Source organism: Aptenodytes patagonicus, chromosome 7 (genome assembly GCF_965638725.1).
Source record: "Aptenodytes patagonicus chromosome 7, bAptPat1.pri.cur, whole genome shotgun sequence".
NCBI classification, from domain to species: domain Eukaryota; kingdom Metazoa; phylum Chordata; class Aves; order Sphenisciformes; family Spheniscidae; genus Aptenodytes; species Aptenodytes patagonicus.
In genome coordinates, this window is record NC_134955.1 from 53,748,384 (window position 1) to 54,026,225 (window position 277,842).

The 277,842-nt window shown below is 39.7% G+C and overlaps 3 protein-coding genes and 1 non-coding gene across 4 annotated transcripts; 2 read left to right on the top strand and 2 right to left on the bottom strand.

The window, feature by feature from the left end:
• Positions 1-6,918: 6,918 nt before the first annotated feature.
• EFCAB11 (EF-hand calcium binding domain 11) lies at positions 6,919-85,839 on the bottom strand. The gene is given in 6 exon segments (XM_076343527.1): positions 6,919-7,018; positions 75,046-75,136; positions 76,517-76,615; positions 79,695-79,743; positions 83,775-83,867; positions 85,834-85,839. Coding segments are annotated over 6 exon segments (438 nt in total).
• Positions 85,292-137,601, top strand: TDP1 (tyrosyl-DNA phosphodiesterase 1). Its single transcript, XM_076345262.1, has 16 exons — positions 85,292-85,343; positions 86,164-86,714; positions 88,237-88,280; positions 88,930-88,985; positions 90,040-90,136; positions 92,369-92,403; positions 94,721-94,813; positions 96,447-96,617; positions 98,209-98,287; positions 100,017-100,202; positions 101,000-101,048; positions 104,186-104,252; positions 110,053-110,160; positions 111,447-111,549; positions 124,717-124,831; positions 137,108-137,601. Exons 2-16 carry the CDS (start codon positions 86,168-86,170, stop codon positions 137,179-137,181), a joined length of 1,824 nt encoding a protein of 607 aa, XP_076201377.1. The 5' UTR covers positions 85,292-85,343; positions 86,164-86,167; the 3' UTR covers positions 137,182-137,601.
• TRNAL-AAG (transfer RNA leucine (anticodon AAG)) lies at positions 118,846-118,927 on the bottom strand. The gene has a single exon. It is a non-coding gene; the product is annotated as a tRNA-Leu (tRNA).
• A 9,398-nt stretch (positions 137,602-146,999) lies between the features above and the next one.
• On the top strand, positions 147,000-221,598 carry KCNK13 (potassium two pore domain channel subfamily K member 13). The gene is made up of 2 exons (XM_076345264.1): positions 147,000-147,336; positions 218,470-221,598. Exons 1-2 carry the CDS (start codon positions 147,000-147,002, stop codon positions 219,360-219,362), a joined length of 1,230 nt encoding a protein of 409 aa, XP_076201379.1. The 3' UTR covers positions 219,363-221,598.
• The last annotated feature ends 56,244 nt before the right edge of the window (positions 221,599-277,842 follow it).

Below are 277,842 nucleotides of genomic sequence, written 5' to 3' on the forward strand. Positions count from 1 at the left end.
ATCATTTCTGAATTAACTGTACATCCATTTCACTACTGAATCTTCATACTATTACTATGAAAGCTATAGAACATAAAATGGGAAACATTATTATGCTGCTATATAAAGCCACAGTTACTTCCACAACTTCAGTAGTGAGCACAGTTCTGATCATCTCAAAAAGACTGTAGTAGGACTGAAAAAAACACAGAGAAAGGAGCAAGTGTGATTCAAGACAGAATCACTTCTATAGTACAGGACATAATAGAAAAGAGTTGTAAACCTCTGGCTGCTGGACACACAGAGCGTACTGGGGAAGCATCACTCTTCTACAGCCCTGCTGCTATATGGTTGATCATCACTACTGCCAACTGTCAGAGACTGGACACTGGAAGAGGTGGATCTTAGGTCTGTCCAGTACAACAGTTACAATTTTCTGGCATTTAGCTTAAGTTTCAGGACTCTGCTTTTCATCTTCTATGTGGTGAAATTCTGTCTCTGTCCAGACAGGGCTTTTGGGCTCCATCATCTGCACTATTCTGCAATTGTCCCTGTAGGTCTGACTTCAGGGCAGTATTAAAATCTCCAGTAAAATGTGTTCATTTCAGAAAGCTGACTATGAAAAAAATAAACAATGCCCCCCAAACATTTAATTAAATGTATTAATTCAGATCAAGAGCCTCTCAGAAAAAAGAAAGCTTAAAACATGTTGCTAATATATTTGCTAGCTTATCAGGCAGTGACCTATCTTACAAATGGGAACTTGGAAAATCTATGATACTTGGGGTCCTTCTTCAGAGCTGCTGTCTTTGGGAACAGCACCTCAGTTCTGGAATGGGGCTTCCCTCTTCCAAAACAATGCTGTCAAAAGTCAGAATTCTGTGTAATTCATCTTCTGAGGCCTTTTGAGACAGTTAAATGTGTCTGTATGCTGCTTTCCCAACAGAGTGGGTAAGTAGAACTTCAAATGAGTTGTTACTTGTACTCTGTTATCACTAGAATTTCATATTACTAACTCTCAAGATTGCCCTCAGCCAGGAATAGCAATGCTAACAAATATATGACACTTACAAAATTAGTACAGTGTTTGACTATGACATGATTCTATAGCATCTGTTACATCTCAATATGTCACTGAATATTTCACAATTATTTAACATCTATCACAGCTTTCTTTTCCAAGAAAGATTAAGTATTTCAAAGTTCTTTCCTTTCTAGTGTAAATGTTCTGCAGCTACTAGGGTTTTCTTAGTAGACCTATCTCAGATCTTTTAACGCAGCAACTCATCCTAAGATGTACTATTGTAGGTGTCTTATTTTTCATAGCTAGTTTGTAAGCCATATTTATCTGCATTCTTCAACGTTTTCTTGTATTTGGTAAAGTCAATGGTAAAAGAAACAAAATTTTCACCTTACATATTAAATTTATTTAAATTAGAATGACTCTAATAATAGAATTATACATCTAAATGCAAACTTGACTGGAGTGTACAGTCCACAGGAGTGGATACTCCTCCTTGGTGTCAGTGAGAGATGTCATCTGATTAAGGCTGAGATTTTCACCATAGCATAGGTATCAAAGCAATTTTAAACACCAGACTCCCTGGCTAAGTCTACATTAGCAAATACTTCAGTGCAAAAGCAGTAGTTTAGTATTATGATGCCATTGGTGCTGAGTCACTAGATGAAATGTTCTCACCACACATTTTGTTCAAAGTTGTCTGAATAGAAGCTATGCCACAGAACTGTGGCTTTCTTGTCCACAGGATCCTCCACCCTAGGAAACTCCATGCCATCCTTTTGTCTGTCTCATGCAGAAGACAGTAGCATGTCACTGCTCTGTCTCCTTATGGTCTCAAATCGAAAAGCAGCTTTATTTCTGTTCCTGCTCATTTCTGGTTGACACCATGATGCTGGTTGCCAAACTCTGCTCCCACTCTAATTTTGGTCAACATCTGAAGGTCCTATTGAAGGGACTAATGAAGGACTGGAGCCATGGAAACAAATCCAAGAGGACACTGTGATGGCAGTGACACTGGCTTTTCTTTCAAATGAAAAAACAGATATGGAGAATGGGATGCCTTGCTGCTGTGACTGTTTTGCTGATAGTCAGCTGGACTGCTTGACATATGCTGGAGGACTTGGAGAACTTCATGGTGGTGCAAGCTAGTCATAATTCAGACTTGTGTCTCCATTAGGTATTGAAGCATGTTTCGTGCACGTCCAGAGTGGCCTTCTAGTTTGCTTTCCTCCAAAATGAATCTTGATTTGCACGCACCATCATGACTCCACAAACTGAACCAATGCACAGAAAGTGAGGAAGATCAGCAGGTTCACTTCAGAACCACACTACGTTTTGAGCCAAAATGTTAATGCATGTGCAACCTCTGGGCTCCTTTAAAATTCATCACTAATTTTTTATTTCTTGCAAATAAGAGGCTCAGATATGGATCCTTAAAGAACTATGATTAAAAACCCCACTTATTATTCCTGTTTCTTATGGACAATGGTGCAATGTATTTTCTCAAATCGTTATTGGCGACCTTTACACAAAAATTTATACAAACAGGTCTGACCCTATTTAACATTTGGGCAGCCTTCCCACAGAACAGTGTTAAGGAATCAAAGTAGGGATGCAGCTGTAATTCACACTAATTTTAAGACCGCATTTCATTGCCAGAGAAGGATAAAGCTGATATGTTATAGTAAATGAGAGTCATGCCAAAGCTTTTCATTGAACTGTGACATTTTGTGTGTCAGCTAGTTACTGTCTTTGACTTGTCAGCCACCACCCACCCAGCTGATTAAAGATAGAAGAGACAGTGACACAGCCACAAACCTAATGTACTATCTTTACACTAAGTTTTATCTTGGGAACCTTATAGGGACATATTGCATATTCTATGATGTACTGCATATATTTATTTTTGGATTCTTCTGATTACTGAATAAACGGATGAAATACTCATTATTTGATACACCAGGAAAAAAAAAATAAACAAAATACTTCAATGAGGAAAATCTTGATATTGGGCTTAATCATCTGAATTCTTTTTCAGTCAAATCTCTCCCAGATTTCAGTATACTACACTGTGCAGGCTACCAGGAATGTCATGTTGCCCAAAGACCGTAGTTTAACAACCGCTCATTCAATCGATAAAATAATAGAATCATAGAATGGTTTGGGTTGGAAGGGACCTTTAAAGATTGTCTAGTCTAATCCCCCTGCCATGGGCAGGGACATCCTTCACTAGATCAGGTTGTTCAAAGCCCCGTCCAGCCTGACCTTGAACACTTCCAATGATGGGGCATCCACAACTTCTCTGGGCAACTTGTTCCAGGGTCTTACCACCCTCATCGTAAAAAATTTCTTCCTAATGTCCAATCTAAATCTACCCTCTTTCAGTTTAAAACCATTACTCCTTGCCCTGTCACTACAGGCCTTGGTAAAAAGTCTAAATCATCCAAATCCTTTAAAAGGACATTACAGATTTCTAGATTTCAACAGCTATAGTGAATTACAGAAGCCCCAGGGGAACAAAACAAATATACTTTGATAGTATTTATGGTTATATCATCTATCTATTTACTATAAAATGGCAGCAATAAGATAAGTATATAAAGGATCCATTTGCAAATAATTTAAACACATGATTCCTCACTTGAAAACTTGAGAAAAGTAAATATTCTTTTTATGGATATTTTAAACAAGGAAAGCCTGCTTGTTAAGTAACTGAAGTGTCAGAAAACAACAAAAAGTCTACATAATGTCACAAATGTGCTCATAAACTTGGAAAAGATAGTATAACATTCTGGTAAGTAAATCCTGAAGATCCACCTCTGTGCTGTTCATAAGGTACATGAATAATTATTTGTTAAAGAGCTATGGCTCTTTAGCTACCGCAATTCATTTTTTCAGTGCTGGAGGTTCAGCCACAATTCAGTTCCCAGGGTTCTGCCAAAGATGGTAGCCATCAAACAAAAGAAAACTTCTTATCTGGGCTCATATCATTGATGTCCTTACACGCTTGGAAATGTTGCAGATAAGAATGTAACCTGCTAATGAGTGTATAGTCCCATTTTATGTCACTCTAGAGTTGACATGAGTTGTCAGAGTTGCAGCTTGTAAGCTAAGGCTGATCACAGCTCTTAGCTCTGCCGATCCTTTCATGTTGACCTTTTATGTTGAGCTGTTATATCAGCAATAGAAAACATACAAAAATGAAGAGCATGTGGCCTCTTTCATCCAATGGTAGCTATTGCTTTTATTGTTTCCCAATCCATTACTGAGAATAGGCCACCACCTAACCCACCTAATAAACGTCATTCCTAATTTTATCAATTTATAGTGATATAGCTGAAGTGTTTCTGCAGTTTGTGAGCCAAAACCCAGATAAGCACTAGCTAGTAACTAATTTGTATTAAGCTATTCAGTAGGAAGAGTGTCACCAGGGCCTACTCAGTTCCACTCACCTGTGGTCATCTGCAGTTTCTTTCTGTGAGTCCTCATGGGAGGAGAAACAAGAACACTTATGATCCTTTACTACAGTTCTGTTCTATTCTAAAAAAAAATTCCAACATGGTAAAATAATTTCATTGGCCTCTCCTCTCCTGGAGTTTATGTTCTCAGTAATTCAAGTTCATAGCAACTTTTCAAGTCCTTGAGAAAATGAGGATTGAGAGAAATTGAGGAAATAAAGGAGATGATAGAGAGCACTTTCCTCTTTAGAGTTCCTTGCCATACATACAAGACACACATATTTCTTAAAATGAAAAGCATACAAAGACCTTTCTGTCTGTTATAATATTTAACAGAATATACTTTTACAATATAGCATCTGTGAACTACAAATATTGTCATATATTTAGACAACAAACCACAGCTGGGCTAGAAATATGAACAAGCGGCCACAGACTTTTTAACTGCTAAATAAAAGCCAGTACTAGAAATAAGAATTCCAGCAGTTGGAAACTTCTAAGATCAGCTGCTCCTTATGAACTAAATAATTATTTTTTAAATAAGTAAAATAATAAATAATAGTAAAATAATATATCATAATAAAATAATACTGCCTGGATTCAGTGTTTAGGAAGGGCAAAGGGTCTGGGCACCATAAAAACTGAAGTCTACTGACCAAAAAAATACAATGTAAGTAATATCACAGCAAACCATCATACGTTTTTTCATGAGTGTGTCTAGACCTGTAGCAACTATCCCTGTGGGATAATAATTCAATATCTCCTGCATCTCAGAAGAGGCTGTGATGATATTGCTAATTAACATCCATGGTGATGATTCTCTTATGAAAACATTCATCTATTGGGAAATGGCATTTCTAAGACAAAACCTGCAATCTATTAGCATGTCTTGCCATCACCTTTCAAAGATAACACCAGTTTGCTCCCACTGATTAGCACATAAAGCACGCTATTTGAGTTACAGCTCATTTCGTCTAATGGATATCTGGTGCTTATATATAGAATCAGATATATCTACTGATATATTCAGTGTCTCCAACTTCCTCCCATTATTTATATACTATCTGCCTTGGAATTAAAGAAGAGAAAGATTTCACTTTACCTGTACCTAGTGAGATACATACATGTAATGGGAACAGAAAACATGGACATCATTTTATAAATACTTCACCTGTAAATTGTATTCTGGAATGCCTCACTAAAATGTGGAAGAAATTGGAGACTCTCTTGACTTAAGAGTAGAATCGATACTTTCTTTCTCTTACTGATGATTATTATTTGTTATTTATTATTTATTTACAGCAGTGTTAAGTACGTGCTACAGTCTGTAAGGTCATTTGAGGAGGGGATTGCTTCTGTACAGTTTCAAAAGAAATCTCTAATCCAAGCAATTTAACAACTGGCAGGTAAACAGAAATGAAGCAATGGAGTGGACCATATGATCAGAGACAGTGCCCATAATGAAATCTCTATTATCTATTACTATTCATATGAACACACAAAGGCAGTAGGAAGTAAGTGATCATAGATAAAATAATTGAATAAGAAAGATTTATCTCACTATAGCACAGCTTGGATGGATGTATACAAAGTTACAGCAGGCAAGAACATCTCCCGGTTACTGCATGAGAGAGCGAGAGAGAAGGGAAGATAGATAGCTTTGTAAGACAATGACAGATTCTACCTTATAATTCCCCTCAACTCTTGGAAAACTCTCTGATCTTGCTAAAGTATAGATATCCAAATTCTTCTCTAAAAGTCAGCTGAAGGTTTGAATACACAGTATTTTCAGCCTGCCAGACTGAGGTCCATGATGTACACTTTAAAGATTTATTCTTATCTCCATTTAAAAAACTGTTTCAAAAAAAACCCCTGCTAAGTATTTATGCTTACTTTACTTCCTTACATACACCGTTCTTGATAATTGTTCAGAATTCAATCCTGCAGCTAATTAACCAATAAACGTTAAATTAAAAATAATGTGTAATACATAAAAAAGAACAATATATGAAAGTGAAAATAAAGACAATTATACTACTGATTTTTAAAAAACAGGCATTATCTGCCATAAATTTATCAGTTTCTATATGTGTGAGATATTTTGGTCTGTTAACAAAGGGCTGTTGAAAAAGTGAACAAATAAGTTCCACAGTAACTAGAAATCAGAGTTGCTCCTTTTTCATCTGTTAAGTCAAAAAGAAAAAGTACAGAGTTGCAGTTCCTAACTAGGGTGATTTGGAATCAATTGAGATTTCAAATATTTTAAGTATTCTACACACACATACACATGTAAATTAATACACCCAACTTGTCAACAGTAAAGCTTCAAAGGCCGTTCTTCAGAGCTACACTTACAGTCAAAGTTCTTAAAATGCTGGCTGAAACAAATGACGTTTCATTGATTTTTGAATATCTTGAGATCTGACGTTTTCACTTTGTCTTTTCACCACAGAATATTCTTTAGGCAAAGTACACTGGTGATACTTCATCTTGTCCGTACTTCGTTGCAGATTCAAACTCTTTGAAGCTGATGTGGCCATCAGAATCCTGATCAACTTCTCTGTAAGAGAAAAGAGATTTGGTATTTAAAACCCAAAAGACATTATGTAAAACAGACATTATGCTTAGTTGTAGATATTCAACACCAATATTGTTTTTGAAGAGCTCAAGAGTCCTACCATGTGAATTCTATACATAGAATTAATGAACTAAAAAATGCTTTTTGTGTAGTACCTCTCATATGAGGATCTCAAAGCTTTTTAAAAAGAAGAACAAGTATCATTATGTGTATTCAACAGGAGGTGAAAGTTAGTTACTATATGACTCGTGCAAATTTAGCAATTTTAGCACAAATTTAGCTCTTACACCTCCTCCCTAATTCCCAAAATTCAATCACCTGTGGCAGAGGTCCTCAAAGTTCCATAATTCAACATGCAACCCAAGACCTCTAGGTCTTAAGATACTGCAAACTTACCTTTAAAATTTCCCAAATTGCCCCATGACCTTCCACATGCTGCAAGCAGCTTATTTTGAAACAAAGATTATGTTAACAGAAGACCTACTCCTTGTGGTTGTAAGAAAAAAAGCTCATTTCTATGTTAGTGTATGCTAAAGCGGCTATTCCAATACTCAAAAAAAGTCTCTGAAAAGTAAAAGCTGTTAATATTTATTTCCACGATATAAGCTGATAGAGGATGGCAGTTCAATTCATGCCATTTACACACAGGGCTAGGTTTTATCAAATTCACTTTGCAAAATTATTTGATGCAGTTATAGATTATGCTGACAAAATAGTATTCTGTAAAGTATTTGTCTTAGTTCTGCCTAGCTTTCTTACTAGAAATATGACACTTATACAAAAGTTTAAATTAAATAATTAAAAAAATGATTAATTGTTGGATCTCAACATTCGCTCATCATCTAGGAAAATATTTGATTGGTTTATAACAATGCACAGTCCATAATTTTATTCATAATCTGGAATAAAATTTATTATTATTATGGATAAAATTTACAGGTGGCACAAGGATTGGTAGGATTATAGTGCTGCAAATTTTGCTATCACCATGAGTGCTCAATGGTAGTATTCCTACCATCTTGCAGCATGCAAAATGGGATGCATCTTCTATATAGATGAAATTGAAAATTCCAAAATAATCCATGCCATTTAGCAGAGACACATTTATTATCCTTTGAATGCCCTGGAAATTTCAAAGAGATTCTATACCCTGAAGAAGTAGTACAGTAATTCAGTTTTAAAGAAAGCCTTACACAAAGGGATAGAATGTCCTGTTTGACACTTATTCTAAATGCACTCTTAAGAAAAGCCTAGTAAAGGTAAAAGAAAATAATTTATTTACAACAGCTTCAAATACAGAAACACAGTTACAAAGGTTACAAAAACTGATAAAAGAAAACAGAAAACTGCTTACATCTGCCTATCCTCACCTCAGCTGCAAGCAGCTTCTCTAGATTATCCAGCTTTCAAGACATCAATGCCTATCAAATCATGGGACTAAAGAAAGATTTCTGCTGAAAAAAATACTGCATCTTTAAGTTTGTCTTCACAGAAGAGGGTCTCAATTTGGAAGATGTGCTTTCCCTTTCCCTGAAGAAGTACTATTTAGATTAAAACATTATAATTCTCCCCTTCAATAAAAATTATTAATCTTCATCTTTTTCAAGAATCCCTCAGGCTACCAACTTCCCACCTCTTTGGCACTTTTAACGTCACTTGGTAAGATTCCTCTTATCTCTTGGCAATAAACAATCTGTACTAGTGCTTAACTATGCTATAAATGATCTATTAACCTCTTGTGAAGTAGACTTGCTCAGACAAATTTCAAGCCTCATGGTGCAATGATGAACCTTACATGGCCATAAACATATGAAATGACACCCTGTCATTATGGAAATATTTAAATGAAATTAATTCCTCCAGCTTATTATTGGCTCTAGATTAAGACTAAAACATGACGATATTCTATTGCTTTTCAGGTAACGACAAGTTTGAGATGATAATCACCCTTAACCAAGCCTTTAGGGACAATGTGATAGCTGGAGATGGACCAGTCACAGTTTCTTGATGCAAGGGATCCTTTCAAACACCGTCTGTTATAATACAAAGAAATGCAAACTTATTCACCAGTGAAAGATGACTGCAGGTCATAATTACAAAATGGAGATGCTGTCCTGGAAAACAGTGACTGAAAAGGACTGAGGAGTCATAGAAAGTAATCAAATGAAGATTATCTCCTACTGCGATGCTTTACACAAGAGGGTGAATATGATCCTTGAATGTAGAAGGAGGATAATATCTAAAACAAAAACAAGACTGATTTTATTTCAGAATACAGTGTTAGGAAAATTATGAAGGAAACACTGCATCTACTTTCTGGTGCCCGCACTTCAAAAAGGATACTGAGGAACTTAAAAGAACTGAGAAAATAACTGCAGTAATTACACGAGTTCTGGAAAACATGCCTTATAATGAGAGATTAAAATACTCTGTTCAAAAAAAGACTGGAGAACTGATCCAATCAAATCAAGACCATAAGTATCTCTCTAGGAAAATATTTTGGATAGTAAATATCTTTTTAAGCTTACAGGGAAAGACATGATGATAGGCACAAGTTGGAAGCCAAAGCTAGAAAAATTTATAATTTAAATAAGGTTTCTTTTTTTAAATGAAGTTGATGAGCTATTGAGGTAACTTACCCAGGCATATAGGACATTTTCTATCACTTGAAAATCAAGACTACATAACTTTCTGTACTGGGTTTGCGTGGCAAGGTTTTGATAGTGGGGGGGGGGGGGGGGAGCTATAGGGGTGGCTTCTGTGAGAAGCTGCTAGAAGCTTCCCCTATGTCCGATAGAGCCAATGCCAGCCGGCTCCAAGATGGACCTGCCGCTGGGCAAGGCCGAGCCCATCAGCAACAGCGGTAGCGCCTCTGGGGTAACATATTTAAGAAGGGAAAAAAAAACCCTGCACAACACCAGCAGCGGTCAGAAGAGAGGAGTGAGAGTATGTGAGGGAAACAACTGCAGACACCAAGGTCAGTGGAGAAGGAGGGGAGGAGGTGCTCCAGGTGCCGGAGCAGAGATTCCCCTGCAGCCAGTGGTGAAGACCATGGTGAGGCAGGCTGTCTCCCTGCAGCCCATGGAGGTTAATGGTGGAGCAGATATCCACCTGCAGCCCATGGAGGACCCCACGCCGGCGCAGGTGGATGTGCCTGAAGGAGGCTGTGACCCCATGGGAAGCCCATGATGGAGCAGGCTCCTGGCAGGACCTATGGACCCGTGGAGAGAGGAGCCCACGCTGGAGCAGGTTTGCTGGCAGGACTTGTGACCCCATGGGGGACCCACGCTGGAGCAGTCTGTTCCTGAAGGACTGCACCCCAAGGAAGGGACCCACACTGGAGCAGTTCGTGAAGAACTGCAGCCCGTGGGAAGGACCCATGCTGGGAGAAGTTCATGGAGGACTGTCTTCCATGGGAGGGACCCCACGCTGGAGCAGGGGAAGAGTGTGAGGAGTCCTCCCCCTGAGGAGGAAGGAGCAGCAGAGACAATGTGTGATGAACTGACCGCAACCCCCGATCCCCGTCCCCCAGTGCTGGGGGGGGGGGGGAGGTAGAGAAAATCGGGAGTGAAGTTGAGCCTGGGAAGAAGGGAGGGGTGGGGGGAAGGTGTTTTAGGATTCGGTTTTATTTCTCATTACCCTACTCTGATTTGACTGGTAATAAATTAAATTAATTTCCCCGAGTTGAGTCTGGTTTGCCCGTGACGGTAATCGGTGAATGATCTCTCCCTGTCCTTATCTTCACTCATGAGCCTTTCGTTATATTTTCTCTGCCCTGTCCAGCTGAGGAGGGGAGTGATAGAGCATCTTGGTGGGCACCTGGCGTCCAGCCAGGGTCAACGCACCACACTTTCTATAACACATGTTCTAGTCAAAAATAAAAATGCTAGGTTCGATTATTTTCTTACTGACTCATGCTGTGGTAGTAATCATTACCCATTGACATGCCCTGTATCCTACACATCCTTATATTTATACTGATGCTTTTCAGATAAACAGGAACCCCATAAGAAAAAAGAATAATTTTACCACCCCAGATGATTGGTTCATTTACCCGAACATCTTGTCTCTGGCAGAAGTCATCAGTTGGATGTGTAGGGAAGAAAAGGGTCAGTGTAGTGATACTTCCTTGGTTTACCCCCCCGTGGTGTATTCACTGTACATTCACGAGTTTCCTAAACCTCACATGTATGTCTGCATGTAATTATTCGTGATGTATATTTATTGCATATAATTGTTTAACAGCTTTTTGAACCCGTGTGAAGCCCATGAACACCTGCGCTATGATTAAGTACCACCTCTTACTTGTTTTGTACCGGCAAGTCATTTGATACTCCTTATAATTTAAGTACCCTTCTCCGTGACTATAGGTATCAAAGGGTGCATAAGAGGGATCTGTTTTTAAAGATCAACTATTGAAGCATTTTTTAACAAAAAGCCTATTTTAATGACAGTAATTATTATTATAAACTGTGCTATTTGCAAGTAAATTAGAAAATGTACAGATTTAAATACCTGAGAGAATGTATAATAATCAAATAGCAAAATCTATTTTTTAATATTATGATGTATTCTCAGAATTTAATTCTGGAAGATCACTTCATGAGTGTTTTAAAAGTTAGTGCTGACAATCTGGCTAAACTGAAATTAATGGGAGTTTTGCCATTAATTTTCAGGAGGCAAGGATTTAACCCAAAATATCTGAGTTATGGGCATAAATCACATCTTTAATGTTTATATTCACTACGTGTGCCTGTTTGGAAGCTGCTCTTGAAAAATGGCCCTCAACTTTATATGGTGTTTGTTCAACACCCTGAAAGCCACTAAATGACTCTTTGAATTAAGAATCACTTTCTGAACAACCTTTCAGCAGAGATTAGCAAGATATGTTGGGTGATAAATAAATGACAAATAAACTGGTAAGTAGTTAGCTGTTGTAATCTGAAGAAACACTACATTTATTTAAATGTTATGGATTTTTGGAACCTTGCCAAAAGTAATCTAAAAGCAAGAATGGCCTCGGAGTGTTAAATTTTAATTTTCATCTAGCTGAAGCAAATGATACATTCATCCTTGTGATTATGAAAATACTGTGTCACAGCATATTGGTCTTTATTTCACAGGTCACTATTCATTTAACACTCTTAGTAAAATATATAGAGATATTTCAAGGTACCTAGTGTCTCGGGTAGATTGTCTGATCTTTCACTGAAAATTGAGTAATAATCAGCATCACAAGTTACTGACTGTGAGATATAAATTATTCTCTTACACAATTAGGTAATTGAAGACTCCCCAAATCACCTAAGTGTATTTTCATAGGAAACTGGATTAGATAAATGGTACTTTCCTTCTGACAGGAATATTTTAACTGTAAATCTGAGTAGAGTAAATGAATAACCTAGAAGACTAATGTTTAATATAAGTTGCCTCTTGAAGTTTCATGTTTATTAATTCACTGAAATGAGTACTTATCAGAAAAGTATCCACATGCAAATACAACCTAGCTTTTTATTTTATAAATAGCTGTATACATTAATCAGTCACTTAAGCTTTTTCCTAACTATCCCCACAACAATTTACATATGGTCAGATCTTGTAGTTCCTGAGATAAAAACACTCACTAAAAGCAGCAAATACAGGATTTGGCCATAATATTTCTTCTTTTGTATGGAAAGACCCTCACATAAGCACTACCTCTTAAAGTAGGTACACAAGTTGAAATATACTGTATCTATCTGATTTATATACAATTTTTTTCATTAATCCATCATATCTACCCAAAACATGCAAAAATATAGATCAAAGATTTTAATTCTACCCTGTATTTCTCTAGATAATTCAGTATCTGTCCTAAGTGGTAAATCAGAGACTGAAGCAGTCATTTCTATTACTTCCAAAAAAAAAAAGAGTAGTGAATGCACTGCAGAGCCAGCACAGACGGCCATTGAGTTGGCTTTCAGCTGGTTAGCTCAGTAGGACAGTTAGCTCAGTTAGCTCAGTTAGGACAAACCCCAAAAGTCGCATAAGAGCCAGGACAAATTAAACTCTGCTCAGAGCTCTGATGCCACGGCCATACATCAGATACATGCAAGTGATGGAGGTGGCTTAAAACTAGCTTAGATTTCTCCACTATGTAAACATCCCTAGAGATCATTAATTATACTATTGAAGATGGATGGTCCTCACTTTGACTTTGAAAGAACTGAAGTTAACCCTTGGGAAGGAAGTTTTCATTTAACCTATTTTATGCAGGCAGGAGTTTTCATAGAGATCAGTGAGGAGAAAACACCAGATAGATCACGTAAATGAAATACAGGAAGAGAAATATACCACATGAGATATACCACTGAGAATGAAAACTTCGAGGTTCCTTCTCACAGCTTGCTACAGGAATAGGGGTTCACTAAAAAAAAAAAAAAAAAAAAAAAGTATTTCTTTAAAAGTGATAGAAATGGTTACTTGACTTTCCAAATAATGTATCGTCTAATGTATGACTTAAAAACATTCATGATACATTACGTTTGGGCAAGACAGCATTAACAGTTACCATAACTAAATATAAAAAGACTTCTTTCTGTTTACAAATAAACATAAAATTAGGAATTTGAGGAATTTTAAATACTTGTGTCCAAACACTTCTAGTTTCCAGTTAACTGAGGTATTATGAGAAACAACAAGTTACAGAGGGCCCTACTTTCCATACACAGTTACAATTTATCAGGTGCTTACATGTGGAGGCATAATACATGGCCTTTTCTGTATTGCTACATAACAACCATTTTCTCAGAGCAGATGAAGATATAATGAGATATACCATGTGTATAAGTAACTTATTTCTGCAATGGTCCGTGCACTGGAGTGATTTTCTTAATTGGCCATGTTTTTTCTTCCACACTGAAAGACTTAGCAATATTATATACTAGTCCTGCTGAATTAGAGACAAAAGCATGCCAGGCATACAAGGCTGGGTCTTCAAATCACAATTTCTCTGCAATTTACATTTCCCTGGTTTTAGGACATACCAAGAATAGCAGTGTTTTTTCCCTATTTATTGTAGCCATACAAATGAGATTAAGCATTCATACACATTTCTATCATAAGTCTCCAAAATCTATATATATCAAGTTCCCTGCTATCTCATTATTTAGGTGTATACTGTGAGTAAAGAGACGTTGTACATTTTCTTTAAATTATTTCAGACAAGTGCTAAGGAGTGCAGTTTCCTGAATTACCATGCTAGATTGTATCTGAACTGCTTTTAAGTACTGTGCGCCGTTCAGCAGTACTGCCTTGCAACTCTCAGAATACATTTATTGTCTCATTACATATTTTCTACATTTCAAATGCTGTATCTTACTTAGACACCAGAGGCCAGCAGGATTGCTGGCTATGAATGATTTAGGCCTGGAGTCCTTTTCGCAAGTATTTCTGGGCATAGTTCTTTCATGCTTAAGTTCCCGGCACCATTCAGGTCTAACAATGTCTGCCTTACCTTCACTCTTTCAACCTGGCTGTGACAGTCCAAAGTCCGTTTTCTATTAAAATAACGTTTCTCATTGTATTGTTTATGGAAATCTAATACGAACGTCAGAGGGAGCCAGCCTACACAGGAAACCTATGGTGATTTCGTAAGGAGAAGGCACCTAAGAACCCCACTGCCTTTTTCACTAATATCAAATGATGTTAAATTTTGATCTAACTTGTATTTGCAAGGAAGCAGAAGCACTGAAGAAATGCAACTTACCTTGTGATCCAGGGATCTTCCTTTACTGCTCCTCTACTATTTCTGACACTATCCTTCCTCTGCCTCAGTCAGAAAATCTGGATTCAATTTCCAAGGGAACCATCTTTTCCGCTAAGACTTTATCACCCATTGCATGTGCCCCAGTGATAAAATTTTCAAAATTATGTTTGTCTACTGTATGCAAATTCTATTTAACCCTATTATTACTGACATCCTTTTCTTCCACGTTCATTTGCTCTATGGAGCAACTTCTTACAATGTTCTCCCAACCCTCCTTGATGCACTGAGCTTCAAAGCAATATGGGTAAATGGTACTTGGCTCTCATCCTGTTGGCCCTCGTTTTAACTTATTCCTTGTGACTTGAACACTGTCAAAAGATCTGTAAGGTAACATGTTGCCTGCCTGCCATGGGTCGGAGATGACTGCTTTACTGCCTTTTTCCTCAGATTAAATGTTAAGAACATGGGGCTCAGAATTTTCTTTTATGCCTTCACTATCTGACTGAGAACTTCAATCCTGACTTCTTTCTTTGGGAATTACAATACAAATAACAATTTAAAAACCCTAAAAATAAGACAATTTACAAATACAGGTCTGTTAAACATGTTTTCCTACAATTTGGTCACAGTTTTATAAATTAATATCGGCTCCAATAGGCAATTATCATACACTAGAAAAATAAGTCACATTAAGTGGAAAACCCCCTTTTTTTTTTTCTCCTATGCAAACTGCTTACGGAAACAGCAATGAAAAGAACAAAACATTTTCTTAGACTTTCCAAAGTACCAGCCTGTGAAACAAACAGATTCATAAAAGTATTCCATATGATTACAACATAATTTCAGAGAGTAAGCAGAAATATCACTTGAATATGCATTAAACTATACAACGACCATACAGACCTGTGAGTCTACAACAGCTGAAATCTTGTATTTCACAGTTTGAATTGCTCTGAGTAAGAAACTCAGTACTTGACAATTATTCAGAAAAAACCTACCACCACCAAATAACCTGAAAACAATTGCTAGAAACTGCAGAAATTGATCACATGTATATAATCTCAACAGTTTAAGAATAAAGTTTTCACATCCAGAGTTTAAAATTGATTATAACTAACTTTAACATCCAGATTTTATTGCTATTACATTTATTTGCTATTTTTAAATAAACCATCAGGGAATAATTTAAATCAGAGCCAAGACTTTCACTGCATTTAGAACCAAAGCTGTCATACTGATTGAGCAGTGAGAGTAAAAATTACACTTCATGCAAGGAGTCCCTGCCGAGGACAAAATGACCCACCAATTGAAGATTCAAGGATGACAGCTTCTTCAACAAGCTGCCTTCTCTTCTGATTAACCAGCTGGTTCTTTCTCATCCTGCTTGCTTCCTTGTTGATGGGATTCCTGCAGAGCTCCACAGCTGTTTTGTTACTAATGTGTATATTAATTTCACTTCTTTAAAAACCTAAGTGTTGAGAAAAGCCATTCTGATCTTTAGTAAACATGGAAGAATTATGAAGATACCCCTGGTTTTGCTTCCCGAAACAGGACATGCTATTGGAGTACTAGCAGTCAGAATTTTCAGTTAGGTAGGAGAGCCTAAGGAAGCGTTTAAATTGTCATAGAATTATATTACTATTAAGGTAGAAATGCACTTCACTTTACCTTCAATGCTGTTCAGTTTTTTTAAATTATTTGTAAAAGTAGAGAACAAATGAATTACTGAGGGGAGAACTGCACCAACAATATACTACCTTCAGTTGTCTCTTCTCTGGGATAAATACTGTCCTTTTTTTCTGAGTGCGCTGCCTAACTACTGCTCTCAATAACTGTAATATACTTTCTTCTTGATGCCCAGTTTTCTACGTGCAATATTTCTTACCCATTGATGTATGCTTTCCTGGATTTTCTTCTTTCTGAACAATGGAAATAGTCTTGGACACTCTAGTCCTGCCAAATTTTGTCTCTTCTTTCTTAACTGGTTCTGTTTTCTGAAGTCTTTATCATTCATGCCATGGTTGATCCCATCGGGCTAGTAGTGGTACTTGGGTAGAGTAACTCTTCAGTTTATTTCTCTGAATGCTTCTCAGTGAGCAAACTACCCCAGACCCTCTTCTCTTGATCACTTCTGACTTCTTTTTCTGCTACCAGGAGAGCTCCACGGAAGAACCTCTGAGCCTCTACTTCTCTGAGTATATTTCCTAGCTCATCTTGAATTTTTTGGTGTGCAACTGCCCACTGTAGCTTGTCTTCTCGTGTCTTCTCACTTTCTTTCACTTAGGAAAAATAATTTACCCTTTGAATATAAATGACCCTTGCTTATGTCAATCTTTTTTATTGTTTTTTCTTGTTCTTAAGCTTCTGCCCCTTAGAAAAGATCTACTGAAACCTACAAGGATCTCCAGGTTTTATAAGTGAATTAAGAAATGCTTTGCAGAGCTCAAGAAAGAACTGACATTTGGAATCACTACTGTCCTGGTTTCGGCAGGGATAGAGTTAATTTCCTTCCTAGTAGCTGGTACAGTGCTGTGTTTTGGATTTAGGATGAGAACAAAGTTGATAACGCACCGATGTTTTAGTTGTTGCTAGGTAGTGCTCACACTAGTCAAGGACTTTTCAGCTTCCCATGCTCTACCGACTGAGAAGGCTGGAGGTGCACAAGAAGCTGGGAGAGGGCACAGCCAGGACAGCTGACCCCAACTGGCCAAAGGGACATTCCATACCATGTGACGTCATGCTCAGTACATAAACTGGGGAAAGCTGGCCGGGGGGGCCGCTGCTCGGGGACTGGCTGGGCATCGGTCGGCGGGTGGTGAGCAATTGCACTGTGCATCACTTGCTTTGTGTATTATTATTATTATTATTATTATTATTATTATTATTATTACTACTACTATTATTACTATTATTACATTATTATTGTTGTTATTATTATTATTTTATTTCAATTATTAAACTGTTTTTATCTCAACCCACGAATTTTTCTCACTTCTACTCTTCCAATTCTCTTCCACATCCCACCAGGGGGCGGCGGAGGAGTGAGTGAGCAGCTGTGTGGTACTTGGTTGCCGACTGAGGTTAAACCACAACAACTACCAAATGTGTGTGTTTCTGGTGGATTTATTTAATGAGCAGCTGTATGAACAACATCATTAATAAATATTTTCATCCCTGACTTGGAATTAAGTAGAGTTTATAATATATGATATGTATTATAATAATGTCTGATAATATGCTTATATACACCACATACGATATAATATATGATATTATAATTAACAGGTAATATTTAATGTGTAATATAGAATATAAACATTACATAATGACACAATGTTATATAATTTATGGATGATTCAGAGAATGATGCAACAGTATGTAACGTGGAAGACATGGTAGTTGGATACAACAGTCTGAATTGTGCATTAAGCTTGCCTGTTCAAACAAAATCACTTTTTGCAGTGTCAAAACTAGAAGCCTAGCAAAACGAAATGCAGATTATATCCCCAATGGGAGGTTTATCATAGAACGATGATCATAAAGAGCTCTGGAATCTTAGTGGAAAAGCTTTTAGTGTGAGCTTTTAAGGAGCAGTCAAGACATAAAGAATGAACTCATGCCATGGAAAACACCAATACTGGAATACTGCATTCAACCCTGGTGTCTGTTTTTTGAAGAGAATACTTAGATGATGCAGAAACCTAACCTGCCAAAAAATCATTTGGAAACAGAAATTGCCCAAAGGAATTCAGTTCCTCCGTTTCCATCAGATGCTGTTGACATGACCATAGTGTACCTCCGTAGAGATGATACTTAATATGAAAGGGATAGTGAACAAGAACCAGTGACAAAGGCTAAGAGGAGACAAAATGAAGAATAAAACAAAAATGTTTAGGAAAAAATGAGTCAAATTGTATAGCCTGTAATGTACAAATATTCAAGCTAGTATCTTTAAAAAATCTTAATCACTATACTTATGTCAAAAGTTCAGATAATCTCTCATCTCTTCCCATTTTACTAAGTGTAACTGCTTTAAAACCACCGTCCTTGCTGAGGACTAGACACCTAAGTTTAGAGCTACTAATTACTAATTACTCGGTAAAAGCACTGAGGCTGACTCAGAGATTGACTATTGTCTCCATGGTACTAACTCATCAGCTGAGGAAAAAAGGGAGTTTAAAAATCAAGTTCTTAGTTATATCGAATGTATTTAATAGTTTCATCCTTTTATCTCCTCTGAATAGATTTATTTGAAAACATGAAATACCTTACTTCATGGCTAACATATTTAACTATTTTTATCATTAATATTCATCTTCTGCTGTTGCCTAAAAGCCCCAATCAGGCTTGAGGTCTCATTTAACAAGGAACTATAAAATACAGAAGACAAAGCCTGGAAAAAATGAGCTTATACCCAAAAAAGAAGACACGAAAAAACCTAATCAAAGTAGATGAGTACTAGTTCATCCAAATGCTGCCTAAATTGGAACTTAGGTTAAAATTTCCTTGAACGCCAGGTGGCAAATGGTCACCCTGCTTTCCATAGCTGCCGAATCTTTGAGATGGCTCATGAGACATCACCTTGCTTAGCCAAGAGTTGCCTGTGACAATTGTTCACCCTCACTCACCTAGGTTTGGTAGAAGTGAAGGAGAGCGTGTACCCACCTAAAGCTCCAGTTTGAGCAGATGAACTCTCTTCATGTTCCTTGGAGAAGTGCAAATAATTAAATAATCAAGCAACTAAATTCAGCATAACTAGATGGTGTCCAGTTCTGCCTCCTCCATATCTTAACTTTTTTTTTTTCTAACACTGAAAAAGAAGAATAATATTCTCTAGCTAACTTGCAGTTTGCAGGAAAAAACACACACATACATAGATTTCATGTTTTTTCTTATTATTTAAAGCTGCACTCTCAGATCTTGCAAGCTAAGTAGGATCAGATCTGAAAAGTTTCAAATAAAATGCATAGGTTGGAAAAGAATAATGTTGGTGTTCCAATACTCATTCCTCTAAGTCATTCTTGAAAGGAAAAAGTAGATACTCTGTGACATAGGATGCTATCTTTCTGAAAAGATTAAAAGTTGAGTATTGAATATTCAATTGAAAATTGAATATTCAAGTTCATAGGCACTTGAATAGGCTGAGAGGTTGTGAGCTAAGCTCTCCTATTTGTCCAAAGCTGCAAATCCATGATGCAAACTTTGAAAGAAGTGGCAAATGTCCTCCTTGATGAACGATGCAATTTTCTCACACTGTTAAATGTTTATCTTTCATGAACAGCCTGCTTGTTTCTCATGCTTTCAAATGCACATCTGCTCATCTGTGTGCAGCTGCCATGCTGCAGCAAGGTTCATGCTTTGAGCTTTACAAGTTAAGACAGCAACTTGACGTGGTAGCATTATCTGCACATATCTGAATCCAATGTCACATTCAAAATGTATTCTTGCTAAATCTTGATTATTATATTCTTGTTGCCTACACTTTCAACTGGATACTACCAATCACCTGTCATGATCTGAATTTATTGCAGGACATGGGATAGAAAGTACAGTACGGTCTCTATCAGACAATCCACACTATGAACACCGTAGTCATCCCTGCTCCTTCTTTTCAACCTCTCTACAGCATTTGACATAGCTAATGAACTATGAACTGTATGTAAAAGAGGCTGACTGTTTTGAAACAGTTTATTTCAAGAGAGCCATAACCAGAGAGGAGCAGTAGAAAAATGTACCTCACAGTTCCCTTTTTCTTCAACCTTATTTAAAATACAGACACAGAGACTGAAAGAACTGGAAAGGTGTCATGAACTCCAGTGAAAACACTGTGCAGGCATTACAAAATTCCACCCTTTTATCATATTGTATTGAATACAGTAACACAATGTCACCAAACTGCCTCAGTACTTGAGCTCATGGATAAAAAGCAGAAGGTGGAAGCAGAAACTGAGAAAAAGATAAGTTACACTTGATGGCAGGAAGAAACACTTTAAGGAGCTTGTGGCACAGTGAAGTACCTACCGGCTGATGTTACACAACCCCATTTAGGCAAGTCAGTCTATAATTTAGAACTGATCCTGGACTTCTCTCTCTGACAATAACTCTAAAACAGGTACAAGAATTCATCCTGTCTTTACTGTTGATGATTTGGCCTCTGTAACACATGCTTTTGTCACCTTTCAGCTGGACTACAGCAATGCAATATCGTGGTCACGAAGCCATTAGCCCTTAGGAAACTCAAAATAGTACAGAACAGAGCAGCACATTTCCGCTGCAACCCAGGGTACTGTAAGCACATCAAATCTGCTTTCATCTTCTACACTAGCTCCTGTAAAATACTGAGCCAAGTTTTATGTCTTTGTCATTATCTTTAAGGTGTCCAATAGTCTAGGAACAGGATACCTAAAGGATCAGCTGAGAACCTGCAGCTCTGTCCTGTTAAGGACAAAGCTTATTTTGTGCTGTAGATAGAGCTTTGACAGAGAATAGTCTAAAGCAGTTGAAAAAATGCTCATAACATCTAAATCATTATCACTTGCTATTGAGTACAAGATGTACTTTTTGGATCTTAATCTCAATAACTAGTTCTTTTGTAATAATAATACAGCAGTTTGAAACAAATTCACAAAAATATAACAATTTTTTGTTTGCCGTGATAGGAGAAAATGAAGGAAAATAGAATCACACTTCAGTGTTACCTCTATTTGTTCTGGAAATGACTCAGCTACAAAGATAATAAAATAAGTATAAATGTCTGAATAGAAGAACATTCACTGTTTCTTCCAAATGTAGTGGCACTGCATGTCTTACATGAACCAAGATATTCCATGTCAGTGATGATTAATCTAATTGTTAAAAAAAAGAATACATCGGAGCAACGTGTTTTAGAAACCTTTAGGAAAAAAGCAAAATATTAAGAGGCAATGTAAAAATTTCCAAAACACTTAAAAAGTTTGAGGACCTCAGTGTAATTTATTTTCAGTGAGACAGAATTGTAAATGCCTAACAGACCCAGAAAAGTAATATGTTTGGTAGGCACTTTTAACAATTCCATTTAAATTTTATTAGATAGTAATATATTTAAGGTGATATAAAAAACTGAATTTCTCATGCCACATCTCGCGTGCAAAGATTAGATTAAAAAAAGGACTGAAAACCCAGAAACACTGTATTCAGCAAAGGACAAATATAAATGAAAATTTCTTCAGGGACATATTAATCTTAGTGTATCTCTACAAATTATCAAAATGGATGCCATATAATCTTAATTATAATCTTAATCTTTCACACCTCGAATACTGTGTCGCACCTCGAATACTGTGTTCAGTTTTGGGCCCCTCACTACAAGAAGGACGTCGAGGTGCTGGAGCGTGTCCAGAGAAGGGCCACGAGGCTGGTGAGGGGTCTGGAGAACAAGTCTTCTGAGGAGCAGCTGAGGGAACTGGGGTTGTTTAGCCTGGAGAAGAGGAGGCTGAGGGGAGACCTCATCGCTCTCTACAACTCCCTGAAAGGAGGTTGTAGCGAGGTGGGTGTCCATCTCTTCTCCCAAGTAACAAGCGATAGGATGAGAGGAAATGGCCTCAAGTTGTGCCAGGGGAGGTTTAGATTGGACGTGAGGAAAAATGTCTTTACTGAAAGAGTGGTGAAACATTGGACCAGGCTGCCCAGGGAAGTGGTTGAGTCCCCATCCCTGGAAGTATTTAGAAAACGTGTAGATGAGGTGCTTAAGGACATGGTTTAGTGGGCATGGTGGTGTTGGGTTGACGGTTGGACTCGATGATCTTAGAGGTCTTTTCCAACCTTAATGATTCTATGATTCTATGATTCTATGATTAACTAAAATACTGGTTTTATCAACAAAAACTGTTCTGTAATCAATTCACCTTAGGAATACTAACAACTATATAACCATCATGTACTAAAAGCTTTTGAAAACTGATGATTATTCAAGTGAAAGGTCCTGCCTCCCGTTAAGCCTTCTCTGAGGCATCAAGTTCCCATTCTCTACACCTAATTCAGGTACAGAAATAGTTCTTAATTTCTTAATTGTATTTATTAGTATCAGTGTAAATAAGAGAGTTTGAAATCTTACCTCTAGCATATCATATGTGTTAGACAGATTCATACTCTGAATGTCACTCAGGTCTTCAAGTAAGGGAAAAGTTACAAGGAACCATAAATATATTAAAATTAATGGAAAGAAATCCATCTGTCTTAAACACTGTGATACCAAAAAGGAGATAAAATAATTTCTATTTCAAATATATAATCACTTCAACTGAGCTATCCAGTACCATCCTGAAGTTGATTATAAGATGAAAGAAATGGGGCAGTGATGATAATCATTTAATCCCTTAAGAACAGCTATTCTGAAGAGCTTTTCACTTTGTGCTCAACAGTCTTCTAGTATGTTATGATCCAGTTAGAAGAGAAGTATAATGATGAGGAAAATTGTGTTTCCAGTAACAGAGAATTTTCACAGTAACAGGAAGTCCTACAAAAGAAACCATACAGGAAAACTGACCACTTGAACAGATGGTGTCACAGATGAGTGCGCCAATGCAGTCTTTGACAGTGACGAGTTCGTATCATCAGATGTGGTGAGGATTTGTAACTTCAGAACTAATGTAGCAGAGATTAATACACATTTGCCAATCCTGGATGCTGAGGATATATGCACATGGGACTGGATGGGATGAGAGACTGCATGATTCTGACTGTACATTCACTGATATATTCAAAATGAAATCCTAGTTGTGATTCCCAAACTGAAGGTGCAGACAGATGACACATGAATATCCAAGGCAGCTTTGATGTGGACTGCGGAAGGAGTCCAAGGAAGTAAGGTTGCTCAAGAGGGAATCTCAAGGACACCTTGAGGATGTTTGACTAAGTACAACCTATCTATCAACTTACTGGAATTCTTTGCTGCTAACAGACTGCGACAGAGCATAAGAGAAAGAGGCATGTCTGGGATGTCCTGGGGTCTGCAGGAACTTAGTGTTGTTCCCATGGAACACTGACACCACCTTCCTCCAGGGTGGGCAGCAGCAGAACACCACTTCAGAAATAACTCCCTACAGAGTTCCCTTTCTATGTTGTATTTAAAGGAGCATGAAAATGACTGTATAACCTTCCTATCAGGTAATTTTTGCTGAGACCGCTTTTACATTTACAGTTACTGTAACATTTTAAATGCTTTGGAGAAGCTTGTATATTACTGTGAAATGTTTTAAAATGTTTTAACCAGATGCCTCTTAGTGGCTGCGTAAACAAAAAACTAACATTGCGTTGTGATGTAAATCAAACTTGCATGCAGTCTAAAAGACTAGTTTGAAGAAGAAAACTAGTAAAAATACCACTAAAGCAACTAGCGCAGCAACATTTGATTAAACCTGATTTGTAAGATCTGTTTTGCGTACAGGTTACCAAATATTTATAGAATCATAGAATCACAGAATCATTAAGGTTGGAAAAGACCTCTAAGATCATCGAGTCCAACCGTCAACCCAACAGCACCGTGCCCACTAAACCATGTCCCTAAGCGCCTCATCTACACGTCTTTTAAATATTTCCAGGGATGGGGACTCCACCACTTCCCTGGGCAGCCTGTTCCAATGTTTAACCACTCTTTCAGTAAAGAAATTTTTCCTCACATCCAATTTAACCTCTCCTGGCACAACTTGAGGCCATTTCCTCTTGTCCTATTTATTATTGGGAAAAAAACATTGTATAAGAGGTAAAAATAGCATTATCTATGTGTCAAACGTTTTTCACTTTGAGGTTTCAGATATTTATGACTTCTGATTAATTCTTCTCATTTTTCTCCCTGTTTAGCAACTGGATTCACCATCTGTTTCAGTATAAAGCATCACATAAGGGTAGCATAGAGCTGGGTAACATAAACTGCCTCAAAAGCTGCCTTGATAAAAACAGATGGAATCATACAAACATAATCTTTAAATGTGCAGTTGCTGAAGTTATACTTTTTCTTTATAAAAGGGAACTTTAAGTATTTACTTAAAGAAAACCAGGCCAGCTAGCTAGACTATTTCAGTAAAAGATATGTTACTATATACTTCAAACATTGAACTAAACTATCATTAAACCTGCATGCTTCATTAGGTGTGCTCCTATATGGCAGTATTGTATTCAACAAGGAGTAAAGATATGCATCAAAGCATAAAAATACAAATACATGCTAAAAGCAGGTTTAAGAAGAAAACAGTAGAGGTAAATAAATCTCTTTTCAGATTTACAGAAATCATAAATTCAGAAGAAAGCCTAGTTATTTACTAAACTTAATAAATAAATATGTTTTATAGAATCCATTATTCTACATTGGCCAAACCATATTTTCATTAAACCGTCTTTATTTATGTTAAAAAAGGACTTTTTATAGACATACTAAAGAAGAATAACCTGGTTTTACCAATATCATATTAAGTTATTTCAAGATGCACAATACCAGCATATGCTACGTCTCAGAAAGAGAAGCAACACATTTATATTCAAAATTCTTAAAGGAAAAGAAGGTTATTTACCAGTCTATGCAGCTAGAGTATTCTGTTTCTGCAAATCCCCACTACTGGGAAGTGCATGCTTTCACTGTTGAAAGCAGAGGTCAGTGAACCATCACAAATACAACACTCTATATTGAGTTTCATTAAAAGCTATGTTCCTTGCTGTCATAGGGGACATCCACAGATGAATTAATTAAAAAAAAGCCCTAAAGAAGTGAGAAAATTAGAGTATTTACACTTAAATTCTTCCACTTGCTGGTAAAATTGCTTTTTCTTTCAGGAATGTGTTCTATAGTTTTCTTTCTGCTATTGAGATATGACTGTAATAGATAAGAAAGGTAGTGGGAAAGAGTGAAAATAACAAGATGATATTTTCAAAACAAGAATCTGATTAGACTCAGAGAGTATAATTTTTCACTGGCACGTCACATTTTTTCAAAATTTATACATTCCTACAGCAATCTATAGAAAGCTACTTCACATTTTATGGATAAATGTTCTGGTACAACTGCACCCTCTAACACCCTAAGAGGATTTAATGCAAAACCTAATCCATTTGCATAGCATCTGAAATGAACTAGCTTTCCCTTTAACCTTGCATTTTCACATTAGAAATAAAGAATATAAACACAAAAATTGCCACACTAGATCAACTCATTGGTTTTATCTTGTACCCAGCCTTTGACAGTTATCAATAGGAGATACTTCAGGAAAAAGTACTAGTACTTGCCAATAGTCCTAAGTATTGAAACGGGCATTCACAGAGGAATGTCCTTCCCAGTGCTCATTGATATGTGTCCTTATACTCTAAGTGTTTGTATTTTCTCAGCTAAATAAAAATCTACTTAATATAACTTTCTGTATTTTTACTCCTCATAGGAGTGAAAGGCTTAAGCCTTTTCTGAATACTATTGAATATTAGGATTTATATAACGTGTTCATGCAAGCGTCATTGCAATTTTTTCACATGGTGTTTGTACTTTTATTACAATAGAAGATAAGTACTAGTTTGGAGTTCCTTGTCTTTTTTACCATCCTCTTTTTTGTTTCTTTCAATCATGCATGTTCTTATTCATCTCTTATCCAAGCTAACTGATCCCAATCTTTCCAATTTCTTCTCACATGCACGTTTGCCCTTATCTATAATACTTTTTGCCTATTTCTGGAATTTTTCCATTAAAAACAAAGCCCTTCTGAGTCAGGAGGTAGAATTTATGTGGTCTAACTTGCCGTCAAAGAGTTCTGTCTAGTTGAAACTAGTTATCTTGGTTTTGTCTAGCCACTGGAGAGAGGGAGAGGCACTTCCTGAGAGGTTTAGATTGGACATGAGGAAAAATGTCTTTACTGAAAGAGTGGTGAAACATTGGACCAGGCTGCCCAGGGAAGTGGTTGAGTCCCCATCCCTGGAAGTATTTAAAAGACGTGTAGATGAGGTGCTTAGGGACATGGTTTAGTGGGCATGGTGGTGTTGGATTGACGGTTGGACTCGATGGCATCTAAGATAGGTGGAATGAATCATCCCCTGTAAACAGTCCTTAAAAGAAGACGAGAGATGAGACTATCGGTTTCCACTGAATCACATGGAGCAACCAAAGGAAAGGAATAACAGCAGTTCACACCAGTGTATTACACTGGTGTAATACACCAATATTGCTTTTTTTCTTGTTCCTTTTACTTCCCAACACTATCCCCATATGTTTTTGATATTGCTGAATACAAGCGGAGATATTAATTGACTTGGCTATGACAGTATGCAGGTAATTTCCTTGAGTAGTTGCTGAGTTAATTTAGAACTGAGAATGCACGTGACTATTGCAAACCATTCCTTTGGCTATATATAACCTTAATTCTTTAGGTAATGGTGTTCATCTCCTCTTGGGCTACCAATTTACTTTGCATTGAAGGTTCCATTATATATCTTGATAAAATCACACAGTCTCAACCAACATAAATAATCTGACATTCTTTATTAACCAGTAACTTCGTTATTCACTCCCTTTTAGTTAATAAATGTATTAAAAAAATGTAGGATTTAATCAGATGCCATCCCACTATTCAAGTCTCATGTTTGCAGTTTACTCTTTATTTTAGGCATGTACTTTCCTGTTTTTCAGACATAGACATAGTCCTAATCCTGAAAGTTCCCAAAGCTCTGATCAGCATGGAAGCTTGTATGGAACAAAAAGTAAAATGTCCACAGAGGATGTGTAGTGTCTTTGTGGAAAGAAACATATTTTTCCCCACCCTAAACTCTCTTTCTGAAAGTAAGCATGCTTTTTCTCCTACTTCCACACCTGCCAAGGCTAGGTAAAAAACAATTTAAATTAAATACATAAAAGCAGTTAGGTACACTGGATCCCCTGTACCCATAAGTCCCAAGGAAAGTAATGAGATCCCATTATTTAGCAGTGTAGGTTATGTAAAAAGATCATGTGAAAAAGGAGACAGCCAACCTGCAATGGTAAATGTTTTAGAAAATTTAGTAAATCTTCTACCACATGATATTATTAATTTACATGTAAATTTACTTACAATCATCTTTATTTATTAGAATTCAGTTTTCTCAGTGACAAAAAATCTCTGTGATCAGATGCAACTGTTTATTTTATGCTGAAATACTGCAAACAAACTGTCAACAGCTATATAAGCAAACCAGAAAAACAAATGAAAGCAGAGTAGTAAGTAATGTCTATTTTACTATTTAGATATAAATACTACATTCTTTCCCATGAAGTCTTGTAGTTGCTCCGTAAATAAGTTACATTCCTGTTTCTCAAAGGAAATCATATACAATTGGAAAGGCACTGCATAAACAGTGGAATGTGTCATTCCACTTAAAAAACTGATATATGAATTTAAAAACCAATCATAGACAGAATCATAAAGAAGAAATATGGCTGGCAGACACATGGTCTAGTCTAGAACTGGAGGCCTGTGTTCAGTTACTGGTGCTTCTATTTGTTCTGTGTGTGACACCAGCCAAGCCATTTCATCTACTCTGTGCTTCAACTTTCCTGTTTACAACACGGAGAGAATGCAACCCTTCGCTCCCCAAAAACCTCTCATTATACACTTTAAAAGTGGCTGTAAGATACTCAGATCCTAGTCTGAGGACATAAAAGTTCCTAAGAAATTTACAACGCTCATCACTAAGGTAATTCATAATTTTATTATGAAATCCAACACAAGAACTTTTTTCCCCATTTTGCCCAACACATAGATAAAATCACAGCTGTTCAGTAGTTTAACCATGAGCCAACTACAGTTAAAGGGGTTGTTTTCCTCTTTTCATTCCTAACCTTCTTTTTCTCTGTTTTCATTCTTTTTTGCTGTTTTTTCATTGCAGCTATTGAAAAAGAGTTGAAGTAAGGAATTTGTATTTTGGTCCTGAAGACAACAAGACTAGGTCAACTTTCTCTCTTCTTGTAAGAGCTTTAAAGCTTCTTCCCTTCTATTGAGGAAACTCAGCTTTGTAGTTCACGATGGATTTAAGAGTTGAAAAGTCATTACTGGAATTTGGGAAGCACTGTCTCCAGCACTTTTTACCAATACTGTTAGAAGTCTTTAACAGGAACACTAAAACACCAAATTCAGCGAAGCTTAACAGAAAGCTTTATTGCTGGGTAGGAAACATCAGACTGATGGTCTTAAACAGCTTATCTGAGCACGTGGATTCCTACAGCAAGGACTAACAGATTGGAATTGCAACGAATATCTTTATTAATTCATGAAGGCAGGCGTCACTGTAGCACAGCCCACGTGTTGTAAGACAGAATACAGTCTTCTATTTATTTGCATATGCACAAAAAAGATGATGTGTGGTTTTGCATATTTCTGGCTCACCCAGTAATTCTGTGGATTCTAAAAGGATATCAATTGCAATCTGAAAAGTGACTCGGCAGCTTGAAGAAAAAGTTCCTCTAATCCACCCTTGAAGCGGAACAAATATTACTGAGTTAAAGTACTTCTTCCTACTAATACTATTTGTGTATCCTTTTTCTTTTCAGAGGTGTTTTAGCCAGGTTTAGTTTCGTCCAGGCAGATGAAGAATTGGAAGGCAGCCCTATCTGTGACAAATGTAAAGGAGATGTAGAGCTGGATGATGACTGCATAGAGCTGACATTAAGGACTGCCGTGTCTCAATAGTCTGTATTAGCCTAATCTTAGCATTAAAAATGAAAGAAAAACTAACTTTCTGAATTCCATAGGCAATTTTTTTGTGATCACAGAAGAAGCTGCTCATCATTATTTTCAATGACAAAAGGAAAGATATTTATAGAAGCAATTAATGCAGCTTTCATGTATTCTAATTTTTTTCTTCATTGTTGGTTAGTTGCTAAAAAGGTAGAAAATGTAAGTATGGCATGGCCAGACTGCTCAATTCTCTTACTTTGGAAAGTAAGAGACATGTTATGGAGGGAATTTCATGTCTCTGAATAAGAGTAGTTCCCCATGCATTTCCAAATGAGTAGATAGTTATTTAATTTGGAACTCCAACATCCAGTTTCTGTAAGACAAAGAACTTTTCAGTTTCAGAATATCAGTTATGATAAAATCAATGTAATGTTGTCACAACCTAGATAGTCCAAGAATTGAAAAATTCATGGGAAGAGGTGATATCTTTCACTACACAGCTGGATAAATCAGGCAAGATTTCAAGCATACAAGTTCTTCAAATCTTGTTTCTTTTAAATGAATTGATTTTTTTCAATAGAAACAATACAATAATGCAATATTATCATTTAAATGGAAGTAAGATAAAGGGCGTTTTAACAAAACCAAGAATTTTTAAAAACAAAAATAGCATATGCTAGATTTTAGCATATTTGCAGGCCACCACTGAAAGTTCTTTTATGTATGACATCTAAACAGCTAGGGTACATAAAGCTCTTAGCTACAGTGAAAAACAATGAGAAATAATGGTCTAAATCTTAAAAGATCAACTATATGTAATTTATTCAACTCTTACTAGAGCTAGTGAAGATATTAATTCACAATTTCTATGAAGAAATTACATTTGAATTTTAATTTTGTCAATATCTGACAATAGTGGTGGGATTTTGGAAGGAAAAACGTTTGCTGACCATCATTCTCCAAAAGTAATTTTCTTCATTGCATCTGACCAGCTTCACCCATTTGTGCAGAACATAGTGCATTTAGTGTTTTAGAAATTACACTTTCAATCATCATCAGTCCAGTAGAACAAAATATTAAAGTTAAGTGCTGAAAAGTGTATAGCTGTCTATGAATTCTGGTGGGTAATTATGCAAGACAAACGTTATACATTTGTAGTAAATGGTATTTACGTTCCTTCCATCCAACCATTTTTCTGTTATAGAGGAGAGTCATGCTTTTAATTTGTAGCTCCTCACATTTTTACTATGTAAACCAATGAAGCAATAAATTTGTTTGTAATGAAGGAATATTTCTGCCTATTGAAATTTTAATGATAGCGGCATCACAATACAGATTTAACCTCATAACTATGAAAGAGAACAATAAAACCAAATTCATATACACTCTAACATATCCACAAAGAAAATACAGTTCTGAAAGGTACGAAATACTGTTAATCCTTTACTATGACTTTACCGATTAGTAGATTGTTCACAGGTCGTAAGTTCACCATATTTTCCAATAGATTACTTTTTAAATACTTCTGTGCAGATAACATTGTTTTAATAATAATTTTTTTTGTATGAACTCTTTTAGAGAAAGAAAAACAATCTTTCTCATGTGTGAATGGGTCAGAAAGCAGATATGCAAACTAATAAGAAAAGAAGAAATCAGCTTAATGTCTCAACATAGTTTGAATCTATATGCTACCTGCTTCTCCTCTGTCAACACAGTGGCGTTTACAGCCTAATTCCCCTGTTACCATTCTTGAATTTTTTCCTTTATCTAAATTCATATTTCTAAATTTATATTCATCTTTCCAGACTACCTTACCTTTCCTCCTATTGCTTAAATCTCCAATGCTGTTAAAGAAAATATATTCCCCTTTATTACTCTTTCTTTCTTTCTTACCAGGTCCTTCCTAAGTTCCTAATAAAACATGAGTTGTATTCAGGAACAGTAGCACCTATATACACTTTTCTTTGTTACTCTGGTTGAAAACATATTAGAAAATGATGATGTTGTTAAACTAGTAATGTACTGGTTGGAAAATAAATACAGATAAATGGTCTAAGTCAAATGATGAACGTTTTGGACGTACAGCAGCAGTTTCTTTATCGCTGTCTTCAGAGGGGGATGAGAAATTGCCAAAGTTTAGATGGATTGATAAGAATACTATTCCAAGTAAAGTGCTATAGGAGCAATACAAACTGGGTATTTCCATATCAGAAGATTCTGATGAAGGATATTTTTATAAGGATTTTAATACTGGGAAAATTAGCAGTTACTAATGCAATTCATAGCAATCATTAATACACACAGAACACTCACTACACAGTATTATATGTAAGTCTTGGCAAGAACTAGAGAATAGTGTTATCATATTTCAGTGTAGGACACGGGCTATGCCAGAACTGAGGGTCATAACGCTCACAGGTAGGACTGTCCAGCAGATTAAAGAGAAACTGACAGCAGAACTGAGACTTGCAACCAGGAGAGATAAGGAGTCACGTATTTAAAAGGTTCAGGTAGGAAACTGAGAAACTAAGTTATCCAGCCTCTGTACTTCCCTACCAAAGAAATTCTCTAAATTCTATCATCTGATTTGATATTGAACCTTTCAGCAAGTTATTTGGTTTCTTTATTTGTTAGCTGTTGCCCTATCTGCTTACTGTTGTGGACAGGCCGTTTAGAAGGTCCTTACTAAAACAAACATCTCATTTTGATACAGTGAAAAATTCAAGAGAGGGAGAGCAAAGTGATAAACATTTAGTACTAAACAATAAAATTCTTCACATACAAAATCAGACTGAAAAAGAAGGTCCAAAGATAGCTCTATTGTCTCTAAAAGTAGGACTCACTTCTGGAACTTTTCCACTATTTAGATTACCAAGTATTTAAACACATTTTCAGAAGTTAATTAAGAGCATTATTTCATATAGGTATAATGGTTTACAGGTAGCAAAAAACATTTCTTACTATATCAAAGTCTTAACTAGTGAAAAGAAAAAAGCATTTTTTCAAAGTACAGAAACGTAGCGTTTCAAATGATTCTCCATCTGACAACAGTGAAATTGTTCTTTTACCTTGTAGTGGCTTAAACAATCTAAAATTCAACTGATTACAGACAGATGATTAATAGATTCATGGGATTAAAACTAAAATGGCTTCCTATAACCATCTAGTCTTCCTTGATGTATAATAGGCCCCAAAATTTCCAAACAATAATGCCTCTGATGAAGTAAATTACCCAGTTCAGCTTTACAGCTAGTCAATTTAGGTTTTTACCTTAGATATACATAAAACTGCTTTATTTTCACCAACCTTTGAAGAAATAAGAGCTGCTTTCTATGGGATAGGTGTCTATATATTCATTAAATGTTTTAATGAGCTGATTTAGATAAATGGATGAAAGGCAACAGCTTTGATCATAAAATACTATTTTACTCCTGGAAATTATCTCCTTCACTATAACCTTCAATTATACAGTTAAGGAATATCACTTTGTAACTTTTATACTGTTAAGTTATAACAGTATCATTTTATACTGTTTATATCTGAAATATTCGCACAACATCAAAATATTGCATGAAATAAAACATTTAAAAACCTAAATTTCGGTTTAGTAGACTCATTCATTAGAATGTTCTGTAACAAAGATAAAAGATTAGCTTAACTTACAAAAACCCACTCCTGGAAGACATACTGTGATCTGCAGCATTACTGTTCTGTGGAAGAGCCTAAATGACATCTCTCATATCTCCTTGGATCTCAGCTGTACTAAGGTCTAATTTTTAACTCTCTGAAGAAATAGGAAGTCTGATGCTCCTGTCCATGCACCTCAACTATATCATTTAGGAATGCTTTAATTTTTATTAATTTTAGGCCTGCTCGAGGCAGTGAAAAAAACTCTGATTTTTACATGAGCCTGAACAAATCATAATACAGAGTATATTATGTTAGTAAGGGACTTACTTAAACATATACTGAATGCTTTCCATCACTCACAGACCTTAGCCCCTTGTATCTGAAGAATCTGAGGTTAACAGAAGGGCTAGCTACAAAAAGTAACATTTTCTTTTCACATAAAATTTTCACATTCCATGTTCATAGATGAAGAACTGAAGATACAGTTCCTATCCAAAATCTTTATGAACCATGTAGAAATAAAAAAACCCCTAGCATTATATATCACTCTGTCCAGTGCTCAACTACAAAACTTGCTATTTGGAGAAAAGCTAGTAGGAATCTAGTCTAGTAGACTAGATTCTGGTTGCATACGAAACATTGCATATGAAATGAAGTATTTTATTTGACAGGTCCCCTCACCAATCTTACATGCCTATAACCATGGAGGCAAAGTCTATGATTGAAAGATGCAAATTTTGCTGTTGATTTCATTCAGCATGGAGTGATACTTCTTGCATAACATTTCTCATATGGTAAATTGAAGTAAAAGTTAATTCTTTTGCCTGATGAACAAAGAAAATGGAATAAACCATAAATACAATAAAAAGTTTGAAGTTGTTAAAAACTGTATCGCCAAGATTATCAAAGATTTGGCACAGTCCCAGATCATCCTAAGAATGGAACTAAATGTGTACAAAGCCAACACATACAAGGCAAATGATTCCTAGAATAGCAGAAACTCACTAATCAAAAGATTTGCATAATAATCATCCATCTGTATGAAGCACCATATGGCAAACAAGGCTATAATTTCACTAAATATGTTTTATAGGAGAAACATGTTGCTTGCGTTTTCAACTAAGTAAAAAAACCCCAAAACCTAGTCATAAATGGCTGATACACCCAAGTGAGGGGAAACTTTTGATGTAAATACGAGGAAGGCATGGGAAGCAGCGTGCTGCAATAATCACACATCTGAAAAATACATTTCGTGTGTGTAACAGAGTATGTAAAAAAACAGTTTCAAAAAGAAGAAAAGCAGTGGGCTACTGGCAATGAATTACATGTTCAAATCTTCATAAGATTTTTTAACATAAATAATTTCAAGTTACTAACATATCAAAAATTGAATTTCAGCTTAGCTTTTAAGAGTTACGTCTGTACAAATAAAATGAACACTTCAATATTACTTTCTCATACACATTTGAAATAACAGAAAAGAATCAAGATTACACACACAAGGATAAGATCTAGAACTCTTGTATCTGTTTATGTAAATTCTGAGGATATTAATATTGACAGCTTCTTCAGGAACAGAATCAAATTGTAGCATATCTATATAAACCACATACCAGTCTATCTATATTTAGATAGCTGTGCTTCACCAGAAACATGAGTTCACCAATTTTACAGTAAACAACAATTTTAGCAAAGCAATACTTTCAATAAGGATTTTAGGAATGCTGTGGAACTGCATGTGCACTGAGAGGTTTCCTGGTTTTAACCATTGATGAGACAGCTTTTTAGGAAAAGCATTTAAACAGATTACCCTAGTCGTTATGATATATAAATCCATTGCTTACCTTTTACAAATACAGGGGTGTAGAGAAATGTCAAATCAAGGAAGAAACAGCAATAGCTGAATGGGCCTGTTTTGTGGGTATCCTTTTATAAATGTGGTAAGTGTGTTGAGGAGTCTCTTGCCTTTGAAGAGGAGGATAGGCAAATCTATTTTTGTAGGCATATATTCTTAGCTCTTTGGAGCTAGGTACATCGACAGAAGACCACTCAGTAAGAAGATACAATAACAGTTCGGATTAATTTTCAAGGAAGAAACCTGTTAAATCTCAAGCAATCTATGGGAGTAAGTAAATAAAAGTAAATAATAGAACAGGAAGGGAGTAAAAGGTGGCAGAAACTAGACCAACTGATTGGAACTACATAGTAGAAATATGTAGGATTCTTTTATTAATCTAGACTTACATAATGAAATGTCTAACTCGAACTTGCACCAAAAGGAAGCACCTTATGAAATGTTATTTTCATTTTTGGCAAAAGGAAGTCCAAAAAACCACCTGAGAGATTCTGTTGAGAACACACTAATTTTTGCCTCCACTAATCATGGTTTAACAATTAGAGAAAGTGTTTCCTGCATGAAAGACCCTCTTGTCAGCTGACCTCTGATGCACCAGAAACTGCCACAGAAGTTAAAACAAAAATAAATTGGAGAGATCTTTCTAAGTTAATCTAAAGAGATGTTACTGAGAACACAAGTGACCAAATCAGAACTCTATTTCATCTTTTTGGATTAAATCCTGTCCCACAAAGCCAATAGGAATTTGTAATTGTGATGGAATTAACCATTTGACTGAGTGTGTATGTAGATGGTGATGATTCAGGCTGCTGGACAGAAATGCTACAGGCGGGCATCTTCCTGGTATATTTATGCTTGGAGCTGACATTTTTGGTGAACCAAGAGAAGCAATGCTGAACAGCTTCTATTATTTATTGTTACTATTAGTTAAGGTTAGCCAGGAATAGAGATCCTACCAAACACGTTAAAAAACTTGGCATCTTAAGAAAAAATGAGTAAGCCTCAGACTGCTACTAACTTTGGTCAGTAATGACATTTACTATTTACAAAAAAATTCAAGATTTTGGATTAATATAATATGTTACATGAGGAAAGTATTAATCTGAAAACTACTGTGGTTTTCTGAAGCTGAAGAACTGAACTGATTCATAGAATAACCCACCTACTATGTTGATCTCAATTTCTGTAGATGTTGCTTGGGGCAGGGAGGGGATTAAAAATACTGAAATATTTTGAACATAATACTGTTTCAAGAAGAGTATTCATATATATTCTTAAAAAACAATATTTAAAATCTCCTGAAGTATACATATGATTAATTCAAAATGCAAACGTTGTGCAACTTCAGTCATTTTCTTTACTGCTTTAATTTTACATTTATTTGTGCTAAGGTAAAACATCATACAATATAAAACACTTCAGTGCAATCACTTCAGAAAACATAATACAAGCTGAAAGAGGACATGCACACATGTTTATTCACACGTAACAACTAGTAGGTGATCATATTAAACTAGAATCTATTCCAGAAGCAAAAAATTCTCGAATTCCTGTGTACAATAATGCAATTCTGCCCAAAAAACCTTAAAAAATGCAACGAGGCATGGAATTTCTGTCTTTTTTTTCCACTCTTCATACTAGTAAGTACTTGGAATAATTGTATATTTTGGGGAACTGGGCTGACTTAGAAGAGATTTATAAGTGGACAGAGCTCTCCACCTTCAATTTACCAGATCATATCTGATATAAGTTCTTTAAAATTCTTAAAATTGTTAAAACCAATGATTACCCAGTGATAGTCTTATTATGATAGTCGAGTTCCCTACAAGCTAGTGCCTCTGCCAAAAACCTACCACCTACAACAACTTCATTGGCAGTCTCAGCGAAGAAACTAGGGGTTGAAAGCTATGAAAATACAGGAATCAAGTGGTAAAATTGGCATGAAATGGAATGATTTTCTTACTGTTGCAGTGGGCTCCTCCAGCCTAGGCTTGAAGCACAAGAAATGGGCAGTGTAGAACAGCATACAGTGGAATTGTACCTATAGTACATCATTCAGTTAAATCAAACATGATTTAATCTAATTTTAAATACAATCTCTCTGTATGTTCATACAAGTATGGTCTCTCTGTATGTTCATGCAAAATCTTTAATATCTAAGATAAGGAGATGCCTTCATTTGGATAATTTGAGATTATGGAATTATTTTGGAATATTTAATTTGATTACAAAGAAACAAGAGCTGTGAATTATTTTTCCTTGATTTGTATGACACATGCCTACAACAAAATATTACTCGATTTAAACTATTATCCAGCAACCTTTTGCATATTACTAGCATCTAAGGAAAAGTATACTAGTAGCATGGTTTTGAAACACTGACATTCTTTTGATCTTTAATAACATTACATTTTTCATTTTCAAAACCAGAGCACCTATTTTTAAGTTGTTATTGGGGTGTGCAGTTTCCATACAAGTTCTTCAGTTTTAAACATTTAAAGATTTCAAATGTAATGCTTCTGGGGAACCTTAACGTTCACAGTATTTATTTTACAGAAAAAAAGCATAAATGCAAGATATTAATGGACTTACATGGACTAGAAATTTCACATATTAAACTAAAGATCCTCAGTTATATCCAGCACATGTAAAAGAAACTGCTTCAGGCTCCATATTTTTCTTAGGTATCTTGCAGAACTGCTACTACTGCTTATATACCTTTATTAAAGAGAAGAGATGGGTAAGATAATTAGTATTGTCTGGTAATCATAAAAAAATACACATATAGGGCAGGTAGGGGCTTCTATTTAAGGAAAGCCTCTTTACTGACAGTCTTTTCCGAACTTCTTATATAGTTGTACGTATCTATCATGTTCATTTTAATGAGCTCTACAAAAGGTTACAGTTTTGACCTCTGGAGCTCAAAGATCAAGTTATCACAGTTTTACTTCTTGTTAAAAAACTCATGAATCTATTCATATCATGGGCATTATATGACCAATTGTTTTAATGAAAACTGGGCAAATACTGAAGTATGAGTCAAAGTGATGTGTTGCCTACAGCCCCAGTGTCCGTAATTGATTCATCTTTAAATAATTACCATATCACCTATAACCCTGCCAAAGCATGTTTTAAGACTCAGGACTCCCTGGAGAGAACCACGTTTTATTACTAATTGGTGTTGAGAAGAGAAGATGGAAGGATAAGGAGACTAGCTTTAACTCTACTTCTTCTTCAATGTTAGCATAACAAGCAGGTAATTATTTCTTTTTATGCTGGTCTTTGCTGTTTCTATGTTTGTTCAGTGCTCACCTATATGTAACTGAGTAGCAAGACTAACTGCAGGCCAGGTCTCCAATGACAAAACTGCACAGTTTGCCTAATTTTAGAAGCTACGGTGCAGTAATTTCAGTTTGCACTTTCCTTTCTGAGCAGAGTTAATGAAGGTGAGGCACACACAGAATCTGAGGCAAAATATAAAAAATATGTAATTATTTCAGAAAGATGGCAGTAGCCATGCAGTAGCTCTGAATTTGTTTTCTTTTGCTAAAGTACATAGACCCATGCACGTTCAGTAATAGAACTATGATACTGAATGTCTTCTTCACAATATTAGAAAATGGAAGTTGAAATGGTTGGCAAAACAGTTGCAACAGGAATGAGTGGGGGAAGAAAGACCTGTCCAAGGAAAGGAGAATGACTTTAGGGTCACTATACCTGCCTACACTCATAAACTCTGTGTTCAGTTTCTGTTTCACCTACAGATTTTGTGTGTTATCATCTTCTGTATATCTCATTTCTGAGACTCAGTTTTTCATCTGTCAAATGAGAATTAAAACCCATATTTATTTTACTTCCCATTTCCCTCAGCTCTGGCATAATTCCATTTGAGAATATAGCAATGTGAAGAGCCTGGATATATCGTCTGATAGTTCAGATATTGCCTCTAAATGGTAGCTGTAAAAAGCACGGTCTTTACTGTAACTTACAGAGAAACCCTAATAGCACTTTGTAATGGTTTAGAAAGTTCCATTTTGAGCCAAACAAGAATACCAGACATTTCAGAAACTCATTAACCAAACAGCATTATTAAAACTACAATTAAATTCCACTCCTTTTTTCCAAGCTAGATGAGATGTGAACTCTCAGTGGCAATTATGCCTCATTGTTGGTATGGGACCTTGAATTTAAAGCAGATGGTTGGTTTTGACCCAGATCTGGAAATGATACATTCTGCATCTCACTGGACTGACTCACTAGTGTCATTTACAGTGCTGCTGCTAGTAGAGGTCTTGGCTATGCGTGAGCCTGCAACAACGGCCTTAGGAGTAGCCTGAAGACTTTCTCTGAGAATGGTGAGCCATGTGTATGGATGTGCTTAGTAGCTGGGGACATTATTACGCATACCCATATAGGTTGTCTGAGGGTTATCATAGAGATTAATATGCTAATCCAACTGATCACAACTGTTCCTAAAAGCAACACAAATAGAGTTAGTTGTCTTCTGCTACTGGAACAGGCAATATGACTACTGGCTATTGAGATAGTTTTTCATAGATTAATAAAATTTAAAGTTAAAAGGAATCATTAGCAAACCTAGTGTGACTTCCGGTACTGCAATGACTCAATTTTTTTTGTTAATTGGCTGCATTGAGTCAAATAACTTCTATGTAGTTAAAGTAACCAATATTTATTTTAAAATAACAGGTAGTTCATGATTTCTCTTGATAATTTGTTCCAACAGTCACTCTCTAACTGCCTTTTCACCATCGCTCTTTGCTATTTTGGCCATCTTAGTGTCATCGACATATTCTACCAGCACTGACAAATCACAAAAATATTTAATAAAATGAAGCCTTGTATTAATAACTGCAAAACCCAAAAGGAAACACCACAATTCAATGATAATTTGCCAATGACTTTCTGAAGTCTATTCAGTCAGTTCTTGTTCCATATAACACATGTATAATCATAGAATCATTTAGGTTGGAAAAGACCCTTAAGATCATTGAGTCCAACCGTTAACCTAGCACTGCCAAGTCCACCACTAAACCATGTCCCTAAGCACCACATCTACATGTCTTTTAAATACCTCCAGGGATGGGGACTCAACCACTTCCCTGGGCAGCCTGTTCCAATGGTTGACAAGCCTTTCTCAGTGAAGAAATTTTTCCTACTATCCAATCTAAACCTTCCCTGGTGCAACTTGAGGCCATTCCTCTCGTCCTATTGCTTGTTACTTGGGAGAAGAGACCGACACCCACCTCGCTACAACCTCCTTTCAGGTAGTTGTAGAGAGCAATAATGCTATCTTTTAAATCAGAAAGTTGTGTAAATTACATTGTACAAAATAGTAAGTATGTTAAATCTATACAATTATCTTTATCACCAAACCTTATATCTCACAGAATGAAATCAAGCATTGTCCAAATTCTGCCTTGCTGGGGGCAGTAAGGGAAAACTAATAAAGAGTGTGTCACACCTACTCATTTTACTGTCAAATGGGACCCTACAAGGCACAGGGAACTCACATAGCTTAGAAAATCACTGCTAATGAAAGTTCTTGAACTTGTATGCATGAGCTGTATGCACATTACAGTGAAAGCCACATTTAACTCTCCCTTAAAAGCAGTATTTCTCAGAGACATTGGAATAAAAGACTATTTGATATAAAATATTCAAAAATAGTAGATTCAAATACGACAGCATGACTTTCAACATAATTGTATTTTCATAAAGATAATTACAGTAGATCTAGTAACCCTCTGTGACCTTATGTAATTTCAAGTTCTTTTTTAGTTACCTGTTTTATTAGGAATGAAAACTATCAGACCATTTTTCTATTCTATTTATGGGATATTATTGAACACTATGCTTGTAAAGACATTTTACCATTTCTACTATACATTTGCAACTGCCAGCCTTCCACTTCTAAACAACACAGGCACAACATAATTTTGGAAACTGGGAGAGGAAAATACTATGTTGGGTGTATTAAAAAAAGCAAAAATCCTTTATTCCTTTCCAGAATCCATTCTATGTCTAGTGGAGGCAGAAAAATAGATACAGACCTTTTAATACTAATGAGAAAAGTGCTGTTGGGAGAAGAGCAACAATGCTAAGCAAGAGAATGATATAAACAGTAAAAAGACCAGAAATAGCACTGTAACTGTAAAGCATACCGTTGATTTTGGGGTAACAAAGGAGATCAGTTAAAACTGGAAATAGTTTGTGGCTGTGAATGTCCTCTATACACGTACATAGCACATACCTTCTATGACAAAGTAACCTGCTCAGCTGATGTGGGGCGAGCGGTGGACATTGTCTACCTGGATTTCTCCAAGACATTCGATACGGTTTCCCACAGCCTCCTCCTAGAGAAATGGACGTGTTACGGTCTAGAGAAGTGGTCTGTGCAATGGGTGGGGAACTGGCTGGCAGGCTGCACCCAGAGGGTGGTGGTAAATAGCTCCTTTTCAAACTGGCAACCTGTCACAAGTGGGGTCCCCCAGAGATCGATATTGGGCCCAACGCTGTTTAATATCTTCATAAGTGACCTGGATGATGGGATCAAGTGTACCCTGATGAAGTTTGCTGATGATACCAAACTGAGTGGGGAAGTGGACACTTCGGAAGGGACAGCCACCCTGCAGGAAGACCTGGAAAGGCTGGAAGAGTGGGCTAACAAGAACCTTATGAAGTTCAGCAAGGACAAGTGTAAGGTCTTGCACCTGGGAAAACATAATCCAGGAGTGCAGCACAGGCTGGGATCTACCAGGCTAGGGAGCAGCTCTGTGGAAAAGGGACCTGGGGGTCCTGGTGGACAAGAAGCTCAATATGAGTGAACAGTGTGCTACTGCAGCAAAGAAAGCCAACAGGATGCTGAGTTGAATCAGCAAGGCCGTTACCAGCAGAGATAAAGAAGTCATTATCCCACTCTACTCAGCGCTTGTCAGGCCACACCTGGAATACTGTGTTCAGTTTTGGTCCCCGTTATGCAAAAAAGATGTGGACAGGCTGGACAGGGTCCAGAGAAGGGCCACAAAGATGATCAAAGGACCGGTAAGCCTGACATATAAGGAAAGGCTGAGAGAACTGGTTTTGTTCAGCTTGAGAAAAGAAGGCTTAGGGGAGACCTTATCATCGTGTTGCAGTATTTAAAGGGTGGCTACAAAGAAGATGGAGTCTCCCTTTTTACAAGGAGTCACATGGAAGAGACGAGGGGTCATGGGTACAAGTTACTCCTGGAGAGATTCTGATTGGACACAAGAGGAAAATTTTACACAATGAGAACAATCAGCCATTGGAATAATCTCCCCAGGGAAGTGTGGATTCCTCAACATTGGACACTTTTAGGGTTTGGCTGGACAGGGTGCTGGGCCATCTTGTCTAGACCGTGCTTTTGCCAAGAAAGGTTGGACCAGATGATCCTTGAGGTCCCTTCCAACCTGGTATTCTATGATTCTATGATGGTATGATTCTATGTACGTGGTAGAGTTCTTTATGAAAATACTAATTAAACTGAAATCACTCTCAGGGAATGATATAAAGTTGGGATCCCATTCAAAACCCAACACTTCACTGGCTAGTTTCCTACCCAACAGCAGAGGAATTGGTTGTCACATGGGTCCAGGAATAATTACAGCAGCAGATGCACACTCCTGAGGCGTCACAGTTCTTATTCTGCCTTTGCTCAGGACTTTTATTAGCTGCTACTATCACAAGGTTGATTCACTCCCTCCAAGCAAAGCACATGGCTGTGTCTGCTTTAACAAACATATTTTTAAGGAATCTCTTTCTTCTCAGGATAGATCTTCTGTTTCTACAACAGGCAGCTTGCTACTTTAGGCAAGATTTTTACTAGGAAAAAAAAAAAAAAGGATTACCAAGGAAGTAAAATGAAATAGGGTGTGAGGATTTGGAAAGTGCTTTAAGTCTAAATTCTTGTTATCTACTCTATAGCACTAATATCTTACAGAACTTTTACATTAAATCTAAGTCAAAGTTTTGGATATTTCATTGTGTACCTGTGAAAATGGAGTCTCGTCTATGTTTCTTAATTCCCAGTTCAGGGCAGTATTTGTTAACCAATTGATTCTTGTGCATATGCTAAAGTACCAGTACAGCCATTAAAGTCAATGGATCTCAGTCAGGTCTAAGTGCATCACTGATTTATCTATATAAAGGCCTATAATTAGAATGTATACTTGTAGAAGATTTAAAGAAAGATTGAAGAGTCAAGATCAAAGGCCAAATCCAACTAGATATTCACTATGGTAGAACAGTTTTCCGCTTGCTATTTTCTCTAGCCAGCAATGTGAGAGTGAGGTGGCCAAGGTTTGATTCCTCAGCCCAAGCAACTAGATACGCATTTACAACTGATGAATTCTGGCACAAATCCAGATAAAGATTGAATTTATTACTCAAGACTGATAAAGAAAGGCTTGGCTTTCTGACCTCAATAAAAGCTGGTACATATGAAAACTTCTCCAGTTTTTCCAAGTGCACCAATTGGTCTATACAAAATATTACTTTACAACCCTGTCTCATCTATGTCAGTGTCATCATTTGTCCATTCTGTTATATCCATGAAAGCTGCAAGCCAGCTCCCAATTCAAAGACCTTTCAAGGTCCTTAAAGAATGTTCCTGCCTAATGATTCATAAAATAGAAAATTATCTGCTTAACTGATAGGATAGTTACTTTGTCTTTCTTTCACATACTAATGTAACAGAGAAACTTTGTTTCAACATGCAAAGTGTAACATTCCTATACATTCCAAAAACTGCAAACAAGCAACCAAGAGAAAAACCAAAACAAACCAAAAGAAGATATGGTTTTCATCTAAAGAACACTTAACAAATGACAGATACTTTACCATGTTTCGTTCAGAGAAAACAGCATTAATAGACAGTCAACAACAAAAATTTGACATTTGTCTAATATGCCTTGAATATGCCTGCTACTCTTAGTTTTCTGGTCAGTTCTGATGAGATCACCACATTTTGCTTCTGTGAAATGGAAGAATGACACTATCTCCTATGCAAAGAGCTTTGTGATGTGCTGGTGAGAAGTACTATACACTAATTAGGTATTTATGAAGTTTCCACTGCTTGCGCTCTCCAGAAGAACTGTACCTTATTCTACCTTGTTGCATTAAAAAATGCTCTATCTTCAACCAATGTTTAAAGGCCTTCTGGCCAGTACAAGTGCAGCTATGACAAATATCACCTTACCTTCTATCCATGCTATTTTTCCCTATGCACATCTCTATCATTTTTCTTTAATTTCAGTTTTGCTGCTGGTTTTCTCAGAAAACATATTCACATGACAGAAACAGCTTCACAGCCACCAAGTAAGAATTGGCAAAAGCAGGTTGAAAAAAGCTTCTAAACTTTAAAAGAGGATTCTTTATAATTACATATACAGGATCATTTTCAGAATGAAACAGGATTTTAAGACTGACAGTATGCCTTTCTCTTTACCTCAGCTTCCCGTTTGTAATGTGGTGGTTGTAAGAGTCAACTGTTTCCAAGAGATCTTGTGTGGTGTTGTTCTTGAAACATGAGAATCAACTGAAGACCTGTTTAATTCAGTTTCTGTTCCCTTCCAACAGTTATTCCTAGACCCTTCAGAGAAGAGTACCTCCATCGTAGTAAACTGTTAAAGTTCACAGATAAATTTCCTTCTTAATCTAATCCATCTACAGCTGGTGACTGGCTGTAATGTAACTCTCAATGTAATTTAATTAAAAACTCAATGTAACGGTAACGTACTGTCAATGTAACTGCAAATAACTAATGTAACTGCAAATATCCTTATTATTCATATAACTGTCTCAACTTCTTGAATACAGCTAAGCTTTAGACTTTGGGTTATATTTCATGGAATGCATTCTTTTGGTCTGGGCCAAAACAAATATCAGAAAGTATATCCTTTCAGCAAACTGAAATTCTTTCATTCAGTTCTATTACTATCCCTTTGCTTTACTACACTCATCAGATGAAAAATGGAATTACAACATTTTACATCTGTAATAGGAACTGGTACTATGTATCCTAATACTTATCTGCTTCCTAAACTAAAGAGTCCCCAACTTTGCAGTCTCCTTTCATGTGGAAGACTAACCAGGTTTGCTCCTGTTTCCTTAAGTTCTTTTTAAGCTGGAGAAAGCTAGTGTTCAAAGCTAGAACATACCTTTGATTCACACATTTCTATACTTGTTCATAGTATTTTTTCTATCCCAGTCTTATTGGATATTTTAGTGCTCTTTGAAATTAATTTCATATTTCCAGTGAAAATTCAACATTAGCACTTCTCTTAATTCGATAAAAGATACCTGAAACCAAATAGTTATTCATTCTAATTTGGATTAGCTTTATTGTTGAACACATCTCTTATCAATCATCAGGCAATTATCAATCATTCCTCCTAGCTTTACTGGGAGCCTCTGACTCCTCAAAACTTTCTCTATGTATAACTAAGGTAAATAACATTATGTCATTTCTAAGCATTGCTACTTGATTGTTCATCTCCTATATTGGATTTTAAAACCCTTAGGCATTTCCTTACAAGTCTTTTGAAAATTAAAAATGGCCTATTTTTTTGTACTCTTTTATTCTTGTTCACCATTGTACAGAAATACATTTTAACTGATAGCTAATGTCATTGAAGTTTCTCCAAAAGGTTATTCTAAAAAGCCTTCAAAAATCTTGGAAGCTTGACTTCAGTTAATATTTACAGAGTACTTTGGAACCATAATCCTTCTTGAAAATAGACACACCTATCTTTTAATTCAATGTCACCACAGAATCATTAAGGTTGGAAGGGACCTCTTGAGATCTAGTCCAACCCCCTTGCCAGCTAAGTTGTCCAGGATCATCTCGAGTTGGTTCTTGAATATCTCCACAGATGGAGACTCCACAAACTCTCTGGGCAACCTGTTCCAGTATTTGACCACCCCTACAGTAAAAAAGTGTTTTCTTGTCTTTCCACCAACATTTAAATAGCACCTTCATTAAAGGCAAGTTGCGTATTGAAAATAATTTTCTAATTAAAAGAAAAAACCCACAAAAAATAAAAAATGGACATGTACAAGCTAAGATTAATATCAGCATTATCTTGGTACAGAATTCAACAATTTTTGGATTGAAAGTATTTTGGAACCTACTGGATCTAATTTTTCTGTTTTCTAAGCATTCTCATCCAGTTATTTTACAAGCCTGAGCTGTCTCCTCTGGGAGACTTATTGTTGCTGTGTTTGTATACAGAGTTCATTGTTTCAAGTGCTCTGAAAGTCAGATTAATTAAAGTATTCATTTTGTTTATTTCACTGCTGCTCAATCAAGGCAGACCTACATCTTGTAAGAACATAAGTACTTTACACTTCTACTTTTAGAGCATATTCCACACTAAGTAGTTGATTTTCCTCATAGGGACCAATTATAAAACATGAAGGAAAATGACACTTATTCACTGATACTGCACCTTTAAAAAGGCGAGCAGAAATAGTAACAGAGGAAAGGGACTTATTACTTATCTTTGGCTCCTTGCAGAAGTTGATAATGATATACATATTCATAATGTTTTTGTCAGAACACTGATACACATTGGAGAACTTCAGTAAGTTTTAAACGTTCGTTTAAATCTGTTTCTTTTCTCTCTGTAAACCAGCTGTGAACTGTGACCAGAAAGTCTTAGATCTTCTTCAGCTTGTTTTTCCATTCTTTACTCTTTCGCTTTCATGGCTGAAAATAGGAACAATAGCCTTGCTGTTGCTGAAATGTTCCTGTTCCTGACAGGCTTAGGAATAGGTAGGTGTTCCATGTGCAAAGAGGTAGCAGAGATATTTGCAGGTATTTACAAACAGGATTGCAGGAGCTGCCCTTAATCATAGAACTGGAATCACCAATGGCTATGCAAACAGTATCAAGACTGAGGAAGGAAAGCAAGCAGTAGTACTACTAGCAAAGGATTTTCTTTTGGTTTTAGGTAATGTTGTGTTCTGGATAACAGGAATAATTTGGTTTTTTCACTGATGTTTTGAGGGCATTCATTTTTACATAGAGTCCTTAAAGACCCGTGGTCAACATAGTTTGGCATAGTATTACATAGCTTATCACTGATTTTAGTTAAAGCAGATTTTCGTTTCAGTGTTAGTAACACAGCACATTAAGCTATATCCAATAAAATCAAAGAATAATATAACTGTTCTGCTTAAATAAATGCCATATTCACCCTTAAATCTGTGATACCCTAACAGTCCTTAGACTTTCTTGTACATCAGTACTCTGGAAAACTGTATATATGGCTGTTCACTGTGACCCAGCTAAGTGGAAGACAGACAATGAGGCAAAGGCAAACACTGGAGTGAAGAAACCACTGGAAGATCCACCAGAAGCTATCAAGTAAATAAATTTCATATGCAACCTGGGATTAAGCTTTTAAAGGGCCTAGTTAACAATGGGATCTTCTTGCAAATTTAGACCTGAATACCCTTCTATTACATACCTTGAAAGATAAATATCAACCCTCCCAGCTTTTGCTGTCACAAAGAAGCTTCTATCACCTAGCTGTTTTTTTTAAAGAAGGTTACACTTTCAAGAACCACAGTCTATGACTCTGGAAGTCTCAATACTTACTGGTGATGCAGTACCAAAGGATACAGTAACATGAAAATGGCTTTACAGTTTGATTAATCACACCTGAATTAACTTTGCAGAGTTTGAATGGTATGGATTAAATTAGGCACAAGGCCATGCACTCAGCAATAACACTGAGCAGATACTCATTAATTGTACAATTTCACTTGATGACTCTGAATGAAACAATGAAACAGGAATTCTGCCTTTAAAAAAGAAAAGAAAGCAATATGTAGTCACATAACTGAAGACCCTTACAAAACGCATAATCTCCAAGTGGCTCAAATAAAATCATGCAGAACATTCATCTTTGATTTCTTGATTCAGCAACTTTGCTATTCTTCTAAAACAAACTTTGTAAACATAGTTTTTCCAGGTTTTCCAAAAAAATCAAGTACAGGTATAATAGTATTCAAATAGCTTATGATTAGAGTTGGAATCTGTCCTACAATCAATTGAGCTAACAGAATATACATATATCTGTGTATATATATTTATATATATTAACAACTTTTATCCCTGTATGTGGAATTGGAGCACTGTAATGATGTCACAAATTCCTGCTGAGTAGGGGAATACAGAATCTCAAGAGTCCTGGGATTCCAAATTATCCCATATTTTTGGGTGCAAATTTCCAAATGGCTTCTGTAGAGTCCTTTCTACTAATTTTAGATTTCAGCCCCTTGTTACAACGTGGCTTTATTCGAGTCATCATTCAAATTATTATAGCCATAACAAATATAAAAACCTACATCTGAACAACAGACTAGAACTTAATTTAGATTGATCTCTGCTGTTAAGTAGCCTGTTTTTCAATAATTCTTACTGATTATGTACATTACGAGAATAAGTTTAACGTAATAACAGGCATACATTACAATAATATTTTGCAGTCCTCCATTATGGCATGATCACTGTACGAAGAGTCAAACTTCGTAAAAGCATTTATGATTATGACATTAATGTGCTTAGTGTGGCTGGTGAGAAATATCATTTTGTGATGAGGAAACTGAGGCACAAACAGTACAGCAATTTGCAGAAGAGTATGCAATAACCTTTGGCAGGTATACAAACCGCAGATCCTCTCACTCCTCTTACAAGACAATCGTTCTAAACACATTCATTGATCTGTGTATGTTAGACACCGTAACTTTCTAATTCAGTGGCACAGAGAAAAAAGAAGCCTAATATTTATTTTTATAGATTTTTATAAAAAATTCGTCATAAATTCCAAGCCATATTTGAAGACAGTTAAGTGAAAAACTGTACTATAAGGAATTTGTCTAAGCATTAGAAAATGAAGCTTTAAAAGCAACCACACAAACACACTCTTTCTAGAAGTGATTCAGAGGCAGAAGCTATGGGAAAACTGGATTCTTCCTAAAAGAGAATGGTATTATTTCAAATGCTCATTTTCTAAGTAACTGAAATAATTAAAAATCTGTGTTAATTCTATGTTGTAAAATAAACTTTTATTATATTTTAAACTTATCATTTTGTGGGGTTTTTTTACATTTTTCTTTATAGTCAATTCACATTTTTAAATTTATGTTTCCTTAGTGTAAGCTATAGTATATTAAGGCATTATTACAGAGGAAGTTGCTGCCTATTTTTTTCTAGATAATGTTACAGGGAAAAAATCAGTCTACAAAGAATAAAAAAAATTTCAATATTTCTCTTAACATTCTTTAAATCTGTTTTTTCTCCATCTTTGCTTTTCTCATCTTTTTTGTATTCCTTGTTATCATACCATACCATGCCATGCACATGCCTCTTTCCTTTAATTACTTTTTGTACTTACTTGTTCATCCACACTTTTACGGCCTGTTGCTAAGCAACATGCATAACATTAGGACATACATTCATTTATCTTTGAACACGTTCTACTTCCTATTTATGTCATTCTTTTCCAATACTTTATCCCATTCAATGTTGCTGTTGATTTCCACGTTTTCACACCTTGTTCAGAGTAACTTGCCTAAGAATATCTATACAATTTTAAAAATAATTCCTAAACTGATAATATAGTTTTAATACTCAATGTTGATGCTCTTTTTTCATTTTTATCTCTATTCAATTAAAAAAAAAAGATGATGCACAAAATATTCTGTATGAAGAAATGTATCTGTTAACTTGGGCAGAGGTATGAAGTCAGAAATAGAAGAGAGAGAAAGGCTACCAAAAATGGACCTGCAGGAAGGGCAGAAGACAATATAAGTTATTATCTGAGGTGGACCTCGTTTCATAAATATGGTGGGGCCTTGGAGGTAGAGAAAAGTGCAAATTTGATGTATTTAAGACACAGGAGCAAAAGTAGGACTTAAAAAGCAGAATGTCTTGGAAAAACCAATTACTTCAGCAATTAGGAAATAGAAGGCTTTGGTCCTGTATGTCTCTTGAAAGCTACACAAAATAGCAAACAGGTTAACTTTAGTAAGCTTTCTCTGAAAGATTTTTAAGACTTACTATATAGACATCCCAGGTGTCTACTTTTAAGGCTTCATATTAACATTAAAAATTGAAAAAGCTTGGTTATAAACTATTATAGAATATGAAAGAAATTCAACCACCTGCCATCCTTCAGCCTCCCCTAACTATTCATTTTTGTTCTCTTACATTCTTTCAGAGTCATGGAATATTTTAATAAATTGTCTTCAAAAACTCGGACAGGGTTATGGCAGGGTAGAAAGGGGTTAATGTCCTAAGGAATTAGCCTTGCCAAATAACAGATGTTGTCAGCATCAATCCAATTTTCTTTTTTAGAAAAAAAGTTACTTAGAGGAGCAGAAACAAGATGTATAATGAGTAGAGAAATAATGAATCTAGCCTTCTATAGATTTGCTTCATCTACCCACCACAATAACCTGATTCCTCAGTGACTTCGCACTTTACAATGCTTCCAATTCTCTTCATGCTTCTCACCCTTTTCCCTTTCCTTGTTGTTTGGCTGAGTAGGAGGCAGACTATGCCACAACTGATTGAAGCTTTATCTATGTTTAAAAACTACATATATGTAGGAAATTAGTAAATACAAGCTTAACAGATAACCTGCTTCTATTTCTCAGAATGAATAAATAGCATGTTTTCTACCTCAGCTGGAAAACAACACATGTTGCTAAAATTTTAAGTTCTAGAAACTTAGGATGGTTTAGATCTCTATTTGTCTCCAGTTTGGTTGAAATTAGCCAATGTATTAAAAATAATTAAGGCAGGCTAGAGAGAAAGTGTGAATGTATAAGACTTACTTTGGATGTGGAAGTGGCTGTGGTCTACCTGGACTTCAGTAAGGCCTTTGACACCGTCTCCCACAGCATTCTCCTAGAGAAGCTGGCGGCTCACGGCTTAGACAGGTGTACTCTGCGCTGGATAAAAAACTGGCTGGACGGCCGGGCCCAGAGAGTTGTGGTGAATGGAGTTACATCCAGTTGGTGGCCGGTCACGAGTGGTGTTCCCCAGGGCTCAGTTTTGGGGCCAGTCTTGTTCAATATCTTTGTCAATGATCTGGACGAGGGGATTGAGTGCATCCTCAGTAAGTTTGCAGACGACACCAAGTTGGGCGGGAGTGTTGATCTGCTCGAGGGTAGGAAGGCTCTGCAGAGGCACCTGGACAGGCTGGATCGATGGGCCCAGGCCAACTGTATGAGGTTCAACAAGGCCAAGTGCCAGGTCCTGCACTTCGGCCACAACAACCCCATGCAATGCTACAGGCTTGGGGAAGAGTGGCTGGAAAGCTGCCTGGCGGAAAAGGACCTGGGGGTGCTGGTCGACAGCCGGCTGAACATGAGCCAGCAGTGTGCCCAGGTGGCCAAGAAGGCCAATGGCATCCTGGCCTGTATCAGAAATAGTGTGGCCAGCAGGAGTAGGGAAGTGATCGTGCCCCTGTACTCGGCACTGGTGAGGCCGCACCTTGAATACTGTGTTCAGTTTTGGGCCCCTCACTACAAGAAGGACGTTGAGGTGCTGGAGCGTGTCCAGAGAAGGGCAACGAGGCTGGTGAGGGGTCTGGAGAACAAGTCTTCTGAGGAGCGGCTGAGGGAACTGGGGTTGTTTAGCCTGGAGAAGAGGAGGCTGAGGGGAGACCTCATCGCTCTCTACAACTGCCTGAAAGGAGGTTGTAGCGAGGTGGGTGTTGGTCTCTTCTCCCAAGTAACTAGCAATAGGATGAGAGGAAATGGCCTCAAGTTGCACCAGGGGAGGTTTAGATTGGACATGAGGAAAAATGTCTTTACTGAAAGAGTGGTGAAACATTGGACCAGGCTGCCCAGGGAAGTGGTTGAGTCATTATCCCTGGAAGTATTTAAAAGACGTGTAGATGTGGCACTTAGGGACATGGTTTAGTGGGCATGGTGGTGTTGGGTTGATGGTTGGACTCGATGATCTTAGAGGTCTTTTCCAACCTTAATGATTCTATGATTCTACTTCCCTAGAAAACCATAATGGTATATGATGAAAGAAAAAATAGTGGTAGTATCGATCAAAAGTCACTATACAGAATGAAAAGTCAAAGTGTCTCCCTACTCCAGAGTAGGCAGCACATTGTAATTTGCTTTAGCTACCCGTTCTTAAGTCTTTCTTTTACATGTCAGCACATACATGATTGCTTCAAAAGGCCTCTAACTTTGCACTGAACTATACAATAAAGACTGACCTCTTAAAATCAAAATTATATTCAAGCACTGACAAAAGTATTCTGTACCCTTCTGTGAAAGTATGCCAAATGGCACCATCAGCAAGCAACGCACAAGGTGTGTGTTTCCTAAATGGAAGTTATATGATATGTCAGTCTTGAATCACTCTTGTGACACAAAGGAGAAAGTTTTATTTTTTGGCATGGAACTTTATCTTCATCTAGTTTTCCCATTTACTCGAAAAATCTTGTTCCATTTCATACACGTCTTCATAGGACTAAGAAACATTAAAAGGGGTGAGGAGGAAGGGAGGAGAAATCAACAGTTCCATCAATATAACAATTTCTCCTAAGATTTTCTTTAATATATAATATCATTCATACACGAGCATGATTAGTCCATGTCCATGTTCTACTGATTGCCCTTCTTTCCCTGTTTTTAATGAATCTATAATGTCAACAAACTTTAAATAAAGCATTCTACTTTCCCCATCTTACGTGTTAGGCCTCTGGCACTTACCAAAAAAGCACAGATGTAAGAGGGATTTTTTACTTACTTCTCTGCAATCTGTTTAAATAGGAATCTCTTTGTTCACACTATTTTTCATTGCTTCACTTTGGCTTTTTCCAACTTCTCTCTTCTGCTGTATTTGAGGATGACTTCTCAAACCAAAATAAACGTGTACTTTTCTTCATTGTTATTCCCTGCAAAGCAGGCCCTGCATATACTGGCCAACAAACTCTCCCTAGACCATGAGGAACCATTGGCAGCACCAGCCTCAGCAAACAAGCCAACCAGATCAGAGACCCCATACCTCTCTGGTCACCAAAGGTAAATCACGCTTGTTCCTGGCTGTGGTTGGACATCTGCCACCATGCTGGATTTTCCTGAAGTTTCAGAAGGTTAAACCAATTTAACCTGAATGACCCTAAAGACTATCAAGAATGCTTCATGATTCCCCATTAAAGCTGCAGTAGTAGATGATAGTTCCTTTAACATCTAAAAGGCCTCCTGCTATCAAGACACAAGACTATGAAAGAGTTCACATGAGACTAGGAGGCTGTATATGGTATCTTATCACATTGCAAGGTCATGCAGATTTTGAAATGGAATAACATTATATGCACTAAATAAGCAGCAAATGTATATAAGTGCCTCTGTAAGCTTCATTATACATTCAGTTCAGCAAGATAACAACATTTCAATTTATGCCAGTGAAAAAATCCTAATCATGTTTCATAAACAGATTTAAAACTTTTTATAAATTTTATGGGATTGTCACCAGATTTCTTGACGTTATTAATTGAGCTCTGGACTTAAATTAGCATTTGTTGCTACCAAAAACTACATTAACTGAAGAAAGAAAGAAGTTATTTCCAACTTCTGTGTAGGTACTTAGGTTTTCCACCCCTAAAAGTGAAAATATAAAACAATATGAAAGACAAAAATGTTCAAACCATTACAAGCCATTACTATAGAGAACAGTTAACATGTAAGAACAGTGTTTTCCAAACCCATTAAATTCTAACTACTGACACTGCTCGGGGGAAATCAATGATCTCTGAACATCAATAATATTAGTCACTTGACTTCAGAAGCTATAGTCACTAAAATTCATACCCTCCTCAGTTATCTTTAGGCATATATGTGAGGTATGACCATCGTTTGCTTTTGTCTAAATGAAGGACATCAGCAAATGCAAAAGGAAATTCACTACTAGAAGGGGCTGAATATGAAAAGCTTCCAGTTCCGAACAGTCAGGATTTAAAATGTATGAAAAACAGAGGCAAGAGTCTGTAAAACAGAATGGTTGTGCTATATAGATATATGAAAATAAGCATAACACACATTTACTAAAATCAATCTTCAGAAAAAAGAACAGCACTAAGGTAAGGGCCAGAGAACAAATTAGTTAACTACAGTCTTGTTAATTAAATGTGTCAGTGACTCCTTACTGACCTTTTTTACTAGATGACTCCAGACAAGACTCCATTTGAAGTGTTTATGAAGCACAGTTTGTCAGCATGAAAAAGTTAAGCTGAAGAATTTATTAACCTTCCAACATAAGAAGCCAGGAGGAAAAGAGTAAATAGTTGATATAATTCTTTCAAGCAAAACTTGACATGCCCTTTAAAATTACACTAAAATGTTTAAATTTTTTCAGAATTATTATTTTTCACTATAGAATTAATGTAAGGAAAAATTTATTAGGTCCTTAAATTGGAATAACACTCACACTCAAAAATTCTAGTCAGAGCATATTATGTATATTTATGCATAAGCAGAAGACAATGCCACTATGGATTTATATTCACTAACTTAGGTAAAGAATTAACATTGCGTTTGGCATTGTAGTGCATACACCATATTAATGTTACTCATGGGAGAAAAACCCAGCAGATAAAGACCAGTAGAATGAAGAAGAGAATTTGCTGCCAAGTTTGCAATTTAGATGTGTAAGACAAACAGCTTAGTATTTATTAGATGAAGCAACAGACACTGTCAGTTACAGTAGACAAGACTAATCAAAACTACCCATTGAGAAAACAAGGGTTGTTCATTTGTTCATTTCCTAAATTTGATTACAAAAGAGATTAACAGTACCAGAAGTTTATAATCAGGGGACAGACACACACACATAAAACACAGTAGACAGGCTGACTAGGAATATACTAAAAAAAAAAAAAAAAAAAATATCCTTAATACAAGATAGTTATAAAAGGATCATTATTTTTGCTTTGCTAAATGTACTTACCAGTTCAATTACAGAGATCATCGATCAATTTCTCAACAGTAAAACTGCATTCTAAGTATGGAATTTGGCTTACTTTCAGCAAAGACTCATAACTAGCTTGGAGAATAAGACTTCAAATCATGAAGGACTTGAAATAATTTCTTTAGCTGTTTCTGCAGGCTATTTGGCAATATGGAGTGATGGGTTACCTTGACAGGAAGACCCGAATTTGTTTCCCTATGCTTTTTTGAGTGTGAGAAGTATGACCTCTGCATGTGTCTGAGCAACCCCAGGAATGTACTCTACTGCTTGCAAAGTGAACACGTATTCTGATGCCTTCTACTTACATAATTCTGACAACAGGCTTTCAATAAGCAGTCAATCAAGTAATTGATTGAAACATCATAACCCAGCAAAACTTTGGTTTTGTTGAAATTGGTTTGCAGTTCCCAAACCAATTCTTTCATAATTCCTACAAGATTCATATGTTTAATCAAACTCTGTAAAGAAAGCACTTTAACTGGTATAAGAGACTCCACAGTGGATAAAAACCACAACGCTATTTAGCTAGGAATTGGTGAATTCTAGATTGTCAGCAGAAATTTGGAATTGGGGAAGGAAAAGAGGAGGGGAATCTCTGCTTCTGAGCTAACCAACAGTATGGACATGAGCAATGTGCTTTAAAGCTCTAAAGCCTATCGGTACTTGATTATTAACTTGGAGGAAAACATTCTGAAAAAGAAACAACCATGATGGGATGCCATCCAGAGGGACCTGGACAAGCTGGAGAAGTGGGCCCGTGTGAACCTCATGAGGTTTAACAAGGCCAAGTGCAAGGTCCCGCACTTGAGTCGGGGCAACGCCCTGTATCAATACAGGCTGGGGAATGAAGGGATTGAGAGCAGCCCTGCCCAGAAGGACTTGGGGGTACTGGGGGATGAAAAGCTGGACATGAGCCAGCAATGTGCGCTCACAGCCCAGAAGGCCAGTTGTATCCTGGGCTGCATCCAAAGAAGCGTGGCCAGCAGGTCGAGGGAGGGGATTCTGCCCCTCTACTCTGCTCTGGTGAGACCCCACCTGGAGTACTGCGTCCAGCTCTGGAGCCCTCAGCGTAAGAAAGATATGGACCTCTTGGAGCAGGTCCAGAGGAGGGTCACAACAATGATCAGGGGGATGGAACACCTCTCCTGTGAAGAAAGGCTGAGAGAGTTGGGGCTGTTCAGCCTAGAGAAGAGAAGGCTTTGGGGAGACCTTCTTGCAGCCTATCAGTCCTTAAAGGGGGCTTATAAAAAAGATGGTGGCAAACTTTTTAGCAGGGCCTGTTGCGACAGGACAAGGGGGAATGGCTTTAAACTAAAGGGCCGTAGATATAGACTAGATATAAGGAAGAAATTTTTTACACTGCGGGTGGTGAAGCACTGGAACAGGTTGCCCAGAGGGGTGGATGCCCCATGCCTGGAAACATTCAAGGTCAGGTTGGACGGGGCTCTGAGCGACCTGATCTAGTTCTAGAACGTTCTAGAACGCAATCTGGCCGCTGTCATTAAAGACAACAAAAAATGTTTTTACAAATATATTAATAACAAGAAGAGAGCCAAGGAGAATCTCCATCCTTTATTGGATGCGGGGGGGAACATTGTCACCAAGGATGAGGAAAAGGCTAAGGTACTTAATGCCTTCTTTGCCTCAGTCTTTAACAGGCAGACCAGTTATCCTCAGGGTACTCGGCCCCCTGAGCTGGAAGACAGGGATGGCGAGCAGGATGAACCCCCCATAATCCAAGAGGAAGCAGTCAACGACCTGCTACGCTGGATGGGATCCACCCAAGAGTGCTGAGGGAGCTGGCGGAGGAGCTCGCAAAGCCACTCTCCATCATTTATCAGCAGTCCTGGTTAACGGGGCAGGTCCCGGACGACTGGAGGCTTGCCAATGTGACGCCTATCCACAAGAAGGGCCGGAAGGAGGATCCGGGGAACTACAGGCCTGTCAGCCTGACCTCAGTGCCGGGGAACATTATGGAGCGGTTCATCTTGAGGGCGCGCACAAGGCATGTGCGGGACAACCAGGGGATCAGGCCCAGCCAGCACGGGTTCATGAGAGGCAGGTCCTGCTTGACCAACCTGATCTCCTTCTATGACCAGGTGACCCGCCTAGTGGATGAGGGAAAGGCTGTGGATGTGGTCTACCTGGACTTCAGTAAGGCCTTTGACACCGTCTCCCACAGCATTCTCCTAGAGAAGCTGGCGGCTCACGGCTTAGACAGGTGTACTCTGTGCTGGGTAAAAAACCGGCTGGACGGCCAGGCCCAGAGAGTTGTGGTGAATGGAGTTACATCCAGTTGGTGGCCGGTCACGAGTGGTGTTCCCCAGGGCTCAGTTTTGGGGCCAGTCTTGTTCAATATCTTTGTCAATGATCTGGACGAGGGGATTGAGTGCATCCTCAGTAAGTTTGCAGACGACACCAAGTTGGGCGGGAGTGTTGATCTGCTTGAGGGCAGGAAGGCTCTGCAGAGGCACCTGGACAGGCTGGATCGATGGGCCCAGGCCAACTGTATGAGGTTCAACAAGGCCAAGTGCCGGGTCCTGCATTTCGGCCGCAACAACCCCATGCAGCGCTACAGGCTTGGGGAAGAGTGGCTGGAAAGCTGCCTGGCGGAAAAGGACCTGGGGGTGCTGGTCGACAGCCGGCTGAACATGAGCCAGCAGTGTGCCCAGGCGGCCAAGAAGGCCAATGGCATCCTGGCCTGTATCAGAAATAGTGTGGCCAGCAGGGGTAGGGAAGTGATCATGCCCCTGTACTCGGCACTGGTGAGGCCGCACCTCGAATACTGTGTTCAGTTTTGGGCCCCTCACTACAAGAAGGACGTCGAGGTGCTGGAGCGTGTCCAGAGAAGGGCAACGAGGCTGGTGAGGGGTCTGGAGAACAAGTCTTCTGAGGAGCGGCTGAGGGAACTGGGGTTGTTTAGCCTGGAGAAGAGGAGGCTGAGGGGAGACCTCATCGCTCTCTACAACTGCCTGAAAGGAGGTTGTAGCAAGGTGGGTGTTGGTCTCTTCTCCCAAGTAACTAGCGATAGGACGAGAGGAAATGGCCTCAAGTTGCGCCAGGGGAGGTTTAGATTGGACATGAGGAAAAATGTCTTTACTGAAAGAGTGGTGAAACATTGGAACAGGCTGCCCAGGGAAGTAGTGGAGTCCCCATCCCTGGAGGTATTTAAAAAACATGTAGATGAGGCGCTTAGGGACATGGTTTAGTGGGCATGGTGGTGTTGGGTCGACGGTTGGACTTGATGATCTTAGAGGTCTTTTCCAACCTTAATGATTCTATGATTCTATGATTCTAGTTGAAGATGTCCCTGCCCACGGTAGGGGGGTTGGAATAGATGACCTTTAGAGGTCCCTTCCAACCCAAAGTATTCTATGACTCTATGATCCAAATTGTTGAATGAATTTCTCAGACATTTAGTGTTTGTTAAACACATGTAAGGATTGGGAGTAGATTGAATACATGTGCAATACTCATACAGCATCTACATGGCATTTCCCATATCAAGATAGAAAGATTATGTCATGCCAGGTAGTCCTAACAGAGGACGTAGAGCATTGGTGGTATATCAGATTTTGACAAAAGGCTCTTCTGCTCATTTTGTCTTGTTAATATCTGTCTGGATCCAAATATAAATAATAATGAGAAGAGGTCACATCAGGTTTCTCAGATGCCATATCATGTGCTGATAGAATTGGAAACTTAAACCTTCAACAGCCTTGGCTAGGCTGTGGGAATAAATAAATAAAAAGAATTGATTTAGAAGAGTCTATGTTCAATGCAGAGAATGCACTTACAGCTTGTTGCACAATTCTAGGATACAGAACCTGGATAGGGACAGTTCCTGGTTGAAATGGAACTACAAGTTTCATATGGGAAACTAATAGTTTGAATTATTGAAAAGTTTCTAAAAAGTACGACATGATTCCTAGGAAAAATAATGTTGTTCTACAGAAATATGGGAATAACAACAGCATATCTGACAAATAGTTTCCTCCCTCGTTACCTGCCTATCACAGTGGGCATCATCAGATGTTCCAAATAAGGAATAATTATGGAGCACTTTACTCACTAACAAGTTTTTTTCCTATTCCTAGTTAATAACCAACATAGACAAAGAAAGAAAAACTGGAAAAAATAGCCGTGAATTCATAGGGATGGGGTGGGGTGGGATGAAAGAATTAGAAATGACAGGACTTTAAGAGTCTAGAAACCAAAGACCAATGGGGTGAGAAATTGCCATAAAAGATCTTTTTTGTAAAGGAAAAGGGAATTTAGTGTCAATCAATTACCTTTCCTACAACTGCTACAGTACACAAACACAGAGTGAAGGAATCTGAAGGCACAATTTCTGGTCACGTCTGAGAGAAGGAAGTCTAGAGTGAAGCAATTAAGGCCTTTTCACAGAAAGCTCTTTTCAAACAAAATAATAACACAAGAGGGTATGTTTCTCCAGAATATGTTGCAGATAAGTACTACGAGTGCTCAAGGATGATATTAACAAAGGATCCTAAACGGCCAGCATTTTATTTGGAATATCTAAAAATTGTTCACAATGACAGGAAATGGAATCCTCTTGACTCCACTGAATCAATGGATTGAATAGAGCTTTCTCTGTACCAAGTCCCTGGGAATGACACTGAAGTTCTGTGTGAAAGCCACATATTCTCTTTCTTACGTTTAGAAGCACTGTATTTGTAAGAGAAAAAGCAACGAAAGGCATACAGACCACAAATCCACAGAAAGAGTTTGTTAAAAGAACTGGTTATGAAGTTAACAAAACCTGTTGATTCAAATTACCAAAAATTCAACACTTCGAAATTTTATCCAGAGCACATCAGTGAAGCACTCTCAATCACTGTTTTAGCTGTATTGTTCCATCACAAAATAGTCACACTAGACAATCTTAGTTGGGAGAAAAAACCACCATTTATTGCTATCTTTTTGGCACAAGACATGTCTTACCTAGTATAGCCTCAGGCCTGATGTGGACTACTGACCCACATAATGATAGTAATCCAACCCTATCTAATGCAGAAGAATCTTTTGCTTTGGCACACTGACTTCTTTTTTACCATTCCAGTTTGTGTTCTATGACAGGTGCATACATTTCTGAGTCTTAAGATCATTTTCCAAAAACGTTAAGGATAGTCAGTTCCATATCTCTATCTAACTGAGATATATGCCACAGGTCTTAAAACTGTGGAGATGTTGCACTCTCAAAATGTTCTCAGCACCTCGAGAAACATAGCTCGTTTCTCTAAGATGAAGAGAAGAACTCAGGTTCTGGAATCTACTGCCTCTCATATGTATTACTATTCGCTCAGTGGTAACTCACAAGATCTTTGGGAAAGAAACAGTACTTTGCTAAGTATTTGTATATCGCCTAGTGCAATGTGTGACCCCTACTCCTTAGTTAAGTTTCTCAAGTGCTACTGAATCTCCTGTGACTTCTGAGGTTCTTATGCTGTAACAGAAATCATAGACGCATACAATCATACAAAACTCTGGGTTGGAAGGGACCTCTGGAGATCACCTGGTTATGTTGAAAGTAGGGCCTTAGATTAGGTTACCCAGGGCCCTGTTAAGCTGAGCATTGAATATTTCCAGGAAGGGAGATTCCACCACTTCTCTGGGTAACTGTCCTGGTTTCAGCAGGGATAGAGTTAATTTCCTTCCTAGTAGCTGGTACAGTGCTGTGTTTTGGATTTAGGGTGAGAACAATGTTGATAACACACCGATGTTTTAGTTGTTGCTAGGTAGTGTTTACACTAGCCAAGGACTTTTCAGCTTCCCATGCTCTACCGACTGAGAAGGCTGGAGGTGCACAAGAAGCTGGGAGGGGGCACAGCCAGGACAGCTGACCGAGAACTGGCCAAAGGGATATTCCATACCATGTGACGTCATGCTCAGTATATAAAGCTGGGGGAAGAAGAAGGAAGGGGGGGACGTTTGGAGTGATGGCGTTTGTCTTCCCAAGTAACCGTTACGCGTGATGGAGCCCTGCTTTCCTGGAGATGGCTGAACACCTGCCTGCCCATGGGAAGTAGTGAATGAATTCCTTGTTTTGCTTTGCTTGCATGTGTGGCTTTTGCTTTCCCTATTAAACTGCCTTTATCTCAACCCATGAGTTTTCTCACTTTTACCCTTCCGATTCTCTCCCCCATCCCACTGGGGGGGAGTGAGCGAGCGGCTGCGTGGTGCTTAGTTGCCGGCTGGGGTTAAACCACGACAGTCCTTTTTGGCGCCCAACGTGGGGCTCGAAGGGTTCGAGATAATGACAGGTTTGATTGGAATGTGCTAGATCGAATTTATACCTGTTATAGCTGTTTAGCTATTAATTGGCAGGCTCCTGTGCTTGCCATGGGGCTTGCTTGCCTTACTGTATATTAGAGTCCAATGCTCGTTAGTGGCTGTTTTTTGCTTTCACTGCTTGCTGTACCGCTGTACTGTTTATCATCGTATTCTGCTGTGCCTGGGAACATTTTGATAACGCAATGGCGATGTGCCTGGGCTGGCAGATGGCCAGGGCATCCCTGCTGTTTCTGTGCTGCTGTACTGGACAGGCTGGAACTCCAGTGTGAACTCGAGTCGAAGGGACTGTGACCTGTGGATGAGTCCATGCGGGAGCAGGACACCCCAAAGCGTCTGTGGCCGTGGATAAGCCCATGCCAGAGCAGGTACATCTCGAAGCGTCTGTGGCCGCGGTTACGTTTGTGCTACAGCAGGTTTACTTCTGAAGGGACTGTGGCTGCGAGTAAGGCCACGCTGGAGCAGGTATATCTCTGAAGACATTGTGGCCCATGGAGAAGGCCGTGCTGGAACAGGTGCATCTCAAAGTGACTGTGGATAAGTCTATGCCGCAGCAGGCGTACCCCTGGAGAGACTGTGGCTCATAGATAAGGCTCCACTTGGAGCAGGTACTACCCTAAGGGACTGCAGTCTGTGGATAAGTCCAAGCCAGAGCAGGGGCAAGGGGAGGAGTTTATTGCAATGTTAAACCCTATGGTTTGATCTGAAGGGACCAGGGGTGGAGATTGTAATGGAAACACCTTTAAATTGTTGTAACCCATGATTTGAGTTGCGTGTTATAGGAATTACTATAGCAGGAACCACCCGAACAAGTGGAGGACAAGCCTTACAAGAAGCAGTGCAAGTGCAGCAGTGACCTGACCTGAGCTGGCTTTGGTACCCAGTAACTCCACGCAACACACCACCTCTTCTGTCCTGAGTGACCACCATCACAGATGGAGCCCAAAGTCACGGACTAAATGAACTCAATGGATATTTCATGGACATTTCTGGACATTTTACAGACATTCCACAAGGGTGGTCCATAGACTAAGGGAATGATATCTGTGTGTTATATCAAAGGATGGAAAGCGGGGTGGTTGGTTAATGAGGTTGCACTGGAAAATATGGGACTTGAGCATGACGTAGATGGTATAGAATAAGGGGTGGATACTGTCCTGGTTTCAGCAGGGATAGAGTTAATTTCCTTCCTAGTAGCTGGTACAGTGCTGTGTTTTGGATTTAGGGTGAGAACAATGTTGATAACACACCGATGTTTTAGTTGTTGCTAGGTAGTGTTTACACTAGCCAAGGACTTTTCAGCTTCCCATGCTCTACCGACTGAACAGGCTGGAGGTGCACAAGAAGCTGGGAGGGGGCACAGCCAGGACAGCTGACCGAGAACTGGCCAAAGGGATATTCCATACCATGTGACGTCATGCTCAGTATATAAAGCTGGGGGAAGAAGAAGGAAGGGGGGGACGTTTGGAGTGATGGCGTTTGTCTTCCCAAGTAACCGTTACGCGTGATGGAGCCCTGCTTTCCTGGAGATGGCTGAACACCTGCCTGCCCATGGGAAGTAGTGAATGAATTCCTTGTTTTGCTTTGCTTGCATGTGTGGCTTTTGCTTTCCCTATTAAACTGCCTTTATCTCAACCCATGAGTTTTCTCACTTTTACCCTTCCGATTCTCTCCCCCATCCCACTGGGGGGGAGTGAGCGAGCGGCTGCGTGGTGCTTAGTTGCCGGCTGGGGTTAAACCACGACAGTAACCTATTCCAATGTTAATTCTCCTCAACAATGAAGATTTTTTTCCCGTATTCAGACAGAATTTCCCCCGACACAACTTGTACACATTGCCTCTTGTCATGGTACATCGTTGTGCTATGCTGGGGCCTTTTCTATGATCATACGAATTTCTGTACTGAAGACTCCTCTTCTGCAGTATCATCAATGTACCAAAACACAAGATGCAGCACATGCTCAAAGGTATCTGTAATCTTATTTTTTCTAGGATTCCACGATTAAAAGGGAATCTTCTATTGTCATCAAACTTATTTTAAGGGAATTTGCACAATGTACAAAAGATTTGGAGGAAAAATTCAGTGGATACATTTTAAAAATTCAGAAATCCTCTTAGATTATTAAATCTTTCAGGATTTATGGCATTATGCTTTTCAAACTTCTGATGGAAATATTACAACAAAAGAACACAATAGTTATAAATCGTATTAAACAAATAATTCTGTGAATAGCTGAGCTAACAATGCCTGATTTCCTGTAGACTTGCATCTTATGATTGACTGACTTTAGAGTCTGTGATGAAATCTTTGTCTGAAGCTTCTCCGCAGTTGGGCCTTTATAAGGTCTTGCTTCCATGTAGACTCTATGATGCCTGTTAAGATTCATTAACTCACATAACAGCCCTTTCCTCTGTTGGGGGCACTTACAGCATCTCTCTCTTCTTCTTTGTTCACCTATTTTTATGAAATTTGCAGAAATCCAATTATTTATTTGATCTCAGCTCTTTGTGATATTTCACTGAAACCAGTCTGGAAGTTCCAAAGGTATCAGCAAGAGGACACCCATTATCCTACAAGCCTTATAAGAAGTCAGTTCAAAAACTCACAGAAATGCTTGTAAAGCTGAAACACCAACACTTTTATAAACTGCGTCCAATTCAGGAATATAAGGATTGCAAAGAGCACATACATCATTTAAATGCTATTAATAATATTTTATCCTTAATTTAAACAAAATACTAAAGATGAAGTAAAGGGATGCTGTGCAGCTATGTCATAAACAGTACATGCTGCCAATTAACTTGAGAGCATTTATTAAATCAAGTAATAACTTAGTCTGTCATGTTAAAAACAAGCACTGTCATCAGGTATTTCTTTAAACTAGCTATTAATTTAAGTTTTGCTAGGATGTAATATTACAATATCCCCTTTTCAATTGTGTTGCAATTCTGATGCTGATTAGTTTTCTCAAAATGCAGCAGAGATTGTAAGAAAAAAGAACAAAATCTAAAACCAAAGAAAACTGGCTAACAATTTGACAGAAGTCTGCTCTTTTATTATGCCGTAGACTGACTCATTTTTATTTTTGTCACAGTTTTTTTCTACTATAAAGGGACCCTAGACTTTGCTACTGCAAAGAGTTATTGCTATTTATATTATCTACTATTCATACTATTCATACCATATTATTCTACTATATCCAATGCGTTTTTTGCCTCAGTCTTTAATGATACTGATAGACCTTGGGCTGCCTGGTCCCCTGTGTCGGAGGACCACAAGTGTGGGAACAGTGACTTTCCATTTGTGGACACTAAAATTGTAAGGGACCAGCTGTGTCAGCTGAACGTTCACAAGTCCACGGGGCCTGAAGGGATCCATCCCAGAGTTCTGAAGGAGCTAGTGGATGGTATGGCAGGACCCCTCTCGATCATCTACCAAAGGTCTTGGGAGTCTGGGGAGGTCCCTGCTAGCCAATCTTATTCCAATCTACAAAAAGGGCATGAGGGAAGACCCAAGGAACCACAGACCTGTTAGTCTAACCTCAGTTTCCGGAAAAATTACAGAGAAGATTACACTGGGTACTACTGAAAGGCATTTAAAGAATAATGCAATCATCAGGCACAGTCAACATGGGTTCACAAAGGGAAAATCCTTTAACTAATTTGATATCCTTCTACAATAAGGTCACCCGCCTAGTGGATGAAGGGAAGGGGGTGGATGTAGCTTTTCTGGATTTTAGTAAGGCTTTTGATACTGTCCCTCACCGCATCCTTCTGGACAAGTTGTCCAACTGTGGGATGAGTGGTTTCACAGTGCACTGGGTGAAGAACTGGCTGAAGGGCAGAGCTCAAAGGGTTGCAGCGAACGGGGCTACATCTGGCTGGCGACCAGTCACCAGTGGTATTCCTCAGGGCTCAATTCTAGGGCCAGTTCTGTTCAATATATTTATCAACGATCTGGATGCAGGAGTTGAATGCACCATTAGCAAGTTTGCTGATGATACCAAACTGGGAGGTGCTGCTGACTCTCTTGAGGGACAAGAGGCCTTGCAGAGGGATCTAGATAGATTGGAGCACTGGGCTATGATTAATGGGATGAAGTCAAAATGCCAGATTCTGCACCTGGGATGGAGTAACGCCGGGCACAAGTATAAACTGGGAGAGGAGTGGCTGGAGAGCAGCCCTGCAGAAAGGGATCTGGGGGTGCTGGTCGACAGCAGGCTCAGTACGAGTCAGTGGTGTGCCCTGGCAGCCAAGAGGGCAAACCGCATCCTGGGGTGCATCAAACACAGTTATCACCAGCCGGCCAAAAGGGGTGATTATCCTGCTGTATTCAGCGTTGGTGCGGCCTCACCTTGAATACTGTGTGCAGTCCTGGGCCCCACAATTTAAGAAGGGTGTGAATATCCTTGAATGCGTCCAGAGGAGGGCAACAAAGCTGGTGACAGGGCTGGAAGGAATGTCCTATGAGGAGCGGCTAAGGACTTTGGGCTTGTCTAGTTTGGAGAAAAGGAGGTTGAGGGGCGACCTCATTGCTCCCTACAGCTTCATGAGGAGGGGAAGTGGAGAGGGAGGTGCTGATCTCTTCTCCCTGGTATCCAGTGATAGGACACGTGGGAATCGTTCAAAGCTGTGTCAGGGGAGGTTTAGACTGGACATTAGGAAGCATTTCTTTACTGAGAGGGTGGTCAAACCCTGGAACAGGCTTCCTAGAGAGGTGGTCTATGCCCCAAGCCTGTCAGTGTTTAAGAGGCATTTGGACAATGCCCTTAACAACATTCTTTAACTTTTGGTCAGCCCTGAAGCGGTCAGGCAGCTGGACTAGATGATCATTGTAGGTCTCTTCCAACTTAAATAGTCTATTCTATTCTGTTGATTAAAGTAAAAAAAATCCAAACATATCTGGTTTTCAGTCTATCAGCATACATCACAGATTACACTTCAAATAAAAGATGCACTTCATTTTGCAAAAAATCTTTCATTCTTAACACTGCAGAAAAATCTACTTTTAATAAAAAGTATGCTCTGAAAGAGCTTAAGGAACATTTTCCCCTTCAGGGCAGAGGTTCAGCTTTGGATGAAAATGAACAAGAATTGTTGTCATCTAATGGCTGTTTAATAGTTTATTTGAAATGAGTTTGGTGGGGTCAGTCTTTTTCCCAGTTTCTATCGTTCAATGCAATTAAAAAATAATCAGCAACTGTGTAGGTAGCCCCTGTAAAGAGATCACCAAACCGAATAAATATAAGCTACTGCTAAAAGAACTGATTCACATTTGAGGCATGTTGGCAGGTGAGAAAAAAGATATCTGTGCTGCTATTATCCCAGATGTTATTCATAATAAAAAAAAAATTAATCTTTGATGTTGTGAATTTGGTCTATTTTATAGCTGCTGCATTCTAATATTTTTAATTATATGTTACAGTTTTATCCCATCTGAAAGAAACTGTCTTTAAAAGACAGCCCCGAGGATATGACCAGCTAAGCACTTACTGTGGCATTAACACATTTTAATAAGTTGTATTACCATGAATGTATTATGGTAACTGATCACGTGCATATCCCTACTCCATGGCAATGCAAAATAAAATGGATTCATGCGAACTAAGAATGGTTTATGTTAAAACAATTTACTCTGCACTTCAAGGACCAATGAAAGAAGGCCAGTGTGAACAGCAGGAGTGATAACTAAGAGGCATGAACAAGTGACTTATTTAAATTTGCTAACATAATTGCAAACACTTGTTTGGACATATCCTCAAAAATAGAAAAAGCACAAATTTTTAATTTAAATATGAACCTAATTTAAATGACTACCTCTTAAAAATATTTTAAGATTTATTTCATGTACTATTTTTTCCCAAATTAGAAAAAAGTACGTTGAACTATTTAGAAGGAATAAGCGTGTAAATGTGCAGCATGTTGTAGAACACTCTCATGCTAGGTTTTGCTCTCAAACCTGCAAAAATTTGTATGTGTGCTTATGTCTATCGTTTTAGCAGTTCCTTTCTCTTCAGATAAAGTGATACACAAAAAAGTTCAAAATTTTAAATTAATTTTCTGCAGGATTGGAAAAATAGATAGACCTGGGTCATATCTGCTAGAAATTTTACTTAAAATTTTTGTTAGGATGATTTGGTATCAAATTTATTTATAGTGACAGCTCCATGCTTTCACTAGAAGTGAAATAGATGTATAACGGCTTACTGCTCAATAGGAACAGTATGCCCAGTTCCTGTAGGACTTAGCTAGTGATGTTTTTATTAGACAAGTGTTAGAACAAATGAATAATTTGAATTTACAGTAGTGTACTAGGTCTGGCTGGGATGGAGTTAATTTTCTTCACAGTAGCACGAGTGGTGCTGTGTTTTGGATCTGTGACCAGAACAGTGTTGGTAACACACTAGTGTTTTGGCTACTACTGAGCGGTGCTTGCACAGCCTCCAGGCTTTCTTTTTCCCACTCTGTTCCCCTAGTGAGTAGGCTAGAGGTGGGCAAGAAGTTAGGAGGGGACACAGCTGGGACAGTTTACCCAAATTGACCAAAGGGATGTTCCATACCATATGAAATTTGTTGCTCATGCTGTAAAGAGACTTATGATATCACATATTGTTGCAATAAAAGAAAGGCTAAGCAAGTTGAGGCCATTCAGCCTGGAGAAGAGAAGGCTCCAGGGAGACCTTACTGTGCCCTTGCAATATATAAAGGGGGCTTTTAAGAAAGACGGAGAGAGACTTTTCACCAAGGCCTATAGTGACAGGGCAAGGGGCAAGTTTTAAAATGAAAGAGGGTAGATTTAGATTGGCTATAAGGAAGAATTTTTTTACGGTGAGGGTGGTGAGACGCTGGAACATGTTGCCCAGAGAAGTTGTGGATGCCCCATCATTGGAAGTGTTCAAGGTCAGGTTGGACGGGGCTTTGAACAACCTGATCTAGTGAAGGATGTCCCTGCCCATGGCAGGGGGGTTGGAACTAGATGATCTTCAAGGACCCTTCCAACCCAAACCATTCTATGATTCTATGACATCATGCTCAGCAATAAAAGCTTGGGGAAAGGATGAGGAAGGAGGGGATGTTTGTAGTTATGGTGTTTATCTTCCCAAGTAACCATTAGGTGTGCTGCTTTCCAGGAAGCGGCTAAACATCTGCCTGCCAATGAGAAGTAGTGAATAAATTCCGTATTCTGCTTTGCTTCACTCATTAAAGTGTCCTTAACCCACAAGTTTTCTTGCTCTTGCTTTTCTGATTCTCTCCCCCATCCCCCTGTGGGGGCAGTGAGTGAGTGACTGGGTGGGTGCTTAATTGCTGGCTGAGGTCAACCCACCACAAGTAACAAAGTATGGTGGTTAATTGGATTACAAAATTGGTAACAGAGTTATAGATAGGAAAAACAAACCAAAACTCATTATTAATATTACCCAAAAGATACATCGATCTTTAGGTGTTAACTCAGGATTCTCTACAAAATGTTTTCAACCACACATGTTTTCAACCACATGTGTTTTCTTGCAAAATACCACCCCACTTAGGCAGAACCTGGGACACATACAGCCTTAATTGTGTATCGGTTCCCTGTGTAATGAATCATCAAATAGGTACTGTACTACCTTGAAAAAGACCTTGTGTTAGGGTACAGCTTCTCAATATAAAAATCATACACTTTGACTCTTGTCAACACCCTGAACACCCTTAGTAGTTTTTTAGGTTAATTATGAGGATCTCCTTTTTTTCCCCAGTTCCTCTCCTTTCTTATCTCACAAGGGTGAAGCAGTAGATATTATAAGACAGCTGTTGGATTTTTGTCCACCTCACAAACGCCAGCTAAGGATAGGTAGGAGAATCTGCTGGATTATTTTTACTTTCTGTCTTCCTGGAGTGAGGTTACAGAAAAACATTCTTAACTCCAGTCCCTGATAGGAGATAATAAATAAAGATGCTGAGCCAGGTCCTTTATACTTTGATGTTCGGTCTGGTTTACCATCTTCTCTTACCAGTTTTAGGGCAATGGTATATTATTTGTGGGCATGGGACAAGCATTTAACCTATGATTTGAAAAAAAAAGTACATACACTGATATGCATAGGTAGACAAAAAATGGGTCTTTTCTATCAGAGATGGTTCTCAAGAGATAAGGAAAAAGACTTGTATAGGTGATGAAGTGAGATAATATGAAAGGCTGCAAGACAGTTGCTTAAGAAACAAGAACAACAAAGGAATAAACTACTGCAGGCATCACCAGAGCTGGAATGACATTGTACTGTGTACTATGTTTCCATGGCAACTAGCCATAGGAAGATGAATGTCTCATATTCACTGTGCTCTGCAGTACATGTCTATAAATCAAACTTGCATAAAAGAGCATAAGATTTCTTCCATGGGGTGGCTCTGAAAAACAGGTTATTTTCTCATTACTAGATAATTACATGAAAGAAATAGAAGACAATTAGGTCATTTTTCGTATGGAAAGTACCAATACATACAAAAGTACTAATATATCTCTAGTGTGTGATCCTATCAATCTAAAGGCACAGCAGCATAAAATGCAGATCATTAATGCCTTCTTTTCTTCCTTAAGACCTGATTTACGCTTGCTAGCTTTAAAAACTGTATGAGACTTTTCTGTCCACTTTTGGTTTGTAAGACATTTTTCATCATTTATAGGTTCGCTCACATTCACATGTGACTGGTTTTCAGCTTACCTCTGTCACTATTTCCATTATCATGGTCTAAGGATTTAGCATACAAATAAGCTATTTTTTCTAAACAAATGGTACAGCTAAGACAAATATTTTCGCAGCAGCAGTAATTAATAATACTGTATAACTCAAATATGACATTCATATTCACAACAAAAAAGGAAAACAGTACTTGAAATATTTTTTTAAGAATTTGAATCCCACTTTAAAAGACAAGATGTTCACTTACAGACAGGCATTTATCACAAATTATTATTGCAAAGGACTTGTCACATTTCATATCCATGTAGCTACATGCAGAACAGCAGCATTATTATAAAGAAATTCTTGTGTGTGCTACCCATTACAAAGACCCCCATCATGAAAGAGCATTTCATCACACCATTTACCTTAGCAGGTACTTCTGCAACTCCTGTGTCAAGAATGTTGAAGTTTTATGGCACGATGGCATTTTAATCAGGTGCACACTAGGTGCACGATAAGCACTTGAGCATTTTGTTCAATATAACTGCAATATTAGCTCAGAAACAATAAATGTTCCGCTACTGTTCAGGCAAGATTACGGTCAGTTAATACAATCTAATATAAACTGAAAACTTACCCACACTTTGCAAACTTTAGCAACAGCTAAGTGCAGTATATTACTGACATTTGTAAGAAAACAATCCCTCAGGAGAAAGAACAGCTACCTTAAATATTATTTTATCAGTATGAGATGAAAACACTTTTATGTTTGGTCCTATTCCCATGGAATTAAATAAAACCAAAACAAACCACCACCCACTTACTATACCTAGAAACACTACTGAATGAGGTATCTTTTTTCTTTCATAAAATAGAGCATTTAACACCACCGCCATTCCATCCTGAAGCTCTATTGCCAATTCAAATTAAATTAATTCACGACATCTTTACACATTTATAAAAGAATATACAATGTTAAAGTAAAGCAGAGATGATAACTGTATGTTTCATAGCCCTGTATTCCAGTAAATACAGTACCGCCATTGCTAATAACAGGCCACAAACTCTGTACTGAGTTTGCAGGGTCTGAGGACTGAGGCTTGTCAGACTTTGTCTGAACTTGCTTGACCTGCCTGGAGATTTTACTTGCTTTATCTGTAACAGCAGTTCTTTTAAGGACCAGGTGGCTATGTCTAATTTGTTCTTCTTACCTTTATACAGTATAAACATAGCTTTATACAGACAGTAGTAACAAGAATTTCTTCTATGTAAAATGAAATATTTATGAGTTTAGGATAATGATGTAGAGAAATATTGACCTGGCATGATAGCAGAGGCCTTCAGATGTAAAGACACAGCGTACAGAGTAGAGGAGTACAGGCATGGGATGTTAAGATGCAGGGCACAGGCTAACACTGGAGGACCAAGACTATAAACAACTCAGCAATGGTCAGTTAAAGAAATGAAGACACAGGAGCTGGACAGAAGTGGTTTTATGGATGACAAAGAGAGTAAAGAACAAGTATCTAAAATATGTAATATGTGCCATAAATAGTACATTTGGATGCAATGTGGGCTCGCAGACCAGTGAAGAGAGGAAGGTGTAAACTGTGTTAGAAAACATGTAAAAATGACCCAAAGTGGATGCTAGAGTGAGAGAGAAGAAAACATCAATATGAATATCATATTCCTTCTGGTGAAGAAGTCAGGATAACAGCAACTCACCCTACCATGCCTGCCTTGAACCTGTCATCCTCAGGACTGAGAGGGACAGTGGAAGACTGTGAATAACAACAGAAAAAGCAGTAGATGTTAGGAGGGGTATAACATATTTAACTGCATTGCAACTTTTTGTAGCATAGTATTCTTTATTTTATTTTCCTTTCTTTTTTTGCAATTATCAAATATGTACTAATAATAATTCTTTGACTAGACTGCTAAGATTTCAGCACATAGTAAAAATAAATATTGACTTTATGTATCAGGTGTGTCTTCTTTGTAGTCATAAAAAGATTTTGAGCATAGCAGTTGTTTACAGGTAGGTTAGAAAAAAAATCCGTTATTGTTTAGCTTCTTACTATATTATATTAAATATTTTAAGACTATTTTAATATTAATAAAATATATGAATGATAAATACAAGAATTCCATTTTCAAGCCTCAAGTTTGTTAAAATCAGTTCAACATGTCTGGATGCCTCATTATGAGCATTTTGCACACCTACAAATCAAGTCTACTTGATCTGAAAGCTAAATGACTTCTGAGGGGCCCTTCATTCTTAATGTAAATCAATTACTGATATTCTTCCTTCCTTGTGTCTGCGTACCTTCAATACACTTGTTTTCATTTTTCTGTCTAAGAATATGTTGAGAATTACACTCTATAGCAGAAAATAATTCCCTGCTCTGTATGGTAAGTAGAGAAGCTAATGTCTTTAACTTTTTTTCCTACTTCCTTGCCTTCCCTTTCCTTTTAGCCTTTGTGACACTAACCACAGACTTAGCTTATTCTGTAACATTTTACTTCATTTAAAGTATAAGAAAATAATACATGCAACCTTCCAAATTAGAGGAACCCACCAGTACCTAACATGGTTTGGAGATAGCTTTTCCACCAAAGTGAAAATTTTATAAATAAACATAAAACCCCCTTTTCATATAACAATTTCACAAAGCTCTGAAATATACCAATTAATTTTTTTTTCCTTGTCTCAATAAGTCGCTTTGTTTTACTTGAGATTTGGAATGCTCCTTTGAGTTGAATCTCCCAGTCTTCCCCACTGATTGTACTATGGTTAACATCACAGTGATCGCAGTATACAAACTGCATTCCTTCCAGATGAAATTAAACTGAAAGATGTGCTCCCGGCATGCACCCAAAGCACTCCAACTTCTAGTGATCATTCAGTCTGTTGACCAGACGAGAATTAGTCCAAGTAACTCCCTCAATGAATGTCATACAGATACTGGGTCCCCAGCATAAACTTCTTGCTCTACAGACCTGATCCCTATGTCCTGTATTAATTGCTAATATAGACATAGTTTTAGAACTCACACTTGATCAGAGTCATCACACCTAAAGATGCTAAACTTCTTACCTGTATATGTATTGTAAATTATTTTACTTAACACGACATAAATATTTTAAAACTATGTTCACTCCCAAAACTTAATTTTGATCTCTGTACTAAAAAGAGGGAAGAACAAGAAACTTATCTACAAATATGAAATTATATATGCTCTGTATGTTTTAGCAATCCATTGTAATATGGATTTTGCGCCACAAATGCATTGAAGCTTCTGATAAATATCTATGTCCAAAATATTCCCTGTGGCTTTCTTTTCATACAGTTTTAATCCAATTGCACAGCTCAATTTAGGACAAAAGTCTTAGCTCTGTTTCCCTACATAAAGTTCAGCATACACACCAAGAGTTAAAAGAAATATCCAAAAAGGATGTGTAACTAAAAGAGGATTTAGGACTCTGATTTCAAATTACAATTCTGAAGAGTTCCATGCAGATTTGGCCTGTTCAATCCTAAAGAAATCTGTATTACTCAATACTATTGTGCAATTTCTTTCAAGAGTAGCCAAAGAAACATGCAAACAACTTCCTGAAAAAGAAATTTTTCTATGTTTCTCTTCAGGTTCCATACCTCATTCATAGATATGCAATCACAAGTTTCATTTGCTGGACTGTGATATTTACAGACTAATATGCTAGCATTAGAGCTACTGTTGATTGTGACATGTCTTCTTTACTTAGATACACAGTATACTGTAACATTTGGTTGAATTTTCCTTCATTTATTAAATTCATCATGATTATAATTTAAATTTGAAATTGGGAAGCTTCATTGACAGAAAGATGGGCCAAAGGTTTTCAGAACTATTGTACAGTATGAAGTTAAGTCTGAATTTATTTGACAATTTTTCAAATGAGAAAGATAATGAAAAAATGTATGTAAAAATGCAAAATAAAACAATATGAACAGCAACTACATATGCTTTTCTGACCTAAAAAGCATTAATATTCAAGAAAACCATTTTAATCACTGGACAGAAAAATTGAACATCAGGCCCTTCATAGATGTCCTTAAAAAAATATTTTAAAAGGATAACACCTCAAGCTATTCTACCTACATTTGCCTATTCATTTCTTGACAATATACCAAAAAGTGATAGTAAAATCACTTGGACATCAAGAAAAACATACCACCTAACTTTTCAAACCTTCTTAAAATAATTACTCTCCCCCAAATATATTACATCTTTAGTGCAAAAACACAAGAGTATCATCTAAGACATTAGTCACTCTACACTTTGATGTATGGCTATTGCATGCCAGTTGCTTGAAAGATGTACAGACCAATTCCTGTTCTGCTATAATGCTTTGTATCATGACTCCAGACAACTGCAAAAAAAAAAACCAACCTAAAATCCAACACCACCTTTTAAAGATAGTGCTCAGCAAGCTATCTGATGCCATGTCTTCAAAAGTGAAGGACTTCTCTCAATGACAGTTACTTCCAAACATATCATTCACATGACAAAAAGAAAGTTTTACACTTTGCAATGCAATTTTTTCCAAAAAAATTTTAAAATAATGTTTACTGATGACTGCAGAGGCAAGATCAGTTTTTTATGATCTGCAAATTACTCTCAAAATTTTGTCCTTTCACTTCTGAGCCAATCTCACCTTGCAAAAAATCTCACCGCTACTGCCTCACAATATGCACTACAGTTTAACTGAATTTTTCAAGAGACAGCTGTTGAATGCAGATTTCCTGATTACAGGAGGAAAATGTAAAAGCAAATAGTTTTAGGCTTCTTAGAAACAGTACAGGCAACAAATTACTTTCTGTATCTGGTAATATTTATTATTTTAATTAATTGTTTTTATTACTTCTATTTATACAATTTATATTAACTAATATATTATTTACACATATTATTTATAATATTTATTATTAAAGACACTGAAACAGTAATGTGCTGAAGCTTGTATCTTCAGTTGCATGAGAGAATCTAATGATTTCAATTAAATGAAATATATACAACAAAAAGCCTGCTATCCAGGAATAAGGATCTCTTGTTAATCTTACCTGAAGACTTCAACTATGATTCTTTCAGATAATTTAGGAGAAACAGAATTGAAGGCTTTCTTGAAGTCTTCAAAAGTCAAAAATCCTCTATCTTTTAAATCAAGATTAGGCAAGAGAAAAATAATATAAATTAAGGCTTTTTTTAAACTACTTAATACAATTATGTTTGCATGTGAGCCAATCAATTCACATTTCTGAAATGATTATACACTCTTTAAGTTTCTGTATTCACAAAATATTTTACGATGGCTACATTATATAGACGAACAGTCTAAGGAAGATTTTATGCTGACAATTCCTTTTTGCCACTGTGAACCCTGTTCAAAAGCACTGTGCCTACAACATCTACAACTCTATTATTTATGGTTTAATTTTAAAAGTAGACATTTTGAATTGAAAATTTCAGATTTGCAAAACTTTGAAAATATAGACTCTAAAATATGCAAAATTACATTTCAAGTCTATCATTTTCATTGACATCTTAGTTACTCTGAGCATTGTGTTTCAAAAATTTTCTTTCATAAAAAATTTCTCCTTCAATTTAATCCTGCTGCAGACTTAAGATCCTGAATACATTGTATCAGAGTAATATCAACTGATCAATCACTTAGGTTATGAATTCACTTCCAGATCCAACTGGAAATTAAAGCATCTCAAACAGGGTTATCACAGATTGCGTGCAGCAGATAGCAAGACAAACAAAAGCACAGTGCTTGAAACAGTTAAGTCCTTTGAAATAACTCACTAAAAATAACACTTCAAAAGCTACTCTTAGTTCATGGCAAAAAGCTGAGTGGATGCTTATCTGATCATCCCAACATCCGATCTGCCATATGTTTCACTTTCCCTCTTTTCAAGGACCATAGTCCTATCTTAGGTCAGGAAGAAAAAGGCAAAGGATCATCCGAATGTCCATCAGCTCAGAGGCTCCCGATGAAGTTTTCCTTTTTTCAGTTTGGTCATGGGAGACCCTCTGCTGTCTAGCAGGATCGAAAAAGAATCACCACATCTACTTCCCAAGAATGAGAAAAAATCCTTGTTGCTTTGGTTTCTCTTCCTTGGTCTATCCTGAGAAGTAAAAAAGATCTATAACCATCACCAGGGACAGAAATCTGTAAAATACGTGGCATAAATGAGTGGAGATATATGAGCATGAGTAACAGAGAAATAATGGGAGGTAGTAACAGCAAGTAGGTAGAGTGAATGGATAGAGATTTCTTTTAACAGCTGGAGGAGCTCAGAGTACAACAGACAATCCAGAGCTACCATCTAGAATGCCGTAGCCTACTGACCCTGACTTCATTTATAGTAATATAATCATGATTTTTGTTACTCTGGTACTGTTTTACTTAACTATGCAGCATCCAGGACATCCCATCTTAACTTCTTTTTATTTCCTTCAGGTGTTCTGTTTTGCTTAATTGTTTTAGAATTAAATTAATACTCCAAATATTTAGGAGAAAAAACTTACCTTGCACATCAAAAGCTGTAAATATTTGCCTTGTTTCATTACTGTATAACTGTGCAGCCTTCTTTGCACTCATGAGATTTAAAAACTTCTCAAATAATAGACCAAGAAAACTGTAAAATATAAGTAAGTCTCCCTCCAAAAAAGTCAGTTTTATTTTTCTCCTTAAAAATATGTATGACTGTGGTCTAAAAATTATGAATAATTCTAATTATATAAATAAACACAAAGATAAAACTGAAATAATAGTCTTCAAAGTTAGATCGTGATCATGCAAACATTTCAATATCATTTAAATTTTCTCACATATTTTTTATACTTGAGTATAATGCTTCTGTTTACTTCTACTTTTTTCTTCTTTTTACCTGCCATCTGATGTTTCTTTGCACTGGAAAGAAACATGGACTTTCCTAAGTCAATAGCACTTGCACGCCATGGATAAAGATCCATGTTGCATAAACAATCTATCTGGCATCATTCCCGTCAGTGAGAGTATTCTGAAACAATCTATAACCTCAGAAATAGATTTCTATGAAATTCATAACAAAATTGAATGCAAAACTGGATTGGTTATTCCTCCTGTATACTAGATGAAAGACTACTTGTACATTTATCTTATCCTTTTAATGAACTGAAAACGAAAGAAATTGAAATGCAAACCTAGTTTGTCAGTACTTAATTGACCATTTCTTCTAAAATCAAAGTAAAACATAAAAATTAAGAAACAAAAATCTGCTCCTCAAAACTTCAGGCCTCTCCATGAAACATGCAAAAATCTTGATATAAAAATTCTGCAGATACTTTTTTTTTTTTCAAAAAAATCCCATTTCAGCTCAATATTTAAACAGACAAATATTCCTTTCTCACAACTTTCTAATATATGCTTTATGCTCATTTTAAACAATTTCATTTTCTTCAGAAGGCAACATGACTGTATCCTGCAGGAATTTTTCTTTATCAAATAACACAACAAAAGGTCTGCACTTCTCTTTCTTTTGATTCATTCATATCCTATTCTTTCTGCAGTGGTTCAAAAGCACAACTCCTTCAGCTCCACCTGCTGTCTCAATTCAAATCTTAAACTCCAAGCTTACGGATTTCCGGTGTTTCTTTCCTTATTTCTTCTTGAAAAATCATACATTAAGAACTGGTACAGTCTCAGTTTCCAGGATTACAAAGACTTGCTGCTTTCAACTGCTAGGTTCTGTACATGCACAATTTCTTTAATAACAGAGGTTGCCTAAACATACTGAACTTGCCTGCATGAACAGCTTTCCATTCAGTTGGATAACTATGGAAGTGAAAACATAAAAAGCAATATAAGCTTTGCATCCATTTATTTTTTCTCTTTCAGAGTAACATACGAGCCCAGAAAATTATAGTATACAATTTTCCTTTTATAGAATGACTCCTAGAATAGAGTGCCGCCTATTCATTGATCTTGAGACTTGGCAATTTATGTGCTACTTAGAACAGGCTGTAAAGCTATCTCAACACACAAAAAGGTCATCTTAAAAAAATATTCAAGCCAATTAGGTATTAACAAGTCCATAATCTATCTTTATATATTAGTTCACTAGTTTTGGTTCAGGCATTCATATGTGGTTGTTCTCTTGAAAAAAATCTGAGTAAAATCTTTATTCTGTATTTGTTGCCTAGACTAAAGACCTACAAATAAGGGTGTGGTTTAATGAATATGGGTTTTGGCATCAATGCTAGAACAAACAGAACCAGCCTCCGCAATGCCCTTGAAATGTATTGATACAAATACTTGTGGGGCCATGTGGCAAAAGGGATGCAGGAACTTACTGATAAAAGCAACTACATTTTTTTGCCACTTCATTTTTTATATGAATCATTTCTCCAATAAGACTTGCCCCATGACCCCACAAACAGATGTATGGGCATAATTGGTAAGGTCAAGGAAAAGAAAAAAGCAAGCAGAACTATATAAATGGAAGGGTTGTTACAGAAAGAGATACTTACTGAAATGTGATGTAAGACTCCAGTATTTGCCCAAGTAAACAGTGGAACAGTATCAAAAAAATGATAGAACATTTTTCATCACTTATCAACTTGAACACTAAAAATTACTAATTATTTTTCTCTATCACTAACCTATATAATGTTGCTATTAAGAAATGCCACTTTGAGAAGCAAGAATAAGTTCAAGCTAAATGTAACATACAAGCACTAAAAATATTACAAAACTAAATGAAATCATATGATCCTCTTTAATAGCCATGGTGAGCTCATTTATAGACTCATAGAATAGAATCACAGAATCATTTATGTTGAAAAAGACCCTCAGGATCATCAAGTCCAATGATTAACCTAGCACTGCCAAGTCCACCACTAAACCATGTCCCTAAGCACCACATCTACACGTCTTTTAAATACTTCCAGGGATGGGGACTCAACCACTTCCCTGGGCAGCCTGGTCCAATGTTTCACCACTCTTTCAGTAAAGACATTTTTCCTCACGTCCAATCTAAACCTCCCCTGGCGCAACTTCAGGCCATTTCCTCTCATCCTATCGCTTGTTACTTGGGAGAAGAGACCGACACCCACCTCGCCACAACCTCCTTTCAGGTAGTTGTAGAGAGCGATGAGGTCTCCCCTCAGCCTCCTTTTCTCCAGGCTAAACAACCCCAGTTCCCTCAGCCGCTCCTCATAGGACTTGTTCTCCAGACCCCTCACCAGCCTCGTGGCCCTTCTCTGGACACGCTCCAGCACCTCAACGTCCTTCTTGTAGTGAGGGGTCCAAAACTGAACACAGTATTCGAGGTGCGGCCTCACCAGTGCCGAGTACAGGGGCACGATCACTTCCCTACTCCTGCTGGCCACACTATTTCTGATACAGGCCAGGATGCCATTGGCCTTCTTGGCCACCTGGGCACACTGCTGGCTTATATTCAGCCGGCTGTTGACCAACATCCCGAGGTCCTTTTCCGCCAGGCAGCTTTCCAGCCACTCTTCCCCAAGCCTGTAGCATTGCATGGGGTTGTTGTGGCCGAAGTGCAGGACCCGGCACTGATCCTTGTTGATTCTCATACAATTACATACATTAGCATTAATCTACATCAGGTTCTTCAAAACTCTTGAGAGTCTAAGCTTCAGATTTTTTAAATTTATGAATGAAAAAGGAGTAGAAATCAGTGACAGATAGGTGTTTGCATATTACCTGAATTTCATGGTCTCACAGAAGACATTACTGAATCCACCTCCACCTGGAACACAGAGATATGCCACAGTGGTTTTCTACAGAAGTGATAAATCTGAACTCCTGTATGATTTCCATTTTATATCAATAGTATGTGTTTTCACTAAATACTGATCTCATAATAATACATATTACACAACAGTATCATCTATGGCATTTAAGTAAGAAAATATTTTATTCTAATTAAAATAAAACCACCTCTTTTTCATCCAGTAAACTAAGTATATATGTAGTCCTAATAGAATCCTAATCAATATCCAAATCTTAAACTAAGTATGCTTAAACAAACACGCTTAACTTTATACAGATTGGAGTTCAACTACACACAAAGAAACTGTAATATTAAAAATTAACTTCTGGAGCATCAGCCCCCAAATTTGTTATTTCCTTTAAACAACAAAAGAACTTTCTGTTTCAATATTCAGATTGGAGACCAACTATTTCCCGAAACCTGGTTTGATCAAAATTCATTTGGTAAATCTGTCTAAAATAAAAACTTCAATAAAAAGGTAAAGAATGAAAAAATGAGCAGGGAAGAAAATGAAAAAACCTGTTTGCATCATCCGGCTTCTACAACTACCCTGAAACCAATCTACTACTGTCTCATTTTATGTACTACATATCTCCTTTACTGTCTTTCAATAGGATCTCACCTCACAATTTTACCTGATAGGAACACAGGACTGACACTTACATGTTGATTAGCATGTTACCAAGATTCACTAATACTCACTAATATTAGCGTTACCAAGGTTCATTATAGTACAAAAGCAAAAAGCTAAACGACATGATGAAAACAAAAAAAATTACTTTTCAGAACTGAATAAGGGGGTTACCAAGCGATCACTGGAAAAGATCTTTGAACAATGTAAGGAACAGAAAGGGAGTTTATATCCAAGAAAGCACAGAGGTCCACTTTGGGCTATATTTATATTGCCTTTTAGCACAACTGAGTGCTCATGAGTTCAAACTCTCGCATCTGTGTTATTAGAATACAAGACTGCACATAGTTGCAGCACTGAGACAACTCACATGGGAGGAGACGACATGTTAGCAGCTTCTAGTGCAACCTAAGCATACTCCATTCTGGAGAACGGACAAGCCAAACATGCCGTGACCAGTTAACCTAAGACTATATATTCCATTTGGCCTGCAACACTTTTCACATAGACCATGTCAGGCATACAAATAGACTAGGGAGTCCTTTTTAGAAAGCTTTGATAAGATGTGCCAGAAAAGCAGCTGGAAGTTGTAAGCAGCCCTGAGATCAGAATGCCCTTCTGTACTCTGGATGTCAGGGTGCCCTGCTGTTGGCATCTTGTTCAGCAGCAGATGCTGACCTACCAGTGTCCTGATGTAAAGGTACAGAGTTGGGTCAGGGAAAACACTGGACATTTTTGGGGGCCTGGCCTCCTAGGCACAGTGTAGAGAGTGCTTTTAGTTAGATCTAAATGTGACAGTACCAGAAAGGAAACTTCAGCTGGGGAAACAACATATTTTCATGACTACTATTCCTGCAGTACCCTTTTCATTTGAAACACTTAACACCTGAATGTGCAGTTAGCCAGCTGAATGGTTGTTGAAATATGAGAGCATTTTAGATCAGTTCAAATAATTTTGGGGAAAAGAGGATCACTGAACCAAACTTTCAGAGAAAAAAAAAATAAGTCCCACAAATATGATTCCCACAATGCTGCTAGATCCCCAAAATGATGATTTTTATATGCTAATATATGAAATATACATACAGTATCAGTTCAACAATCGCGTTAATCTCTTCCTATTTTCATGTTTTCCTAGTTACTTGTCTCAGAAGGCTTATTTTTAAACAGTAGTAAGTTCAGAATCTCTATGAATAACCACACAAAAATATTTTATAAAAAATAATATAAATTTTTACAACAAATTATTTTGAAAAAGCAAGCGGAGTAGGAATGTGATTCAAATTCCAAGGTCCCACCTTCTCTAGTAAAGAGTTCGTTAATGACATCTAGTGGGTGAAGTTAGTATTACTTTTAACTTATAGAATAAATGAAAACATGACCAAAAAAAAGATGCAGCAACAATTTCCTAAAAATGCAGTTGCTTGATTGCAGTTGATGATGCTAAGTAATTGCCATTTCTACTGAAAAATTTATTGTGGTATGTAGTGTAGTTGAGGAAACAGTTTCACCTTAACTTAAGAAGTAACACATGCACACCATTCCCTATTTCTTGGAAAAGCGCTTGAAAGTACTCTCCTTGCCAGGGCATGTTCTTGTATGTTCCGAAGACATACAAGGGCTGTTACGATAGTCTCTGATTTTAATCATTTTGACAACAACGTAAAATGCACAATAACATGCACAAGAACTGGATCCTAACAATCAACTTTTGGCTCCTATCTGGTGCACAGAGAAAGTTGTGTTTCTCAGAACTAGATTAAAAACTACCAAAATGTTAAAAGGAACACTTACAAGGCCTAGCCATCAGCAAAAGCAAAAGGTGTGGCTGTGCCGTAAACCATAGTTAATGCACGTTAGCAAAAGCCACAAAGAAAAGTATCTGCCTACCCAGGGATCTTTTAGTACTTCACAATGAGCAGTCACTGAGTAAAGAGCAACAGTTGCTGGAATTGGGCACGCTTAAGGAGCTAGCAAGACCACTAGAGGACAGAATCACTCCTGGAACAAATGTTTTTAATTAATTTTTGTACAGCTGCACAGACAAAATGGTCTACAGCCAGGTGGTCACGGCACTGCCTAGAGACACAGCAGGTGTGACTTGGCACCTTTTCAGGAAGAAATAACTGAACCTGCACCTCCTTTCTGCCTGGGAGTCCTCCACTTCTATTCTCTTTCCAAGAAGGAGCCGTCAGTGACTTATGCACAGAACCTGCTCTTGTTTGAATGCCTTAAGCATGTTTTGAGTACTCCTACTGGAAGAAACATTCAGGGAATTTAACAGAACAGCTAATTTTTACATGAAGGTAAAAACAGATAGGAGAAGATAGATAAGGGGCAGCTGAGCATTTTCAGATTCATAGTTCAGCAGTTAAGGCTCACTTTAGAAGTCTAAATTATTTTTAGATCTGGCCCTAGCTTACTGAGAAAATGTTTACCCACAGCTGAAATGTATCAGAGATGACTACTTTCACAGTTTAATAAAACATTTCTGTGGTTTTTACTTTAAATTATCATAGACAAAATTTTGTTTATAACCTTGTTAAGACTATTTTCCTAAAATACGTATTTAAGTAAAAAAAAAAAAGATTAGTCACAAGTGGTCCTTGGGGAAGAAGATTTCTCAAACTGGAGAAGAAAGATGAATCATAATTTCTATGCTAAATATACTTTATAGTATATTGGTCAAGCTTGTATCGACATACCAGGAGAAAGACAAACTCACAGACACACGTATTTATTTTGAAATCTTGCATGTGTGTTCTTCTTTTGAGATCACTTGCAGTACTAGAGTAGAAACATAACTTACAGAACTACATTAAGCCATACAATTTATCCTGCATCTTCCTGTGAGTACGCAACATACAATTTCTCTCAATAAACCTTTCTTTTGTGAAAATTTTCATACAGCTGTAGATTTATATTAGAGAAGTCAAGCCTAAAAATGCCCAGCTGTTACTTGAAACCCAAAATAGCTATATTTTTGAGAATACATGTTTATTATTAGGACATGCAGTAGTTTCACATCTATTGAAACCACTGAGTAAAGAAATGGAGTGTACCACTAATAAAAACCAATAACTGACCAATAACAAGCTCAGTAAGTCACTTACTTCATACATCTTGTACACATATGAAATACAATGCATCCTTCTGCTCATCACAGATCTACAGCAGGAAAGGTAGGGGTTTGATTATTGTCTTTTGGAATAAATACCCCCAGATAAGAAAATTACTTTAAGAATCTGTAGGTATTTCTGTCTACCAAACCTACAGTAATCCACTCCAACTAGTGCAGACCAGTCAGTACAGAGTTCTCAATAGTGAGACATCTATGTAAGCTGGGTCTTCAGAACATAAATGAAAAAATATATACCTTTGAGGGTTTATAACCAAACATTACTACGGCAACTTTAAATTCCTCTCTGCTTAAATAGCCTTTGTTATCTTCATCACATGCTTCAAAAACCTAGAGAAAGAAAGTGATTTGCATTAAAAAACAATAAACCTGACCTATTACTTTTTACTTTGAATAACTGTTATGGGAAGAATAAAATAGGCACTTGCTGAATAAACTATGCTATTTAAAAAAACTATTAAAGATTAGTTGCATCTCTGTCAGAACTCTGTTCACCTACTCTGTTACAGTAGCTGAAAATGGACTGAGTGCATTTAATTTTAATTTTTTGTTAAGTTAAAATAAAATCTTCTTACTTCTACATTTTATGTGCTTATTACGAAAAGGCTTTTTGCAAACTTAGAATATATGATACAGACTTCTAGAAACTAAATTATGTTAAATTTGTTCCTGCAAGATTTGATTTTTTTCTTGAAAAATGCCAGGCATCTTTAATTCTCCCAGTTAAGTCACTATATAGACAGGAACTATGAGGAGAGACTAGAATGCAAGCATAGACAGAAGCCATCAAATTTTCTGAAGTACTTTTAGAAAACAAATAACTGTTTTCATAGTCTATACTTAGACAAAAGATTATGACATACAATACCAAGTAACTTTCCTAAGAGCTTTTCCCATAGAAGACCTTCAGCAAGGGTTGATAATAAAACGTTTAATCTCATAGTACTGAAGAGCATATCCACGGAGTGTTTCAGGAAGAAAAGTACTAATAAAATTACACAAACAAGTTGAAATTTCATTAATGTTTTTCTAGGTGTAGCTTGCCGATTTTATTGCATGCTGATATAAGACACATTAACTGCGGTCACAAGCTTGTAATAAATTAGAGTAATGAGAACCAAATGCTAAGACATTTCATTTTGGTAGATAGAGCAAGCTTTGATCTAGTCCATGCTCTTACTTTGATTAATTTTACACCTGTTTTCCTCCCACTCCCTGCTTGAAGTTGTCACGCAGTTATCTCATTAGTGGGGCACTTCAGACACAGTAATTAACACCGAGCTGAATGAACGATTACGCAAATACTGCACCTGCCCTAAGCTAACATTAAGGTCAAATAAAGACCTGTTAGATTAATTCGGGTCTCCAAGAGGTGACGTTTTGCCAGTTTAGCAGCTTTGAGAGAGATGCCGTAGCTGCTTGAGCGCCTCTCGACACCCGCGCGCCCCTGGGAGGCCGGAGGAGCCCTTCGGGCACCACCGGGCACCGATGGGACGGACCCGCCGCCCCTCAGGCTCCTCACCGCAGCGCTGCGGAAGGGGAGGCTCCCTTCAGGCCGCGGCGGCTGCGCCCCGCGCCGCGGGGACCCACAGGCGCGCGGCGGGCCCCGCGCTGCCTAGCAACTCGCGCGCCGCCACCAACTCCCGTGGGGCAAGGGCAGCGCCGGCGTCGATTGGCTAAAATCAGGCGCGCGCCATTGGCTCGGGAGGAGGGGAGGGGCGGGGCCGCGCCGGGGGAAGGCGGGCCTCGGCCTTCCTCTCTCCGTCTCGGGCTTCGGGCGCGTCGGCGGGGCGGTAGGGCCTGGAGGTGAGCCGCGGTCCTCCCGGAGCGGCAAGGGGCGGGCGCTGGCGGCCGGGGCGAGCGGCGAGGCTCGCGAGGAGCCGGCGCGGGCGGCGGCCGCCGTCCGGCTGCGGGGCGGGAGCGGCTATCGGGGCTCTTGACGCCGTGGCCCGCGCCCCCTCAGCCGGCGGCGGCCGCGGGGACGGTGCCTCCCCCGGCCGCGGGCTCTGCCCTCCTCGCGGGCGGCGCCGAAGCCGGCGGGAACAGCGGTCCCGTCCGCACGGCCCTCGGCGGTCGGGGCGGTGGCGCCCAGGCTTTCTGCCACCCTTGGCTTAGGGGAGAGGCGCGGCTGAGGGCCTCGCCGGGGGCGTGGGGGGCAGCGGAGGGAGGCTGTGGTTCCAGGCTGTGGTCCCGTAGCGGCAGCCGGAAAGAGTGGCCCTGAGCCGGCTTTGTGCTTCTGTGTCTCCTCAGCAGAGCGCGCTAGACCCCTGAGCGTTAGGGTCGGCATGAGAAATACCTGCATGATGCAAATTACTCTTTTGACTTTTGAAACGCTTCCCTGTACGTGTCCCTATCCTAGCCGGTTTTCCAGGTGCAGATTTCCACGTTAGCTGCTTCCCACTTGACGGTTGCTCCCATTGCACGTGTTTCTTTGTTTCCTGGGCACAGAAACAAATAAGCCTTGTGTGCTATGAAATTCTCCCGAGTCAGAAGTTGCATGGAGATTGTGCCAAATACAAAAAGCAAAGCTCCCTAGTAGTAAGCAAATGGAAACTAGGAAGAAAAACAGACTTGAGCATAGCAAAAATGCACAATGTGTTTTGGTGTTTTGTTTTTTAATCCCTAGGAACATGCTTCAGGAAGGTGCACACGGAAAATGGACAGTATCTAGTAGTGATGAAAGTACTGAAGAAAATTCTGACAGTGAAAAACCATCTACATCTTCACTATTGGATGCTGCACGTGGCAGAACAAGTGGGCCACAATATCCATGCTCTGAAGCTAGGAAAGCTGCTCACAAGAGAAAAGCTTCTCCCCTGAAGCTCAGTGATAAAAAATTTTCTGCAGAACTACCTCCAGCAGAAAAACAGAGAACTAGCCAAGAAGGCTTAGGCTGGTGTCTTTCTAGTAGCGATGAAGAGCCCGAAGATCACAAAAAGCATGCCCACAAAGAAACACTGAAAGAAGAAAGATGTGATGCACCCAAAGAACATCCTCTGAATCTTCGCAAAGATTATGAGCTCTCAGAGAATCAGAAAGCAGAGGAGTATAATGAAACACCTAGTGAAGCCCAAGATACCTGGGATTTGTTAAATGGAGGAAACCCTTTCAGGTTTTTTCTCACTAAAGTCAGAGGAATTGAACGGAGCTATAATTCTGGAGCCCTTCACATAAAAGGTGAACAAGTGGCTTCTACAGAAGTGGGCTTTTGGGAGACTTGTTTGCAAGAGAATGCTTATTTTTAGTTTGTGGGTATTTTTAAATGCAAATATTCCTTGGTGTAACTAAGGCTTCATATTCTAAATGTGCAAGTTGTAGGAATCGGTTCTGTTATCTTTGCCTTTCTCTTTTAGAAGTATAATGTATAAAGCATTAATTTGCTGATACTGATTCTGTTGTAACTTATGAGTTATGCTGCACAAATCTCATGTGCATTTAGCCAAGGCAAATCATATCGTGCTTCTTATTGCTGCTTTCTGTGTGAGTTATTCTGGGGAAAACCACTTGCCTTCATGGTCCTAGTATCCTAAAGGGATACTTTTCTTGGGTGCATAACCATACTCCCTGAGTAGTTGTTTGCACTTGTCTTCATGCTTCTGAGTGGTTTGGACCTAGTAATTCACTATTACTTGATGCAGTACAAGATAGTTTCAATTCAATTAGAAGTGAGTGTAAGTCAAGATGGAGTGAAGTCTTCAGTGTACAATACTGATGCTTCAGGAATGCTGTGTAGCTGTGGTTTGGTGTAAGGGGGAAGAGCTCTGTACACCCGTAAACACCCCCTCATTCAGAAATGAAATCTCATACATTGCAAGACCAAATCAGAAACAAGCATTAATAAGAGATTTATGCACAGAAATACAGTAAAATGAGGCAGAAAAAATTTGTAGTTCTTTGAAGATCAAATGACTGAAGACCTATACAATTAGGTTGTAACTTTTCCTCAACCTCATGTGCTCCCTATGAGCATTGATTATTGATGGTAGTCTGGTGTCAGAGACCTCACTTGCTTTACTGCTGTATGTCTTTATCTGCTTTGTGAATTCATTGTGGCTTTTGGCCTGTTCTCTCTTAGGACTAGTTGTCCTGCTAGGTGATTAGTTGAGCTGGTGGAGGGGCTGAGTTTTTTTGTTTGTTTAACCTGCAAAACCAGATTTCCGTAGAGATACGGCATGAAATATTTTGTCTATCCTAGAAGGTATTTGTAGGATACATTTAAAAGTTGCTGCTGTGCTTCAGTTATCAAGGTTATAATTCCTCAGCTGGATTAGTTTTCTGTGTTACCATGAATGAACTAAGGATACACATATCCTACAATCAGTCTGCAACAGATAAGTCTTTAAGCATTAACTATGCCTTTATTGCTCCTACCCTGCCACAGTTCTTCAAGCCCTCTCTATAGGGAGAGAGTAGTTTGTCCCTTTCTCCATGTGATCTTAGTCTTTCTCCTAATAAGTTTTTAAAATTTGTTTTCTACTTTGAGAGGATTAATGCTTTTTATAAGTATAAGACCATAAGGGTTTCACAGGGGAATCAGTGACTTTAATATTCAAAACAGTAAACTTAATTGTGAATGTCTCTGTTACACCAAGCCTGTGAACAATCTGACACTTGTGTTGTGGTAGTTATCAAACTGTTCAAGATGTGAAATGTTTACTTGAACCTTTTTTACTCAATTATGCTTTAATATTTTTAACAGATATTTTGTCTCCTCTTTTTGGGACTCTCATATCTTCTGCCCAGGTGAGTTTTCTGTTTGCCAAATTGATTTCAGTTGCTTATTTCACTTTATTATCCTTGAACTTGACAATCCATGTTTGTGCCATGTAGCTGATATTAGCAGGGAACTCTAGTTTCCAACTGTACAACAATTTATTGAAATATAAAAATCATCCCATGTTCTGCTTAGAATTCAGGCAATTATAAGACTGCTTTCTGTCTCCTGTTCTGGGGGAATGTGCAACTGAAAAATGCGTATTTATGTGCATGTAAATGATTTTTTTGAAAGAAAAAAGCCATGCAATCTAGGATTGATATTTTTCTTATTGGATAGAAGCTTTTGCTATCATTCATGGTGTAAGCACATGGCAAAGAGATGGTTCTTGAACCAAAGCTTTTACATTGTGTATGTGATTCTTTTTTTCTGCATGTTAAATTTTATGAACACTAATACATGCTTTTGAATAACTTAAGTTCATTCCTGAATTGTTAAGAGACATGAAAGAAAGCACGTGAAATTCAAAAATACACCTATTTTTAAAACATGCTGTATATGATGTAAGTGGTATTAAGCGATGACTTTACATAGAAAGCTTTTTTGCTGTAGTTCATTGTTCTGAAAAACTCTGCTTTTTCTTTTTAATGAGTCTGTTTTCTTTTTCTTATGTACAAGTTTAACTACTGTATAGATGTGGGATGGCTTGTAAGACAGTATCCGCAGGAATTCAGGTATGTCTATTTTACGAAGATGAAATGATACAGTTTCCAAATCATTCTGTTCATGCAAGTTGCTGTTATAACTGAATGATAAACACTTGTTTGCAGTTGCAAATTATTGTTACCAATTGTGTATGTCTAGACTCTTGGTTTTCCTTGTACATTTATTCCACAGTTGTTCTCTATTGATTTCTTGCCTCTTTTCAAGACTGTTAAATGGTCAGAGTTCAGTATAGCTGGTTTCTGATTTTTATTAATTAACACTTAGGAGGTCCCATTGTGGGCTGCGGCGACAATGCAGTAGATGACCTATAAAGATGGAACAAGAAGCTTGTTGCCATATAGTTTACTGAGCCAAGAGCAAGGTCATGGAAGAGAAAGGAGGGAATGTAGGAAGGGCACAAGAAAACTATGTGAAAATGATCAGGACATGTCATGGATATGATATGGTTGGAGTTGCTGGATATTGTCATGAAAGCAGTTCTTATGTTTGCTTGAAACTCTATTCTGATAATTGCAACCTACTGCAGATGAAGTGAGTGTATGATGTACAGTTTTCTCTTTTTTTTTTTTTTCATTTTACTGGAAATGCAGTAGAACAGAGTATTAGGAAGTGAACATGAAACTACTGCCAGAGTAGACCTAGCCCTCTCCTTTTTCCTCTCATTCTTCCCATCTTCTCCGTAAGGTAACAATGATTAAATTGTCTTAGATCCACACTGTGTATATCAATACTTTTGAGAGCTTTTATCTGTCTGTTTCTAGCTATACAGACAAGAGTTCCTTACAAGATCTTGTATTATTAGTTTCTATTTTGGTGTCTGATTTACTCCGCGCTTCCTGTTTTCCCTTTTTTTTCCCATTGAAGTTTTCTAGTGTCTTTCTCTTAGAGCTTCTATTGTAGTTACTGCTTTTTTGAGTTAGTTAATAAGGCATATAGATTTTAGTGCCATCTTCCTACTGGGCTACCAGATTTAGGGGCCAGAAGTCATAGCTACATGAAGGAGTGGTTTAGACTGATTACTAATTCATTTGATGTTTTAATCGTAATCTCCTTTTATTTAAGGAAGAAGCCATTGTTGATAGTTCATGGCGAAAAGAGAGAATCTAAAGCTGAACTGCTTGCACAAGCACGTCCTTATGAGAACATTAGCTTTTGTCAGGTAATTAACACTTGTATCATCCTTTGGTTGAAAGTAAGCCACCTGTTGCACTCAAAAATCTTGTTATGGATGAAGAGAGACACACCTTATATGAGAAGTCAAGAATTTCTTGTTATGCTTTAAGGAATATACTTACCAGGACCATAGGTACATAGTAACTGTGTTCCTGGTCTTCTGTGATTATGGTAGACTGTCACCCGCAAAAGGTTTACACAGAATGGTTGCCCCAAAAAATGTTATGGGCTCACAGAAGCACTGCACACCTTCTCCACTAATATGTTGCACTCAGATTCTTGTAATGGCTGAAAAGAAAGTACTTTTTGTGTAAAGTGCAGCACTTAGTCCTTGTGTCACTGTAATCTTAAGTCTCATCAAAGAATTATTATTTGTCCAAATGTTTTACATAAGAAAATGCTGTTACAAATAGTCTCCATAATACTGTTTAAATTGCTATGAGCACGCTTCCTGGCATATGCTGTTTTCTCTCTGATGTTATACTCGCTCATTTGCTGTCCCCGAGCCATAAAGCTATTGGCTTCAGCCTGGGGAAGGGATGTGGTTATGGCAACTTGCCACTGTTTCAGGATTTTGCTGGGTGGAGTATGTTATTGATCATGGGGATATCTTACTCTTCGTTAGGAAGAGGATAATCTTGGAATTTTCTTCCTTCCTTCTTCCTTCCTTTCTTCTTTCTTCCTAGAGATTGCTGTGTTGATGCCAAACATAGTGAGTTCTCAAGGCCAGGATTTCTGGGCTGCTGTGTGCTATACTAATCAGGTGTTTGCACTAAGTTGTGGAGTAGCAACAATTTTAGATGAAGATTTCAGATATGTTAACAATAAATTCATGGGTTTGCATATAATGTTTCCTTTTCACACACAACAAGAATTTGAATGTAATATGTCCCATACGATAAACTTGTCAGTGTAGTTAATAGTAAGTAGCAGGGGAAAATGGCGTTTGTGATGATTTTCCTATTTGGGTATACTGCTTCATATTCTTCTGGTAGTCTACATGCATTCCATTATTTTAGTACCCCAAAACAAAATTGTAAGTATTTTAATCTCCTCCTCCATGCCTGTATTAACTAGGCACAATGTTGGAGCCGTCACTGGCTAAAAGTATTTTCTTAACATCTGTAACTCATGTTTCATTCTCTCCCTAGAAATTGTGCTGTAAATACTCTTTAATAAGAGCAGAGCGCTGATAAAAAAAACATTCCTGTCTGGCTTCTGTCCTTTTCTTTGCTATGTTAGCCATTAAGCTGCTTGTAACAGTCATCATATGCTTCAGAATCACAGAATGGTTGAGATTGGAAGGGACCTCTGAAGGTCATCTGGTCCAACTCTCCTGCTCAAGTAGGGTCACTTAGAGCCAGTTGTCCAGGACAATGTTCAGATAGGTTTTAAATATCTCCAAGGAGGGAGACTCCACAGCCTCTCTGGGCAACCCATGCCAGTGCTCAGTCACCCTCACAGAAGAAAGTGTTTCCTGATGTTCAGAGGGAACCTCCTGTGTTTGTTTGTGCCCATTACCTCTGGTCCTGTCACTGGGTACCACTGAAAAGAGCCTGGCTCCATCCTCTTTGCGCCCTCCCTTCAGATATTTGTATACAGTGATCAGATCCCCTCTGAGTCTTCTCTTCTCCAGGCTAAATAGTCCCAGCTCTCTGCCTTTCCTCATAGGAGAGATGCTCGAGTCCCTTAACTGTCTTAGTGGCCCTTCATTGGACTCTCTCCAGTATGTCTGTATCTTTCTTGTATGGGGGAGCCCAGAAATGGACCCAGTACTGCGGGTGTGGCCTCACCAATGCTGAATAGAGGGGAAGGATCACCTCCCTCAACCTGCTGGCAACACTCCTAACACAGCCCAGGACACTATTAGTCATCTTTGCTGCAAGGGCACATTGCTGGCTCCTGTTCAACTTTGCGTCCAGCAGGACCCTCAGGTGCTTTTCTGCAAGGCTGACTGTTTCTGAAAATATTGCTGGTAAGAGACCAGAAATTCTGCTGGAGCAGTTCCAGCGCAAAGAGTTGCATTGCCATTTGAAGTCTAACTTCTAGAAATAAGCACATTTAAAGGTGTTGAGGGGAAAAATAATGTATTTTGTGATCTGTCCACTAGAGAGCAGTGGAATGAAACAAAATGAAGGAGCACCTCTCCTCCTTTAACATTCTTGCATATAGGAATGCACAATATGAATTTTTAATGATCAACTTCTTAATTTTATAGGCTAAACTGGATATTGCCTTTGGAACTCACCATACGTAAGTAACACTATGAAGCAGAAAGCTGCACTTCTAAAGATGACTGTGGAGTTGGTACATGCAGTTACCATAATTGGACTAGTAACTAGTGTCTAGTGTCTTAAAGTATTTATGGGATAGGAAGATAGATTATTACTGTTTGTGAAAACATAATTCTGAAGGCCTAATGTATACTGATGAAAAGTAAAAGTAGTATCTTTCATGTTCTATGTGTATCTGTTTCATTTATCTGCAAGTTATTTTAAAGCCATAAAACTGGGTTTCCTAGAAGTTGTTGAGTCTTAAAGAAAAATTTCTTTACTTATTTTGTATTTATAGATGATAGGATTGTTCTAGTTTAAGGAAACAAATCAGCTATTAGGTAGATACGAGATGTGCAAGTTAGACAATTGAAGTCAGTGAACTGCAGGTCCTGGCTCTTAACTCATGCCTTAATACCAAAACTGTAATGCAGACTTGATCAGTCATTGGCAGGTTGGACACAACACTGATTTACTGCTCAGTTTTGCAGTTAACATGGATGATCTGGAAATAATTAATGAATTTTGGGGTCTTTTCAAAGAAAAAACTTTAATTTGATATTACAGAAGTGTCACAAAGGGAATTTTGTAGATTGCAAGCTATAGATAAGAACAGATTTAATCTTAATGTCTTGTAGCAAAGATCTTTGGTTTCGGGGCACTGTAGTATTTTTAATCAATCCTTTTGTATAGCTCGTTTTATAAAACGTGACATTACGTTAAAACATTGATCTGAAATGCCCACTGAAGGTATATCTGTATTTCTGGTAGAAAGCATACTGACCTCCTCATTGCCTGTTTGGAGAGGAATATGTAAATGAAGGAAAGAAATCAGCATTTCAAAAATGAGTCTTGCTTCTCTTTCAGGTTTAGTGAGGGACATAGAAGGAATTGAGGTTGTTTTTCAAACTGATCATTTTTAAAGCTTTAGCTTATTTTTGCTTAAGCAGTAGCTCTCATCCTCTGTATGCTCAACTTTAAACTTTTTTTTTTTTCTTCCACCACACTTTGGGATAAATAAGTGATAGTGATGTTAAATGCTACACTTCTTTAACCCTATATTTTAAAGGGTTGTTTTGGGTAGTGTATCTCTGAATGCGTGTTCCACTGCAGATGGAACACAAGTGGGTAGCAGACCAGCAAATCCCATCTTGGTGGGTAATGAAACAATTTTTGCCAAGAGAAGCTTAACAGATTTCACTTCATCAAATATAAAGACTTAAACTCACGTCATTCCTGTTGTATGGTGTAAAACTTAAATTACATGTCAGTGATTTTTTTTTGAGGTAGTGGTGTTTTGGTCAGTTATCACTTTTATATACCTTAATCTTGCACTTCATTTTGCTGTAAAATACTTATTTTACTGTCAACTCAATTTGTGCTTAGATCAAGGCATAACACAGATGTGGGGAACTATTTTATAGTTAGGGGGTCTTGTATATTGCATAAACTATGCAGTAAGCACAGGAAAACATGTGCAGGCACTTGAATGTTAGTTTGCTGAACTCTAACATTAAAAGCAGGAATTACTGAATAAATAATTGTCTAAATTTGAGCCTGATATGATTTGTGTGGCTTTATCTTGCCATGGGACAGCAATGAAAATAAACATGTGTTTCCTTACAGTTTTCATTCTTGAGCATTGGTTTCTATGGAAACCATCTCATCCTTCAGGGTCACATGGATATGCTGTCTTTACACAACTGTTGAAAACTTCTACATGAAAATTTGAGCACTTATGTTACAAAAAATATAGACATTTTTTAACTCAGTTACTAGTTTTAAAACTCCTTTGTGCTGTAGCTTGAGTTTAGATTTATGGTAGATAAATAGCTTTTTTGCCATCCCAATTGTTAGTTACCTACATATTTTATTTTAAAAGTTGTCAGTTTAAGAGAAGAGAACTAGGTTTTAATAAATTCAGCTATAAGCAAAGGCCTTTTAGTGTTCCTTAATTCTCTTTTTAACTATCTGCAAAGGAATAAGTTTATCTGAAGAACATAGAAAATATAGAAAGTGTTCTGTAAATATTCATTTTTGCTTTGGGAAATCAGTTGCATGAGATGTTAAGCTGTACTCTGGAATATATCGTATGATGCTGCTGACAAAATATACAGGATAGTCTAATGACTGCCATGTGAGTTTGGCATGCACATGGATTGAAGTCTAAGTGCTTGCACTATGCAGAACAAATGTTTTGAAAATAATTATCTTGGAGCATTTTAATGAATTGTTAATTTATTGCCTACTCTCAGTGTACTTGAAACAGATGAAGTGTTATCTTTTTTTTTTTAAAGGAAAATGATGTTGTTGTTGTATGAAGAAGGTCTTCGAGTTGTGATACATACATCCAATCTTATTGCTGAAGATTGGCACCAGAAAACTCAGGGGTAAGCAACAATCTCTAGCAGGTGTATGTTTACTTTAATACTTTCTGTAGGTATCTGCTACTGCTGGAGACCGGATACTAGGTCAGATGTTCCACTGCTGGAAGTCTTACGCTCCTAAGATAGAGCTATCCTGCAAAAAAAAAAAACAGATCTAGAATGGTGGTAGCTAAGCCTGAACTCTACTTGCTTTCTACTGTAAACAAAATTATGTCCTGAGCTGGGTGTTACCTTAAGTTCAGTCTGACTGATTTAAGATCATTTATTATGCCATGCTGTCTCTTTATGAAAAAACTACCTAGCTATAAAGTACTCTTCATATAAATCTGAAGCAGCTGTTTAAAAGTTATCTTAATACTGCAAGAATAATGTGAATGTGCAGATGTTCTGCTTCTGCTGTGACTGTATCTAGAATGTAACCTGATAAATGCTGGGCACCATTGGTTCCTTAATACAGTAGATGACCCAGTATCCTTTCCTTGGAAGGAATTTTCTTCCTCATTTTTTTTGGTAGAAGTTTTTAAACTTAATGGCCAGCTTGGGACATAGTCCTATTTTTTGTGCTCTAAACAAAACTAAGTGACATGTTAATATAAGGCCCCTCAACCTCTTGTTTTCTTTTTTATGGGAGCATTTCTTAGTTAGATCTCCACAGTAACTCAGGGTATAAGATTTCTTCATCAAACTAACTGTAAATACTTTTTCAGAAGTTACTATCATCTTGACATCTATTTTGCTGCCATTAAATATGGCAAGGTTTTGAGGCTTTTCACTTGTCTGAGGCAAGCTCTCATAAGGGTTTTTGAGTGGCAAAACTATAACCACTGATTTTTTGCCTTAAATCTTTTACTTAGGGATGGCTTAGTATCTTTTGGCAGTTAGCTTTTCAGAAAGCCAAGAAGGCATGAAAATATCTGTTTGGGATGCTTAACAAGTTGCCCTGCTTGTCAAACATGAAAAACAGTTTTCTTTTTAGCTTTTGCACTCTGCAATAATACATTGTATCACCAATATGATGGTTCACTGGCTTCTCTGTTTTATATGCTTCTGAATTACAAAGGATAGTATCAACACGTTGTAAACTTGATAATGCACAACCTTTGGTTTCCATGGCTACAATAATGTGTGACTGGAAAGAAATGCTAGATGTTTTCCCTGCATAGTGCCCACCCTATTTTATTCTGATGGAAGTTCTGGAGAGGCAAGTTATCATTGTGGGCTACTCTTCAAACTATGCAGAACTTTCAGGTGTCCTAATTGGTGTTTTTCTATATCATTACACAAACCACTAGCTTAGCAGAATGCGTTGCAGTTTTCTGTTCATACAGGAAAATCTTGATGAAAGGACTACTGGTCGGTAAGTCTGAGCCTGCCCTCTTTAACAGTGATGAAAGCTGCAAATGTATGCATGGATAAATGTGTTGAGATTGTTGTTTTCATTTGAAAGTACTAGTTTTGTGGTATTGAGTGTAAGACTTGACGATTCTGTAATTGTACAGTAAAGGCAAGTTGCTTTATAGTTAGTATCACAATAAATCTGTCTAGTATTCATTTAGGACCTTCAGATGTGCTTTAATCACTTACTAAAACCATGTGTTAATGTGTGGTGTCCTTGTTTTTGTGGCTTTGTTTTTAGAATGTGGCTAAGCCCTTTATATCCAAGGCTACCTCAGGGAAGAACTATTTCTGCTGGTGAATCTGAAACTAATTTCAAATCTGACCTAATAAGTTACTTGATGGCTTACAATTCTCCTACGCTCAAGGAATGGATAGATCTGATTCAAGAGCATGATTTATCAGAGACAAGGTATATGCTATCTTGTGTTTATAGTAACTTGCATACTTTTTTCCAAAAAATTAAACATCTCTGTTAGGATTTATTAGACCATGGGTTTGTGTTGTAAGCTTACCTTGTTTCAGACTGAAGTGTTTAAACATGAGTCTAACTTTAGGCAGTTTTTTAAATCTATCTTATGCAGATTATGTTGAATTGACCAACTTCTAGTTTTATAAACATACATTTTAAAGGAATGAAAAAAGGTACATGAGCAGTAACTTGGCAGAAGGTAGCTGTAAGTAATAGGGACCCAGAATTTCATTTAAGTCAGTCTGGCTTACATATGTGCTCCAATAAAATTACCATTGGAAAAAACTGAGTTGTATTTGGTTTGTCATGTAAGAGGGATCATATAAACAAAGGTTATTGTAATGGGGATTTTATTAAGAATAGGCTTCTGTACTTTTAAGGCAAAGTTCAATCCATATACATATGTATAGAATTTTGCCCATTACAGGCATGGATCGTGTCTGGTAGGCAATGTAATGTTAAGCAGTAATACGCTTTGTCTTGAAACAGTCTTCTCTAATATCACATTGCTGATATTACTTAAAGTAATTCAGGATGCTTTATTCTAATAGATACATCCTGCATTTCCACTGAAATATGGTATTTACTTCAGAAAGTGTAAATCTCCTTGGCTGCTTAATAGCAGTTTTATAAGCTGGCAAAAAATTTTTGAAAAGAAAAGCTGAAAAAGGTCATAAACTGTGGTGGATATAGAGACTGAAACCTTGTCTAGTTTAATGTATAAAATACATGGAATCTTACAAGATTGGAGGGGGGAAAAAAAGTATGTACCTTATAGTCAAGTAAGATAACAGCCTGAACTGCTGTTCTTATTCACTTGGTCATCTGCATGAGCTTGGACAGGCTGGCTGAGCCCTAGCTGATGCGAGTTTATTGCACGGGTTATGGAAAAGTCACTTGTTAAGATAAGGATCAGTTCCTTGCCATATAAAATGTGTAGGGGACATTTATTCATGGATAAAGCTAGGCATGAGATGCAGTAAGGAACAGCTGCTTAAACCATCTGTTTGTTGTGACTCTAGGCAGGTCTGTTCTCTGTTTTCAGGGCAAAGTCAAACAGGTTACTAAACAATTATTGGGAAGACAATTGAAAAAGCTGTATTTTGCATCTGAGCTATTAGGTGCCCAAATGAAATCTCATACCTGAATCTGCTGATTTGGATGTAGCAATAGATTGGCTTTACTCAAAATTACATGCCCCATTCTGTGCCAAACAAGAGCTATTTGCATTTGTTGCTAATATCATCTATCTTCTGCATTTTTGTACACAGAAATAGATGCAGTTCCTGTCTATGCTATAGAACAGCCTGGTGGTGCATGACAGTCATATAGAATGCTAATAATAAATTATACAGCTGAAAATCCACTTTTCTTTATATTGTGAATCTTAAGTGTGAAAGATTAAATATTTCTGGCTGTACTTCTGTGTTCAACCTTGCTGATAGGTTTTACTTAAATACCTTAATACTTTACAAACCAAAACACTCCAGAGCTGCAAATAACTTGGTTTTGTGTTTTTTTCTTTCTGTAGAGTGTATCTGCTTGGTTCTACCCCTGGACGATATCAGGGTAGTGATAAAGAAAAGTGGGGTCATCTTAGGCTCAGAAAGGTACTAAAACTGTAACCTTTTCTGTTAATATCCTTTTAACTGTAAATATAATTTTGGAGAGCATTCTTTAGTTCCTTTCAATTTTTCCAGCTATGATCAGCAATCTTTTAATACATTGTTACATTTTAAGTTAGCAATAACATAAGCTTGCAACTTATGACAGTGTAGACTTTGCACATAATATTCCTAGACATTATTACCATGGTCAGTTTGTGGTCTGAATTGTCATGTGCTTACAGATAGCTGAGGAGGCATCATCAGTCAAATGACTTCCTAGCTGCTGTTGGTGTTTCTAACAAGTGTGACACTATCAAAATCCAGTCTTCTGTGACTGGGAACCAAATACAGCCTTTTTCAAAGGCACTCACTGGGGAAAGATGTGTTGATACAGACTTGCCTGCACTTAGGGAACAGACTTATTTTATTTACTTAAAAGTTAAGGGCTATTACAGTTTCTTTTTCCCTAATGACCTGGCAAAAAAAAAAAAAAAACAAATTAAAAACCAGTTTGAACATAGCTGATGTCATCAATTCAGTCAGGTTTTTAGTTTTGTTCTACTACATTTCTAAGATCTTGATTTTTTTTTTTAATCAACTGAATAATTAGGAATGTGCTTTTTTTTTACCCTCACCCCCTCCCGCATTATTTAAATAAGCCATAATGGTAAATCTTCATACAAGATTGCATATCTCAAGTTCGTACGGCCCCTTCTTTTTCAGTATTTATTTAGAATCAGGTAAAGTATTTCATGTCATCTGTTAAATGCCTCTCATAATTGGGGAATTTTCAACCTGCATCTCCTGCTGAAGTGGCATTATTTCAAATTCCATCGTGAATTTTACATGGAATTCTAATGCTGTCCATGGCAAACTTCAGCAACATACAAAATGTCTGTTTATCACATTACTTTTCAACAGAAGGTTACTCTTAGACCTCCCCTTGCTCGTAAAGAGCTTGCCCTTTCTGATGTATATGTCTGTGTTTTTTTGCCTAGTAAGACACTGAATGAAAACAAAAATAAAACAGAAAAAGCCTGTAAAGGATAAAGATGGTCTTGTGGCAAATGTTTCTGTGATCAAAAAGATTAATTCTTTTAGTGACAATGCAGGTAGACCTGGTGACACTACACTGATGACTGAAGCCATTTAGTTATGTGTCTTCTCTAGAGGGGGGGAAAAGGTAGCCACTACATACAATTTAATATGTGCCTATATCCATCTGTTTTTAATGTGACTTTAAATTCCATTCACGGCTGAAGAACTCCTCTGAAAGGATTACTTCAATTTTCTCTTCAATTGTTCTTTTTTCCCCTCTTATTCTGGGCTTCTATTGTAGCTGGGGCTTTAGGATATGAGAGGAATTTTATGGCCAACAACCACCAAATATAAAAAGATTTAGTTGTTCAATTTATTGTGACTTCTGAAGCTAATGTTTCATGTTTTTAGGAAGAGCTGCTAGCATTCTTTTTACCCATTATTTAATGGTTGGCTTCAGTGCTTTTGGATAAAACTTGTGATGTTTGATCTTCTCTTGAAGGAACAGTGGGTTTATTTGGAGAGCCTGATGACTTCTTTATTGCAAAGTTAAATAGATAGTATGAATGTTAATCTCTTTTGTTGTCAGAAGTGAATTATAGAGGATTTATTATATCAGAAGCAATATCAAACCTCCTAATTAAGGTTTTCTTTCCCTGTTGAAGTCTAACAGTGTTTTAATTTCCCTCACTAGCTTTTGAAAGAGCATGCTTCGTCAACATCAGCACAGGAATCCTGGCCTGTTGTTGGACAGTTCTCAAGCATTGGTTCAATGGGAGCTGATGGGTCGAAATGGCTCTGCTCGGAGTTCCAGGAGAGCCTGGTGGCTGCAGGCAGCAGTGTGACAACTCTCCTTAAATGTGATGTTCCAATTCATTTGGTACGTCTTTTAGATGCTAGTAACCTTTATTTAACACTTACTCATTTGTTGTTTATATTTTAGTCATTGGTTTGCTTTTGACTTTTACAAGACATTAATGTAGTTTTCATCCTTAAATCATAAGGATGCCACTTAGTGACACTTACTCATGTATGGTATACTGTAAAAATGTACTATAACTTCCATCTGCATGACACTGGAGTATATGTAATTTAATCAAAATTATATTCTCATTCTATAGCTTGTCTTCCATTGAGTTTTGTAGATACAGCTGTTTCTGCTACTGAGATGTAACTGAACCCTGAGTGATTAATACCTAGAACAAATTATTTTCTAACCTGGTTATTTTGGTCAGGTTATTAGCACAGTTAAGGGGAGGAGCAGAAACAAGTTTGTGGCAGGAGCTTGTTAAATCAAGGACAAAATTTTGTCAGACTAGGCCCTTACTGTGTGCTAATTGCCCCTGCATACTTGTATTTGAGATACGAGTCTAAAAATCTTATAAAATAATGTTAAGAACTTACTTTGACCACTGTGGAAGTGGTTGAAGCAGGATTGTTTGACTTCGTGCTAGCTAATTATGGTAAGCTCTGCAAGAGAGGCAAAAATACCTTTGTTACTGGTACACAACTAGTTTTAAGCTGCAGTGCAATCTTATTCATGCTGAAAAATGAAGCTTTTAATGCTTTTTTTCTCAAGTAAGTTCTCTTTAAGGTGATTTTTGCTTGAAAATTGACAGCTTGTGTATTTAGAGCTGTGTTATTAAAGTTATGTTGTTTTTCCCTGTCTCCATGAAGGTTTATCCTACTGTGAACAATGTGAGGCAAAGTCTGGAAGGCTATCCCGGTAAGCAGATGAACCCCCATTTATTAGTTTAATGTCCTGCAAAATCACTTCAGTTGTTGATGTTGAATGAACCTGAAGTTGTCATCTTGCTGAGAACTTGGTAGAATAGATGGCAGTAGAATCCTTTTATTACTGTTACTGGAGCTCTGACTCCAGCTCTCCTATTGTGATTGAATAGCAGAAGCTTTGTGGGCATTGGTATATAATGTTTAAGTCTGTATAGCTGTGTTCATATGTCACTGAATAGGAAAAAACAGCTCCTGCCCACTGCTCTAACTCCAGTCATACTTTCATTTTGGCAGAAAATTAGGTTTGAGTGTGCCAAGTTCTTGTGTATTCTTTGCAGTGTCATCCTGCACATCAGATACAACGGAGAATAAGATGTTTCAGTACTCATCAGTCATTTTTTTAATATTGCAATATGTAATTGTTCTGTTCAGTCTTCCTGTGTTTGTGTGCGTGAAGTCAGTATATTTGTATAGAAAGCATAGCGTCAGCCAACCTGAAAGAGGAAGAGGTACTGTAGTATTCTGATGCAGTGAAGCTTCTGTTTCTCAAAAGCAAGCACTTATGTGGGTTACACCCATGCATGCTAAGGGAGCTGGCTGATGTCAATGCGAGGCTGTTGTTGATTAGCCTTCAAAAGATCAAGGCAATTGGAAGAGATTCATGAGGACTGAAAGAAAGGAATCTTTTCCTGACTTCAGGAAGGGTAAGAAGGAGGATCTGGGGAACTATAGGCCTGTCAGCCTCACCTTGATCCCTGGGAAGGTGATGGAACAAAGAATCCTGGAAACCATTTCCAAACATATGATGGACAAGAAGGTGATCAGGAGTAGTCAGCATGGATTTATAAAGGAGAAATTACGCTTAATTAACCTGATGTCCTTCTACGATGAGATGACTGGCTTGATGAATGAGAGGAGTGTACAGGATGTTGTTTATCTTAACTTCAGTAAGGCTTTTGACACTGCCTCCTAAAACATCATTACAGACAACCTGATGAAGTACAGGCTGGATGAGTGGACAGTGAGGCGGATTGGAAACCGGCTGAACTGCCAGGTCTCAATGGTTGTGATCAATGGCATGAAGGCCAGCTGGAGGTCAGCCACTAGTGGTGGTGCGTGCCAAGCATTGATACTGGGGCCATGCATTTAATATCTTCGTTAGTGACCTGGATGGTGGGGCAGAGTACACCCTCAGTGAGTTTGCAAATGATACAAATTCAGGAGGAGTGATTAATATATCAGACGATTGTGCTGCCATTCAGAGGAACTGTACAGGCTGGAGAAATGGGCTGACAGGAATCTCATGCAGTTCAACAGAGGGCAATGCAAAGTACTGTGCTGGGGCAAGAATAACCCCTGGCACCAGTGCACACTGGGGATTGACCCAGGGAAAGCAGCTTTGTAGAAAAAGACCTGGGAGTGCTGGTGGTCACTAAGCTGAAGATGAGCCAGCAATGCACCCTTGTGGCAAGAAGGCCAACAGCATCCAGGGCTGCATTAGGAAGCACGTTGCCATCAGGCTGAGGGAGGTAACCCTAAGGGAGGTGACCTGTCCCCTCTATTTAGCACTGGTGAGACCACGTCTGGAGTGTTGTGTCCAGTTGTTGGCTTCCCAGTACAAGACAGACATGGACATACTGAACCAAGTCCAGCAGAAGGCCACAAAGATGAATAAGGGATTGGAGCATCTGTCATGCAAGGAGAGGCCAAGAGAGCTGGATAATTCCTCAACCTGGAGAAGAGAACTTTCCTGGGAGATCTTATCAATGTGTATAAATACCTGATAGGAGAATGCAAAGTAGAGGCAGATTCTTCACATGGTGACCAGTGAAAGAAAAAGAGGCACATAAATTGACATACAGGAGATTCCAGAATACTCTTACAGCAAAAATGTTTTCTGATGTTTAAATGGAACAGGTTGCTCAGAGGTTGTAGAGTCTCCATTCTTGCAGATAGTCAAAACCTGATAGGACACTGTACTGAGCAATGTGCTCTGTTCGACCCTGCTTTGAGCAGGGAGTTATTCTAGATGATCTCCAGAGCGTGCTTCCAACTTCAACGATTCAGTGATTCTTTGGCATTGCTGAATCCATAAACATGTGTTCCTGTTCCAAGCCAGATACCTATGCTCCTATGTAGTATGGAGTAGCTGTTGAGCTCTTCTAGCAATTGGTGGAACTTGAACACAGGGCTAGCAGGAATGCTTTTAGCTCTCTGTCTTTCCTCTGAACTGAGCAATGTTTGGACATGTAGAAACTACAGCCAGTGAGTTTATAGGTATCTATGGTTCCCACAAGTAAGTTAGGGTCTTTTGAAATACATGTGTTTGTCTACAGCATCTGTTTAGCAAAGTTGATACTCTCAAAAGTCAAGACATGCAATCTGCACAATGACTCCTTACTGTCATTTCTTTCATACTGTGAAATAACTTGGCGAATTACGTAACTCTGTATTTGTGCAAATGAACAGCTCCGTGGACTCCTGCAGTTAGTGCATCCCTGAGAGTAGTAAAGCTTTTGTAACAGGTCCTTATGCTGTCTTCTAGGACAGGTGGAATGCAGTAGGTTTTGCATCATGTTTTTAGTACACAACACTAATATAACTCAGTATGCCATGGCTGATTCTTCTTTGTCAAATTCATTTCAAGAAATCACAACATGCATTAGCCAAAGGCCAAATCAATACAAATACAGTTTCATCAGAGACATTCTTGCTCTTTAAAATAATGTTGTTTGGTGGTTTGTTTGTGTGTTCTTTTTGGTTTGTTTTTTTTTCTGAAAGCTGCTTGTTTTATTCCCTCTAGCTTGTGTGGGTAATGATTCTAATCTGTTGATATCAAGTGGTATCATAACAAAAATCACCCATAAACATCTGTCTTCTAAGAAGACTTAATTCTATAGCCTGTATACTGTTTCTCTTTTTTGTAGCATAAATCTGCTACGTAGTGTTTAGGAACTTGCTAAATTATAAGAATGAAAAAAAAAACCCAAACCTATATACCATTTTATACTACTGGAGCATTTAACCATTTTCTGAAAATAAGTCATGAGAATAGTACAGATAACTTGCTGCTTTTAGAATGTCTTTCAAAAAACAAATGTACATGTTCTATTTTTTTTTTCCCTTAAGCTGGTGGCTCACTACCGTACAGTATACAGACAGCACAGAAACAGCTGTGGTTGCATTCCTATTTTCAGTAAGTAGAACTCAATTCTTTGGGGCTTTTTTTCTTAGTCTGTATGTTTAAACTTACAATGCTGTAATGTTTGAGGGTTAAAAGCAAATTAAGGGGAAGTGGTCAGAAGCATGGTATTAAACTCCTTGAGATAAAAGCCTTTAGTTCCTTATCTGCTGGTCTTATCTTCAAAACATAATCAAAATGTGCTATTTGCCTCTAAAAATGATATGGGATACTGTTGCTAATGGAGGACGCTACCAGATTTTGGATTCTGTAAACTTCTATTTAAGCTTTCCTTCTCTGAACTGGAATAATGTTACTCCTCTCGTTGTTTCTTTTTTTTTTTTAGTTGTATTTCACTTTCCCACTTGTGCCTCAGTATTAACTGGATTTCAACTGAGCCACAACAGGGTTAGGAAGGCTTTTTGTTTGTTTGTTTTTGGAGTGCCGCAGTACTGCTGCAAAAATTCTCAGTCCTTTATGGTAATATCATCTTTTATTAAAGGTGCCTGACGTTTTCTATTAAGAACTTCTATTTTCACTTGCTACTAATATTGCCAAATTCTAACAGTCTAACACATTCCATGCCAGATGTCTCCCTCAGGCTGAATCTTTAAGAACTTAAGCGTGTTTTGAGAACAATGAGAAAAGTTGTTTTGCGCAGATAAAAAAAAAAAATTAAATCTGGTAACCTCTTACAAGACTGCAGCTCCCCATTCCTTTCACCAGAAACTTTTAACTCTTCCAGGTGGAAGTTGCACTGGTAAGATACTTTACAAACTCTTACTTAGATATGTGCAAAGTTGTGTATATATTCAGAGGGCTGAGAATACAATTGCTAGTTGCAGAGAGCATCTTCCATTCTGGAGTGAACATGATTGCTGCTGTGAGCCTTGCTGGTCAATGTCCAAGGAATGGAACTGGAACAGAAAGCATGTGAGGCTTTCTCTCCTGCCTTTGAAGTGTGCCCTCTGAGCACATTCAGCAAAGGAAGAAAGCTACAAACACCTTCCAAGACTTCAAGATTGTTTAGTCGTGATTCAAAAAGCAAGGAGATCATAAAACTGGGTGTGTCTGTGCAACCTTAATTCAGGTTTCTATAAGCATATACCTCATGAGAATCTTATTGGAAGAAAAATGTAACCTTTTTTCAGTTAGTCTTTTATTTAGTGCACAGAACATTACTTGATAATGAGACCATTCATTGTTTTATTCCTGTTTAATGAGAAAACACCCACGTACCTGTCTCATTGGTCCATATTACAGTCCTGCTCTGGCAACAAAAGGGCTGTTTTAAATTTATCTGTCTAATTGGCTGCAGATGACAAGTGGCCCTGCATAACTGTTCTGTAGTGGCTACCCAGATGCAGATTCTTACCCTGCAGTAACACAAGACATTAGCCCTTGAGAGCCTGCATGTAAGCTGTTACTATAGAGCAGATGACATACAGGAGCTTCTTATCTGTGGTAACTTGAGAGACACAGAAAATAGTAGGTCCTGTTTCAATAGAGTTAAATATGAGATAAGCTATTTTAAAGACTTGCCGTAATGCAAAGCTTTGGGCAGTAGAAGGGTTAGAGGAATTTGTCTTTACCTCACTGGAAATAATACAAAACCAGCAAGAAACTAGGGATTCTACCAGAGCTGAAAGAAGATAAATACTTTATACTTACAGTAAAGGAGAAGGAATAGCTCCTTTTTACAAGTAGGGAGAGATTAATGGAGCTGGAAAATGGTGTCCTATAGTCTCACCCAAAGAGGTAGAATCTTTGCCCCAGGCATACAATTTTTATAATGTCTGTGGGCTGCTTTTCTATCTCTTCTGCCAGTTGAGTGTATTTAACCTGTAGTGCAGCTCTGAATTGTAATTTCTCAAATTTCTCAAAAGAATAAGATGACTAAACTTAATATTGATTTCACTTTTCTGATCATAGCAAATGATTACTAGACTGCATTATTAGATTAGCTACTGTGTAAATGGTGCAATTTGCTCAGTTTTCTCTCTGGTAGGGTTGCTGTGTTTTCCTTTCAGTATTCAGTATTACTCACTGATAAGGAGAGGTTTGCAATGCTTAATGACTTCTGTTAATTGCTGCTTTTGAAACAGTTGATAGGCTTTAGCAGTACATAAAACATTGTATTTTAATGCTCATTTTAATTGATTGACTTTTAATACCACATGCCTTATGTTTGTGCAGTTACCTTGCCAAATTTTTATTTTCAAAGAATGGAAGAAATTGGTTTGACCAGAGTTTGTCTGACTTGCTGTTGACAAGTCCATAATCATAGTTGTGTTAGAGCTTTGTGTTCCTTAGGCCTGTAGAGTTTTGAAGAGTAATAATCTTTCTTCTCGGTTTGAGGAACTACAGTGTTGTTCCCCTAACATCATAAAAGATGAGAGATACTGAGCATTTACACAGAGGACCTACTGTTCTCTTATGGTTGAGACTAATGGTGTGAGTTGTTTTAACTATGCTCAAGCCTTGTTGCCATTATCTTGAGGTGGAAAGCCCATTCACTATTTGAAGTAAGAACTAAATGATGAAAGAGATGGTGGTGTAGAAAATGAGTTATTTCTTGCTCTGCTTATGGATTGAACATGTCTGCACGGATTAATTTTCAGGATGTTAGGATTATCTGGCTTCCCTGTCTCAGTAGCTCCACTTGTAAAGGGTCCTGTGTCTGCTCCTTTACCTCATTTGTGCCAGAAATATCAGACATTGGTGGCAATTGATACTTGCTGTATGTCTTCCAGCTAAATGCACTGTGATTGCAGTGTAGTCTCCTTTTCAAACTCAAAAATTCATTGCAAAGTAAAACAAATATTTATCAAACATTTAGCAAAATTTCAGAAGTTTTTTTTAAGCAGTTAAGTACACATAAAAGCCACAATTTTTGCATTCACATTTGTAGTGCAGTGCAAGTGAGTGCAAAGTATTTTTCTATATTGCAAAAGACACCTTATTCATCATAGAGAACACTTCTTCCCTCCTCCTTTCCCAAAAAAACACATTACATGAAACTCAGAAATAACTATTGGAAAAATGGAGGGATAGGAGGGTCAAAAGCTGTTGCATTTTAAGAGTTGGAAAGTAGATTACCTCTTTAATTCAATACACCTAATCATCACATTAGAGGCTGTGTAATTAAAAAGAAAGAAGAAAAGGTGCTGACTGAAATGCCACCAGAGACTGGGAGGGAGGAAGTAGCAGCAAGTCACTGGTAAAAATGTCAGGATTAGTGGTCTAAAGTCAGAGTTAAGCTGTATTAGTGATAAGGAGTTCTAGTCCTAGGAGTGTAAAAGAATAAAAAAAAAAAAAAACCACACCTAGCAAAAAGGCTTTCATGTTTTACTGTTCAAATTCTGGTAATACCTACTCACATAACTCCTTCTCCTCACCCCACACTTGAGCTTTTACTTTGCATGGTACCATGACCTCTTACAGTTAAAAAATAACTAATTCAAGCTGTGGTTTTGCTCTATAAAATTTCTCAAAGCTAGTTTCGTTTAACTTAACCACATTTATCTCCGAGACTGAATATGCCTGAAGTTTACTGCAACATGAGATCGGTCCTGTGTACATCCTCTGCCAGCTGCATTCTGATGAAAAGTTTACAGCTTAAAATGTATTAAGCCAATTTGACTAGAAGTAGCCTGAAATTGTTATATGGACATATGCTCTCGTCCTTGCTGTGCAAAGCAACTGCACTTGTATTTTACTTTAGACTTCTTGTAATCTGTTTTGGCTTTTTTTTTTCTAAAATATGCCAGGAAAGTTCCGTGGTGAAGTTGAAATTTAGCTGTATTAAGAATAGATTAAATGAGATATTGGACCCATCTGAAACCCTTTCCAGTTCTTTTGGTTTATCATTCCATTATGCAGTCTGGAGATAGCTGACTTTTAGGCTGAAGGGAAAACATTTCTTAAATACTTCTTTGCTAATAATGCTTTTACTAAAATCATTTGAGTTTTTCAATGAGGTAATAAAAAAAAAGAAAAAACCAAAACAACCAAACCTGATCGAAGAACGTAATCACTTTCTTTCCCCTTGTCCTTACGTATTTGTGCTGTCCTATTAAAGAAAATACGGCCGAAGTGTATGCTCCCCTTTCTGATTTTAACTTTCTGGAATACCAGTTTCAATCACTTGTAATTGAAACTAACTGCAGTTAGACTACTGTAGAATGTAAAAGGAAGAGAAGTGGTAGTACTCTTGCTAAAACACAGTACTTAATTGTATCTGTCAAAGATGATAAGGAGGCAAAAAGGCGGTAAACTGAGGTAGTATCTCAAAATTATTGCAGTTAATAGTGGGGGAAGAAGTTTGTCCTCGAGTAAGGCAGCAAGACAGATCTAAAGAAAATCTGTGTTCAATTCCCAATTCTATTTTTCCTGTTTTTCATTTCTACAGTGCTACTGGAGAATTACCTAGTAATTTTTGTGCCTTAAACTTAAAGATAATGTTTGCCTAAACTGTCAGTTGTGAGATAAAGGCTATTAACAAGAATTGAGTTATGGTATAGCCTTACAATCTGTGTGTATGTGAAGTGTAGAGTTCTGTAGGGGAACACAAGTTTAGTTAGCTGTTTCTGTATAATATATATATATATATTAGTCTATTCTTCAAAACCAGACTTCAGTGTGGCTTGCATCAAAATATAAATGTGTCTAGTTTGCTCCAAACATGCATATGGTGTTTCAGCTCTTGCCCGTTAGGAATACAGTACCAGTTCTCAGAAAGAGTTTTCTTTCCTTCATCAGAGGATAGGGTTGTTAAAGTAGGTAGGTCTTGACCCCTGAACTGCAAAGTCTCTTTGACTTAACTCGTGTGAAAGTTAGTCTTGAAAGTCAACTTAGGTAAATAATTCCAGCCCTTCCACGTCAATCTTCTTAGGCTTTTAAATGAACAGAGTTCACTTAAGAGGTTTTTTGGAGCTGATTGATTATTTTTGATTTGCCTTTTAGAAGAGAATGCTAAATTGGGGAAACAAGATTGTGACAACCAAAACCAGGGCCTACTATATTCTGAACTGAGGAAAGAAAAGTCTCTGGGTGGAGGAAGGTGTATTTGGAAGCCTTCTTCCTGATTTTGAGTGAGGACTAACAGCTGTGAGTGGAAAGTGCTTCTAAATACCATGATTACATACCTTCAGTTATGTACATATATTTACTGCTTGCTTACAGTTTAGTTCTGTAACATTGATGCTGAATTACCCCAGTAATGGCTTGTTGTTTTAAACTAGTTTTTATGTGTATATGTATATAGATATGACCTCTACTCTCAAGTCCTCAAATTTCTCAGTGGCTCAGGGGCACAGAAGAGGGAAGAGGAAGGATAGTGTCAACAATCTATCAGTTGCTCCCTGCCTCTACTTCATGTATAATAAATTGTAATGAGCTTGGGGAATTTTGCGAGGTCTAATTTGGTGCCAAGCTCCTTTGCTTAAAGGCACAACCATTGATAGTCTTCAAAGAAGAAATATTGGCTGGAAGTTTGGACTTATGTTTCTTGTGTGCTAGCTGGAGTGGAGGAATGGAAAAACTTGTTAGGAGAGCCTGATACACTGAGGGGAGTATCTGTCTGGTTTGTTTGTAAAGAAAAAAAAATCCTGCCCTTCTGGCTTCTAGTAAGATTGGATTTCAGGATTAAAAATTCAGTTAAATAAAGTATTTTCAGTCTTTCTGTAGGGGAAAAAGTATTAAATGTTACAAGTATAGGGTAGTATTACCAAAAACATGGCACCGTAGTATGGTGAGTATTTTTTAGACCTCAAAATAAAATTGTATATGAAAAGAATTCCTTTTCTTATTCTAGCAAATGGTCAGCAGAAATCTCGGGTCGAAGTCATGCTATACCTCACATTAAGACATACATGAGACCCTCTCCTGACTTCCGGAAGATTGCATGGTTCTTAGTTACAAGGTAAACAACTAACCATACACCTCTCACTTAAAAAAAAAAAAAAATATATATATATATATATATAAAGTTCTTGTCAATTGCAGGCCCAGGTGAGTTACTGCCATAATCCTCGTAATACTGTAAGTAGTGATATAAATTTTTGTCCATATTTAATGTTTCTTCATTGCATTGCCCCTTTTGGGGCTGCAAGTTGAAATGATTATGTCAGGAACTGTTGGCAACTGCACCAAAATCTTGTTTGAGCTGTAACTACCAATTTCGGGGTTCATCAACTGAAGTGATACATATTTTTAAACCTTGGGTTGAGTTTCTTTAACACATGCTGTACGTGAATGTGCTGGTTTGTACAAAATAGATACAGGTTAAGCCTAAGTTTATTCTTGCACTGCCTTATTGTTACAAAATGTGTAGATACCTAATATTTGGGATCTGACCTTCTGTCAGATTAAGTTGTTTAGCAGTCTAGCTTGAAGTCTAGCTTAATATTTCTATTGTTTGGTTTTTAAAGAAGCCAAAAGAGGGAGCAAGAAATTTCTTGATGTGAGGGGAGAATGTCTTACTGTGAATGAAAAACACAGATATGTTTCAGTTTTGCCAAAACTGATTTTTGTGCAACCCTATATACTATAGATCATGATCTTTGTATCCTTACTCTTAAATACTCAGTTACTTTAATCTTTTTTCTTCTTTATATTCTGGCTCTTTAAATTTTGACTCCCAACTTGATCTACTTCATAGCAGATACTGATGAAGGATCAACTACAACATGGTGCTGAACAGCACATTAAAACAAAAATGCCTCTTCGATAAATACTTGTTTTCATAAATATATCAAAGAACAAAATGCCAGGAGCAAAAGATACTGTTTAACACCTGCAAAAATGCTCTGTACTAAATGCTTTATATTATAACTAGTCATAATTGAGCTAACCTTTAACCTTCCTAAGTCATCAAATTGAAGCTATTTACCAATACCTATTTCCTTTCTGAAATGTGCAGAGAAGATTCAAAAGGCTGAATTTGTCTTGTAGATCTGTATGACACAAGTAGGCTTGTATAATTATCCACATGTGTTGTATGAGTACCCTTCTATATATTGTCTCTGCTACTCCCACTGTGCTGTAAAAATAGCAATAAGGAATAACACCCAAATCACTTTTTATGAGAAGACTGTTCTGATTGAAGTGAAGTTCTCCTGCTAGAAGTGCATTGCTACAGCTGTGGTACTTAAGCATTTTCTGCTGTGAAGATTATGCCTCAGTGAAATGCTTTGTTTCTCTTTGCAGTGCCAATCTATCTAAAGCAGCTTGGGGAGCTCTGGAGAAAAATGGTACCCAACTGATGATCCGTTCTTATGAACTTGGAGTCCTTTTCTTGCCTTCAGCATTTGTAAGTTCATAGTTCAAGTACAAATCCTGGGATATGCTGAGAATCTGCAAATATTGATGAATACAAATGTGACTGAATAATCTACTTACTAGGTTCTGTGTTTCCAGGTTAGAAAGCTAATAGCAAGTGGAGTTTACACTTCCTACACAGCAAGTACAGATTTGGTATTGATGTGACTTTTGTCATGTTACTGAAAGGCAATAATATTTTAAAATTGTAACATATACTAAATGTTGCTGGAAAGGATGATCAAATTTCTTCTTTCATGCTTCTTAAAACTAGGCTGTGAGTGCATATTCACATTGAAGTGATGCGTATGGGTTGTAACTTGAAAAACAATTCCTAATGTTGCACTGATTGCTGCTCTTGCTCTTTCCCTGAAATGCATTTGCAAAGCCATGTGACTGTCTCTTCTCAAACTTTCTGCTTTTGAGAACAAGTTCTCAAACGCGTCTTCTAAAATCTCAAATACAAATCTAAGAACATCTTCATAAAAGGCTGTTTAAAAGCTGAAGGATTGTATCTTCCAAACCTATGTGACAGCAGTGACAGTAGAAAAGTTTGACCCAAAATCACTATTATTCTAGTGTGTGGAGCAGAGGATCGGGAGACACAAAATGTTTTCGTGGTAACTAAGGTCCATCTAGCTTGTAGTCTAGTCTTAGTGCAGTTGTAGCAGATGCCATGGGGATTAGCACAATAAACAGTATGTATGTGATACCTCTTTAGTATACATTCCCTATGATTTATTTTAAAGGCTTTCCAGGATGAAAATTGTATCCAGACCGCGATGGTTAGTAGCCACAACTTGGCTTATTCTCTTAACACATCAAGTTCCTTATTGAACTACTCTTGCTGGTTTTTAGACCCCTACAGAATCCTGTGGTAGTGAGTCTTGTGAATTAATTATGCATTGTATTGAAGAAAAAAGCTTCCCTTTTTTTTGTTTAGATTTTGTCTTATTTAGATCTATTGCCTGATAGTGGGGAGATGTGAGTTTCTTGTTCCTGTTGTTGTTCCTCCTTCTCTCTGGTGAACCTACTAGTACCTAAATGTTATCAACAGCAGTTAGTCTATGATCTGAAACCATTCAAACTCCTTTCTGTGTGAAATTTCTTCTTTTCCAGAGAAATTCCAAGTTTATCTGAAAAAGCATTTGTACGCTAGAAGTCCTTAGGAATACTTCCTGATGAAGAATACATCTTTCTTAGATAATGTTCACTGATATTCACATAATGTTTCATCATTTCTGTTGATTAGTAATGTACTCCCAAATGAATATTTACTAATATTATGACATCGTAAAAATGTTTACCTACCATAACTGTATAATTGCAGTCTCCTAAGATTGCAATATTAAAACTGATGGTTTCTGGCTGTAGCTAAAGAACTCCTGTATCTCACTCTTGACATCTATTAAGGAGTTTACGTAGTAGTGTGGTCTCTGATACTGTGAACCTTAGAGGCAATCTCAGACATCATTCTCCAGCATGGTTTATGTGGAAGAAAACTTCTAGAGAAAATTAGTTGATCAGAGACTGAAACAAGAAAAGTCCTACAACTTCCTGTAGTAGGAAGCATTGGTTTTGATATGACTGCACTCTTTAAAAAAAAAAAAAAAAAAAATCACTCGCATAAACAACTCAACAGAATAATGAAGCGTTGGGCAAAAAAATTGTACAAAAAGATTTGACATTTAACAGCAACTGACCTCAAGGGATAAAATAATGTTCTAAAGTTGGCAACTGTATCTCCAGATGCTGCCAAGCAAAGAATTTACAAATGGTACTGCTATGATTGTACTTAGTGGATGAAGTTTTTTGTATGAACATGACTGCACAATCTGGTGATCAGTTATTTTACATAATTTGAAAATTCCTGTTCTGACTCTGGCTTTTCCATGTGTTGCTAGTTTTGGAAAACATACTTCAAGTGGGTAGAAAATCAGGAATAATTGAGTTAGTCTTTCTACTAAGAGTTGACCATACCTGTTTCAGATCTGAGCAATCTGCAAAATTTTCACTTCAAAAAAACCAAACCAAAACAAAAAAAAACAACAAAAAACCCCAAACCACCACCACCACCAAACAAACAAACAAAAAATCTCTGACAATGTTTGGCTTGCATTCCATCCTGAATCTTGCACTCTACACAGGATTTCTTGCATGTGGAGCACGGGAGGGGGGATCACCAGAATATTTTTTCAGAGGGACAAAACTTATGTAAAAAGATCTTGGAATTTTCTTCCCCATGCCTAAAATTGTAAGTCTTACTGCCTTTGATCTCATTCTTGTGACTTTTACTATAACTAACTCTGTTTCATTCTAAAATGAGACTTCATTTTGATGAACAGAATTATTTGTTCAGGATCACTTAATTTATTAGAAATATAAAAGATTCTGAAGCACTCAAACTTTACCTTCTTTGCAGGCTAGTTAGACCTTTCTGCTGTGAATGATTTTTTTTCATCCTACTGGGTGTTTATTTAGACCAAAATTAGTGGGTTTGTTTCTGCTTGCAATCCAGTCTTAACAGTTGAAATAAAATCCACTTAGCCATTTAAGAGATTGAGAATTATTAAAAATGGAAGTGTATTCTTGTGTTGCATCAAAATAACTGGTATTTAAATGCAGTGTCTAAGCTAAGTTTACTGATGATTAAAAACACATTGGACACTTACTAAGCATCTGCTCCAGCCTTTAGCAGAGGCCTGCAGGCCTGTTTACACAAGAAAATTTAGAGATAGATTCTGCTATAAATCCAATATGAGTATTCTACTAGTAATGACAACTGTAAAGAATGGTTTTGCAACTGTAAAGAATGGTTTTGGTAAAAACTCTTAGGTAAACAGTTCCTAATGAAGCTCAAGCCTTGTGGTCATCAGGGTGAGAGGCAAAAAAGACATTGTTTGGGTCTGCTGTCATGAGAGAGAAGGCTTCACTGAAACGCTGCAAAAATTTGACCTCTTCTCTCCCTTCTTTGCCAAACCTCCGTTTAGGGACCAGAGATAATTCTGCTTGGTGTAGGAAGGGGGCTGCATTGCTTTGAATCTTAAAGGTTTTTCAGCAATTTTTGCTGCATTCTACATTTATATGCACCCTCTAAATTTGTTTATGAAATGAACCCCAGAGAACACTTGGTTTTTAAATGTGTAAGAGTCCTTGACTTCTGGCATTCTGTTTTTTCCTTTTGATCAGCCTTTTGGAAAAGGCAGTCAGGGTGTTCCTCTTCCAATCCCCACTATGTTCAGGAAAAGATCAAATTCACCTATTGCTATATAGCTCTATGTTATTTTGACATTAGTTGAAGCAGCAAGCAGTGTGAAAACTTCCTGCAGTGCAGAAGAGTCACTGCTGAGAATTTTGACCATTAAGTAAGGGGATGAAAAATGTTTATTTTGTTTTTAATGTTTGCAGTAGCAAAAAGGAGGGGAGTATTAATACATTTCATACACCGGGAGCAAGAACTGTAATCTTGTATAGTATGCCTGCAAGGTAATATCAGAGTAATTAGAGAAGTAGGATTTGTCAGCTGCCAGTCTACTCCATTGCTCCCTGCTCTGATTGTTGTGACTGTCTGTTAGAAAAAGATTTCAGGCTTTAATAGTGTTACTGTGCTGCCTTGTCTAACACCTGTATAACTGTCAACCTTACAGCAATAATGAAGTTCTAGTTCATCTTGGGATTGTCCACCTTGTCTCTTATTAAGAAAAAATTGTCGTGAAAAATACAGTTTCTGTGCTGCTTTATGATTTCTTTCTAAAGTTGAAAATAAACACAACTTATATTTAATATAGTCAGTGTCAAATGCAAAAGCTAGGGGCCAGTATTTTCAAAACTGAACTTTTACACTTCTATAAGCATGTTAGGGGTACAAGTAAGTAAGCTGCATTGCAGGGGGGTGGGGTGTGGAGTGGGGTGGTTTGGGAACCCAGTGGCTTTTCAGAGAGTGCAGAAACATACATATCGGGGAGATGAGTCACTGCCAACAAGTGAATAAGTACTGCTGAAAACAAATTTAACTGTAGGCATCAACGATTTGAATGGCTGTTTTTTATTGCAGTGTAAATTTATCCTTATGATGCATGCATATTGCAATCTTATATCTGAAAACCAAAAATGGCTTAATGCACACAAGATGTTTCTTTCCTGAGAATTGCCAGTTGATGGTTATAGCAATAGAGTTCAGTACAAATCTGCAAAACCGTCCAAGAACTGGAGCTAATACAGAGCCACGGTAAGTATCATGTTATGATTACTGTGCTAGCAGTGTCCACATTAGTTTAAGGCTTCCTCAGGCATATCTGAACAAGCTGCTATCATTACAGTGGCATGCCTTTCATTAATTAAACAAATTTGTAGTGTTTTAGTAGACACCAATGCTTTTGGCAAAGTTTTTCCTTTATGCAGCTTTAGGAGTCAGCATTTCAAGAAGATGGTTCCAAATATCTTTAAATGAGATTTAATTTAGCATCCATAACTTGAGATAACATGCTCTAAGGCTGTGTTTCAGTCTAATGATACTTGGCAGTAGATTTTCTAGTGATAGAATCTGACCCTTGGTATCTCAATCTGTAAAACTCATTCATTTCAAAGGTGTCATTAACCTTTAGAGATGAGAATTTTGTCTATTGGGCCATCCTTTGTCATGAAAGTCTATGGAAATTTTGTAACTATATTCAGTAAAAAGGGCCTTAAGCAGGAATTGAAGTAGTTACTCATTAAAGTAAATTAATCCCATTTCTATACATACAGCAGATCAAAAAACCAAAAGTTACTCATACAATGTGGCCAAGATCTTGATCTCACTGAGTAGTTGTAGGGAGAGTTCACATTTGCAGAAAGGATGCTGACAATCTTGGGATTGTGGCAATCATTCTTGTTTGATGTTCAAGGCCTCTGTTCCTGAAACCTACAACTGCTAAAGGCTTAGGTCCTCAGCCTAGGAAGAACATATAGTGAAGCTTTGCAATTCAAGATTATGTTCTGGTGACAAGTAGGTTGCTGTACCTGTCTGACTTTGCAGATAAGTCTGTTGGAGAATTAACCACCTGATAAGTTAGGTTGGAATCTGGCTTATTTCAAACATGTCAAAGCAATAGATTAGCTTAACATGTAGAACTACATTATCAGTTGGCCCTACCATGATTGTAGCCTGTCCGTGGCTGTCTTCACTCCCTTAATTGTACTGGCACTGGTGCTCAGTGGATTCCTTGTGCTTTAAACCAGGTCAGACTGGTCAAAACCAAATTACACAAGTTTTCAAAGTGTTGTTCCATGAACCAGCTCAACATGATCAGGTGAGTGCTAATGCAAGGAAGAAGTAAGAAGGGCAAGTTCAAGGGGGCAGAGAGCAGGGAGGTAAGTGTAGGATCACATTGAGATAACCTTCTTTTGGCCTGGTTTTGGAACCAGAGCCTATGGAGAAGGCTGATCAGTGAAGTTTTGGATGAAAATAGGCATAAATGGCTTCTGGACCTGGTTGAGGAAAATGTATTGTGCACTATAAACGGTAGAGCCAAGCCCCCAGATCTTTCTCTTTTTGTCACGCTGGTTACTCTAAAGTAGCCACTGTTGGGGGAGTAGAAGGCTTTACTTTCATCTCAGATCTCTCAGTGGCCAAAAGCAAATGCTTATGGAAAAGTATAATAGGCAGGCATATATGTAGTAGGTTATCCCTGAAGATTTCTTGATTTAGAGGCTATAGCCTCTTCTGTGAACTTCTACTGGTTTTTAAATGCCTATAAGCTTCTAGCATTCACAACCTGCTTTGGCTGAGTTCCACAACTTAATGTCACATGAAGCATGTGACACATTCTGAAAATTAGTTTCATTTGATGGTTTGCCCTTCTTGTATTGAAAGATGCAATAACCATGTGATCCCTATTCACCTTTTCTATACCACTCTTTTCTATAGACCTTCATCTGTTTCTAGGCTGAAGAGTCCTTAGCCTGCTCAGTTGCTCCTAGGGTGGAGGTGGATGGTTCTTACTGCTTTTCTCTTTCTTCTGTATCATTTGGGTTGGGAGAGTAGTGAGTGGAGGGACAAAGGTGCACATGAGATGCAGGTATAAATCTGGAGAAACAGATCCAGGTATAAATCTGTGACACAATGATGTTTTCAAGGTTTTCCTCACTCACTGAATCTGTTTGGCCTGCTGTATTTTTTACAAAGTGATATATAATAGGTTAGCCTCTGATCGTTTTTCATTCAGAATTGACAGAAATGTGTACACATGAGAAACATAATTCTAATATATCACACTTCATGATAAAGTTTAGTTTGATTTTTGTCAAATAGCGTAATTAAAATGTATGCAATATAAAGCTGCTTTGTGCAAGTACAATGCTTTCTCTACAGCCCTCACAACTCTTACTTGTCTTATGTAAATTATAGAAAGCACACAAATATGTGCTCCTATACAGGTGGCTGTACTAAAATCTGTCAATGTGCATGAGATAGTCTTATGTTTGAGTTTAAGACCTCTCAGAACACAACTTAATTGAAGCTCATCTAAAACTTGCAAGAATATGTAACATTTAAAACATGTTTTCAAAGAGAATACTTAGTTCTCTTCCTCCCAGTGTCCTAAATGTTGATACTTAATTGTGAAGACTGGCAACCAGAAAAAAACAAGTCACCTGTCAGTAGTCACATGATACGGTGTATATGGGAGCAAAGTGGGAGAGGAACTGCGGCTGTCTTTCCTTTCTTTACTGGGAAGTGCCTTCAGAGACACCTGATAACAAGGAGGTAGTCAGAAAGGCAAATATTAATACTTGCCTTATGTACATGCAGTCGTCTGATATTCAAGTTGCAATGCTTAGCTTGTGAATCTATCTTATGCCCTGCAGTTAACTCTGCATAAAAAGTGCTTCTTTGATAACTTAGTCTGATTGTCAAGACTTCTGTTGGTTCAGTGTGGCTTTAACATACTGTGTGGCAGAGTAGTCTTAGGTGGAGATAATGGAGAACTAGGAATAGACTAACATTTTTAGAAACTGAATTTTTTAAAGTTTGTTTGCAATTAAAAATATACAGAATACAAACTAGATTAAGTGCCTTGAAACATAACTGAGCATTCCTAAGCATCGAGAGGCTCAGTACACTTTAGCTATTGGAATGCTGATTTAATACTGCCAATTTCTGATAGTTCTGTTTCTTCAGGTTGTTTCATGCAGTTTGATCACAAAGTTAATGACGCTTATTCTGGTAGAAGTTAAGACGTAGAAGCACAGAGTCGTTTAGGTTGGAAAAAAACTTTAAAATCATAGAATCCAACTGTTAAAATGTTCCTGGCAGCGGTGGGATTCGAACCCACGCCCCCGAAGAGACTGGAGCCTTAATCCAGCGCCTTAGACCGCTCGGCCACACTACCCTGCTGCACTTGTGTTGCACACACTTAATATTCCTAATCTTAAACACTAGCTCTGCAGTTTGTGCCTTCTATTTTCTGCTGAATACAAATTTGGAAGTGGATTGCTCCTCACTTGCCATCTGTTGACTGCCAGTTTCTGTCTGGTTTTAAAATGCTTCCAGAACTTATGCTTTGAGGTTGGGTCTTGGCCTGGTATGCTAATGCAGACTCTCAGAAATATGTTGAATGGTTGTTCTCAACATAGCAGCAGCTGTCATCATTTACAGTTTTAGTGTTTAGGGAAAAATGAGCTGATGCTGACATTAGATCACAAGCTTCTCTTGATTAAAAAATAATGTTTATAAAAAAGATGGTGTCCTGTGTTTGAACTGCATTTCCCTTTCTATTTCCCTTTCTATCTCCATTTCTATTTCTCACCTCCTACATCTTCACTCTCACTCGTGTTCAGCTTGCTCTTTCAGCTGCCGGGGATTCCTTTCCAGAGGCTGAAATAAATTACCTCTTTAACATGTAAAACATGTTGAGAGAATCCCATCACCTAACAGTATGGAGTTCTGGGAAGCATGTTGCGGTAATTATTTTGTTTGAAAAATCCTGGAAGTGTCTAATAGAAAGCTTTTTAAATAAATAGTTCTTCCTCACAGCTTCTGTGTCTGGTAAGGTTTAAGATAAACTGAACTTGACCTGTAAAATTGCATAAAGGCTTGTGGAATACTTAAATCTTCTAAAAGGTCTGTTGAATATGGTACTAGCCAGTCAGCTTTTGGAAATACGAACTCGGAGAAATACAGTAGTTGCTATTAAACTGAGAACTTACCCATGATTGCCTACCTAGTGCTATCAGATGCTACCAATTATATCTAATCAGTCACAGACAACTAACAATAGTATTTCAGATTCTGAAATGCTGTATTTGATGGTGAATACTCACTGGTAATGAGTAAAATACTCATAGCTGCCTGTGGGGATGGGTGTATGAGCTGAATCTGGGTTAGCAAGCAGCCAGCCATTATGTGTGTGTGTGTGGTCATCAGAACTGAACTGCTTAAATTTTTGCTGAGTTCAAACAACTGAACCAAGCACCTTCAGTCATAGCTCAACTTAGACCAGAACCAAAATAAAGTAGGCTAAGGTCTTTGACTGTAATGTTAACTTCCAAAGTAATGTAGTACCACTTTCTTCTTTGATTTCTCTAGTTTCAGATGAAGTCTTCTATCCTGTATGAAATAGAGTGGGGGTAGGTAAATAAATACAATGTAGGTAAAACAAGATTTTATATGTGGACTTTAGGATGTTAAACCTTGCTTCTAGTGTTCACTGAACTGCTACAAGATTTTCAGACTTCAGTGGTAAAGATACGCAAGAGACACGTTTTCCAAGCCAAGGAACTTTGGGTTTAGATACCTGAATTTGTCACTGTGGGCTTCTTACAAAAAAAAAAAAGTTCTGATACGGCTGAGTAAAGATCTGTTTTGAATAAATGCGTCACAATGTTGAGGAAGGATTTCATTGTGTATTCTCCTGGCCAGAGCAGCATGGTCACTGTAAAGTTTGTGTGCATCCTTAATTCTTTACTGTGCAAACTAGTGAGTTTTTAAATAGTTTTGCTGAAGAGCGGGCTTTTTTCTGTTTACTGGTGTGGGATAGTCCCATAATTATCCAGTGGAATAATCAGCTGTCTCCTGTAGGAGTTACTTCAGTAGTATCAAAATACTGTAGTGATATCAGTGTTAATTCCCACTCAAGTAGGGATAGCAATTCTTACCTCTATCTTGTGTGATTTTTTTTTTTAATAGTCTGCAATCTGCCTTGTATTTGGGGCAAAAAAAGTCTGGAAAGCAGAATTTAAAAAGCTGTTCTACTTCCTTTTCCTATTCTTCCTCCCAATGCCTACTTTTACAATGTATGATGCTAAGGCACTAATAGAACCCACAACAGCATCTAAAGTTTCATAAGTACAAAAAAAAATGCCTTTCCAACTGAAAAAATGTATCTCAACATTTTAAAATGCATTGCTGTGAGCAGCAGTCAAAGAACAAAATATAGCTGCAGAGGGAAAAATTCTGAAAGAATAGAATATGGCTGAGGAAAACTTACAAGGCAGGCAGAATTTTTTTAGGCAAGATCTTGCTGGTTTGTTTTTTGGAAACAGCAATGAGAGCTGTCAACATCCAGGAAATGCTCAAAACAGACAAAATGTGTGACTTATTTCAATTTCTGTGTGATCTTCTGAAGATAGACATGTGAGAGTTATTTTTAAAAGCATGTGAATCTCCTCAGAGAGCCTTGCTCAAGAATGTATTCCATAACCTAGACTCTTACTCCAGGGTGTTTTGAGGAAAACTAATCTTTTCTTAGATTAGCATTTCCTGAATGGAAGATCTCTACAGGTTAAATTCTGTCAGCCAAATAAAATAATTTTGGGATCAACTGATGGAGTCCAGTGGGGTTGGAGGACAGCACCAGAGAAGAAATAAGGCTCTCAGATGAGAGGAAAATATAACTGGTGACTACTGAAGAACAAGGAAGAGGAAAGCAAAGGTGTAGAACAAGAGAAGGAAGCAAAATGCCTGAAAAGAAACACACTGAAGTAATGACAGGGCACAGAGGGTAGAAAAAAATGAAGTAGAAACAAAACACTACTGGGTTGAAAAAAAGATGGATAACAGGAAAGAAAATGAGATTAAAAATGTCCTACAAGTGGTGCTTTTTTCTTTCATGTTGCCTGAAAAGCACCCACTGCTATGAACTTCAGAGTGGAATATATTTGGCATAGTTCTTGATACTTGAATTAAACTGAGATTACTGTGTATGTATGTAGAGGCCTAAGTAGGTGTTGTTCTATACTATGTGCTTTGATAGCAATGGTTATGTAAATTTCACACTCAGATGGTGCCAGGCAACAGCTGTGTAACTTTGGTGCTTGTGATCAGGCATGCATATAAAGTTCATTGTAGAATAAGAACCAACTTACGATACAGCAGACAAGCCTTCTCTGCAATTCCACGTTTCTCTCATAGCTGCATGTAGAACATGAGAAAAGCTCACAGGCGCTCGGGGTAATCAAACTTCATACAAGCCATTTTAGTTTGCAATCTAAATATCACCTTATGAGTAGTATCTAGGACTGCACACCACCCAGACCCTCCACCAACTGAAACCTAACTACTATGAGTTCTGAAAAAAGCTCTTACCACCATCTCTACTTTCACAGTTCCTGTTCTTTGTGAGCTATAGCACCCCTAGCATATTTCATGTTCTTTCCACTACAGACATAAGTATGGTTATTTGCATTTTTACATGAAATTTCTATTAATCCCTGAGTGATTCAAGTTCACTGGAAGCTGTACAACTTGATTGTTGCATTTTTTTAAAAGTAATTCTGAATTTTGTATTTTTTCTATTCAGTCAGTTTCAAACCCTTAGATATTAATGAGCTTTTAAAAATAATTTTGTATCTTTGCATTGGTTTGTTTTGAACATATCACTTGTTACTTAAAGGCTAAGTCTACAAAAGGCTGTAGCCTGGTTTTAATGAAGTTTTATCAAAATTCCGCTGACTTTAATGGTATAAGAAGGGGAAGTTTAAAATAGATTTTCATTCACGCAGTCCTTTGGCATGGACTTTGTTTGTTTGTTTCCCGTGTTCTTTCATTTAAAAGACAGTGGCTTTTACCCAGTTCTTGAAATAATACACGGTGTTTCTTACATCATAACTAGTAGTTTCCTGTTACTTTGGGTCATGAGACAAAAGCATCTGTATTCTAAAGGAGTTTCTTGAACTGACTTGCTAGAACTGCTGTAATACAGCTTGACATTTTCTTTGGCAAATTTCCCTTTTCTCTGTTACTATGCTTCTTGAATATCAAAGAAAAAGGTGTAAGGCTGCTTTGTATCCCATGCTTCTTTGTGTAGTCATATGAATGTTGCTTCCCCCAACTTACAGTGCTAACATTTGATGAAGTAAAACTTAAGTAAAGAAGAACTTACAGTATTGTAAAAGTACTGTGTATAGATGGGACTATCAGCCAGCATGTGTATTTGAATAAAATGGGATTATTTAGTGGTAATTAAGAAGCTTGCTTGTACTACCACAAAACAGCAATCTAGTAAAACTTGGACTGATGGATCCTACAGCTTGGATAAAGTATAAGTTGATATTTGGACATGAGCTGGCAATGTGTGCTTGCAGCCCAGAAAGCCAACCATATCCTGGCCAGCAGGTCAAGGGAGGGGATTCTGCCCCTCTACTCTGCTCTGGTGAGACCCCACCTGGAGTACTGCATCCAGCTCTGGAGCCCTCAGTATAAAAAAAAAAGACATGGACCTGTTGGAGCAAGTGCAGAAGAGGGCCACGAAAATGATTGGGGGGATGGAACACCTCTGCTATGAAGAAAGGCTGAGAGAGTTGGGGTTGTTCAGCCTGGAGAAGAGAAGGCTCTGGGGAGACCTTCTAGCAGCCTTCCAGTACCTGAAGGGGGCTTACAAGAAAGATGAGGACAGTAGGGCCTGTAGCAATAGGACAAGGAGTAATGGTTTTAAACTAAAAGAGGGTAGATTCAGACTAGATATAAGGAAGACATTTTTTACGCTGAGGGTGGTGAAACACTGGAACAGGTTGCCCAGAGAGGTGGTAGATGCCCCATTCCTGGAAACATTCAAGGCCACACAGGGGGGGTTGGACTAGATGACTTTTAAAGGTCCCTTCCAACCCAAACCATTTCATGATTCTATGATTTCAGAAAGAAAAATCCAGTTGTTCAGTAATGTCTTAGAAATAAATAATAAAAGCTTGATAGCCTTTAAACTTTTAGTATATTCTAATCAAATTGTACTTGGTTGACAATAGGCTATTGGAAATCTCAGTATTAGAGATTTACTTTTGTATAACTCACTACAGTTGATGAATGGGATCCAGTTTCTCTGGAGAAGTGGTTAAGAAGTATCATCTGCCAAAGTTACTTAAATTGCTTTAAATCTATCTGCCCTTGTATTGCATTATAGCTTTTTTTTTTTTAGTCCTTAACCTTGTTTGAAATCCACTGTCATTCTAATATGAGTGTAGTTTTTGAAACTTTTATGCAAGTAGTTTCAACTCTTCATTAAATTTTCTTAGTGTACATGGATGGTGTTACCCAAGATACCTGAAAAGCATAGGTTTGAAGACTTGTTTCTGTATCACAAGTTGAATTTTAATTCAGTTCATGAAACACCCTGAACATCTAACTAATATGGTCAGGATGAAAATAAACAGCAAAGAGAAAATTTTTATAGCTTTGCCCTTTAGTTAAATATTAAACACCAAAGGTGTTAATATTTTATTTAATAATTAAAATTTGATTTCAGTGTCTGTAAGTATTTATGCAAAAGAAGCAACATCTTGATGTATTGAGATATGCTGCCCATATGGTACTAGCAAAGACCTTAGGCAATTTGTATAGAATTGCTTACACAAGCAAGGCCACAAGCATGTTTACCTAGTGAACATGGAAATAGATTGGTATATGTGTAAGGGACTGAGAAGGTAGAGTATATCCAATGTGGACCCACCTGTGGGGCCAAGCCCATCAATGTAAAAGAAAGAGAAGAGCCTGAAATAGTAGTAATAAGAGAAGCTGAGTTCTTAAGACAGGAAGGTGCTTTAGGAAGTATCTAATCTCAGTAATGGATGCAAAACACTTTGTTTATTAAAATAACTCTTATTGAGAAAGAATCCATTGTGGATTAGGTTTCTCTTTTTCCCCAAAAACTAATAAGTCTTTCCTCTATGTGTTTCCCTTCCTTCACAGGGATTGGACAAAGGTTACTTTCACGTGAGAGGGAAAATGCTTTCAGAAAGTAATGATTCAGCAACATATTTTCCTGTACCTTATGACCTGCCACCAGCACAGTATGGAAGTAAAGGTAAGGTGTGACTTCAGAAGAAAAGTAGGTGTATTATATATATGGAGCAAACTAATTTGAGTAAGTCTGAGTCATCTGAACACTACTATGTTCCAAAGTTTTATTTCAACATTTTTGTGGCATGACTGCATTTGAGGTGGTATCAGTCCCACATTCTGCTTGCGACTTCAAAGAAAGCAACTATAGAGTCTTTTGGTTCTAATTTTTTCTTTATTGTTGGTTAAGTTTTGGATCTACAACCTAAATACTATTTTTTTCATTCCTCTTCTGGGATTCTTGTATGCGTTAGGAAACTAGATATTCTTTACGGAAACAAAATGTTTTTCTGCAGAACTAATAGGGGAAGGAGTGTTGAAAGAGGAAGGTTTGGAAGAGATCAGGTGTGAGGAAAAAACAATCCTTTGGAAGTGGGGTGTGAAAGGAATACCATAGAGCAAACGTGAAAGAATTGCTGCAAATCAGAAGAAAGAAGAGTTGCTTTTGGTCCATTCTATATTTCATAGTTTCAGACTTCGTTTTCTTGAAGATCTGTATTGGAATCTTCCTTGGAGGGGTGGAGGGGATATATTTCGTAACACTTGGAGATATAAAAAATCTCAACCTTCGCAGCTTCTGAGACTCTCTCTAGAATGTGCAAATCAGGAAAGTGATAAGTAAGTGCTGCTATGGGGTGATGATGGCTTGAAAACCTAAAAATACATTGAGGATAATGATGTTGATGTGCAACCTGCAATATTTGGGAAGAGTAAATTTTTATATTTTTCTTCTTAAAACTAATGCAAAAAGATTGTAACTAACTTTCTGAGAAGCCATGATCTAAAAAAGACATCATCTACAGCACAGCTTGATATAATAGAGAGCAACAAAGAGTTCAGGAAAGATAGTGTTTATAGCAACTCAAATCTTTCTGTAGATTTTTGAAATAACGAATGATGTGGGGAGAAAGAATGTGTAAAAGCTAAGAAGTAAATGGACTCATAGAGTCTTATATAGTCTTATATAGTAGATAAAAGTAAAGACACATCATTTCAGGGTGACTGAAGTCCCCCAGCAGGATCAGAGCCTGCAAGCATGATGCTTCCTGTGGTTGAAGTAAGAATGCTTCGGCAGCATCCTCTTGATCGAGTGGCCTGTAGTAAACACCAACCATGAGGTTTCCTTTGTTGGCTTGACCTCTGATTTTTCACCCGTAAGCTCTCAACCTGTTCATCACTGTTTTTCAAACACGGCTCTGTGCAGTCAATCCACTTTTTTTATATAGAGGGCAAACTGTCCCCCCACCACCACCACCTTTCTTCCTTGCCTGTCCCTTCTGAACAGTTTATAGCCATCAACTGCAGTGCTCCAGTCACGTGATTCATCCCACCAAGTTTCAGTGATATTGATTAGCTCACAGCTTTCTAGCTGCACAGTGGCTTCCAACTCCTGTTTGTTATCCATGCTGTGTGCATTGGTATAGAGGCACTTCAGCTGGGCTGTTGACCATGTCACCTTTTTAGAGGAACAAGCCCTAATTCCTTTGCAGCACTTCACAGGTGTTACCCTGTTGGTTCCTAATGCATCAGCAGCCCCTGGCTCTTCTGTGTTGCTCAAAACTCCATCCCCTTCCACCACTGAGTCTAGATTAAAGCCCTACTTGCAAGTCTGGCCATCTTGTTGGCAAAGAGGCTCTTGCCCTGCTTGGTCAGGTGAATCCCGTCAGCTCCCAACAAACCTGGCTTCTCACAGGTAGATCCATGATCATAGAATCAAAACCTTGAGTATGGCACCAGCTACACAGCTAGGCATTGACCTGTTCAATATGATGCATGTTACTTTTGTAACTTGCAAAGATGATTTTTCTGCTTTAAGAGCTTACTACTTACCTAAAAGAATTCTTAAATGGTATTTCAGTTTTCCCAGAGAAAAAATACTGGCTCAATGTAGAAATGATAATACAATCTATTATACTGTTTTATTTAGTGTAAAACACGCTGTCCATTTAAGTACTGTTAATGTTGTTTGGGGAAGCGGTGGCAGGGGTTGTGCCTGGGTTACTAGCTAACTAAAGGGGAAGAATATACTACAACTAACTGTTGTGCTCTGGGACATGTACGCATTGTCCGCTTGTTAATTAATGCTCAAACTGATGTTTTTTGGAAGGTTTTTCTAAAAGGTCATACTGAAATTTTTGGAATTTTTAAAACAAAGATTAAAAATTAGAATCTGTGTGTATTCTCAAATGCATTACATATACTATCTTCCTCGTGCAAAAATGTATTGTTCTTGTTTTAATTCCTGCACTTAATCTACTGTGTCAGTGAGTTTTATGCATATTTCAACTAAATGTAAAGATTTTTTTCCAAATAACTCTTCTCACTTTTTGCATGGAAAGCTCATTTCTGTAGAGAACTCTGAACCGTACTGTAGTTCAGTTTCTGGGTCTCAGCTTTCTCCTGTGATATGAACAGCTGTCAGAATTCAAGTTGTCTGGGCTTTGGCAATGGAAGCAAAGTCAGCTGCCTGTGCCTTTTCACATCTCTTTCGTGAATATTCTGTTTCAGTTCCTCAGTGTCCTGGTGGAAAAGATGTTTAAAGAATTCCCATCTTATGGGATGGACCCATAAAATAATCTGTCCTTAACAATACAGTTATCAACTCCCAAAGTCTCTGGAGAGTGATATAAATAGATTTATTTTAATAAAGTCTTGAGAAGCAGAAATGCAAGTAATTATCCTTTCCCTAAAGAAACCATATTGACTGATCCCTATAATTGAAGGAGAAAAGGCTCTGGGGGATTTTCCACGAACTCAGATTCTCTAACCATGGGAAAACAAAGTACACATCACTTTCATATAATCAGAAAAATCCTATCAGGAGCAGGAGGGAGGAGAAATGGGCGGAATAGTGAACAGATGGTCAGGAGCAGGGCCATACATTTGCCATGTAAAGTTCTAAGTAGAAGATAGGTATACCAAATACATTGTTTTTTCCTGTACTTGTGCAAATTCGAATCTTGGATCAGACATACTTAATGTTACAGAATTAGATTATTATATAATGTAACAAAGTGGAAAAAAAAAGTTCCTTAGTTTGTGGAAATAATTTAATTGCAGAGGTTCTTTGTCATTCTGTCCCAATGGCTTTCTGTCATATTAATTGGTGTTTATCAGGTGGGACTGGACTTCCAGTGTGAAAACTGTTACAGTGAAGTAAATGCATCTTGAAAAGCAATAAAATACATCTCGGGACATATAATGATAAATTCATCAGTAAATTAAGTAAATAATCTGTCTGGTTTCAGCCATAATAATTCATGAGGTTGATCCGCAGTCTTTTAAAGTCCATCAAGTTCAATAATAATGAAATAATTTGGTTCCTGTCCTACTTTTCTCTCACCCCATATAACAGGGAGGGAAAAAAATACGGAAGACTTGTCCACCTTTGCCTGGTTTACCTTATTAGTCAGTGGGTTTCATTCTAAAACTCAAGTTTAGGCAAAACAGCAAAATAGGATCTCTTTGAGAAAATCGTGAAGATTTTCTTCCTCCTCCTCTTCCAAAGATTTCTAAAGAGTATAAATTGAGATCGTTGTGAGACAGATAACTTCTTGGGTTTGCACTGTTTTTTTTCTCACAGAGAGATGGATTATCCTTCACTGAAACGTAATCATAGGCTAAGCTTTAGTCACTGAAGGATGTACTGATGTGCTTTAAGATGTCACTGGTAGGGTAATTATGATATATGACCTCTGTGACACATAACATATTTAAAATTTTGCCATTGCTTTCATTTAGTTTTCAGCTGTATTTCAGACTTGCACAGAGCCACATTTTACAATATATGGACAGGTAAACTCCATCTGCTTGTGCCAACCAGAGTCATTTGATCTTCCTGAAGGGAACAAAGAATAAAATTTAACTGGGTCTCCAACCATAGCTGGTAGCTGCATAGTCACTTCAGGTTGAGATGAGGAGTTTGTAAGATTTCTTCTGTGAGAGAAAGCATGCCAGAAATATTTTCATGTCAAGTAGCTCATTTTAACTACATAGGATGATTTAAAAAAAAAAAAACCAAAAACAACCAAAATGCCCACAAGCAAAAACAAAACAAAAAACCCAAACCAAAAACAAAAGCCACCAACAAACCACACTATAATGCTTGGAAAAAAATATGTTTGGACCTAAAAGGGCAACGAGGCTGGTGAGGGGTCTGGAGAACAAGTCTTCTGAGGAGCGGCTGAGGGAACTGGGGTTGTTTAGCCTGGAGAAAAGGAGGCTGAGGGGAGACCTCATCGCTCTCTACAACTACCTGAAAGGAGGTTGTAGCGAGGTGGGTGTTGGTCTTTTCTCCGAAGTAACAAGTGATAGGACGAGAGGAAATGGCCTCAAGTTGCGGCAGGGGAGGTTTAGATTGGATGTAAGGAAAAATGTCTTTACTGAAAGAGTGGTTAAACATTGGAACAGGCTGCCCAGGGAAGTGGTGGAGTCCCCATCCCTGGAGGTATTTAAAAGACGTGTAGATGAGGCGCTTAGGGACATGGTTTAGTGGGCATGGTGGTGTTGGGTTGACGGTTGGACTCGATGATCTTAGAGGTCTTTTCCAACCTCAATGATTCTATGATTCTAAAAATTGTCAGAAAGTAATGATAATGTGATTAATTAGCTCAATGAATCGGTGAATCTATGGTTTACATGTATTGTAAACCATATTGTTGTTGTATTATAGTAAGCTTCAGTATTTTGGGCAACTTCATCTGTTTTTTTTTCCTGGTGAGTTGCACTTAACTTTCTTGTTACATTTAAGTGTGATTAGATTTCTGCTTAATTGGCTCTGTTTCCTGCTTTTTTAGGGAGATCTCAGCAGGTGAAACATTTCTGAAACATTTCTCTGCATTATTATTCTGCCAGATTTCAGATTTATTAATCTCATGTACTTGTTACAGAACTCTCTTACAGCACTACTGAAAAGGGGATGGGCTAAAAATATATTTATCAGCAGTTCTTTGAGTTGTGACTGGGTTACAAGGCAGGAATTTATATAAGCTTTTTCTGAGCTCTTAGTTCAAAATGCTCTGGAACTGCTTAAACCCTCTGGAAGAGAACCCCATAAAGTAGGGGGGTAAGTAACTGCTAATAAATGAGTTATTTCTCATTCAGTTTTCTCTTCAGTGTATGTATTAAATCAAGGAAAGAAACTGGCTGTTCAGTTGACTAATAGTATACAGAAAATATATGTATATACAAGAAAATAAGACAGGTTCCAGCTCAGTTCAGATTAATCTACAGTTAGTGAAATTACACGTTACTCTCTATATATGCCAATTGTATGAATTACATTAGTCTTTGGTTATTTTGCTCTTTGTTGAAGATTTCTTTCCTGGGCCATTCTAACAATTTGTAAAAATGTATTAAAGTGTATTTCATTATTTTCCAGCGGGGAAAATCTATTTTACCCTTGGTAACTGGGGGCTAAAGCTGTCAAATCTCATGCTATGAGAGGCTGGAAGAATGGTGGGCAAATGAGATAGAAATTTGCTTTAATGCAAGTTGAAGCACTGTGAAGAAATGAACAGTCCACTTAACAATTCATTAGTTCTCTAGCTGAAATTTTCAACCTCTGACAGCTGTGATTTCATTTTCTTAAAGACGCACAAAAGGATCTGTAACGTGTCTCACAGGAACAGCGCTCTCCGTTGTGAAGGGCCCTGCTCACTGTTCAATATTCCATTGCCACACTTACGTGGAAGAGCAAATTTTCCTTGTAACTTCAGATATTCAGTGCTTGATATTTTGTCTAGTTTTCAATGAGTGCAAAATTGGGAGTATGGTGAAATTACATTTGGTAAATATTTGTAGTGATTTCAGGAAATGACTAACACTCCATCTAGTTTATTACACGTAAACTGCTGTTGTGTTGGATAAAAACTTCATGGCGTATTTGTCTCCAGATGTGGTAGGTTTAGATATTTGTGTTTATCCTATTATTTAAAGAGTGGGGATAATTTTCATTTATCCTGCCTTGTGCTAGTGACAGAGTGCCTAAAAGAAGAGGTCAGTGTTTTGTGCAGCTAAGCTAGAGGAATCCTTTATTACTCTGAGCTCCCTTACAGGGACCTGCTGTATCCTCAGGAAGTCAGATAAGTTCTGGGAAAATGTCACTGTACGTGCTCTTTACCTTTCTCCCACCTTTGTTTTTTGTCCAAAGTTCTAGAATTCTCCACTTTCTCTGTCAAGTAATTAAAATATTTTGGAAGAAATTAAGAAAGAAGATTCTGGGAAGTCATTCACATTTTTCAATAACCTCCTTTTTTCTAATTAATATTGCATAGCTACATGGAACCTGTATACTTTCTAGAGTTTGAAAGAACTTGACTGGCAGCATCCTATATGAATTTTCAGAGAACTTCAAGTCCTCTCAGTATGCTTAATATGGTAGAAACTCTAAGAGAATACCCTTTCTTCTAAGAAGATGACAACTAGAAGCTAGTCCTGTTTCTAGTGATACTAATACATTGAATAGAAAATATTTCACTTTTTTAACACTCAGAGTAATGATGAATGTAAAGCTAAGTATGTTTAGAAGTTTAGTTTTCAATTTTTTCAAGCAGCAAGTATGTATTGTCATTGTAGTTCATATACTGGGGTGGGTGGCGGGGAGCAGGGGTTGGAACCAATCTCAGTCAGTGTTGCCATCCATTTCCTTCCTAGGTGGAACCAAAAGCGTTATTATTGACTGGTAAACCTGCAGTTTGAGATTGCAGCTCTCTTAAGACAGCTTGACATCAGACGCTTCCTCAGATAGCCTCCTAGAGTCCAAGTGTAACATTTGAGTACATGGCAAAACCTGTTTTTCTTCAAGCTTTTTATAATGACCGTGAAGAAATTAACACTTTGTATGAGAGGAAACTTGAGTTACAGAGTCACTATTTAGTTTGACCACTTCTATGTATTGTTTTGATAGGGTTACAGACTTGAAGACCGGAAGGAGCCACTAGATTGTCTGATCTGATTTGCCACATGTTACTAGCCAATTTCTTTGAGCTCAAAGCTGGTGTTTGGCTAAGAGGGATCTTCCAAAATATGCTTCAGAACATTAGTTGAGAGCATCATCATGAGATGGCAAATTCACCAGATGGTCAATATTTTGCTTCAATAGTTGGTCGACCCAAGAATTTAAAAAAGCACTTTATTTTGGTTATTCTTTTTTAGGATAGGTGTATGATGCCCAGTCTAGTTGTTGAACTTACATGTGATTTGACCCATCTTGTGCAGAGTGCAAGATTTGTAATTGAAGTCTGAGGAAATGTAACAATATTTCATCCTAACAGATCAGAGTTAAGGTTGCAGAGAACTCTTACTTGGGCATTTCTTCCCAGCTGCTTTAAATTACCAGCACAAAGCAATTTTATTATGCATGATATACATAGCTTGCATCTTTCTCTTGCTGCAGGGAATAACATGCACGTTTTACATCTGGCAGTTTTAAAATAAAGATTAAGATCATTCCTACTCCAAAGTGACAAAGGACCTCATTAATTTTTAGCAGATAACGTTTGTTGTGTGCAACGTGTACATTATTAACTCTTTGCAAATTGCTGTTTTGAGTAATTGCAGTTGTTTACCTCCAATAGTAAGCTGAACAGCAGAAGGCCATTTGTGGGCAGCAGATGTGTCTTCAGGGCAAAACATTTAAAGAACTTCAAAAAATAAACTTATCTGGTAGCTGATAGTACTACTTAATATCTTGACAGATAAACTATATAGATACAACAGTCTCCTGAACTCCTCTGTTGTTAACCAACAGATTCAGGCTGTCATAACAAAAAAGACTATGACAAAGCTGAATGTATTGATGATACTAAGATAAAAGAAACCTATAGACCAGCAATATAATTAGAGAGTTCCTTGGAAGGAAAACAGAAAATGATCCAGTCTGGTGTTTGGGAAACTTACACACAACAGCCAATCTTACTTAGCAAGATATCTTTATAAATAAAATTTCTTTGTGCCTTTGATAATATTCAGATTTTTATTTCCCTCTAGAATCTTTCAGATGAGTACTGCTATTCTGTTGTATAAAATTATCTTCTCATTGAGCTCCCTTGTCACATCTCAGTTGCAATATTGCTATTATCTCCCTTACCAATACAAGCTTTCATCCTCTCATGAAAGCACAGCATTTCACTTAGAGTGCTTGAGGACTGATTCCCCTACCACTTTTGTTTCACCCTGTTGAGAAGTTTCTTACAATAGACTTGCATTACACAAAGGGATACAGCCCCAGGGGTTTTTTGTACCTTTGCATGGGAAAAGGTACAAGCTGCTTGCTGTAGTCGAGGAATATCACTTAATTTGTGATTTAGATATTACACAGTTTACTGACTGAGGAAATCATCTGCTGTATGGGAGGAACTTGAAACTTTAATACATAAGTACATCAAGGGGGTTTTTTAGAACAACTTGGGAAAGGCCTCAGAAAAATGCAAAGGACTTTTTTTTTTCTCATCGCATCAACACTTTGAGAAACAAAGCAAATCCTGCTTTTAAACTGCAGTACTGGGTTTTGTTTTCTTCTTTTTTTCCCCAATGAGTGGTCATTGTCCTGGCCTTCAGGAATTATTACCTTGTTTGTGAATATTATTATAGATCCCATATCTATACCCCATCTGCCTTTCCCCCTTCTTGAGATCTTTCAGATATGATTTTTGCATTGAGAGGAACAAGATGAGTTCCTTTTTAAATGCCATGCTCATCCAAAAGGAAGGGAGAAAAGAGGCTGAAGTATAGTGTGCACCTTCTGCAAATGCTGAGAGGGAGAATTTTCCAGCCTCACGCAGCAGGGAGCAAGTTTGCCACGTTAGAATGTGTATGTAGAATGACTTGTAGAACTCCAGGCATTTGTGAGTAACCTTTCTATATATGTGAACGCTTACTACTTCAAAGCTACATTTTTCAGTTGGAAGACTCACGAAATACTGTGAAAGATGATGTAAGAATCCAGTCTCTACATTTAGAAATCAACCAGGAATAGCTCTTGTCCACATCTCCACTCACAGTGCAAGAGACACTTGTATTTTAAACTGTAGGAAGAGGATCACAAAGATGCTTTAATTGTATTTTATACTTTACTATTCAATTGCATGTTCCTGTAATTCACAGACTTTCCTGGTTTTGGCTGTACATACCGTACTGCCATCTGTCATACTGATGAGAACATGAAGTTTTGAGATGGCTTGCCGGCGTGTTTTTGACCTACACAATATACTGCATTTGTAAAATACTATTGTTAAAATTTGCAAAACAACCTTCTTGTACCATTGTCAGCTCATGATTTCATATTCTATAACATGATCTCAAAATGTGGGGGATTCTTTGAGCGATTAATCAGGTGCACTTGAAAAAAAGTTGTCTTGTTCTCCAGGGCGCCTCTATCTTTAAATGAAATGTGATAGTCTATGCAGTTGTGAGAGAATCTTCAAAAGTCTGCCTGAGTATAACTGAAATAGCGCTTTGTCTGAGATTTCAGATAATCTTAAAGTAGCGGGGGGGAGCAGAATGGCCCCGTTCATTTTACTGTGTGCTAACTCTAGTGCTAGAGTTCTGCTGCTTAGAAGTGAGGCAAGAAGGAAGCAGTGGTACCGGGTCACTAGATAACACTAGTTCCAATAAGGTGCAGTTGAGACAAAATTAGGGTATCGGAAATGAAGAACTGAACTTGAAAGGTGTGGAAGGTAGGTACATTGAGTGCATTTGAAAAATATGGGGGCTATAAATAGGGAACGGTTAGCCTTTTTTTTCCCCAGAAGATCAAAGGATTTAACTTTCAAAAGTTTGGCAATCATTTTAGTGTGCAACAGTAAGCAGCTACGGTCATACAGTATTTGTATACAGTCATTGTCTTTCTCCTGCTGCTATAGCTCCTATTAAAAGTGATAAATAACTTTAAATTGGTTCTGACATTTTAAAAGTAACTGAATTATAATTGGTTTCAGCCATAGTTTTACACATGGCTTATTAAAATAGTATCAGGTGTTTTATAAAACCAACAGCATCCCATTAATAGAACAAAGTTCCAAGTACATTAATAGCTACCTTAAGAAAATTTTATTAAGATAGCCACAATAAAAGAGAACTGAATTAGGTATTGAAGCCTCTCAGAGTGCTTTAAGGGGTGACTGAAGTTATTTCTGTACATCTAAGTCTTCCTCTGCCTGTATGTTTTGCTGAATTAAACAGAGTAACTGCAGATGGTAGTGAAGATGGATAGGTCCAAGCTGCATTATGTACTCCAAGTGACAGATTCCAGTGCTTGAGTGGGACTGGATTTATTCTGATGTCATAGATAGAGGTCAATGATCAAATCTGAATGTATGCTTGAAATCCTTAATGCCTTTTCCAACATTTGCTTTATTCTGTACCCATTCTTACGACTATTAATGTTTACTATGTGGCAAGGTATTCACCTAAAATACAAAAGGTACACGTGGCTCTCAAGCAGGAGACTGATAAAAGAAGCTTAGGAAAATAATGGTGCTATTTTTTTTTTCTTTTTTTAAGAGATCACTCAAAATCTAGATATCCTGCAGTTGACCCAGAAACCTAGAGATGTTTTTTGGCAGTGCACTGTGAGTTAAGTGCTATAGTTTCTTCCGGTTTCTGATGCCTTTTATTTTTTTGTGCTTGGAAATCACCTATGCACTGTAACGAAAAGCTAGCCAACTGCTTCTTCCACCTAGAAGCTATATCATGATTTTAAATCAGGGGAAGACATCGATGTTTGCTTTTATTGTCCTCTTATAATAACATTATGTGAAAGATGGCATTTGTTGCACAGGCTGTTCTTTCTCTGGTGATCACATTCCTGTGACTTGTAACATCCCTATCAGTCTTCATAAACTCTAAATGTAAAGTCTTATTTCAAGTCAAGCAGATTGAATTTTGTTGTAATTTAAAGCATTTTCCTATTACCCTCTTACTACTGTAAACAAGCACTTTTGTAAAACATTTGCATAGCTGGGATATGTTTCACTGCGACATATGGAGCTACAGTACTAAAATTAAATGCACTCTAGTAGCAAGTAATAATGAGTACTTGGTAGGAATGCTCTCCCTGCCCCATGTTTAACTGGTGTGGTACTTGTCACGGTGTGCTGGTTGTGTAATTTACACATCCCTTCATTACTGCTTCTGTCACTTCCTTACTCTCCTCTTCTTGCTGCAGTAATTCTCACTTCATATATTGTGACAGCTGGCATTGGATCCTGCAAACTTAAAATTGGACAACAGTAATCATAATCAATAGCTTATCTAAAATTTCAATTGACAAGCATGTAGCAAATCTTCTTTAGCAAGTATACATAGTGTATCATGTAGATGAGTAGCTTGTTTTTGATAAATGAACTACCTCCGTCATCCTCCATACAATTCAGTTTAATCTATGCATTGTACAGATTAATGTCACTGTCTTCCTTCAGGGCTCATTTTGTAGATGGAGAAAAGAAGCAGGCTAGATTTATATAAACTTATTTGAGAAAAATCACTGAAAGGATTGAAGGAGTTTTATCTGTATTTCAGTAGGAGTAGCTGGAGAGAAGTAGAATAATAGCTTGGCTTCATAGACCGGCTGCTTTTCTGCAACATGTATGTGGTAGGAGGAAGAGCCTGGGGCAGGCTGCAGAGCTAGCAGTTGGCTCCTGCTGCGTTGCCTTTTCTCCTTCCCAAGAGTGGGAATAGCTTCTGTATTCTGAGAAGCGGAGGGAGGGAACTGTCTGCTGCAAACCTGTTGCTCCATCTAAAGATGTAATGTTTGAAGAAGTGTGGTGTGAACTTGAACATTTCAGAGTTCAGGCAGTGTCATTCTTAGATACTGAGTTCTTACTGTCCACATGAAAAATACTAATACGTTACAGCACTTACTTATAATTCCATTGGGTTAAGAGATACGCAGCACAAAACTTGCTGCCTATGGGCCAAACCAAATTTGGCTGCGTTACTGTTCTTGTATACTGTCTGAAATACAATTCTCTTACAGCTGGTGTGGAGTATGTTGGGTTATGATAATTATATTTAAAATAATATTTGGGGAAAGCAAAGCCTTTTGAAAACTCTAAACCTTACCGTTTTAAAAAATAGCTGAATAAAAATTTCCAGTAAACTGAAATTGCACATGGGGTTACGCGAAAATCAGTGGGAATTTTGACCTTCCTCTTCCTCCAAAGGGAGGGGAGGAAGAGGATCAAAATTTTACATTTAATAACCGAATTTGTCATGAGCATGTTTTTGTTTTGGTTTACAGATCAACCATGGATTTGGAATATTCCTTACACAAACGCCCCTGATACACATGGGAATATGTGGGTTCCATCGTGAACTGTGTGTTTCCAGTATTCTGTGACGTTTCACTTACTGACACTGAGCCCGCCACGCTGCTTGCAAGACTGCTTATTTCTGTTTTTTAAGCTATAATGTCTGCGATAATGGCTAATTTGTAGTTGAAAGAAACATTAAAATGTTGATGATGGGGAGATTCTTGGAGAATCTATAGCCATATTACTATAAATGAACCTGCATTTTTAAATACCTTTTTATATGTTTTTTCCTTACTGTGGTTCCTAATATGCTTTTCGAGATTAAAACAAGTGTAGACTTTTCTCAGAGATTCTCTCTGCGTTTTTAGCTGTAATGAATTTAAAATTTACTGTTCTGCAAGACTGTCAGTTGGCCCCAGTAGCTGGAATAAAAGTTATTGTATGTAACATTTAAATAAAAATAAAGTCAATCTTGTTTATATAGACTTTGTTCCATCTTCTTCTAAGCATGTACATTTCAAATTGGATTGAAACTTTGCTTTGCAATTATCACTTCTAATGCAAGCTCTAATATTTGGTGGTTTGGCTTCTTGCAGTATTTGGCTTCTTGTCAGTTGTTTCCTAATCCTCTTGGTTTTTTGCCCCCTTGCAAGCACCCAAGTACAGTCCAAAACACTAAACAGAAGTGGATGGGCTTGGGTGCTGAAGAGTAGTCTTAAATAGTGCCGTGGGATGTATGAACAACTGGTCCTGCAGCCTGCAAATCTTGTAGTATAGTGTGGTACTTCATTCAGAATTCCCCCTGGATCCCAAATAATCTGACTGGGTAGCTGTTCCAGTGCTACCTCGTTCATTTTGCAGTGTCATTCCCCAAGATGGTTTGGAGTACACTGGGAGTGCACTACCTCCTAGTGTTCATCTAATGGCTATCCCTGTTTCATTCAAAAATTACCACAGAAAAGGTGTGTGTTTAGGAAATCATCATGGCATCTGGCTAGCAAGGAGAAGTTTTCTTTCATTTTCCTACACCATCATAGACCAATCCATAGAGAAACTATGGAGTACTGCTGCTTTTCCATCTTTCATATCCTTTCCCTGTTGTTCTACCCTGTCTAGTTACTCTGGTGCAGTTATCAGATGGTCTTTCAAATCAAAAAGGTTATGGCTTTGAGTTATTGTTGGGGAAATTATTGTACGGTCTCTTATTCAAAGGGTAAATGTAGCTAGATAGTGGAATAGCCTTGCCTATAACACAGAGGAATTTTACACTCACTCTTCACAGCAAGTACCAGGAACTTAGGTATTTAGGTTGCTCGTTTCTGAGCTTGTGTTGGCAATTTAGAGGCCCGGTAATCATTATTATTGCTTTATCTGGTTTTGAGAAGTTTGCAAATAACGTGAGCCGAGTACGGGTCAGAGTGTTGCTGAGATGTCCACGGAACAGGTACGAAGATTGTTTTCTGCTTTCACCTTCCCTCGATTCTGTATGCAGAATCTTTACTGTTTATGCTACATGCAGAAACTGTTTGATTCAGGCTCTGATGAGCCTGAAAAGACAGGGATCAGGGAAGGTAACAGGAAAATGGAGCTCTATGCTCTAAAATCTGAGATAACAACTTCATAGCCATTGTTATACTTTCTTTTTAACAGAGTGTTATCATTTTAATTATTTTCATTCTGTAAGAATTAGAGAAGTTCTAAGTAGGAAGATGTCTGCATATGAGGAAAGCTTTACGAGTTCTAGAAAGTCAGCTAACAATTCATGGACATTTATCCTTAATTTGTGAAGAATGTGATATATTAATGTTACATATATGAGTATTTCTATTTTTATCATAGAGTGGCTTGACCAGCTCTGCGGCATTCCTGGTTAAATTCCAGCTGGAATTTTTCGGTTTCCAGGAACTTGGCATGATTTAACTGCAGCTCTCCAGGGCTCAGATTAATGCGGTGTCAGGAGATCCTCCCAAAGTCTGTCAGCGGGAACAAATAAACCAAGCGATCAGTTCTGCTAGGAAAACTCAGGAAATCTTTCCAGTGCAGAGCTGTGACCCAAAGCAACTTGGACGGTGGTGTAAGCATGGAAGTGAGGCACTGCTGGGTGGCAGAGGTGGAGGAAAGAGTGACGGCTGGGGGTTTGGTTTGCTGGACAGTACATGGTGTGAGGCGAACTAATGGTTCAAATAAAGGTTGAGTTTGGCTGAAACAGATACACGTGTTGTTCTGTTTTAACTGTTTAAACAATGCTCTTCCAGAACGGCAAGGAAAACCTGTTTTGAAGAAACTGTCCAAAGATAACTAGTGGCAGAGTGGCAGCAGTCTTTTGCAGTCAGTCCTATGCAACCCAAACACAGCTGGGCTTCATCACATACTGGAGCTGGACGGAAGGCTCTTGACAAAACCTTTGGCCAGAAAATGCCGTCTAGTAACAATTTTCTAGATGTGCAGCCTCTCAGGTGCTAGGACAGACTTAAGAACACTTCTTAACTGTCCAAATAAAATTTTAAATTTTTTCTTGTGCAGAATATTTTGAAATTCCATTTTTCATACCACCCTAATCATTTTTTGTTTCATGTCAGGGCCCTAACATTTGGAAAGTGGAACTATGAGTAAAGAGAAGGAGAAAACAGACAAATTAGTCTAACCCACGGCAGAATGTCTGACATAGGGAACTGGATTTGACTCTGGGATCTTTGGTTAAAGTGATATTTACGTTTGAGACTCGTGTGCTTCTTTATTTTTAAAAGGTAGTTCGAATTTAAAAAAAAAGGCAATAGCATTGTCTGTAGAAGTAATTGTTATTCAGCACAACATCTTTTTTACTCAATAAATTGCTGTTACTTTCTCTTGCTACTGCTGAGAATGAATCGGTTCTGGTGCCCCTTCAAAATTAAGTGCTTTCCATTACAACAGAGTAAGAGTTTATTGTTAATGCATACCAATACATGCTGGTGCAAACAACGTGCATACATTTCTGCGCTGCTGCTAATTAGGTTGTAAAGAAGGAAGTAGTGCATTCTTCTGTGCCTAAATAGCTAAAACAATTTGATCAAGCCCTAGCCAATTTGAATGGCTAATGCAATTGGTTATGTTTTGTGAAAGCTCAACTGACTCCTAACCCCCAGCTGTACAAGGTCCCATACTGGTGTTACAAACCATCCCTCAGAGAGTTCAGAGCACGGAAGGGAAGCAAACTCTGCAGAGCTGCCATACACCCTGCAGAAAGAGAGATCAAGGTGGATAACTGGAAATTTGGTTTCACAATGGCACTTCAATATTGGACTGCATTGCTGTAGCCATTAACATAATGGGATAATACCAGTTTACTCCCTCCTGGGACAAGGAAGGAAACTTGGTGGTTGCTTGTGATTCTGAAAAGGTTAAATCTTCTGTCAAGGGCAGCATAGCATTGTGCAGTTTCTTATTAACTATCTAGAGTCTTTTCACCGCACTTGAGATTAAATCCAGCATCACAGAAGGTAAAAAGGCGTAAAAGGTACCATGCGTTTTGTTCCATGCTAGGTGTGCAAACGTGCAACAATATTACACCTGTCTCATTTGGTGGCTTTCCTAAATGTGTCAATGTGCTTTTTTCAGCAATCAGTGATAGGTTAATTCCTTGTACTTTCTTCTGTGTCGTGGTTTAACCTCAGCTGGCAACTGAGCACCACACAGCCACCCACCCACTCCACCCCAGTGGGATGGGGGAGAGAATCGGAAGAGTAAAAGTGAGAAAACTCATGGGTTGAGATAAGAACAGTTTAATAATTGAAATAAAATAAAATAGTAATAATAAAAGAATATACAAAGCAAGTGATGCACAGTGCAATTGCTCACCACCCGCCGACCGATGCCCAGCCAGTCCCCGAGCAGCGGCCCCCCCGGCCAGCTTTCCCCAGTTTATGTACTGAGCATGACGTCACGTGGTATGGAATGTCCCTTTGGCCAGTTTGGCTGTGCCCCCTCCCAGCTTCTTGTGCACCTCCAGCCTTCTCAGTCGGTAGAGCATGGGAAGCTGAAAAGTCCTTGGCTAGTGTAAGCATTACCTAGCAACAACTAAAACATCGGTGCGTTATCAACTTTGTTCTCACCCTAAATCCAAAACACAGCACTGTACCAGCTACTAGGAAGGAAATTAACTCTATCCCTGCCAAAACCAGGACATTCTGCTAAGGCTTTCTATGGTTTTGAAATTCCAGCCTGCCTTCCAGTAAACAAATATGAACGTATTAACAGAAATTACTGCACAAAAAATTCCAAGTAAATGAAAATTAATGAAGAGAGATGTGATACCAAGAACTGAATATTGAAATCAGTAGATTAATGTAATATATAGATACTCGCTGTGACATACTCTGGCCACCCAATGTGTGTATTTGAAAAAGCTAGAATGGAGATGTAATGTTCTTTATAATGCTAGATGCTACCTAATCTCCCAGACATTTCTACTGACGTCAGTAAAGTTGCTGACATTTTATGGCTGTGGAAATAATCACTGTGGCCCAGGATGTCAGAATTTTAGCCAAGCACTGACAGTAGTCACACCATTCCCTCTCTCTTACCTCAAGAGTTTCTTTTAATTTGAGCAACTGTTACTGGCATCCTGAAGGGCAAAAGAAAGAAACATAGCAAAAAGTACTGGAGTCTGAAAGGAGCGGTCTAAATTCAGAGAAATAAGTTCTTGTGTTAATCTACAGTCTTTATATTCTTTGCTTTTTTAATTTTTGTAATATATCAGCTTTTCTGCTTCTCCCTTTATCAAAATTGTATCTCTACTCAAACTAATGCCCAGTTACTGCTTTCTAAATGTTGCTGCAGTGCTTTCAAGGTATTGTGACCCTGTTGTATTAATCAGAGTAAAAAGTTCATCCTTTAATTGAAAGTATTTTCCATTGCCTAGAATGGAGGAATGCAAGGGGGCTCCTGGGTCCTTTTACTGACTTTTTCTGACTTTACACAAGTTGATTTGTCTGTCTCTGTTTCTCCCTTAACATGCAAATCACTACCATACATGGTTCTAGTACCAATAAGCATGAATAAACAAAAACCTTTGCTCTGACTTGTTGTTGTTTGTTATGCAGTTTGGAAAACTAAGCTATCAACCCGACCATGGTTTTCTTACCTGTTGAAATGCTGGAAGATAAACAGCATGCAAATGCAAAGTGGCTTCCAAAAGTGGATGTTGTTCTTGAGGACAGCTCTTGAGGAATCCCTTGTAGGGACTTTTAAGCCCTGTCTATCTCTGCCTCACTTTCCCAATTATAAAATTTAATTTGCAAATATCTTCAAATAAAAATACCCCTATAGGGTATTCTCTAAGTATAAATGAAATATTGAATTCCCCAAGAAGACTGGACTATGATTTTCGGCCACACTTTAGTAACTGATGTGAAAGAGATGGAAAAAGTTTTCAGATTTCTCATTCCTGAAAATCTCTTTTATACAGCCAGGTTCAGTCGTCTTTATTGCTAAGCATCTTCTGCTTTGTGATGGATGAGTACACTACATAAAGGCAAAAAGCAACATTCTGGCTGAATATGAGCCGGCAGTGTGCCCAGGTGGCCAAGAAGGCCAATGGCATCCTGGCCTGTATCAGAAATAGTGTGGCCAGCAGGAGTAGGGAAGTGATCGTGCCCCTGTACTCGGCACTGGTGAGGCCGCACCTCGAATCCTGTGTTCAGTTTTGGGCCCCTCACTACAAGAAGGACGTTGAGGTGCTGGAGCGTGTCCAGAGAAGGGCAACGAGGCTGGTGAGGGGTCTGGAGAACAAGTCTTCTGAGGAGCGGCTGAGGGAACTGGGGTTGTTTAGCCTGGAGAAAAGGAGGCTGAGGGGAGACCTCATCGCTCTCTACAACTACCTGAAAGGAGGTTGTAGCGAGGTGGGTGTCGGTCTCTTCTCCCAAGTAACAAGCGACAGGACAAGAGGAAATGGCCTCAAGTTGCGCCCAGGGGAGGTTTAGATTGGACGTGAGGAAAAATGTCTTTACTGAAAGAGTGGTGAAACATTGGACCAGGCTGCCCAGGGAAGTGGTTGAGTCCCCATCCCTGGAGGTATTTAAAAGACGTGTAGATGTGGTGCTTAGGGACATGGTTCAGTGGTGGACTTGGCAGTGCTAGGTTAATGGTTGGACTCGATGTTCTTAAGGGTCTTTTCCAACCTAAATGATTCAATGATTCTATGATTCCTTACTTCACATTCAGTAGGACTCCCCCAAAGACGCAATCTCTTTGAAACTTTTAGCAAAGCAACAGGGATGTTGAAAAGTTTAGCCTACTCTAGATGCCCCAAGTGTCACATGTTCATGAAGTTTTGGGATTTTTTTTCAAATTCATTTGTTAACATTGAGGTGATTAAGTTCCAGAAGAAGTTTTGTTCAGCATCAAAGGTAATAAAAGGCTGGTTTCTTTGCTGCTCTAGCAAGATGTTTCATTATGTATAAAATTTGCTCAGGAGTAAATTGCAGCTCTCCCATAGCTTCTCCGAAGATAAGCAGTGCATTTTAGTTAAGTGTACCAGCTTATCACTTCCAAAGTAGATGTTTAACTAAAAAGCACTGACACTGTCGATGAGAGAGAGTAACTAAATCTCTGTGTGAGTCTTCCAAGTAATTTGCAGATGCATTAATAATAGCTCTGTTGTTGTTACCAACAAATGACCGGACATTTGTTGGTAATTGTTACTAGGGTACTCAGTGACTGCAGCTTTCTTAATTACAGCGTTCTCATTTAATATTATCAACAGAACTAGTAAATACATTGATTTTTTTCTACTATTTACAATTGTGCTAAGCCTCACCACCACTGACCTTTTTGTCACTGAATACCTGCACACATAGACACTAGGGAGCTGTGTGCTTGTGGTGCTGAGGGGTAGGGCAAACGTAGCAGGTTTCCTGATAGTGATGCCACAAGTGACTGTACTGAGGTTAATGACAATGCATTCAGTGCTTGGGCTCACAAGTTGTTAACTTCAATTTGGGGTTAATTTAAATGTCAGCAATGTGTTTAACCTTTTTTTTACCTGAAACTAAAAGGTAACTTTTTTTTTCCTTATGCCAGTGAACACATTGCATTTTTTTATTCAACCTTACTTAAATGCTCTGAATGGGTGACTGCATCATTACACTGTTCGTGCTCTCCACACACTCAAGTTTTTCCAGCTATCTACCCAAGAGCAATGGGAATAGTGACCTTTTTTACAAGAAAGTATTCTTTAGAATAAGTATCTTAATTAAAACAAGGGAAGTAAAGGAAGAAAAAGAGCTTAAAACAATAAAAGGTGCCACACCTGTGATACTTGCCAGCCATCTTCTCATTTTCTACTTCAGGATTGCAGTCAATATCAACTCACACTGGCTCTATCCCTTAATAGGGAGCATGTCCTTAAAAAGCCACTTTCTCAAGAGATTAAATCACTGCATGTCCTTTCTAGTGTTTTAGTTTGGTGAAGATCAGATTTGACAAATTAAGGGAGATTGCAATTTTTGATGCCCAGTGACAGTAGTATACTTGTCTTTCAAAACCGTGCCAGATGTTCTTACCTGCGTTAATGTAATGCTCCCTCTATGCCCAAGACCAACACAAAAATAACCATTCCTCACTAACAAAATAATGTGTAAATAATAGGAGGAACTCAATATCCTTGAATAATTTTCCTTGGATAATTCTTTAGATAATGTGATTGTTCTTCACATTCCTTTGGGCAATCACATTGATGTTATGGTTGCAAGCAGTTAAAGGCTCCTGTTCCCACTGTGCTAATCCAAGCCACCCAAGAACGACTTCGACGGATGGAGACTTCAGTGTGAACTGAGGGTGCTCAGTCAGTTCTGCTGCCTCTGCTGGCTGGGAGAGCACTGATTTAGATCCATCTTCTTTCTGGCTGGCAAAGACTGGCAAAGCAGGGAAATATGGGGGGGGAGGTGTTCCTCTAATAGGAACTATCAATAATTTTAAAGATACACCAACATTTTTTATGGAAGCATGTGGCAACCTTTAGCACTTGGCACAGAATCTGGTTAGTTTGACTGGCATCTCGTCTTCCTCTTTTTTTTGGCTGTTTAATGCTGCTAATTTTAATTGTTATATGTCAGTCTGTGCTGAAGACTAATGAAGAGGGAATAAAATCCTGCAACATGATGCATTATGTATCACCTATGAATAACAACTAATAGGAAAAAACAAAGAGGAAGCATGAATCCCATTCATCCTCGGCTGTTGGTTTACTGTGCAACATGCGAAAAGGACTTGGCTTCTCTCTGTGCCGTGCAGATTCGTTGCCATGCAGTTGGTGATGCTCTCTTGAACACCGGCACAGAACTGCCCACAGTCCAGCCCCAGAAGTCAGACCAATACCCAAGATGCAAACACACCTCAGGCTGTGAGACCATCAATGGCTCTTATACTAAGTATACGATTATCTACCATAAAGGGAGATTTGTAACTACTAAGATCTTACCGTTAGTTCTCATTGCATTTTAACTGCAACATAATTAATACAAAATGGGGGGGGAAGTAAATGTTGTAGTAATACTTCATTAACCTGCTTGCTAAAATAGAATATACGTAGGTTGTCTTTCACTGGAAAGAAAGTTTATATACTAATATGTTTTACAGAGCTGAATTCCAGCCCCCAATCATTTTAAAGTAGAATTCAGCACTGTAGTAATTGCCAGATATTGCTGAGTTTAGCTTTTTCTTTTTATAGTAACAATGATTTTTCCAGAAGGTTTGGATCGAGAGCTCTTTGACCCTGAAAATAACGCATTTTTACACACATTGCGGTTGGAGAGCTGCCTCTGTCTTCCACGCGCAATTTCCCTTCGACTGTCCAGTGTTGGGAGGATGGAGATATAGCAACTCGCCCAGAAGGCAACCAGTAACCAGACCTGTAGAGAAAGAGGTGCCCTCTTTTGGCAAAAGGGAGTAATTTTTCTTGCTTTGATAGTAGGGACATACCATTAACTGCAGATTTTTACTCCTGCTCTCTGTACGAGGCCCCGTTACCCCGGGCGGCACAGCGCTCCTCAGCCCCACGGCCCCGGGCCTGGGCCAAGGACGGGGCGGACGGCAGCCCCCAGCGGGCGGGAAGGCCGCAGGCCCTGGGCGGGCAGCCCCCCGCCCCTCTGAGGGGTGGAGGCCGCGGGGCAGCCGCCCTCCGGCGGCCCGCCCTGCCAGGTGCCGGCCCGCCCCTCCCCGCCCTGCCCTGCCCGGAGCACCGGGGAGAGCCTCGGGGGCGGCGGCCTCGCTCCGAGTGGCGGCCGCGCCTCGGCTGAGGGGAGCTTCCCTCAGGGGCGCGGCCCGGCCCGCGGCTCCCCGGTGGCCATGGCGTGGGCGGCCCGGGGTCGGGGGCAGCCGCCCCCCGCCGACCGGGGCGGAGGTGCCCCACGGCGGCGGGGGAGGGCGGCGAGGCGAGCTGCCGCCGGTCCCGCCTCGCCCCCCCGGCAGGCAGGAGGCGCCTGGCGGTGCCTGTCCCTGCGCCCCGCTCCGACGTGCTCGGGGCGGGGGAAGGAAGAGGATATGAAACTGGCGGAGACGGGAGCCCGGCGCGGGACGCGGCGGGAGTGAGGGGCTCTGCGGGACGGGAGGGGACGGGCCGGGCCGGGACGGGCGGTTCCCTCGCCCGCAGGATGCGCCGCAGCCCGAAGCCCGTCCGCCGCGGTGCCGTGCCGGGCGCGGCGGGGCAGCGCCGTGCCCTCGGGGCGGAGGTGCCGGCCGGCTCCCGGGAGCGCCGCTCGCCGCCGCCGGGCTCCGCGGCACCCTGAGCTCTGCGGCCGCGGCCCGGCGCACGCCTGGCGGGCGGCGCCGTGATGCCCGGCGGCGGCGGGAGGGCCCCGACGTAGCGTGGCGGCGCGGCAGCCCGGTCCCGCGGGGCGGAGGATGGCGTGTCGCGGCGGCTGCTGCTCCAGCGCGGGTCGCCTGAACGCGGACAACGCGCGGTTCCTCCTGCTGGCGGTGCTGATCGTGCTGTACATGCTGTGCGGCGCCGCCGTCTTCTCGGCCATCGAGCTGCCCACAGAGCGGGAGGCCAAGGAGCGCTGGGAGGAGCGGCTGGAGAACTTCACCCGGCGCCACAACCTCAGCCGCGCCGAGCTCCGGCACTTCCTCCGGGAGTACGAGGAGGCCAGCGTGGCCGGCATCCGCGTCGATGACATCCGGCCCCGATGGGATTTCACCGGCGCTTTCTACTTCGTGGGCACCGTCGTCTCCACTATAGGTGAGCGGCGGGAGCCGCCAGCGGCCGCGGAGGGACGGGCGGGGGCCGGGGCGGCGGCGGCGGGGCGAGGCGAGGCGAGGGTGGTCGGGGATGCGCAGCCCCCTCTCTCCTCCCCAGCTCCCCGGGCTTACAGCGGGCTTCGTGCCGGTGCCGGGCATGGTCCTGTCTCCTCGCTGCTCCTTTTTTCCCCTCCTCCTGCCAAAGAGGCACTGCCGCGGGAAGCACCACGCTTGCGGAAAGCGCTCTCCTATTAAGCGCCCCAGAAGCGTTTGGAAGCCCGAGCGCCGGCGGCCCGGCTGGCTGCTCGCTCTCCGGGCGCTGTGCTCAAGGCGGGCAGGGCAGCGGCTGCCAGACTTGCCCCCGGGAGTTTCGCTTGCCTGCGCGGAGGAACCTGGCCTCGGCATGCGGTGGCAGACGTTGTGAGAGAACAGTCGCACCCCAAGCCAAAAGCTTTAAACAAACGCTGTATGTCTTTAAATTCTGGGAAATCTTATTATAGCAAATCCTAGATCTGGAGGTAGGTGGCTTCATAGGCTGTAAGCTCAGAAGGCACCTTTCTGAGGATCTAGTCTGGTCTGAACAAGAACGATAAAACAGATTTTGTAGTGTCCAGCTGCAAAGTGCACAACTTGGAAAGGTTGGGTTTCAAACCGCTCGGCTTTTTGCTCTTCCGGCTTTCTGAGGCAGAATCAACAAGTCGGTGGGCGCTGCTTATCTCGTTTGTGAATAAACCCAAGTTTATTCAGGTTGAAGGAGCCTTCGGGGGAAGGTGATACTGAATAGAAATTCCGAGGGGGCTGACGAGAGTACATTAAGATGAAGAGGGACGGCACCAGGAACCGACATAAGCACCCCAGGGAGCCCACGGGTGTCAACAGAAAGGCTTCGTTCAGGCGGCTGCGGACAGCTAAAAGCCCCGGAGAAACGGAGCTTGCTTTAGTTAAAGACGGGCAATCTTGTGTGCATTTACCACTGTGACAAATGGGGTCACTAAATCTTGGTAATTGTATCTCCAATTCACATCAGTCTCCCTCCACGTGTGAAACGCACACTGGGGAATGATTGTTTAATTACCAACAACAATTCTTCAGGAAATCTCCATTAGCACTTGTTTCCTGAAGAGGAGTTTTGAGATGCCTTGCTTTACGTGGGACGTGTGAGGGTGTGCTGTCCTGTAGTTTGCAGAATACCTGACGCTTTCCAGTGGTTCTGCTCAACCTCTCCCTAATGCTGAGTTTCTTAGGAGTTAATTTTGTTGTGAAAGCTGTATTTGGGCTGGTTTTATATTTCCTTGGGGCATCGAGATTTGGGTGTTCTGTGTCCTTAGACCTTAAGTCTGTAAGACCCAGGAACTATGCTTAAATGTTCTGCTGAACTGGTAATTTAAAGTAACTTTTAACATTGTTAAGACCATTTTTGCGAACTGCTGTAGTTTGTTTGCCATTGTAACATCTCCCTTTAAGGTGTGCTTCTTGTATGATCAAAATACAGTGTTGATGCTAACCTTTGCTGCAGCCATAAAATCGTAGTGAAGAGAGCTGGGACCAGATCTCCAAAGTCCACCTGGTCCACCCCTGTTCCTAGAGGAGGTCAATTATATGCAACTTTATTTTTCCTGATAGATGTTTGTCCAAGCTGCCATTTCAAACCTGCACCGTTGGAGATCCCACAACTTCCACAAGGAATCCAGCCTTGTGCATTATTATCCTCATCAGAAAAAAAGGTTTTCCTGATGTCTACCTTACTGCAGTTCAGTGACTTGCATTATTTTTGTTTTACCATCCTTCATACCTAGAGAATGGCCTCTTAGGTACTCAAAGACCCTTGTCATGTGTCCCTTCAGTCTTCTTTCAATTCAGAAAGCCACGATGTTGTAACCCCCCTTTGCAGTGATACAGTTACTTCTCACGTGTATTAACTGATGCCAGTGGTTCTTAACATTAATATTTATCTTATATAAATGAGATTGTTAAGGAGAGAAGGGTATCTGTGGTCTTATTAACTGTAGCTGCTTGCAAACACAAGCATCCACTTATCCACTCACACTTACTGGTAATTTCCTGGCTTGCTGATTTCCGTTGCCCACAATTTAGAGCTCCATTAATGTTTCTGCAGAAAATGTTCTTGAGAACCCTTTTTCCTTCAGATTGTGTATGGTCTTTAGGCTTTGGCGACTTACATCCTGTCCCTTCTTTTGACCTGGCATTGCTCTTTCTCAGTCTTATCAATCGTGTCACTTTATCAGTGTGTTTTATCAATTGCATCATTCTTTCTTGATCTGGTGGGTGGCATTGCACTCCTTCAGTCATATCAATGGCATCCCTCTTTCTTAACCTTCTCATTAGTATTGCTGCTTTGTGAGACTGTGTGTTTCAGCTCTTAGCTTGTGCTGCGGGCTGGGCTCTCCAGACATTCACAAGACTCTTGTGCTTCGGCCAGATCCCCTCAGCTGTGCCATGCAGGAGCATTCTCCTGCAGGCTCTGCAACCACACACTCATTTTGTCAACCGTATTGGGGTCCTAACAATAGATTTGGTTTACACATCTCAAATCAATATTTTTGCGCTCTCTCAGCCCTTCCCAAATGGTCCACACCTTCTTTCATGCCCCAGTACGGTGCCCCAAAATTAATGTATTACTCCAGCTGCAACCTTGCTAGTTCCGAGGAAAGTGGAAGGATTATTTCATGTGTTTTTCAGTCTGTACTTCTGGTGTCTATATACATTTCTACAGCTAAACAAAATTTGGTGCCTTCAGTTAAAAGCACTTTTTCAGGAATAGGTGCTTTTATGGCATATTCCTAATATCAGCTAATCTTCTACACTCAGTACTATGGGCTGGTACAGAAGCTTTTGATTTAGCAGGTAAATTGTTGTAAAAGCAGTCATCTTTTATTTCTTTTGTAAACATCTTTTTTTTCTCTTTTGCATAGTTGAAATTACTTTGCTACTCCAGCAGAGTAAATTTATTTCTTCTGCAGTAAATAAGGTGAACCTAGCCACTTTGAAGTACTGCTAAAGCATCACTCAAACATTACCTGTAGCATTAACTGCTTTCTGTACTTTAGCTAGAAAGAAAGAGCAATATGTGGTTTTGGCTTTCAGAGGAAAGAAGGGAGTTTTACAATATCTAAGGGAATAATACTGTCTTTTTAATTAAGATTCACATAAAATGTTTGTCACATAGATATTGGAGCATGATATCAGTGCATCAAGTCAAGAGGTCAAAACTAAATATAACTAGGCTATTTTCATTTGTCAAGAAAATACAAAGCTAAACAGAGCTGAACTACTAAAAAATAAATAATTTGTTTTTTCTCAGTTTAGTAATTTAGAGTTTGATCCATAGAAGGGTTTATTCCTACCAGTGCTCAGCCTGTAACTCCTAGTTTTGATGTGTCTTTTGCTTGGTGTGATCCAGCACTAAGGTTACCTATACAGTAAGTGGCAACATTAGGAATGTAAGAAGGTAACCACAAATACCTGCCCAGCTGAGAGACTACCTAGACTAGCCAGGAGGTGACCCCAAGGAAGAAGATGGGGTTGAAGCCTCTCCATCCCATGAAGGCAGGTGCCTAACTCTAACCCGCAGGGAGGAGCCCACATGTGTGTAGTGTGCTCCTCCATAAGCCCACTTTGGTTTCCGATCAGCCCTTTGTCACATAATGTAGTGTCCCTTTTGCCTAGAAATGGGGTGGTAGTAGTACTGTCTCAGGATGTGAGAGGTCAAAGCAACTTCTTTCTCAGCAAGGACTTGAAGCAACATCCCCGTGTCTCAGCCGAGTGCCCGGACCACCGGTCTGGGGAATAATTTTAAGCCGGGACTCTCAGTGTTTTCTGTTGAAACTCTTCCACTTTGCATAGACTAATAAAACATTCTGCAGACCAGAAAGTAAAACAAGATGTAAGTCCCAATTTGCACTTCAGTGAATGTTTATGTGGCTTATACAGGGGGGTACAGCATTTGGTAGGCTCTGGGTGTTCAGCAGGATTAGACTGTAAGGTGGCAGTCATCAGCAGGCACTCTGATACCTAAGGACCTCTGTGGTACCTTGGGACAGTAGTGCCTCTAAGAGGTAGGGAGCTGCTGCCTAGCTGTTTGAAGATCTATGCATTGTATCACTGCTTATCCTTCGTGAGAGCCACATGGGCACCCTCAATTCCACTGGGAATAGGTGGACACTACTACCCTTGAGCAATACAGAGCATTAGTATACTGGGATATTTGCAGCATCTAGATCCTTCTCTGCTCTTTGAAACCATTGGAAAAAAAACTGTTATTGACTTCAGTTGCATCAAATGAAGAATTTATCAATGCATCAGGACACCCTTATCTCATGTACAGCTGTTTTTCTTTGAATAACTTAAGAAAATTGAAAGGACTTTGTTTCCTTTTTCTTTAAAAAAAAAACCAAAACAACCAACATCTATGCCCACCCCAGCCCGTATTATGATCTTGATTAAAAGCTGTTTATTTTAACTGTAAATGGAATAAAAAGTATCTTGTCATAAAGGCATAGCCTGAAGCAACTCCTGAAACTGATGTATGATTTGGCTGCGCTTTTCACAGGCTGGTGGAGGTTGAAGGGGATCTCTGGAGATCATCTAGTCCAACCCCCGCACTCCAAGCAGGGTCAGCCACAGCAGGCTGCTTAGCGCCACGTACTGTCGGGGTTTGGATATCTCCATGGATGGAGACTCCATAAGCTCTCAGGGCAACCTGTGCCAGTATTTGACCACTCTCACAGTAAAAGTAAAAAAAAAAAAAAAAAACAAACCACTGTTCAAATGGAATTTGAAAATGTATTGAAATGGTATTTCAATTTGTGCCCGTTGCCTCTTGTCTTTTCTGTGTGAACTGTTTATAAGCAGTGAGGCAAAGGAGGAAATTGTATCATCTTCACAAAATGAGGTACATTTTCTGGAGAAATTCTCAAAAATTGCATCCTTCTCTGTAAGAAGCTGCAGCCTGTTGGGTTGGAGGTGTAAAGTCTTGGTGCAAGGTGAGAAAAGAGATTTGTCCACCAATGCATTACCTGAGGCCCAAGAGGCAAAATTTCCTGGAGCGAAGGGTGAGATTTTTACAGTAGAGAGTAATGAGAAACCACACAGCGTATTGTACAGAAGGGGTAGAAGGAGTCACGGGATCTTCTTTAAGCAGCCTCGAGGGGATTGCTGATGGGAGTGTCATTTACTAACAGGGAAATCTACATAGGGTGAGACAGCCACACTGTCCGCCTTACAGCAGTCTGTCGTGGAGTGAAAGAGGGAGTACTGATCAATGTCAGAGAAAGTGCCGGTTTTCTCATTTTCACCTGTGTAAATGCAGTACCTACTGCTGAGTGGAGTTACAGCTGTGCAAAAAAAAGTGTGTGTGTGGGATAATGCCCAGCAAACCACCAAGGTCATTACAACCAGAGAGCTGGGGTACTGCTTGTAGCCTTCAGATCACCCTGTCTTTACCATATGTAGAGTGAACAAAGGGTGGCAACTGCACCAAATGCTCTACCTGGGGCCAAGGGCCAAGCTTACTCCTGGTGTCACAGAGACCAAAAGATGTGCCATTATCTAACCGTATCATGCCTGAAATATTTGAACTTGTACAGCACAAGGTGTGTTGTTCTCCTAGCTAACATTTTTCTCCTTTAAATATTGTTTATGCTGCAAGCAGCCCTAATAATTCAAAAGGACGTGCTTTAGCCACTGAGCCATAACCAGGGCTCTGTAATCCCAGGTGGGACAATGAGATAAGCTCACAGAAGCTAGTGTTTTCTTTTTCATAAATTCATTCAGTTTCTGGATTTTTCTAATCCTAGATTCTGGTCTTCTCTTTCCTCTTGGTGAGCCGATGCTTCAAGAAAGTTGTGCATATGCGGCAAGTGTGTCCTACCATTTAGAGGAAAGCAATGCAAGTCAGTGCTTCTAGTTATGCTCCTAGCTGTGCCCCTCATTCATTAATAAAGTGTGTCATCTCTCTGCTTCACTTTATCCAGCCCAACAGTGAGAATAAAACCATTCGTTGACTCAGAGAGGCTACACTCAGTTTTATGCCCATAAAGTCTATTGTCATTCTTGTCCCTGAATGTCAGTTGCCTAATCATGAACTTCAGAAGACACCATCAGACCCTGAATCCTGTCCCAAATGCAACCCCCTATACGTTTTCTTTTAGAGACCCCTCTTTTTCTTAAAAACAGTGGCATGCAGCTGTTGAATAAAAGCATAGTGATTAAAGTTCTGCCGCAAGAAGGGGAGTTTGTGTTTTGGTTCCCTGCTTTGACCACGGCGCTCTCGTTCTGGCTGTTCTTGATGAAGGCTACATTTAGTGGAGGGCGATGTGTACATAATTTTCAGTTTTACGGATCCTTTACTGATTCCAAGATGCTTTTCACCAAGGCTGCTCTCAGTGATGGAGACATTCCTGTGAAGAACTTGTTTGGCATGGGGGCTGTTTCAGATACCCTTCTGAGGTGCCTACCTTCTCCCTGGTACGATGTACAGAACCAGAGCATGCAAGGACTAGATTACATTCCTGGAGCCACTAAGCCTCTGAGTCCTTTCCTGGTTATAAAGTACTTTTTGTGATCTTGCCATACGCATCAGCAGAAGCACAAAGATTGCACCAGGCTGTTCAGATTCTCTTTCAGATAAACAATTAGAAATAAAGCAGTTAATTCCAACAAGCTCTGTTGAAGGTAACATATTGATGGTTTCCCTGCTTTCTTCTATTGTAGAGCAGCCAGAAGGATAGGAATACCCCAAATGTCAACGCAGGTCATGACTGCTTGAGTTAGTGTGACACCTACTCTCTCTTTCCCTTTGAATCTACCACATCCTGCAGTGACTGACTTGACAAACATATTCCACTTGTAGCCTGAAAAGGTGGAATAGAGGTTACTGAATGTCATGTCTGCTGTCCTTTTCCTTTTGGCATACTTTAAAAAATGATAATTAGTTTCCACGATGATAAAATATTCAAAGATCTCATAGTTTCAGTGCAGAGAACTAGGAATTCTAATGAGCAGAAATAGTATACAAGAAACAGCTTCATAAAAATGTCATTGCAGTAATTCATGTATCAACAACTGAATGGTGATAATTTAAAAGTGAAGAGTGCATCTGACTGAGTAAGTAACATTGAGCAAGGACATGAAATTTAGAAGGGAACATTTTGCTTTGAAATATTTCACAGATATACAAGAAACAAAATGAAAACATTTAACATCTTTGTCGGTGACATGGACAGTGGGATCGAGTGCACCCTCAGCAAGTTTGCTGATGACACCAAACTGTGTGGTGTGGTTGACACGCTGGAGGGAAGGGATGCCATCCAGAGAGACCTTGACAGGCTTGAGAGGTGGGCCCGTGCGAACCCCATGAAATTCAACAAGGCCAAATGCAAGGTCCTGCACCTGGGTCGGGGCAATCCCAAGCACAAATACAGGCTGGGCAGAGAACAGATTGAGAGCAGCCCTGAGGAGAAGGACTTGGGGGTGTTGGTTGTTGAGAAGCTCAACATGACCCGGCAATGTGCGCTGGCAGCCCAGAAAGCCAACCGTATCCTGGGCTGCATCCAAAGAAGCGTGGCCAGCAGGTCGAGGGAGGTGATTCTGCCCCTCTGCTCCACTCTGGTGAGACCCCACCTGGAGTACTGCATTCAGCTCTGGGGCCCCCAACATAAGAAGGACATGGACCTGTTGGAGTGAGTCCAGAGGAGGGCCACAAAGATGATCAGAGGGCTGGAGCCCCTCTGCTATGAAGACAGGCTGAGAGAGTTGGGATTGTTCAGCCTGGAGGAGAGAAGGATCCGGGGAGACCTTCTAGCAGCCTTCCAGTACCTGAAGGGTGCCTACAAGAAAGCTGGAGAGGGACTTTGTACAAGGGCATGTAGTGGTAGGACAAGGGGTAATGGCTTTAAACTGAAAGAGGGTAGATTTAGATTAGCTGTAAGGAAGCAATTCTTCACTATGAGGGTGGTGAGGCACTGGAACAGGTTGCCCAGAGAAGTTGTGGATGCCCCATCCTTGGAAGTGTTCAAGGCCAGGTTGGATGGGGCTTTGAACAACCTGATCTAGTGAAGGATGTCCCTGCCCATGGCAGGGGGGTTGGAACTAGATGATCTTCAAGGACCCTGGCAACCCAAACCATTCTATGATTCTATAAAAAATTTGTTACACTGATTGCTTTGGAGGCTGTTTTTTCAGAAGGTATTGAGACAATCCTGCTGGCCTTCATTGTGTAAATAGAACAGAACAGGGTTGTTGGTTTTTTTCCAAATAATGTAGCATTTGCATTAAGAGGACTGCAAAGAGGATTTTAGTTAAAGATAAAAAATATCTTGCTGAATAGATGTCTTAAAAGTGGAGCTACAAAAGAAAGAGGAACAACAAGGCTTGCCCTGTGACAGCAAGAGGAAACGGGTAGCAGCCAGAAACGATGAAATTAGAAGCAGTGAAGAACAAGGAGATTTATTTGGCATGCAGGGAGCTGGCAGAGTGAAAAACTAAAGGGAAGATTGTTTCCTCTCTCATTTTGACACTTTGAGAAGAAAGTTTTGTCTAGTGTATATAAAAAAGTCTTTCATTAATTATAGGTCATCTTTAAAAATGCATTGTAATACTCCTGCATTGATAGCCCTGAGAGCCTAAAAGACATGTGTGCTCTGAGAGTGAGGATGGGACTGGTTCCCTTCCCTTGGGCTTGAGAGGGTGCTTCAGGAAAGGCATCTCTAGAGCAAAAGGCTCTTCACTTTCCATTCCCACCCTTCATCTCTCTCTCACTGCCCGCCCCCTCCCCCCCCCCAATTTGCTTCTGTGTTTGCCAATAAGGGGTGCTTAGGCTGATGCTTTAGGGAAGTTGCAGGTAAACTGAGGCCATTTATGTGCTTTACAGAGACTACCAAGTAGTTGTCAACTCACGTAACTTTTAATTGCTACCAGCCTAGGACTGTGTCTGTTAATAAAACTAGAATATTCCCCACCTCTGGAAGACTTACCTGCTCAAGTAAAGGGTTCACTATAACTTTTACTGAAAGCTTTCTGTAATATGAGACACATCTGCATAAAGCAAAGATATAGGAAAAAATGCGAAAAGGAGAATGGTGGTTATAATGACAGAATGGGCACCAGTCTCTGCTATATGCAGAACAAAGTAGAAATCTTCAAACAAAGCAAACCATGTAATAGAAAGGAAGCATGAAATTAAATCAACCTGGAAATCCTTTTACATGCAAGATCTAAAAAAGGTACAGGAGTGATAGCCTAGCATGTTCTCTCTTGGACGCTGGTTGAAACACAAGGTTAAACCACATGGTTGTAACCCACAAAGTTAGGGGAAAGGCCAGGTCAGTTCTCCTGTGTAAATTTTGTTACTTCTGTTAGTGCCAGAGTCTTCAAGTGATCTTCAAGTCATCCAATTTTACAGAAGATATCTAAAAGAGGTCTGATGAATTAATATGTTCTACTGTGTCCGTTCCTCTTCCCTGACTGGAAAAAAACGGATGAGGTGCCAAGTGCAAAGGTAGATATTTATACTATTAGTGTTGAAATTTAGGTGAAATATATCCCACCCTAGCAATCTAAAGTTGGGCACCCAGGCAGTAGCAGAACCAAAACAGCACACCACTGTTAGCAACACTGACTATAACTTCTCTGCCACAGGTTCTCTTTCTCTTAAACAAGATCAGTAAGTAGTTAAAAGCACTCTGAAGTCTGTAGAGGAAATAATTTTGTCAGTTACACCCTCTCAAGAAGATTGGGATTAGGTTTTTTGTGAGGAGCTGGCAAGATTCTCCAGGGCATGACTTGACCACAATAGGGGATTTATCTATTTAGTGGTTTATGTGCTAGGAGATGAGCGTAAGTTCTCTAGCAGGTTTTTGAAACATAAGCAACTTAAGAGGAAACCTTTTGGGATTTGACTCTATCCTAGTTTCAATGGAAGGGTAGAAGGCAACTTCTGTGACCACAGAGTGGCAGAGTTCATTATTCTTTAGAGGAGAAGGAGGAAGAACAGAAAACCAGGGAATTTCAAGAGCAAAACTTTTAATAAACTCAGAGATCTGCAGTGTGCAATCTCAGAGGAACCGAAACTAAAGAAAAAATGAGTTAAGGCAGGCTAGCAGTTTCTCGGACAAAAGATACTAAAGATGCTGGCTCAAGTGATCCAAATGTAGAAGGAGGACAGGAACTGTAGTAAAAGACCAACATGTCTAAATTTTAAGTTAGTTATTGATTTCAGTCACAAGAAGGAAGCATATAGAAAATGGATAGAAAATGATATCAGTGAAGACAAATAAAAGGAATAATATGCAAATACAGGAACAGAATAAAAAGTCCAGCCTCCCAAAAAATGATGCTATTAGCAAGGGGTATCAAGGGTGATGTGAACTCATTCATCAACACAATACTGATGAGAAAGACTAAGAAAAATACTGGTCTGCTGTATAGAAAAGAGGAAGAGCTCTCAACAATGACTCCAAGAAGGCTGAAATGTTTAATGCCTTTTTCTGCACCCATCTCCTGAAAAGATCAACTCTGAACTGATGTGTGGTACAATTAACACTTGTGATAAAGGGGAAAGTAAAAGAATGGGTTAGAATCCCTAAATCTGTCCAATCTTTTTAAATCATTTAAGCCATCTCAGCTACATTCTAGAATATTTGAAGAAATTACTAAAGCAATAAGGAGCCCTTTGGCAACTCATGGAAGGGGCTGAAATTCCAGGCAACTTACAGTGACAACCATTTTGCCAGTCCTTAAAAAAGGGATGATGACAGGAAGGAATTAAAAAAGAAAATTATAGCCCAAACAACTTAACCTTAATTCACTGAAAATTGCTTGAATGGGTAATCAGATCAACTATTTGTAAACACCAAAATGGAAACAAGGAGTCAAGTAATGATCAACATGAAATTACCAAAACTAGATCTTGTCAAATTTAGTCTATTTTGTTGTATGACAAGGTAACGAGCCCTGTGGATAAGAAATAAGCAACTGATATCTTGACTTTAGCATGACTTTTGACATTGCCTCACATCTGATAAGCAAACTGAGGAAATGTGGTTGTGATGAATTTGCATGGGAACCAGCTGGAAATTGTATTCACTGAATAGTTTTCACTGGATCATTGTCAGAATAGAAGGATATATCAAATGGGGTTCTGCAGGGGCCTGCGCCTGTCTCTGGTCCAGAACTGTTGCTATGCCTTTGTAAAAAAAATTTTTTTTAAATCACATTGAAATGCATGAGGAATATTGCAGCATAATATTTCCACTATATGCTGTGCTGGGAAGCATTGTCTGGAATACAGTTTTCAGATTTTGGCTGCTTCACTTCTAGAAACAGTCCAGAAGGAAATGATTGGTATGATCAGACACCTAGAAAACAGAACTTATGCAAAAATCAGAAGAAATCAAAGAACTTGCACAGCTGAAAGAAGAGAATTAGTGAGGGAGAACATAATATATGAAAATCCGATGCAGGAAGGATTGAACACTCTATTCTTGAAGTGCATGGCAGCTAGGACATAGGTTAATGGGCTTAAATTGCAACAAAGAAGATTCAGGTTATACATTAGGAAAAGTTTTCTAACACTAAGTAAAGTGAAGCAGTTGTGCAGTCTCCCTAGGAATGCTGTACAGACTCCATCACCAGAGTCCTTTGCAAGCAGGTTAACCAGACATCCCGCAAGAATGATGCTGGAAACTTCAATTCCATCATTGGGCAGTGAATGGATGACATGAGCTTTTTATGCCCCTGCCAGAGCTTTTTTCCCCGGGTTCTATGATAGTATGTATTCATTATCCCTGTTATTCTCAAAAAAACAAAACTAAAACCAAGGTGTTCGGCACACTGCATATAGAATCTTGTTCTTTGGCAATTTTTCACTTGTATTTTTAGAATGCAGCTAAAAAGAATTTTGTGACAAATTTACATGGAATTTCACAGATTATTTTTTTTTAAACCTTCAGGAAATCAAAGCAACATTTTAATATTAGGATGAAGCAGGCTTTGACATGTGCAATTATGTTACCCTGCTTAGTATACATCTCAAATTAAATGAACTTTAAAACAGCCTAAAATAGAACTGATCATGGACTGAGAAGCACTTAATTAAAGCAGTGAAATCAGATATAACAATATCTTTACTGAGGCTGGAATGAAAAAAAAAACCTGAATGGAAAAAGATTCATCAAAAAACAGCTAAAAATAAACAGATCTTTACTTTGAAGAACTTGGTCCTGTAAGGAGCTAAGTACTTTGCTGTAAGTCTCTATTTTGGCAGCTGTAATTAATTATACCTCCTTCTGCTAGTGTTACATATACTGGTATGACTTGGAGACAAAGAGCATGAGGAAAGTACTGTTATCTGAATTAAACAGATGAAGAATTAAGGCCATGAAATTCCATTTAAACCAAGCAGTGGATAGTATCCACTGTGCCCTCCGCTGCTCTCTTCATCTCCTACTTGTTGAAAAGAGAGACCTAGCAAAACAAACCATTGCTCACTTTGGGACTCTACACTTGCATTGTTTTCCTGCAGAAACCAGGGGATGGAGGGAAATAAATGGAGGAAGGGTGGCTGGGCATGCCCAGACCTTGCCTTCATGTACGGGTGGGGCATGGCTGACGCCACTGTTGTGGGATCCCACTTTTTAAACACAGACAGATAATAAGTCTTAGGTATCTGAAATTGTTGGAAGGCCTAAATGATTTGGATGGCCAAATCCTATATTCAGGAGTGATTTAACACAATTAAACTTTCTAAAAGTCCATATACTCCCAAGCCAAGGCATTTTTTGCCCAAAACACTGCTGAAAATGGAACGTAGTCCTTCAGGTGACATGCAGCACGGACCTTCGTAGGAGGTCTGTGTGTCCAAAGGAAATGTTGCGAGTTCGCTAGGTGTATGTTGGAAGGAACATCGCAGGCAGCACCCCACTGCCCAGCCTCCGTCCCCAAGCTGTTTACACCGCAGCCCTTTGCAGAAAGGCGAGTAAATCAGGAAACGCACCATGCTCATGGATGCTTTTGCGGCTCCCTGGCAAAGACTGAGCATACAAATACCAGGCCAAGGAAAGCTCTGGTAGATGTTGGCTTTCTCCAGATGGGCCAACTGGAGAATGGGTCCATTCTCCAGACAGGCCACTCTCCAGCTTACTCACCTTGTGAAAAGATCTCCCTGCTATAATTCTACTACTTCTGCCTAATGCTTACCTCTAAGGCATCTATAATTTTCCAAGCCAGATGTTTCCTGAGGAGCATGCTGCAGGCTGAACTGGAGATTAAGTCTACGTATTGGAGCACACAGCAAATGAGGGTTTTCTGGCTGGAGTGGTGACACGTGCAGTACTAAGTTTTCCTATTTCCTGGAGGGAAAATTACTTTTTTAATTGAAAGCAAAAGCCTAATCAGGGCTGAGAACATTAGACATGCCATGAAATGGGATAAGTTGGATGGAGAAAAGAAAAACACTAATTTAAACAAATTACTTGCTGGTTATGGGAGCAGTCTTAATTTGTCCAGTGGATAAATTCTAGGAATAAAAAGGGTCTAGGTATACCGAATAGTGAGATTGTTCAAAAAAGAAAAAAGTGAGAGACTGTATTGACTTAAGTGATTAAAAACTAGTCATTTCAAATAAAGATTTATATTATAGTTAGTAACATAAAATAATTATTTTGACTTGGATTAGCCCACATATAAAAAGAAAGGGAAAGTTGTGCTAATTAAATCATAAATGCTGGAGGAAAGTGTTGCAAACTTAAATCCCAATATTAGCTGACTGTCTTAACTGAATTTTAGAATAGTTTAGTCAAGATATAAAATACTGAAAATAAAGGCTTTACTCGTATGGATAGTACTGTTTATTCAGTGGAATTATTTCAGCTGTTGAAGTGAAACATTTGTTCAGGTGATTGATGAACCAACAGTTAATATATTAAAGCTTTTTCAGGGCAGTAAAAAATACTTCAAAACAGAATTGTTTCAAATTAAAAATAAAAAAAATTACTTTTATATATGAGTAGTATTCTTTGAAATATTATTATATAATTTAGATTGCCAAGAAAAATATTTAGGATTATAACATTGGGATTTTTGTAGCATTCATGTGGCTTTAAGTGTTCCATTGATTTTACACTGCTATCCCTGAAGGAGGAATATAGCTTGTGGAAGTGTTTCAGTCTTCTTGACTTGTGAAAATTCAGTATATCAGAAGGTGCTGTTGATTGCAAATATAGCCCAGGCTTTTTGCAACCTCAAACCAATTTTGAGTTTGAGGTGGTTTTGTTCTCACAGTAAGAATGTTAATAAGACCCTAAATGTGGTTTTATTCACACAGAAAAAATGATGACTGTTTTAAGTGTGACACTTCTTAATAGAAAGCAGTTCTGCTGAAAATCTGATAGTCTTCAGTTATTAGAAAACTAAAGAAGTGGAAAGTATATATTGCTTCAGTGTAAAACTGTAACATTGTAAAAAAGCAAAACAAGTAGCAAAACATTGAATTTAAACATACTAAAGATGCAGACTGAAAAAAGTTCTCTATTTTAAGCGTGTATCTGCATCCATTTTGTACTTTTCTGCAACACTCTTTTGCAGTAATTAGTCAGAACTTCACAGCAACAGCTGTCCAGCCTTCTTGCTAAAATAGACTGCTCCTTGTGTACATCTGTACTTGTGATTCTCTTATTCATGCCAGCAATGTAGATGTAGCCTGTACAGACAGCTGAGCTTTGCTGATTCTGTCTGGCAGAGGATAATCCTTACCAAACAGGCATGATACCGAATTCCATGTTCTTACGTACACACACACAGTTACTTATATAGTCAAGCTCAAAAATCTTAAAGCTAGTTAGAGCAAAACCAGCATGTTCCATGAATTGCTTTGAAAATAAGGAAATGTTATAGTCTAGTTAGAAGCAGAAACTGATTTTTTTCTGAAGTTATTTCTATAAAAATATAAATAGGATAGTGCTGTTAGGGTAGAACGTTCTCTTTAAAGGCAACTTTTCTTTCATATTGCAGATTAATTCCTTTTTTTTCATTCCTTCCTTTTGTATGCTCCCTACATCACATCTCTTTTCCATTCCCTGTATGCTGTGCACTGGCACTGTGGTGCTGTTTGTTGTAAGAAAAATTATATTTTGTAATGGCCAGTTTCTCTCTTTTTTTAAGTAGGAGTTAATTTTGTTATACAGGCTGCCCTTCTTCCTTTCATCTTTTATGTATAATGCTTTAAATAGGAATTTTCATCTGCCCAAAGAACCAGAGTCTGCATGGTCCATCTCAGGCTGCAATATTCCTAGTTCATCGAGTAAGTAGGTGCAAGCTTGGTTTGTGCCTTAATGAGAACGTTCTTAAGACTGTCCTGCGTGCTCCAGGGAGCAGTACTGGCCATTCCTTCCTCTGAAGTGCTACTTCACCACAACTTCAAACATCCTTGTGCTGAAAGAGACACTGCCTTCCAGACGAGCTGTAAACCAAAGCCCCATATCATTAGAACTGTCTTGGCACCCTCTGTAAGAGTAAAACTTTAGCCTTGCCCATATTTTAATCTGGATGCTCCCGGTACAGGTACATAAAAGGAATTCTCCCCACATTTTTGTATTCTGGCTGTTCTCTGATACCTCATGGGTTTTTGTTTGCTATTACATTACAGCCTTGTTTCATGGCAGGACTGCTGTAGTTTAGTGCCGGTGACAAGACACCCCTATATAATCTTGAAAAAATCATTTTGAAAGGAAATGTGTTTCGGAAGTTATTAGTATTGAAGTATTGCAAAGAAATAAAACATTTACTCTTGAGCGCCCTCATTTACTCTTGAGGGCCATTAGTGACAATTTCAAGGTTCCCCACATTTGTGTCTTCCAATTTCTTTGTCTGAAATCTGAAAGATTTCAGAGGAATAGGAGGTAGCGTGTAACAGGCTTGTCATAACTAGATACTAAATATTTTGTAATTTATGCAGCAAGAGCTGGGTTACTGCTTTGCAAATTGTCCTTTTATAAGGAGAAATGCTCCTGTTAGCGATGTTTTTTCTCTGTCGCTCCCCCAGAATGAATTATCTCCTCCTTCAAGAGCTTATTCAGAAGGGTACTGGAAAAAGAAATTAACTGGATGAGGTTTTGTTGCAGCAACTTTGGAACTGTTTTTCTGATGTGTTTAAAGTTGAGCATGTAAATAACAATGAGTTAGTTAACAATGTGAGTTTGCAATCAGTTTAAAAGCCATCTTTTGCAGTGTATTTCTATACAGATTGTAAAGTGTTCTGCTACTCAAATCAAGGACAAAATACTGTTTTTTGAAATAACATTTTATTTAGTCTAGAAGTCTATGTCATATCTTGGAGAGGCTGTTGCACTGAAGGGCAGATAATTTTAAGATTCATTTTTTATCTTACCAGCATTCAAGGGGCTAAATTCAATGTTTTATACAACCTGTCTGCAGAGCCTTCTCACCCTAAAGAAAACATTGACATGACTCAAAATGCACACAGAACAGATCTGCTTTGTTTACTAGGTGATTTTACAGTCACGTTTCAGAGCAGACTTGCACTTTAAAAATCAAATTTTGCTCCCGTTAAATAAAAACCATCAAATATCATCCATTAGTACTAGTTTATGTATTTGCTCTTCCTAAAGTTCTTTCCCATTAACTCTGAGGCTCATTAACCTAAATACCCCATCAGAAAAGAAGATGTAAATCCTGCTTTTAATCTTCTGTCCATGCTCAAAGACAGAGCTGCAGTCAGCTGGGTATCACTGCTCTTTTTAAAGCAGGTGCCTGGGCAGCGAGCAGGCAGAAAGGAGGAGGAGGTGGCCAGTAGAAGTGATCAAGGCAACTGCAGAGAAAAAGGACCTCCCTGTAAAGGGCCAGTGGGCAGGCAAGTGTTTAGGATAAGGATCACAGGCTTAGAGCCACCTGCTGAGCTTCAGCAGCAGCACAGGTACTCACTACCCCTTGCTTGCTCAAACTGAAGTGATCCAGCTGTCTTTTAGTGCCACTGAGTATTATCCAGGCTAAATGCCTTTGTCCCTCATTCGCAGGTATTCCAGATGTTTTGAAGACATAGGTCTGGCTAAATAACGTGTTGAATATAGATACTTGCCTTTCAACAATGAAGCTATGCTCCAAAAACTTCTGGCTTGCATGTTCTGGACTGCTTGCTTTAATGAGTCCTAAGATAGATTTCGTCCCTTACACATGACAATTACGGCATCACACAAGTGCTTGTTCCTACAACATTTCATTTCTTCATTAAGGACTTAGAGCTTGAAGCTTTGTTGCTAACTGGCGTATCTGTAGTACCTGAAGAGGAAAGACCTTTAACATAATGAAAGGATCCATTCATTAATGGTATCTGCCCATTTATTTCACACAGGGCAGAAATTTATTTATTTTTCTTCTCACCACTTCAGTGGGAAGTGTTTTAATCACTTAGAGCATTTGTAGAAAATGTAGTCACTCGGAGTGGGTACGGTTGGTGTTTTCTTTTACCTGTGGCAAAGGTTTAAAATTTGCATAATCTCATCTTAATCAAGAGCACAGAAGTTAAAACTTCACCTATGGATAGGGATGGGACCCATCTTATGACCGTTGTAAGAATTTCCTGAACAAGGAACTAATGTGAACCAGGAACCTAATTAGAGTAAAAACGATCTCTCTTTATACATCGCTTCCCTCTGTCTCAGCTTCAGCCTGGCAGTCCTGCTCAGAACCTTCTCCCATGCTGTCCCAGTATGTTGGGAACCTTCCTAAGGATTTAAAAAAATATGCAGATTTCTGCACAATCCTTGCTGCAGAGATCTAGATCACACCAGCTGTGCCATGAGTGCCGCTGACAGGACCTACCTTGGTGGCAGAAAATTCTTCTGCAGAATAAGGAGTCACGATGCTCCGAGACAGTCAGGCTGGTGTTTAAGCAGTCACCAAAGTTGATGAGGAAAGGGCGTAACAAGTGTGTTAACTGTCACTGATTCTGCATACTTTTGGGGCATCCTTTCTCAGAGCCTCTTGTGCAATCCTAGCTGGAATTCAAAACTGCTCTGATTCAGTGGGATCCCTTGGGTGGTCCTGCTGCCATTCACCCCCCCGCCCCAGTTGCTGAGGAGAAAATTCCCTTGCAGTAGAGCAATCTCTTTGACTATCTGAGGTGTAACTCTGTCCATACTAGGGTAAATCAAGTGCTGGCTAGAATAAATGACTTAAAGTAGTGTTTCTTCAGCTATGGTTGGTTTTTATTTTAGAGCAATGCATTATATCAGCAGCACTTTCAATTGACAACAGATCATTTTTTCCATGACAGAACATGTTGCACAAGAAGGAAGTAATAGGGAGTAGCCCAAATCTAGCATGAAAATGAGCAGCTCAGAAGCATACAAAAATATCAGCTCAGTTTCTGATGTGTTTATTTGCTGCGAGAGCTGTGAGATACAACAGTCTCATACCTAGAATTGCCTCTCCAGCAGATTAAAGGGGGAGCATTGGCAAGTGTTTGCAATCCTGACAAAATCATGTCAACTCCTGACATAATGAGTAATTAAAAAAAAAAGCGTGAAACACATTTAAGTATTAGTTTGAGATATCTTAGCGTTGACAGAGAATCAGCACCTGATCAGCATAGAGAAAAATCAAAGCAAGAAATATGGGTAAGAAGAAGAGCTGCTCTGACTTCCGTAAGCACTTCCCAGCGCTTGCTCCTCGTGCAGGCCAGCGGTCCGAGGTAAGCTGTCTGCAGCAAGGAGGCTGCGGGGGTCAGAAGCCAGCTTTTGCCTTGCTGTGATATTAGAAAGGTCGGGTGACTAAGCTGTGTGTTAAAATAGCTATGGAAGAAAGGAAAAAAATGTAAAGGGCTATGAATTTACAGGAAAACAATAAGTATCCACAGCAGAGGAAACTTGCCTGATTGGGCTGAAACATTAAAACCACATCATTTATTTACCTTTCATCTTAAATAGCATCCTGGTTGCAAATGGAGTCTCCTTCCCCCGCCCCTCCCCGTGCTGTTTTGACTGTTATCCTATCTATTAACTGGAGCTGTGCCCAAATTATATAACTGGAAAAACTGAACCCTCATGCCTTGATTGATGCCTGCGATTTGTGAGAAGGAAGATGCTCTCAGCAAAGCAGGATGTAGAAGCCTTTATCTAATACTGGCTGCTCTAAGAGTCTCCTGTAATCAGGGATGCGGGATCTGTCGTACTGGCCCACAGTATCCAGCCCACTATTCCCCAACTGCCAGGGGATTATGGTTCTTGTCCTGAGGAAGGACTTGTTTTCTGCAAAAATATTTTCTTCCTCATTCTTCTGTTCTGTTCTGCAAGTCTTATTTTCCGTGTAATGCATAGTGGGCCCTGGGCCTCTATTCTGCTGTAATGCCAAAATCATGGAGTGCAGATAACCAGCTCTGAAGAGGTGGGTATTAAGGGGGGCAATCTCCTCCTGACTCCAGCTGAATTTCATCTTCTGACATGGAATAATGAGTATCCCTCTTTATCTGAGCTCTTGTAAATCCGAACATTTGGTCATCATTTTATCTACCCTTTAATGGTAAATTAGGCTGCAGGATATCTGTGACTTCATTGCTGCAGCGCCACTGCATAATTCAGAACTACAGACCAAGTTATAAAATGAAAATGTGTTTCTTAGCAGAACTGTTTACAAAACAGACGCTCAACTTTATTAAGAAAGGAGCTAGCTAGTAATTGGTAATTGGCCTACTAAACCCTTGAACACTGGAACTGTCCCAGGACACAGCGTTAGTGCTCAATTAGAGTGCTAGAGGACAGTTGGCAATAGCAGCATGTTCAAAGGAGTTAGGGGAAGCAGGTGACCTGGTGGACCTAGTTCAGGCTCAAGATACCATTTGCACAGGGACTTCAAAAGTTTCTACACATCATACACAAAAAGTTGTCTGCAGGAATAATTTTTTTTTCTCATTTTTCAAAGCAACATGGAGCAGCCAGATATGTAATGTCGGGGATTCTGCACGCTGCCAAGTGCACCAAGGACTCCACTTGCTGAATCTAAAAAGGCAAGTGGTTTCTGGAAAGTTTCTGGCATTGGGACAGTTGGAGACCTTTTCCCAGAATAAGGGTAGTTTCTCCCCATGCTGAAGGGAGCCCGAGGAGCGCTGTGCATCTGAGAGCCACCAGCACAGCTGGGCTGTCGTGAACCTCTGGCTCTGTGACAGGTTGTTTTGGGGTTACAAGTTGCTTGTCACCGGACAACCCACAGAGCAGGGCTGTCTCTCAGCCACATGCAAGGAAACTGGGGCTCTTTAGCAGACCACTAAGGAAGATGGCTTCTCAATTGTCAGAATCCTGTTTCTGTTTTGGGAAAAATATGTCAAAACCAAAATGTTTCTGTGAACTGCTTGGGTTTGATGCTTTGTTATTTCCCTGTGAAAAAATGTTTTGTTAGAAAATTCCTAGTTAATTCCACTACGCAGAAACAATTAGAATATAAGTAATTTTCTTTCTTTGTTCCCTTATTGGTTTTCATTTTTTAAAAGATATTCTATTTTTAAAATTAGAAACGAATCAGGCATCTGGCAACATGGGCTTTTCTTCACGTCAAGTAACTATTATGGGACTTGGTAAGAAGTCAGTTTGTTCTGCCCGGTGAAGTTCATCTGCAGTGGCCAACAGAATTTTACTTGAATCCAGAGAAAACAAACAAACTTTTTTGTTCCATAGAGGATGTCAGAAACCTCTGCCTTAACCACAGAGCCAAATTCAAATTCTCCTTGGCAAAAACCCGACAGTGCTGATGGACATGAACATAAGAAAGTGAAGTGGGCCTTCCCCACCATTTCTGAGGCTTGTGCTCTTGCAGGGCTCTGACTGAGAGAACAGGTAACTCAAATCAGTGGTAACACATGGATTTAGCCCTGCAGAGAGATGTGTAGCTCCCTTTCATGGCTTTAATGAAGCTTTGTCCATAGCAAAACAGCAGAATCCTAATGCATTTTAAGTCTGTTGTAGACTTTGCTTGGAAGAAGCATCCTGAGAGACATGCGTTACACAGACATTTCAGCTCTTCATATTTAATTGCCACTTAATTAAAATGTTAAAGTGGAATAACTTTACTGATTAATGCTCCCAGCAGCAGTAAGGCAGAAAGGCAGAAAATGTTAAGGTTACAACATTGTGTTAGCGTGCAAGAAAGGAAAGTTAAGTGGGTATGACAAACTTAAACAATATGCTTTGTGTTAGATGTAAATATAATTGGTTGTCATTACTTCATTAATTAGGAGGTGATCAAAAGACCTATAGATAGAAGCAAAAGCCTCAATTACATCACATACAACCTCTAAGTACTTAGAATAACAGCCGTTTCAAAAGAATGGGCAAAGACTTTTGAACCATATGACTACTGATTTTCTAGCAATGTACTGTCTTTAGCATTCGCCCTTTCAGAGGACATCCAAAAAAGTAAATCTATGCAAGATCCTACAAAACTAAGCAATGTATAAGAAAAAGATACTCAGCAGAGTAGATGCATAATTAAACACTGCACAGTTAGTGCTGTAAGATGGGTCAGACCCTGAAATACCATGAAATGGTTAGGTTTTGTTTTCTAAAATCATGAATTCAATTTTGGTCAAATAGAAGCAGTAGCAGTAGGGTTTTTAATTTCAGAAGTTTATTTCTAAAATGGAGAATGTAGTGTTTACAACTAGTCCATTCAGAGAAGTATATCCCTCTCAGAGCCTCTCTGGGTCCTGATTTTTGTTTCAGGACTCAGTAAAGCTGTGGGGTCTGACGACAGCAGGAGTCCAACAGACACTGCTATGAATGGTTTCATTTGGATGCTTTTTCCACTTTGTATAAAATCACTTTCAACAACCACAGACTTTGCACCTGATCTTCCCCCCCCCTTCTTTCCTTATTGTCTACTTGTTCATTCGTTCCTGACCATTACCTTGTCCCTGATGACAACACAGGCGTGACTGAGGCTTTCAGGCTGCATTGGACTGGATCTTGTCTTTTCTGAGGAGTGCTCTTCTAGGACAGAACTCTGGAGAAGCCCCCGGGGGCCTTTACCTGAGCCAGCTGTCTGGTGTGATAAACTAAGGGGCTGACCGGAGCGGTTTTTCCAGGAGCAGACTCCTCTGAAGAATCTCATTTTCCTAGGGCAGGGATGAAAGATGAACCCTTAACAGCATTCGTAAGTGGTGACAATCAGTGTCAGGACTTTGCTATACTGGTAAAATAAAAAAGTAGATCTGACACGGTCGTTATCTTCCCTGGCAGCTCTATGTCCACGCTCCATTTCTCCTCCTGTTACAGTTGGTGCCATGGCCCAGGTTCCCTAAGAAGGGACAGAAAAGGCTCTGTTCCAGCCTTGTGTTCAAGTTGGTGGTTTAGATACTGCTCCGGGGAATGAGACCAATGCTTCAAACCTCCCTGTGGCCAAGTAGGACTTAGAGTTGAAGCTTCTGACTTCCTAGATGATTGGTTATTTCAGACATTGCCCACTATATGCAATAAAATTAGGCATCACCACTAGTGATTTTGAACAGAATTCATAATTGCCGGTGCCTAGTAAAGTCAACAAATGTAAGTCAAGAGATGCAAAGGGGAGAGAGTCTGAATAGCACTCTTGAATTTCTGTGTTGAAAACGTGCCTAAAATAGATGGTGCTGTACACAGTGTCTGAAATACAATCCAGATTTATGCAGATGCTTAATCTTACACATGCTCAGTAATCACCCTGAAGTAATGGAACTACTTACTTTCTTATTCTAGGCAAGTAATACGTATAAACGGGTCTCTGCAGAAATGAGTTTTAAATTTTCCTTCTGCAATTACACATAAAACATAATTAATGTAGTTGAAATTTCTTTTTTGCTTTTTTCCTCCATTTATTTCTTCACAGAACAGTGAAGTATAGCTAGTCTTCTTCATATTGGCATTTCTTACAGAAAGGTGAAACAGAAGAGCAAGTGAAGTCTTCTGTAAAACCACAAACAATCTCAGAAGGATGAAAAGGTAGCTATTTTTTAGATTGATTAGATTTCAAGTTTTTAGTACCCATTTAACTTTACATTTAAAATTTTCTTGTTAAAGTATTATGACAAAAATATGTAGGCTTGAAGCTCTGATGTGTGAAGTAAAAGAATAAACCCAATACTTGCTGCTGAATAAATCCTCCTGCTGTTGATCTGAGGACTGCAGAATCTGCCAAAACTTCTCATAGCAGCACCATGGGAACCTCTGGAAACATCAAAGGGTTCAGTGATTACTGTCAAAACATGCACAAATTAGCAATAAAAAACAACAACCCTGCAGCATTTTAGAGATTATTATCTCCTTTGAACCTTTCTGGATTGTAATTGATACCAGTTTAGTTTCACTAAATTAAGAGCATTTTGTTGGAAAAACAGTCATTGTCCCCTTTGACATAACATAATGAACCATGGCAATAACAGTTTCATGGTCATTAGTCGACTGTATGCATGAAGTGTGAAGCCTAAACTGCTGGCTTTCTGCCCTTAAATCACCAGGTCTCGGCACAAGATGCCGCAGTGCCAAGGTCTGCCTTGACGCGCTGCCAGGAGCCTGATTGCCAGGGCCATCGTGCCTACGAACTGTGCTAATCTGCAAGTGCAGGCCTGTGATACTAGCTTAGACTTGGGTAGAAATTACTTTTTTCAGTGCATCAGAACTTAGAAATGAAGATTTCTAATCTTACAGAATGCTTCCTTGCGGAAGTTACAGAGAAGGGCTGTCCAGGCTATTGGGACACTTCTGTGTGAATGTATATTTGACACACGCCACGCCTCGGAAGACCTGCATTCATTTACACACCTACACACAAACAAGTGAAGCAATAAGTAGAAATGAACCAAACCCGCAAAGTTTTCCTCAAATTTATCAGTGTTTGATATGGGATTTTCCTGTTTTCAGAAAGCATGTTTTCACGTAGAAACCATATATATCATTTAGCTGACTTCTGTGTTTGGTAGGCAATTGAAATGCGGCAGTAATACTCCTGTATTGAACACCAACATGTGTGTATCTGATCAAAGTCATAGGGAGGCCAGTGATGACTGTGAAGTCCACGTAGAGGAACTGAGTTTAGGGGTGGTTTTAGAGATGGTTCTAGCTGTACCTGGTGCACTTACACGTCTGGTAATAAACTCAGGAAACAAAGCTGAGGTTATAACTCAGGTTTCAACTGAACCGTGAGTGTGTAACATCCCAACTGGCCTAGATGTTTGTGAGGATGTATTGAAACTTAATTAAAATGGTATCAATTCTATCTGATTTTTTTAAATTTTAATTTTTTATTTGAACTCAGTTTCCTTTAATTTGTTCCTTTTATTCCCTCAGCCAACCCACTCTACAGTAACCATTAAGTGTCTTCTGATCCCCTTAATTTCACAAAAGTCAGCACATGCTATGGCTTATCAAGAGCTACATTGCTAAATGCTGGGCATTGTGCATATGCTGATCGCTGTCAAACAAAATATATAGAAGTTTTTTCAGACTGCTCTTGTTTTAGAATAACATGAATTAGCGTCTCTGTCTGTTACCCAAACTCTTATTGTCAGAAAATCTGTAGGATCATAATTATCGTGGAGACTTCTAGCCCTGTTTCAGATTTGACAGAGACTGATCAACAGCTCCAAAAAATTACTCAAGCAGAAAATGACTGACAGATAATCAGAGAGATGGGCAGGTGGACACACAAGCTCCATTTTATTGCAGAGCCCAACTAAAACTATATATATGCTTATTTTTTCAGTTGCTATCACTACTGGACTTTCCTATGCCAAGCTTTTCTTTAGATTTCTGAAAGCTTTGAGCTTCACAACATATCTGTGGGTGTAATGACTTTGTTGTTAGTTCCTGGCTAAGCATGGTAAGAATGTTTTTGCATTTACCTGTTTTATGTGTACTTACATAGGTTCAACAGAGGTATAGAGGGCTTCTCATAGCAGAATTAGGCAGGGAACCCATGAGTTCTAGATCTTTACAAAGTAACATCATCTTTGCCTAAAAATGTTTTTGCTTTGTAAATAATCTCTAAATAAACTAGAATGGATGAGCAGGAGGGATATAGACTGTGGACGTTCACAGACACTTGGATTAAAACTTGAGCAACTGCTAAGCAGCAAATTAAAATGAGTAAGACAAAACTGAAATCTTTTATGAAAATGAGTAGGGCAAAACTTCACTTTCATCTTTCAGACACTGTCATTGGACATCATTATTGTTACCTCCACCATTTTTTCTGCTGAAAAATTCCATTTCTCCTCATTGCTATGGGACTATGAAAAAACTTGCTGGATAAAAATGGAACAGCCGTGTTTTTCCCCCCATAAAATCCAGTGAATCATCTTTGATTCTTACACATTGCTCGTGATCATATTTAATGAAAATCAGGAGCATGATGGATCTCCCTCAGCAGCCATAAGAAAAGAGTTACTGGAGAAAGCAGCCTTTCAGTCAGTTGAGGAAAATTCTGTGTGGGAGATTTTCACTCTTCCATCCCCCAGTATAATCCTGGGGCTCGTAAATTATCAGAGTTCTCAGTACCCAGTAGGGAAAATCCAGGACAAATAATCAGCCTTGAAATATAAAGAATGTAAACCATTCACTGATTCACCCAGGTATTTATAACTTTAAAAATATGGAACCATTGTTTAGAACCAACATATAGTGCCAGCTAGAAAGGATAGTATTGCAGGCATAGGCAAGAAAGCCTGCTGTCCTGATAATGTTTGTTAGTTGCTAGGAAAATATCACTGCTAATGCAGTCCTGTACCCATGGCAATACGAGTTTGTGAAGCTGAGTTTGCAGCTCTCAGGTTCTTCTGGTTTCCATATTGAAATGCAAATCATCCTAAGACTTCTGTCCTCACTTCAGGAGCCATATAGCAATGAAATTAGTAGCTCTGCCATTAGGAAAAAACTGGTGATTGCACATTTTACAATGCTGATGTTCTTGCTTAGCACATTGGGATATGAAACTTGCTGTTAATGGTGATTTTAGTACCTCACTGATAGAGGCAGTGCCACTGATTATTGCAGGGAACTGAATGTGCTTTGAGCCACAGGTCTACTGTCTGAGATTAGAGCCTGGTGGTAATTATCTCAATCCAGAAAGTCCTGAATTTGGAAACTCGGCAACACTTTTATTTCTTGGTAGTCAATTCATAATAGGGAAGGAAGAAAGGAAAAGGAAATGATATCACAGTTTCTCACCTACACAAATTTGGATTACGTATTTTTTCTTTCTTCCAAACTCTCTATTACTGGATATATTCCTTGAGAAGTGGTGCTTTGTTCTTAAAATAAATGTGTGATCTGGAAGGAAAGAAATCCATTCTTTAAGGAATGGATAATTTCATGTTTTCATGATGATGCATCCAGTTGTGTTAGTTGTAGCGATTTGTATTTAATCCTGGAATATCGTAAGATTGGCTCAGTGCTTTGGAATGGGAAATGTGCCAAAAAATCAGCAAGCTATGCTTGCCAGGTAGTGCTCAAAGGTATGACTTGACTGAGATCTTTACGATACTGCAAACAGTGTCATCCTTTAAAGGTGCCTCCCTTGAGAAGGTATTTTAAGTAGAAAATTAGAATAAGATTGTCCTTTTGGACTATATGGACTTACTTGGTTATCTCAGTGCAAAAGACTAGGCCCTGGAATTAGTTTTCACACTTGGACAGCTGTGGCAGCCAAGGTGTTGCTGTCAATTTGTTACAGATGGTCTTGAACATTAAAATTGAAGTAGACTAGCTATGATCTGAATTTCAGATACCTCAGAGTTCCCATTTATATGAAGTCAGGGATGATTCGCGAGGTACTGAAAGTTAGTGTTCAGTTAGCTCTGAAGTGATGTTTTCCTGCAGATCTTGCTGTCTTTCAGAATTTGATCTTGTACTATGGTGATATTGGGGGCTTCCCCTTCTTAGAGCGTAAGGGATCCGTGCCTTGGCAGATGGGAAGGTGGGAAGGTGGGAATATGATTAGGACTGCAGGATTTCCCCACGCTTTTAAATGATCTTTACATCCTACCTCCACAGCAACCATGCATGAATAAAAGAAACACTGGCTTAATGTCTCAGCATGAGGAGAAGCATTTGTTGCCTTTTGGCCTTACATAAGCACTGCTCATCTTTCCTTGCAGGAATAATTCAAAATAGAAACAGAAAGAGAGGCAGGCTGACTTCACTGGAAGAATGTCTTGTATGCCTAAAGATTTCTTTGCAAAGAACCGAGGCCCGTGTATACCTGCATCACATAGGAAAGTTGTGCTAGTGCCACTCAAAATGAAGATTTTCTGACACCTTTTTCTTCCTATATGTCAGCTGAACAGCACGGTTAAATCCTGCAAGAGAAACTTGTACTCACTGTCACAGATACCACGCTACACCGTACTTTGCATCACTACCTCATTTAAAGCTTGCCAGATTATGCCCTCGTTAAGAAGAGTATATGTATTTGGTATTATTTCAATAGGAAATTGTTGCTAACTGTATTGCATAAAAAGGAGAGCCTGTCATATGGTTCTAGCTCAGGAATTGCTGTCTTTGCTACTATATAATGTCAGCTGGCCATACCATAGAGATGTTGCATGTTGCACTATACAATCTGTCCCTACCTATGTGAGCAGGAGAAGGAAAGAAAATTTAGTTTGTTCCATGCAATAATATCATTGAAAAGGGCTAAGTTTAGCTCATATTTTGTGGGCTGACATGCAGCTGTGAATAAATCTGAGTTTATTAGCAAAACAATCCTTCAATTACAAATTATGACAGAGCCAAAATATTCAGTAATTATATCCTGTTAATACCGCTGAAACAAAATTTTCAATGCAAAATTTGGCTAGCATGGGATCCCAAAGGGTTAAATAAACTAAGGATAAGAAAGTACAAAGTCCACTGTCAGTGGGAGGCAAAGATGAGTATGCAAAAGAAGATGCCACAGAAATTTAAGCAGACATAACAGGGTGTTTTGCTAGAAGTTAAAAACAGGAACCATTCTCAGATTGCTTGGTTTGTTGTGTTTTTTTCCCCCATATCTCTGCTAAAAATGAAGACAGTGGTTGTCTTTATGGTCTTGATATGGCCCACCATCACCACAGTGCTGTAGTGGCCACCTGAACTGGGGGAGTTGTGTTAGTCCCCCGGAGGAGACAGGACAGCTGTGGCTGAACTGCACACCGGGCAGTGATTCCCGCTCGCGGGTCCAGGTCCAGCTCCGCACTGGGGCAAGACCTGAGCACACCTGAGATGTTACTCCAAACGGTCAGAGAATGTATTTTATGAATCAGCCAAGTACAAAATGCAAATACGAAGAAAAAATGCTTACATGCTTTTAAGGTATAATATATGTGTATATATATTATAAGAGATACATAAGAGAGAGATATATGTATACACATATATGTGTATATAGTGTTTATGAAGTATTTGTGAGGGTGAACACATTGGTGTTATACACACATTCTTCATGTGGTTTTGCAACATGCATAAATGCTGTTGATTTGAGCCTCTAGGCCTTTACTGCAATAGGAATAATGAGGGATGCAGGCTTTTTAGGAAGGACAGGCAGGGGAGACGAGGAGGGGGTGTCGCCCTCTATGTCAATGACCAGCTGGAGTGCAGGGAGCTCTGCCTGGGATGGATGAGGAGCCAACCGAGAGCTTGTGGGTCAGAATTAAAGGGAAGGCAGGGACAGGTGACATTAGGGTGGGGGTCTGCTGCAGGCCACCTGACGAGGAAGACTGAGCGGATGAGGCCCTCTATAGACAGATAGGAACAGCCTCACGCTCACAAGCCCTGGTCCCAATGGGGGACTTCAACCACCCCGACATCTGTTGGAGGGACAACACGGCAGGGCATAAGCAATCGGGGAGGTTCCTGGAATGCGTCGATGATAACTTCCTTCTCCAGGTGGTAGAGGAGCCAATGAGGAGAGGCGCTATGCTGGACCTTGTTCTCACCAACAAGGAGGGGCTGGTGGGGAATGTGAAGCTCAAGGGCAGCCTGGGCTGCACTGACCACGAAATGGTGGGAGTTCAAGATCCTTAGGGCACCGAGGAGGGCGCACAGCAAGCTCACTACCCTGGGCTTCAGGAGAGCAGACTTTGGCCTCTTCAGGGATCTGCTTGGTAGAGTGCCATGGGACAAAGCCCTGGAGGGAAGAGGGGCCCAAGAAAGCTGGCTAATATTCAAGGATCACCTCCTTCAAGCTCAGGAGCGATGCATCCCAACAAAGAGGAAGTCAGGCAAAAACGCCAGGAGGCCTGCGTGGATGAACAAGGAGCTCCTGGACAAACTCAGACACAAAAAGGAAGCCTACAGAGGGTGGAAGCAAGGACGGGTAGCCTGGGAGGAATACAGAGAAATTGTCCGAGCAGCCAGGGATCAGGTTAGGAAAGCTAAAGCCCTGACAGAATTAAATCTGGCCAGGGACATCAAAGGCAAAAAGAAAAGATTCTATAGGTATGTTGGGGATAAAAGGAAGACGAGGGAAAATGTGGGCCTTCTCCGATAAGAAATGGGAGACCTGGTTACCCAGGATACGGAGAAGGCAGAGGTACTTTTATCCACTGAAAATGAGCAGGTAGCATTTTAGAAGAACACCAGGAAACTACAGGAAGAATATTTTGCGATTGCTTTCCTGGAAGAGGAAGGATGGGGTTTGACTTAACAAATTGGCAGGGAACAGCGGGGCGTAGTTTGCAGAAGAAATCATTAGCTAGTTAAGAGACATACAGTAAGCAGCTTAGGTAAATACACACTGGGAGTTATAAAGAAAGAAAATACCAAAATATTAGTAACAGCGCCAAAGACAAATGTGAAGTGGACCAGTGACTGCTGTAGTGACAGACAGGCAGCTGGGGAGTTACTGTTATCCGAGCATTGAAATGCAGCAAGCAGTTACAGATCAGACGGTAACTTCACTAAAAAGGGAGATATCAGAAACAATTATGCAATATCTTGACAAGTTAAGCTGTGACAAATACAAGTGGACTTTAATTGTCCGACTTCTGTTTATGAAAATGTTCTTAATTAAATTATGATAATTTTATAAAATAAATCATTAAGCACCTAGTTCAGGAGATGTTATATACTATGCTATACTATGCCATGCTATGCTATACTATATACTCTTTCATAATATATAACCTGTATATAAGACTATATACTCATATGTATTTGATAATTTTGCCAGATATGGATTATTTAATTTTGAAAAAAACCCTCAAATTTTATTGTCCATTTGGAATAAAAAGAAACAGATTAAGTAAAATGTACATCCTCTAATTAACAACCAAAATATTTAAAAAATGAGCCATTTAAATAAAAAACCCCAAATTTTCAGGAACTTTTAAAAATTGATTGAAAAGATATCTGGAATAAATTGGAGCATGTTCATGGATTCACATGGCTTGGTTACAGCTATTGAAAAGTTACAGCTGTTTATTACTGATATTAGATTTTTTTGGAGGAAAATGTTCCATTGAAATAATTAGAAAATATCCTTTTAAAAAATAAGTTTCTTCTATAGTAAAAAAATTACTGGGGTTTTTTTATGAACAATGAATCTCAGGTAGGAAGAAGAAAGAACAGGTCTGAGAATCAGACAGTGAGATGGGCATGCTAGGTGACAATTCATCTAGTTACCCATTTTTTGTTTTTTTCGTTTGCTTTCTGTGAATAATTGTATTTTGCTTCTCTGAACTTTTTTTGCCCCCTGGAAATTCCTGCCTGATCACACTTCAGTATTTTTAATTTTAGATAATTCCAATTTTAGACCATTTCAAGAAAAAACAGGTTTACTGAGGTGTATTGCCAGTTCCTAGTCCACTGTAATTACAAAGTCAGGGGAAAGGACAGCCTGAAGTTTGCATCCCTGCATCTACAGGGACTACAGTTACAGCCAGAATCTTTCCTCTGTGAACTGGATGTTTTCTTTCTTCCTCTCTGTTTATAATATGGGATATAGAACAGCAGAAATACATTTCAGGCTAAATATATATATATATATATGCTGATATACTGATAGTAAATGGAAAAGAAAGAAAATAATTTTCTTTCCTATAAGCTGAGAAAACTTGAGTGGGAAGGAAATGAGGGGCAAAAACATGAGAGCTGGTGTATGAGGGATGGCCTGTGTGAATTAATTTCTTTCCATGACAAGGTAATGGGCCTTTTCAGTGGGAAAACTGAGATGCCAGAGGTCATCATTTTAAGATAAATTTTGATATTGTCTCACATGGCTGTTCATGCACATCCTGCATAAACACAGTCTAGATTAAATTACTGTAAAGTGGGTATAAACTGGTTGCAAAACTCTGTTCAGGCAGAAGTCATCACTGTGAGTGTGTGCACATGTATCAGGTGGTGCTCCTAAGGCAGGGTAATCTGGTCGCAGTGCAGTATTTTTGCTGGAAGTCTTTCTATGAGGAAGGAGAGAATTAACTTACTGAACTCACAGCTGGTGGTGGGAGGGGTGCAAGCCTTTCGAATGGCAGGATGAGAACTCAAATTGGAGGAAAGACCTGCAAGAATGGGGTGAAATCTAATACATGGAAGTGCAAAATCCTGCACTGGAGAATGACCAAGTACGCAAGTACAGAAGCTAGACGACAGGTCGGATAGAAATTCTTCAATAACAGCACCTGGGTGTTACAGAGGATCACGAACTGAACATGAGGAGATGGTCTCCCTCTGTGGTGTATAAGCAAGAATATTGCTTGTAAGGCGTGCAAAGCAACCGCTGCCGTCTGTTTGGACCCTGTTTGCAGTTACGGGAGTACTCCTCAGTTCTGGGCACTGCACCTCGAGAAAGAAATGGAACTAAGTTGGAGAGAGTCCAGAGGAGATGACTGAGAATGATCAAAGCCTTAAAACGTTGTCTGTTAGCAAAAACAAGATTTAAGATTGTGCTGAAGAAAGAAAGGGAAAGGAAAAAGGGGTAAGAGTCTTCCACTACCTAAAAGGAACCTGCAAAGGCAGAGGGAGCAGTCTGCTCTCTGTCCGGTGAGCAGGGCGAGATGTGTTAGGGGGACTGAGAAAGATTCAGGCTAGACGTTAGCAGAAATGTATTTCAGTGCCTTTTGGATCTTACTAAGCAACTAGACAACCTTACTTAGCCTTGCTCTGGGTGGAGTAATAGATGAGATGACCTTTTGGGTCCTTCCAGTCCTATTTTCTCTTCTTCAGTGGGTCTGTGATTTTGCTTGTGCCTCAAAGCATTGAAATTTATATATCCTTTACATTTTTTACCAACATTTTCATAAGAGGATTTTTTTTTCAGTAAAAATACAGTTCTTGGACTCTTGCTAACCTCATGTTACCATAAAGCAGTGAGTCCTCCAGCAGTGTTACTAGTGTGACTGTTATTTATTTTAATGATACTGTTCTGTGATGTATCATTGCTATTATTGCTGATTAGGTTTATTCATATTTAAATTGCAGTAGTGTATAGAGTTCTCATACCCACTTCTGGGTTGCTTTGTGCAAGTGCGTGGTAAAGTGCAACCCCCGTCTCCGGTGATACATATAATGTGAAAATATTTTCTTTTCTTCATCAGTATTTGTATTTAAACAAAAACCCTCTTGTTCTTGGGTTAGAATACACAAGCAAGAATGCTTCACTTTCTTTACACCATTAAGTACCTTTTTTTATTTTTGTCATAGTATATCTTCCCTTCATAGTTAACAGCCAGAGCTTTTTCAATCTCTCTTCATTCAGCAGTTTTCCTGTGCTTTTCATCATTATTTTTATTACCCCGAATCCTCTTTCTCCTACACTGAGAGAAGCCCACAGCTGACGATAGTAACCACGATGAGATGACACCAGTGATGTGACTAGGGCTTTGCAGTGCTGCACACTGACCCCCCCCAACTCCAGCAATTTACATAAGTCCCTAACTTTAATTCTATATATAGTACCTTAGCCTGTACCGTATTTTAGATTAATCTTATCTCCTATTCTTTATGTTCTAGCATTTGTTACCTATTTTGATTGTTACTTAGCTCTATGTCTTTTTAATGATAAAATAGTTTGGTGCGGCAAATCAGCATCTCTTTATTGTGGAAGGCTGTGTCCTCTCTCGCCATTCTTCCCAGAGGCGTGTATTTGACTAGTTTAGACAGGTTCATATTAGACTAATTTAGTTCATTAACCATTCTTTTCTTATTTTATTTTATGCCTGTCCTTCCGTATATATTTTCCTATTTTTTTCCACAGTCTGATGATGTTTTCTGTTTCTTTGGGGGGATTCTTTACTGAACTACTCCCTTGGCAAAATTCAAGGCCCAGTTGTGGCCTCCCTGTCTGAGGATGAAATCAGGAGGAGAGCCAGTGCATGCACAGAGTTTCAGACAGGATCAGATCCAGATGCTGTGTTGAAGCTGTCATGAAAGCCTCAGAGCTGCGACCGACATGCGAGGACATGGGCTGGCAATGTTTTTCCACAAGGGAAAAGCCAGAGGTGGATGTAGAAGTGATTTGTATATGAAAAAGGGGTTTAAGTATCCCTGGGATTGTTTGTTCTTACAGAATTGGGAGGATAACAGCATGAGGACTTACGGCACTGCTAAATCCTGCTTTAAATAACAGGAATGCTTTCACACTTGCCATAGTAACAGCAAAATTGCCTGTGGTAAAATTAACTTAGCCTCTGTATACTTTGTGTTATTGCCATTTTAGCACTTGGTATGCCTTTTAACTTTGCCTGTGGCCAGGATATATAATGAAGTCAGAAAGACTACAGTCTATGAAAGCAGCCCTTGATAGTGGTTGTAGCACATACATGTGAATGGTGGTTTAAAATTGATGCTTGGAAATAAAGTTTTAATTCAGAGCCTGTCTTCATCAGAGAAAACCTGAAAAAATGCCATTTAATCTAAAACACAGGCCACCTTGAGGGATAAATTTACTGCTAACTGTGCATTTTATCACTGAGGCTGTATTTGGATTTTGGAGAGTCACCACAAGCTTTAACAGGGACCTACATGCAGACTTTTCTCCTAAGTGCTTGTTAGAGCTGCCCTGAGTTAACTCTGCTAATAGATCATTGTTCAGAATGTGAACATCAGTGGAAATTGAGTTTTAGAGCAAATGACGGTATTAGGCTGCAGTCAGCATGAGTTTCCTAATAAATATATTCTTGTGATTGTTGTCGATATGAATATATCACACATTTCAGTAATTTTGAAAGAACTGTGAGGAACTAAGTGACTTTTACAGACTTTTTAAAATAAAGCCTCCCTTTTCTAAGAAAGTATTCCAGCAAGTATTTTCTTTAAAAAACAACCCAACAGTTCCCTTCCCTTTCTGAGTCACGAACGCTAAAAGCAGTAATAGCATATATGATGATAAATGCTTTAGTGGCAAGGAAAATAAAATTGTTTTTTGCAAGTCAGGTTATGTATTTCCATTGTACTTCTAGAAGCCAGAAAACTCAGTCATTGCTTAGTCAATTCATGGAGTTTCTGGAGGCGACGAGGAACTAGAGAAAAGATACCCTTCTCCTTGCTCTGCAGATGCCTGCAGTCGGGAGCTCTCCATAGAGCACCTCTTACCCTCTGTTTTTTTGGTAGCAGGGTAGTGTCAGCTCTCGTACTGCCTCCCTAGCACTGAGCCTCTGTAGCAAACCCTCAAGTTGATGCCTCTTGAAGTCTCCTAGAAACCCATTTGCGTTATCGGTGGGCTGCACAGGTTTTGGCAGCGGAGCAAAGGGGTTGTCTGCCCCCATCGTTGTCCACGGCCAGGCAGAGGAGAGGCAGACAGTGCAGGAGGGTGGGCACTGAGCTGGGGCAGCTCCTCACCTGAACCAGTCCCTCCGCGCCTGGCCCAAGTGGAGGAGGCTTTTGGGGCCCCAAAGTGCTTACTCACAACTTCATCTGGGTAAATACACATAGCTTTTTGGACCTTTTCGATTAATAATTTTTTTTCTATTTTGAGCAAAATCTTTACAGAATAAAGGGAGTCTAGGGGAGAGCCACACAAATTTCCGGAGGGTCAAGGTGTGGATAGATGAGAGAGGATTAAAAATGGTGAATATTAGTTGCATGGCAGGAGGGAGTTAAGTAACAGTCTGTAAATATTTGTCGTGGTTTAACCTCAGTCGGCAACTGAGCACCACCCAGCCGCTCGCTCACTCCCTCCCACCCGGTGGGATGGGGGAGAGAATTGGAAGAGCACAAGTGAGAAAAACTCGTGGGTTGAGATAAAAACAGTTTAATAATTGAAATAAAATGATAATAATAATAATATGATAGTAATAATAATACACAAAGCAAGTGATGCACAGTACAATTGCTCACCACCCGCTGATCGATGCCCAGCCAGTCCCCGAGCAGCGGCCCCCCCGGCCAGCTTTCCCCAGTTTATGTACTGAGCATGACGTCCCATGGTATGGAATGTCCCTTTGGCCAGTTTGGCTGTGCCCCCTCCCAGCTTCTTGTGCACCTCCAGCCTTCTCAGTCGGTAGAGCATGGGAAGCTGAAAAGTCCTTGGCTAGTGTAAGCATTACCTAGCAACAACTAAAACATCGGTGTGTTATCAACTTTGTTCTCATCCTAAATCCAAAACACAGCACTGTACCAGCTACTAGGAAGGAAGTTAACTCTATCCCTGCCGAAACCAGGACAATATTTGATAGTACAGGATAATCTGGTGACAATCTATAAATATTTGAAAATGTAAACATATGGGAGGGGTTGATTTACTTAGCATGAAAAAGAGTATGCTTAATAGTAAAAAATAGTAAAATTAAGTAAGAAAAAGTTTAAGATTAGTATCATGGAAAAAAAATTGGAAATTTTATTAACCGTTAGCTGTCAGATTGTGGTTTTGAATCAGCAGTGATCTAGAAGATGCTTGCTGTTAAATGTTCTAGCTACTTTGATCTGTTAAGTTGTGTTCAAGGCAATTAAAAGTCTTGTGAATCTTTTCTTGTTATTTCCTTCCAAGTTTGCAATTGTGCCAAGCTGGGCACGGGGATGTACTATGATTACAAATGCTGAGAGACCTGACGTGCTCAGTCACAAGTAGAAGAGGCATCTATGAAACCTGTCTTCTAGTAAGATGTGGTTCTTGCACAGGAAAAGATTTTTGAATATATTGTGAGTCAATGAGGAATATTTTATTAGCAGTTATGCAGATCCTACTACATGATATATTTTAGCCAATTTAATAACTTCAGTGGGTTAGAAGTCTTGATTTAACAAGGATCCCACTTTAAATTCTGGAATACCATGTAACTTTATTTTAATGGAAAAGTTATGCCCAACAAGTAGCTTTCAGAACACTAAATGTTTCAGATTTTTTCTACGTGACATAAAAGTAATGTAGCTGAAATATTATGTAGCTTATTACTCAACTAGGCTATTAAAATTATTTGGGGGTTTTGATGGTTTTTTCCCCCAAGTTTTTGTTATCCCTATCAGATAATATTTATTTTGTTTGCTAGATACTGAGTCATTTGTGCAAAGTTTTACATCTGTTGTTTACAGCACATTTATATGTCACTGAATTTGCTGTCTTGGTGTCTGACTCATCATTGTGTTTCCCCAGTGTAAACAGTTTTTTTTGTAATGGAGTTACAAAGGCATAAGAAAGGAGTAACATAGCACTAGACCAAACTCTTCGGCAAGTGTAAAATTTTCCTATGTGGATATCTGTGCATGACTAATGAGAATATACACAAATAGAGACAATTTTTCAGAGGTTTTTTTTAATAAGCTGTGTAAATAGTTATGCTTTGGGGTCTAAACTGCTCTCTAACTTACATAGAAGGAAACTTTCTGTGGCCAATTTGTCTTATAGTCAATCGGCAAGGAGCCCTTCCCTTTCTGAAGACTAGTTATCTGGTTATTTTAAGAGGCGGGATACACTATGTTGGGAATGCAGACACCATAATGCCATATCTCTATTGCTTGGGAAGCACAAGAGTAGTGAAGCAAATGCAATTTTAAAAACATGCTCTCGCCTTTATTTAATGCCATTTACAATCTCTTCCAGTTTGTGACCCAGTGCAGGGCTCCCATGCTAAGTATATTGCCTTGTACTGTGTAACAGGCAGAATATTTGAACATCAATGCCTGGGTCTCTTTTAAAACCACAGAGGTAATTAGGTGATGCTGACACGGGGAACAGCACACAAGGGTGAGGGCAGCCACTGAAACCGGCCTCCAAACCTGGTCAGGCGGAAGTCTTAACTGTGTTGCAGGGTTAACATGCTGCCTCGTCAAGGAGGCTGGAAATGCGGGAATATCACAGTGTATGGACTGGAAAGATGCAAGGCCGTTGCTGTTCATGGCCTTTTGCAGTTCATCCTTTCTGCCACAGCAACAGTGTACTGAAGCTTTAGCAATGGAAGTGGTACCTGGAGTCAAATGTAGAATAACTTGTCCATGGGAAGTCAGTTAGAGGTCAGCTGTGCACTACCATGAGATGCCTTAAGCCAATGTGATTAATCTCTTAGATGATATGAGTTGCAGTCTTTTTGTTGCATTTAGTACTTTAATATGTTTTCCTGATAAGCATTCACTATATACTCATGGAACAGCTGCTTAGTCAAGGAATTAGTGCTGTAAGTTGTTTAAAGAAATGGGAGTCAAAAACTTTTAGCATTTATTTGAGGTTCTGCCATTAGTTGCTAGACAGGCTTTGCCTCTCCTGTGCCTCAGTTTAAACATCTGCCAAATTAGGCAAAAATGCTTAATTATCTAATACAACTGCAGCACGATTCAGTTTAATCACACACGTAATGGAATGTAATATTCAAGTTTATGAGTTATGAAAAGTACAAATAAATACCAGTTTTAAAGCCTTTGTTAATCATCATTTTCATTAGCTGCTTCGGTTTTCAAGGTGATGCTTTGCCATTGACAAGCTGAGATTTTACTCCAAGTGCAGAGGGTTTTTGTACTTTTAACCCGATGGAACAGTTTCTTTCGCTTACCCCATTCAGCTTTATAGTTATAGAGAAACGTTTGCCTATGGCCTCACCTGGTTTGAGAGCAAGTAATGTCAGGGCACTGATGGTCATTTGTTATGACAGACTCTCTTTAATATCCTGCTTCATTGCTTGGGGTTTTCACTTTATCTATTTTTTTAAATAGGACACTTGAGATGTATTAGTAAACTCTTCTCCAGGTTTCTGTCTCTCCGTCAAGTCTATGCTTTGTCTTTCTTGCGTCAAACTACATACAAAGAATAGGGAAATGGCAAGAGGAGAGCAGGCTCCTCCTTTGGTGGAGGAGATATGCATGTTCTTAAAAGGAGGTGGAAACCCGTGTGACCGGGTTAGTTCCTGAGTATCTGACGGTTTTACTGGGTAAAGAGCACTAGCATGCAGCACGCTTTTCAGTGAAGGCAAATGGGATATGCCGTGCATTTTGCAACAAACATTGCAGCTGGTATTTGCAGCATGGAAATACTCCTCAGCCGTTCTGGGGGTTAGCATGGTCAGCAACTCGGCGTGCAGCCTGCATGGGCTTCTGCAGCTAAAAGAGCCAGGGCTTAGTTTTACCTGTTTCAGTAAGGAGATAGTGAGAGGTAGGGAGGTTGCAGTTCCACTGCAACTGCACAGTGTTGAGTGCCAGTGAACCTTGCTCTCCAAGGGAGAAGATAAAGTTTTGGGAAAGAGTCATGGGAACAGTAGAGCATCACGAAACTTGTTTTCTAAGGAAAGTCTTGAGTTCATTCTAATTTATGAAAAAGGAGCGTATATGATGCTTTTGTGACTGGATGAGGAACAGAAAAGTGATTTTAAAGACAGTGAATCTAGCAGATTGGTTTGTATGGTTTGGCCAGCTCAGGCTTTCGATGGTTTGTTTTAGCTATTGGATTTAAGGCAGAACTTGTCTATCAGCATTTACAGTTAGGGATTCTTTCATTCAGAATTTATGAAGAAGGGTTTTTTTGCCTGCTGAAGGTTGCATTACCTTCCCATGTCAAGAAGAATTGCCAGCAAGAATATTGATATAACTGAAAGTAAACAACTATATATTATTTTTCTTAATCAAAATAATTTTATTGCTTTAAACATAACCTTCTACCTTACATAATACGTTCCCTTTCAGATTTGAACAGTTTTTCCTTTCCCACCATAGGATAAACTAAGCAAATGTGTAAGTTTTTGAAAGCAGTGACGATATTTTCAGTCATTCACCTTTTGGTGAGAAACTCAAGGGGAAGTCTGTGTGTTTGAAACTCAGCTGCACTGCACACATTGCACACTCACTCACTATCTGATGGCACTGCATGTGTGATCAACAACTGTTTTTCTTTTTAAAAGAGTTGAAGTTCCTGTTTCCTGTCACTGCTTCACTTTTTTCAAGGCATAAGCCCCACACCATCTGTGCACATTTTATTGCAAGGCTCTGATTTCTATCTGTCAAGCTAAAAGGAAGCATCTTTTCACAGCAGTTCAATATTGCTCATTGACATTCAGTGGGATTCATCCTGGAAGGCAGGAAAAAGCTTTGTCAGAAAAAGAGAAGTTTTAGGGTGTGGGAATAAGACTCAATAGTGTCCATCACCCATGGAGATATGCTTACCTTTCCATGAGGAGCAAATATGGCAGTTTCCTGCATCTTGCTACTTTAAATTAGCAAGACTCCACTTGTAGTGATGGAATTGTTCACTTGTTCTACAGTGGGAAATGTTAATTATTCCTTCTTAATTATTGGTGTGAATAATTGCATCTTATCCAGTGTGCTAAAACACAGTGCTTCATCTGTGGCTGCGCATGTGCTGTACATCTGCTTTAAAGTGAAATCTTGTCCTGTTCTGTATTTCCTATATAAAGCTATAATTCTCTCTTGCAATGTTCCAGTTAGTTTACGTGCACATAAATAGCAGGGAAGAGAAGCTTAAAATTTTAAGAAAGGAGATTGTTGGTTTCTAGCAAACTATGCCTCTATCAAATGTGAGAAGAGAAAAAAACAGGGGCAGGAAAGCTGGATGTTGTCTTCAGGTAGAATCACACATAATTAGAAGATGTCTCAGGTTTTTCCATGAGGTGCTAGCAGACTTCTTACTGTATCTTTTTAATGATGCTAGAAAATAATTGGAGACCTGAAGATGTGACAGTTCCTGATATGATTTAGTTCAATTTATTAAGGTTGGGCTTGGATAAAATCATCCTCCATGGAAAAAAATGGCAATGAAATATAAACTGGCAATTACTATTTCTCTATCACTTCTTCATAGACCTTGCTTATATCCTCTGGGAAATAGAAGACTAAAATAAATGATATGAAATTAAAAAGCTGCTTGCAAATTTCAGGGTAAGTTCTTATATATCTTTGCAATTGATTTCTTGCCTTAGAAACAAATGTCGTAATGCGTGAAACTCAAAGCTGCGCATGAATAACGTTTGGCTGAATGAAATCCCAGGAGACTTTAGTCTCATTTGGGTTTGTGTTAAAAAGTGAGTAATTCGTATTTGAAAAAAAGGTTAATTTAGCCAAACTGCCTTTGTATAAGACAGAGGTGGATGGAGTCTAATCTGGACAAGTGTGTCCCAAAGGAGCCTAGCTGTGTAATGTCCTGGTTCAGCCTCCTCCTCCTGAGCTGGCTGGACCTCCATCAGCAAAGCGCCTAAGGAAAAGTAAAACAGGCAAGCAAGGTAATATTTTATCTTGGATGTGGGAAGAGAAAGGCAACAGCAACAGGATGGGATACTAAATTAAGAAAAATCAATGACTTGATTGTCCAGGTGGCCTTTGAGATGAAAGTGGCAGTATTGCACTCCTGGCTGCCCTGCACCAGTATCCGAGGGTGAGAGCAGGGCAGCGGGGGAAGGTGAACTGGAGAACACAAAGGAAAACAGTTCTTTCATGGGTTTCCAGCAGTAGTGTTGGCATACCTGATACCTGGCTTTCACAGTGCTTTCTGGCTCGGTGCTATACAGTCATGGGAAGGTTACCAAAACTGAGGCATGGTGGTATGCATGGAGTTGTCCATCTTAGACTCCTAAATGCAATTGCAAAGCAACTGGAGGTGAAAGTCAGCTTTTAAACTCAGGTGCATAATAGCTGTTTTTGCTACCTTCTGTGTTAACGGGAAGAACGTTTTTCTTCAATGAAGGGTTGCACAGAAGGTTACCTGCTCTTTTCCTGGACAACTAAACCGCTCAGATTCAACTGGCTTGTGTAAGTGCCTGTCAGACACTCTGCAAGTGCCTTAAGAGAAACTAAACATGAATTTCCCTGATGGTTCCAAATTAAAAAAAAAAAAAAATTGTGCCCATCTAGACGTGAGGAAGGTAGTAAATTGATCGTGATGGACAACTCTCCCTCAGCAGATGTCAGCTCCTCCTCTTTCATGAGAGGAGGGAAGACAGCAGAGGAAGGTGCAGAGCTGATTGCTTTGCTGAGTCTCTGCAACTCTCCATCTGCTCCTCGTCCTCAGAGGAACAGGCACCTCCACGCCCTCATTTTAGGAAGCATGAAAACTCACATCTGCTGCCAGGAGTGATAACTTTTAGCCCATTGGTGTGTTGGCTGTGATTTTTTGCAATTGCTGGCAGACTGCTTGAGTTGCCGTTACATCAGCATTTATACCCGCTCTGAGAGCTGTTCCTGCTGGGCTGTTGTTTCTACTTCATCCCCCTGGCTTTCTCTGCCTCTAGCCTACATTCTCCTATATACAGTTGCCCATAGCAACACCCATTTGAAAAGGCCACGGTGCTCTCTCCCGTCCTCCAGAGGGGAGCTCTGCCAGCACCAGCAGCAGCACTGGAAGAGCTCAGCTCTCTCAGCTTCCCTTGGTGAGCAGGGACTGAAGGAAGCATACCTTCAGAAAACAAGTTTCCAGGAATGAGAGGACAGCATATCCAAAACCAAAAGCATTTGATGAATCACTTACTCACTAGGAGCTGGTCTGGTGGAAACACAACATCCCTAACGCTGCGCATCATGCTTGAGGCAATGCTGCACCCCGTAGCCCCGAATCCCTTCCACATCCAACACCCAGCACTACCTCTTCTCTCCCACCTACCTGGTTCTTGTGGGGCTGTGCAATTAGCTGGATCAAGGAACTCATCTGGTTAAAAATACTCTGACAAAAGGGTTACTTTTAACCTCTCCTCTGGATCAGTGTTTGGCCACAGGCAATTGCACTGGCAGAACAAGAAAGCCAACGCCAGGGTTAAGTGGGCAAGAGCTGCTTCTGCTGCCATTGCCACTGAGATAAATGCTTGACAAATTTCCATGTGAATTGAGAAAGCTACATTTTTTTTTTTTGTCAGTAGAGCTGACAACTTCTGCATTTATGCTGGCAATGCTGGTGTAACTACAGCAACAGGGCTCAGACAGAATTTGGTAGGTGGGACCCACCTGCCCTGGAGTCCCGCGCTCAAATTTGCCATCACCTGAAAGTATAAAGGATTTGGTAAAAGATGCCCAATGCTGATATAGATCCAGCATCTGTCAAGTCTGTGTTCCTGGAGATCCAAGTCCCAGTCTTTTTCAACCTTAATGCTGGGATGTTTGGACTCAGATCTAAGCTCTCTACACCAGGTCATTTGAGCTCACACCAAGCTCCTTCTGCATCCTCTTCCTTTCCTGCTTCCCCAACATATGCTACCACCTGCCACTTATGTGAAACCATGGTTCTGTAGCTTTTAACCCATCAGATTACACAAATTCCATTTACTTAAATAGCAAAACTGAGCAGCATTTAGCAAGGCTCGATGCAGTGAGGTCTCTGAGCAAGAACTGCTGAAGTCGGTATGTTGTACCTCAGAATAGCGGTGCAGCTCAAGACTGGGCATTGAAGCTTCAAGATCCTCAAGCCTGCGTCTCACCAATGCTAATAATGCCTTCATTTTCTTATTTGGTGTGCATTACATTCAATTTCTCTTAATAGGTAATGATTTCCTGAAGGAGTTTATTATTTCTGTTCTCACAGCTATGGCTGTTCTCATGTCTAAATACAAATTAGAAAAGAAGTGTATGTGGCAAACCTCTAATAAACACAGTGAAATAGAAGTATATTATAGCTTTTCAAACTGATAGTTAATTTCTATTTGTTATGTAAAGCATGTGTTTTAGAGACACTTGGAAAATACGTAGTAGGTGTGTAAATCCTGGAGGAGAAGCTTATGGAAACGGTAGTGGGAACCTAGATTTTCGTTAGCCAGTGCAGTGGGTAGAAAAGCTCAAATACTCACAAACATACCTTCCTACTCAAAGCAGTCAACCCATGCTTTAAGTTTTTAAATGAGTTCATCCTACAAAATTGTTTGTATGCCTGATCCAGCTGTCAGGGGATCAGTGCAGGCAGCACTGTATGCTTTGCCTCACTCCAAAGAGAGCACTGCTGCGACAAAGGGTTGTGTAAAATGGGGAATTCAGAAGTTTTTAAATTATGTACTAGCATCTTACAAGCCAAAGCAGTAAAGGATGTTTCATTTTAAAGACATCTATACTCTACCAGTCGGTATCATTACATTGTGGAAGACCTGATCCTTGAGCAGGATGCTTTAGCATGTGCCTACTTGTACAGCACTGGAATAAATCTGTCATTTCCTCACACCTGCTCACATCATTAAGTTATGATTATGCTGAATTACTGCCCTCACACTGCTGAGTTTAAAAACTGTCACTTCAACCTATTTAAAATAGAATGAATTAGAGGATGCCATAATAAAGACTCACAATTTACTAAAAAGAAAGTAAAGCAATATTTATTTGTAATGTAAGAAACGTAATTGCACAGTTTCCTTAAAAGGATGAACTCAGATTTTTATCATTTGCTTTTTATGGGGATATATAAAAGGTGGCAGTTTTTTTTTTAAATTTGCATTTTGTCATGTACCAAAGTAAGAGAATAGCATAGGCATCGATGCTTTCAATAAACCTGCAGTGAGCAAAGTCCCTGAAAAAAGCAGTTACTGTTCCTCGTGCTGAACAGTACTCCTTGCTGCAAAGCAAATGGTGTCTTTGCCTAAATCATCAGAGATCTCCTCAGACTCAATTGTTCCAAGGCAAAAATAGCAAAGTCTTTAACTGAAATTGTGAATGTTCTGTGGAAAGACAAGAATGCAAGAACTGCACATCCTCTTCCTCACAAGCTCCAAGGCCTTGGCTGTGGCAAGAGATGTAGGAGGTCATCTACACAGCACTATGTATTTTCGTAGTTGAGTTGTGAACAAAAATTGAAGTGTGTGTAGTCATGATTATTCTGTGTTGAAGTGAAATATGTACCTTAATAATGTATGGAGACACTACAGTGATTTGCAATTCAAGCTATATATTTTTAGACACAGAATCCTGTACTCAAATTTAAATTGACAAGTAGTAAAATAATCCTGAATTGCTAATATCCCTTAATAATTTTATGAAAACAGATTAGTTCTCACATCAAAACTTGTTGGGAGGAATTACCCAGAATTTAATCACGTGTGTGATGTCAGTCAGCCCAGCCTCCCTCATCTCAGTGTTGTTTTTCATTGTGTCAGCAAATATATCGTGTTTGCTCTCTGTGAAATGCTGGAAGGTGATTAATTAGATGTTTCTGAGATGTTTTCATAGTAGTTATTTTCTAACATATATGCTTTATTAAGTAATGAAGCAAGGTAAAAAGGATTTTCTAGCTTGAAATAATACTTCGGCTAAGGAACGTAATAGAAATGTGACATCTAACCCAAAACTAAAGGAGAAGGTGGGAGGAGGATGGAAGGAGCCTTCCTACCAAATTTTCAGCAGAGTTGGAGTAACATGTACACCCTGACTGGGCAAGCAGGAAAGCAAGGTTCTTCTAAAAACATGAGAAATTCCCAAAAAGGCGAGACCAATGCTCCCTTTAGTCCAGTGTTGTGTTCCAACAGGAGGTTCCAGCAGGAGGTGATGCCATTTGGGGATGTGAGCCTGGTCAAAGTCACAGGTCCTTGTACTCCCTCAGCATCCACAATCGTTGGATATGGATGTTAGAAGGTATGTTCTGACCCATTCCAATTCCTCTCTGCTCATGGACACTTTGTCTATTAATTTGTCCAATTCTTTTTTGAGTTTGCTCATACTGTCTGCCTCTATGGTCTCCTTTGGAGGCAAATTCTAGACATTCAAAACCCTTTGAGTATAAAATAACTTTCTTTAAGTTTTAAAGCGGTTTGTTACTTGTTTCATTGAATGATGTGCTAGTTCCAGTATCTCAGAATCTGGTCAATACCATACCCCAATTCAGCTTTTCTACTGCGTGGATTTTGCAACCCTTAATCATATCCATCCTCAGCACATTCCTCTCTAAATAGAGAAGTTCTCTCCTCATATAAAAGCTACTCCATTCCCTTAATCACTTTAGTCATCCTTCTTTGTACCTTCCTAACTCCAGTATCTCCTTCCTGAGATGTAGAGACCAGAATTGAATGCAGTTCAAGATGTCTACACCAAGAGTCTTACAAAGCAGCCAAATGATGCCCTGTTTCTATTTTCAGTGCCCTTTTTCTGGCTTGCCTTTTTTTTTTTTTTTTTTTGAGTGCTGCTGCACATTGAGCCAATAATTTCAGAGAAACGTCAATGATGACTCCAAGATCTTCTTCCCATGGTGAAATAGCCAGGTCTGAGTTCAGCATTTTATAGGCATGGTTTAGGTTATTTTTCTCTTGCTATGTTTCCCTACATTTCTACAGTGAAGTTATCTGCTACCTTTCTGCAAAATCACTCGCTTTTGTGAGATCCTTCCTTGCTCTCAGTGTAGCATTGGTGTCACTGGTGTCAAACTTAGTGTCATCTGCAAACCTGGGGATCTTATAGTGCGCTCCCTTCTCCCGGTCATTGATGAAGATGCTAACTAAAACTGGTCCCAGTACCGATTCCTGAGGAATCGGCACATTCAGATCTCCTGTCTATATCAATGTACAGAATCTCTCTTCTACATTTTTGCTGACAGTCACATAGTGATAAAAAAATAAAGAACTAATCCAGCTTCACTTTGAAGATTCAGATGGACTCACTGATATCTAGTAAAGAAGGAATATAGGAAGAAAAGAAAGTTTGGATGTGAAGTAACTCTTAGAGCAGAATGTTTATGAGGCTGTGTCCATAGTTCTCACACCTAAAGTGAAACCCTGAGTTAGAGTCTGAACAGAGACATTTTCAGGTAGATATTTGATTTTTTTTTTTATATTGTTTCCAGTCCTCTAATCAGGTATGCAACCTTATACTTTGTTAAAACAATTGTGATTTATTCCATTCCCTATTCTTGGCTTGCTCCAAAGTCCATGGAGACACCTGGCATGCTGCTCTTCATGAAAGCTATCTAGTTGGTGTGCAGGTGTATCTGATGGCACCTTATATTCAAGACATGTGCAGGGGATGTCAAGAGCCTGACACATTTCTCATAGTCCTATAAAGGTCAGTTTAAATGTGAGTAACAGAAGGAGCCAAATTTATCTAGAGAAGCCTCCTCTGCCAGCACCTACTCACCAGCAAAACCCGTGGAGTTTGATTACTGGGTGCTGGCAACACACAGGAGGAACGTACGGGTTTGCCTGCAGCAGCCACTCCATAAATCCTTTCGAGCAGCATGAGTACGGGCTCCCTGCCTATGTGTGCTCCAAGACTACGTGCAGGCAGAGGAAGAAGGAGCCGCAGCTGTGCGATTACAGCGCTCACTCCTTTGGCTGCGAGGTGCTAAGTAGCTGTGCTGGGACAGGGAGTGCTGGAAAGCAACCGGACTGGGGTGCTGTGCCTCCAAATGCCACCTTTGCTCTGCCCAGCATAGAGGGGAATCCCTTACCGTGCTTTACACAAGGTCCACGTATGCTGCTTCCACCCCAACACTCTGCACGAGGGAGCGATGTCAAGACGACTGAATCCAAATATCAAGCTTCCCGTAACAGGTAGACATCGCCAGCTGGGTTAAGTGGAAGCGGCAATAGCTGTTGTGTTTTGTGCTAAATGCAGTCCTGCTGCTGCACGTTAGCCACGTTTAGAGTACAGCCAGTGATTCAAGCGCTGTGGGGACCTCGGCAGAGAACTGCCTCGCCTGTGCATCCCAGAAATGCTCAGGCCAGTGGAGGTAACAGTATCTAGAGGCACTCAGGCAAAACTAAGCATCTAGAGAAGTGTCAGGGGGCAACGTAATTACCTGCAGATTTTTCAATACCTAAGGAAAAGCTGGGGTTTTGTGCATCTCTTTCTTAGACTTTGTCACCTAAATTTTTCATGAAACACACTTTAGGTGCTGATGTACCATTTTTACTTTGGTCCTTGGTAAGTATTTAAAGATTTACTTTACAATCAATATATCCTCTTGTCTTCAGCCAATAGTTCTCTGACATACATCCAACTGCTAGGTGCTCTTCACAGCACAGGAGTTTTTACTTCAGCAAGTAAATTCCCAGCTGTGTTTATTTCCAGAGAATGTTAATGAAAAGATTATGTGCTTTTTTTCTTTTTTTTTCTTAACCAAGAAAAATCATCTATCTGTGTAGTCCCTCTTTAAATTACCTCCTTTGCATTCTTACCAAATTTCTGTGCTTGCACCCAACTTCCTGGACATTGTGCTTTAGCTTCCTGAGTTTGAGTTTGAAAGCTTTTTGGTCTCTCTAGCACTTTCTAGTGCTTTTCTAGGAAAAGACTGATTTTTTTCATTTTGTGGCTCTCACTGTTTGGCTGTCATGGCTTCCAGGACTGATACTGGTCCCTTCCAGGACTGATACTGGTCCCATAAGACACCCTGTCAGCGTAAGCACCACCAGAGCACCAGCCCCAGGGAGCTCTGACGTGGTTTACCTCTCCAGGACCACACATTGAAGCACATCCCACACAAATTCTTCAAGTGTTCAAAATCAACCATGACTTTCTCTGAAAAGCAGAAGAAATATTCAAACTGAGCTGAAATGCCTGTTTGCTAAGATGGACTGGACCACTATCTTTCCAGTATCCCCCATCTTTTAATTTAGACTTCCTTCCTCATAGCTATCACAGTGTCTCCTCTAGAGAAACATGGCTCCTTCTACTCCCCAGAAAGTCCCATTCTCTGGGGACTTGAAGACCTTTCTTCTGCTGGCAGCCTTTGGCTCCCTTTTTCTCTTTAAAACAGTTCTGTTTGTTCCTTTGCAGGACCTACCATCACACATTTTTCCTTCCCTGAGAAGTAAAGGAATTAAACTGATTATTTTCTGGCTTTAGACCCTTCTTGGCATCTTCATCAGCTACCCAGAATTTGGTTATTGAAGTCAAGTTCTTCTTTGCTTTATTCTGTTTCTTTATTTACTCCAGAGAGGAGGTTGGTATGCGTCAGCCCTAAGCTGAGCTGCTACATATCAAGACAGACAATTTCATACAATTGTAAACTTATCTTTGAACTTACTTACCTTGCTTTACACAGAGTCCTCAAATGTGTAATCCATCAGATGTCAGGTAGCTTTTTCATTCATTCGTCAGAATCAGCTGTCAGGTTTTAAGAAGCTGAATGATCTTGGGCAGGTTATACAAACCTAGGGAAAGACAGGAGTAGCACACAACATCAGTATATATGGTTTTCGGTCTATACTATTTCTTTGCTTTCCATAGTTTGTTTCTGTGATATATCTGCTCTCATCACAAAACTTAATGGCAGAACTTCACTTCCTAAGATGTGAGTAGCAATTTCCAGGAATTTCACATCAACAGCAGCAGGCAAAACCCCAATTTCTAGACAAGATAAAATGCTGGCAAAAGTAACCATTCTATTTTTAGCATTTATGCTTCTATCTACTAAGATATTTTTATTATAAATAGGTAGCTCCCAATGAATCCCACGGCTGTGGATCAAATTTTACCTCACTCTTATTGCTGCAAAACCAATATAATTCCATTTATCTTAATAGATTTATGTCTAATTTGTAGAATATGGTTTGCATCAAGGCCAAAATTTGCTTGCCCAGTGAATTTCTCTGATACACCGTCATGTACAAAGGGTACAGAAATCTGGCTAAAACTACTGTATCATTAGTGCTTGGTCAACTGTATCTTCCTGCCTACTGGAAATACAAGTAATGAGCAACTAAATTCAAGCATTTAACATGATTTTAAAAAACATATTTTCAGCCTCAACTGATTAGATCCAATTTGATTAACTCCCTCTGACTTTCATCCTACTGAAATGGAAGGGTGTTTCTTGCAAGGATGGGAAGGAGATGGCAAGGACAATTTATATGGAAGTGCTTTAATAAGGCAGGGGCTGCAAATGTGAAAGGAACTACTAATAATTTGGAATTCTCCTTGGTGTTCAGATTAACACAGAGCAAGTATTTGCTAATGCCAAAGCTTCTTGTTGAATTGAAAGATTTAACTAGCTTCTTCTCTTACTGCCAGTAAGTTTTTGGGGAGGGGTTTGCACATGCATATAGTCGTATTGACCCATGCTCTGTCTTCCTGTTCAATTCACTTATCTTTCCCATGACATTGACGTTTCTATTAAATTAAATCTGGGAAGCATGTACCTATCACATTATGTTCTTTATCTAGAATATAAGAACTCTTTGAGTGTGAGACATTATGCGCAGTGATAAGAAATGAGGTAGGAATGCCAAGTGTGTTGTTCTGTCTTTATACAGTCTTTTAGGTAGGAATAAGGATTAGGTCTAGTTTACAAGAGATGAGGAAATGCATTTTTGTAAATTGTGGAAAAGAACATAAACATTTTGCAGTTGGCAAACTTTCCCTTCCTTGTGTGGCCACTTGGAAGAGAAGGCAGTAATCATAGAATCATAGAATCATAGAATCATTAAGGTTGGAAAAAGACCTCTAAGATCATCGAGTTCAACCGTCAACCCAACACCACCATGCCCACTAAACCATGTCCCTAAGCGCCTCATCTACACGTCTTTTAAATACTTCCAGGGATGGGGACTCAACCACTTCCCTGGGCAGCCTGGTCCAATGTTTAACCACTCTTTCAGTAAAGACATTTTTCCTCACGTCCAATCTAAACCTCCCCTGGCACAACTTGAGGCCATTAAATGGTTTGCTCAGGCTGGGGCTGTACTCAAAAGTAGCAGTTTTCAAACAGAAGGACAAATTATCCTCCCCCGGGAGGTGGAATTTAATGTGGAAACGTGGATGTCTAGAAAGCAGCTCCTAAAAACAATTCATCACTTTACCTCCATCGATCAGTGACAGCTACCCAGACGGCAAGGGGAAAGACCACTCTTCTTGCTGTAGAAGTGTTTCAGTGAATCCATATAATGGTTTGAACCAAGGAACAAATTTGCACGAGCAAATAGATAACAAACAGCAAAAGGGGCTAAAAGTGAAAGGCAGCAGGCAGCCGGGAGAGCAACTGATCAACAACAAGAAAAGCAGAAGCTGTGATTTATTATTGTTTCTTCTCTTCATTCTCAATAGCTGGATGATGACTTTTAAAGCCTTTCAGAAACTACACACTGGCAGTCCTGCAGAAGTCAATATATTGTTCACCCTCCATCGCTCGTCATGCCTGACAGTGGTGTTTAAAAGGACACTCAGAGAATGAAATAAATGATATGAAAATAGTCTCAAACACCATATTACCATAGTTTGGAAGGGAGTTGCTTTTATCAAACAGCTGTAAAACACTGTATGTTATCACCTCATTAAATAATTTTTGTTTGTATTATTTAATATTTTTATATTTATGTAACCAATATGTCTTCACTAGTCAACAATATTTCAGATCCAGATACATTTATACAGAAAGCATTTTTTAAAATAATGTATCATTCCTCAGATGAAGTGGGAATTTTGAAGTAGTGAATGTTGTTTTTTACAAGCAGCCAAAAAGCATTTACTAAAACAGTAGGCAGATAACAACTCGGTTTCCAAGCCAGGAGGCTTCCACTGTAACCACCAGCACAAACACGCTTAAAAAGAGAAGTGTTTCAGACAAGGAGGTTCAGTGATAGGCAGCTATGGTGGCAAGTCACCAAACACAGTTTGAAATTCTGAGTGAAATTTTAGACGTTTTCTCTAAGTAGCTCAGTCCTTAGGTCTGAAAGACAAAAGAGTTGCTGAAGAACCCAAGTTCTTCAAAGCCTTTTAAGAAGGAGACACATATACCAAAAATTTTAAACAGAGAGGGGACATCTGTAATAACTTGTCAAGCAATTTGTTAAAAGCTTTTGCTTCATCAATCACAGAAACAAAACGAAGCTTAACATCTAGGATGTGGAAGCATTTTCTAATCCACAGCAGCATCTGCTAAGAAGCATTTTGTTGGAGTTTGAAGATTTTTAACACAAAATTTGTCAAACGCCTGTCACATATGTGCTGACATTTCCCTACAGATTTTCTGAGAGCATGGAAAGGGTCTATGAGGACAGTTTGTCCTGTTTGTAACCCATTTTCACAGGCAGATAATTTGAGGCTTCTTCCTATAATCAAAGGCGTCTTTGAAAGGGTTGTGAACAGAAGTTTACGGCTGAACTGTTCATCATGAATGATATCTTAAGCAAGAGATTGAGACCTGAATACAGGTAAAATGATTATAAAACAGTTCTTGTTTCTGACTGAAGAATTAGCCCCAAAAAAGACAGGGATTAAAATGTTCCAGCTGAGAAGGAAAGGCCATTTAAAAGTGCTTCTTAATTAATTACTTTGGATGATCCAATAGATACAACAGTTGTGGGGAAGCCTTTCAACTCTGCATTATTGTGTATGTGAAAGAAAACCCAGACATCATGAGGTTAGACTTCAATCCTGTGATGCTTCTTATACAGTGGATTATTAGCTAATAGTTTAGTATTATCCGTTGATTTTATTCATTGGGATTATCCAATGTCTTCAGTACAAACAAATACAGACTTAAACTGGTTGTTTCTGTACATAATCAAGTAACAACCACTTATAGAGGATTTTTTTTTTAATATATCCTACTGCATTGCCTCCCCATCTAAAGAATAAATAGTAAATACATTACCAGACTGCATGCAAACTGTTACAGCAAACTGCATTGTGTCTGTAAATAAACACAACCCTTTCACGATCATCATTCAGAAGAGAGCAGAGCAGACACATCTCCGTTTGCTTTAGCAAAGTTGCTGCAGTGCACTAGGATTTTAAAACCCAAAGACTCCAGATCCTAAAGATGGAGACCTTTTGCAAAGTAAGAGGCTGGGCACATCCTCCACCCATGCTGCCTGGAACCAGTGTGTTTGGTGGGAATATTCGATGCCTCCTTTCAGCGTTACAGCTCTTATGAGAGTGGCAACCGTGTAAAAACCAGCATCTCCGAAATAGCCAAGGATATAGAGCATCACTTTGCCCAGTCTTTTTTGACCAACATGAAGGATCTGGGCTGAGAGGATGCTGACACCCCGGTTTTTCTGAATTCTTTAAGCTGTCATACCTGCCATTAAGGAAAGTCTAAGAGGATGCCTGGGCCAAAGAGGGAACTTCCTGGCTAAAAGAAAACCCTTTAGCACCCGTGTGGTTTTGTGCTGTGACTCTAAAGGGTGTGCCCGTTCCAAACTGGTTGTGCTCCAGTCTGTTGTCTGGCAGACCAGCATCAAGTACGAGCAGATAATTTCCCTCCTAGCATTACAGAGGCTGATCAGGAATCCTGTTTGACACTTTTATTCCTGGGAATTGCACAAATTACATGGTTTTAAACAGAATATTGCCATTCCTTTTCTGAAATTTTCTGTGGCCTCTACTGTTCATGCAAAGACTGATGCTTAACTTCAGCATCAGTACTTCACCTAACAATTTTCTGTTCGTTTATTTTATAAATTTTATATTGTGTCTGGTGACACAAAACAGCAGAAGTGGACAATAGGAAACAGGATTTAAGAAATAAGTAAAACTGATTTCCAGAGTGAAAAAATACAGTTTCCAAGTAAGACAAGTTTACTAAATGACATGGAAGTGGAAATTAATATGATTTTCAATAAGCTCATCTGCTCAGTTAGTGAAGATCTAACCAAACGTGGTAAACTGCAGGCTGCACCCACACCAGGATTTGGGAAGGAGGTGAAGGTCTTGCTAGGCCTTCCTCACTAATAAATACTGCATGGGTTTTACGGTAACGACACGCAGATGTTCAAGCAGCTGGACCAGTTACTGGCAGTACAATTCTTGAGGTAGTTCTCTAAGCTAGGTGTCAGGTTTTTTGAAAGTTATGTCTTGAGTAGAAAGTCTGCTAAAACATCTTCAGCTTTAAACATTGTACTGTCAGTTGTGAGGCTTGTAAGTGGATGCTGAAAAGATCCTGATATTCAAAACCACAATATGAGGTCAGAAGATAGAAGGAACAGAACATGAATCAGCTATAAGATGCATGTGAAACAGCTGCCATTGCTAGCCAATGTATGTATTCAGATATTCTGTCTGATGACACCTCACCATCGCTGTTACATGGGCGATTAACAGATCTTACACAAAAGAAAATTTCTTTGGGGTGGCAGGGTGTCTTAATGTCCTTGGACTCATCCGTCAATGCACATTCACAGAGATGGATGGGGTTTAGTTTGCTGTTCACTCATCAGGACATCTTCGTTCCTCTTTCCCTGAACTGTATATACTGTTCCAGAATAGTCATTAAATGTTCAAGCAAGAGTGGATTTTATGTTATATTTTGCACTGGATACTTCAAACACCTCTTACTCATGGACAGCATTGGATGCCTTTTTCCTTACCTCAACCAGAAGGATTTATCACTTGAATATACTTAAAGCTTGTTATTCCAGTGCTTCTGTTAAAGAGGACTTTTAGTGGTGCATTTTGTAAAAGATAAATCACAAAGCCATAAACATGTCAAGATTCGCTAAAAACATGTTTTAGCAAGCCCAGACATGCATCTGGTAAAGAACGTCATTGTCATGTTTCTAAGTAAAACATCACTCTTGGGACTGCAAGACAGCTGGTGGCTGGTTTTATTTTGTTGTTAGTTTTGCTTTAACCGCTTCTAAGAAAACATCCATTGTAACATCTTTTAAAGCAAAATTTTATTCAAAGTCAAACTTTAAAATCACATCTTTAAAAAACAAAAAAAATTACATACTGAGCAAAAAGTATTTTAGCCAATTTTCACTTCTGGAAGGCCAGAGAGGAAGGGACAGTGGTGTTTTTTGGTCAAATCCAGTGTGTGTGACACAGATTTTCAGGTGTTCCCAGAGTTCCTGGAAGGCAGCAACACTCAGCACAGAGCAAAATATGGCATCACTAGTTCAGCCATAGTTTTCATTGAAGTATCAGCACCCCAGGAGCTCTAATAGCCTCGATGAAGCTGAGTCCATTGGAATAATTACTAACCAGTTTTTGGTCTACAGCTCCCTTTTGTTATTTCACAAAATATTTTTGTACTGGACCAGCTAACTTGGTCGTTTAGCATTTTAATGTTAGTACATATTCAAATCGTACTATACTCCTAACAACAGCCTGGTGTGTTTTGGGGGTTTTTTTTCCCTTATTTTGCACTTGTGGGAGTTTGGCAGTTACGGCCTCCCTATTCTGTTGAAACGGGGCTAATTTTTCTCTGTCTATATCATTCTGCATCATAGATGTTGAGAATTTTTTTAAAACACAACAATGTAAAAGCTTAATCTTTTCCCGTTCATTTAAAACTGTCCTTTGCAGAATGTCACTTATTTCTCTACCTGTTAAGAAAGTTGCTGTGACTTTGAAACCATTAATTTCTTCAGCTCCTGGCTGGGTGAAAAAAAAAAATAGTATTTCCGATGTAGTTCACAAGCCTTGTTTTCAGAAGAAAATGAGCCTCTAATGGAAGTCTGATAAAGTCCCTTTCTTCAACTACTCCACTGACAGGCTTTTTATTTTAAAAGAGATTCCTTTGTGACACAGGCTTTTGCACCTGTTTTTCAGCATGTGCATTATATGCTGTATCAAAGTACTATTTCCTTTTCATGTATGGCGAACTGCTTTGGACGTGGCTTCCAGGAAGCCATTCTAGAGAGAGAAAAGACTGCACAGAGTCCTTTTAGTGCAGAAAGGACTTGATAAATGGACTCAAAACTTTCAGATTTGTTTTCACACAGTTAGCCACGGCACTGGTCACTCACAATCCTGGAAATCCTATTATTTAATTCTGTGCTTCTTTTCCAAAGTAAAACGTGCTGGTCAGCTGGGGAATAAGCACTGTGAATGATGAGGTTGGAAGCATTTAAACCTATTACTAGTACAGGTGACATCTTCAAGACTTCTGGAGAGGGCCAGGACTTTACTTTGTCATTTTTTCAAGGGTTTGAAAATGAACCAAGTATATTGTATTTGGAGTTATTCGTGCATTTCTTCTTCCCCTGGCAGAATACATTATGAACTATATAGATGATACTTCAGTTCCTGGGATAAACATAGGTAGTAAAAGCTTTCTCAGCTTCACCATTTTCATAAGCAGAATGTGAAATATAATTTTCATTAAACATAGTTATTCAACTGATCAGCATTAACAGTATCAAGTAAACCACGACACATCTGTGAAAAAGGTATTTACAAAGCAGGGTGTTGTACACAGACTGCCAACAGCCGAACCTCTCTGCTTCCAGGCTTAACAGTTCCTGAAAGCCTGGGAAAAGCTATCTTCTAAAATAATCTGAAATATCTAGGATGATTCTTGTGATAAATTTCTCTTTGTGCTTTTTAAAATGTCTTTCCTTCATTTAACACCTGTTTGAAATGATGGGCCTTTCTTAAGTGTCTGTTCCTTAGTGCAGAGGCCCGGACATAGCCCTAGGTTAGATCTTTCACACTTTCAGAAAATGAGTTTGTGTGTTGCACTCCAAAGTCCATGTAATCTCTTTAAAGTTCAGACAGGCATTTCCCCCCAAAGTTTTTGCTCCTATATCTTTCAGCCTTATGATTTCAACTCAGTGATTGTCTTCAAGTAATCGCTCAGAGAAGAGCTCGCTTCTTCTGGAGGCTCACAAATATTGAGCTCTGGTAGGAATCTCCTCTGTTGGGCCAGGTAGCTGCAGATACCTGCGGGCAGAGGTGAGAGCCCCTCTGAAATGGGGCTCTTACATTTCCAACAGCAGTGCAGTGCAGTGTTTGCTCCCGTAAAAAAGCTGTTAATTCAGTTAACAAACTTGCAGAGAGAAACCTCGTGAAGCAGAGAGAAAGCAAATAGTTTCTCTGGGTCTCTCAAAGGCTACTATTAGGTGTTTAACCTTTAATCAAAAGTATTTCAGAAGCAGTTTCGCAGTTTTACTTCTGAAAGGATTCACTTCAGTTTTATCTTTGCATAAATGAACGTCTCTTTTTCTAGACATCATTAAAGTATGATTTTATTTCCACAAATCTATAAATATCTGACTGGGAAGCCTGGCATCCCTTTTATCCTCTAGATGAATTCACATCCGACTGGACACCTCCTGTGCATGGGAGGCCCTGCTCTGCAAGGAGGGGTTGGACTGGCCGGTCTCCAGAGGCCCCTTCCAACCTCAGCCATCCTTGGATTTTGGGATGTCCTTAGTACACCACTTGGCCGGTTATGTCAGAAAATGCCCAGCTTTGTAGCTTTTGACCACTCTTTATCATCTTGTTATAATCTTATTCAGTTCTACCCTCCTCCGCATGTTTGTCTTGTTCTTTTTTAATTGTTTGCGTGGGTGATGCAAGACCACTGATCTGATGCTGAGATTTTGAGTATGCCTGATGCGCAGACAGCAGGATTGGTCATCATCCAGATAGGTAAGAAGAGAATCAGTCCTTGCAGTAGGTATCGTGTTGGGTTTTTTTTTAACATTTGCAATGGCACAATACTTTGACAGCAAGACAAAGTTGCTATGGAGGACTTGGAGTAGTGCAGTATGAACCTCCCTGTCCTATTTTACATATAGATTCTTTTTTACATAAATGTTTGGACCTGTAAAAGCATATGAGTAGGCTGGATCATTGGACTTAGGCTTGTCTTACAGACGTATGCCACTAGACCTGTCACTAAGAGAACATCTCTGGCTTCACAGGAAGGGACATGTACATTATATTTAGGACATCCATGAACCAGGGACTTAGCAAGTCCTTGCCTTTCGAAAAAGCCAGACATTTTGAAAACAAAACTATATGCCTTGTCATTGTGCAGACAGGAGCCAGCACACTGTTTTGGCAATGACTTACTCTTTTCTCCAAGCTGAAATTCACTGTGCTCTCTATTGCTGTCACATTTCTTTGATTTTTTTTTTTCCCCCCCTTCTCTATGGTGTCCTAAGTTTGTCTTGACATTTTTGCACCTGGTGGCAATAACGCTTCTTTTGTAGGTGATGTATTCTTTGGAGTAGCCTGGCATTATTCAGGTTGAGCAACCTGATCTAGTGAAAAATGTCCCTGCCCATGGCAGGGGGATTGGACAAGATGATCTTTAAAGGTCCCTTCATACCCAAACCATTCTGTGATTCTATGATTACTTCACAAATTCAGGTTTTATTCCCAAGTGTCCATGTATCCGCCCCCCCAGCATAAGTTTTTGCTTTCAAAATGTCAAAAAGGGTGAGAAATAGCCTTTGCCCCCTCCATAATGCCTAGCTTTTGAGACACAGATTAATGGGTACGAAGTTCAAAGTTGATAAAACAGGTGTTCAAATTCATCATCATATGCTCATTGCAAGCGCTCACAGAATTGACAGTTCTCTGTCACCAGTTCTCCAGTGATAAATATTCACTGAAATCTCTGATAACATTTGTCGTCAGCGTTGTCCATCAGTTTTTGTAATTTTAATCACAATATCTGCTTCCTCTTTTATACAGAATATTTCAAAAACCTTACTACATACCATACCAACAGCCTTTTCTATATGGTGTGAGCTCATGGTCCTTGCTTTGCATTTGCAGTCCCTGCAGCACTTGCTTGGGAACTGGGAATTTTTTGTCTTTTTTCTTAGCTTTTTGGGCCTGTCTGTCAGTCTCTGAGGAACTAAAACAGTGTTTGCGCTGTCTTTTATGCTATGCTCCTTTGATCTGTCCTTCAGTTTGATGTATCCAAGCATCAGGATAACCTAATTTTCTGGATGACGTTTTCTGTTCCTTGGAGGTAGTAAGGCTGAGGCCCTTGGTGGTTCTGGTAGCGATGGCTCCCAACCTTCCTCTCTGCCATCAAGATAAGGCTTGAAATTGGTCAGGAAAATGTAATCACACACAAACACACATGCACATATCCTATTTCTTCACGTTACCAAAAATTAGCTTTCCTTATCTGTGTCCAGCTTCCTTCCAGCCCGTAATGCTGGAGATTTTTTTCTTCTCTTTACTTTTTCGAGCTTGACACTCACAGCCGAGGTCTTTCTGCTGTAGTTGAACCACAAGTGACACTGTTGCATAAAATTGCTCTGATTGTGTTGGTATTTAAAGCCAGGGAAGAGCTTTAATTTTACAAAATCCCCTTCACTAAAATGCCACTAACAGCATTTCCCCAGGCTCATGTTACCAAGAGGATACAAACAGACACCACATGTTCTCACTTGTTTTTTTCGACTGGGGGAAACAAAAAAACCTGCCTTAATTCCCATAGTTTTAACCCTAAATGAGAAGAAATACTAAAGCTTTACTCCAGAGGAAAGCTGTAGTACTACATCTTGGACTGGAAAAGCAAATCGCAGAAGCTACAGACATATGTACCTTTCCTACAGTATTACATGAAAAATGCCCTCCAGGAGACGCAGAAACACTTTTTTCCTCCAAGAAAAATAAGATACCTTATGTATCCATGCCAAGAATAAAATTCACAAGAAGCAAATTTAAACTAACCTTTGAAAACTCTTAAAATACGGGCAGATTTGTACTATTTAAAAGGAAAATTTTAGTGTAGATGAACCTATAGCTTAATTAGTACACAACATTATGTTCTTATTCCTTAATAGCTGAAGTTACTCTGTTTACACAGACTGAATGACTGAAAACAAACCCTTGAAAGAGTGTTAATGACATTCACGATTCATATGAAGTATTATCCTGCCAAGATGAATTATGGCTTGAAGCTACTGGTTGTTAGTGAGGCAGACTATTCAACAGAAAAAAAGGTTAATATACATACATATGTATTCATCATATATACACATGCTTATCTGACACAGATACATGTATTTTTCAGCTTTGCATATATATGAATCCATTCATGTTCTCTTAAGTTCCTTCTGCTGTAAGGAACTGAGACAAAGAAATATTTTTTAATCCCTGTTTCAGCCACACTTCAAGATCTTTAGGTCTGGTTTTGATTCTTCAACACATCACAGACACTTCATATATGCAGTGTGTACAGTATATTCTGAACATACTCTTCTGGGATCAGTAAGAGGAGGCCAATATTTTAAAGCATTTTTTCCTATAAATATGTCCTTACAGGGACTTCTTTTGGTGCTAAATGTTAACCAAACATACATCACAAATCAGACCGTTACTGCATTTCTCAATGACCTTAAATCCAAAAGCATATGCCTTTGGCTTTCAAATTTGAAATGTTTCTGTGGTGATTAAAATTTTGATTTATTTTTATTTTTATGGTGTTTTTTAACAGGAATGGAACTGGTGATACTGCTATTTTTTACTGTATTATATAAGCTGCCTCCTCAGCCATGGCATTTTTTAACTATGGAAAGGATCAGTTCATTCTACCATATTTCCTTATTATTCCTTCGATAAATTTGTGTATACCTTAGAGTTTAGGATATTGCAGCTATAACAATTTTAAGGAAAACCAGTTAGTGTTAAATAATCTGCTGACCCACTGGGGGGTCTAACACTTTTGTGTTTTGCAGTTTTGCCAATCTCTGTGAGGCGTGTTAGCGTCCACCCCGGGGGAGAGGAGTTAGGCGATGCGTTGGGTTAGTGGCAGGGTCAGATGAGTCCCCTGGTTTTGGTGCAGTCGGGCCGGACGAACAGGCGCACCCTCCCCTCAAGGCACAGGCTGGGCATCCCTCCAGCACATAGCAATCTAATTATTTTTAATTTATTTACTTTGAACAAGAGAAACACTGCTGCTTTTGCGTCCTTCTTTTATCGAGGCATCAGATAGAACTTTGGGGTTTTTATTGTAAAATGTAGGGCTTTCATTTCTCCAAAAAGAAATAGCAAAAAGCTGGTTCCCAATAGACTCAGACAGTGGCCTTAGGGCTGCAGCCTCTGCCAGAGGCCTGGGACGGCGGGACGGGAGCACTAACACCTTCACTCGCTGAATTGCATTTGATGCTACTTGTTCACAGATCTAACGCTCGTCATTATCACGGTACCCATACCAAGGTGTCAGCTGCTAAGCACATTTCAGCACGGGTTTTCAGGTTGTCTTGGGGCCGCGCACGTGCAGGTTTGCACCCAAAGAGGGCTCTGAGCCCCGCCGAAGCTGGGCTTGGTGTCACCATCGGGGCCGGACGTTTCTATGGAGGAGAGAGGTGGAAGCTGGTGTCTGCAGCGCATTTGCAAACAGCTGCAGGGACTGAACCCTCGCTGCCTTCCCAGGGGCTGGGAAGTATTAGTATAGATGTAATCGAGCACTCGAACGCTGCTGCAGCCCCAGCAGAGTTAGCGATACTATTCTGCCTTTTAGAGGCTGCCAAACTATTGATGGCTGGCTTTGATGGGTGTTCAGGCTGGACCAGATGTGGTGTTGCACCCATATATAGGGCTCGAGTACCTTTTCATATGACATATTAAAATTAATATTAATTAAATATTAAATATGAATGTGTTAATAAAATTTAGATTCTTTAATTAGATAAATGTTTTTATGTTTGAAGACTAAATAAAAACTACACAAACCTTTAAATGACTGTTGAATAAGTCACAAAAAAGTTTGAAAATAATAATAAGGTATTTTCAAAACTGAGGCCTGTTCTATCCCTACAGTAACACAAAAGGTGTACAGACTTACAAATCTATCTAGGGGTGATGGAAAGGCACTGGGCATAGCACCTCAGGCTTCCAAAACTACATAAAAAATATAAAGGGAAACCAGAAGGTAGGCGTAAAATATTTATACATAGAATTTATGATAGCACAGGAGCTGTAGCAAGACTCTCTACATTTCTTACACAAGACCTGGAATGAACCTTAAGTAAAATATAACCTTAATTATATAAAGCAGAATGGCAAGGTTTCCATAAATTATCTTACATGAAAAACTTACAATAATGAAAATTACAGAGGCTCTCTCTCCCCCAGTCATGTATTATTTAAGGGCTATGCAGACATTATAACAGAGGTATCAACAGACCCATAAAGATGTTGTCTATTAAAAATGAATTTTTATTATATTTTTCATCCAATGTTGTCCCTTTAGCATTTTTTTTACCTATGTCTTTTAGATTTCTTAACATTGGAAGCTTTGCTTAAACTAGGTTTCTGTTCAAGGCAGAACATGCAGCTTATTTATGTGAAATGAGAGAAGAAGGGCCTTAACAGGTACACAGCTCTCCAGACTGGTTTTAACAGTGACTCACTGTGAGCTGAACCTCGCTGTGTTAAATACAGACATTGCCTTACATACACTAACACAAACCCAGCTTTTCTTATGCTTTCCAAAAGCAAATCCATGAAAGCCCCAAGATTTTGCTATTTCTACCCTCGAAGTCCCATTCACACACTTGGTGTGATGCTAACGTACATCTGTGTTACAAGATTGGGTTCTCAGAAGGCTTTTCCCAGAGGCAAAGAAATGTTGCGCACAATCTTTCACGCAAGTCTTTTATATCCCCGCAGTGGCACAGACTGAGCAGGGGACTCGTGCAGTCCTCGCAGCAGCATCTCCCTCCTGTCCTTCAGCCTCAGTGAAACAGTGAACAGTGCTGTCTGCCAGGTTTGAGAACTCTCCAGACAAGTTAGAGAGGGGAAAAAAATCTCAATATATATGAGAAAGTGTAGATTGTACTTGGGTAACTATATTTATTGTTTCATCAAAACATCTTATATCATTAGTTTCAAAATCAATATTGCCCTTTAGGAATGGACTTAACCCTGCTATGAGCTCCACAGAAGGTTACATCTCTCTCAGCCTGCCTGAGCATGACACTGCGGGTGCAGACCGGTGCTGAAGGAAGCAGCAGCAATGGCACTCGAGGCAGGGTCCCAGGTCACCAAGCAGCCAGTCACTCAGCGTAGTGGTGTATCTGCGGATATGACTCAGCTCTAATAGCCCTGGAGACATTTCCAGCTTTTACAGCTCCACAGAGGGCTGGGGAGGCGCAGAGCTCGCTCGGGCAGGCAGATCTGGAAACAGAAGAGCATATAGCACAAAGGAGCGCTGTTATAGCCATACATCCCCTGCCTTGCTGGGCAGGCTGAGCCCTTCTCCACCATGTAGCCATCAGCACGAGAAAATAGCATTGCCAATGAAATAAATGCTACCACACACCAGGCTGTCCCCGGTAAAATATTTTGTCAAGTAATTGTTGCGGTAACGGAGGGTTTCAGGACGCAGCTAGCTCATTCTCCCCTTGTAGTCAGAAAGGGGGTCAAGATGTTGAAATGAATGGTTCTGACAACATGTAGGAACGTATGTCTCACCAGACAGCCACACAGTTCAGATGCTGAGCTTCCACTGATGGGAAATCAGAGGCATGTGTGTGCATGTGTGTGTGTGATTTTCTGCATACACTTAGCAAAATGAACCACTCTAGACATTTTTTTTCATATCAGAAATTGGACCCAAGTCCAAGTTTACTGCTGTCAGGTAGCTGTGACAGCACCATGCCTGCTCCCGTGGACATCTCCCCTCACACAGTCAAAGTCTTCACAGAAATGTGTCCTTTTTTTCTCTTCCTGGGAAGGACTTCATGTCCTCCTTCCTTTCTAGAACAGGACTCTGTTACAAGCTTGCTGATGTAGCAGTGTCATAAGGGGAGCAATGTGACATAAATTGAGAGTGCTTTAGCTCTTCCTACAAGAGTTCCTATGAGTGACAATTACTCCAGCAGAACTATAGTTTTCCTAGGACTACTTACTCTGCTCTGACAGCACCAGAATAGGCTATCATGGCAGAAGTGAATTTTGCCAGATTATTAGTGTCCGCACACTGTAGGAATAGTGCGCAGTACAGGACGTTTTCTCAATAAAGTCTTTGAAGTACAGGTTCTCTTAGAGTTGTTTCTTCTGCCTCTCTTTCAGAAGCACAAAATGTCCTCACGTAGATAGTTCAGTGCAGAATGTGTCTGAGGGAAGGAGGGTCAGCATCTTTGCAGGTATCTAAGACTTTCTATACTTCTCTTTCCTAATTACTATTTTCTTGATGATCTTTTCACTGCAGTTGAAAGTCTTGGTCCTATTTAGCTTGGTTCACACCTGTCACGATGCCCAGTCATTTTCCAGTGACTGTTCCACTGGTGAAATTCATCATTTCCCCAATGAGTCATGACCAAAGTAGAACTGATAGAGAAAAACAAGGAAAAGAGTTAATCAAATAAATAGAAAATGCATTAGGAATATAGCCACAACATCACAGACAGAGCTCTGATTGTACGCTAAACTGGAAAGCTGTTTCATGATTATATTTATATTTCTAGCATCACAATGATTCATTGTTGTTGCTGTAGTGTTACCCCCTCTTTCTACCCACTTCCTCTTTGTGGGAAAGTCAGGAGCAGTGAACTGCACACATTCAGAAAGGAAATGAAACCTCTCAGAAAAGAGAGATATTTTGCAGAACAATAGAAAGACCAAATCTCATGATTCAAAATTAACTGTAAAATCTGTATGTCTGGTCCTAGTCTTCCTACACACACCTTATATTCAGCGCTCCAGGCTTCATTCACGGGGGTTTAGGATTGATGAACTGTTTCTCACACTCTTTCACAGCCTCAAGCATACCAGGAAATGAAAACTGAAGGTTTAATTAATGTAACCTGTGAACGTCAGGACATCCAGAATTAAAACACATGCTGAACCGTGTACCACCAGGCAGAGGGAGATGAGTGTGGGTAATGATCCAGGAGAAACGCTTAGAGCAATTGCACTGGAGTAGTTTACAACAGAAAAGATTAAATGACCTAATACTGGCCTGGAGTAGGCAGCTGGGTTCCCTGAGGCCATGTGTTGTGCCCTTTGGCCTCCCAAGGACATGCCAGGACGTGGGTGGCATGAGTCCCCTGGGCCGTGCCCCCTTGGCTGTGTCTGGGGAACGGGATGTGACGGGGCCGGGGGACCCTGGCAAAGTGAGAACAGCTGGGTGGGACGGCTGCACAGCCTCGTCTCGGGGGTCTGGCTTTTGCAGGCTGGTGCTTGTTTTAATTCAGCTTTTCTAGATTTTCAGAGGCTGATAAATCAGAGCATTGAGGAAAGAAAATAGAGAAACTAGATTTTTTTTGTAGAGTTGATTAATTGTAGAAAGTTGTAGAGTTGATTAATTACGGAAAGTTGTTGCCTGTTTCCTCTTGTTAGATTTCAATGTAAACATGTTAATGTTAGATTGAGATCAATATTTGCTTAATGTTAGTGACAATGTTAGTCAATATTTACCTTCTATCGGAGGATTCTGCTTTAGGAGAACTTCCTGTTGGACCTCAGTCCTTCTTATCAAACTGACTATTGCTAAGAATTACAGCTGCTTGCTTTTCTTTGGTTATACTCAGTACTTCCTTCAGGAAATCATGAAGCATGATTATATCACACTGTCGATGTGTTTACACTTTGTAATTGTTCTTTTGTATAAGTAACCTATATCCTTTTGGAATATGCATACAATATAACCTGAACATACAGGTGGATTTTAGAGCACTTCGCAATAACAACCTCTGAGAGAGAAGTTTTGCTGCCAAGACAAAATTGTTTTGCGTAGGAGGTGTGCAGTGCTTTAGAAAACTTTTACTGACTCCGCTTGGAGTTTAAATTCCTTCCAACTTCTGAAAATGTAGCTCTGCTACAGAGAAATTCAGAATTAGTATGAATATTCAGCAAACAAATCTGACTCCTTGCTTAAGCAGCATGTGGCAAAAAACCCACAATAGTTGAAGGAAAATTGAAACTACAAGGGATGTAGTTGCTCAGTTCAGCTGAATATTAGGAAAGATAATACCAGGTTATAGTAATCAATGGATCGTGGGACACAGGCAAATCAGTATCACACTGATTTCAGAATAGAAATCTGAAATTTTTACTAAGGAGGCCTTCTTCATTGCTGGGCTGGTAAAGTTAGGGTTTGTCATGCATATCTATCAATGGTGATAATATAGTGCCATATCCGCAGACATATCTAACAAATCAACTGAAACACTTTTCAGTACCTTAAAAACATTCAATCTTCTGAACTCAAAATGATCTGATTCCCACTTGATTAACTATAATCTTGATTTCTGCTTGAAATAACTCTTTTTCAAGAAATGACACCCAACTTGTAAGATAAAGTTCACTAAATTTCATCAGCATTCTCTCATACCATAAAAAATTATCACTAGCATTTTATTCCTGCAGTTGTTTCCTGGTTTTATTTCTTCACCTCAAGAAGCAATCTTGTGTTTTCAAATAATCTCCAAGTGTCAGCCACTGCTTTTATTTCCTCTTTTATATGATTTCATTCTGTATTTGCTTCCCAGTCTGCCAATTTAACTTCTTGCTCTTTCACTCTTACGCTGCGTGGATCAGACTGATTCTCTAATTGCTCGCTGTCACTTCCCTTCTATATATTTGACTGTGGGTTTCTCCTCTACTTCTCCTATTTGAGTAATTTCTTTCAAACTGCTAGGACTGAAGTTTTTCATGCAGGACTTCTAAAAGAACTCAAACATGAAACTGCTGCTTAACTAAGTGTGGTTTATAGCCTAAAATCAGTTTTGGTGCAGGGAGAAGAAATGATAGCAAATGTAACAACAATTTGTAGAAAAGGTGGCAAAAATGTTCCTGGAAACCATAAGCCAGTAAGTCTGTCTTCCATAGGGGCAGACAAGAATATAATTAGTCGGGACATTCAAAAAGGTGATACAGCTTTTGCAGAGGGAAGTTACGTCGCACAAAAATAACAGTGTACCTGGACATTCAAAAAGCCTTTTCACAAACGTCCTTGTCAAAACCTCTAAAGAAATAAAACTCTAATGGGATGAAAAGTGGAGTCTGATCATTGATAAATAACTGTTGAAAAAGAATAGAAGAAAAGTCTAGGTATCAATAGTCAGTTTTCAAAATGGAAGCACACTGACAACAGGGTCTCTGAGGCTCTTTGCTGACACCTGCACATTTCAACAGTCATAAACAATGTAAGAAAAGAGGTAAATAAATAGATAACATTTCCTTAGGACAGAGAAGTATTCAGGATAGTCAGTTATAAACCTGACTGTAATGAACTGTAGAAGAATCTCGTATTACTGAATAACTAAGTAAAAAAACAGATGAAATTCAGTGGTGACAAATGCAAAGTAATGCACATGGAAAAAGATAGATATAATTACAGCCAGACATTGAAGAGCTCCAAGACAGCCATCACCTGCTGAGAAAGAGAGCTATGGATAGGTTGCTGAAAATATCAGTTCAGTGGTCAATAGCAAGTAAAAAGGCAAACAGGAATTCCTATGAAAAAGAGAGCAGAGCACAACAGATCAGTATGCCCTGCATCAATTCACAGGACTTTCGCATTGCAAATACTGTATAGAGTTCTGGTCCTGCTCCTTTATCTTTGAAAGACTCTATTAAGGTAGAAAAGAAACAAGAAAGGTAATAGGGCTGGTTAGAAGTATGTCTTAGCAGACTGAAAACTAGAGACTAAATGTTATAGACCACCTCAGACTGGCGAAGAAATGAGAAAGAAGAAAATAATAGAAGTCTACAAAATCAGAAGGGGGAAGGTGAAGGGAGAATGTGCGTGGAGAATGATGATCGCTACAGCTAACTGCAAAAAGTGGGAAGCCTGAAATGAATTGTCAGGCAGCAGGTTAGACAAAGACTTCTTTTCCACAAAGCATAATTACATTGGGGAACTTACTGCCTCAGGTTTAATGGAGACCAACACTATAAATGATTTGAAAAAGTATTTTACAAGATTGATGATGGAATTATTAAACGTGATGTCCTCAAAGCCTCTAAACTGCTGACTTCTGCGAGCTGGGAGGATATCCCAGGGAAGGATCACTCTGTTCATATTTTCTTCCCTGTTCACACTTTCTTTTATCTTTTCACTGTCAAAGACGGCGGTCTGACCCGGTATGGTGATGCTGTGTCCTTGCAGCTTGGTCCTGCTCACCTGAAGTCTCTAATCCCAGGGCAGCTGACACCCCTCAGCTGGCATGTGGGTGACCACCTCCTGCAGTAGGTGGAAAGCAAAAATATGGCAATTGCTTCTAAACCCATCATTTTTGCTGTAAGAAAAGCCAAGCAACTAGGAAGGCTTAGTTACACAACTGTAGTGTGTATTTGGATGGTTGATTTGACAATGACAATACCAAGAGCTACATTTTCTGATAAACATGACTTGCAGCTGTGAAAGATGTGTAGGTCCAGTTTGTGAATAAACCTGATCTTATAATTACAGTGGAGAAATACTTGCATGTGACACTCTTAGCTATCTCAAGAAGACAGCAAAAATGAACTCACAAGTCTATATGCACAGTCTTTTCTCTAGCGTCTGCAGGAGTCATTGAAGTTATAAGGACTCTGCCTTTGGTTAACATTTTAAGGGATTGGAAATGAAAAGTCTGCTGTTTGTAAGGCTGTACTCTCTGTTATGAAGAGAGGGCAGCTCAGGGGCAGTTCTGCCTGTACAGGTCACGGGCATGGAAATGGAGGCTGCTGGCCCAGTTCTGGGGTACCCCAACAGGAAACAGGGGAAGCGCGATTCTCCTGGGATGGTGCAGGGACTGGAGAAAGACACCAGGCAGAGCAATAGGTGTCCTACCATTGTGCCAAGACTTCAAACTGACATATTTCAGCTGCAAAATTAAATATTTTGGATTAAAAATGCTGCCTCAATCAAGCATGTCAATAGTAATTCAGATACCTCATGGCTTGTTCCTCTCTGGTTCAGTTTGTCAGGTAGGCAGCATCTCATGTGGCATGTCAGGGAAACCCTCAGCTGCTATGGAGAGACCTGCCAGGCATTTTTTCACATTACATTTTTGCAAAAAGAATTAAATGCTGCAATATTTCAGTTTTTAAATGCTGTAGCGGCACCCCAGATTCCATTCTCCCTTTCTATAATGGAAGGAAAAAAAGGCATTTTACAAGCAAAGTAGGGAATCCACGTTTTTTAGTCCCTTGCCCTATAGAGTATCTGAAGCAGAAGAGAGGGGATAAATGTTTTTGCTAGTGTCTCATCAATCTTCTGGAAAATATATGGTGAGGCACTAATGCTGTGTCTTGGTGGGGGAACACAGGTGCACTTTGCAGCTACCAGGTCCAGGTGCATGTCCCAGGTTCACGTGGAGATGTCACCCGGCTCTGCAACAGCCTTCGCTCACGTCTCTTCACACAAAAGAGCCACTACAAGCCCTGACCGGGTCCAGGATGCAGAGGGAACGTATGGAGATACGTCCATACTGCCAGGACTTATGGAGATACCTGCCCCCAGGACAGGCATTGCTGTGCTAAGCGTTGTCTTTGCTTTCAGAGAGAACAGCTCACGGCTCCTCTGATGCTCGAGCAATGTGTATGATCCCAGCACGCAGACAACAGGCTTCTTTCAGTGTCCTTAGGTTAAAGGGGAGAGCTTTGGTGGGAGAGCTTTCACTGACCTCATGAAAGAATTGACTTATCCATAGATCCTCTGTGTTTGCACAGCACAAGATCATCAGTAATTTTACTAAAACAAGAGCAAATTCTATTGCCGTACCTTTTTGCCAATGAACAAGCCGTATTTTTCCTTACAGAAATTTTGGGGAAAAAAGAGGCAGATCCCACCAAGGATAACAATTTACTTCCAGCTAGTGTTTGCAGGGCTCCTGTATGAAAAGCGTTTTTGAAATAATTCACTTTTTAGCAGAGATTAATGAGCAGTGCATTTCTAGTTTGATGGCCAGCAGGAAAAAAATAGGAAAAAAACTTAACCTGAAGTTGTATAGGAACAGATTTTTTTTAAGTCTTTCAGAAGGATAAAATATAATGAAATTTTGATAGGTTTGATTTGATCATTAGTGAAATGTTGTGTTACGTTTTAAGATTATGAAACTTTTAAAAATCTGAAAGATTTTTCAAAGTATTTTTTCCATTCTTTTTACTTTTAACTGTATTTTTTTTAACCAAAAGGTGATTGATATTTTGAAACTAAAAGTTTTATCACAAAAATGCCCAAAGAGAACATTTCCTTTCATTTCAACTGTTTCAGCCTTTTACAGTTTTGCCCTCCTGCATTTCTTGGCTGAAACATCACCAGATTTACTTGGATTTATAAATATTTCAAGCACTCCAAGAGTCCATTTGGAGAAAAATGTACTTACTGTCAAACAAGTCCTACTCTATAGTACAGCATCCCAAATTAATCCCAAGTATAATACTGCGATGGTCAAAGTTAACTAGGAATAGTGTGGCCCAATACATGGAAATACAAGGCATTTCAAGAATTGAAATTATTTCTGGAACTAAAAGCTTATAGCTTATTTTTGACAAATGATCTTTGAAGGAAAATATTTGTTAATATCTTTATACTGCTTTTAGGTTTTCCATTTTAGTGCTTCTTTGGAAATGTTAGTATTGATTGCTATATATTGAGATTTGTAAATAGAAAAATGAACAAAAATATTACATTTACTCCAGGATGTCAAAACAGTGCCCCTGCTGAAGAGGAGGAGCTGACAAGGGGCAGAGTTGCAGTCAGAGCCTCACTGCCTCTCTGGATCAATGCTCTGCATCTTTTGGTGTTTGTAGTTCACCATGCATTTCCTGTCATGCCTGTTTGGTGCCTTTGTAAAGCCTTTGCTAGTGAGTTTTTACCCACGCAGATCTGAACTCTGAGATAAAATCCAGTTGACTAAACACACAAACCTGAGGAGCTCAGGCTTTAGCCATGATGCCAGTGGCAGGATCCCGAGGGGGGCCTGCAGGAAGCAGCCCAAAGGCGTAATGCCATGCTGGAGGTGTGAGCCTGAACTACATTTCTCTTCCCAGGGCATTTGCTTTATGCTTTGAAGAGATGCATGCCGCTCCCCGCTGCCCTTCACCCTGTGCCAGAGGCTCCCCACCTTTCCGCCTCTGCCCAGCCTGCAGCCACTTCTCTTCCTCAAAGAGCAGGGCGGGCCAGGGATGCAGCAGCCCCTCACCTCCCTCCCCGCCGGCTGCTTTGGACAGATCCCACCAGCTGCAGAGAGGTTCCCCTCGTCCATCAGTCTTTACGTGTCTGTCCACAGGGTGGAGGTCATGACTTGCATATAAGCCAGACTGCACAGAAAATAAGCATCAAAACTGGAATTATAGGGGGATCAGGTCATGGAGCAGAAGGGGAAGGTAGAAAGCAAGTGGAAATATTTGTGTGCCAAGGGGAACAATGGCAAAAAGTTCTTGTCACGAAGAACGTTTTGTCTGTGTGGTTTGTCTCATGGTGCTGTTCCCCACGGCACAGAGCTGCAATCCGGCTCTCTCTAGCACAGAAATTTGATGAGGAGGCTTGTGCCTCCTGTAGGTCCTCTGGATGCTGTGGTTTGGCTGTGGATGCAGGCGAAGATGCAGCAACCCTCGAGAGCCCACACTTGGGCCTGTCGTTCAGAGGGGGTCATGCTGGAGGGGTGAAGGCAAGGGCTGTCACTTAACTGTGCGAGGCAGGAGCAGTGTTAGAGAGGAATCTGTGCTGGTAGCAGGTTTCCAGTGAAGGGGGGATGAGTGCAATCCAGCGCTGTTGGAAACATGGTCTCTTCACGCTGTAGTTGTCTGTCTTCCAAGCACAAGCGTATCACACTGAATATGATTTCCCTTATTTCCCAGAGCCTAATGTCTTTATTTCATAATTAGCATCTCACAATTACAAAGAGAGGGAAACAAATAACAGTGTCTCTTATCCAACATGATTTTTCTGTCCTCTCAGCAAGATTGTTTTGGCTTAATTGATCAGTTATGTAATCCCTTATTAATCCTAATAAAACAGCAGCAAAGTTATTTATCATGAATACTACTCGAATTCTGATTCTGGAGGAAATGCTGGCATGACTTTTCTTCCCCTTACTGCTGGGACAAGGTCAAGCACAAGTAGGTAACAGTTTGGGGGAGTGTCTCCACTTTTTTCCAGAGCTGATGTGTGCCATGGGGATTTGCTGCCAGTTCTTTCTGTGACAAAACTCCTGACGTGGTAACTACAGGTTTATTTTTTTCAACTGTTCTGTTTTGTCTTCCAGGGTTTGGCATGACCACCCCAGCCACTGTCGGAGGCAAAATCTTTCTGATATTTTACGGCCTTATAGGATGTGCAGGGACCATTTTGTTCTTCAACCTGTTCCTGGAGCGCTTGATCACTGTCATAGCCTATGTCATGAAGTCCTGCCATGAAAGACAGCTGAGGAGGAAAGGGGTCCTCCCTCACAACGGCCGGCGGGGCTCAGGGACCTCCGAGGTGGACAGCCTGGCGGGCTGGAAGCCCTCCGTGTACTACGTCATGCTGATTTTATGTGTAGCATCACTCATCATTTCCTGCTGTGCCTCTGCAATGTACACACCGATTGAAGGGTGGAGTTATTTTGACTCACTTTACTTCTGCTTCGTGGCCTTCAGCACCATTGGTTTCGGTGATCTGGTCAGTAGCCAGAACATCAAGTATGAGAGCCAAGGCCTTTACCGCTTTGGCAATTTTGTCTTCATACTCATGGGGGTGTGCTGCATCTATTCCTTATTTAACGTGATCTCTATTGTCATCAAACAATCCATAAACTGGATATTAAAGAAGCTGGACTGCAGGTGCTGCCACAGATGCCAAAGAAAATTATTTCATTCACGGAGGAACGTGGTAATGCCAGGAAATGTGCGCAGCCGGAGAAACATCTCCATCGAGACTGACGTTGTCAATGAGAGTGACACAGACGGACGCCGGCTGTCAGGCGAGATGATCTCCATGAAAGACTTCCTGGCCTCCAATAAAGTCTCACTGGCCATCATGCAGAAACAGCTGTCGGAAACTGCTAATGGCTATCCGAGGCAAATGAGCTCTAATTCAAAGCAAAATGGATTCTCTGGTGGGGTTGGAGCCCTAGCAATTATGAATAACAGACTGGCAGAGACAAGTGTGGATAGGTAAAATAATAACAGTAATAACAGTGAAACAGTGTGAACCATTTCAACAAGTATAGAAACAACATGAATCAAGTGGAAATAGCTAGGGGGAGGTTTCGCCATGGGGTGGGATGGATGTCAACGGCATACCTCCTGTTGGAAGACCTCTGACACTTTTTTGGGGCTGTCACTTAATGTCTTTGCTCTTTGAATTGCGCCACTCTCAGCCTTCCTTCTTCCCCTTCCTTCTGTTCCTCAAACAGGTCACTGCAGGAGAAATTTAGTTTAGCCTTCAGATCAATTTTCCATGTCCTGTTCTCCTCCATTTCTGTGAAATACAGATTTCAGGATAAGAAATCTGTGGTATGGCAAGAAACCAAGTGTGTCTACTGAACACTTTCTTAATTCAAAGATTGTTCTGAGCTTTCTGTCTTACTCTCGTCGTACCTGTTTTCTAAAAGTAGCTTATCTGAGACCAAAAAAGGAATCAGCCTTTCTCTGTGATACTGCAGATCTAATTTAATGGAATTAAAAAACCCAATCTATTTTCTTTTATATATCACTTCTTAAATGTATTCCTATTGTGAAACAGCTAGGCTTGAAAAGCCAACTTCTGCTGCCATTAATATTTGTGTAAATCTGGTGTAATTCTGTGAAAGTTGGTAGGCCTACTCTGGAGCTATTGTGATGTGAATGAGAAGAGAATTTGGCCTTTAGAATTTAATTTAGTCTTCCCTTTAAAAGGATACTGTCAAAAGTGATAGAATAAAAATTTATCCTACTTTTGTTTTCTTCTCTCCATTTGCAAAACGTGATTTTTTTCTAGGCTACTTTTTCTTCTAGAATTGAATCACTGTGGCTTTCTGTTTGAAAAATCAAATTAAATTGAAAACTGCCATGCTGACGAGTTGTATGAATTATTCCACAATAACAATCAGAGACTTTTCCAAATTTCTATTCATATTATGCTCAATTGTGACTGATGGAATTGAGCATCAGCATTATGTAATGCAACTGGTAACTGAGTTTACACAACAGGCTTTAGTATGCAATTAGATTGCCATGCCAACATTCAGTGTATTATTATAAGCCAAAATCACTTTGGCAGTGTCCTTTTTACCTTTCATGTAATCCTGTCATTCTTTACCTGTTTTTCTGGCTTTTGGTGATGACAATGACAGGGTCTTGATTAGGGAAATAGAAAATGTTTAACTCCTCATTTTTCTCAATGAAATGCTCCGAGTGTTCATTATGACTAGAAAGGAGACTTCAATGAGAAGAATAATAACGAGAAGAATATGAAAACAGGAAGCAAGGTGATCTTTAATGACAGTGAAATCATGCTTTGTATTAGATAACTGGAGAAATAAGGGATTAAATTAACATAAAGTCTAGCAAGAATTTAAGGAAGACTGGGCTGAATTCCTGATTCTCCTTTAACCATGCAATGCATTAAAGCTAAACCGTATATGAGAGTGTAAATAAGCAAAATTGGTCACAAAGGACCTGATCCAATTCCTCCTGAAGAGAACAGTACATGCATCAGGATTAAATGTTTTCTCACAGCTAGAAAACCTTGCAGAATACTACAATTTTAGGTGTTTTAAAACACCAGTATGCAGTTCTTAATTTCTCTCATTCAGAACAATGCAGATAGCCTCTTCAGTTTAATTTGTAATAGGAATTAATATCATATCCTTCTTCTTCATTCTGGCCGAAAGTTCTTTTATTTAGGTTCCTAATACTGTAGGATAATATTTTAATACTCATTTTAAGCAGTATTTTAATTTGAAAACAAAAACATACCTCTTGGAATCCTTTCATATAATAAAGTAAAACCAGATATTAGATTAAACAACTGTACTTAACTAGCGAAAAGTATTGCAAGCTCTTTTTGACATATTACAGCTAAAATGTCCTGATTAATACTCAAATCCTGCTATCCTTAGTTACAAGGAGAGCTTCAAGCTGGAGCCATTAGTCCAAATTCTGATATCAACTCAGCTGTGCAGCAGTGGAATATCCCTAATAGTATCCCTTCATATTTGCATCCATGTAAAATCCAAATCAGCTCCCAAACCCCAACTTTGGTGAGAAAAGCAGTCTGACTTGTTTCGGGGGGGGGGAGGGGGGAATGTATTAGCAAAATTTGCCACTGAATTATTTTCGATGATACTATAGTACCCAAGATCCATTACATTGCTACACTTTTTTTTTTCTCCCAAGACCTTCTTTGTCTCAACCTCACTGAATAAAAATACTTGGGTATAAAAAAAGAAAAGTACTGCTCTGAATTCTTTCCAAATTCATTCAGCAATGCCTCTGTCACTGCCTGTAACCCCAAGATCTCGTTGTTACGGAAGCGTTCCTCATGCTGCCAACTAGCAGAAATCATTTAGGACTTGACTCGTTGCTTAATCAGGAGAGCATTCTGGGCAGAACAGCCAGAGTCTTGAAAACTGCAGCTTACTTCTCCATTTATGACGGTTAGTAACTTAGCTGGAAATGTCAGATTTTGCTGAGCACTGAACACAGGAGAAGTTACTCAATGCTACTCCCTTTTCCAGATGATTGAGGCAATGCACGTTATCGTCTTAGACAAACAACCAAAACATGCGAGTTTCTTTAGTTCATTTATTATATACTTCTGTCTCATCGTTAATGAAGGATCTGGCTTCCATATAGGATTTTCACTCAAATCCTTCCATATCTAATTAGCTTTCAAAATTTGGTTCTGGAAGTCTAAACACAGGGCAATATTCTTAGCAAAAAGGTGAGAAAGCAAACAGAAGGAGAGAAAAACATATATACACTGATGGAAATAGATAAAACATTGCAATCTGTATAGTCAATTCAACAGATTATTTAGCTTTTGGAATACAACACATCCTGGTAGCAGATCATTAAGATGGTCTTCAGATGGTTTCAACTGCTCCCAAGACATGAGACAGTTACATTGCTCCTTTCCATTCTTTGTGATACCAAGCCTCTTTGTGATACCCATCACCACAGAGGAATCTTTATCAGCTATTTTCAATAGATCTGAAAACATCTATGGTTATGAAAGCAAGGGACTAATACGTAGTCTTGATCAAACAGATTGGGCAAGGCTTTATGAGATCTTTGGTGTACGCCAGCTCTGCCTTTGGTGATCAGTCCTGACCTTCTACTCTCTCAAGCACTGGCTTCCTCATGACCTGAGCCTGCCAGTTGCAAGGCTCTCTGCAGCAGTTTTGTGGTCTGACTTCATGTCCACTGAAGATAAAGAGGGAATAAGTGCACTAATTTTGTATAATCATCTCTGTTCAGATGTGAATTGCCGTTTCAGAGATGAAGGACCAGTACATTCTGTGACCGTGCCATCTTGTATCATGATGTCATCCTGTCCACAAAAGACCTCTGACTTTGTCATTGAGTTCCCCCTCTAGAAGCCACACTGAACATTGAATGAGGTAGCTTTACCTAGGAGACCAGTAGAATTCTTAGACAATATCTGGGGATAAATAAGAAGACTTTTAAGATCGGAAGGGGAAATCTCTGACTGTAGTCCAATGGTACTACTACAGTTGTTTTTTCTAAAGGCATTGGACAGAGAAATCCCAAAAAGCTCAGTTCATAATGTAGCATCAGGTTATTAAAGTCGTAAAACATGCAGAGGTATAAACATACACGTGCCAAAAAAAGCAGAGTGACAAATGCCCATCCTGTGTGAAAAATAAGATACAATAAGAATACAGACAACATCGCATTTCTTGCATTACTTTTTAAAGTAGTGATGAGGAATTAAAGGAAACAGTGTCAAATAGCCAGGGATCTATTTTAAAAGCTAATCTAAATTTTAATGCCATATTGCTTAGCACTAAAATCTCAGTCAACAAGACAGAAACTTGCTTTCAAAAGTACCAAGTTTCCCCATTGCCTGCTATGAATTTGCATGATGGCTAATAAGATATGAGTGTGGGTTTTTTGATGCAAAAATGTTTTGGGGAAAACCTTGGATGTACTGAGGCTCTGAATCTGCACTCAACAGGTCAGGAGTACCACTAAAATCAGTGGGTTAAACTGCAAGTAGCAGCCTGGCAGACTGAAACCGAAAGTCTTTAATGGAGTAATTTCCTGGAAATTGGGCTTACAGTTATGCCACCCCTTAAAATATCATTATTGTACAGTATAATTATTGCACATTGAAAGGAAATACTTAGTGCTAACCAAAATATGATCAAATAAGTAAAGGTAGCTCTTAGGGGTTTTTTGGCTAGTCTTAGGTTTTGTAACACTTGTGTATCAGATGCTTTGCTGGGTATGTAGGTGTCAAAGGACTTACATTAATTTATCTCCATGAAGGATGTGGTCCTCTGTTTACAAGGACATGAATAGGCTTTTCAAAGGCATCTAATTCCTGCTGAAAGTCAATTCACTTCCCACCATACATTGACTTTCAGTAGAAGTCCCTAATTCCCTTAGGCAATTTCAAAATCCCAGCCATGTTTTAGGTTTTGAATCTAAGCTGACCTGACAGTGTACCCAAAAAGTTCAAACACTTGGAGCAAGGTTTTAGTGCTGCAGCACAGTAATAGCTGAATTCATTTATTTAAAAGCCTTTTATAGTGAAAGCCTTGCATCAACCAAATAGAACAAGCAATGTTTACAGTTTGTTTGATTTAATCTTGGCCTCTGCCAGTTTTAATTATATTTGACACTTTTATAAATTGAATAACAAAGAGAAGGTTGGGCTGGGCATGAAAAACAAACCAGCTTCATTTCTCAGACCGAATTAATCAAGAGAAAGAGGTCAATTTGGGGAAAGAGCTTTCTGATAAACATTATATTTGAATAAAGTTCCTCTGGAGGTGGAGGGTATTAAGTTGTTTGGATGACTCTTCTCCAACGGCTGTGGAAGTGGAGCTGTTTGCTATGACCTGCCGATGGCCCCGCTCTGGGAACAGCAGCTCAGTGAGCCTTAGCTGAGAGAAGGGTCAGCATTTCAATCAATACAGTTGCATCATCTGTTGTTTTGAGTTAGGTTACTAACATTTGGCTAATACTGTAATTCCTTGGAAGTCCAAGTATTTGGACTCCTTATTCCAGGAAATAAGAATACAATCCCTTCCCTCTTCCCTATTTTCCAAAGATCTCTTGTCAACAATGCCCATACAATACTCTGTGCTTACTGCTTAAAAGATTACATTTCACTAGGAAAATTAAAGCCATTGCTCATCTAAGTGGACCAACACAGTCCTATTCTTTATCAGATTCAAGAGAAACACAGTGTGAACACAAAGAATGGCACTTCAGGTCCGAGCAGTCAGAAGCTTTTTGATATGGCCCATGTTTATAGAGCTGCTTCACATCAAACCAGAGAAAAACCCCATCACTGCGGACGTTTAAAAACATCAGTAAATGTAAGAACAACCTTGTGGAATAGATGCACTAATTTATATTTTGTTTTTCTACAGTTCCACTCTAATATTTGCCTACAGTTTTCATGATTTGAAATAATTTGCAATAATAGAATAATGAATATAAATTTGCAAAGATTTTGAGAGGCATACTAGTGGGATTTGTTTAAAATGAAATATCCTTTTCCTCAGGCTGCCTAGCTTTTTATAAAAGGAAAGTTTGATTAAAATTAGAATTAACGGGCTCTCTTTCCATGCAAGTGTGCCAGTTGCTGGATTCCAAATGGATCTCCTACTAGGTGTCCATGCAGAAGCTCCCAGAGAGAGGCAAGATGGCCTAGTTTTCAAACGTCATCTTTTGAAACGTCTTTGAAAGCTATTCCCCCTTCCAAAGCAATAGAACACTCTCAGTGTTTTCTGTTTGTGGTCTTATCTGTGAAAACTTAACCTTGCTTTTTGATATCTTTAGAAGAAAAAGGTGCACATGAAGAAAAATGAAAATAACCTTACATAACCTTTATATGTACCACTTGGAGCTGCTAAAATCCTCCTCTTTTTGCTAACTCGAAGTTTGCGTCAGAGTTTAATTTCTCCAGCTCACCGAAGAGGTTTGGTCTTCTTAGTGAATAGTCACAGTTCAAATCAAAGAACTTTAAAGCTGTGTTTGTTCATCTGTTCTAAATGCTGGAAACAAGCTGATGGTCTGAATAGTGTGTGCAGTGCTAAGTCTGTTAGAGTTAAAAAGGCTGGAATCACCATTGCTCACATCTCTGCAATGGTCAGGGAGACAATCTGTGACCCATAGAGTCCGTATTGCTGCAGTAGTAGCAATTGCTGGCTAGTAACCCCTGGGTGTCATATTGTCTGCTTCTAGTGTACAGGGCCAGAAGTAAACAGAGATAATGCTGTCCAGAACCACCGGTTCAGAAATTCACAGAATAATTTACTCTGGAAGAGGCCTCTGGATGCCATCTAGTCTCCAAACCCTTTTCCGAAGCAGGTCCAGCTAGTTCCTGTCCATCTCAGTGCAAATATCTGTAATTTGCTGGGTGATGCTGCTTCTGCATGTAGCATTCTGTTCACAGTGTGCTGAAAGTGCCCTTCTCATGAAATATTGACCACCGCCCCGTACCAAGAGGAAGTCACAACCCTTCCTCTGCAGCTATTGCATTTGTGCAAATACTTAGCTCTAAGTTAAACAAATTTCTTTGTAAATAGCATCTAGGCAGCTGCTTTTCTCAGCCTAATACATAGCAGATGGGTATTTTGATCCCTAGGTATCGTTATTGTTGGCAGTCTTATTAGAGACGGCAAGGACTGAAAAGGTCAGTCAGTCTGTCAGCCCTAGGCTCCTAGGCAGGGGTATTACCCCTTTGGTAGGCAACCCATGGCGTCTTGGCTTGGCTCTGCACGTTGGATTTGGCTGCGTTCTCGGCTCAGGAACTGATTCTGCTCCACTGAAATCAATGGAGGCTTTGCTACCGGGCTCTTTATCTGTCATTTTTCACAAGAATTAATTTCACTTTACAAAATAATCTAAAGAAATGTTGACTAGCCTTTTGCTCTGCTTTTACCACCAGCTGTGCAAATGCTAATTTTACTCATGCAGTACTGTGTTCTGCACCAGCTTATTACCCAGTGACCATTATTTGGTCTACGAAATAATAATCTACTTATAAGGAAGACTTATTTAAAATTGAAAGCATCCAGATTATTAGCTCTAAGAATTGTTTGGTAGTCACTCATTTCCTCAGCTGGAAAACTCTGACAAATATCACATTTTCCCTGAAATTTTCCCTGCAGTTCTGCAAGGGCAGGTTTTGCTCTGTGCTGACTGCCTGTGTCAGCTTGTTCTTTCCCTCAACTTTCTTCCCTCAGTCCATACCTGCAAGATCCTCTTCCCTTCTTTTTTTCTTTCCATTCATCTTTGTCTCATTTCATCAAATCCTTCTCCTACCCAAATATACCATGGGGTTTGCCTCTGTTGAATATTGCGCTTGAAAGTGGACTCTGTCAAAAAAGATTCCTGTAAAACTAACACCTCTTTATTCAATATAGATTCAGAGCCATACCCCATCCATTAAATGTAATGATAAAGATGTGTTTTTATTATTTTTCACTCCTACTTCCACTGAGAGTATCAAGACAGCTTTCAGGAAGTTGGAATTAAAGTATCACATACAGGTACTTGGATGGAGAGCAGCAGCAGTGTCTTTGACTCCTTGGCAGCTGGAAGGGATATTCTGCCTCTTTTTGTACATCCAATTGGCCTGCAATTTGCATGGACACTTACGTTCTCTATGGATGCCTTCAGTAAAGGCTGATGAGTTGATTCAGCTTCATGTTATCAATATTTGTTGCTTTTGGCTTACTATATTTTTAATAAATGAGTGGGTCTGCATTGCTCTGTGAGCACAGTAACAATCAGTAACACTCCAGACTTCCCCACATATTAGGGAAACAATAGTCTTGACTTCAGTTTTCTTCCTTTGATAAGGACTAATCTTCATAGCTGCTGTAAAACACAACCATGGCATAGATGTTAAAGATTTTTATCTCATCAGCTTCTCGGCCATGATGTCATTGGCATTTGAGTAGAATTTCTCCCACCAGTACCAGAGGCAATAATAAGATGTTCTTAAAGCATTTTTGCCTCATGTCTTAGGGAAACAAAGTGCATGGGATCAGACTGTACATATGTGTCTGTGTGCCTCTGCTCCATTTTAAACATTGGCCAGTTTCAAACAAAATTGCCAAAGGGGGAGAGGTCTCACACAGAATTGACTTCCTACACCTTTTGATAAATGTTAACACCCCACCTGAGAAAAAGTCTGAGAGGCAGGCTTGCAACCTGCTGGATACAAGAAAAGCCACACAAAGCAGGTCAGGAGGAAAACAAAGTGAGGCACAAAGAGAGAATGATGTTCCAAATGTCCCATCAGCCAAGAAGGTGTTAAACAGAGCTTACACCTTCCCAGACTCGCAGCACAGATCCAAAGGGAAAACAGTTTCATGTGGTCCAGTGAAGACAGACCTATGCTTTTGTCTCATAATGTATCTAGCTTTTAGTAAAAGTAGTTGTCTTTGATTGAGAAATTGTTTCATATCAGCAGTAAGATTTTCTGACCTTCTTTCTACAAATTCCTGAAATACGAGGTCCTGCAAAGCATCAAAGAGAATGTTGCAATATTTTGGTATCGCTAAAAAAAAGATCCCTTTAATCTGCCAGGATTTTAACTTTTTTTATTTATAGCTCAATCAGCTTCTTTGCTAGCTGCCCTGAGCTCTGTTACCTTCTTTGGATGCCCAAGGCTTAAAGGCCCTATGCTTAAACAACCAAAACCACAGAAATGTGTCACCATATTTGCAAAAGATTTGGTCCTCGTTTGACACCATGTAATAGGTCTGTGCAATAGCAAGAATTAGTATCCGCAGACCACAGTCTCTGACAATAAGAAAACAGAGAACTTTTTGTCATGCTCGTAATGAATTTCTAGTGCTAGAGATTCCAGTTGTCCCAGGCATCCTATTGCAGAGCATCATCAACTTTACTTTTAAACATTTTTTCAAATGCTTAATTTCACTCTCCCTTGCTACAGCCGAGGCACATTTTTTGTATTCTAGCCATGCTGAATACAGAGAGCAGAATATTCCCTTCCTTTTCCAAAGGAAGGTATTTTTTAGAAAACCTCCTCTCAGTCTTCGCTACTCCAGACTAGAAAAATCCCCTTCTATATGTGACGTTTTCTATAGTTGCTCTGTTGTGCTCCAGACTGTCTAGTTGATCCACTCAAATACGCTCAAATATTGTGTTCAGTTTTGGGCCCCTCACTACAAGAAGGACATTGAGGTGCTGGAGCGTGTCCAGAGAAGAGCAACAAAGCTGGTGAAGGGTCCAGAGCACAAGTCTTATGAGGAGCGGCTGAGGGAACTGGGGTTGTTTAGCCTGGAGAAAAGGAGGCTGAGGGGAGACCTTATTGCGCTCTACAACTGCCTGAAAGGAGGTTGTAGCGAGGTGGGTGTTGGTCTCTTCTCCCAAGTAACAAGCAATAGGACAAGAGGCCTCAAGTTGCGCCAGGGGAGGTTTAGATTCGATACTAGGAAATATTTCTTCACCAAAAGGGTTGTCAACCATTGGAACAGGCTGCCCAGGGAAGTGGTGGAGTCACCATCCCTGGAGGTATTTAAAAGACGTGTAGATGTGGTGCTTAGGGACATGGTTCAGTGGTGGACTTGGCAGTGCTAGGTTAATGGTTGGACTCGATGATCTTAAGGGTCTTTTCCAACCTAAATGATTCTATGATTCTACACAACATCCTTTTTATTTAGGTTCTAGGCTGGTGTTTGCTATTTTAAAATGCTGTTGATTCATGTTCAGTTTGTCGTGTGCTATTAATGCCCAATTCTTTTTTGCAAAACTGTTACCTAAACTGTAGTGCCTCCATGCAGGTGATTATTCCTATGTACCATTTTACATGTATTGTTGTTGAACTACTTCTATTTTTTCAGATCCCTTTCACATATCCATTTTGTTTTGAATCCTAGTCCTTCAGCATCTTTGCCAACCCTGACTATCTGGGATCATCTTCAGACTTAAAAATTGTGTTCTCTATTCTATCATCCAGGTTATTAATAAAAATATTGATCCAGAGCAAGTCTTGCAGAACCCAGTAGATACCTTCTTCCAGTCTGAAACTAAACTATCACTGTTGTGATAGTAAACTACACATTCTGTTGTCTGAATACGGTTTCCCAATCAATTTTGCACTCATCTTGTGTTAGTTTAATCAAGTGTAAATAACAGTAAGCTGCAATTGCAATATTTTTATTCCAGGTCATGAGATATGAGCGAGAAAAGCTTTAGCTTTCAGATCCAAGTGAATTTAAACAACTGATTAGTAGGGTAAAAAGTAGTTAAACTTTAAAATCACACAAAAAGAAATCTTGATTTACCAAGCCTCCAACACGAAACTCCACTCTGTCCTTTTACAGTTACATCTTATAAAATAAGTGTATTCCCAGCGCTATAGAAGTATATGAAACTACTTGAAAGATTACCTGAAAGAATTCAATCAAAAAAATACAAAAGTACGTTGACAATACACGGTAGGATTTGGGTCAGCTTTTTTCCTCCACATCATGTATTTCTGTTCTACTAATTAAAATCCATTAAAAAAAAGTCAAACATCAGCATGGAATATTTTTCTATAAATATGAGTTCAATTTTAATTTCAGTTTGTACATCAAATCCTATTTTAGGTGAGGTTATGCTAGACATATTTAACCTAATTGGCTAAAAGTACTGAAACACAGAACAACTTTTTGTGTGTGTGTGCCAAAAAGGTTTTTCAAGAACGATTTTCCTGTGATGTGTCAGGCTGTTGATTATCTTTTTGAAACATTGATCTCTGTGAGGACAGCAGGAATAGAGCCGTGTGACCAGCAGATCATAGAAACTTCCTTGCTTCAATCCCCAAACAAACCTTGTGGATTTGTAATGAATATGCTGAATGTGAGCGACTTCCTTATTTATTTGTCTAAGGCATCTCGGCTCCTGGTCCACTAGCAAATGCTTGTCTAACAGAAAAAAAACCTGTGTAAAATGTACTTTGCCTTCCCATCAGATACCCATCATAGATAAGTATTTTTTGCAGGGGAAGTTGGCCTGAGCCAAGGCTTGCTGGAGGGAAATCGTGCTGCTCCCTCTCGTAACCCTGGAGAGTCACACATCAAATATACAAAATCTGCTTTGTAGGAACTAAGCCAATACAGTGAAGCCATCACTCTCTTGATTTTGATAAACTTGAATGGGCTCATGAGAGGAGCTGTATCACGGCTGTTTGGCAACAGTAATAACTGCAATAAGCAGTTTCCAGCACAGCACAGCACAGACCTAAATGGGGCCTCTGGAAGCAAATATAAGTTAATAATAATAGCAAACAACAGAGACAATGTAGAACAGGGCCACAGAGAGGAAAGTGATGAGAACTCACCAAACATACTCCTCATCTTCTTACTACCGTTAGGAATTGACACTGGATGTCGATGAGGACTAGATGTAGGTTGGGACTTTTAAAAGGGAAGCACCGGTCTCCTTTCAGATGCATGGTAAAGGGGGAAATTTATAGGGCTGCTTTTTCAAGAAGTTGCCCCTAAGTGTGTAAGCGAAACAGCCTGCTGCATGCAGCATCCTGGTAATCCTATTGCCACAGTGAGCTGCAGCAGGGGAATACATGACAATCAAAGCATGTTTGTGTTATTATAACAGGAACGGAGTATTATTCCAAAGGGAAGAGAAGGACTTAAGTATCTTAAACAGACCAGGTTAGTCCCAAATACTAAAATTTCCAAAAGACTTAGATGACTTAGGTGACTGAGCCTCAAATTATTTTCAGTCAGGTTCCATAGGCCACTTTAAAACAGCGGCTATGTTTCCAACACCAGCCTGCTTTGACGGTCCCCTTATACCACAGCTCCACAGAAAGCGGGCAACATAATCGTGTCACCCCAAATGCCTCCTTCGACGTGAATACGGCCACCACACGCTTCCAGCTCCATGTGCTGAGCTGGGGCCCCTCCGCGCCTGGAGGGTTCGAAGGCACACACGGCCCTATCCCACAAGGGTTGCTCTGTTTGCAGTAGCAAGGCATTTCCCCGCTCTTGTGGTTTGTTTTCATGGTTATCCAGCTCTGATTTTCCCAGGGAGAGGGCTGGCCAGCCAGGCAACCACACGTGCTGGAGGCCTCGCAGGCATCATGTCCCAGAGCACCCACCCGCAGCCCTGTGTTCAGGCACGGTGGCAGCAGAAAAGGCTGTGCCTCAGGCTGTCTGCTCAGCCTCCAACAGAGGTTTCGCTGCCCAGCCAGCAGTTCAGGTGCCCAGACCCCCTGCACGTTCCTGGGGCAGATGCTTATAGGGATGGGCAATTTTGGGAGAGCTAGTACAAAATTTGTAGAAATTTAATTCTTTCATATTTCTACCCCTGCATCAAATGTGGTTGAAAATAACCAAGGGGTTCAAATGCTTTCAAAGAGCCCAAACAGTTGTGTTCCCAGCTCATTACCAACAAAAAGTGTGAGCAGGAGGCTGTAACATGACACACCTCTAATACTAAACAGGTATTGTGATGGGGGGAAAGGAATCTGCATCTGACCCAGTCTAGCTGCCAGCACAAGTACTCTAATAACTAATAAGAATCAGAGTATTCCAGGAAAGAATATCAGAATATTTCAGGCTCAGTGGAAAATCTGAAAAAAGAATAATATTTCACGTACACACAGCTAGAGGTAACTCTGAGGCACTCCAGAAACACTGTGTTATTAACAGATGTAATACCACAAACCACTTGAGTGTATTCTATTTTAAAGGGAAAACATTAAACCATATGAGATGGATTCTGAATGATATTTATAGAGACAAGTAAAAAAGCTATTGCCTGTATCTCCAAAGGCAGCTGAATGATGACACCTGCTCAAGGTGCAAAGCAGGTAAAAAAAAAGTAGCATGTTAAACTGTATTAAGAAGATGTGTTATTGTGATACATAGATCAGATATATGTCCTCCTCCTGGTTATTACTGTAATAGTTTGACAAAAAGATGATTACAAAAGTAAAAAAATAAAGGCCAAGGAAAAGCAATTAAAAATATTCAAATCAGAGGTCCCTAAATGCTTCTATCCAAGGCATGCACATAGGAAAACAAAAAGTCAGGACTATTTGCAGATCTGAGTCATGAATGTGAGTCTTGCTTATACTACGACTGGAAAGAAGAGGAAAAACAAGGGGCACAGGGCATGACTGAGAAAAGCCAGTCCTTCAGCACGAGCTCTGCTGGGTGCTCAGGAGAGCAGCTATTCCCTCCAGTGCAGGTACAACAGGAGCAAGACTCACGTCTCACTCGAGTCCCAGGGTGCCCAGCAGAGTTACCACTTGCAGAATAAAAGGGACAGAATATATTGGGACCCATTTGGTTATTTCTATTGAAAGAATTAAAAAGGAATGAATTGGAATAAAATGCAAAAAAAAGGCAAATAAAAGGTAAAAAATTGCACTTTTAAGACTGTGTTTAGTTAATGCAGAACAATAACCATGTAAAGAATGCAACAGAATTTAAAAAATGGATATTTACAGAAATAATAATTGTACTGTCTATAAAATAATGCTTCTGAAGCATCACTCTTCCAGGCAAATAATGTTAAGAAAAAATTGCCCTCTCCTGCATAACATAAATTTTTATAAAAAGTGCATGTGAAGGTTTTACACTTTTCTCTTTAGCAGGTGGCTAAAACTAGACTCGTAACTAGACCAATAAGCCTCTGCAGTTCTCCTAAACACTGTTTCCCATGTTACTAAATTGCTCAGGAAGTACATGAGCAAAGCAAATTTACTTTAGAAATGTGTCTGTGCTAAAAGCAATATAGATCCTGTAACAGAATGTTTATTGAAAAAGCAAAATCTATGTTTATATACTGCAACCATATCATACATTTCAAGATTTCCTTCTCTGCTGACGAATGCTCAGGAAAGCAACAGGTTTGTTACAAACAGATGCAAGCTATGAAGTTCTTTTTCAGCTTTGGTAAATGCTGTGAGCTGCTTAAGGGTGAAGCACTTCAACAAACAGATTTTTCGGGGGGGGTAAACTGACAGATTTACACCAGGGAAGGATTTGGCCTTTGGCACTGCGGGGCCCAAATATTAGACCAGCTCTTTCCCATTAAAATAATGTACTGCTCTCTCCAAAGCCTTCTGGAGTGCTCACATTTCTGATTCTTGCAGCAGTTAGATATTAGAATAACAGTAGGGGTACAGTGTAGAAGTACATTTACATTAAAAGACCTGTAAGGAATACTAGTGTGCTAATACATGTAGCTGTATGAATCTTTTAGATTGCATTTTAAGTGTTGTATTCCATCATCTTATTCTACTTTAACAGCTATTTGCTTTTTGCAGAGATTGGGAATTGGTACATAAGCTTAGCATCAGAGATTAGGCTAATGTTCCATGAAGATGGGCAACTGTGATAATATATCGTTCAAAACTCACATTTTATCAGATTCAAGTCTTTCAAAGTGATTTTCCCACTATTTCTTGAATTACATATTCATTTGATGACAGTTTCTCATTGAGAGATATTCAGTTATTGACCAGCTATTAGAAAGATCGATGCAGCATGCTGAAAGCAATAAGGAGGTATAAAATCTGACCCTATAAAAGCACTATCGTCACCAAGTTTGGCTCCCACAAACAAGACGCTATGAGAGTATTGCTAGCATGCAATCCATTTATTTTCGTGCCCAGAAATGGTTTGTAAATTATTTAAAAATTAAGATACTGATATTTTTCTATTCAATAACAGATAGCAATGTTATCATATGTGCGTGGATTAATTTGGTAACATTGACCGAAATGACTACTTGCTTAACACTACAAACCAGCAGACATTAGGAAACATGTTGGGGTTTTTTTCAAACAGCTTTTCAGAGTGTGTAAGGTCAGGATAAGTGGCACTGCTACAAGGCACAGAAACTTATGGCTGGTGGTTTGGGGTGAAAGTGGGATTTGGCACTTTGGAACACAACACAAAAGTGTTTGCACAAGTCAAAAGGCCGCTGTATCAGCAGAGATTTCAAGCCTTTCAAGCAAGAGGGCTTTTTGTAGCTCCTGCCGTATGACGGGGATGCAGCCTGGCCCCCATAGCAGCCCCCAAAGCAGGGGGCTGCTCTCAGCCCCACACGCAGGCCCTGCTCCCCCCTCACAGCTGCCAGGCATTTTGGGGAGGCACCAGGCGATCCCCTGACGCTTGGGACGAAAGCCAGTGGTGAGCCAGTCCCTCAGGGGAGCAGTGTGCCTTGGCCTGTGGCCCACAGGGCTGCGCTCAGCAGGGAGGGCTGGGGAGAAAACCAAGCTTGTGCAGCACTGTGACAGACCCCTGCCCGAGACCTGCCGAGGGTGAGGTATGTCTGGATGAGACCCCGCTGAGGGGAACCAGGGTCGGATACGGCCCTGGGATGGCCGGGCGGGGCCAGGGGGCTGGGGCTAGGCCAAGGCCGGGCCAGGACATGGGCCCATGGCTGGGCAGGGCAGGGCTGTGGAGAGCTGGAGACCGGCCCTGCTGCAGCATCACTGGGGCAGGGGCTGATGGCCCCGGGGGGCTGACATAGGGTCCTAGGCTGTGGGCAGGGTGGGAGAGGCTGGTCAGGGCAAGTGAGGCCCTCAGTGCCCTGATTCATGTGAGGTTTGCCCTGGTGAGGGCGAGAGCTCCAGCTTAGATATCCAGGGCTGCCCCTAGGCATGGTGTCTCAGCTGGTGGAGCTGAGAAACAGCCATTTTAGGCAGGAACTTTTCAAGGGGCAGCGAGAGCATGACAAGGTTCGTGGTTTGCTTCAGCTCAGTTTCGGTTCCCCACAGAAGCCACACCAGTGATGCCCCCAGACCCCACCAGCCGTTTGCTCGGTGTAGTGTGGCACGACATGGTTGCTCCCTTGCAGCGCTGTAAGGCCCTGCCATGTCCTGTGATGGGACTCAGCACTCACTGCTGAAATGAGAGCCTGTCAATTAAATGCTCTCTAATTTAATTTGCCTGTCATGGACTTGGGCAAGAGTGTCTCTAACCCTGTCTGTTAGTTAGCACAGCTTGTCAAAATGCTCTCGTGGTCGCAGCAAACAGCTAAATGAGACACTTGTCCCTTCTTACGTGATGTATCAAATCCACGCATACAGCTCCCATGCATGTTGTTTGCTGAAAAGCAGATGTTTCTGTTCATTGAAACTCACTCGCTATAATTAAGATGATTTTTATGTCTTCAGTTCTATTTTTTCAGAAGTTATTCTTGTGGCTGCGTTTGTGCTCCTGACAAAAATGGTATCAGTGGTGAGTGGGGGGAGAACGCAGTTCCCACATGGGAAGTAAATGATCTACACTGTTCTCAGAGCATAACCCGGGGCTTGTGTTTTACAGATTCCTGAAGGCCTCTCCTCCTGCTTTGCTTAAGATAAGATAACAAATGCTGCAGGAAAATGCATTGGCTTTGTGTAAGCGGAGGACAAATATTCAGATTGAAATCCCTGTTGGAAACAAATTATCAGATCTCATTTTTGTTCTTCTAAAGAGCAGACTCCTATATCCCAGGTTAGCGTCTCAGTCACGGGGTCATGGACTGCTTTCTTTGGGTTATATCTGTCTTAGAAAAATGTTACTATAGGCCTGAAAAGTTCTCCAATTAGTAAATGACAAAAAAATGCAAATTATTTCAAAGGAGAATTAGGCAAACTGGTGGGGAAAAGGTCTGTCAAGGGTGCTTCCAGGTACTTATTTGTTTGAAAACTAACCTCTGTGATCATTGTTGAGCCTGAGTGTACGTGGTGGAACAAGACCTTTCCCTAGTATGTTCCACAGTACAGGTTGCCCTTTCCTCCACACCAGGCTTTGCTGGAGGCTTGTTGGAGAGCAGCTCAGATCACCCCCTTCACTTGTGCCTTCACTTCCTTTTGAAGGAAACCTTGAGGTCTCAAGCCCACTCTCTGGATGTGCCACTGATGCATGGCCAGGGAAAGCTGGGGGACCAGACCTGCAGCATAGGTCATGGAAGAGCTCAGTCCTGTAGCTCCGCGCAGCATGTTTCACACCTTCAATTTCTTTGCCTTCCTAGCACAATTATACAGAGGAAAGGCAATAACTAATGTCACAGCTGAGACATTACTCCACTGCCAAACATAGAGAGTTTGTTCTAAGGCATAAAATTCTATGTGATCTATTTTAGTGAATAGTTGGGGTGGTGAAGGACTCTGCTGTTCTAGCTGAAAAAAAAAAGTACCATTTTCATCTTGACTGTAGTGCACTGTCTGTGGCACAATGGACTGATGATGGAGCAGGCCTGATAAGTACTTACCAAGCCGAGACAGGACAAATGCATGTAAATGTCGGCATGAATCTGGTTGTTCTTTATTCATTAGCTGTCAGTACCTTTGAACTTAATATTGTTTTCATTTCCTCTTCCTGTTCTTCATTTCCAGTGCAATTGATACCAACCAACAAGTACTGTTAGGAATGTGTTGTGCTTTACATTGAGCAGCAGGCTTGTTTGATATTAATAGCTTTGGGTACATGAGGCTAGCTTGTCATTACCTGACATTACCCTTCCTTTATATCAATGCCAATGAGACTAGAGGAGCTTCTGGGAAGCTACAGATATTGAAGATTCATGTTCTGCCCCTTTACTCTTTTTGGTACGTTCAAATCTCAAGTTTAGGATCCTGCCTTCCAGACACTGAATATTCATCAATTCCGGTGAACTGATAGGCTTTCAATTCCAACTGTTGAGTTGGAATTGAAAGCCTATCCAGACGATTAGATCTTCAGACAAGGCCAGTGCACTAGCATGATAATGGAAGATAATAGAAGAGGCTATGCAATGTTTTTTGTACTCTTCATTTGTTTGCATTCTAACTTGGCTTCCTTTAGTTAGCAACCTCTTTTGCTGGGGATTTTTTTTCAGTCTTTGTGTTCTAAGAATCTCAGTCTTCAGATGAAATAACCACAAGTTCTGCCATTTTTTTCCAATTAAAAGTGTTACTTCTGACATTTATTGGGTGACTGGTTTCTCTTAGTGCTTATTAGTATAGTCCTAATGAAGTAGTGAGGCAGATTTTGGACAGGTTTTTTTCAGTTTATATGTTTTCTACTTTGTCTGGTTACTCTAATCATGTCTGAAAGCCTTGTTCTTACTCTAAGGGGTAGCCAAGTAGCTTAAACTAACTTTTGACAATGGATTTGCTTTTACCAATACTGAGAGCAGCTGGGGGGAGAATTGTCCTTCATGTCAAGTTTCGGGGACCTTCCTGCTAAACTTGTCCTCTTTTTTACTTTTAAGACTCCCACAATTTACTGATTACTTCCTGTTACTTCCTGATTGACTCAGGTTTTCATAGCATGCCAGTGCCACTGTGATAATTTAAAACCACTTGTTGCTGATGAAAATAAATGTAAGTGGTCTCATTTACCTCTCTTGACCATTATTTTTGATCTGAATGTCAGAAGCTGTGCTCAGAGGAAGTCTGCATATGCAGATTGACAGAAATCTGTGGGCACTCATGGAAATTTGCTACTTAGTAAGCTGGCAGTTTCCTCTGCATTTATGGCATTCCCTCTTCCCCCTGCATACAGCAGATGTAGCACCCTTATGAATTAATTGTCTGATATACAGGAGCAGAATGAGTTTCCATATCTTCCTCTACTGCAGTCTTCTGCTTCTAAATTAAAATGTTTGATTGAAAAGGAGATGACTGAAGGTTCCGTTTCTCCCTGATTGTTACACCAGGGTTCTTGTAGCCTGTTTAATGGAATTTGTGGTGGGACAGATGACCTCAAAAAGAGCAAGGAAGGATTTTTCTCCTTTCCATTCTTTATTCGCAGAAAATACAGAATACTTCATTGTGTCTTCTCTGGGAACAGCTACAGGGAAAAATGATATTGAGTCATGTAATTTTACCTCAAGCCTTTTGCCTTAGACAAAAGTTTAGTATTTTTCTTTCGAGTTGCCAATTTTACAGGTGAGGATGTCTATGCAGTTTTGGAGCGCATATCTCTGCAAGTCTGTAGAGATGAAAAAACCCCATTAATTTTTTTTTTTTTGCCCTCCAAGAGGAAGTAACTGTGAAAGTAACAACACTGAGGAGATCTGGAGTATGTTCAGATGAGAAGTTTCAGGCATGACTGCAGTAGGGAAAACAGCAGAGTAAAGATCTGGCAGTCTGTTTTTTATTGTGAGCCGAGAAACAGAGCACAAGGTGCCTAGGGATTCTGCCCATGCAATTGCCGTATGTACAGGCAATCTGCTAATGTATTTAAGGGTTGTGTTTTCATTGCCATTGTTGTCCAGATAGCTCATTTAAAAACTAGCAGCGGATTTATTTGCACATGCTACTGTCATACCTAGAGTAAAAAAATCAGCTTGTTCCTAGATGTTAAAGTTGCTTGAATTTATGCAAGTGGATTTTTGAAGATTCCTGCAGAAAAGAATCCAGTTTAGTTTATTTGAATTAACTCCTCCAAGGCTTCTCCTTTATTTTGCAAATGTTTCCCTTATCTATGTGCTTTTCCTGGGATGGTAGCCAAATGTTAAGAGAATGATAATACTAAATAGATTAAATGGCAGCACTATGTAAGGCAATGCTTTTTTCATATTGTATCTGTAGCAGTCTAGGAAATGAGGCTGAACTGAAATCCCCAGTATAAGCTCATAGCCCAGACTGTGCAAGAGGAATGATTGAGATACATCCCAGAGACATATTCAGCTAAACTTCCTTTGAAAACTGCATGATTTATCTCTTGCATGTATGTGTGTGCCTTATGTTAGCTCTAAACAAATCTTAATCTGTTCACCTTGCATAATCATTGTTCATGCGTTCACTGTTCTTACTGCTGTGTAGCTCTCCTTCCAACTTTCAGAATTGTTTGCCTCTTAATGACCTGATAGCAGACAAGTTTTATGGTAAAAATACTTAAAATTACTTACTCTATCATTTCATGTCCTGGAGATAGAAGTAGCAGAAGTATCTGTAGTAGGAAAAGGGATGACAATTTCATTTAACTGCAAGCCTTTTAAGAAACCCCTGTCCACCTAGCACTTTGTGGTTATCACCATGCAACACGTCATGGTCATCTGAAATTTCTCAGTGACAGTGGACAAAAATCTGACCATCCTACTTCAAAAGCACTTACCTTTTGTTCAAGCAATTGGAGGTAACTTTGCTCCAGGTTCAGCAACATAGCACAAAGTCGAGCAATTCCATTTGCAGCAAAGATGTACGAGCAAGCCAAATACACTTTCCAATATTAAAAGAATACCTGTATCTGGCCATTAAGTATATAATCAGACACTTATTGTACTTGCACAATTATCCCCAAAGCAGCACTACTTTAAGCACACATTTTATTAAAATAGCTTTGATCTATAATAGCTCTAATATTCTGAGAATATGTCACAAAGCTGCAAGGTAATTTGTAGATATTCTGCTCCTTGACAAGTTGGTTTAGACACCTTAATAGCACTTGCTTTAATAAAGCACCACAATGCAGGTGGTTCCCTGGTGTATTTAAGACATTTCTCTTTTGTTGTCACTAGTGATTATCTTGATGAATCTCTTCTGAGAACATTGGCTTCCAGTCCACTTTACCTCACTCTTCTCAGGGAGGAGAATTAAATTTAGCCATGCGCAGTAATGGGTTACATCCATACTTGGATGAAGTGTATTAAGTGTTGTGCATTTACATCATACTTATTGGTGTTTTTCTGGAGTGTCCTGTGCTCATATTTGGTAAGGAATCATTCAAGCCAACAAACTGATCCATCTGAGAGAAGTAGAAATTAGATCAAACTCCAGTTCTAGCAGACATACCGAACGTGGGCTATGGGTAGGGACACTGGACAAGGTTCTGGGTGTTGCATTGTGGGGAGGGAAGAAGAAAATCCTTCTAAGACCTTGAAAGTAAAGGTCATGTCTGCAAGGATTAGAACTTGAAACAGCCAAGTGGCTTTGTGCTAATCATTACGCTAGTGCAAATGTTGTGGTAAAGATAGAGCCTGGTTAAACATCCTTAGGCCTTGCTAGGCCATCTGTTCTGAATGTGAAATTCAAAACTGTATTTATTAATGAAGTATTTTGAAGCCAATGAGCTATAGAAATTGTTTTTTTTCCCCAGCAGCTTACACTGTCTTTGCTTATCAAAGTTAGACCCTACAATTTCTGTTCACTAAGTACAGCAGCTACATCTCTTCCTGACAAGACTCAGAAATCTCATCAATCGCAAGTGGTTCAACTGAATATTTTCTTGGCGAAAATTATGTGAGTCTAGAGAAAAAGACACAATGGTACTTTGAGCCTTCAGAGAGCAGCCTGGCTCTGACGATTACAAAATGGGGCCCATAAGGGGAGGGAGATAATTCCATCTCTCACTAAATCACTCATTTGTGTTCTTTGCTCCTCAGATAAACACTTCAGAAGGCAACTGTTGCTTCCCACTTCCTCTTGCTTATGGATGTCCCTTTAACTAACTGGACTCTTCAAATATGCATTCATATAGAGGCAGCTGAAGTATGGTGGTGAGCGCTACACTGCCTATAATTAACACAGCCTACTTGGAACTGCAAGTTTGAAAATCTGTTTTACTGAACAACAATATTTATTCTCTAATGTCACTTGAAGACACTTTTTTCAGCTAACTGTGATGAAACAGCAGCAGCTGTCTCCTTCAGTTCCATTTTGCTCCAATGGATAGATGTGCCATCTTGTTCTCTCCTTCAAGTGCTCTACACTTGTGCCAACATTTCATAATGGATGTGGAAACACTTCTGCAATGTTTGGGCTTAGTGAGACAATTTTGAGCTATGGATTATGCAGAACTAAACAAACCTTCCCTGGTCTTGTGTGCTGGTTTTGGCTAGGGTAGAGTTAATTTTCTTCATAGTAGTTAGTATGGGGCTATGTTTAGATTTGTGCTGAAAACAGTGTTGATAACACAGGGATGTTTTCGTTACTGCTGAGCAGCACTTACACAGAGTCAAGGCCTTTTCTGCCTCTCACACCACCCCACCAGCGAGTAGGCTGGGGGTGCACAAGAAGTTGGGAGGGGATGCAGCCAGCACAGCTGACCCCAACTAACCAAAGGGATGTCCCAGACTATATGACATCATGCTCAGCATATAAAGCTGGGAGAAGAAGAAGGAAGGGGGGGGACGTTTGGAGTGATGGCGTTTTGTCTTGCCAAGGAACCATTATGTGTGATGGAGCCCTGCTTTCCTGGAGATGGCTGCTGATGGGAAGTAGTGAATGAATTCCTTGTTTTGCTTTGCTTGTGTGCGCAGCTTGTGCTTTACCTATTAAACTGTCTTTATCTCAACCCACCTCACTTTTACTCTTCTGATTCTCTCCCATCCCACCAGGGGAGAGTGAGCAAGCGGCTGTGTGGTGCTTAGTTGCCGGCTGGGGTTAAACCACGACACCTTGCCAACTACAAACTAGATCTGCAAAAGCCCTTTAGTCCAGCTCTGTTCTCACCATTCTTCCAATCCTTTCTCTGTCCCTCCCTGTATGGACTAGGAAGTTGCTATGCCAGACTTAAGTGTCATGTTCCCAGCTGTAAGGTGTGTTACACTGCCCTCATTTGTCATATGCAGCCTTCAGCCCCACCAGCTTCATTGCCCATTTGGGCACTTCTGCAGTTGTGTTTGTGCTCTCCCCGCACAGCTCCATCTGGGTGGGAACGCTCTTCCTGAGCCTTCCTCTGCTCAGAGCCAACTCCTGGTATTATGGTGATCTATTGCTCGGTACTTCACTTTTTTCCTTGATTATCTTCTCAGGTAATGGGAGTTTAACAGAACAGTACATTGACAAGAAAAAAATAGCCATTTTAATTGACTCAGTCATAAAATTCAGACGTTGGCCAAATGGTCACAACTTGAGCAATAAAAAAAAAGTCTCATTGCTAGCCTTGATAGTGATTTTATAGCTCCTATAGTTGCAGTACATGCTCAGGTTGCAAGAGGTCTAGCTTCAAGTTGCAGCTGTACCCAAGTGTTCAAGCTGGTTTCTTCCTTCTCCCGAGGAGTATCTTGCTGGTAGTCCAGTTTTCATATATAGACACTTATTTCTACAGGAAGAGGGTCTGAAAACCTGGTATTTCACCTGCTAGGTTACCTAAGAGGTCAAGTTATCGCACTGTGACTGTTTAAATATTCTATACAAATATTAATATGTAATACAGCTGCAATAAAAGAGAGGGAGAAAAAGACCTGCCCTAGAGCAGCCTGTCATCTGGTAATTAGATTACGCTCCAACAGATGGGATATCTCCAGCCTCTGATTCTTCAGAACCATTGCATCTTTCTGAATTGTTCCTCAGCTAGTTATTGAAAGGTGAAAAAAGCTGATTTACATTTTGTCTGTGCTTCGTCTTTTCTTTCATTCACTACTGGACATGATGGGATCATGCTTAAAGGGCTGCAGTTCACTGATTCTGAGGTCTGCTACCAATTCTGTCATTGCAGTCACTGTAGTGACCCCCTTCCCCCTCAGTCCAGTGAGCCTGAATAACAATTTCAGTATAAACATTGTGGCATGCCCTAGATGCAAGAGTTAATATCAAAGTTTTCTGGCAGGCTTGTGTAAGTTAGTGCTGGTGCCTGTGTCATAGCTTTGCTTCTGTTGTTAATTAAGCTGTATAAAGACATCCTGGACATGATGATCCCATCCAACTCCCAACACGTGTGTCTGGCTCCAAAATCTGTTGTCGTGTCAGTCTCTCTTTTAAAATACTGCCTTTCAGAATCAGTATTTTAAAGAATGTCAAGACCTGCATAGGGAAAATGTTATCAAAATGTAATAATTTTCTTTTATTTTGCTGTACCTAAATTCCAAATTCCAATGCCTTTAAGGGTGGAAATACTTTGGATTTTGGTGGTAATTTTCTTTTTTTTCCCTGAAGTGCAGTTAAACTATTTCTATTTGAAATGTAATGCATTTGAAGTTAAGAGGTGGTAGGGAGCATCCTGAGGCAAAAACTTCAAAACCATAAATCCTCCAACTCCTTGTCTCATTCCACACATCCACCCCCTGAAAAAAATCCCAGAGTAAACAACTAGGAGTTTCATTTATCTTTATGGGGAGAGAATAATATAATACTGGATCAGATGCATGGTGTATTCAAATGGCAGCAACCAATTCAAACGGCAGTGTCTGGCAGCAACCAGTGCAAGATGCCTTAGAGAAGACTGCCTGAATTCTATTAACAGATAACTATGAAATAATCTGCTTATCTGCAAAATTTCTCTTTAACGTCTTTCACTTTGAATGTAGCTTACATCCAGAAACAGTACAGTTTATATTGCTTAGAAAATTGTCATGTCTAATATTGAATGGTCCTGTTCAGATGGATGTTACTGTCTTACTTTGTTCTGTGTAAAAGAAATCATGCATTGGAGTTTCATGGGTTGAGTGTAACATTTTAAACATCTACACAAAGTGCATAAGAGAAAAGCTGTGCAGAATAAGGCCAGTGCTACTAAAACTGGGATGTTTCTGTGGAAAAGGTCCCTGATCAAAACTCTCCAAGACCTTAAGCACTGAACTGTCTTCACCATCTTCACTCTCATCATGCGATATTCTAGCTGGCCCAGAAAAGTCTCACTGATTTGCCTGTTTCCCCATCCTTCCAAATTTACAGGGAAAACACATTTTTCATTTCTACTAAATTATTTTCTATTACACCTATGTAAACACCTGTATCCCTTTCAGCTATGCACTTTGCAAAGTTGGTGGAAAAGTACTCATTTTTCTTCTAAGGCAAGATGACATATAATACTACTTCAATAAGATGATAACAGCAGTAGTAAAAAGAACAAAGATATTTTGTTGTCTTCTGATAAAGCATCCGTCATATGAAAAACTTCCTAAGTTTTATGAACTCTGACTAAATTATTAATAATTTCCTTTTAATGTGGATTTCAGTTATTGCTTTCCGATTTCTCATAGTATAATAGATGCACAACCTTCATCCAAAGGGTAGTTTTATTGCTTTGAAACAGTCATTTCTGCATGTTGCCATTCTGTCCCAGCTCAGCTCACTTAGAGGTGCTAGCAGGCCTAAAATTAATAGTATGGTGGGCATGAAACCATTAGATTCAAGTGTAAGGGGAAGCAGCAATGTACTGATTTATGTAATCTTGCAAGTGGCTAGGGAAAGCTGGAACTTGGTTTTGATGTTTACCCACCTCCCCCTGGTTTGGTTTCTTGGTGACAGTTGCCACCACAGCATTTGACAGGGGAAAGCAGCATCCTCCTCTCTGGCTGTGAACAGGGCCTTCAGCGCACTGATGCGCTGCCCAGGGTCACATGCAATCTCAGGCTATTGGGACTTGAACCTGCAAAATGTTCAGCTTAAAAACTGTTCTTTGCATTACAAAGATGTATGGCAAAGCCATACATTGAGTAGCAGTAGGACATTGCTCCACACATAGGGAAAGGGTGCAGGTGGCCCATTCAGAGGGATGTGAAGGTGTCTATTGCTCCTGGAGGAACCCATACGTAACCTGCTATAGAAAAAAGCCAAGGTCTTTTTGTCCTCCCCAGTGTTACCCTGGAGTAGTAAAAAAAACAAATAGGTAGCTTCTGAGCACTGTCAAGAAGTACAGAAATGTGTACACACATACACACTGCATGGGTAATTTAGGGGCTGAAATGCTGACACTGTAGTATGAGACACTCCAAGGCAGCGCAACATTGCTTTGGAAATTGCGTCTGGCACAGACACTCGCAATGCTGGTGTGCTCCAGTCAGTCTGCCATCAGTACTTGGTTTCAAGCAAGTTTTCTCAGCTTTGGCTCTTGTTCTAAAAAGTTCTTGGTAAAAATACTTGTAGTTCAATACTGCATTTTTTGTTCTGTGCTATAAAGTCTCCTTATATTACTGCCCTAACTACACACACAATTCCAAGTTTTGCTCATGGGTAATGAAATTGGCAGATGTCTAATGTTAAGTCGAACAAGGAGAATTCAAGCTCATGTGACAGTCCCTGGGAAAGACATACTGTTATGTATTTCCCCTGAGCCCCAGCAAATATCTAGTCACTGCTTACCACTTCAGCTTTCCAGTTTTAACATGAGGGAAGGGGGAGGTTTTGGCACTTGTTCATTAAAATTTAATCCCATGTTTGCAGTATGTCATAGTTTACTGTAGGCAAAATGATGAGTGAGAAGTGTTAATGAGCATCATTAGTGTTACAGACTGTTACTCTGGACTTCAACTCCTTAATTTTACACCAGCGGTTCCCAAATCGTCTTTGCTATGTACCATCACAAACAGGAGCTCTGCGGTGCAGGGCAAGCTATGTGCCACTGTGAAGTGTTCTGCACACTATTAATGTTACATGCACAGCTCTTTGTGCAGTATAAACTTGGCACTCCAAAACTGTACTAGGATACTGTTAGATAATCTCATCTAATTTAAAGATATTTGGCTAGGTTCCAAACCCCTAAGTTTAAGGAATTTAGTTACATAAAATATTAGCTATGTTTTTGAAGCTGGATGGAGGAAAATTAGGTTGAAAATTTATTCCATTTAATCAGTAAGCTGCTGTGAGGCTTTGCAATCATTGATCTGACTTAACCATTCATCTAATTACCATAATCACTCCTGACATCTGATGCACGCATTCTTGTATTCAAAGAAAAGTATAAAATAATGGTCTTAGAATTATTTCTGCAATGCAGGTCTGTCCTGTTTGAGCAACAGCTACCTTTGCTCTCAGTAAGACAGAAAGCCTCATGATGCCGTTTCCAGAGAACTTGGGGTGAGGGAGCCACAGTCTGACCCCTCTCAATGCCTCTGCCCTCAGCTCCTGGCTGCTTCTGCCATGCACTATTCAGAAACATCCCATGACATCTGAAGCGCTCATCCCAGAAAAGGGAGTGTTAACTCTGACCTGTTCACTGGTGAAAATGTGGAATTATACCAAACCCCTTTTCCTGCGTGTGTCTCTGACACAGTTTTCAGTCAGTTCTGATTCACCTTTAAGCAGTCTCATTTGGGCCACATTTCCCTAGATTGCTTAGGAAAATATTGTGGAAAGATGACATCAGAGCTTTGCAAAGATGTATGGTCTCTACCTCTTCTCCCTCTTGTAGAAAGGAATTACACTGCTTTGCCATAATTTGTTGTTGACATACCCATGTAGGTATGCTTCATCTGCTTGGAGCCGGGGAGCAGGCCTGCTCTTTCTTTGTTTTTATAAGTATTTATAGACAGTTTGGATGTTTATTTGCTGAGATAGGACTCTGATCGGGGCTATTGGACTCTTCCAAAACTCACATGAAATAAAATATTGTAGCCTAATGCACCTGAATAAGGAGAGAAAATCATGATCAGATAACCTAGAATTTCTAACAGTTCTGTGCTTGGCTTAGCAGCTTCAGTAGGTATTCAGTTAGGTATTTTTAAATGGAACTTGCATTTGACATTCTCCTTTAAAAGATACTCCAAGGCACAAAAAATGGGAAGATTTTCTTAAAATTTACAATGTGATGCCCCTTCTGTGATTTTTTGTAATTTGTCTCAAGAAAATTAGAAGAATATCAGGACAAAAGTATGTTCTCTTCTCCAAGTTCTTCATGGGTTGCCTAATAAAAATAATTGCAAGTTACACTAAGATTAAGTGTTATTTTCTCTGAACAGAGTATTAGCCCAGACTTTCCTATTTACAAGTAAACCAGACAGCGTAGGTGAGATGAAGATTACATTAGTAAAAGCATTAATAAATCAAGCCAAAATGGGACTGACCACTTGTACATACCAAAGCAGGTGTGTTTTATAAACTGAGCTTACAGTGAAGAATGTGAAAGTTGAATCTTCTGTTGACACTTCATATCCAGATCTTTACCAGTGAGGTAGCTTAGTACAGAGCTTAGAAAGGCTGTCTTAAAGTGAATACTGTTAAGATTGACTGGAAAAATAGTTAAATCTCTGTGCTCTGTGTGGTTATGAGAAACTCTTTGGATTTTTGGGAGCTCAATTTTAGGGCCAGTGCTCTTTAATGTTTTTATAAATGATCTGGATGCAGGAATCGAATGTACATTAAGTAAGTTTGAGGATGCTACTAAACTAGGAGGAACTGTGGGCTCCCTCGAGGGTAGAGAGGCCTTACAGAGAGATCTGGATAGACTAGAGAGCTTGGCAGTCACCAACCATATGAAATTTAACAAGAACAAGTGCCAGATTCTGCACCTGGGATGGCGTAATCCTGCTTATACATACAAATTGGGGGACGAGGGGCTGGAGAGCAGTCCCGCAGAAAGAGATCTGGGGGTCTGGGTTGCTGGCAAGTTGAATATGAGTCAACAGTGTGCCCTGGCAGCCAAAAGGGCCAACCATGTCCTGGGGTGCATCCAGCACAGCATAGCTAGCTGGCCGAGGGAGGTGATTGTCCCACTCTACAGTGCACTGGTGCAGCCCCACCTCGAGTACTGTGTGCAGTTTTGGGTGCCTCAATATAAGAAGGACATCAGACTATTAGAGTGTCCAGAATAGTGTGACCAAGATGGTGAAAGGCCTCAAGGGCAAGACTTACAAGGAGCAGCTGAGGTCACTTGGTTTGTTCAGCTTGGAGAAGAGAAGGCTGAGGGATGACCTCATTGCAGTCTGCAACTTTCTCAAGGGGGGCAGCGGAGGGGGAGGTGCTGATCTCCTCTTTCTGGTGACCAGCGATAGGACACAAGGAAATGGAATGAAGCTGCATCAGGGGACGTTCAGATTGGACATTAGGAGAAGGTTCTTCACTGAGAGGGTGGTCAGTCACTGGAACAGGCTCCCCAGGGAAGTGGTCACGGCACCAAGCCTGTCAGAGTTCAAGGAGCATCTGGATGACGCTCTTAGTCATATGGTTTAGTTTTAGGTAGTCCTGCGAGGAGAAGGAAGTTGGACTCGATGATCCTTATGGGTCCCTTCCAACTCGAGATATTCTATGATTCTATGATTTTCCTTGCATGTAAAGGGACCTGGATCCTGCTCCAGAGCAAGGCCTCTCCTCTCCTGACTCCTGGCAGGCATCTGTCCCTCCTGCCCCCCTTTACTATATTTTCCTTACGATTTGTACTTTAGGTTTGGAAAGAGAAAAGAGTTTTGGAAGAAAACAGTAAAGGAGAACCATGATGCAGAGAACAATGTTACACTGAGTGCTGCCCATCTCCGTCCTGTAGGCTGAGAAGTTCTGACTTGTTCAGACGAACATCTCAGCCTTTAGGGGATATTGAAAGCTGTCCCCAGTCTCACTTCATGAGCTAGTGTTTGGTTTGTGAACACCTCTAAGAGGTGGAAAGGCCTCCTCCACCTCTGACAGGTGAGGCAAACCTGTTCCTCTGCTCCATGGCTTCAGGAGGGATCCTTGCTCCTTCTGCTGCATTCAGCCCCTGCTGCACAAGCACCCTGCCCCAGCAGCAGACAACCCATGGAAGAGGTAGGACGAGGAGTAACTTGGCCAGGGCCATGCGGCAGGCGAATTGCAGCAAGCAGCACCTGGCTCTTCTGGCTCATGGACCACTGTCCTGTCTGCTCTGCCACTGCCAGAAACCTTCCGGCTGTCTTGGGCACTTTGTGGCTCAGACATAGACAGGAAAGACTTTCAGAGAGCCCTGGGGCAACCTTTGTCCAGCTGCAGCTGATGCTTACAATGATTTCCTTTTGAGCCTACTAAGTGAACTATTCACCCTGCTAGGTGTGAATAAACAGGACGGGTGGTTTTTACACTAGGAAGTATTTTGATTTGAGTTGAGAAGCTGTTAATTTAGGGAAGGCAAGTAGGTAGGTCCAGAGGCAGAAAATCACTTTAGTTGTTTGTTGGATAGTTATCCAATAAAATTATTTTTCCCTGTGGTAACTTTAATATCCTTGAGCTAGGACTTTAAAAAAAAGAATTATACTGCTACCCTAGGGATAACTAGTGAAAGAACCAAATTTAAGAAAGAGCACACCCCTCCCCTGCAGCCCAATTATACCAGCGCTTTCTGAGAGGGGGCCAGAAAATGGATTTTCACTTTTTGCTAGCAATAGTCAGGCTTCTATGGGGGCTGTGTGCCTGGATGTAGCTGTGATTGAATTGGATTTTGAATAAAACACTATAACAGGTTGTAGAATAGAAAAAAATTGGGTTTTCTCTCCCTAACTGAAGGCGTTAGGAAATGAATTTATCCAAAAATCAGGGTTACTTTCTATTCTATTTCATCATACTGCACAAATTTAATATTAATTATGCTTCAAATAGTAATGTAAACAGTTTTAAAGCATCTTCTTCCAATGTATTTTAAATACAATGATGAAATTAAAAAAATGTGCAGGAAAGAAGTCAGAGTGTGTGACAAGCAAGTCTTTTGGCACTAAGCAGGCAATTGGAGGCTCAATCCTGTAAAACATTTATGCAGGGATTTATACAACTCAGCAGCTGTTTACATCAGTAGTCACTTGTACTATAAAATTTATGCTACTGTTAGGACCCAGATCCTGCTATTCAGTCATCCTATTGATTTTTTGTCTTCTGTGACATTGACTCTTGAGGCTGAAATTGTGTGTGCTGCCCTGTGAGCAGGGGACAGCCTCATGCCTGGATTCTCGAAGGTATTTGGGCAGGCACAGATGTGAATAGCAGCTTGCAAATTCCCCTTGGCATCAGCAGCCCTAATGCCTATTTGTCAGCCTTGTCTTAAAAGTTAGATTTGGTGGGGTCAGGAAGCTGAACTCGGGGTCAGCCCATGGCCCCATGCAGGGCTGAAACTCCGGCATAGCCATTGCAGCAGCTGGTGAGGAGAGCAAGAATCACCAGAAACAGCAGGCAATGCCTCAGGAGTGTTTAGCCATTTTGGTGCTGAGTGTTTAGCCATTTTGGTGCTGATGTTCCCATATGCTTTATAGCTTGTGTTAAGTACACTCTCGTAGAATGTAGAAAAACTTCATGGAAACTGCCCTAAGCATTGCCCAAAAAGGATGGCACTACCTTTTCCCAAACATGCGGTGTTTTGACATTGTAATGCTCTTAGCTTGTTGGATGAAGGTTGTGCAAGCGGTGTGGGTCGGAGAGCGCTCAGTGTACCACCACTTTGTAGGCTTGAAGAGGCTGGATGCCACTCAGACCTTGGTTGTTGTCCACATACCCATAGGCTGTGCATTTACTGGATCTGTTTTATATGTCCTCAAGAGCTGGGTAGTAACAGAACATTCATTTTGAGAATCTAAATTTTTTATATAGTTGTCTAAAACTAACATTAACTATGCTTTGTAAATCTAGTCTGAAGTCCGTAATTTGATTTTGCAGTTCTTTTTAATGGTTCTGAGGCTTTCTAAGGATAACTTTAAAAAATACCCTAATTTTGGAAAATCTCAGTTACTCATTGTATCTGCCAATGCTTGTAACTACTAAAACAACTTCATTGCTCACACACAATGTGTCATAAATCTTGTCTGCTGTTCATGCATTTTACAGTCTAGTGAAATGATTCTGCCTCTCAACAACACTGTTTGGAGAGTAGACTGCCATCAGGATAATTAGAAATCAATCCCAGGATCTCCCACAACCTGCTCACTGATTTGGGGTCTCTGAGGCTGCAAGGAAAGCACCATGCATACTCGTCTTTGCGGCTCCCAGCCATGCTGCTTCATTACAAGATGCCTCACACTTGGTCTTGATTCATAATCTTGATACCATGGGTGAAGAAGTTGACACACACAGACACCTCTGCTTCTGCTCCATTCTTACTGATGTCAAGGGCTATCAGTGGCACTAGAGAGAGTACATAGCCTTTGTGATATTACCAGTAAACACTGGCAGGCCCTTTCACATCAGGGATCAGCTAGTTCAGACATTATCTCTTCATAGCATAAAATGGCTAACACTAGCTGAGACATTTGTGCTGTCAATACGAAGGACTAAACCTCCCAATATCAGCAGCTGGAAGTTGTCAACTGAAAGATGAATCACCCCCTGTAAAATCTGGCCCAGTCTCTCAGGATTTGGGGCTTGTCAGTCTGCCAATTTTTAAACAGGTGATGAGGTGCTCAGATGCCTTGCCAATGGGCAACCTGCCATACAAGCAACTGAAGCAGCTAAATAAATGGTGAGTCAAAGATTCTCAATAAAAATGAAACATAATGGCTTAAATGAAATTTAACATCCAAATACTTCCTGTAAACTGAGGCAATTGAAGCATGACATAGAAACAGGAATGACTTTGTCAGATATGGGATATATCAGGTTCTGAAACAACACAGACTGGATTGTAGGAAGCTAATTAGGCGATGCAGGTGAAAGCTATGTGTGCTTGGCAAGAAGCAAGTCTTCCCTTTCTGAGTAAAGCCTCCAAAACCTCTTGTTTTGTGCAGGCAATTTGTTCTATGGCAATTTGAAAAAGGGGAAGTCTTGTCCTCAGATATATACACCAAAATGCCCTACACTGGTGACAGCTGTGACCCCATTCCCTTCAGTGAGGTGCTTTGACCTGCAGGTCCCTTAGTTTGCCATATGTGCACCTACACTTGCCCGCTCGGGCCCTCCCCTGCAGCAGCCCTTCTGCTGCTCTGGTGGCACCCTGCAGGGCACAGCTTCCTCGGTGGGAGAAAGCAAAAGCTGGGTTTGCTTTGCCTCTTACTCTCTTTCCTTCCTGTCCTGAGATGTGAAAGAGTGACAGCAGCAGCAGCATGGTGGCCCCTTCTGCTGTGTTGAGACATGATCAGGGTGACCTGCACTGAAAGGTGCAGTGCAGGGAAGGAAAAATGCATCACTCTTACGGGTACTTCCCGGCACAGCCAGTTCCTCGGAGCAGCCTATGTGTGCTACAGGCTCTACGTCATGAACAAGTGCCACAGTCCCTTTCAGCTTTTAGCTGAGGAAGACCTCTCCTAAAATGCACCATGAGAACAAAAAGTACAGGAACTGCTGTGTTGTGTGAGATGGGGAATGCAGGCAGTGTGGGACATGGCGGCAGATTTTGTACAGTGAAGAAATGTGCAGGTAGGGAGGCAGCGGGAGCAGGAGCTGAATTGCACAGGTCAGATGGTGTAGCACTGGTGAAGGGTGTGAGAGCAGCAGCTCCTCATGCGGGTTCAGGCAGGAGGCCACAGTGCAGCAGCTGTGTTCTGTTTGGGTGGAAAACTTACTTGATGCAAAAAGCAGGCGTACTTGGGCTTCTGAGAAATGGAACAACAAGGCTTCCTGGCAGCATGTATGGTAGGAGAAGGGAGACTTTGAGAGAGCTCATTATATGCAGGTAGCTTTGATCAGGATGATGGGGTTTGGGGGATGAGACCCTAGCCACTGTTTAAATATAGAATAATTACAGAACATAACCAGTGAGATAATGACTGTTGCATTGATCCAAACCACTGGGCCTGTCTGGGCAATTATTTCCTACACTATCAATTATACTGGATGTTCTTTAGACAGAAATGTTCGATTTTTTCTAACAAATACAAAATGAGTCACCTGTTGGGTCCCATTTTATAAGCCTTAGAATCCTCTTCTCAGGGTCTATATTTGGGCATATTCATGACTGAGTCAAGATTTTATTGTGACTGACAGATTTAATCTTCAATTGTAAAAACAAGTGTTGTCCAACAAGATGCCTCTAATCAAGCCAATATCCTTGGAATTGACATCTTACTTATGTAGCTAAAACATATTTATCCCGTTAACTCTCTCTGTACCTCCATCTTCCACATGTAACACGGGGGGAAGCAGAGAGGTGCATGGCCAGCAGCAGTGGGTGGCTGTCTCACCATAAGCACACACTCCAGCTCATGCAAGAGAGTGCTTGCTTGCTTGCTTGCTTGCCTGTGCAGGAAAGGAAAACATCCGTACTTGCTTTCCAATCACTGTTGCCCTTTGCAATGGTTTGCTGTAACTGAGGGATTCTTGACCCTCCACCATCAGAGCAACATTCAGAAACAAAAATTCCTGCCATCTGCTCAAGAGTGAGCCATATGCAGTAAACTATTTCAAACAAACACAGAAATTATAACACTAAATACCAGAATATATCACAGCAATTTCAATAACTTAAGATCACAGCTAGTATTTCCCTTCAGCAATTTAAAGCTGCCATGGTTTGTTTGAGAAACAAGAAAATATCATAATTTAATTCCCAATTAGTCACCAGAGAATATGATCATGATTAATTATAGCTTTGCTGACTGACAATAGCCTTTACACCTCCCTTGAAGTACACTGACTCTTTTTGAGTCTGTAACTTGGTATGAGCTGTGAATAGACTTCTAATGAGGCTTGTTGTGCTTGAGGTATAAAAGCAGACGAGTGTTTATCTTCCCACTGTACAATAAATAAATCTGTATACATGTTTTCGCCAGAGCTGCAGAAATCCCAGCTGGCCCTCACCAGAAGGTCCTGTGGGAGCCAGAGCCTTGGTGAATGAGAGAGGAGCAGAGAAGGTGCAAAACCACACCCTTAGATATATCTTCTGATCCCAGCTCACTTTCAGTCCAGATGAATCTCGAGTCTTTAGATGCTTTAGATGATCATTTCTAGATGTGCAGACCCAAATCAGGACACAGACTACCTGTTTCACTCTCATTTTCCCTTGGACCTTGGAAAAATCAGATCTCAGCACTCAAGCTGCACTGCATTTTGCATTTAGTGGCCTTCAGTTGGGAACTTCCAGCACACCCGCTCACACAAACACACCAATGCACCCAAGGCATGGGAAATGGGTAGGCTGGGCTCCAAACTGAGATGTGAAATCTGTGGCTTGAAGCACAACTCTACGGCTTTTCTATACATGATTAGTACTTCATGCACTATGGTGCATCAGATATGGAATTATAAAGCTGGACTTTGTCTGGATGATGTTGGTTCAGAGCAGTGGTTTGGAAAGGTAACTTAAGCTCTCTGTAGTTCAATTTCCCCACCTGTAGAATGGTTTGCAGTAGCTTACTTTTGTAGGATGCACTGAGACCTACAGAAGAAAAGCACTGGTAATAAACAGCATTTATGCACTGCAGTTGTGCATTAAGTGCTTTTGATTTATCTTTATGGACCTGAAAGTAATTACAAATTGTCTTCCCAAATGAGTATAATTATTGAGACAGTATATTAACTTCTACTCCATTCCAGTGTGTTCTTGCGCTTCTGTCTGATGATTTGAAGACTTTGAGACTTTTAAGACTAATAAATACAAAGCTGAAGAGAGTAGGAAATGCAGTCTCATCGGGGAGAAACCCTGGTAATACAGCCTACATGATTCAACGGCAGAGTGCATTTCACTTAGGAATCAATGTGCTTAGTTGTTGAAGCATCGGAGGCACGAAGTCTTCTCACAGTAGCTGTTACTTTAATGTTGTTAGTTTTGAAAATCCCTGAACAAAACCAAAAGCCCTCCAGAAGGGGCTGTTCAGAACTGCAGGAGCAGCACACTGACCTGTTGAATATAACCAAACAGAAGTCGGAGCACTTTGCTCCCAACTGGTTATTCCCAAATACATCTCACTGCTTTGGCAGCACTGTGCCAGGGCTCCTCTCTTTATGAAGTGGATGCTCTGATTCATCAAATGGGGGGAGTTAAGTCAGACCAATGAAGCCAAGACCTGCAAAAGGCTCACAGTGGAGTCCAAATGACAAGACATTTTTTTCCTAAATTTGCAGCTGTCGTATGATTCCATTGAGAGATTTACAAAATGAGAATCTCAGCAAGCTGTGGGTGCACATGGTGTCCTTGCAGGATCTGGTTCAGGATACTGTATGTTAAATGCATATTTTCTGAATCTGACCATAACCTTCAAGGCACAAGTACACCATATGGGAGCAACAAGCTCCCAGACAAAGCACACTGTGATCCTTGGGGCTGACAGAACTTCAGAAAGGTCAAGCTGAGATACATAGGGACGAAATCACTGACTGGCTCATGTCTTGATACAGATTAAATGTTTAAATAGGTCTTCACGCCAGCAGGTCTTCTGCTTTTATACCCATGGTAAGTCATACCACTAATAAATAAGTGAAGGGAAAAAAAGTACTGTTTCCTTTTTCGACAGAACATTTACCCATGGTCTGAAGAACTAGAGACATCTTACCAAATACAAGCTGATTTCATAATGCGATATTGATACAGTACCTCCTGGGAAGGTTGAGTGAGGTGTTCCCTGAGAAAAAAAAAAGTTAGAACTTTGTATTACCTACAGAAAGAAAACCCCACAAACAGAGCAAAAAACATTTTTGTCATCCTCTCAGAAGAAAACTCTTTATGTCTGTCCTCTTTGATCCGAAGGAGAGAGTTGCAGGTTTGGGAAGGAGATCTGGTAGTCCATTCCCAGGTTTGCTCCCATGACATGAGCATCACGGTTGCTCCTTCACAACTCAGCCAGTGCAGAGCAGGCTGATAACCAGGGAGTATGCTGGGATACGAACATGCAGCCGCCTGGCTCTCCACCCCAGCTGTCCAGCCTGCAGGGACTGCAAGGTTGTTCAACCCCTGCCATTGAGGAACCAGTTCCCCAATGCTTCCACATTGCAAACTCGCATGGTACCTTGCTTTGCAGTAACTTGTCCATACTGTAGAAAAGGAAGTTTGGGATTTTAATTTGATTATAGCGTTTTAGTCTACTGACTGCAAGGTACCGAATAAGTTCCAAGGATTATAGTTGTTAATTAAACAGTGAGTTAATTTGGGTGGCATCCTTTGAGTCTTTTACAGGTTGCCACAGTCAGATGTAGGTTTTGAATGGCATTTGGTACCTTTTGGCACAGATGAGTTTTCACATGCTTTGCTAGTCCTCAGCGGATCTCCTGCACCCTGAGATCTGCATCAGCGGTTGCCATGGTACACCTCACTTGGATAAAATGGTGCTGGGGAGGGTACACGCAAAGCACGTTCTAACAGCTCTCCCTTCTTCCTCTGAACAGAAGCTAGCAAAGAAACAAATATTTTTCTGAAAAAAATGTGTTAAGATTTTCAGCCTTAGAGTAGGAGTGAGCAACAACAGCACTACAGGGCTCCAGTAGCTCCCACTGAAGTGTACAGGAGAGCAAACACACAGCCCTGCAGGGTTGCAGTGGGAGGCAGCAATACCAGCTAGCGTGTACCTTCAGGTCAGCGTGGATTTCAGCCCAATTATCTGCAGTGGGATCTAAGCCTGCGTTCTTGCTATACTGATCTGGGGCCAAGACCCTCAGAAACATGAATTGGATGAAAATGCTGCTGCTGACTCTACCAGCATCCCCTAACTCCTGCAGAGAACATCTGTGTAATACTTGTAAGATAAGCAGCTTTGCTGGAGAAACCTCGCAGCTCTCCTGTGTGGTGTGTGCTGTAAGGGGCAGATATGCTGGTTTCATACAGCTGGGCTCTTTCAGGCCATTCATTTGCTGAAACACATGCTGAGTCCTGGTGACCTCCTAGCCCATAAGCATGGGCTTAAATGCTCTATTGAACTGGGACCAAAATGATGTCATTTAAATACAAAATGCTCTCTTTTCCTGCTGGTTATTGAAATGATTGAGCCTCAAGTGATAGATGCAACACAGTGATGCAGAGCTGATCTATAATAATCAGACCTTATGGGAATTCTGTACTGTAAAACTAATTGAGTGGTTTGCCACCCTGATAAATGGAGAAATTGAAAATGTGATTTGTAATTCAGAAAATAATGGGATTAATTAAATAGTCCTGAAAAAACAAAGATTCCTTGAGTAATAAGGCACTGAACAGAGACCCATAATTATAACAGAAGAGAAGGGAAAAAGCTGACTGGCAGTCACATTATTATCTATTGTTCCAAAATTTACTTCAACAGTACGGTGAAAAAATGCACTGAGGAAAGACTGACTGCAGCGAGCCATGCTACAAAGCCAGATGGTAGCTATGTTATTTCCTCTGAAAATGGTCCGAATCATGTGGTTTGATTCCAGCTGCCCAACTCTGGAAGATGACCAGAGGCTAATGTCTATTTTGCATTTAGTTTGAGATGTTTCCTGCCCTGTATCAACATCACTACTGATCTGGCCCATGTACATGGCACTAAAAGCAAGGCCGCAATTGCTATTTGGGCTATGAATGGGACTTTGATCTAGGGGAGTAGCAGCATATCCATAATCTGCAGACCTTAAATACCAGAATTTTGGGTAACTTTTATGAGAGGCTGTTTTTAGCTGTTCTTACCCCACCATCTCCTCTCTGAGTACAGATTTGTTTATGCTTTTGGCGGTAGGCAGAAAAAGAGCATATCTGTTTGACATCCAAGGCAAACCAATGTTAACAGCATGTGTGCAAAGTGCTACAGATACTGCCACGTTTGGAGGAAGGGTAGCTGGGACGTCCCGTTGCTCCCAGGTCCACTCTGTCCTGAGCTCAGTCAGGTATGCTTTAAAAACACCTGCAGACAAAACAGCTGGAGCAGCATCGAAATGCCCCATGGCTTAAGCCAGGTGCTCAGCCAAAATGCAGCTGTTTATGGACCCACTTTGAGAACATAACCATGGAAATGACTCCAGGCACCTCCAGGACTGGGCAGCAACTGTGTTTAGAGTTTAGCATCTCAGACTTTCTGTGCTGTCATGCTATGGCCATTTGTTTGAATCTGGGCACATGAATCCTTTGGGGATCTAACTGTCCATCACGCTAGCAAGTCTTGCCCCGTGGAGAAGGGCTGAGAGAAAAACTGGGACCAGAGGGTCAGTGTTAGCTGGATCCCCTTCAGTGGGGAAAAGAAAGAGTCAAACCTTACTCTACCGCAAGATCCAGTGTGGGGCCAGGGAGTGAGACCCTGACCATGTGTTAAGGGGGAGGAGGAACATATCTCTCTGCTTCCAGTTTTCCACTGTGCATTAGTCCAATGTAGACTGTGTACGGGAATGGAAAAGGAAAATTCATACTTACCCTTCTGACCAGAGAATCCAAACAACAATTTATTAACCTATTCATTTTAAAAAATCTGAAATTTTAGGCTAGAAGCTGTTTTGCTGAGCAGGTTAATTTTACCAAGCCCTCACTATAAGAGTTCTGTAATGGCATGACTTTGGAAGCAAAGAAAAATGATAAAAGAGAGAAGAGGGAGCCAGAGGCGCGTGTGCCTGTTGGGTCATGCTAGCAGGGAAGCCAGTCACTCTGCCTTTGCTCAGCCTTCCCAGGGGATTTATGTAAATATCAATCCCATGTTCGTTTTTGCAATGCACAAAACAACCACACTTCTGTGATTAGGCTTGCAGCATCTATAGCCTTGTTCTGCTTCCCATGAGGCTGCTACAATGTAAAATGTGTGTCTCTCTCTCCTCCCACTGCTGTAAGACTATTTTATTTCAGCAGAAGTCACACATTCAGCTCCATTAAACATAATGGCATCAGACTGACATGAATGCTCTTTTTAGTTATCTAAGTGAGTGCTTTTGCCTTTGAGCAGCGAAAATCCTCTCTCTAAAAGCCTTCATTCTCCACATTGTGCCAATGGATGGCACCATTAGCTACCAATTCCAATGTAGCTGCACTTTGGGTGGGGGGTGGTTGCGCCCTGCTGATCCCTTTTTGGCATTCTTGTCTGCACCCCAGCTCCAGAGCTCTGCACCAGGATGTAAAATTTCCTCCAATGTTTAAGAAGGAGATCTACAAACTTGGTAAAATTACACAGAACAGAACTGTCTTTCTAGCACGTCACCTATTCTTCAAGCTGTTTATTCCTGTAAAAACAAAGCAACAAAAATTGACACCATAGCATGTTGTGAGAATTAACAGATGTTGCAGAGCAGCTGGGGACCTGGGGTGCAGGATGTTTACAGCATGGCTGTCCCAGTTCTGTAAGGCAGTTCAGTCCTTCCTAGATGTCTCAAATCCAAATGCTCTCCCCAGCTGGCATCACAGGCAGTAGTGGCACATATGCCTGCTAGGATGTACTTGTGCTAACTTCTCAGAGTGATTTCTAGAGGTATGAAAAAGACATAAGGTGGTTCACTGCAGTTAACCCCAAAGCGCTCTCACATCTCCCACGGACAGGCAGATGCATCGACATCTTGTACTACAAAATCCTGGGAGCGGCTCTCCTGTGGCATGCTCCTTCCTTCCTGCCTCACTCCACACTGCAGGCTTGGAGGTTGCTGCTAAGGGAATGAGTTATTCCTTCAGCCTGCACCTCTAGCTCCGAGTTTGCACCTTGGTGTTAGGACAGCAGCAGCTGCTGCTGCAAAGTCAGGGGTCAACAAAATATAAAAGCTCTTGTATTACCACAGTTGTGCTTTCCATCCTAATGAGAAGATGACAACCAGCCGCTGCAGGGAGAGAGGTGGCTGCCCTGACCCCAGCTGTGGGAAAAAGTGTGTTCCCTGGGAAGTTCAGGCTGATCCCTGTGGGGCTATCGTATGAAGCAGAAAGGCAACTGAGAGGTTGGGAGTGTCGGCACTGCCCTTGTTGTGCTTCATCATTGTCTTACAGTTTTCCTCTGGGTGGGCATTTGTATAGACACTTCTGCTCGTGACAGGCTCTCTGCCCTCTGCCCATGTGCCTTCTAGCACAGCCCCTGCCAAAAGACCAGCACTAGCTGCCTGGGTGACGGGTGCCCCTGTGGTTTGCTTGCAGTGCTGGGGAATGTGGGGGCTGATGCTCATCTGCCCATCATTTTGTCTTTCCACAGACCAGTTCCCTCCTGACAGACTTCAGATTCACTCCGTGCCACAGCTTAGACATGCTTCATGCACTCTAGATGAACCAATAGGAATAATGTATTGTTAAGTGCAACAAAGGTCCTCAGAGCATCTTTGACATTCATTTTAATTTTCCCTTTTTTGAAAAAGAACCACTGTAGTTTCCATTTGATCTCTTGGGCAGATTTAGAGCAGAGTGTAACATGTGGCCACTTGTGCCAGGAGCTTAGGCTTGGTAAAATATGATAAACTGGCAGGGTGCTAATTAGCAACACAGCCCTGTTCTCTCATTTGTGGACGTGGTTTCTGGCTGTGGCTTTGTGGGAGAAACCAAATCAAATGCAAGTAAACAATCTGGAATTTGCAATCAGAAGTGCTTGGGTAAGAAGCTGTTTGACGCTTCTAACCAGAGGCACAAAGATGGCAACAGGCACAGTAACAAAACCATCCATGCAATTTGCAGGGAGAAAACAGTCACTGAAATTCCTTGTCCCCAGGTGACAAAAGGAAGAATCTGTAGATTAAAACCCAAACTGAAGGGTAGATGAGCTGCCATCAGTTTCTAGATCAGATTGGCATGTTCACCCAATAAAGCCCCACTGCTGCAGGGACCTCAGGCTGTGGCGACTCTCTCTATATCTCCCGTGCCTTTTTGCCACGGCATGTTACACTCTTGTGGACTTTTGGTAGTGTGTACAAAAGAGGTTACACTTATCACAGGTTATGGGGAAATACTTCCAGGCTAGATCTATGTCATGGAGGGGATGTTCTGGAGAATGCAGTGGATTAAACGCCTATGTGGCTGCCTGGGATCATAGGGACTGGGTTTCATGACCCAAACAGCACCTTCCAGCTTTTTGAATTTGTTGGAATATCTTATGTGCTTGGTAGCTTTTTGATTCTGATGCACAACGTAAAGTTTTGCTTGACTCTAGAATTAAAATTCCTGAGGACAGAGGCAGCCGAGCCCTGGCCATGCCTGACTCAGGACAGACGGATGCTGTGGCTGCCAGCCCAGGAGACAGGAACATGGCTCTGCTCTGAGCAGACTCTGGCAACTTAAGGGAGCACATGCTTCACTTGCCAGTGCCAGCGGGGGAAAGGATTAGACTACTTCAGTCCATTCTCCTCCCCCTCATAAGCCTGCATGGTATGGGCAGGTGTTGTTTTCCCTCATTCTCCTGTGCTAGTATAAGCTTTTTGTAGGAAACCAAACCATCGAGCACATTCTGCGACCACACTTCTTTGTCTCCTGTCCCTCAAGTTGCCTTCTGCACTTCAGAAACAGCATGCAAACCTGAGACCTCTTGAGGCAGGGTTTGGTCATTCCTGGGCATCACTTCACTAAAGAGGTGCTACCTGAACACGGATCTCTTGTAGCCTTCCTAAAACAAAGTTGTTAATGGAACAAAAAGGCTTCTTCATTGCATAGTGCTATGCTTTCTGTGGCTAGGAATGAGCTTTTATTCCTCATGGAGCACAGAAGAATAGATGCGAATGTCTTTGTGGTAGCAGTATATGCTCATTTCAACATTTTCCTGTATGCAAACCAGCCTCTACATTACAATGCACTAAAAGCTAAGAAAAACCCACTCATGCAAGATGCCTTAATGAAGCTATGCCAGATCAGGTCAGGTCAAAGGTCTAGTCATGCTTCCAACAGCAGTCGGTAGCAGAAGTCCAGGGGACTTCATGCAACAGTACCTCCATACAGCCTTTCAGCCTCCAGGGCTTTTTCTACTTAAGGATTTCCCACACAGATTGTGAGGGAACAGAAACCACAAAGAGACACCCCATGTCCCTATAATTTCAAAAAGGAGCAAAGAAAAGGAGTCCAACAGTGTAACTTAGAGGGAAAGTGAGCAGTGGAAAGGAGAGAGTCAGGTGATATCTGCTGGCTTGCAGATCGGCAGCAGTCCTGCAAATCCTCCCATAGTTCCCAAACATTTTGTCATCCTGCAGTCAGGAGAAATACCGGTATTGATGCTAAATGAATCCAGTTTCGAAGCTAACTTGGTATTTTCCTTCTCTGAAGAGGCTGCTAATGAAGGTACTCACTGTGCTGGCGTTTGCCAGGCAGCACCAGGTTGGTTGCAGTGAAAGCAGGGCTGTGTGCCAGAAAGGAGTATCTAGCACCTTGTAAGATGGGGTCACCAGTGTTTGCATGCACCTGCACTCCCAGCTGCAGAGAAGAGTGTAGCCAATCCAGGCAAGTAAATTAATGAGCTTTGCTTAACAAACTGCCCCAAGTGAACTCCTGAAGCAATTTACATGTTAGGTATATAACAGTAAGGATGTAAAAATTCAGACTAGCTCTTTATAAGGGATAAAATAGCAGGGGATTTGTAACGAAGAGGAAATATGACTTGGTAATTAGATAGGTAATGAATAACTGAGCTAAAGGCAGAGTTCAGAGAATGAACTGAAACATGCTTTCAGGAGGATTTTTCTATTAAGGCTAATTGCAACAATAGCTGTTCAGTAACATAATCCTCAAGCAGCATAAAATGCTTCTGGTCCCATGCACCTAAGCTTAACTAAAAGAATTTACAGGCCTGTAATAGACTTCCACTTTTTTAGTGAAAAAACTTCCAATATTTGTATTAGTGCTGCTCCTGGACTTTCATCTGAGCTCTTAGCTCTGGCTACTGCTTACTGCAGGCAGACTCTTACAGTCAGCCCTGGTGTAAACTTACTTTCAGCAAGTTGAATTAGCCTAATGACTAAAACTAGTTCAGGTCCTGAGTGTTGCATTCATGCTCAGACAGTGGTGGTTTATTTTCAATTAGCTGTGTAGACAAAGGACTTGAGAGCTTCTCTGCAGTGCCAGAGATAACACGGAGGTGGCCGGAAAGGCAACAAACAGCTTACATGTTCCAAACAGGTATTGTGTTTAAATACAAAAAAGATGTTAATCTGACACTTTCCATGATCTCACAGTGAGTTGCTACAATAATCAGTTGCAACAAGCCACGTGGGAGGAAAGTCTCATCTCTTTTTCTCAACAGTGCACCCATTGAAAAGTAAATCAATGAGCTAGTGCCTTGGTGAGGCAAATGGCCCAACTGCATATATGTCTATCATTGAACAGCATGTGCAGGGAGTTTCCTGACACACCATAGGTGATATGGTGCATGTTTCCATTCCTCCTTACTGCTTGTCTGTTCTGGAGGGCTGGGAGCACAAGGGTGGCAGTCAGTGATTTTCCCTCTGGGCCGGTCGCTACAAGTTACCAGGTGGCTGCTGGGTCTGGATGCTTTCAGTAGCTGGTTGTTCCTCAGCAGCCATTCTGGGAAGTGAGTTGTCTATGCCCAGTTCCTCTCAGGCTGATGCTCTTACCTCAGGGTATTTTGCAGCTGGGATGCCTGGCCACCACATGAGCTGAGGGGAAAGGATGAAGAGAGATAGGGTCATGAAAACCGAACTCTTCTGCCTGTTTGGAAGTGTATCCCTCCCCCCAGGTCACACAAGTAGGGATGAGATCCAGGCTGTCTTTGGCACGTATAGAAATCCTCAGTCACCAGGTTGTCAGCAAGTATCTTCAGCCATGATGCATGGGGAATGGAAAGGAGAAGGAAAAAAGAAGCCTTCCTAGTCCTTCTGACCCCTTGGCCACTCACACTTCTGTGTGACACTGTCTTTCAGCTGCCAGCAGTGAGTGCAGGAGCTCTCCAGTAGCCCCGAGCCTCTGGGAAGCCTGGCTAGGCTGGCTCCAGAGGACGTGTAGTGTTGTCAGGATATCTCACCCCAGAACTGAAACTCTCAGGATTGTTTTCCTCCCTTGCATCTCTTACCATGGGAGGAATAGAATTGTTTTCAAACTTAGGACATTAATGTGAGTAAAAGGTTAAGGGCTCCCCCAGCAATTTTTGCCTCCTCCAAGGAGTCTGACAGCACAGACAGGGATGTCATATTCCTGCTGGTTTTGTTTTAATTGAGGACATGTCAGACCTCTACCTGCCCAACACTCCTTTTTTATTTGGAGTGTATGTAAACAGTGATTTTCCAATGTTCCTACCACAAGCTAATGATGAAAAAGAAATGATGGTCCCATTTTTTTCTATGCACTGTTACACATCTCCTCCAGACTCTCACTTTCCTCTTCTGGAAATACCTTCTCTGCAATAGGTGACAGGAATCAGCTGAAATCCCTTTGCAGTTCAGCCAGCAGCCAGGCAGCACACCCCCATAAAGCTCTGCTCCCCCGCCTGTCCTTTCATCACTTCAGCTATTGTTGCCCTCTGTCTAGCCAACCAGTTCTTACTGTTTTATCATTGCCTTGCAAGGTCCCCACTTTGCTCCTGAAGCGATCAGCAATAATCATGGTTTTTGTCAGCACCATTGATTTTATTGGTGTATTGAGGATATTGAACACTTTCCTTGGAACTCCCAGCCCCTGCGTTACTGTGATCCAGGAGTATCTCAGCTTTCTTTTATTAAAGAAAGTACTCTCTCATGGTCACAAAGAAAAGCTTGAACAGAAGGTTCTGGTGCACTCTGTAAGGTCATAAAGCTGAGGGCAGAGGGACCGTTAAAATGTGTTTCTAAAAATCATGAAAAAGATTGTGATTCTCATTTCGGTGTTTACAGCATGGCTTTGGGATTTGGGGTTGTCAGTGCTGTGAATGTTACACACAAGCACTACAGCCAGCAGTTGTTAGCATGGGGTTGGATTGTCAGCAGCCTCCACAGAAAAATAATCAGGAGGAGACGGCAGAAAACTCTGGGAAGAGCCTCTTACAAGGGATTTAGCTTCCTTGAGGGGGAGAGTGTTTGGACTCTGCAAACCAGCAGGAACAGAAGGTACCCAGTGCTATGAACATGCAGACTCTCAAGCAAATGGTGCTGGCTGCCTCCCCAGGGGCTGCGCTGCCTTCAGCCAAAACCTTTGCCTGCTCGGCATGGACATTGGTGACTTCTGACGCTGCAATTCAAACCTGGCTGCTTCCCTGAGCAGGCCATACACCAGCCTCCCACTGCTTGTCCAGACCCGCGTGAGTTGCCCTGCTCTAAATTCAGATGAGATACCTCACCTAGCAGTGATCCAGCTCTCCTACCTTCCCTGCCATGTCTGGATCACTCATCAAACCTGGCTCCCATTCCACACTGTGTGAGTAGTCTATAGAACAAACTGACGGGAACATCAGACATTGACCTATTCAGAGGAAGAAAAATAGATGAAATTATAGTTTTCTTGGAACTGCTATTTCAGGATGTCTTGTGGCCTTTTTGTTTGACAAGCTTAATAAAGAATGTTTATGTCGTACAGGAAATCTGGTTAGTCTCCATGAGAGGACTTCTCAATTGTTAATCTCATTTCTGCCAGAGACTAAAATCTGGCTACCATGATTATTGTCAGCCTGTTGATCTAATATTCATAATCATATCCGTAATTACATAGCCAATCACTTTTTAACTGGCAAAAGGATCTCTGAAAAATACATCTGGTTGGAGTAGTAAATCCAGCTGCTCTAGAGATTCCTGCTTCTAGTTTGTCTTGCTTATGATATTGAAAAATTTGCAGACTTTCAATGAAGTCCACACAAGCCATAATTGTCAGTGCTGCCATTCACTGTACAAATGCATCATTTGTGTACCATTTATTTTGATACCATTCATCCTGTTGTGATACAACCAATAACCCAGTCATGAGGTGAAACACAGATCAGCTGCTCCAAATACCTTGGGGAGACACAGGTTGCAGTTAGTTAATAAAAAGAGAGACAGTCTCCTTACAAGGCAATGAGTCATATTAGATTCTTTTTAAATTTCCTTGTATTTTAAAGACAGCATACTAATAGTTTGGGATCTAGCATAAGTGAAAAAGACCATGGCTATACAGGCTACAGATTTCTCTGGCTAAAGAACAGATATTTAATATTAAGAGTTTTACCTAGGTATCATAATTACTTACAATAAAGTGTCTGCTTCTCCTCTGCCTGGGTATGGTTCATACTAGTACAGGGCAGTTTGCAGTTACTATAGAGGTAAAGGCTATAAATCTAGATCTTCAAATGGGTAAATGCCAAGCTGGGCTTCAGACACCCACCAAAATCCTCTGGAATCACATGACTGTGAATTTTTTCTCATCACTTCTTGGAAATCATGACCTTGACTTGGGTGTGTGGGCTCCCCTGGGAAATGCATAGAAAAAGTCAGGACTTCCAGAACAAGATTCACAGGTGGTGTGCTGTGTTTAAGACATGCTGTCTACTATCTGCTATAGAAGTGTGGCATCTTTAAAGAATAGACCAGGATAAAAAATGGAGTTTTCACTCTCCGTGATCACAGCTGATTCCTGAGACTTACTGGCTTTCTGGGAACACAGCATTGCTGTCTAGGTTTCAGAGGAGTGCCCTGCTTCTCTGTTTTGAAATCAGTTTGTAGATAATATGGTTTGCATTTACCCAAGCCCTGGCACAGGGATTTCGCCTTTGTTGGGATGCCCACTTCCAAGGACTCGGGTGTTGCTCCAGAGGAATGATGCTTATGTTAGGAAAAAAAGGCAAATAGTGTCTCATTATCAAGAAAATGTAATGAAGAGACAAATGAATGTTATTTGTCACCCATATTGTAGAGAAGAAAACCATTTCATCTCCATGCAAAGTCCCACGTTCAGAGCAGGGTGGAGGTGGAGTAACAGTGGAAATCAAAAACAATGGGAGAGGGGTCTTGTCTAGCTTCTAGGGAAACAGTGATAGTTCCCATTTAATTGCTGTAACACCAACTTGGAAGTGCTTCTAATTTACAAAGTAGTAACTGTGCTCCAGCCTGAAAAGCCAAAAGCCTGGTTTTTTTTGGAAAATGCTCTGAAGTCCTTACTAATATTCTGAAACTTCAAAGCTTAAATTTGACAGAAGAATGAAGTATGAAACAAGCTGACAGTGCTGCCAAGGAACAAATAGCAAATTTGGTAGGTTTCCCTTGACTGTTTTCTGTAACGTTTTTTGTAACCCTGCCCCACAGAAGCCAGCAAGGCTCTTCCCCCCGCAGAGCTGCTGCATGGCCATGGCCAACTCCAGCTGGGCAAGGACTCTTCCGTCTGGCCACAGCCCCACACTTGTGGGCCCAGCAGGCTGGCTGCAAGATAGGAGGATGGAGGGAGAGTGCCTTGAGAGGAACTTAGGAGTTTTGTGTAAAGAAAATAACACCACCCCTTGAAAGCTCCATTTTTGACAATTCTTCCTTTGTGCCCTTTTGCATCACATGAGAACCTGAAGTGATGTTTGGAGAGCTGGAGCTGAGGGACCACACAGGCAACATGAGGAGAGATTTGCGTGTTCAGAAGGCACTTCCCGAGAAAACTCCACAGTCATTACATAAATAGCTGTACTCAGGGTCATTAATAATTGTTTACAGAGCCATAGGCAATACAGTTGCCCAGAATAACTGTAATATAGTACCAACAAATGGTTTCCAACAACCACCTAAATGCAGAAGAGGGGGGAGAACTCCAGGACTGTGTAACACAAACCGTGCAGTGTTCCCAGCTGTTGGAGGCTGAACTGAATTTATTTTGTTGCAACAGTGCTGTATTCAGTCTCAATTAAACGTGCTGAAGAGAGCCATTTTCAAATGTTATTCATACTGTGTGACCAATTCTTCATTTACAAAAGGAGCATCCTGAGCTAAAAAGACCACGAAGTGAGTAATTCTTGTTGATGGGGAAGTCCCAAGAAAGCAGGCTTTGGCAGAAGGAAACGACGTGCCACATACTGCTGGGAAGCAGAAAGTCCCTACACTGTACCCGGAGCCACTCGTGGCCAGGGTGAGACATTGCCAATGGTGTGTGCCCAAACATTTGGCTCATTGTCCACTTAAATGTCTTTAGGATCTAGATTTCCAATGCTCTGTTTAGAAGAATACTCAAGGCTTATCTCTAGGCAGCTTTTTTTGTGCAGTTAAGATTATGTTCTGCTTCTTTCTGATTTACATACTACCTCTCCCTTCTTAGTGTCTTCACTAAGTGAAGATATTCTTCAAGTGTCTACAAACTATTATTTTGTGCTTCTCAAACCTTGCCATGTGTATACCCAGACATACATTTCAATACTGCTTAGTTGGTTTGGGGTTTTTCCTATTTATTACTGGTTTTGCAATATTACATATTTCCTCCTTGGTTATTTGTATTCTCACATCGCATTCTGTCATTGTTTAGTCTCTCACTTTATCATGAATCTAGGATAGAGCTAAACTGGCCTATATTTTTTAAGTGTCTCGCTTATTTTTCTCTGCAGCTGTGACCTTTCTGTGTAGGGAGACAGTTTACTTAGATTGTATGACCACTCAGTAAGAGCAACAGCAAACAATAAATGAGCAACAATGGGGAAAAACATGATAACCTAGAGCAAAAAGTGCATCTCTTCATGAAGACAAAAACACACATACACATGAAGATCTCTGCTTGCAATCTCTATTTGAGAATCACTGAAATGAGAATGAGATTCTAAAAATGTTAAACTGGTTAATGAATTTTACTTCTAACCAGACCTCCAGGAAATTCATTAGAAACAACTTAAATCTGACACTCAACACCAGACAGTTTTTGAAATTGCAAATGCTTTTCTACTCTGAACCCTGGCGATATGTGGAAAACACCATGTTATCTCTAAAGCTGATCACGGGAATCACAGGTGGATGGAGCACATACACCCACAAAGACAGATATTGATAAAAGTACAATCAGTCATGCGAAGACATTAATTTATCTAAATTAAATTATACTCTTAGATCCAAAGATAGATATAGTCCTGTATAATTATTGCCAATGGTGCATTGTGTTTAATATACCATTTTAGCTGGAATTCTTTTAGTTTTGCAAAGGACCATTGTTTCTCTGAGTGGGCATCTGCCTTTTTCATTCTCAGGCTGGGGAGTTTTGGTTTACCATGAGCTAAAGAGTTCTCCTTTTAAGAGCTGACAGCAGAATATGTTGACATTGTTGTAACTACTATTCCTGTTTCATATTTAATTAACTGGAACACTTCCATGAGGTTCCTGAAGCCACGGTTGTGCCATGATGCAATCACATTTCATGTATAAATATGTGTGGGCTGGATCATTATTTGGTTGTGAGACCTGCCAGCAATATACTGCTGCTGCAGAAAGTTGTCTTTAGGTGTTAAGAGCGATGAAAGCAGGATGATGGACTAGAGAATTTTGCATCTTGCTGTTGATTCACGTGTAGCCTGTGTCAGAGGGGTCACTTCAGACTCAGCTTGGGGGTACTCTCATAGGTTACATCAATTTTTTCTGCAGATTGAGAAACATATTCTGCAAAAACTAAAGTCTCTTCTACCTCTAACGTGTATAATTCTATATATCTTTGGTTGAAGCTTTTCTCTTGTGTCAGAGGGGATACAGACAGATCCTACCAAATGATCACAGCACAGACAGTTGCAGGCTTCGCACTGATGCGGTGTAATACTTTTGACATGAAGAACTGTGCACATCAGCCTGTCGCCAAAGCATTACAACCTCTTCATGTTGGCATTCAAGAAATCACTAATACAACAGGTGATTTTACATGTTTCAAATGCAGTTAAGAGTAAACAGCATAGTTTCTAAAACAGATTATAAAAGAGGTGACATCCAAAATGTCATAGTATGACCCCAGTGCAGTTTGATGTCATTGAAAAACAGTATAATCCTACAAATCAAACTCATATGCTCTCTAAACACTTCACACTAGAATATGAAGTATATTATCCTGATAGATATAACATTTGAGTAATACAGTATGAAGGAAACTGCTGTGAATGAAAAAGAAGGAAACTGAAGTAGAGAGCTATTTTTACAGCAGGGAATATGGGCAATTTCACTAACTGTAAACCTATATCCGAAAACCTTTGCCAAGGCTGACTTTATATGGGATTGGGGGAGAAAGAATCTGTACCAGGCAGGGACGAAGTTTTTTCAACAGACTTCTTTGGAGAAGATAAAATACAGCTTCAGAGCCACGGCACCTGCATGGCTCCTGTGCTTTTCCAGAGGAGACTGGAATCTCCAAATACTCCTGAATTCATCACCCTGCCCATTATTAGAAAATCCCATACGAAGCAATACCCAAAGCAATCAGGAATTCATGCATTTCTCATTTCTCACTTCGCGTGCCAGTACCACACTCATTCCACTGAATTCAGGGCCTTCTCCAGCTATTTTGGATAGAAAAGATTTCTGCACAGCCTCTATAATAAGTGCTGACACTTCCACAATGGGGTTTTGGTTCTTATTTTCAAAGTTACCTTTCAATAAGAGTATCTTTTGTGTGAATGAGCAAAGTAGAACTAGAAAAAACAGTCCCTCAGCAGCTGAAGAAATCATCTGTAGAAAATGCTGCTTGCCAGTGAGGATGACTGATTTCACTAACTCAACAGATTCAATTTGCATTATTAACAGTAAACACAATTACATAGGTATATCAACCATACCTCCAGATAGCACTGCAATTACAGGCTGATTGAACAGACTATGCATCATGAAACCGAAGCCACAATTACTCAATAGAGGACGTGAACATGGTGAGATGCTTGTGCAGTATTAGATTACAGTGCTGCAGGAAATGACAGAGAGGAGTGATTACATTATAGCCAACAGATTAATGCAGAACCAGTACATATCTTCATCTCAATTCCAGTGGCAAGGTGGTGAGCTAGTGACTCCTAGGTTACGAGGGACATTAAGATTTTTCTGCTTGTTTTTCTGATGTCTCAGACAATGACTTCCCATTCTCCTACACTGATGATAGCTCTCTCCCTTCTCTCTACTTTCTGCTTCCCTTTAATACTCCGGTGCATTCAGTCCACTTACGCTATTCATTGTTAGATTCAGCCTTTCTTTCCATCCGCTTCAGTGGGCTTCAGGACTGTTCCTAAGTGCTTTCTGACTTCAAGTCCCTCCTCAAAACTACTGTCGTTAACGAACCCTTCGCTGGTGTATCTGCGCTGACGTGCTTTGCCCTCTGGCCTCCCTCCTGCTCCGCACTGCGAGGAGAAGCCCCGTGGAGCAGGCACAATGCCTTTCTTGGGTTTTGCAAACCATGAGCACTTGCAGCATTAGATAAGTAATTATAACAACTCTGCCCTTTCATGAGGAAAAACATACAAATCATTAGCAGTTAATAATTCAATGAAGTGCACAGACTTGGCAAACATCTATTACTGTCTCAGGATTTCAGACTCACAGCCTAAGGAGTACTCAGTATAATATTTAGAAAGCATTCATATGTGTCTTTAGAAATATTACTTTCTGCAGAATGAAGGGAAAAGCCTATTTCATGTTTTCCTCTTTCCATGAAAATTATTTCGGTGTCTCTTCATCAATTGACCGAGTCCTGCAAAGTGGCTCTGGAACAAACTCGATTTATGTGAATGTTGATGTAATTAATGATGAAGCATTCAGTTTGTTAAAACCATCCTAGACTATTAGTATATCAATGGGTCGACTCTGAGGAGCGCTGGGTGATGGCATCTTTTCAACATCAGCAACTATTGATTGGCCAGGTGAAGAACTCTGTATTCCATTTAGATGATATCTCCGTATTTCATCACTTCTCTTTTCCTCTTTTCCCCAAATTTAGTAATTTTCTCATCAGGCAGTCTTTTGTATCAGCTTTCATGAAGCTACCAAAAGCCCTACAAAATATAGACTGGCTAACATGTTAGACCTTACGAACAAAACAACTGATTATTACATTTGCCTGCCACGCAACAAAAAGTCACCATAGCAACATCGTTCTTCGCTCACTGCTGAAGTACTACAGGAACTTTTCCTACAGAAATATGAGAACTAATAAGCCACACTACCTAGTATTTTGCCAACCACTGTTTCAAAAACAGGGAGAAAGGCTTTTCTTCTTACACTCACTTTCAGCTGGGTTTAGGATGCCACTTTGCTCTTGTGCTGCTTTCACTCATTGGAACCCTTTGGGCCAAACTTTGCCATTGCTTATGGGAATGTATTTGCCACCAGGTGAATGAGGTGAATCTGATACTGCTTACACTAAGGGAGACGGAATTTCACTTCAGCTGTTGGATGATAAGACTGAGACAGCCTCCTTCACCTACCTGCCTGCCTACAAGACTGCTTTGAGACTTCCAGATGAGACCATATGAAGACACAGTATATTACAAGCATAACTTTTAATATAATGACTTGTTCTGCAGTATTCTGAACACATGTATGAGTCGGTCTTCAAGGTGTCAGACTTTGCTACAGCACTGAAAGATTCCCAAGAATTTTATTATCAAAATTTTTGAAAGCGTCCATTCACTTTGGATGTTTTGAATTCTGCTTGTCCAGTTCCAAATAATTCCTGCTCCAAGAAGTCTGCTTTTCAGTGGTACTCAGACTTCACAACACCAACACATATCAGTGGGAGCTATTGTGCAGAGGAATACTTGAAGTATTTCTTGAAGTATACAAGTACTTGAAGATAAAGTGATGCAGATGAGTCAGTAGATGGAAACTCAGGTGAGCTATCCAAATGAATAGATGCTGCAGAAAAATAGGTTTAAACATATCAGTTGTGGCACTAATCAACCTCCAATACAGCCAGCAGGGAAATGGGATGGGACAGGTATTTTACAACATGCCAGCACACTTCAACTCCTAGAACAGAAAGGGGAAGTAAAAATTATGGCATCCTGTTTACACTGTAGTTAAGTACAGTGTAATCAACCCAGCTCCTGAGAGTGAACATTTGCTGTACTGCGCAGCTGTCCCCTTAATAATTATTAAGCTAAAGAAGAAATATATTTATATTTCCTTATGATTCTTGCTATTCAGCAGTTGATCATTTTTCCTTATTTCCTGATCCCCCTCTCTCAAATATACACATATAAGTGGAATACCTTCTTCCAACTGTAACGATACGTTGGAATGAATTGTGCCCTTTGCAGATAGAAATTCCTCTACTCCATTCAACTTGGCATCATTTGCCCTTCAAATAAATCTTTGATATATTAAATTTGGTCTTTTTGGCTACAAGACCAAAACCAGCTTTGCTCAGCTTTATTTAAAGTTGTTGTTGATCTGGAGAATTAACAATCTAGTCACTTCCTCCCAAAGCTAATTAGGAATATCTGGTTAGACATTTTTCTTTGGAAAGTGTTTCCCCCCCAAAAAAAGTAAGACTACAGAAAGGGTTTGTTACAATTAACTTCTTTACTCCAGAAAAGCTTGGGGAAAAACTTCAACATTATCAACCCATTCTACTTGCTTTTTTAAATAAAAAGTGTTTTGTTAATGCCTTTCTGTTTATAAATTTTAGCTAACTTATATTCAAAAAGTTAAAAATAAACATGTCAAAATGAAATAAATGCTTAAGAATTTTTCTAAATTTTCATTGTACTTTTCTAACTTATTCTTTATCATCGCTTTTATTCGAAGCAAGAAATAATCGGAAGCTTCTCATACTTCAAAAATGTAAGTCACTTGGAAATTTAAATTAACTAGATCCTTAGACTTCATGACAAGAAATAGATTTCCTCTGACTAATAAAAAGTGGGTTTTTTAAAAGTGATTTAAAACTTCTTAGTGAAGAGGAATTTTTGAATAGCTAGTAACCTTTTAATCTGAAAGAATGAGACAGATTAAAGCCACTATCAGGTAATTTTGGTAGCACAAAGAAATTTTTTGAATTATAAATGCAAAGACTGGCAAATGCGAGTTTTGTGGTGACAGCGGAAATAATTTTCATGGGTTAGAAACCCTCACCCAGGAAGTTTTTGTGTAGGTGTGCCTGTCTTGCCAGCTCAGGTTAGGAGGGAGGAAAGCTCAGTCTGGCAACTACTGTAATACACTGTGTCGTAACCAGCAGTGGTTCAGGACTAAAAAACAACCTGTAGGTGCAAGGGGCAATCCCAAGCTCTTAGAGAAAAGCCAGCAGATAACAGGGAACGTGGCGGTAGCTGCTGCAGGTTAGTACACTGCAGCGTGTGAGTTACTCCGGCTGCCAACAGCACCTCAGCCCACCCCACGTCGAAGCTCTGCATTTAGGGAATTTTCCACTCACCTCCGCAGCCCTGCAGCCTCCCAGAGACCTGCGTATACCGGCCCGATGGCAGTGTGGTCCAAAGTGTATGGCCAAGAAAACCAAAGAAATGGCAGCACTATTTTGTTTTTACACAATCTGTTTAGATGGCCGGTGAAGTTACACAGACAGGCTGTTAAGTAATCTTTCATGACCTTAACCCTCTTTGGTGGAGGGTTAAGATTTGTGTGTTCAGTAAGATATCGCCTTTCCATGAGGACTAAAAAACCTTAATTCTCTCTTCACGGAAAATCTTCTAGTATACTCCAAGTTTAAATAATAAGCCTCTAAGCTGGTTATTGCAGAAATTAAGTGCATAAAATCTTATCAGCTGCTTTTAAAGAGTGCTCCCAGTAACCTTTCCTATCTGACCTTCTTCTAAACAAAACTTTAGTAATCAAGTCTATATGTAATGCTGTCGAGACATTTAACTTTGCTTGAATGTGGTTGCAGTCAAGAAATAAAATTTCACAACAGAAAACTAAGCATAAGAATGTTTAGGAACACGATAAATGCCAACTCAGGTTGCGTGAACGGAGAACTTCATATCCAAGAACATGAAGTTCGCCCAGATTATTCCTAACCATGCAGAGAAAATGTGGTTTTCTAATTCTTCAGGAAGTCGGACTGTAAGGATTTCTCCTCTATTTTAGCATCTCCTTTCCAATGCACAGTAGAATCTATCCGCTTTGGCATTTGCTTCAATTTGGGCAGGTAAACAGTCTCACTGGAGTCTTCGGTACCACTGGTGGGAACACGCGTTAATGTTTTAGAGGGATAAGCCCATAGTTGCAGTCCTAATCCTCCATTCTGTTACAGCCACTTGGTGCTAATTCACTACCATAAAGCCGCACTAAAGCTGGGGATCCATCTCGGGGCTCTCCACTGAAACGAGGAATCGGCGAGTTGCCTTCAGTTGCCGTGTACTCTTTCCTCTTGAGAAATCACATGGCGATTATGTGCGGGGAAAGAAAGGCAGGGCAAGAGGTCTTTGTGCCTTGGGGATGCAGCAGAGTCACTGCAGATTAGAGGAGGCTGAAAGCTGCTCTCATCCACACTGGGAGCAAGGCAGTTACAGAACATCCCAGGGATCAGGAAGGCATAAGCACCACCCACCGTTCACCGTTTAGAAACACAACACAATGTCAAGGAAGGTCACAGAAGTTATGACTAATGATTTAAATTGTGAAACATCAGGTGAATCTTTTCTAAGGGAATGCTGTCTTTGTATATACCCAATAATTCAAATCAAATGGGTTTTAGCTAAGAGCCATTGATGTAGTTAGGGCTGAAGCTAACAGGCTTCCACTCCTTTTTGAAATGAACTGGTGCAAACGTACAATACAGACTTCAGGAAAAGAATGGAGGTGAAGGTGACATTCCTATTTTTAAAATCATCGTATTTGAGTCTTGGTGATGGGAGAAGGAGGAAGCAATCATGCTGTCTGACATAAGGCACTTATTTGAGCAGCTTAGTTAAAAAAACCCATGTCCCTAGTTCCCTGGATGGGCAATGTAAAGTAAAAGACTATTCCAGAAGGTGATGAGCCTTGTTCTGAATTGGGGGAGAAAATTCTCTTTAGTTGATTCTGTGGGGAGCCTACAAGGGGTAAGTACCCTACTAATAACTACCCTTCACATAGTTACATGCCAGTTAGTAGGTGGTGGGAATACCTTCCATTGCTAAAATGTTTGAACAACTTGTAAGCGGCACAGAAACTTAATGGTTAATTGGGTACTTAGACACATCCACGCTAAAAAAAAAAATCTTCTCCAAACGGGCCTGAATAACCTGCAGTTTTATTCCTTTATTGAAGGGGACGTAAGTTCATAACCCGCTTATGAAAAGAGGGAGTCCAAATTGCAACTTTTGAAAATGTAACCCACTATATGTAGCTACAATAGCAAGATTAATATTTTTCTTATCTGTAGGTTTGTTTATTTAAATTTATGGAAACATAAAAAGCTCTAGGCGCCTAGGCATATATTAAGAAAGGCAAATTAACATCAACAACACGAGCAATCCTAGTAATTTCCTCTATGTGCAAAGGGAAAATAAACCTCTTTGCTATGTACTAATCCCAACCCCAGTATTCCTCCAGCCCTCTTCCTCCTCAAAAGCCTGGGAACAGAGACGGGGCCTCTACAATATGCCTAAAAGATCAGCAGTAAGCTTACTTCAGAATAAAGGAGAGAGAGTAGAAAACACTAAGAAAAACAAAGCACAAAAAACCCCACCCTCCCTGAACAACTCTTAATATTTTCTGATACGAAGAGAAGCTTTTTGACGCCCCCAAGGCTATGTTCATCTTTACCAAACAAGGACTGTGTGTTCTTTCCTGTTACCCCTGCTCGCTCGCTCTTTTGGTTTTTTTGTAGTGAGGGTAACACAAAAAGTCAGAGGCGTTTGGATCATTAAACATATTTATTGTTTAAACTCCCTAATTTGACATTATCCGTACTCTGCAACCAAACCAAAAATCGGGATGTGGAAAGTTACAGGTTACAGAACCGCATTTCTATAGCGCTTACAGTTAGCCAGCATTACTAACCCCAAGAATTGAAAGCCATTAACCAGATCACGCCAGGTCAGGAAGTTGGTTCAAAACCAACAGCATTTCTCTTCTGAGATTCGTGTTTTCTGCCACAGCTGTTCCACAGCATGTATTTAAGCGAATGAGCTGAGAGACAATCTTGACAATATCCTTTTACTGTTGCTCCCATATATAATTTCCTAATTTTCATAAAGGCTACAAAACCAGATACGCTGTCACAGGTGTGCCTTGTGAGCTCACAAACGCAAAGCTGAGCTTTTAGATTCACCCTACACACCCCTACCATTTTGGTCAGCTTATGAAATAATTCTCCCTTCAAATGACTGCAAAGCTACAAGCCACTAAATGTCATTCCTAGACATACAAAAACCCCTTCACTTTCTTTGATTTGTATTTCCATTCTTTCATTACCGAGAAGCTTTTCTGGTTACTCTCTCTGCAAATAAGTTTAAAACAAGGTTGGATGCCTTCATCTATTTTGAAAACACAGATGGAAATATTACAGGAAAACAAACTTTCGGAAGAAGAGATACTGGCATTTTATACACAGAACGAATGCCTGTTTGTATTGTTGGAACAGTCAGAACACATGGCAGCTCATGCTACAGGCAGAGAACAAGCAGCACCAGTAGCACTCTGAAAACATTTGCTGCAAGCAGTACTCAGTATACTAGTCCAGACATGGTCTCAGTAGAAGATCCTTCCATCGATGTGGTAAAACATTAGCTCTGTTTTTGTTCCTTTCCATACTTCAGGCTACTCTCCCGAGCTTTAAAGGTGCCGCCCTCTACAGTGCTCACATACCTTCTTCCACAGTACCAGGCCACACGTTAAAAGCAAGAGTTTGCAGCATGGGCAAGGCTAAGTTGTGACTGATGAATTCTTCATGACAGTGTATTTTAAAGAACCTCCCATGACACCTGACAGGAGCAGGACCACTCCCCAAGCAGGCAAGAGCTGCCACCTCTTTCATCACTTCCACTCGTGGCACAACACAACCAGAGTGTTTTGGTCTTTCCAGGAAGACCCATCTCTTAGCGGTTAAGTAGTAGTGCTTAAGGGAGGTAACTTGAACTACCAGGATTAAGGCATACTTTCCCAGCATATTCAGAGGTTTGAATATCATTTTTGTGAATATTAATATTGCGGCAGCTGGTTATTATGAGCTTTAATACGTATCATGAGCTTCTTGTTCTGATGTGAACTAAAGCGTAAGGATACCCGAGAAATATCTCATGGGAAAAGAACTCGGCTTTCTTCTGGGTTTCTATGGCGGAGAAGGCGGCTTCACACTTCTGAAGCAAAAGCTGCTATTAGCAGACTGTTGGAAACGTCGTCTCCACTTAGCCATTAC

Excerpts from the sequence above, each read along its gene's own strand:
- TDP1 (XM_076345262.1), top strand. The coding sequence starts at position 86,168 with ATGCTTCAGGAAGGTGCACACGGAAAATGGACAGTATCTAGTAGTGAT. Across the intron at positions 86,715-88,236 it reads TGGAGCCCTTCACATAAAAG|ATATTTTGTCTCCTCTTTTT; the intron begins GTGAACAAGTGG and ends TATTTTTAACAG. Across the intron at positions 111,550-124,716 it reads TTTTCTTGCCTTCAGCATTT|GGATTGGACAAAGGTTACTT; the intron begins GTAAGTTCATAG and ends CTTCCTTCACAG.
- KCNK13 (XM_076345264.1), top strand. The coding sequence starts at position 147,000 with ATGGCGTGTCGCGGCGGCTGCTGCTCCAGCGCGGGTCGCCTGAACGCG. Across the intron at positions 147,337-218,469 it reads CACCGTCGTCTCCACTATAG|GGTTTGGCATGACCACCCCA; the intron begins GTGAGCGGCGGG and ends TTTGTCTTCCAG.